This window comes from Chiloscyllium plagiosum, unplaced genomic scaffold (genome assembly GCF_037043375.1).
Source record: "Chiloscyllium plagiosum isolate Xiang-an unplaced genomic scaffold, Cpla_swu_hap1 HiC_scaffold_32, whole genome shotgun sequence".
In the NCBI taxonomy this organism is placed as follows: Eukaryota; Metazoa; Chordata; class Chondrichthyes; order Orectolobiformes; family Hemiscylliidae; genus Chiloscyllium; species Chiloscyllium plagiosum.
In genome coordinates, this window is record NW_028270170.1 from 16,792,115 (window position 1) to 17,080,472 (window position 288,358).

Consider the following 288,358-nt stretch of genomic DNA (forward strand, 5'->3'; position numbering starts at 1 on the left):
CATGTGGTTGAGTATTTCAGTTTGCATTTCAGAGCAATGGAGTGACTTCCTTCAAACAACTGTTTCTGCATATCTACAGCATTCCTTTCTTCATTTATGTATGCTTGGAAATTTGAGCTCAAAAGGCTTAATATGTCAGAGTTGGCACATGGAATATTTTCCCACTTCCATTGGCAGAACCAAGCACCACAAATGGGGAGTAAGGCTCTCTCTGTCATTCTTCAGCCCTGCATCTGTTTCACAAATGATGAAAGGTGGATCCCAAAGGACTAGTGTGATTCTTCTTACCTCATACACTGATTGATGTTAATGGAGTCATGGTAGTAATTTGTACAGTATTGTCACGCTCATTAAAACTAGCTAATTTTTATCATTGTGCTTTTTTTAAGACATCCACAGCAAGGATAGGAGAATTGCAGTTTGCATAATTAGTTAACAATACACATCTCTCAAATAAAACTGAAATTTACTGCAGGACTTAAATAGATACTCTCATTTCTTGAGAATTTGTTTCATCTTGTAGAGGCACCTTGTAGATATGTAAATAGGCAGGGAATAGAAGGATACAGACCGCATAGAGTTAAAAGGTTTCTATTTAGAAAGGCATCATGTGTTGGTGCAGTCTTGGAGGGCCGAACGACCTGTTCCTGTACTGTTCTTTGTTCTAAAATCAAAATGAAGTAAACCATGCTAATTGTCTTGAGATGGTTCGACTTTGAGATGTTACTTTCAAAAGAGCGAATGGATTTCATCCTGAAGTTATGAGAAGGTTTCAATTCAAAAATAAAGACATAAGTTGGCATCTTGTCCATAGCAGGCTCTCCTCCAACTCAGCTTCTTCTGAACTGGTCTCTCTCCAACTGAACCAGATAGATGAAGCATCTCTCCAAGCCAGTCACTGTTCAAAACAACTGCCGCAGGGATCTACAGGACAGCATGCAGTTGTCACTAGTCACTTTAATTACTGCAAGCCTTGTTTAAAGAGAAGTCTCCAAAGTCCAAAGTGACTTCTTCCAATGAGCTATTTTAAAGGAATAACTCCAGATATTTCAAAAAAAGATTTGAAGTAATTCAGATTTTCACAATCCATCAAAGCTTATATCCACTAAGCAATATTAAGTGTAAAATGGTTTCCTGGCAGTTTTAAAAAACTAAATTCATTTCCTAAAGGGAAAAGTACCCGACAGGAAAAGCAAGAGCAGGATAGCTAATAAGGCAAGTATTACATCAAAGAAGGAGGCTTATAAACTTTCCAAATATTGTGCAAACCTGAAGTTTAGAAATATCTAGAATTCAGTTGAGAACCAAGAAATTGAGAAAGATGGAGAAAGGAGAATATGAATATAAAATAGAAAGAAAACATAAAAATCTTTAGGTATGTAAAAAGAGAAAGATAAATAAAGGCAAAAGTGGATTCATTCCAGGCAGTACAAGAGATTTTACAAAAGGAAATAGAGTCAGACAACACAGAAACAGACCCTTCGGTTCAACCAGTCCATGCTGATCACGTTCCCAAACTAAACTAGTCCCATCTGCCCATATCCCCCCAAGCCTTTCCTATTCATGTACCCATCCAAATGTCTTTTAAGCATTGTGCCCACACCCACCACTTCCTTAGGAAAATCATTCCACATGTAAACAATTTGCCTCTTGTATCTTTTTTAAATCTCTCCCCTCTCACCTTAAAAACGTGCCCACTAGTCTTGAAATTCCCCATCCTATGGAAAAAACACCTACAATTTACCCTATCTGTACCCCTCATGACTTTATAAACTTCTGTAAGGTCACCTCTCAAACTCCTATGCTCCAATGAAAAAAGTCCCAACACTGTATGTTTGCCTTCACAGACGAAGACAGAAGTTTCCTGGAAATAGTCAGGATTCAGGGGTCCAGTGAGAGTATGGAACTGAAAGAAATCAGTAATGCTGAAGCGGTTGTAGTGGAGAAATTAATAGCAGTAAAAAGTTGACAAATTCCCAGGAGCCGATGACTTTAACCTTAGAGCAATATTCTCCAAATTCTTTGAGCACAGATCACTTTTCAAATTTAAGTGCAACCCAGGATATACCCTGAAGAAAATAGAGGAAAAGCAATGTATCCTTAGTGCTGTACAAATCTAAAACCAAGGATGTGTAATTATTAATTTGTTCTCTAATCACCAAGTTTCAATGTGATACCTGTGATTGCACATTATCTGCAGGTGCCTTGAAGGCTGGGTTGTAGTTTGAGGCTGCTGGTAATATATAGTCCATCAAAAGTGGATGTGACACTTGGTCTTGATTGTCGTCCTTTGGGAGAATTCTGTCTTACAGAGGCAGGTGGAATCAAAGTCAGTCTTCACTTTAAAAGCTCAGGATGATAAGACCGGGAACTTTTATCTGTTTATGAATCCCCCAAAATTGCTGCCTCTTGGTCTTAGATTCAGCTCACTATTATTATGCATAATTATGATCTTCATATCAACTCTGTAAATCAAACACCTGAATGAATTTGATACTCATCCTACCAATGTCTAATTGAAAAAATAATTTGTTCCGTCACATCTAATTCCTGAAATCACCTGTTGAATTCTTCTAACTTCCTCAGGTGTGCATAGAAGCTTTCTGGTAACAATTTTTCTTTGTCTTTGATTTTTCCCAATACATTTTTCCAGACTCAGGAACTGTTGCAGTGTTTTAGTTTTTAATTGGGAGGATCACAGACCCAGTTTAAATTTAAATACATTCACAGCACTGATCATACGTGCGACGTCTCTGTCTTTTCCCTTCAGTTCACAATTCAGCCTGTTCAGTTTCGACATTGTATCTGTAAAGAAGCTGAAACTGAGCAATCACATATTGTCTATCAGCTCACTTCACACTTTATTCCTTGATTTACTGTTTATCATGATGTGTGCCATTCCAAATTCCCCTCAAAACCCATCAATACATTTTGAATGCATGTAAGGCAAACACTCCTATCTTTTACAATTGTGAACAGAAATTCATTTTCCTTTCTGTGTGAAAGTTGCACATGTTTGATTTCTTCTCAAATAGTGCGGGTTCATTACACGTCATTACTGCTCCACCTTGACGTCACTTTGCTGCTGAGGTTGGTCTCAGGATCTCCACCTCTGGAACATCCAGAATGTTGCTGTTGCTTTTAAGTGTGAATGCACTGAGGTCACGTCTGTCGTCGCAACCTATTTCTGGGATCCTGCTTGGCTTGCCTTCCCTAGATATAGGATACAGAGCAGCAATATCCATATTTCATCTTTATCTCACACCCACCTTTTGGATACACAGCCGAGGAACAAATCTCCCAGTCCAGAGAGAACAGGTAGAGCAATGGGACTAGCTAAAGTGCTCTTGAAGAGTTCCCATGGCCAATAGGAGCTGAACAGCCTCCTATTTTTTTGTAATACTTCACACATCAGTTCCTAGCGTATTTCTTCATCATATATTTGCAGTGACCTCACAAATCTGAATTCACCCTGCAGTGATAGTCCATCTGGACCAATGGAAACACGATGCAACAAGTTGACAAAGCCTGTGAAGGGCTTTCACTTTCCTCTGGTCATACAGCTTCCAGAAGCAGAGCTCACACAGTGGCACGATGATGCACAAAGCCAGCGTACACAGATAGGCACTGAGATGATCGTCTGAGGCTCTGCAGTCAACCAGTCGATCAGGATCCATGTGTTGGAGACCATGGCCCTGGAATGTTGAAACAGGTGGCTGCAGAAAATGTGGATAAATTGGTAATCATCTTTCAAAATTCTATTAATTCTGACACAATTCCTGAAGATTGGAAAGGTGCAAATCTAACCCCATTATTTCAAAAATAATGGAGGGAATAAAACTGGGAACTAGAGACCTGATAGTCTGCTGTCTGTAGGAGGGAAAATGCTGGAACCTCTCAATAAGAAAGAGTCTTGCTCAGTGGTTAGAACTGCTACTACACAGCACCAGGGTCCCAGGTTCGATTCCAGCCTCGGGCGACTGTCTGTGTGGAGTTTGCACATTCTCCCCGTGTCTGCGTGGGTTTCCTCCGGGTGCGCCGGTTTCTTCCCACAGTCCAAAGATGTGCAGGCCAGGTGAATTGGCCTTGCTAAATTGCCCATAGTGATAGGTGCATTAGTCAGAGGGAATTGGGTCTGGGTGGGTTACTCTCCGGAGGGTCGGTGTGGATCAGTTGGACTGAAGGGGCTGTTTCCACACTGTAGGGAATCTAATCTAATCTAATCAATTGTGCAGAACAGTATAGAGGTTGCACCTGGAGTGTTGAATGAATTCTGGTCCCCTTGCCTAAGGAAGGATGTACTTGTCCCAGAGGGAGCGCAGTGGAGGTTCTCCAGACTTATACCCAGGCTGTGAGTCTATCCCGTGAGGAGAGAGTGAGGAGACTTGGCCTGTAATATCTGCAGTTTTGGAAAATAGAAGGTGATCTCAAAGAAACGTACGAAATGCTTCAAGGGATAATCAGAGTAGATGGAGGAAGGATATTTCCCCTGCTTATGGGTCTAGAACTACAGGACACAGAACAAAAAGCAAGTCATTGAGGTCTGAGGGTTGTGGACCTTTGAAATTGTTGACCCTAGAGGGCTCAGTCGTTGAGATTAGACAGACTGACAGATCTTTAGCTGCTCAAAACAGAAAGGGATATGGGAATAAAGATGGAATATGATATTGAGGTGGATAGGTGAAACTGAGGACTGCGGATGCTGGAAATCAGAGTCAAGACTAGAGTGCTGCTGGAAAAGCACAGCAGGTCAGGCAGCATCGGAGGAGCAGGAAAATCAATGTTTCTGGCAAAAGCCCTTCATCAAGAAGGTGAGGTGGATAGACAACCATAATCTAGAATGGTAGAGCAGGTTTGAGGGACTGAATGACCTATTAGTGCTTCCATGTTACTCTCTAATGACTTTAGGAAGGCTATTTATTCTCCAGGTCAGATTAGAATGTAATGAGGGATTATGCCAAATGTGAGATGATTTTATTCAGGTTAAAAATCATACCATTGTGTATCAACTATTTCTTTGGTATATATCCTTTGTGTTATTGTATCAAAACAAAGAAAAGTTGGAGCTTTCGTACTGAAGTGGTCAACAGTTAAAAACAAAGAATAGCATTAATATCTTGGTATCACATGGAAGCAATTTATTGTCATGTGGGGAGTTGGGTATATTATATCAAAGGACATTAACGTTTTGTTGCAAAGAGATTGGTGCAGACAGCTGCTATTATCTGCCAGAAGGACCCAAACATAACATCCCACCTAAGCCACAAACACTACCATCAAGAAGGACATGAGCAGCAGACACATGGGAACACCACCACTTGCAAGTTCCCCTCCAAGCCACCCACCATCCTGACTTGGAAATATATCACCACTCCTTTACTGCTGCTTACTGTCGTTACTGGAAATCTCCCTAACAGCATTATGGGTCAACCTACAGCAAATCGATTGCAACTTCAAGAAGGCAGCTCACCACCACCTTGTCAAGGGTACCTAAGGGTAGGCATGTGTATTTGTTTATAAATATATATCACAGGATACAGGGCTTTTAAATTGACTGAGTATGTTGGAACAACTCCCCCAAACACACTTGCATCATATCAATTTCCTCCTTTAAAAATGAATAAATAGAATTGAAAGCTATGAGGATACACATCCTGGAGTCATTACTGCATCAAAAGAGGCCATTCAGCCCATTGAAGCCATGCTGATTTTCTGTCTGGCAATCCAATCAGGCATATTCTCTTGTTTTATTCCCATAGCTCTGCACATTTACTTTCATAAAGTCCTTCTTCTGAAGGTTCAAATTTGATTCAAAACATCAACTGCTTCTCCCTCTCAGATATGGCCAGGTCTGCTCAGTGTTTTCACCACTTTTATTTCAAATATCCAGCATCTGCAATGTCTTGTATAATTCCATTTCTTGTTTGCCATTTTATGGTCTCCTTGTGATTTTTGATTCCTTGATTCCTTTTCTTCTCTATTGCATATAAACTAATATTGCATGATGTATCCACTTTTTGAAATTCATTCATGGGACATGGACATTGCTGGCTGAACCAAACTTTATTGCCCATTCCTATCAGTCCTTGAGAAGGTGATGGTGAGCTGTCTTCTTCAATCGCTGCAGTCAGCTTCCTGCAGGTAGACACACAATACCATTATGGAGGGAGTTCTGATTGTGACCCAGCAACACTGAATAGATAGTAATATATTTTCAAGTCCAGATGGTTAGTGGCTTGTATGGAAACTTGCACATGGTGCTTCCCATATATCGGCATCCTTGTCTTTCTAGATGGAAGTGGTCATGGATTTGGAAATTGCTGTCTAAGGAGCCCTGGTGAATTTCTTGTAAATCGTATACACTGTTGCTACTGAGCGGAGGGAGTGGATGCTTGTGGAGATTATGCCAATCCAGTGGGTTGCTTTATCCTGGATGGTATCAATATTCTTGAGTGAGATGCACTCATCCAGGCAGATGTTACATAATGTTAATCTGATTACATAGGAGAGCACTCTAAAACCATAATATCTAATGTGGAATGGATGGTGCAAATAATCTGTATAATAAATCAAAGAGGAATGGTAAAGCAGTAACTGAAAATCTTGTCATTTTTATTGTTATTGAAAAAAACCTGCCTTTTAGGATGCTTTATATAAAATGTCAAACTTTTTGCAAGCAGGGATATATTTAACAAGCAGATTCTAACAATGGCAAAGTAGGTGGAAAAGGTTCTGTAGCTTACCACCAGTTTTCTCCCTCCATTCTCGAAGCTGTTGAAGACTTGCTGAGATCTAGTTCCATAGGCAGTGTATAAAACCCACCCAAAAGAGCCCCATTGCACGTGTGAATATAGACAAGAAACAGCTACATGAATTAGCTTTAGTCACATATACTCATGTGGATCGCCACTTACAGCACAACCTTAGGTACCAAAGTACCCAGGTACAGATTATTAAGTACAAATTCTTAGGGGGAAAAAAATTAGAAAAATAAAGAAATAAAAAGTCCAGAAATAATTTAGAAAAATGGAGAATAGAGGCTAGGAGTCCGCTCTGGCTTTCATTCCAGACATCGCCAATGCCACCAGAGGACAGAAGCTGAAAAGAAAAAGAAACACGAGAAAGAGAGAAAAAAAAAGAAATGAAATGGATGGAGTCTTAGTCCATCGCCATCTTAGAGATGTTTTTTGATCAGGAGTCAGAGTTATCAGAGCTGAACCCATTCCTGGCCTCACTCAATTGACACACACATACAAATGTAGGCAATGATCGGGAATATTACTCAGAAATAGAAAGGCTATGTTCCCAAGAGAAACTCAGAAACTTTGATCCTACACTGAGGTCTATGTCAGAGGTCAGCTAACAAAGTCCATGTCGAGGATTGATGCTGATATCTTCGGTAACAAACAATCACTGGGAAGGTCTTGTACATTAGGTTCAGCTGGGAAACTATTATTTAAAATAATTACTTCAATTGCTTTTACTGAGTTTTAATAACCATTACAAAGTAAGACAGCCATTTTCACTGGCATTCGAATTTTCAGAAAAGTGTTGCCAGCCAATACTGTTAAAACTGCGATCATGCTTTGAATTCCTGACTATTAATACAATGTTAATTCATACAGGATTACATAGAGTGGTGTTAAAACAGCACCAGACACATATGTCTGTGTGCTACTACATCAGTCAGTTAATCTTTGGGCAAAATGCTGCATTAAAATCTCAGCAACATGTAGAGTAGGTGAGTAAAGTACATTATCTCCCAAATCAACATTTTCATTAGACAAACCTAATTATGAAAGCTTTAAATACAGTTTAATGAGATGATAATTAATTTGCTAACTTAGGTTCGTGTAACAATGTGGTGCTTTAAATTTCAATCTTGCAAAATATGGAATCAAATCCAATAAATATCAACGTTTCTCAATTATTGTTAGAAATAATGGCCATACAAAATGCCAAACCACCCCAAAATTCAAATCATTGGAAGAAAATTTGCCAACTCTGCCTGATTTGGCTTTTGCACAGCTTAGTCCCACATTACAAGGGAAAGTGAAATTGAATGCCCTTAATATCGAAGTAGCATTTGAGCAAGTGTGGTGTGAAGGAGGTCCGAGCAAAAGTGGAATTAATGGGATTCAGGATGAAAATTCCGTCAGTTGAAGTCACACCTGGCACAAAAGAAGATGGTTGGCGTTCAGTCACCTCAGCTTCAGGGCACTTCGACAGAAGTTCTACAGGATAGTGTCCTCGGTCCAATCATATTCAGTTGCTTAATCAGTAACATACCCTCCATCATAAAGTCAGAAGTGTGATATTTGCTGATGATTACACAATGTTCAGGGCCATTCACATCTCAGATCCTGAAGCATGCTATTTCCAAATGCAGGAAGACCTGGAGAGTATTCACACTTGTGCCAAACAGTGACCAATTCCAACAAGAAAGACATTCTATGGCCTTACCATCACCGAATCTTCCACTGTTAACACTCTGATGGTTACCATTGGCCAGAAACTGAACTGGACCATCCATAAAAATACTGTTGCACCAAGAGCAGGTCAGAGGCTAAAGATTCTGCTGCGAGTAACTTGCATCCTGATTCCTGAAAACCTACCATCTCCATGCACAAGCAAGGATTGTGCTGGAGTAATGTCCATTTGCTGAAGGAGTGCAGCTCCAACTGTGCTCAAGAACCTGGATACCATCCAGGACAAAGCAGTCTGTTTAACTGCACCTCATTTAACATCTTCAACATTCAGTTCCTCCACAATGACACTCTGCAGCAGCAGTGTGCACCATCTACAAGATACACTGCAGAGATTCATCAGGGCTCTTCAGAAACCTCCAAACCTGCAACTGCTATTATCTAGGAGGACAAGGGCAGCAGATGCATTGGAACATAACCAGATGCAAGTTTCTTTCTAAGTCACTCGCATCCTGACTTGGAGATATATTCTTTCACTGTCGCTGAGTCAAAACTCTGGAAGTTCCATCCTGACAGCATTGTGAGTGTCTCTACATGCTAAGGACTGCAGCGGGAAGAGTAGGCAGTACACTGACACTTCCTCCTGGGTGATTAGAGCTCAGCAGTAAATCCTGGCCCAGTCAGCAACATCCACAGACCATGCACAAATCAAAAGAAAAAGTGCCTGAGCAAGGCATTCTGCTGTATCCAGTTTCCATAAGAACAGACACAAGTCAGTACTCTCTGAACAACTCAGACTCTCTTCTTCCCCACTCATGGAAGACTGAGGCACTGTCCTTTTAAAGCTCAAGGGCACCAACATTGCAATCAAACTTTTCTGATGAAAGGTGATCAGAAACTTTATAACCCCAATTCTCCTCCAAGAAACCTGAACTGAGAATTAACTGACATCTTCTGCTCTTTAGGACTCTTAATTTCCTTAAACAGCCAGAGCCATCAGCACTTCCAGCTAACGTCTCTGATTTCTAGCACCTGCAGTACACTGCCTTCCTTTAAGCTCTTCTTGTGAGAAATCGCAGCAGTCAAGTGCTGGCAGCTGAATAATGGCCTTAAACAGAGAAATAAACATCTAAAATGTGTTCTCCAAACTGCCCTGAAGCAGTGGCAGATGATTCAAAGTGTTGCCAAGTTCCCAATCATAAAGAATGTGCCAGGAAAATATTTAAACATTAACAATTGTAATAAATATCACAGCCAGTCCCAAGTCTGGCCTCACTCAACATTTCAAGCTGGAATAATTGAACTGCTTGTTTAGTCTTCACTTTCACTCAAGTCATCAAGTATGTTGGCATTCTCAAGCAAAGGTAAAGCTCTCAGTTTGGAGGTTGGTTGGATCCTTAAGGATTTGCTGTCTGGTGAGGTGTTCAGACCAATAGGGCAAAGATCCACTTTAACTAGGACATAATTTGCATTGATTTTCCCAGACTTGGGAACACTAACTGACAAGTGAGGGGAAACATTGCTTGTGTGCTACAATGATGTTCAGTGACTGTAGTGGTTTGGCAACAGATGTCAACATCAAAGACAAGGATCCACAGCACCACCCATCCACAGAACCTGCTTCTCACAGATTGGTCTCCTCAGCCATCAGCAGAAACGTAGCCCCTGAAGTTATTGTGTCCCTGATGGATTGGATTTGCTGCATGACCATCTTCTTCTGCAGAAGGATAACATTATCCTATCTAATGTCAGATCACTCAGTACAAGTCAGAAATCAATTCCTGGTCCATTCCGTATCTGGACCACACCAGGTTGTCCACTTACTCAGTATACCTCATTATCAATACTCCTGACAACACTGTTAGACAAAAACAGAAACTCTTTGGTGTTATTTCAGGCTTCAGTAAAGGAATGTATCTCAACAGCCAATAAAATCACCACTTTCATAAAAATATTTCCTATCTCTCTCTGGTAGACTATCAATTATACTTTTTAGCCATAGAGTTATACTGCACAAAAACAGATGGTCCAACTCATCCATGCCGATCAGATGTTCTGTACTGATCCAGTCCCTTTCTCCCTTTAAACTCTTCCTATTAATACACCCAAACGGATTTCTTTTAAATATTGTTATTGGACCAGCGTCCAACACCTCCTCTGAAAGCTTGTTCCAAACACACACCACCCTGAAAAGGTTGCCCATCAGGTTTCTTTTACATCTTTCCCTTTCACCTTAATCCTATGCCCTCTAGTCTTTGACTCCCCTACCCCAGGAAAAAAGACCTGGCTACCCTATCCATGCGCCTCATGATTTTATAAAGCTCAAAAGTTCAGCCCCCAGTCTCTGACACTCCAGAGAAAATAGCCTGAGCCTATTTTCAAACGCTCCAACCCTGGCAATATTATTATAAACCTTTTCTGACCTCTTTCAAGGTTAACAACATATTTCCTGTAGCAGGGAGACCAGAACTGAATGCAGTATTCTAAAAGTGGCTCGCCAAGGCCCTGCACAGCCGCAACATGTCTTCTCAACTCCTATTCACTCAATGCACTGACCAATGAAGGGAAGCATTTTTGAAAAGATTTGTAGTTCAGGTTGAGGTTTGAGCAATCCTACATCCAGAAGCATACCAAATGCCTTCTTCACCACCGTGTCTAACTGCAGCTTCATTTTTAAGGAGCTATGCACTTGCACCCCAAGGTCTCTTTGTTGGGCAACACTTCCCAGGGCCCTACCATTAACTGTATGAGTCCTGCCATGATTTGCCTTACCAAAATGCAACACCTCACATTTATCTAAATTGCATTCCATCTGACACTTCTCGGCCCATTATCCCGTCTGATTAAGGTTTCATTCTACTCTGAGATAACCTTCTTCACTGTCCACTACACCAATAATGTTGGTGTCCTCTGCAAACTTACTCATCGTTCATCCTCTATTCACATCCAAATCATTGATATAAATGATGGAAAGCAGTGGACTCAGCACCAAGCCTTGTGATACTCCACTAGTCACAGGCCTCCGGTCCAAAAACCAACTCTCTACCAGCACCCTCTGACTACCATCTTAAAGCCAATTCCAACTGGCTTCCATGTGATCTAACCTTGCTAACCAGTCTACCATGTGGAATCTTGTTGAACTCTTTACTGAAATCGATATAGACAATGCCTTCATCAATCTTTTTTGAGACTTTTCAAAAACATTCAATCACGTTCATGAGACACGATTTCCCATGCATAAAGCCATGTTAACTATCCTGAATCAGTCCTTGCCTTTCCAAAAGAATGTAAATCCTGTCCTTCAGAATCCTTTCCAACATCAGGCTCACCAGTCTATAGTTCCTTAGTTTTTCCCCTACCACCTTTCTTAAATAATGGCACAACATTAACAAACCTCCAGTCTTCCAGTGCCTTATTTGCATTGATGATACAAGTATCTCGGGAAGAGGCCCAGCAATCTCTTCTCTAGCTTTCCACAAAGCTCTGGGAAAGACCTGATCAGGTCCCAGGGATTTATCTACCTTTATGCATTTTAAGGCCTCCAGCATCTCCTCTTCTGTAATATAGACACTTATCAAGACTTCACCATTTATTGCCCTAAGTTCCACACTTGGAATATTGTGTCCAGTTCTGCTCGCCCTATTATAGGAAAGATACAGAAGCTTTGGAGAGGATACAAAGAAGGTCCACCAGGATGCTGCCTGGACTGGAGGCTTGTCTTATGAAGAGAGGTTGACTAAGCTTGGACTTTTCTCTCGGCAGAGGAGGAGGAGGAGGAAGAGAGGTGACCTGATCGAGGTATACAACGTAATGAGAGACATGGATAGAGTCAATAGCCAGAGACTTTTCCCCAGGGCAGGATTGACTGGGATGAGGGGTCATAGTTTTAAGCTATTAGGAGGAAGATATCGAGGGGACGTCAGAGGTAGGTTCTTTACACAGAGAGTTGTGAATGCATGGAATGCATTGCCAGCTGTGATGGTGGAAGCAGAGTCATTAGAGACATTTAAGTGACTGCTGGACATGCACTTGGACAGCAGTGAATTGAAGGGTGCCTAGGTTAGGTTATTTTATTTTAGATTAGGAATAATCCTCGGCACAACTTTGTGGGCCTGTTCTGTGCTGTACTTTTCTATGTTCTATGTTCCCTGGCTTCCTGTCCTTCTCCACAGTAAATACTGATGCAAAACGTTTGTTTCATATCTCATCCATCTTCTGTGGTTCCAAACCAAGACATCATCATTGACCTTTAAGGAGCCCTATTCTCTCCCTAGTTACTCTTTTGCCCTTAGTGCACTTGTACAATCTCTTTGGATTCTCCTTAGCTCTATTTGCCAGAGCTATCTCATGTCCCCTTTTTGCCCTCCTGATTTCCCTCTAAAGTATACTCCTACTGCCCATACTCCCCTAGGGGTTCATGCAATCCCAGCTGTTTATACCTGACATATGCCTCCTTCTTTCTCTTAACCAGAACCTCAACTCTTCTAGTCATCAAACATTCCAGTCACCTCCTAGCCTTGCCCTAACAGGAACATACTGAACTTTCATTACCTCATTTTTAAAGGCCTTCCACTTTCCATCTGTCCCTTTACCTGCGAACAGCCTCCCCCAATCAACTTTTGAAAGTTCCTGCCTAATACGTCAAAATTGGCCTTACTTCAATTTAGAATTTTAACTTTTAAATCAGGTCTATCCTTTTCCAGAAGTACTTTTAACAGAATTATAATTACTTGCCCTGCAGTGCTCCCCCACTGACACCTCAGTCACATGCCGTGCTTTATTCCCAAAAAAAAAGATCAAGTTTTGCTCCTTCTCTAGTAGGTACATCCACATATTGAACAGAAAAACTTTCTTTCCACACTTAACAATTCTCTCCATGCAAGCCCTTAACACTATGGCAGTCCCAGTTTATGTTTGGAAAGTTAAAATCCCTTATCATTACAACCCGATTTTTCTTACAGATATCGGAGATCTCCTCAATTTCCCACTGACTACTGGGGGCCTATAGTACAATCCCAATAAGCTGATCATCCTTTTCTTATTTCTCAATTCCACCCATACGACTTTACTGGACCTTCTCCCGGGAATATAAAGGAATTAGAAAATTTCAATACTTGTAACTTTTTAAAAATCACACAACACCAGGTTATAGTTCAACAGGTTTATTTTGAGGCACCAGCTTTCAAAATACTGCTTCTTCAGGTAGTTGTGGAGCAGAATCATACAACACAATGTATAGCAACAGGATTGCAGTGTCATGGAATGCAATATTAAACACATTTAGCATAAATCTTTCATCTTTTAGAATAATCATGTTAATTTCAGTTCCTTCATATGTAATCCCAGAACTTTTTTAAAATTACACTCTCAAAATAGTTTTCAACAATACGTGCCATCTCAGCTCAGATAATGCATTGAAGGTGTGAAGTTAAAGTCTGCCTGTGTCTCAATGTTAGGTCAGACTGATTCTGTTTCTAAAGTGGGTTATACAGAATCTTGCATGGATTTATGCAGTTTTTGAGCAAAATAAAATGTAATTCTGCAAATACAAATTCATCCCACAAACTTGTTAGTGTGCATATGGGTGTGTGTGTGTGGGGGTGTGTGAGTACCTGTGAGTGTATATGTGTGTGAGTGTGAGAGGGTGCGTGGGTGAGTGAGTGTGTGGGGTGAGTGTGTGTGTTAGTGTATGAGAGCTTGTGCATGACAGAGGGTCTGCATGAGTGTGGGTGTGCACGCGCACGCTTGGGTGTGTGTGTGAGGGTGCAGTGGGGTCACCTGTAGTGGGACATGAACCCAAGGTCCCGATTGAGGCCATCCACATGGGTACCGAACTTGGTTATCAGCCTCTGCTCGGCCACTTTGCGTTATTGCCTATCCCGAAGTCTGCCTTGGAGGATGGTCACCCGAAGGTCCGAGGTCGAAAGTCCTGGACTGCTGAAGTGTTCCCCAACTGGGAGGGAACACTCCTGTCTGTTGATTGTTGCGCAGTGTCCATTCATCAGTTGCCATAGCTTCTGCTTAGTCTCGCCAATGTACCATGCCTTAGGGCATCCTTGCCTGCAGTGTATGAGATAAACAATGTTGGCCAAGTCACACAAGTACCTGCCACATACACATTGTGGGTTGTGTCCCCACATGTAATGATGGTATCCATGTCAACACTTTGACACGTCTTGCAGCTTCTGCTGTGACAGGGTTGTTTGGTGTTGTCCTGAAAGCCGGGCAGTTTGCAGTGAACAGTGATCCGTTTGAGGTTTGGTGGGGGTTTAAAGGTGTAGGGAAGGTCTCGGCGAGGTGCTCAACCTCATTGATAATGTGTTGCAGGCTGCGAAGAACATGTTAGGTTTTCGGCTCCCGGGAAGTACTGGACAACGAAGAGTACCCTGTCGGTTATAGCCTCGTGTCTGTCTCCTGAGGAGGTCATTACGGTTTCTCGCTGTGGCACATTGGAACTGGCGGTTGTTGAGTTGATAGTCGATAACTCTTCAGGTTTAGATTCTCAAACCTGAACAAGTTAAAGCATCTTTCAGGCTTAGGTCTGGAACAAATTTTAGGGATACAGTAAATTCAACTCAATCTTACTGAAATGACATTTGAACTTTGGATTTCTGTCCTCAGTCACGTGGCCATGTAAATTCTGACGAATTCCAGACATACTGAATGTAGGTGTTAAATAAGAACCTACTGTATATATTCCATTAGTAAAACTGCTTTGCTTGGAACAATTTTATGTTGATAGTAATAAACTGCAGGATAGTTAAAAATACCTCAAGCCTAGAGGAAATAGCAGCATAGTTAAAACATGTTTAACTAGTAAAATACATTAGCAAACCTCAGTAATATTCGCAGCTCCTTTGGTTTCATTGCTAATATGGATTTTTCACATCAGGTATGATAGGTTCTCATAATTCTTCACAAGTATCATTCAGCAAAGCTTTGTGCATTACTGTACACTAGAGAACTCAAAAGGTTCGCAACCCTGAGTAAAAAGCTTCCACCTCATCTCAGACTCAGGAGCTTGGTTTAACTGCAGTTGGAGGAGTGAGGGCAGGTTTAGTCATCATATCACAGGAAAGATAAAATTACCGTAGAGGGAGTGCCACAAAAGTTCACCAGACTTGTCCCCAGGATGGTGGGGCTGTCCTATGAAGAGAGATTGGCCAAATGGACCCAGAATTCCCTTGAGAGTTGAAGAGAGAGAGGTCATCTTTTTGAAATCAACAAAAATACTTAAAAAGATAGATGGCGTAAATGCAGGTAAGATTTTCCTCCCGTTTGGAAGAAGAGAACTGGGGGAGGGGTGGGGGGTACAATTTGAAAAGAAGGGGGGAGATCCGCATATGTCTGAGATAAGGAGAACTTTTTTAATCATTGCCGAGGGATGAGAACCTTTGTAGTGTTCCACCACAGAGGCCTGCGGAAGCTCAGTCTTTGAGTATGTTGAAGGTAGAGATTAACAGATTACTGATTCTTGGGACATGTGGGGAAAAGGCATTGAGGTTTTTGATCAGCCATGATAATATTGAAGAGCAGGGCAGGCTCAATGGACTGAATGCTTTATTCCTGTTCCTAATGTCCCGATATACAGTTCACATGAGTTTGTCCATTAGTGTTGTTGTTCACCCAAGAAACCTTTCAAACTCATAAACCTGGAATTCTCTTCCTAAGGGCATTGTGGGTCTACCTGCAGCACGTGGAGGTAGAGGACAGCTCACCACCACCTTCCCCAGGGCAGCCAAGGATGGGCAATAAATGCATGCCCAGCTAGTGATGCCCAGATCCCATGAGTGAATTTACAAAAAAAGTCTCTCCACTGATTGCTTCAGGCTGACGGCATGTCTGTGCAATATCATAGTGGGTGGTGCTCATCACTTCTAGATACTAACCCATTCGGGAAAGGCCTGTCTACAGTTATGGCTATTCATAATTACCATAACAGAAGGTTGTTAACAGCATGAAAAATTACACAGCAACAAACATGTTGTGAAAGCCTGTGTCTGTCACATTTCTGGATTGCTGTTACACTTCAAAATGAGGTACAATGGAAGTCAATCATTTGAAATGGGTAGAGCAATGTCGCCCTGCAATTATAAATGGCTCATAACACGGCTCATAAGTTAGACAACCTGCACATTCTGATATTAAAAGTCATACTAAAAAATGTCAGAGCAAATAACTCTGAGGAGTTTTATTCAATTATAGACTTAACATCAAATTGACTTCATCACCTAATCTTAGTCACAGCAAAATACCAGTGTACATTTTTATATCATACATTAGATTCTGGTTCTCTCCTTATGAAAAGAAAGCTTGTTATTTTCTGTTTATCACCTGACACACAAGTCAGAAATCTCAACAAGGTAACAACTGCCTGAAAAAATATCAACTGCCTTCTAATTAACTCTTAGGAGTTATAGATAGCCAGAATGAATGGTTTTTGCTGAATTAGACCGTACTGTCCCATAAAAGACAAGCCGAGCCAGATTAATAGCTAAACAAACCTATCCTCTAGAAATTAAAACACTCAAACTCAATGTATCAGGTTGCAATTGTATATCTACATAAAGCACATGACAGTCTGCCCTGGAAAAATAACTCATTACCACAACATTGGTACAGATCCCAGACAATCACAGGTGTGATCAGTAGCTCAAGTGGTTGAGCATTGACAGTCATCCAAACGATCACAAGTCTGAATTACAGAGCTGTGAGTCATTCTCACTTCAATAACTTGGATCCATGCTCCGAGATGGTGAATCAGGCACAGCATACACTACACTACTCTCCTTGCTGTCTGTTGTCGACAGAATAGCATTTACTGCAGTTGTAGAAAAGTCAATGTCCTACAGCAATCCTGGACAACACAGCATTGAGCAGTTTGCAATGGGTAAAATGCTGGAATTATAAAATCAAACTGAGAAAGTAGATTCAATTAATCAATCACAGTGTGTGGAAGGGTAGAAGCAAAATGGTTTTATTGCAGAAGATAAAAGCACTCTCAAATATACAAGGTAATAAATTGGGATTATTTACAGTAATAATTGATTTCTCTCAAAATGGTTTAGTTCAGCAACATCCTGGGAACAGTATCAATCTCACAATCTCTTTTAGCTTTGACAAAGGGTCAGTTAGACTCAACATCAGCTCTTTTCTCTCCTTACAGATGCTGCCAGACCTGCTGAGATTTTCCAGCATTTTCGCTTTTAGTTTCAATCTCACAAGATGCTAAAACACAGGAGGTTCAGTTCTTTTGAGAAGAACCAATACATTATTTTCAGTGCAGAGGATATATGCACATATTTACATATTGTATTGCAAATAAATGAATATTGGCAAAACTCTGAATTATTTGTTCCATTAGGGTTGCTTATTGTGCCTGCAGTTTGATCATTGCCCAATGCAATGGTTAATTGCTACAAGAAGCATGAACTCAATACATTGTAAAATTCAGGGAGTGATCTCTCTTTGCAACACAAAGGTGGAGTTTTTAATCCCAAGAAATGAAATGATTCAGGAGGAAAAATGCATAATCTGCCAAATTTAAGAGAAATATAACGTATGAGCAAAGACTTTATGAAATTACTTTTCTTTGAATAAAGTCTAAAAATTCTTTTTTCCTCAGAATGCGATGCATATTGAACTGATTGCAGGAAGCACCTACATTTGCAATGATAAAATCCATCAACTCTTTGAAGCTGCCGGGTGCCACAATATGAACTCTCACTGGTCCAATGCTACCCTTGCGTCGAAATGACTGGTACAGCTCTGAATCCTCCTGAAGGCATTGATCCAGCTAATGAGATAGGAAAGAAAATGCCATTAAGGTGATACTGGAAAAAAGTTACTGTGCAGAATGATGAAACAGGTGGATTTCTACCACAATTGAGGATCATTTCACAGTCACCACTCAAGACAAACTTTCTATACCAGATTTGTCATTAATTGTGTTAAGAACAGAATTTAAATTCCACCAGCTGTGATTTTGAATCTACCCAGTGACTATGTCACCATCTCCTCTAATGCACATAAAATGAGCTAACTATACCTCCTTCATCTGAGTTAAAAATCGCACAACACCAGGTTATAGTCCAACAGGTTTAATTGGAAGCACTAGCTTGCGGAGCGCCGCTCCTTCATCAGGTGGTTGCCAGTCCTTCATCTGATTTTGTTTCAAGTTATTCAGAACAGCAGAGTGCCAGGTTTAAACGCTTAGTTTATGTGGGTTTACTGATTTCTATATTGTGGAGGTGCCGGTGTTGGACTGGGGTGGACAAAGTCAGAAGTCACACAACACCAGGTTATAGTCCAACAGGTTTAGTTGAAATCACAAGCTTTTGGAGTTCCAAAAGCTTATGATTTCAACTAAAGCTGGTAGACTATAACCTGGTGTTGTGTGACTTCTGATTTCTACATTGACAAAGGTTATCATCACACCTTAACATCCTAATAATTCCCAAAAGGAAGGAAAAACAACATCAACTTTAAATAAGCATTAACCCTTTCTTAAAAGGACAATAAGAAGTGGCCTCTCACCTTGTAACGCTGATCCTCTGATAAGTTTCTGACACCTTTTATTTCAACAAAAACCTCATAGTGAGGATCAGAGCTGCCACAAAATGGTCCTGCAAGAAGAAATTTCAATTATCCACAACATAGGTGGCGCAGGTTAGCATTGCCCAGTGTTGCAACACTTCATTCTACAAGAGATAGTAAAGAACTATAAAGGAAAATCAGACTGCCCAATTTTACAGTAATTTTTTTCAGGTTTCTCTTTGTTCAGTTATGTCCATAAATGCAGCTCATGGGAGTTCCAGACTCTACTTATTGATTTCTTATTGGGGGACACCGCCATTGAATCGCCAAAGTTTATCAACATATTCAGTAATATTAATTCTCCCTCAATAAAGAAGTAGCTGTATACACTAATTTAGTGTTTCACACAGTACTTAGCCAGAGGAATGTATTGGTACATGGAAGGAAAGAGAATGCATGCAATTATAAAGAGCTTTATCAGGTCTCCAGGTTATCCCAAAGTAATTTGCAACATATTAATTAATGTTGGAGTGCAATCATTGCCATGTGATCAGACATTAACAGTTAATTTACACATAGCAAGGTCCCATAGGTACCAGATGAGATTAGTGATCAGTTAATTTACTTCTGGTGATGTCGGCAGAGGAGGCAATGCTGGGCATATGTATTATGTTGACAAATACATTAATTTTTTTTTACAAGGATCCTGTTGACAGTAGTGAGTATATACAGCCAAAGCATTCTAAAATCAGTCATAGAGCATGGAAACAGACCCCTCGGTCCAACCCATCCATGCCGACCAGATATCCCAACCCTATCTAGTCCCACCTGCCAGTACCTGGCCCATATCCCTCCAAACCTTTCCTATTCATATACCCATCCAAATGCCCTTTAAATGTTGCAATTATACCACCCTCCACCACTCCCTCTGGCAGCTCATTCCATACACGTACTACTGTGTGAAAACGTTGTCCCTTACGTCTCTTTTATATCTTTCCCCTCTCACCCGAAACCTATGCCCTCTAGTTCTGGACTCCCCGACCCCAGGGAAAAGACTTTGCTTATTTACCCTATCCATGCCGCTCATAATTTTGTAAACCTCTATTAGGTCACCCCTCAGCCTCCGACGCTCCAGGGAAAACAGCCCCAGCCTGTTCAGCCTCTCCCTATAGCTCAAATCCTCCAACCTGGCAACATCCTTGTAAATCATTTCTGAACCCTTTCAAGTTTCACCACATCTTTGATAGGAAGGAGACCAGAATTGTACGCAATATTCCAACAGTGGCCTAACCAATGTCCCGTACAGTTGCAACATGACCTCCCAACTCCTGTACTCAATACTCTGACCAATAAAGGAAAGCACACCAAACGCCTTCTTCACTATCCTATCTACCTATGACTCCACTTTCAAGGAGCTATGAACCTGCACCCCAAGGTCTCTTTGTTCAGCAACACTCCCAAGGAACTTACCATTAAGTGTATAAGTCCTGCTAAGATTTGCTTTCCCAAAATGCAGCACCTTGCAATTATCTGAATTAAACTCCATCTGCCACTCCTCAGCCCATTGGCCCATCTGATCAAGATCCTGTTGTAATGCGCTAATGGGCTGAGAAGTGGCATGTTTAATGATTTTTAAGAAAGCACGATTAAAATGTAGAAAGTTAGAAATAAACTTGAATATATCTGGATCGTGCACTCAAGTGTTTGAACACACCACATCAAAAGCAAACGCTGACTTCAGTGTATTGTTTCTGGGGCCCAGTATTAATAGTCTATATGAAAAGCCTGAAAAAGGGCTACATGAGTCTGAGACAATCTATGCACTGTTCCCTGCAGGATGTTAGAAATTTGCTGGTTTGTGGTTGTCCTGTGACCTTGTGGTGAAGTGGTCTGTTTGCGTGGAAGTTGGCTGGGTCTACAATCTTCCAGGACGGAGTTCAAGACTGCCCAGCATTTCTTGAGTTTCAGGCACCATTTCTAACCAGGAATCTCTCCAACAACACCCCTTGCTATCTGCAACTCTACAATTCTAGTCTCAGACGTTCGCCTAATCTTCATCATTGGTGTTATGTCTTATGTTGCCAAAATCCTAAATTCCAGAATTCCCTCCTTAATCATCTATGCCTCTTTTGCATATTTAAATGGGCCCCTTAAAACTTGACTTCTTTGATCAAAAGATTGGTCAGTGACCATACCATTTTCTATGGATCAGCACCAAACTTTGTTTGCTGACATTCCTCACACTCTCTCTCTCTATATATTCTGCCCAGGGAATTTTCTTTGTCTGTTTCGTTCTCTCTTGTTCTCTCTCTCTCTCTTCTTTTTTCCTATCTCTCTCTCTCTCTCTCTCTCTCTTTCTCTGCAATTTTATTTCTCCTCTCTGGGATTTCTCTCTCTCTTTCTTGAGATATTTCTTTCTCTCTCTTTCTCTCCTACGAAACACTTTGGACCAACTTATTTCATTAGAACGCTATATAGACACAAGTTGTTGCTGGTGTTGTGGTCCATGAACGTTTCATTCACACTATGCAGACCCTTGTGCTTGTAAACAGAAAGAGGCTCTCATAAGCTGCAGCCATATGCAACTCACTGATTTTCAGGGTCCAGGTTCAGAAATCTGGTAATCCCTGTCATAGGAAAGAAAACAGTGTCCTTCATCATATCGATAAGAGCTATATCCACACAGGACAAGAATTGGGGCCTTCGGACAGTGCCTGATTTAGACACTAGCGTCAGAGTTAGGGTGGTACTTTACTCAGGGGGAATTGGAGGGTGACTGATGCAGTCAGCATTGACATGAATGCCACTAACACACATCTAAATCAATGCTTGAAGTATGAATGACAGAACTAACCACAAATTCCTTCTCAGCACCTTCACAGCCTTACTTCTGCCACTGCATCTTTCCAGTCCCATCTGCTGCATTTTAATTGAACAATGTAACCTAATTTGATTTGTTTTGCTTAGAGAAACAAGCAGTTCCAACAGTGAATGGGGTATAAATATAAGAGTGGGTTTATCGTCAGTTACTCTTGGGTTGAATCTCACAGACCTTCTCTTGATATTGATAGTCTGACTTGGCCCCACGTTCAACAAACTAAGATGGCCAAATATTTGCCTTTCTTGATGTAATCTTGGAATCTCTTCGATGTTGCTGTGCAAATTGGATTGTGAAAAAAAAGTCAGATTTTGTCAAAGCTTTTTGCTTTGCATGGATTAGGAAATCCACAAAAACAACAATGAACAAAAAAGACTTTTTTTCACATCTGTGCTGAATTGGTTGACAAAGTAGAGCTCTGGTAGAGACATTGTTTTGGAGAATGATTTCTGACAGGTAAGTGCCAAGCTTAGCTTAAATTTAAATCAGGCAGGTTGACTCTGTTTGGTCAAGGCACTGCCATAAGAACAAATCAGTGAATGACTGACACCTATGTTGTAAGTTAAAACAAGTGCAACGTGTGTAAATCTAACTGATACTTTAACCAATCAGAGGCCTCTGCCAATGACTAGCACTCTCATCTCATGCATTGTAAAAGAGAAAGTTGTTGGCCTTTATTCTTGCAAATGTCCTAATGAGAGATGTAAAACTTTGACAAACTGTAACACTTTCCAGAAACATTCAAGTTCAGTACAATCGAATAACCCATCAAATTGAATAGTAATAAAAAGTGAATGACAAGCCATACTCTCATTCCCAGATAACAGACAGTTGGAGCAAGACAAGATAGACTTGCATATGATAAAGATGCACTGCTGGAGACAACGTGGTCTCAGTTATTAGCCACAATGAGAACCTTTCATGCAAATTGTACCTCAGAACCACCGCAACTTCACACAAGTGGTTGATGGGCCATCGCATAAGCATTGCAGTGCTCCCATCATCTTCAGATGGAAGCTCAACCTCCTGCTGTCTGGTAAGACTCACATTATATGCACAGCTTGAAATAAGGGACTTATCAAACCAATGACCACTTTATGATGAATTGGTTTATGCTCATCAAAGGTGAAGAACGTTCAGTGCTGGGCAGTGGACCATTCTAGTTCATTTGCCAATAAGCTTCAGTGCCAGGGCAGTCCCAGGTCAATTACAGGACAGTGCAGACATGGAGCTGAAAATGTGTTGCTGGAAAAGCGGAGCAGGTCAGGCAGCATCCAAGGAGCAGGAGAATCGACGTTTCGGACATGAGCCCTTCTTCAGGAGTCTGCCCGAAACGTCGATTCTCCTGCTCCTTGGATGCTGCCTGACCTGCTGCGCTTTTCCAACAACACATTTTCAGTTCTGATCTCCAGCATCTGCAGTCCTCACTTTCTCCCAGTGCAGACATGGAGTCAATATGTTTTGGTGAGAGATCACGAACCTGAACCATTAACTCTCTTTCTCTTTCCACAGCTGTTGCCTGACCTTCATCATTTCCATCAGTTTCTGTTTATATTTCAGATTTCCAGTAGCTGCTGTATTTTGCCTTTGCGTTAAGTTTTGTCTTCTAAGCAAACAATGTGCCATACCCACAACATCACAGGTTACCTCTTACCGTACTAGTAAAATTTCCAATGCATACCCCAGACTGATCAACGGCCATTGAATATTACATTACCCCTGGCAATACTGGGCAGTGACCTACAGGAGCTGGCCAAATCTCACTAGCTTTATAGCACGAGATCTGTCAGAGAAAGATGCTCATCTTTCTTTCACTCCGTTTGGGTGGGTTTGTCCCCTGGTGTCAAAGGTTAAAGAGTGAACAGACTGTAATAGCCAAGTTCCTTCTCAAATCTCTTCAAAAATAAACTTAGCTTGCCATCAAATGCTAAGGGATAACATCACGAATTAAGCAAGACCCTGAAAAATTTCAAAGGATTATCAAGAGTGGGCAGGAAAGTGAAGGTGAGGCCAAGATGAGATCAGCCATGATTGCATTGAATGGAGGAGCATGCTGGAGGGGCTGAATTGTCTATACCTGCTCCTAGTTATGTTCTTAAGACCCAGAGTTTCAGACAGGAGGCAGATTTATAAAGTTAGACAGATGGTACAACCTCTCAATTCAACTGTGACTCCAGCACTTTAGTTGCAGCAGATACCAAGGAGGTAATTTGGCATTTTCTTACCTAAAAGGCCACTCTCTACACAACAGTAATCAAGGAGCACTGCCCCAGGCCACAGGCTAACAGCCCGCAGTAGTGTTCGATAGAAGGCTTCCTCCAGGATTTTCTCTCCTCTGACATTTAACAACTGGCCCCATCTGACAATGCGAAAGGAACAAATGCCCAGGTTTAGAAATTCAGGAAAATAATGTGCAGGGAACAAAATAAATAGATGATAATGATTTTAAAAATTAAGCTAAGCACCTGTATTTAAATTCAATGACTGGGCACTGATTGTGAAAACCCACTACTTTGATGATATCCCCCATCCGATATCTGAAACAAATCAAAGTACATCACATGCATACATGGGCATCACATGAAAGAACAGGAACGTGTTGAAGTTCAGTTTTGAATTTCAGTTTTATTTAAACTGCAAAAGAATGCTATTTTATACTATGCCACCATCACGGCAAGCCCTTGAACACAGGATAGTGTTGAGTCAGCCAGTTACACAGAAGAATATAAATGGATCAAACAGATGAAATAAAGCCTAACCTGAATGCAGATTCATTGCCAGGATAATTTGAAAGCTTTGCACAAATATTTGCAGAAAGTGATGAGTGCTACATTGAATGCTCAAATGCAGTTGCACACTGCAATAAGAATGGCTGAGAGATCTGTCCTCTCTTGCACAGTGGAGTGTAGAGAGTGGGATGGTGGTAGGTTTTTCTTTACCCTAAACGGCAAATGAGAGATAAACCACAATCTATATCTCTGCTGAGATCTTGCCTCATTAGCATCCCATTGCACTGCACAAAATCTGACATTTAGAAGAGAAACATCTTGTATCTGTGCTGTGCTTTTAGTGTAGAAACGTGCTCTGTGGTGCAGAAACCAACGACAAAGGAAAGAGCAATTTGGGTGAAGACACTCATACATCTAGAGGTGATTGCAGAAATATAAAAGGCTCTGAAGAACTTCAATTATAAGGCTGAGAGCTTTGTCGAGAGGTCAAAGAGGACGGGAGGTGATGGGTGAACAGGACTGTATGCAGATTAAGGTATAACTGGGGTATTTTGGATGAACAGACCTATAGAGGTTGGAGGAATGCAGGTCAGCAGTCAAGTGCATAAATAGTCAACTCTTGATGTAACAAAGTCATGGGGTTTTCCACAGCAAATCAGGGGAGGTGACAGCCGAGTGGTCTTATCGCTGTAGTGTTAATGTGGAGACCCTGGACATGTTCCAGAGACCTCAGTTCAAATCCTGCCAAAGCAGATGGTGGAATTTGAATGGATTATTGGAAAAACTCATCTGGTTCGCTAATGCCATTTAGGGAAGGAAACACGTGTCTCCAGACCCATAGCAATGACCCACTTGCTCAGTGAAAAGTCGCGACGAGACTTGTGGTAGAAGAGCATGTGACAACTCAAGACGACCCCGGACAGAATCCGCCCTGACCTGCAAGACCCACTTTTGTGGAAGAGAGCCAGTTCTACATCAGAAAGGAAGGAGTTTCCAACCACCCAGCTCAAATGTGTGGATCAATGTGGGTAATATCCTTTCTCAGACAGACAGAGCTAGATGGATAGCAAATATTAGATTAGATTAGATTCCCTACAGTGTGGAAACAGGCCCTTCGGCCCAACACGTCCACACCCACCCTCCAAAGAGAAACCCACCCAGAACCATTTCCCTCTGACTAATGCACCAAACACTATGGGCAATTTAGCATTGCCAATTCACCTAACCAGCACATCTTTGGACTGTGGGAGGAAACCGGACCACCCAGAGGAAACCCACGCAGACACGGGGAAAATGTGCAAACTCCCCACAGACAGTCACCCAAGGCTGGAATCGAACCTGGGTCCCTGGCGCTGTGAGGCAGCAGTGCTAACCACTGAGCCACCGTGCTGGGAAGTTGGGAAATACTCACATGGTGTCTTTAAATAAGGAAGTTTCTGTTAAAAAAATCAGTCCAACCACAAAGCAAATCCTGCGTCCCTTTGTCTGTCTCACTGACAAAAGTGCTTGGCAAAAGTGTTTTTAATACATAAATTGGTCAAAGTGTTCAAGCACGAGCAACATCACACATAATGAACTTGAATAGAGCTTTTTTTGGAAAAGGTTCATTAAGGTTACTCTGGTCACGTGGTGTACAAGGTGTCCAGAAGGTGTTTGATAGAGTGCCACAGTGAGGAAGGTTACAGATAAAAGGGAGTGCAGCAACGTGGATACCAGTGACAAACCAATGACAAAGGAAAGAACAATTTGGGGGAAGAGGCTCATTCATCTAGAGGTGATTACAGAAATATAAAAGGTTCTGAAGAACTTCGATTATAAGGCTGAGCGCTTTAGGAAATAAATTTGTTGAGAGACCAGCAGTCAATATTGGTCAAAGAGGACGGGGGGGGGGGGGGGGGGGGGGGGGTGATGGTGAACAGGGCTGTGTGCAGATTAAGATATAACTGGAGCATTTTGGATGAACAGACCTATAGAGGTTGGAGAAATGGAGGTCAGCAGTCAAGTGTGCAAATAGTCAACTTTTGATGTAGCAAAGTCATGGGGTTTTCAACAGCAAATCAGGGGAGGCGACAGCAGTGTGGTATTATCACTGGACTGTTAATCTGGAGACCCTGGACATGTTCCAGAGACCTCAGTTCAAATCGAAATAAACCTGTTGGATTCTAACCTGGTGTTGTGTGATTTCTAACTTTGTCCACACCAGTCCAAGACCGGCTGCTCCACATCTTGTATAGGTTTAGAAAACAGAACAATGTTACAAGGTATTTTTGGGGTGGAAGAAGGAAGCAGAGTTTCCTCCAGGTCATTATTTGAACTCTTGCTTTGCATAGAATCCCTACAGTGTGGAAACAGGCCCTTTGGCCCAACAAGTTCGCACTGACCCTCTGAAGAGTATCCCACCCAGACCCATTTCCCTACCCTATTGCTCTACATTTCCCCTGACTAATGCACCTAACCTACATATCCCTGAACACTATGGGCAATTTAGCATGGCCAATTCACCTAATTTGCACATCTTTGGACTGTGGGAAGAAACTCACACAGACACGGGGCAAGAATATGCAAACTCCACACAGATAGTCGGTCGAGCCTGAAATCAAACCAGCGTCCTAGCGCTGTGAGGTAGCAGTGCTAACCACTGAGTCACTGTGCCGCCACTGTTTTCTTGAAATACATAAATTGTCTAGATCTTGATGTACAGGGGACAATTTCAAAGTTACAGATGACTCAGTGTCAGGGAGAATTGTAAGGAGGACAGTGTAGAACTTCAAAAGGACAGTGATACATCGATGGAGATGGGTGGCAGCTGAAGTTCAATGCAAGAAGTTAAGGCAACACAGAGAACATGAAGAGACAATGTGAAATAAACACAAAATTCTAAACTGTGTGCAGCAAAAAAGATCTGGTGCATATGTACAAAAGTCATCAATGGGGGCAGGACAGATAGAGAGAGCTGTTAATAAAGCATACAGTATTCTAGGATTTCATAAGTAGGGACATACAGTACAGGAGCAAGGAGATTATGATAAACTTATACAAGATGTGGAGGAGCCAGTGTTGGACTGGTGTGGACAAAGTTAAAAAAAATCACATAACACCAGGTGATAGTCAACAGGTTTACCTGGAAGCATTAGCTTTTGAAGCGCTGCTCCTTCATCAGGGCGCACAGAATTTATAGCAAAAGACACAGAATTTATAGCCAAAGATTACAAAAGTGAAGAGGCTCTCCAAGAAGATCGTACATATCGACACAGACATCAATTTTCTGCAGAAATTCTGTGTTGATGATCCTGTTCCACAACTACCTGATGAAGGAGCAGCGCTCTGAAAGCTAGTGCTTCCAAATACACAAATTGGACAATAGCCTGGTGTTGAGATTTTAAACGTATGCTAGATACAGGTTATACTTCAACAGGAGTATTGTATACAGTTCTGGGCACGGCACTATGGGAAGGATGTGAGTGTATTGGAAACAGTGCAGAACACGTTTAAGAAAATATTTTCAAGGAGCAGACAGTTCAGTTCAAAGCAAAAATTGGAGAGATTTAATGTGGACAGAATAGGGAGAAGCTCTGGGTCCTGAGGAAGGGTCACTGGACCCAAAATGTTAACCCTGATTTCTCCCCACAGTGCTGCCAGACCTGAGTTTATCCAGCAATTTCTGTTGTGATAGGGAGAAACTGTTCCCACTTGTAAACAGATCGAGAACCAGAGGGCACGGTTTTTAAAGTGGTTTGAAAAAAAGCAAATGCAAGGTGAGAAAAGAACTTTTCACAGAGATTGGGGTCTGTAATGGACTGCCTGTAAGTGTAGTGGAGGTGGGTTAAATTGAGTCATTCAAGAGGCTATTAGATGATTATTTAAAGAGAAACAACATGCAGGGCTGTGGGGAAAAGGCAAAAGAATGGCACTAAGTTAAAATGCTCAAAGAGCTAGTGCAGACATGTTGGGCTGAATGGCTGTCTTCTGCACCATAACAATTGTATGATTCTGATACCAAACCTCAGCGAGGTATCACTCCTTTGTAGCACTTTCATTTCTTACTTGACTGACAAAATCGCAAGGGTTTCCTTTCAGTGATTTTCTACACATGCACCAGATATGATTCTCTCAGTCCCTCTGAGGTGGAAACCCAGGCTAACTCTCTGACCTTTCTCAAAGCTTTCAGGAAAGAAAAGGACACAATTTCTAGGGCAACACGGTAGCTCAGTGGTTAGCACTGCTGCCTCACAACACCAGGAACCTCGGTTCAATTTCACCCTCTGCTGACTGCATTCTCCCATTGTCTGTGTGGGTTAACTTCACATACTCGGTTTTCCTCCCAAATCCAAAGATGTGCAGGTTAGGTGGATTGGCCATGCTAAGTTGTCCAGGATGTGCAGGTTAGGTGGGTTACAGGGATACAGGGGGATTGGTCTGGGTAAGATGTTCTTCGGAGGGTTGGTGTGGACTCAATGGGCTGAATGGTCTGCTTCCACACTGTAGGAATTCTGTGTGTGCCTTTATGTGCTTTTTTAAAATCACTTTGAAGCTGCTATAGAGCCCATCTGCTAGCATGGATTGCTTCTTCTGAACCAAACCTGCTTCTGACCTCTCCATCTATTGCACTTTCTCTGGGTCGTAAAAGCTCAACTTAGTAAACACTTTAGCCTTTCTCTCTCCAGGCAGCTTGTCAAGTCATTTAGGTTAGGTCACTTAATTTCTTGGGAATGCTGGCTTGACCCCATGCTAAAAGATGAGTTCCTGACCCTTAAAAAAAGTCACTTTCATAGAATTAAAAACCAAAAGCCTATTTAACTCTACTTTAGAACTAAAATGTCAACATTGGAATATTCATTCACAATAAGCTTATATTTCAGGTTTATTAGTGAATTCCACCACCAGCTGCCATGAGATTTGAACCCACTCTCCAGATGGCTCTGGGTTACTAATCCAAGCTCGACAATCTCCCTTCAGAGAAGCTTAGCTTGATTATTGTCTGAAAATCAGGCACAGTGCAGCTGAATTTCTTGACTGTTGCATTTGCTGTTCTGCCTTATCAGTATAAGTAGGAGTGAAGAACAGTCTGATCAACAAAGCCTGCTTATAGCCTTGGAGAGAGAGATGTCACACAATCGACCATCCTGAATCTCTCAATTGCCTTCCTGTTCAAACCCGAAAGCTTAAATGAAATCTAAACCTCTGACACAATAAGACATAGCGAGTAACTAGACTTGAAATGGAAAAAGATGGAGCAACTAAACTTATTAGTCCACTTTCTCAATTGCTGTATGTTATTAACACTTTAAACATTGTTCAGGGAGCAGCTAATAATGTTAAAAGTATTGTTCATACACACTTAGTGAATGATAACTAGATGTAATTTCCTACATGGAGACTCAAGAAGCTAGGTAATACTTTAAAATATGTTAACAATAACATCAGTGAAGGCGATAGACAGCACTGCAGCAACATAGCTCTGTGGATGGATAAAGTGATGTGAGGCGACCATTTGTAAGCCAAGCTATACAGGTAGAAAAGCCCCAACACAAGCTGCCCTTAGGTAAACTCTCAAGCGTTACTGTGCACTTTGATAGCATATTATTGAGTCTAATTTTGCGCTAATGCTTCTTTAACTGGAGTTTCACTTTAGCACATATGAAGGGACATTTATTGAAACTGATGTGATTGAGTACTGCACTCTATAAATAAATAGAAAACTGAGTAAAAGCCAACTCCAGCATGATTCTTCACTAAGTGCCTTTCTGGACAATACCAGACTTTAGAACTCACTCCCCCATCCCCTTGCACTTAACAGTCACAGAATCCCTACAGTGTGGAAACAGGCCCTTCGGCCCAACAAGTCCACACCAACCTTCCAAAGAGTAACCCACCCAGATCCATTCCCCCACACTATTATCCTATATTTACCAGACTAATGTACCTAACCTACACATCCCTGAACACTATGGGCAATTTAGCAAGGCGAATTCACCTATTTTGCACATCTTTGGACTGTGGGAGGATACCCATGCAGACACAGGGAGAATGTGCAAACTCCACATAGACAGATTCCAGTCTCGGCCGACCGTCTAAGTGGAGTTTGCACATTCTCCCAGCGTCTGCATGGGCTTCCTCTTGGTGCTCTGGTTTCCTCCCACAGTCCGAAGATGTACAGGTTAGGTGAATTGGCCATGCTAAATTGCCCATAGGGATGTGTAGGTTAAGTACATTAGTCAGGGGTAAAAATAGGATAATAGGGTAGGGGAATGGATCTGGGTGGGTTACTCTTCAGAGGGGCAGTGTGGGCTTGTTGGGCCGAAGGGCCTGCTTCCACACTGTAGGGATTCTATGACAGTTAAGTGCAAGGGGCTGGGGCTGGGGTGGGGGAGGAACCGGAGTGGGGAGGTGAGTGACACAAGAGTAAAAACAAGTGACAATTCTGATTTTCAGTACTTTCCAGTAACTCTGAATGAATGCCAGGGGAAAAAAAGACACACGGATGAGGCCAACGTGGAGAATTCCCTTGAATGGATTTGTAAAGGGCTACTGCCAGAAGACTACATCAGAATGCAGGGAGTCAGTTAGCTCAGTTGGTCGGACAGCTGGTTTCTAATGCAGTGTGAAGCTAACAGCAAGAGTTCAATTCCCAGACTGCCTGAGGTTACCACAAAGGTCCCACCTTCTCATCCTTGCCCCTTGCCTAAGGTGTGGTGAACCTCCAGTTAAACCAACACCAGTCATCCCTCTCTAATGACAGAGCAGCCCTATAATGCTCTGGGACCACGGTAACTTTACATCGGCATGTTTTGAATATTTCAATTGAAAGCCATCCATTAACTCCATCTACATTTCCTGCTGCCTCGGGAACATCAAAGACCCCTCCCATCCTGGTTATAATCGCCTCCACCCTCTTCCATCAGGCAGAATATACAAAAGTTTAATCACACATACCCCGCTGTTATTAGACTTCTGAAAGGACCCCTCAATTTCAAATCTAATATTAAATCTTGCTTTTTGTGCAGCTGTAACTTTGCACAGAGGAGCCTCGATTATCTGAAGGACCCAGGCGGGGAGTATTTTGTTTGGTTAATTGAATGCCGGAAAATCGATGCTGAATAACATAGTTCGCCACGCACTGGGACCTTGAGATCTTGTTCAGATCATCCGAAATTCGGTGAATTGAATGCCAGATAATTGAGATTCCTCTGTATTCCTCACTCTGTTCTATCACCCAATGATCTCACACCACCCCTGCTCATGACTCCACCCCCATACCCCCACCATCACATCCACTCCAATTACCGGCTCCACCCCCACTCCCAGCTCCACACCCACACCAGATCCCAGCTCCCAGCCCTGCCGAGTTTTCACCATCCCTCCAGACCTTCCCCTCACTGAGGACGAACGATCAGTCCTCAGCAAAGGACTCACCTTCATCCCCCTCCATCCACACATCAATGAATTTAATACACGCCGTGATGTCGAACACTTCTTCCGCCGCCTCCGCCTCTGAGCATAGTTTCACAATCAGGACTCCCGCCCACCTTCCAAGGACCCCTTTGCCCACCTACAACACACTGCATCCACCTGGACACCCCGCGCTGGCCTATTACCTGCCCTCGACCTCTTCATTTCCAACTGCCGCCGGGACATTAACTGCCTCAATCTGTCTACCCTCCTCCCCCACTCCAACCTCTCACCCTCACAACGCGCAGCCCTCCAATCCCTCTGCTCCAATCCCAACCTCACCATCAAGCCAGTAGATAAAGGGGGCACAGTGGTAGTCTGCCGCACTGACCTCTACACCACTGAAGCCAAACGCCAACTCGAGGACACCTCTTCCTACCGTCCTCTCGACCATGACCCCACCCCCCATCACCAAACCATCATCTCCCAGACCATAGAGAACCTCATCACCTCAGGAGGTCTCCCACCCACAGCTTCCAACCTCATAGTCCAGGAACCCCGCACTGCCCGGTTTTACCTCCTTCCCAAGATCCACAAGCCTGACCACCCTGGCTGACCCATTGTCTCAGCATGCTCCTGCCCCACTGAACTCATCTCTACCTACCTCGACACTGTCCTATCCCCCCTAGTCCAGGAACTCCCCACATACATTCGAGACACTACGCACACCCTCCACCCCCTCCAAGACTCCCGTTTCCCCAGCCCCTAATGCCTCAGCTTCACCATGGATATCCAATCCCTCTACACCTCCATCCGCCATGACCAGGGCCTCCAAGCCCTCCGTTTTTTCCTTTCCTGACGTCCCCAACAGTACCCTTCCACCGACACTCTCATTCGTTTGGCCGAACTGGTCCTCACCCTTAACAATTTCTCCTTCGAATCCTCCCACTTCCTCCAGACCAAAGGGGTAGCCATGGGCACACGTATGGGCCCCAGCTATGCCTGTCTGTTTGTTGGCTACGTAGAACAGTCGATCTTCCGTAATTACACTGGCACCACTCCCCACCTCTTCCTCCGCTACATTGATGACTGCATTGGCGCCACCTCGTGCTCCCGCGAGGAGGTTGAGCAATTCATCAACTTCACCAACACATTCCACCCTGACCTTAAATTTACCTGGACCATCTCTGACACCTCCCTCCCCTTCCTGGACCTCTCCATCTCCATTAGTGACGACCGACTTGACACTGACATTTTTTACAAACCCATCGACTCACACAGCTACCTGGATTACACCTCTTCCCACCCTACCCCTTGCAAAAATGCCATCCCGTATTCCCAATTCCTCCGCCTCCGCCGTATGTGCTCTCAGGAGGACCAGTTCCACCACAGAACACACCAGATGGCCTCCTTCTTTAGAGACCGCAATTTCCCTTCCCACGTGGTTAAAGATGCCCTCCAACGCATCTCATCCACATCCCACGCCTCCACTCTCAGACCCCACCCCTCCAACCGTAACAAGGACAGAACGCCCCTGGTGCTCACCTTCCACCTTACCAACCTTCGCATAAACCAAATCATCCACCGACATTTCCGCAACCTCCAAAAAGACCCCACCACCAGGGATATATTTCCCTCCCCACCCCTTTCCACCTTCCGCAAAGACCATTCCCTCCGTGACTACCTGGTCAGGTCCACGCCCCCCCTACAACCCACCCTCCCATCCTGGTACCTTCCCCTGCCACCGCAGAAATTGTAAAACCTGCGCCCACACCTCCTCCCTCACCTCTATCCAAGGCCCTAAAGGAGCCTTCCACATCCAAAGTTTTACCTGCATATCCACTAATATCATTTATTGTATCCGTGGCTCCCGATGCGGTCTCCTCTACATTGGGGAGACTGGACGCCTCCTAGCAGAGCGCTTTAGGGAACATCTCCGGGACACCCGCACCAATCAACCACACCGCCCTGTGGCCCAACATTTCAACTCCCCCTCCCACTCTGCCGAGGACATGGAGGTCCTGGGCCTCCTTCACCGCCGCTCCCTCACCACCAGACGCCTGGAGGAAGAACGCCTCATCTTCCGCCTCGGAACACTTCAACCCCAGGGCATCAATGTGGACTTCAACAGTTTCCTCATTTCCCCTTCCCCCACCTCACCCTAGTTCCAAACTTCCATCTCAGCACTGTCCCCATGACTTGTCCTACCTGCCTATCTTCTTTTCCACCTATCCACTCCATCTATCCACTCTACCCTCCTCCCTGACCTATCACCTTCATCCCTGACCTATCACCTTCATCCCCTCCCCCACTCACCTATTGTACTCTATCCTACTTTCTCCCCACCCCCACCCTCCTCTCGCTTATCTCTCCACGCTTCAGGCTCACTGCCTTTATTCCTGATGAAGGGCTTTTGCCCGAAACGTCGATTTTACTGCTTCTCGGATTCTGCCTGAACTGCTGTGCTCTTCCAGCACCACTAATCCAGAATATGATCTGTCCGTACTGCACGTAAAACAAAACTTTTCACTGTTCCTTGGTACATGTGACAATGAATCAAATCAAACAGGAGAAAAGTGAAAACAAGAGTGCTACAGCAAAGATTGATAAATGGAGAGGGAATAGGTTGTCATTATTTTAACAGCTCCAGATTCTCAAGTGGCCATATTGGTAAGGGATGATATTCAATCCCTTGCGCGGGGGGACCTAGAATCAGGGGATGTAGAGTCAGTGTGGATACAGCTGAGAAATTCTAAGGGTAAAAAGACCCTCTTGGGAGTTATCTACAGGCCCCCAAACAGTAGTCTGGATGTCGGATGTAAGTTGAATCAGGAGCTGAAATTGGCCTCATTTAAGAAAGAGTTGGATAGAGCTCTCAAGGATAGTGGAATCAAGGGTTATGGAGATAAGGCAGGAACACGATACTTATTAAGGATGATCAGCCATGATCATATTGAATGATGGTGCAGGCTCGAAGGGCAGAATGGCCCACTCCTGCACCTATTGTCTATTGTCAAGATGTTTGCATTGGTTTTCAATGAGCCTAAGCTTCCTGGCTTTGTACAAAAGTACTGGGTGTGACCCTTTCACAGTTCCATCTGAGATAGAGATGGACATTTTACATAACAACAGAGTTTATATTAGAGCACCACACTGTGGCTAAGTGAGTGTAATACAGTGTCTTACAACATCATCAAAAACATTGACAAGGTCAATTCTACTCTGCCAAAGCTGATCTCCATTTGCATCAGATCTCGTCTGGCACAGGGTCCTGCGCTTAAACACGGGAGATTACAATAGGATGAGGGAGGACTTGGCTAGAATGGATTGGAAACAAAGACTTTATGGTGAGACAGTTGATGAGCAGTGGAGAACTGTCAAAGCAATTTTTCCCAAATGCTCAGCACAAGTATATTCCAGTGACAAAGGAGGACTGTAAGAAAAGGGGTAATCTGCCATGGGTGTCTAAGGAAATAAGGGAGGCTATTAAATTGAAAGAGAAGGCATACAAAATGGCCAAGAACAGCAGGAAGCTAGAAGATTGGAAAAGTTTTAAAGGTCAACAGAAAGCCACAAAAAGAGCTCTGAAGAAAAGTAAGATAGAACATGAGAAAAAAAAAACTAGCACAGAATAGAAGGACAGATAGCAAAGGTTTCTATAAATATATAAAATGAAAAAAAAGTGGCTAAAGTAAATGTTGGTCCTTCAGAGGTTGAGAAGGGATATTTAGTTATGGGGTATGATGAAATGGCTGAGACATTGAATTGGTATTCTGCGTCAGTCTTCACAGTGCAGGAGACTAATAACATGCCAGTAATCGACAGAGACGAAAGTAGGTGAGGACCTGGAAACAACCATTATTATGGAAGAGATAGTGTTGGGCAAGCTAATGGAGCTAAGGATAGACAAGTCTCCAGGCCCCAAAACAATGCATCGTAGGGTAATGAAAGAGATGGCAGGAGAAATAGCAAGTGCACTTGTGGTAGTTTTCCAAAATTTGCTGGACTCTGGGGCAATTCCAACAGATTGGTAAAACAGCAAATGTGACACCACTGTTTAAAAAGGGTGGTAGACAATAGGAGGGGAATTATAGGCCAATGAGCTTAACTTCTGTACTGGGGAAAATGCTTGAATTTATTACCAAGGAAGAAATAGCAAGACATCTTGATAGAAATTGTCTCGGTGGGCAGACACAGCATAGGTTCATGAAGGGTGGGTCATGCTTAACTAATCTACTGGAATTCAAAGAAGACATTATGATCACAATGGACAACAGGGACTCAGTAGATGTGGTGTACCTAGATTTCCAAAAGGCCTAAGACAAGACGGCATAGCCTCAAAATTAGGGGAAGCAGATTTAGGACTGAATTGAGAAGGAATTTCTTCACCCAGAGGGTTGTGAATCGATGGAATTGCCTGCCCAGTGAAGTAGCTGACGCTACTTCAGTAAAGGTTTTTAAAGCTAAGATCGATTTTTTTTGAACAAAAAAGGAATTAAGTGTTAATGTGAGAGGGTGGGTAGGTGGAGCTGAGGGCATGAAAAAAAAGCTATGTTCTAATGTTCTCACCAGAACTGGATTTGTCAAAAAGAACAACTTTAACACACAAGTTACAGTTAGAGGTCACAAATATCAATGATTTCAGATAAAGGAATAAAGAGCTACACATCCAAGTTGACTGACAGCACTAAAGTAGATGGGTAAAATTGCAAGGGGACATTGATGGATTTAAAAATGGGCAATACTGTGACAGATAAAGCTGTGTCAAAAAGTGAGAGATTATACATTTTTAGATCAGTGTATTTTTTAAGTGGGTGAGAAGGGATTTAAGAGCCAATGTACAGAAACCAATGAAAAACTGGTACGGAAAAAATGTAATTGCCCAATGGAACATTAGCCTTTAGTTGAAGAGGCTGGAATATAAAAGGGATGCAGTTTCTTCTACATTTCAACCAAGTTCTGATTGAAAAAACTGAAATACTATCTTCAGTTCATTGTGTGAAGGCTTCGTGAAAATTTGGAACTCTTTCCTAAAACGCTGCAGAGGGTGGTTAAGTTGGAAACTAAAAGAATGGAATGCTGTTAGGTAATGGGTATAGAACCAAAGCAGTTAATAGAGTTAACTTATTCAGGGAAATGGAGAATGCCACTTTCTTAATGCTTGGAAGTTACAAACAGTGGCGGTTTGAGACTTTGGAGACAGGGTATCGCGATCATTAAAATCTCAAGAAACAGTGCAGAAAATATCCAAAAGTTTAGTAAGGTTGTTGGCCTTGATACCTCGAGGACTCAAATACAAGGAGGCCATGCTTTAGCTAAACAAAACACAGACTACACCTCAGGCACTACGAGATGTTCTGAGCTCCACACCCTCAGGAAGGATAAACTACCCTCAAAGCAACTAGATTGTCCGTAGATATATCGGCTCACTTGGACTCTTAAGGGTTGAATTATGAGGAGAAATTTCACTACTAGGCTTGTGTCCCCTAGACTTTAGGAAATTAAGTGGAAATTGATCAAAGTTTTCAAGCTATTAAGGAAACGGAAATGTAGAAAATTACGAGGAGTAGGTCATTCGGCACTTTGAGCATGCTCCACCGTTCAATATGATCACGACTAGTCCTTTACCTTTGTGCTTTCTCCTGCTTTCCCCCATATCATTGATATCTTTAGCCTCTAGAAAATGATCCATTTATTTCACAAATATGTTCAGTGACTTGTCCTCCACCCCCTTATATAATAGAGAATTTCACCGACTCAATGTCGAGTGAAAACATTTCTCCTCATCTCAGTCCTAAATGGCCTATCTTGTGTCTGTGATAGGAGGTTATTTGGTCTAGAACCATCCACCTCAAACATATAGAAGCATCTTCCCTGCGCCCAGTCTGCCCAGCTCGGTCACAATTTTGTTTCAACCCCTGAGCTCCACTTTCAATCTTCAACACTCATTGAACACAAGCCAAGTTGACACCGTTTCTCCTCACACTTGCCATCCCAGGAAACTGGACTGGTGAATCTTTCTGCACTGCCTCTCTGGGAAGTATAATCTTACTCAGATAAGACTATACCAAAACTACACATAAAACTCCAGGCACTATCTCACCAAGATCCTGTACAGCTGAAGCAAATCTTCCTTGCTGCTGTACTCAAATTTTCTTGCAGTGAAGGCCAATGTATCAACCACCTTCCTTACTGCTTGCTGCAGCTGTGTGCTTGCTTTACCAGTGTACAAGAACATTCAGGTCTCTTTGTGCATCAACATTTCAATAAAATTCTTCCATTCAGTTTTTTTGTACCTCACATTTACACTGTCTTTGCCATATATTTGCCTACTCCCTCGACTTGACTAACTCACCTTGGACCCTCTTTACATCCTTCCCACCACTCTCAATCCCACCTAAGGATAAAGAGAAACATTTTCCTGACTGAGAATCAAGGACAAGGAGGCATAATCTAAAAATTATAACACAACTTTACACAATTGAAATCAGGAAACACTACTTGCTGCAGGGAGGAAGTCTGGAACTCTCTTGAACAATGAATTGTTCATTATAAATTCAATGTTGATCATTTTTTATTAACCAAAAGTACGAAGGGATACGAGACTATGTGGAGTTAATTGAAAATTCGGCATGATCTAACTGAATGATTAACCAGCTCAAGAGATTAAATATTCTACTTTTGTCCCAACATCAAGCTAAGCAAGAGCTTTCACACATTAAAAAGGATGTTAAGCATAAAATCTTTGGAAATCACATTCAGCTTCCCCCAACCAGACTGGTTTGAAGGGGGAATATAATTGGGTAGGAGACAACAATACAGTTTCCCAATGGTGGCTTAAAGTTTTACACTTCAACTCTCAGAATCATTCAGGCAGGTCGGCTTTCTCAAACATTCACGGTACTGCAGAATTACACTCATGACTGTGAACCATTAGCCAAAAAAAAATTGGGTGTTCACAAATTTGAGTATCTATAAGTGACCTGCACTTGGCAAAGTAGACTACTTCCTCAAAGCTCTGGTGACTAAAAATGTTTTCAGTTGCTTGGCTTCTTCATGAGCAAGGGCGTTTCTTTGTACAAACTTTGACAATGTGAGGGGTGAAGCCTCACCATGCCGATCAGCACATGAGAAGTCACAATCACATGTAGCCCGGCTCGATAGTGTTCAATGCAGAAGAGTTTGGGGTAAAGTTTGACTGGACCAGCAAGCCTGCCAAGTGAAGAAGCCACACTGACTGCTGACAGAAAACCTGAACACAACCCACAAAAACGGCCAAACACCAAAAGGGGCCTCAACCTTAAAGGCCAGCTTTAGTGTTTCTGTCCTTGTTCCATTCAAACTTTCAGTGTAAAGCCATCAGATGTCTACATTCTCCTGTTGTGATGAAAGGTCAGTGACTTGTTGGCACACAAGCGGCTGACTGCTGTAGCTCCTTTTAACTGTGCAAGAGGCAGTGCCACTGTGGTGCCAGTAGCGCCACACTGGTAGCTGCAGTGAAGGGACACACCTTGACCTTCTATGTGGCAGTCTTCTGCACTGGCAAGCTAACAGAGCTAACTCAGACTCACAAGAGCGTGAAACATTGTGGTACGTACCCTGGCAGAGTGCAGCAAATCATTCATCCTCTTGCAGCACCAGAGTCAGGTTCTCTCAAACTGCTCCCAAGCACTGCTCACAGCAGACACCTCTATCCAGGTAGGATGACCTATGGTCATCATCTCTAGGGAAAAGAATGTCCCTTCTTTCTTGGACAACCTTCAGGAAAACCTCGAAGGCAGTAGTTTTCAACTGGTATGCCACAGCATACAAGGTATGAAGTGTCCTACTCTACACTCGACAGTTACTACGCTCCAGTCAGAAACAAAGAACATAGAAACTCGCTGCTTATTGCAACACAGCAGGGAGGCATTGATTTTGTAGCTGTGCACTCAGCAAAATCTCAAATCAGTTCCAAATAAGCCTGTAACCTGGCTAATGACTCACCAATGGTCATGTGACTCACCTCTTAAAAGGACACTCTCCTAAAATAACGCACACCAATGATAATACTGAACATCGGCTGTGAAACTTTCAGGAAGCAGTGGCACTTTCCCTGAGCAGCGAGACTGCGTCTGTGGTTCTGACTTCTCTGGAGCCACATCATCTACGAGAGAAGGCAGTATCTGCTGATACCATGCACTTCCACGGACTACACTTGTGCAAATCTGCAGAGCTGTCCATGTGTAGACTCCCAGGCACCGCACCTGTGCAGAGATCCAGCACGGCTGTACATTCACATCAATTCAGCTGGAAAAGTGGGCGTGACGTGGAATTTATTTGTATCATTTAAGTGTGGCCTGATACTGGGAAGGTTGGGAACCACTGTTCTCAAGAGCATTGCTGGTTCCTGCCACCTCCATAGGTGAGGTGGGGAGATGAGAGGAGATTGAATCACCAGCGACATTTCTGAGAAGGTTTTAAAAATGTGGCCTTGGAGGCCATTTAGACAATACGCGAATACAAAATGAAAAAACTTGTAATGGCAAACGTAAAAGAACATGAGATACAGAATTTGTCATTTATGAATTTTTTTTAAAAGTAAAATTATAATCTGTACCTGTACAAACCAGCTGCATTTGTGATTACCAATTCATACAATTCATTTTCCTTCACTTCATCCAGAAACAGAGTCTGCGGCTGCTCTTCACCGCAGAGATCAACAGGAATAAATTCAAAAAACATCGAGTGCGGGCATAAGAGGTAATGCCGTTTCTCTTTCTCTGGCCACAGGTTCACACCAATCAGTCCTAAGAAAAAGAGACAGAATCACAATGAAACACAAACACTGAAGGCGGCTATTCGGTCCATCATAACTATGTTACCCATCTGCCACCAGCAACTGAATCAGTCCCACTCCTGTACCCTTCCTTAGTAGTTCTGAAAATATTTTCTTTGTTTCTCTTTGGCCTATCCCCTTCAGGAAAAGGTGTTCTTAGGCCCTCAGGCCATGTACTCTAGATTTAAGCTGTTACAGACAAAATTAATTGGAGTCTGAAGTTATCTTTTTGAAAATGGTGCCACTTGCAACCTTGAGCTAGGCCAATGAAACTCTTAAAAACCCGTTCAATAATTCCAGCTCGAAGGTAAAAAATCCCACAACACCAGGTTATAGCCCATCAGGTTTATTTGGAAGCACTAGCTTTCAAAGGCTTCAAAACTAGTCCCTCAAAATAAACCTGTTGGACTATAACCTGGTGTTGTGGGATTTTTAACTTTGCCCATCCCAGTCCAACACCGGTTCCTCCAAATGCAGCTAGAAATTGTGTTAGAAAGTCAGAGGATGAGAGAATTGGGCTCCAGTCCTGTTGATGCTCATTTTCAGCCTCATGTAGGAAACCAAGCTGTTGGTTTTTGGGGGTGGGAGGCAGGGGAGAAGGTGGTAGTCTTGTACTGAGCAGGGTACAGTCTTGGGGAGGAGGCTGTCGTTGGCCCCCTGCACCCCTTAGCTCAGCAGGAATCAACTGCAGCGTTTGACAGAGGGATTTTGGAAATGGCTTAGTCTATGGCAGTTTCTTTATAATTGAAAATTTGCCCTTAGTCATAGAGGTGTACAGCAAGGAAATAGACCCTTCAGTCCAACCCATCTGTACCGACCAGATATCTTAACCTAATCTAGTCCCATTTGCCAGCACTTGGCCCATATCCATCTAAACCCTTCCTATTCATATACACATCCAGATGCCTTTTAAATGTTGCAATTGTACCAACCTCCATCACTTCCTCTGGCAGCTCATTCCTACACATACCACTCTGTCTCTTCAATGAGAAAGCAGACCTAAGGTCTGGTAGAACTCTGGCGAATTTACCTAGACTACTTAGATAATAACTGCCGAAAATGTGTTGCTGGAAAAGCGCAGCAGGTCAGGCAGCACCCAGGGAACAGGAGAATCGATGTTTCGGGCATAAGCCTTTCTTCAGGAAGCCCGAAACGTCGATTCTCCTGTTCCCTGGATGCTGCCTGACCTGCTGCGCTTTTCCAGCAACACATTTTCAGCTCTGATCTCCAGCATCTGCAGACCTCACTTTCTCCTACTTAGATAATAAGTTGAAGAACTAACCTATAACTGTCAAAATTGATGGGTAAAGAAAAAAATACTTAAGGTGAAGGAAGAAAACACTGTTGAAAACAGTAGAACATGAAAATGAACATATTGGTCAAACCGGAGTCTCATTTTCAGAAATACAAGTCAGACCAGTTCGTGCTATTCTCGGGTATGGGAACTGGTTTAACTCAGTTGGCTGGATTGTCAGTTTTTGAGTAATGTGATGCCAACAGCGTGTGTTCAATTCCCATCACTGGTTTGAGGTTACCATGAAAGACTCTCCTTCGCAACCTCTTCCCTTGCCTGACGGCTGGTAGCCCTCAGGTTAAATCACCATCCATCGCTTCTCTCTCTAATGAGAGAGCAGCCTCTATGGTCTGGTAAGACTATGGCAATACAACAACAACAAACATTCTCAAGTATTGCGTGCAATTCTGGTCTCCTTCCTATGGGAAAGATGTTGTGAAATTTGAAAGGGTTCAGAAAAGATTTACAAGGATGTTGCCAGGGTTGGAGGATTTGAACTATAGGGAGAGGCTGAACAGGCTGAGACTGTTTTCCCTGGAGCATCGGAGGCAGAGGGGTGACCTTATAGAGGTTTACAAAATTATGAGGGGTATGGATAGGATAAATAGACAAAGTATTTTCCCTAGGGTCGGGGAGTCCAGAACTAGAGGGCACTAGGCTTAGGGTGAGAAGGGAAAGATATAAAAGAGACCTAAGGGGCAACCTTTTCACGCAGAGGGTAGTACATGTATGGAATGTGGTGGAGGCTGGTACAATTACAACATTGAAGAGGCATTTGGATGGGTATATGACCAGGAAGGGTTTGGAGGGATATGGGCCGGGTGCTGGCAGGTGGGACTAGATTGGGTTGGGATATCTGGTCGGTGTGGTCAGGTTGGACCGAAAGGTCTGTTTCCATGCTGTACATCTCGATGACTCTATAAGTTTGACTGGATTTTCCTCCTGGGTTTACAACGTGAAGAATGGAACATCTGTTTGGATTATACCAGGCATCTCAAAAGCATGACTGTGTCTGAAGAATTGCCTGCCCTTCCATAAAACCTCTGTCGATGGGGTCATCACCAATTGTGCACAATTATTTATGTGGCAACATTATTACCTACAGGCTCTCCACTAAATCACACAACATCCTGAATTGGAAATATATCCCCATTCCTTCACTGTTGCTAAGGCAAAATCCTGGGACTCCCTTCGCAACAGTACACCCAAGGACTAATGCGTATGCAAGTAGCTCACCACTACTGTCTTCATGGTTTTAACTGAGGGACAATTAATTAACACTGGCCAAGCCAATACTGCCCAAATTCCATGAACAAATTTTTAAAAAGACCTGACCAACATGGTAAGTCAAATACTCCAGATCAATAGCAGAATACAGCAGTATCTGAGGCTGCATATCAAGATTTTCAATTAATACATAATAAAAAAAAATTGCACTGTATTGTTGAAAAGAAAAGGCATCCTGATGAAGCTTTTCCTTCTGCACTCATCGGGACAGATGCAAGAATGCCAAATTTCAAAAGGAACAATGTTTTTTTTATTGCAAGCAGAAAAGGATACTGATTGGCAAACCACTAACAACTCATACATAGAATTCCAGTGGAAGTCGAATACAATGTGGATCAACATGTTGCAAATTTTCTTATTGTACAGGCTCTCCTGCTCCCAAGTGGGGCAACCCAATGAACCCTTTGGCCCTAATTCTGCCCTGCCTCAACGCAGACTTCCCCAATGGCTCTGACTCCCACTACGTATATTTGCTCTACATGGAACCATCAGTCTGTGGTTGAGCTATAAAGCAGTCTCAATTTCATGGACCCCAATAAGAGTGTTATATCAGACTTCCAAGGCATATGGACAATATGGCATGGAACCTGGTTATCAGCACTAATCCAGCCTTTGGATGTTTACCTGCCACAGAAACAAGGCAGAACACTGGTGGTGAGGGTTCAGTCTTTGCTTCCCAGCCCATACAATGTTACCTTTTATTCCAGAATTTCATCTGCCTGAAACAATTCCAGAATCTGCCTTGCGTGTACTACAATGTGAAAATCACAGCATCAGCTGCACTGGGGAAATATGGTGCTGATAAGTTGCTTTGCTTATTTAACTCTTTCAGGCGGACTCTTCATGATGTGGGACTGAACAGGTGTGAGAGAGATTTAAAAAACAGCTGTTACCTTGAAAAGACACATGGAAATCACTTTACCTAACAAGGAGCAGCCACTACAACCCGTCATAAAAGGAATCCAACATGTAACGTTGTCTTAGCTGTAAGATTATGAAGCTTATTACCAGCTAGTTTTCTTTGATGGGATCATTAACCACTTGAAAAAATAAAGGTGTTTAAATAAAATTGCAATTGCCAGATCTCACAGCCCAACAAGAGGCAAGTCACTCCACTAGGTCATGAAAATTCAAACATATTCAGTTTTTAAATTTAAAAAAAGGAGTGTTACAACTAGGGAGATTACACAGTAAATTGTGTTACATTCCAAACAATCATTAGTGGAAATGTGATTACTTGCACTGGAGTTTCCCAAAACTTTGTGAGTTAGACATGAGGTGACGTGCACTTCCAGTCTGTGGGCAAGAGAAAAAAAAGCAAGCTAATCAACAATGCTTGGTAATCTCATTAAGTCACAGAGATCTGCAGTACAGAAAAAGACCCTTCAGCCCATTGCATCCATACTGGTCAACGACTACCACCTAATTACTGTACATCTCTATGATTATTTAATTCCATTTTCCACCACTTGACCCATAGCCTTGTATCCTTGGCACCGTAAGTGCCATAGATGTTATGAGGGTTACCACCTCTACCACTCTGACAGGTAGAGAGTTCCAGATTCTCACCACCCTCTGGGTGAAAAGGTTTTCCCTCTCATCTCCTCTAAACCTTCAGCCCCTTACCTTAAAGCTATGCCCACTGATCAGTGATCCATCCATTAAGGGGGAAAAGTTCCTTCCTGTCTACCTATATATGCCCCTCATAATTTTATACATCTTAAATCAAGTCCCCTCAATCTTCTCTGCTCTAAGGAAGGCAACGCCAGTCTGTACAATCTCTCTTCATAACCAAAATTCTTCAGACCAGGCACCATCTCTAGTGCTATCACATCCTTCCTATAATTGAGATTCCAGAACTGCACACAATACTCTCACTGTTGCCTAACCAATGCTTTCTCCAGTTCCAGCATCACCTTCCTGCTCTTAAACTCTGTGTCTCACTGTCATTTTAGACTCTCCTTCAAATCCACCTCCAACTGGGCTTTTGGTGACCATTTCGAACGTTTCCATCCTAGATTTGGCATCCATTTCTCCTGGTTGTTTTAAAATGACTTGGGATGAAAAATCACTGGTTTGTAAAAGGGAAATCCTGCTCTATCGAATTATTGGAATTCTTTAAAGGAGTAACAGGCATTGCAGATGCAGTCCACTGATGTATTGCATCTGGATTTCTAGAAGGCATTTGGTAAGTATCAACATAAAAGGTTCATGGTCAAGGTATGAGCTCACGGCGTAGTGGGGGACATGTTGCACAGATACAAGATTGTTTGCCCAGCAGAGAACAAAGTATGAAGCAAATGTTCTCTGTCCAACTGGCTAGGATGTGACAAGTGTGATCCCACAGGAGTCTGTGGTGGGCTCTCAACCACTTACAATTCGTATCAACATCTTAGATGACAGGACTGAAGGTATGGTGGCTACATTTGCAGATGATACAAAGATAACTAGGAAACTGTTGTGAAAATAACATAACAAGGATACAATATAGATAGGCAAGTGAGTGGGTAAAATCTGGCAGATGGCATATAACATGGGAAAATGTAAAGGTGTTCACTTTGGCAGGAAGAATAAAAATGCAGAACATTCGAATCCCAAGGTGCAAAGGAATCCAGATATTCTCAGCCTTGAGTTACAAATGTTAATGTGCTGTTACAGCATGTAACCATGAAGGCTAATGGGATGCTAGCTTTTATTATTAGAAGAATGGAATATAAAAGTAAAGATGCATACAAGGTCAAAAATCACATAACACCAGGTTATAGTCCAATAGGTTTATTCAAAAACACTCACTTTGGAGAGCTTCTCCTTTATCAGATGATAGTCACCTAATGAAGGAGCAGCATTCCAAAAGCTTGTGTTCTCAAATAAACTCGTTGGACTATAATCTGGTGTTCTGTGATTTTTGACCTTGTCCAACCCAGTCCAACACCGGCACCTCCACATCTCAGGCACTGGTGAAATCACATCTCAAATACTGTCTGCAGTGTTTGCCACCTTATTGAAAGGAGGATGGGAGCGCATTGGAAGTAGTTTGGAGCAGATTTACTAGATTGATTCTCGGAATGAGCAGGTTGTCTTAGGACGTAAAATTGGACAGGCTGGGCTTGCTTTCACTGGAATTCAGAAGGGCAAAGGGTGATTAGATCGAAGACCCTGAAGGGTCTTGACAAGGTGAATGTGGAAAGGATGTCTCCTCTTGTGGGACAGTCCAAACCCAGGGGAAATGATTTTAAAATTAGAAGGGACTCTTTTAGGAAAGAGATGAGGAGAATTGTTTTACTCACAAGTGATGCGACTCTGCCTCAGGAGGAAGTGGAGCTGGGGACCAATGAATATTTTTAAGGTAGAGGTGGACAGATGTTAGGCAGGGGAATCGAAGATTATCAGAGTTAGATTGGAAGATCGAATTACAAACACACACACATTAGCTGGGATCTTAATGAATGGTGTTGCAGGAGTGAAGAGCTGCACAAGTCTAGTTCTATTCCTAATTCATAAGTTTGTAGCAGTCAGGTACAGACTAACATAGATGGATTAAGGCAAAGTATGGCAGATACTGGAGACCTGAAATAAATGCAGAAAGTGCAAGAGAAGCTCAATAGGTCTGGCAGGGAACAGAGTTAATATTTTTCAGTCAAATATGACTGTGTTGGAACTCGTTTTGAAAGGTCCACACAGGGTCCAGAAGTCATACCAGACTTTGAAACATTAACTCTGTTTCTTCCTCTACAGAGGCTGAATTTCTCCAGCATTTTCTGCTTTCATTTCTGACATTGATGGAGTCGGGAAGTAGGGTGTTGTGTTGGCTTGACCCTGAACAACGTAGGCGGGGGAAAAGAAATGCAGATGATAGAGTAAAGTAATGTGGTGAGGGACTGATCCATCATTACCTTCAGTGGCTGCATAAACTGGAGAGTAAACAGGAACTCCTTGACAATAGAAGCGTTTCAGGTGATTTCCGTACAGTTCATTTGAGCCAGAATCCACAGAAAGCACCAAGTTGAGGTGGGGCCACACTCGACGGGCAATCCCAAGAAATCCAATCTCAAACTCTGCAGCCAACTTGGAGGCTCTTTGAGGATCAGGCTTCAACTGAGCTTCGAGCCTCAGGCGAATATCATTGGTAATCTTCAGCTTGGGGTTGACTTGACCTAACCTAATGTCCTCAATCAGTTGCTCCCACTTGTTCTGCAACAAAGCAAAAGTGTGATACACTGTGGAAGCAAAGTTAGCCTCCAGCATTCCCAATGTTCTGTCTTTCAGGGCGAAAAGTAGGTGAATGTACAATGCTTCAGGTTCAGTTGCAATTTCAAACCCAGCAGCTGGCGTGGAATACATAGTCAACTTGAACGTGGGAGTCATGGGAGAGGGGAAATTGGAGACAATTGGAATTCCTGATTCTGAATTACTCCTGTTAGGAGGATAATAAAAAGCTGCAGTCCGCTGTAAATTTCTAGTCCGTGGGTAGACATCAAGTATTGAATGAAAGACCATTCCAAAGGCCTGGAATGAAAGGACGAGAAAAAGCATTTCAGTTGGTAATCAAACTAAGCAGTGGTACAAAACTATTTCAAAATACTGGAGAAATTGTAGCAAATTTGGGCACCCATTACAAGTTCTGAATTTTGTTTTAATTCATTCAGAGGATGAGGGCATCGCTGGCAACACCAATATTTATTGTCCATACCCAGAGGGCAATTAAGAATCGACCATATTGCTGTGGATCTGGAGTCACATGTAAGCCAGACTAAGAGGAAGACAGATTGCTTCCTCTCAATGGCATGAATGCACCATCATGTGGAGGAGCTGGTGTTGGACAAAGTTAAAAATCACACAACACCAGGTATAGTCCAACAGGTTTATTTGGAAGCACTAGCTTTTGAAGTACTGCTTTGAAACCACCTGATACAGAAGCAGCGCTTTGACAGCTCGTGCTTCCAAATAAACCTGTTGGGCTATAACCTGGGGTTATATGACTACGAATGAACCAGCTCTGGGGCCATGCTATGGGAATGGTATTATTGAACTGGAGAGGGGCCCTGCTAGAGGAATGATATTATTGAACTGCATTTTGTGTCATCAAAATCAGGATAGTTCACATCGTCCTTAAAACTAATGCCTGATCTCCAACCTTCCTTTCCTTTCATAATCCTTCAATGTGCTACTGTCTCCCAAATATCTCCCATAACTCCAGCGTGGATTCCTCCAATTAAGTTTCCATCCCTGCCACAGTAACCTACCGAGACAGTTCTTATCAAAGCTACATCTGATATCCAATGTGAAGGTGAAAAACATGCACTGTTATTCTTTGTCACGTCCGCTAGCCATTTGCATACTTGACAACCGAAACTCTCACTAACATCTCTCCACCATCACCTGATTGGTTGGTGTGGCACATGCCTGTTTCCATCCTTAACAGTTGAATGGTCAATACAGAATCATGAGCCATGACTTCAATGCCTGTTCCCACACGTTTACAAGTTTGATAACAAACAGATATCCACATTATCACTAGCCAATCAATTACCCTCAGTAACATCACTCAACTACACCTCCGCTGCTGCTGAAACCCTCATCATTCTCTCTGTTCCCTCGAGACCTGACTATTTCAACTTACTTCTTGTCGACCTCCAATCTTTCACCCCACTTGAACTCGTCCAAAATTCCAAGATTTAAGCTGCATTTGCTGATGACCCCAGTTAAGCAATAAATTAATATTAAGATTCTTCATCCTTTTGTCAAATTTGTCTATGGGCTTGATCCATGCCCCTTCTCCTTTCTAATCGGCGCTAACCCCAATGTCCTTCAAGATACCTGCATTCCTTTCACTCTGTTCTCTTGAGCATCCCCAATTTTAGATGCTCCACCTCTGATGACTGAGCCTTCATCTGCCAAAGTCTTAAGCTCTGAGATTCCTTTCTGGAATCTCATCCACTCTTTATCTCACTTTTTTTCTTCAAGATACTCCATGAAATCTAGCTCTCTGACCAAAGTTTTAAGACATCTATCCCAATGAAAATTGGGCAATCTTTGCATTATAAAACTCCTTAGGATACTTTATGCTAAACAGACCATAAAATATAAGCCTGCAGATCCAGAAATGGCCTCATCAGCCACTTCCGGACTTACTGAAGAGAATCATCATTGTCTGTGAGGGATATTAAATAGTAATCATATCAACAAATACACGTTGCTGTTGTTGTTGTATTAATGTTTCAAGTAACATGCCCAGAAGGTAGTGGGCTTTCTGCAGTATACAGGTCCATCCAAGTACAAGGCATCACAGCTTCTAATTTCCCATGCTACCACCACCGACATTTTAAACAGGTCATGTCAAAAGCACCAGGCAGTACAATGTAATGCCATGAAATTAAAAGGTGACCTACTCAGTCCTCAGCAAATAAAAGATTTAAATATAAAAAAGGAACGCTTATCTCTAAAATCCTGGTAATCCTCTGGGAGTCGCTTGTAATCAAGATTAAACATTAAAGGCACAAGTCAACTTCAATAAATGCCCCTCGTGGCATAATTATTTGAATTCCAAAACTCTTGAAATTTCAGCAAAAAAATCACAATTGGCCTTCAAAAAATATAAGAGGATTGGGAGCACAGTTAGGATCCAATCTTCTTAGCAACAGTACGGCACCAGATTGGTGGGTCACACACTGGGACAGCACTAGAAGCATTGATCTGTTGCATCTTAACATATAAAGAGATGAACTGCTTCCTCAGATGTACCACAGCACACAAGCACATACAGATAGCATACAGACTCCTTGCTATGCAATAGAAAAGAGGACAGACAGCACTGATACACTCAAATACAAGCCTGTGGCCAGTGATGCAGAGGTAGGAGGCATGCTCAGAATAGGTGTGCTTACGGATTAATTCATTTTAAGTACTATAATCTAAATGTCACAGAGTCATATAGTATGGAAACACACCTTTGTCCAGTCAATCCATGCCAACCACATTCCCACCTGCCTCTGCTTGGACAATATCCCTCCAAACCTTTCCTACTCATGGACTTATCCAAATGACTTTTAAACATTCTAATTGCATCTGCATCCACCACTTCCTCTGGCAGTGCATTCCACACACGAGCCATTCTCTATGTAAGAAGTTGACCCTCATGTCCTTTCTTCATTTCCTCATTTGCAGCAGCCCATCCTAGGGAAAAGACACTTGTCATTCACCTTATCTATGCCTCTCATGATTTTATAAACCTCAATAAGGTCACCCTCATCAACCTGCTGCACTCTATTGAAAGAAGTCTCAGCCTTTCCAGTCTATTTTTATATCTCAAATCCTCCATTCCCAGCAGTGAACATTCAATCTTTGAAGCAAGTCAAATATTTCCTTCTATTTTCGGCCAGATTTACTCCACAATAACAGTGAATGCTGTTAGCTTCACTGACATTCCAAAAGCAAGATCTGGGCTATTAGGTTGCCTGGTCTACATTTTTCTGGCAATCTCACTCCTCCCCCAACCTCCCCCTCTCTCCCTCCCTCCCCCCCATCATTCTGTAGCTTCTCCCGTGACCCTTTTCTTTAAGATTACCAATTTCTCCTGGATAACTTGCTCATGAACATTCCTCTCTGAGATGGCCTTGTGCTTCAAGGGCCTTCTGTGACGTGTTTTTTTGAAACATCCATTTTTTTGTTAAGAAACAACTAAATGGGTATGTGTTTGGTTTACCAAGGCTCCAGAAGGAGATAATACATCTGCCCCTTTAAATATCACCTAACGGGAAAAGAGATAGTGTCTTAAAACATAGCCATAAAAGGTAAACTTTACAGAGATAGATGCATGGACCCAGCCACGTGAAGCCTAGTAAAAACCGAAAGAACTGCGGATGCTGTAAATCAGAAACAAAAACAGAAATTGCTGGAAAAGCTCAACGGGTCTAACAGCATCTGTGGAGAGAAATTAGAGTTAACATTTTGGGTTGAGGGAGCATTCCTCAGAACTGAAGCCTAGTGACTAGCTGAGGAAGAGTGAAAAATAAGGTTGCCAGAAAAAGGAGAAAGAATAGGAGGAAAAAGTTCACAAGTTAGCTTTTGTGTGAGTTAGACATCATACACAAAGATACTTCATATAATAGGCAGTACCAATAATACCTGCTGTAAATCCTTCATTGTCTCCCTTGTGTTCAGCAATGTGGCATAAGAGCCTGATGTTCCTGATGTCCTAGAGAGACTAGTTGGCCTCTCTGAAATCAACACGTTTTCTTCCCCTTTGCTAATCCGCTCGATGTATTCTTTAAAATGATCATAACGCGTCAGTGGGTGAAGATTGCGAAATGTCTCGTGATCCGTGATTTCAGAGAATTGGTACAACTTGCCATACTCAGTATTTCTGTTCCTGTGGATCCTGTGCTGAAGAATGCTTTGCTGCACTTGCAAAATATTTTTGCTGTCCTGTTCAAGTCTGCGTTGCTGCAAAAGGCTCTGGATACTTGCAGCCCTGTGAATCAGGTAGTGGCTCAGAAGGCTGAAGAACGATCTCTTTTGACCCTTTGACCTATTGCAGATATCACAGCAGAGCAACACCAACAACCACACAGTCAGGACCCCAAAGATAAAGGCAGCAATAAGAAGCATCTGTCAATAAATAAAAAACAAAAATGGGCAGCAGCTTCCACATATATTAAGTCACACCATTCTGAATGTTACTTCCTACTGAGTAACATTACAATTTTACACAACTAGCAGGAGCACTAATGAAAATATTTCCTTTGGAAAAAAACATATATATAGAACATTAAGCATCATTCCACATGTGGTGCATTCCCTCCACCAATATCAATTCTTAATTTCCTGAAGTAGCCAGTAGGTAAAGCTATTACCTGGACGACAGAAACATACAGATTAGAAGACATCCAAGATTTCTAATGTTGCCCTCTAACAACCACCTCTGCTGGAAAATGGGCACGTCCAGGCTCCAGCTCAAATATGATGCCTTTCAGAATTAAACAGTCATCAATCATTTGCTTTTAAGCCCACAGGTGATGAAACACCATTGTGTTAAGAGACTGGAGAGCTACTAGAGTCAACGTGTTCGACAGCAAAGAAAAAAATTACATAAGAGCTTATGACACATAAATTGTCCGTTTGGTCCCTCCATTTTGTGACAGCATTTAATCTCTACTCCAATCATTTTTCTCCAAGTCTCTTCCCATCTCCCTCATTTCCCTCCACCAATGCAATTTAATCTTTAAGTGTCAGCTGAAACTATGACTCCTGAGTGTTAATTTCATGAAGCTTTCTCTGATTTGAATGGTCTAACACTCAGTCTTATAGCTGTTGCTTCTCACTTTGACACCTGAATGACTACAAGCAGTCTACATTGAAGGGCACTTCCCCATCCTTTCATGATTTTAAACGCTTCTCTCATATCACCCCACGAAATGCAGTGTTTTAATGGATTTAAAAAAAAACTCAAATCTTACTTTGCAAATTTTATTCCTTTACACTAAAAGCATCCTCTTGAACCTGTGCTTTGCCTTTGCTAAAGTATCGGTATTCTTTCTGCTTTAAACAGCACAACGCTACACCTAGTATTCCAACTGTAATCATTTTAAGTTTTACATTCCATACACCGTGATTCCAGTTAGATTTCAATTGGATTTGTTTTTAAAACAGCTTGGTCAACCTAGGTATTACCTTGAATGTCCTGAAAAGCTTTAATCTCTCTGTTCACTGCACCGAGTCAGAGTATAGCGACAGGCTCTTTTTTTCTTGGCAAAAATGCATCCCTCGACCTGAAAGACAGTGAGTTCCATCGACTCCTTTTTTAACCTATTGCTCCATTTTATCAACATCTCATTGGTCTTCTTGATAACTATTGTTGACAACAAGGACAAGTAGTTAGCCAGGTAAAGGTAAATTAATGCAAACAAAAAGTACAAATTGTTAAAAATAAAACAAAGAACTGGGGATGCTGAAGATCTGAAAATTAAACAGAAATTGCTGAAGAGACTCAGCAGGTCTGGCAGCATCTGTGGACAGTTAACGTTTCAGTTCCAGTGACCTTCTGTCAGAAATACAAATCACACTTCTCTCTAAAACGTCATAACATTGGAATAGGAATACACCAGTCATCCCCTTGAATAGGTTCTATTATTCATTGAGATCAAAGTTGCAGTGGGACTGATATACCTGCTCCATATCCCTGCCTTTGGCCCATATCCCTGAAAACTCTACATTGTTCATAGGTCTAATTACAAATGTGAGAGCCAATAAGGATTTTGTGGGATGCTCATAGCTTGCTTATGATCACCTATATTTCAAACACTCCAGTTGGAAAGAACAGTAAAACTGAGTGATATACGGTCTGATATACTTCAAAAATGGAGGTCTAGTATGCCCAGTATATCTACCTCCAAGTATAACTTTTTTATTTAAATTGTTTTTTTCCCGCTGAGCAGTGATACGTCGACCAAAACCCCCTCAATAGAAACAACTCACACTTAGATTGATAGACCCTAAAATCTCAATTGCCCTGTTGGTATTCTTCACTTTGCTGTCATCACGTTTTTATCAAAGAGAACCTCCTCAGTTAATAAGGTGGACAATTGAGAACACAGTCAAAAAGCTAATGCTCGAAACATCGACTCTCCTGCTCCTCGGGTGCTGCCTGACCGGCTGTGTTTTTTCATCGCTACACTTTTTGACTTTGATCCCCAGTCCTAACTTTCTCCTAATTGAGAACACAGGGCAGGTGCCTAAACTTTATTAGAAACGCAAGTTTTTTTAAAAAATGCATAACTCGGGTGTTGTCCCCCTCTTGCATATTGAGGAGTACAAAATGACCAAATTGCTGAATGTAACTTTTTTCCCCAAACAAGGAAAAACATGGTTTACAAACCATAGATGACATCTGCAGGAAACTACTTCAGTGGCAGTGTGCAAGCTTACTGCGACACTCATAGCATTCTGGGTTTTCAAATATTATAATTGAGCTACCATTACACAGCGATATGTTCTGGAACTAAACTTGTCCCAAACCAAGGCTATCAATCGGAAGTAAAAGTAACGTAGTTAAAGAATGGTGGGCGTGGAACCTCTACAGAAAAACACCAGGAAATTGGATTTGTTTCCAGTTGTTCTGGGAGATTGAATTGAAGTTTTGGTTCATCGTGTGACATGGTTAGATGATTTCACAGTTATTGCAGGTTATTTTTAATCTACTTGAAAAGAATTTCGATTGGTTGTGAAACCATGTCACACTTTTATTTGTTACAATAACAACGGCAACAGTTGCAACTTCAATGTAACGATGTCGGTTCGCGTCGGGGGCCCGAACCAACAGGAAGCTGTGACATTCTGACTGTTCAAGGAGAACAGAAAAGCAGCTGAATGAGGAGAGGCCGTTCCCGTTCGCCAGGCTGGCCCGGCCTCTGGTTTCGCCGCTGTTGGAAGGAGAAGCGCTCACTCACCTTCTTCCGCCTTCAGCCACAGCGACAGAGCCAGAGCCAGCCCCCACTCAGCGCGCTGACGTTACGGAGCTCAGGCGCAGACAGCTCCAGTGTAGGTCAGTGAGGGCACCAGTGGGGAAAGGCCACACTCTTAAGGTCTTTCTGCAAAACCGTAATGTCAAATGTCGAGCCCCCGCGGCCTTAATGGGATTGTAACTAGCTTCCTTTCCTGACCAAAAATATCTTTTTTTATTGCTGCACATGAAGGGAAGCTCAAATAAGGAATGTCTAATTCCGGGTTTTCTCTGTTACTGTACCAAACTGTTTGACTTTTGCACTTAATCACATATTAAGTCTTTACACTATAAAGTATATTTTTTGCAAAAAAAATTTAGTGAAAACATTAGCCTCTTCTAGCACCCAATCACCTTAACATTCACGCTTTCATTATCAATTTTTAAAAAATATTTATACCACCCCCACCTTAAGAACCACCAAAACATCTCAATTGCTTTGGCACCGCAGCCTTCACACCCAAAGACTTGTTGATTTAATGTCTATTTAGCCGCGAGGTTATCCTCAATCAGACAGATCACCGTCTTATCCGTCCTTAACTGTACACTTTCTAACCTATAGCCTCACTCACTCCGTTGATATCAGTACCATCAAACAATATCTATGATCGCTTCTATGTATCACTGTATTCACATTCCATCCTCCTTTCCCAGTTTTATCTCCTGTGTCTGTACCGGAGAATAAGTAACTGTTCACTTACAACAGAAGTTGTAACATGCCTCATAAAACCTACTAATTTGCCCAGGCTTCTGTGGCTGTGTCAAATTTTGCTCTAAAATATTTCTGAGGAGTACCTCGGTGTTTCATTTGGTGAAAGGCACAATACAAGTATAATTTTTTAAACAAGGTGAAACTTGGGGATTAAGGATTGCAAATAGAATTTGGTAGAAATCTTAACATCCATGTCCAGGATTTCATGTTTAGCTAGAATGGTTTGTAAAAGGTGAGAAGTTAGTAATGGTATGATCAAGTTTGGAACTATAGACAGTGTAATCCTCCTCAATGTTTTTAGGCAATGGCATAGCTGTGTTGTGAGTTGTACTTCTCACCAAGTTGCTTTTAAAATTACTGATTCTAAATCCATCTCATTAAAACATTTTCTATTTCAGTTGTTAATAACAACTGCATCCTTGAGCAAAGGGGGTAAAGAAATAGGATAGTGTGTCCAATATGGCTCCAATAGTATACTAACTGATGAAAGATCAACCTCAGTTAAACTTTTATTTTTAATTAGTTGGAACATTCTATTATAACATGAGATTCAAACAGACTACATAATTTATTCCACTTGCATCAAAGTTTTAAGAATGTTAACAGAAACTCAAATTATTTACAAGGGATCCAAGACCAACACTCCAGATCCACCAGATACCATCAGGAGCTAAAGTTCAGATTGTTAACCAGCTGGGTTAGCAGAGTTCAGTTAGAGGAATTTCTATTGACAATTCCTTGTGACCACAAGCCAGATTGTCTTGCAATCCAGGCACAAAAAGAATTTTCCTCACTCAAGCCTTCTCGGACTCCAAAGTGCTGTCCAGAAGTCCGTCTATTCTCTGGCAGCTTTAGACCTGCTTCAATTTCCCTTTGTGGCTCTCCAGAGAACTCATCAGAGGCTTCCATCTGTTCTATTCATGGCCATGGGCCTTACCATAAAGCTGATGAATTCTCGGGTCCAGCTTCTTGTTGCTGCCTTCTCTCCTCATGACTTTTGTCCAACCTCCTCTTCGAGCCCACTCTCAAGAACTTCTGGTTCTCTCTACCCCCTGCCTTGTTGTGAACATTGTTCCCAATCCAAAGGGGCCACTGTTGCAGAAGTCCAAATGCACGACCATGAGCCAGTTGGGTCCACTGTATTCTAAGCAAGTTTTCATCACTGACCAGTCAATCTAATTCATTGAGATATGAACAGGAAAATAGTACAAGTCATTACACAATATCCCATCAAAGAGATAAGCAGTATTTCAACAAGCAGTTGAAATATTGCTATTCTGTCGGTTACCTGTGCCAGTTACCTACATAAACTTTGGGATAACTAATCCCGATCTATTTTGAATCAGCCTTGGGTGTTCCAGCTGTCCCCCTACACAGATGAGATTCATCACCTGCACATCAGTGATGAATGAATGTTATCTGCTATTCATAATACTTACATATGTACATGGTCTTTTAAGGACCTTTGTTTTTGAGATAGTCACAGGAGCCCAAAACCAAAAGATTTCTACTGTACAGCAGCTGGTCCCTGCAGAAGAAGAATGTTCTTGGGAGTTTAACCACTTTCCTTATTTTTAAGTGATGTTTCCTTACCTCTCAAGTTGTTTTATGTTATTTAAACCAAAGAGTAATTGAGAATAATGACAGGAAATACATTGACTCTCTCACTCTGCATTGTTTACAAAGATGTTAAAGAGAAAGTTATGAAAAGCTTGTATTTACGTAATACTTATGACCATCAAATGTGCTACCTGAAGTGAACAGTTATAAAACAGGCAGCGTAGCAGTTAATTTTAATTGAGTAAACTCCCACAAATAGCAATAATGATCAAATAATCTGTATGTGATGTTGAGGGTGTATATTGGTCAGCGTACCAAGAATAACTCTCGGTCATTTTCAAAATAATGTTGTCTTTTACATCACTTAGGCAGACAGATGGGCCTTTGGTTTAATGTCTCATCCTCTGACAGTGCAATACCTCCTAGACCCCACTGGAGTGTTAGCCTTGATTTGTGCCCAATTCCTTACGTGGAATTTGAACCCTGATTAGATTAGATTACATTACAGTGTGGAAACAGGCCCTTCGGCCTAACAAGTCCACACCGACCCGCTGAAGCGCAACCCACCCATACCACTACATTTACCCACTCCCTAACACTACGGACAATTTAGCATGGCCAATTCACCTGGCCTGCACATCTTTGGACTGTGGGAGGAAACCGGAGCACCCGGAGGAAACCCACGCAGACACGGGGAGAACGTGCAAACTCCACACAGTCAGTCGCCTGAGGTGGGAAATGAACCCGGGTCTCTGGCGCTGTGAGGCAGCAGTGCTAACCACTGTGCCACCCATAAGGGCATTCATATGCAAGTTTGCTATCAGCTGAGTTACAGCTGACACATGGGTAAAATAGGAAGTTGGTAGCTCTTTCAAAGAGCTTGCATAGGCACAATAAGCTGAGTAGTCCAATTCTATGAGGTATGATTTCATTTATAAAGAAATGAGGACATTCAGCCACCCCTTCTGGTAATAACAGGGTAGCAGTAAGATTAATATTGAAATTCCTATCACAGCATCAACCAAATGCCATGGTGGAAATTGTTACAACAATAAATACTTTATATTGGATTTCACATTAAAAATTTTGATACAGCACTTATAAACAAAACCTTTAAAACCAAAGATAATTGGTGATTGATTTGGAAGTTAAAAATTACAAGCAACCAGAAACTTATTTTTTGATTGGCTTGAGGTCTGTACAAATATACGTTAAGTACCACCATGGCTCAATGGTTCATTCTCATGGAGTGAAAAGTTGTGGAATAAAACAGTTTTGGAGATTTCAGTGTACAATCTAACTTGACAGTCCAGTGCATAAGAGTGAGTGCTGCAGTATGAGAGGGATCATCTTTTGAACAAAAATTTATAACAAGGTCACTCTGTACTCTCTAGTGAACTATTTCGGAAAAATAAATCAAGGAATAGTCTCCGGTCTTATCCCTCACTTAAAACATCCTCTGTTTGTGGGATCTTAATGAATCTGGATGTTTCCAACATCACAACAGCAACAATATCTTAAAACCATTTAAGTGGTTGCAAAATTACTTATGTCTTCAAGAATGAAATCTCCCAAGGTGCCTCATATGCAGTAAAAATACATTTGTACATTCAACAATTTGAAAACAATACTTATAATAAATATTGTCTTTCTAAGCAAACTGACTGGTTTTAGTTGGATGATAGTTCTCACTCAAACTAGGTTAATTTTCCAATATAATAGTAAAAAGAAGCTATTGTTAGAGAAAAGACATTAAAGCTGCACCCGCCTGTAAACAGGCCGCCATTTCTCTCTCATCAACCAAAAGTAGCTATGTGTCTCGGGGGTCCAAGAGATCTTGCTATTCACAAAACTACAATATTTCCAAGCAGTTTAGGTATATAGAATATTGAAGCATTTGAAAGACAAATAAGCAAAAAAAGTGAGGTTAGATCCCCAATTTTGTATTCCACTCCAATTTCCCTCAGATACATTCTTCACTTTGTTCACACTTGAATGTGACTTGGCTTCAATGATTGCTTATATATCGCAGTATTAGACTTAGGGCAGTTCAACTGTACAAAAATCTACATTGGAGCAGTGGGAAAAATGAAAGTACAGGGCCAACATATTCCTGTAAAGGTGAAGCATTGGACCAAAATTCCAGAGAACTTTCGATATTGAGGAATGTATATGATTGAATGAAGAAAATAAATGGGAAGCTTATGGTAGAATACAAGAGCTTACAACAACAGAAGTCCTAGAGGTGTATAGTAAGTGCAGGAAGTTACTTCACAATAAATTAGGAAAGCAAATAATGAACATGAAAAATCACTGGTGGGTATGATAAAGGAAAATCCAAAGTTGTAAATTTATTAGGGATAAGAAGATAACCAGAGAAAGTGATGTCTAGCAGAGGTAAGTGGCCAATTGTAGGTGAGACTTTAAATTAACACGTTACATTTATATTCACAACAGAGAAGAATTTGTCAGCATAGAAATCCGGGAAAAGAACTGTGATATACATGAACAACTTAATTGAACGGAAGGAGGTATTAGCAGTTTTAGTAGGCTTAAAATTGGAGACATCCACAGGCCCAGATGAGATGTGTTCTAGACTGTTGTGGGACAAGGGACCTGACGTTAATTTTCAAATTCTGTCTGGTGTGGAATCATGTTCAATAGTGACTGAGATTGATGTTCAATAGCCTCCTTATTAAGCATCCGCAATGGCACAGTTTGAGGTGGCAAGGAAATTTAAAGTATGGTTTTACAGCAGCCTCTTTTATACACAGTTTTTACATACATTAACATTTTAGCACTATGGTGTCAAATAGTGATTGTACTGTACACAAGTTTGTGTGACATCTGTCCCAGGGAAGGAGACAGTTTAAGCACTTGCTAAATGCTGGCGCTTTACCCCTTATGGGATTAGAATGTCTGTCTGGTCTGAGCTTACAGTTAGTAATATTAATAAAAATACTAGACCTACATGATCTAAGTAAGTAAAAAAAAAATACATATCCTAAGTAAAAGTATAGAGGATATTAAACTGATCACCCGTTGTTGGGTCATGAGATTTTTATCTACTATTGCCGGTTTTTAACAATTCCTACAGATTCATTCATATAATTTCACTGAAGCGCTGTTTTGATAGTAAGTTTCTTAAAGAGAGTAGTGGCCCTATTTAATGAATTTAAAAAGTATAAATCCATACGTTAGCACAGGATGATAGTCCTGAATAAAAGTTAGAAATAGGTAGCACAGTGTTACAGACATTTCAAAGAAGTAAAAAGCAGTGGACTGTAGGGACATGCTGGTAAAAACAATGACTGCAGATGCTGGAAACCAGATTCTGGATCAGTGGTGCTGGAAGAGCACAGCAATTCAGGCAGCCTGTCCTCGGATGCTGCCTGTAGGGACATGCTGGTTGAGGAAATGGTTTGATGTCCTGCAGTCTATTCAGGTCCTGAGAGATGGTTACTAAGAGCCATTAATGTTATAATCTTTCTAATAGTTTCAAGTGAGTTATGAAGACACAATGTTGGGGATAGCATTGTTCTGAGCAGGTTATCACAACACTTATTCAGGGGTAGCCTTTGATATAGAAAGAGATCTAAATACTGTTTACTGCTTAGCATAGGGCTGATAAGAAGTAAAATGTATTACAAAAATACAATTTTCTGAAGAAATGAATGGAATCGTGGTACAATAAAGAGTGCTGGTAAGTTAGTAAAGAGAATTATAATACAATATCTGAGTTATTAATGAATGGAAACACAGTATAGTAAGCATGAGTGCTTGAGATTGAGTTAATAAAGAGAATCATAATACCACATCTTACAACCTGAGGGTCACCACACCTCAGGCAAGGTTGAGAAGGCAAAACCTAAATGATAACCTCAGCTGGTACAGGAATTGAGCCCATACTGTTGGCATCACCAATCAGCCGTTGATTGATTGTCACACGACAGTAAAAGTTTTGTTTACGAGCATACAGGCAGATCATAGTAAGCAAGGATATACAGATCAAAAAGACTTAAGAGGCACGCAGGTTACATTGCATAAGGCATGCACTAGGCAAGATTAGCATTATTTGAGGCTAGACAGAGTCCATTCATGAGTCCAGTTACAGCCAGGAAGAAACTGTTCAGACTTCTGTATCTTATGCCCAATGGAAGAGGTTGCAGGAGATCACTGGGGGGTCACGGAGCTCAAGTGGCCAAATAGCTGGTTTGTGATGCAGTGACACCAAGTATAGGTTCACTTAGAGTCAGAAATATGCAACATGGAAACAGACCCTTCAGTCCAACACGTCCATGCCGACCAGATATCCCAACCCTATCTAGTCCCACCTGCCAGCACCCAACTCATATCCCTCCAAACCCTTCCTATTCATATACCCATCCAGATGCCTTTTAAATGTTGCAATTGTACCAGCCTCCACCACTTCCTCTGGCAGGTCATTCCATACCTGTACAACCTTTGAGTGAAAAAGTTGCCCCTCAAGTCTCTTTTATATCTTTCCCCTCTCACCCTAAACCTATGCCCTCTAGTTCTGGACTCCCCACCCCAGGGAAAAGACTTTGCTTAGTTACCCTATCCATGCCCCTCATAATTTTGTAAACCTCTATAACGTCACCCCTCAGCCTCCCACACTCCAGGGAAAACAGCCCCAGCCTCTCCTTGTAGCTCAGATCCTCCAACCCTGGCAACATCCTTGTAAATCTTTTCTGAACCCTTTCAAGTTTCACAACAGGGCGACACAGTGGTTAGCACTGCTGCCTCACAGCGCCAGAGACCTGGGTTCAATTCCCGCCTCAGGCGACTCTCTTGTGTGTGGAGTTTGCACATTCTCCCCGTGTCTGCGTGGGTTTCCTCCCACAATCCAAAAATGTGCAGGTTAGGTGAACTGACCATGCTAAATTGTCCGTAGTGTTCGGTGAAGAGGTAAATGTAGGAGTATGGGTCTGGGTGGTATACACTTCGGCGGGTCGGTGTGGACTTGTTGGGCCGAAGGGCCTGTTTCCACACTAAGTAATCTAATCTAACATCTTTCCAATAGGAAGGAGACCAGAATTGCACGCAATATTCCAACAGTGGCCTAACCAATGTCCTGTACAGCCGCTACATGACCTCCCAACTCCTGTATTCAATGCTCTGACCAAAAAAGGAAAACATACCAAACGCCTTCTTCACTATCCTATCTACCTGCTTATCCACTTTCAAGGAGCTATGAACCTGCACTCCAAGGTCTCTCTGTTCAGCAACACTCCCTAGGACCTTACCATTAAGTGTATAAATCCTAGGTGAAAGCGAGGACTGCAGATGCTGGAGATCAGAGCTTAAAAATGTGTTGCTGGAAAAACGCAGCAGGTCAGGCAGCATCAAAGGAGAAGGAGAATCGATGTTTTGGGCATAAGCCCTTCTTCAGGAAAGAAGGGCTTATGCCCAAAACGTCGATTCTCCTTCTCCTTTGATGCTGCCTGACCTGCTGCACTTTTCCAGCAACACATTTTTAAGCAGTGTATAAGTCCTGCTAAGATTTGCTTTCCTAAAATGCAGCACCTCGCATTAATCTGAATTAAACTTTATCTGCCACTTCTCAGCCCATTGGCCCATCTGGTCAAGATGCTGTTGTAATCTGAGGTAACCCTCTTCGCTGTCCACTATACCTCCAACTTTGGTGTCATCTGCAAACTTACTAACTGTACCTCTTATGCTCGCATCCAAATCATTTATGTAAATGACAAAAAATAGAGGACCCAGCACTGATCCTTGTGGCACTCCACTGATCACAGGCCTCCAGTCTGAAAAACAACCACCCTTTCTCTTCTACCTTTGAGCCAGTTCTGTATCCAAATGGCTAGTTCTCCCTGTATTCTGTGAGATCTAACATTGCTAATCAGTCTCGCATGGGGAATCTTGTCAAACGCCTTACTGAAGTCCATATAGATCACATCATCTGCCCTCATCAATCTTCTTTGTTACTTCTTCAAAAAACTCAATCAAGTTTGTCAGACATGATTTCCCACACACAAAGCCATATTGACTATCCCGAATCAGTCCTTGCCTTTCCAAATACATGTAAATCCTGTCCCTCAGGATTCCCTCCAACAACTTGCCTACCACCGACATCAGGCTCACTGGTCTATAGTTCCCTGGCTTGTCCTTACCACTCTTCTTAAACAGTGGCACCATGTTAGCCAACCTCCTGTCTTCTGGCACCTCACCTGTGACTATCAATGAGACAAATATCTCAGCAAGAGGCCCAGCAATCACTTCTCTAGCTTCCCACAGAATTCTAGGGTACACCTGATCAGGTCCTGGGGATTTATCCTGGGGATGTTGAGACATCCAGCACTTTCTCTTCTGTAATATAGACATTTTGCAAGATGTCTCCATCTATTTCCCTGCAATCTATATCTTCCATATCCTTTACCACAGTAAATACTGATGCAAAATACTCATTTAGTATCTCCCCCATTTTCTGCGGTTCCACATAAAGGCTGATCTTTGAGGGGCCCTATTCTCTCCCTAGTTACCCTTTTGTCCTTAATATATTTGTCAAAACTCTTTGGATCCTCCTTAATTCTATTTGCCAAAGCTACCTCATGTCCCCTTTTTGCCCTCCTGATTTCCCTCTTACGTATACTCCTACTTTCTTTATACTCTTCTAAGGATTCACTCGATCTATCCTGTCTATACCCTACACACGCTTCCTTCTTTTTCTTAACCAAACCCTCAATTTCTTTAGTCATCCCTACCAGCCTTTCCTTTCACTCTAACAGGAATATACTTTCTCTGGACTCTCGTTATCTCATTTCTGAATTGAAATGAAAACATAACCATTATTCAAGAAGGGTGGTAGAGATAAACCAGGGGACTATCGACCAGTGAACCTAACATTAGTGTAGGAAATCTACTGGATAAATTCTGATGGACAGAATTAATCTCCACTTGGATAGCAAAGATTAGAGTCATAAAGATGTACATCATGGAAACAGACCCTTCAGTCCAACTCGTTCATGCCGACTGGATATCCTAACCTAATCTCATCCCATCCCATTTGCCAGCACTATGACTCTAAATCCTTCCTATTCATATACTCATCCAGATGCCATTTAAAATGTAATTTTACCAGCCTCCATTACTTCCTCTGGCAGCTCATTCCAAACACACACCACCCTCTGCATGAAAATGTTGCCCCTTAGGTCTGATTTATATCTTTCCTCTCTCACCCTAAACCTATGCCCTCTAGTTCTGGACTCAACACACCCAGGAAAAAGACCTTATCTATTCACCTTATCCATGCCCCTCAAGATTTTATAAACCTCTATAAGGTCACCCCTTAGCCTCTGACACACCAGGGAGAACAGCCCCAGCCTGTCCCTATAGCTCAAATCCTCCAACTCTGACAACATCCTTATAAATCTTTTCTGAACTCTTTCAAGTTTCACAACATCCTTCCAATAGGAATATTCATCCTTTTGCATGAATATTCCAAAAGTGGCCTAATCAATGTCCTGTACAATCGCAGAATGGCCTTCCAATGCCTACACTCAATGCTCTGAACAATAAAAGAAAGCATACTAAATGCCTTCACTATCCTATCTTCCTGCGACTCTACTTTCAAGGAACTACGAAGCTGCACTCCAAGGTCCCTTTTCTCAACAACTCTCTCCAGGACCTTAATATTAAGTGTGTAAGTCCTGCTCTGATTTATCAAGATATGCATGGCTTTATCAGGGGGAGATCATATCTGACAGATTTGATTTTTTTTTGAGGTGGTGACAAGGGCAGTACAATCAATGTAGTCTAGAGACTTTGGTAAGGGTTTTGACAAGGTCTTACATGGTAAACTGCAAATGGGTTTCTAAGCAATTGAGCAAATTGGATCCAAAATTGGCTTAATGGCAGGAGCTAGGAAGTGATGCTCAAAGGTTTTTGTGATTGGAAGCCTGCATCTCATGCCTTACCACAGGGTTTTCACGGTGCTGGGTCCCTTGCTGTTTTTAGTTAATATTAACGATGTAGTAGACATGAATATAGGAGGTTTGATCAGCAAGTTTGTAAATGCCACAAACATTTGTGGTGTGGTAGATAGCAAAGAGGAAAGCCTTAGACTACATGTCAACACAGATGGGCTGATCAAATGGGCAGAATAACAGCACATGGAATTTAGCCTGAAAAGTGAGAGGTGATGCATTTTTTGGATGACTGACAAGAAGGGAGTATATAACAAATGGTAGGACCTGAGGAAGTACAGAAACTCACCAACAAGTATACAAGTTCACAAATCATTAAAGACAACAGGACAGGTGGGTAAGATGGTGAAGGCAGCATATGGGACACTTGTGTTTATTAGTCAAGGTACTGAATATAAGAGCAGGAAGGTTATAAGGGAGCTGTACAAGGCGTTAGTTAGGCCATAGAAGGAGTAGTGTGCACACCTCTGGTCGCCAAGCTCTAGGAAGGATGTGATTGTTGTAGAGAAGGTGCACAGGAGATTCACCAAGATGTTTGGACTGGACAGTTTCAGCTTTGAGACAAGATAGGCTGAGGTTATTTTTCTTTGAGAAGGCGGAGGATGGATCTGATTGAGGTGTACAAAATTATCAGGAGCTTAGACAGGGAAGACAGGAAGAAATCTTTCCCTTTGGTAGAGGGATCAGTAACCAAGAGGCAAAGATTTAAAATAAAAGGCAGACAGTTTGGAAGGGATTTAAGATTTATTTTACATAGAGGGTGGTGAGTATCTGCAACTCATTGCCCAAAAGGGTGCAGAGGCAAGAACCATTATGAATATTTTAGTAGTACTTAGATGATCATTTGAAATACCATAGCATACAAGGTCACAGGCCAAGTGCTGGAAAATAGGACTCAAGCAGAGATGTGCTCAATAACTGGTATGTAAAGCTCTAAGACTCGCTTGTATTTTGCCTTAAATCTTTGTGAGAATGTTTCTGTATTAACACTTTTCAGATTTTTCTTTTAGGAACTAAAGATGAATTGTCAGGACAATTCTGCAAGCAATTCTGGAGAAAAATCATCAGGGTTTGGAAATTAAGTGTTTAAAATTTTTTGAACCATTTTCCTTACAATTAGAAAACATTGGACAGGAGTGAAGAGAAAGGCTGCCTGACTGACAGTTAGAATTCATCAAATTGAGTAAGAGTCAATTTTATTTTCTAATTGCTGATTGTGTTCTAGGATTATGGATGTAGTCGAGCAGTTGTTGCAGCAGTCATGTGACCAGGTCTAGAAACATGACTAACCAGAGTTGACTACCCAAAATCTCAAATCTATATCAATAAGAAGAAAGTTTATGTTAAACATTTTGCTGTGATCGAAACCTCCTTAACTTGATGTATGCCGAGGAGAGAAGCTTGCAGACAACAAAGAGGTAGTTAAAAAATAAATCAATTTACTGGTAAAACCTATTAACAGACATACATTCTATCCAATTTAAATGAACTTTTAGATTGTAAACGTTTATTTATGTTATTACAATAGTTCTTTTGTAACAAAATTCATGAAAGCACTGTAAAAATGAACTGAAATGATTGCATTATGAACTTAGTGAAGATGAACCATAAATCATCACCGTTAATCTTTTACTGTTTTATGGTGTACACAGCATAAGCACAATGAAGAACAAATACTACAGAAGTCAGGTGTCCAATTAAAAATATTGCTTTTGCTGGTATTACTAAAATTGGATAGAGAATAAATTGTTCCTTTTTCTCCCAAATAAGATATAATTAGATCATTTCAAGATAGTAATAAGTGGGGCAGATTGAAAATTCATTGAAGGTGTAATTATCCTCCACTTTCTTCATATTCAGGGGTCCTTCACATATTGAAGTACTTTCACAAGTGCAAGCCCAAATGAAAAATGCAGTACACTTGTCACTTTAAATTCACACAGGAATGCCTCAGTCTAGGTCCTCACACTGTATATAACCTTGCACTTAGCTACTGTATCTGGTTTATTTTTGACCAGTTGGTTTCAGGTTCACTGACGTTAAGGGCTCTGAAATTAGGGGTATCTGAATGTATGCACTGAAGTAAATATGGAAGTTGAGTTCAACTTACGGAATAATATCTTACAAGAAAACACGGAGTATGAACCATTGTGTAAACCTGAACAACTGTATTTGGAATATTTTATGGGAATAAACTGGGGTCAACTTACTTCTATACCTTCCATGAACGAAGAATGGACAAATCACAATCATGTGTTTAGGCTTGCTCCATGATAGATAAATACAGTAGTTGCTATTCAAAGTCACACCAAAGCCAATTACCTTCTTAGCTAATATCAGAAGGCCTTTCAGCAATGGTTGCTGGTACTGTTAGGAGCTTTAGCTTACTTTTCAGACCTTAGACTGTGAACAATAAGGCTAAACTCAGTAGCAAGTATAAGTCAAATCTACTAAGACTAAACTTATGGAATCTTAATTGTTTTTCAAATTTTATTGCATCTTTCATTTCGATTAAGTAGTTCTACAATCCTATTGGTTCTGGAGAAATCAATTTTATTTCTTAGCGTGTGAATCATACCCTTCCTGACTCCGGCTTCCAGCATGTACATCTCAGAACAACACATTCATTGATCATAAAGTAACTAAAATATTAAAGCTTAAATTATCAAGAGATTGTGGTTTATTCAGGAGTTTATACTTTGTGAAAGACAAAGGTAGGTAATCGCACCTTCTATGTCACTTGAAATATTGCTAACTTCATCCATTTCCTTCGTAACACTGGTGCTCTACTGGACCCAAGTTGATCTTATCACACATTCATTTATTTTCACCTCAATAACAGCCTAATTTCAAACTTGCCTCAACTTATCCACTGCAGAATGCCTCATCTGCATCTGTTATTTATGGGCTTGATTATTCCAATGCATTCCTGGTCAGGCCCCATGTTCTATCCTCCACAGAGCTTGGTCTTTTAGAGCTCTGTTGCCCACGGCCTAATTTGCAACAAGCCATCCTTACCCATCTCTGCTGTGCTTGCAATTTAGCATTAGCTCCCAACCAATCAATACCTCAACTTTGAAGATTCGCAGTCAACAGTGTGGTGTTGGAAAGGCACAGTAGGTCAGGCAGCATCCAAGAAGCAGAAGAATCGAAGTTTCAGGCATAAGCCCTCCTCATGAAGGGCTTATGCCCGAAATGTTGATTCTCCTGCTCGTTGGATGCTGCCTGACCTGCTGTGCTTTTCCAGCACCACACTCTCAACTCTGATCTCCAGCATCTGCAGTTCCCTCTCTCTCTGTTAAAGATTTGCAGCCTTGTTTTCAAATCTCTGGCCTTGACCCTTCACTTTGTAGTTTCTTTCAGCCTCATAACCCATTCTTTAGATCTCTGCAGACCTCAAATTTTTGTCTAAACTTGATGTCAATCGTACCAACATAGATGGTTTGCAATTCCCTTTGCACATCTCCTCTAAGCTTTTCTTCAACACCTGCGAAGTACTTAGGGATACTTAGTACATTAAATGCACTATATAAATGCAAAATTATTTTGTTATTCTTCACAACTAACATCAATTTAAAGAGGAAAACTGTCTTTACTTTTGCTGCTGAAATAGGCTTCAAGTACTCCTCAGTTGCTGACGAAATTTAAACTGCAATTTTTGGTAAACATAATTTTTCATTTAACTGCCTGACAAAACAAATCATTCTTTCGTGTTTCTCAAATATTAGGTTCAATTTCATCAAAATGCTCCAGCTAGAGTTTACTGTGGGTTTCTATTTGGCAATAAATCATAGGTAAGTAGATTTTGGGATTTTTGTGACTCTATTAATTTTGGTTATTAAATGCTGCTTATCAGACGCAACTAAGGCCCTGGATTCCTGGGTACAATATAATTACCTTAAGTCCCACAATCCCCCCCCCCCCCCCCCCCCCCCGCCCAAAGAAAAGAGACCACAGAATGTGATGAACAGACTATGTTTAGGTACAAAAACAAAGCCCTTATCATACAAGTCCTCCAAGGCCTTTCTGAGTAGTGGAGAAAGAGCAATACATGTACGAAGTGTTGGCATGTGGAATAATCCTGAATATTATGAGAAAAAAATATTGTATTCCTGAAAACAGTATGGACATTAATAGCAAGACAACCATTTATTGTCAATCTCTAGTGGCTTGTAATATGATGGTGAGCTTTCTTGAACTGCTGCAGTTTGTGTGAAGATACTATCACAGTACTATTGGATTGGGGGCTCCAGGATTTTAACCCCACAACAAATGAAGGAACTGTGATATATTAAATGTATGGCTTGGAATAGATAACCAATCAAGATTAGAAAATTCTTAACAATATGTGAGAGGTGCCTAAATAATGAAGAATTGTATTATAATGCTGAACCACGCAGTATCTTGGCTTGAAGAAGCAATAGATGGAAACCTGACTGCATCATAAATCCACCCTAGGTTTGAATGTACAAATTAGAGGCAGCAGTAGGCTATTCGATCCCTTGAGCTTGTTCCACTATTCAATAAGATCATGGCTGATCTGATTATGGACTCAAATCTGTATTCTCACCTACTCCCAATGAACTGTGACACCCATGCTCACCAAGAATCCACCTACAGCAATCAGGAAGTTACAGCACAGAAATAACCACAGTTAAATCAGACAACCCTTTCAAGGCTGGAAATCGTAATGTTTGAATTGGTAAGGAATCCTCAAAAAAAAAGTCATTGATAGTGAATATTAAATTTACCATACGTTTTCCCCATACTATGCCAATAATGCATCAAAATTCTAATTTCAGAGATGCAGTACGACATTTTATACAGTCACTTCATAGACTAGCAATATTGAAAGTTTCCATAACATGCTACTGAATCATGTGATTATAGACTGACAACTTTCAGCTGAGAGGAAGCGGTGTAAGCAAATATAGAACTCCGCTTGGAAGAGATACTTCCACATCTACAGTTGATTCATACCCTGATATACACAAGTCCATTGTGCCACTAAATCTAACACAAAGGGGAAAAATGTGTTCTTTAATACTGGCCAACATTACAGAAAAGTGCACAAGTCTGTATCAAAATCAGTTCATGCATTAAAAGATGCTTCAGAAATTAATTCATTGTAATGTCACTCTTAAAAAGTGGCTTGAATACTTTTAGGATGAACATTCTATTAATGGTAAATATAAACCAACAGCAGCTAAAGTAGGGGAATGCAGTATGAAGTATTAGCTTCAGAAATAATCAAATACTGGAGGCATTCCTCTCAGAATTTAGAGGGATAGAAATTAATTTTCTCCTGTTGCATTACAAGGAGACAAAAGTTTATTGGATGCAGAAACCCTGAAGAAGAAACAATTTTTTCTCCAATATATGTACAGATTAACAAATATCCAAACTAGCAAAAATTGTTTGGCAGTAGCAATACACTGATCTTTTGTTAGTATACACTAAAGATAACCAAATATTCTAACTATAAAAGAAAACGTTACATCTCAGTAGATCTGGGCTATTAACAAAAAGGCAAATAAGCAATGGGCATAAGCTGTTAGAATACTCTATATTTTTATGGGAAAGTACATTGGAAAATTTAAATTGTAAACATCTGGATTGTTTCCATCCTCCCCTTTTTGTTTGTGGTTATTAGGCTGATCATGATATTCCTCAACAAGGGATTATGGCAAATATCAGAGTGGGCACCCCTTTAAGAGAATGAACACTGTTTTAATTTCTGTACAATGTCTAGTGGTTGTTCAAAAAGAAATGAAAAAAAAATTTCCCTTTATCCATTTACTAGAGGGGTAGTCCCTCTGAAAGATTTCTGCTGTATCAAGGAATAAACTTTGTTCAACTGATGTCCCAGTACTGCTAGGATCAAGTATAGTCAGAGTAACACCCAACACTGTATAAATAAACTTCTAATACAACTCTCTACTGCACCAATTACTATCCAATACAGCTTATTAAGGCATCTCAGAAATGAGCCTGGCTATTTTTCCTCATTACAATTTATATCTACTGTAAATCAAAATGTTTTAAATTCTTTTTCACACAGTCAGAAAGGAGAAGTTATCAAGATATTGGCAAATCATGGCAGAGATTGAAGACAAATCTTCAACGTGGCTACAAGGGCAACTAAATTAATTCAACAGGTCTTTTCTTCCTGGTGGCCCTGTGCGTAGAATATTGCCCTTACATGATGCAAGTAATAGCTGCTGTGCACTGATGGCTGGATCAGAAATTTTAAAATTTATAAGTGTCCTAAGGTAACTAGTTGTGTGAATGAATCTTGGCAACTAGGCAGTTTTGTACATGTTGACATATACAAACTAGTTAGCTTAAGAGTGCCTTGGTAATGTCTTGATTTTGTTCAGTGCAAATATTGACAGCCATGTCACACCAAACACATGCACTTCTTAAACGCATGCACTTCTTATACATATGTAACAAGAACCTCCTCTAAAACTGTCCTGATTGTAAAAGAGGCCAAATGTGTTTTTCATTAAAAAAAATACATAGAGTGATCTTGGAAACAACCAAGGCAAGCAAATGGTTAAGTGATACAAAAATATACATCATAAACTACCCCTCCTAAAATGTCTCAATGTGAATATGTCACAAAACCTTTAAGATGAGTCTAAACTTTGCTTAATGAGTAAAATTATCATCATCGTGGCTTGCCTGTGCCAATTTATGACCCAGTGTTCAACTGAAGTTACTAACCAAAAAACTGAAAATTGATTTCCAACAAAATACAACTATCCGAGAAAATGATTAAAGTAGTAGAACCCATATATAACTTAAGTAGCTCTGACTGACTTGGTAAAGGCAGTGTTCAAATTGGATTTTAATTGTCTATTTGACTTGTGAAACAAAACAGACTAAAATAGAAATTAAAACTGTACTCTGATCTACCAAAAAAAGTAACAATTTCAAAGGGTAAATAAAAATCATGCAAATAGCAACTTGCATTTTGTACAACAGAAAACCATAATCCAGAGTTTCCAAAACTGCAGCCTTCTTCCAAGCAAACAAAACATTTAAAAACATTTGCGTTGCTTCAACATGCACAAAAATATTAGCTTCACAAGGATTATTAACATTTCACATTATGAATGATTCGGAAATGAAGCAACTTATGGAATGAAACCATAAGAAACAATAATTTCTATGAGGTGGGGATTGTCAATCACTGAGCTGAAACTTTATTGCTGGAACAGCACAGCAGGTCAGGCAGCATCTAGGGAACAGAAGATTCGACGTTTCGGGCACATGCCTGAAGAAGGGCATGTGCCCGAAACGTCGAATCTTCTGTTCCCTAGATGCTGCCTGACCTGCTGTGCTGTTCCAGCAATAAAGTTTCAGCTTTGATCTCCAGCGTCTGCAGACCTCACTTTCTCCTCGGGGATTGTCAATCATGTTGGTTGATGAGGAAGCCATTGATTATCAATTGGCCTGCGCAGAAGCTCCTCCACATGTCTGGCAACATCCATTGTATCATCTAGGTCAAAATCCCCTTCAGGATCAAGCATACTGTCTGGGCTAATTAAAAAATGAAATATTATTAGAAATTGACTCAATTCAACAACAGGACAATAAAACAAGTCTCATCTGTGAAACAAATTAATTAATTTTGTACTTTTTGACTGCATCTTTGAAAATGCAATCTGCCCAAAAAGGAAAGACTATTCCATTGTTTTGTACATCTAATATCAAAAGTTTGTCAACAATATACATTAAGTGCTTATTAGAAGTAGAAACACATCCCAAGATGTTTTACAGTAGAGTAATTAGGCAAACAGATAAGCCAAGCAAAGATACTAGGACAGGTTAAAAAACATTTTGTTAGAGAGGTACAATTGTAGGAGCTTCCTAAAGGCGGGGGGGGGGGGGAGAGAGAGAGAGAGAACTGGAGAGTTTTAGAAATCATATTGCTGAAGGCATGGATTATGGTTTCAGCAGCACATAAACTGAAGTGGTTAGAGAAGAGCAATGTTGTAAACGTAACCTGTTTGATTACCTGGGTGAACTTATCTCAGGATCAAAAATAAGCCCCCATGGTTATAAGCATTTATCACGCCCAAGACAGTAGCTAAAGATGGGGATGGAATGAAGGTCAAGTGGAAATAGAGTCATAAAATTAGATGTTAAGGTTTCATGACATAGCTCAAAGAAAGCATGAGAGAAGGAAGGAGAAATGTTATAGACTTGAGTAGAGGATTAAGGAAGGCGTAGCCTTGGACTAGTGTGGCTTGTCTGGAGTATTGTAAAAGATCCATAATTGGACCATAGAAGGAAAAGATCTGTTCATAAGAAACACTTCGTGTTCTATTGAGGGAAATAATTATACTAAAAAGCCACTAAAACAAAATAACTAACAAGTGAAAAAAAATTCTTACTTTTGTGAATAAAGGGGATACTGAGGTGGGGGACAAACTGCAGGTGATGCTGCTTGCTCCATATAAGTACTGCTCGATGATGAAGCATCAGATGATGCTGTAGCAAATCTGTAAACAGAAACAGTTCAATTCTAAGCACAGCATAGCAGCTTTTTTAAAAAGCAAATGTAAACAAGATAATTGCTGACATTCCAATACGGATGCAACAATATAATTCCACAAAACCTAATGGCATAGCATCTTAAATTCTGATAATCTATTTATCAAGGACAGAGATGCTAGAGTTATAGATGTACAGTGTGAAAACAGACCCTTTGGTCCAACTTGTTCATGCTGAGCAGATATCCTAACTTAATCTAGTCCATTTGCCTGCATTTGGCCCATATCCCTCTGAACCCTTCCTATTCATATACCCATCCAGATGCCTTTTAAATGTTGTAATTGTACCAACCTCCACCACTTCCTTTGGCAGCTCATTCCGTACACGCACCACCCTCTCCGTCAAAAAGTTGCCCCTTAAGTCCTTTTTAAATCTCCACCCCCACCTCACCTTAAACTGATGCCCTCTAGTTTTGGACTCCCCTACTCTGGGGAAAAGGCTTTGTCTATTTATCCTATCCATGCCCCTCATGATTTTATAAACTTCCATAAGGTCACCCCTTAGCCTCTAATGCTCCAGGGAAAATAGCCCTTGCCCTCTCCCTATAGCTCAAACCCTCCAATCCTGGCAACATCCTTGTAATTCTTTTCTGAACCCTTTCAAGTTTCACACCATCCTCCCTATAGCATGGAGACCAGAACACAGTATTCCAGAAGTGGCCTAACCAATGTCCTGTACAGCCACGATACTCAAAGCACTAACCAATAAAAGATAAGCATACCAATCATCATCTTCATAGTACAATGGCAAGGTTCCTTACTGAGGGAAGTATTGGGAATGCCATAGCAAAGATCCCACATTACAGACAATCAAAATTACTCTCTCCAGAGACATTTTTGTGTTAACCAATGTATGCTGATATTCTAGTCCTTGTACATATTTTTCTACTGTATTTTTTTTTAATACTCTGAAAATCCATGCCAAATTACCAGCTAAATTGCAAACTGGAATGAACATGGTATCATGATTAGTGGTAGGATGATCTCTAAAAGGGCTAAAGATTTTCTTTTTTCACTATCTCATTAAACGAAAAGGAAAACAATCATTGTTTCCTTTCCTTAGTAGCTTACCACACATTATAAACTCTTGATATATGAGTACACAATTATAAGTAGGATTAACAAACAGATGAAGTAGAAAACTCTAACTGAATCAACTAAGTAATGCAGCAATAAAAAGATTACTATGGCAAGTTACAATCTCAAGACATGATTTTCTGATGCAGATTTACTAAGTAACCCATGATTAGTTTATCTTTTGCTCACTTCACCTGTGAAAATATTAAGTTAAAAATCACACAACAGCAGGTTATGGTCCAACAGATTTAATTGGAAGAATTAGCTTTCGGAGTGCTGCTCCTTCATTAGGTGGTTGCAGTGCTCTGAAAACTAGTGCTTCCAACTAAGCCTGTAGGACTATAACCTGGTGTTGTGAGATTTTTAACTTTGTACACCCCAGTCCAACACCGGCATCTCCATAGTGTAAAAATATATTTGAACACAAAATTTCAGAATAACCGTTGATGCATAGGAGCCTGTCTGAATCCACCATTATCCCAGACAATGTGTGTTTATTAGAGAATAAAATTAAAACATTTGTAAAAAAATAAATTAAAATAAAATGTCACCACAAAGTACTTACTCTGGAACTACCTGTTTGATCTGTGGTTTTACATACCCATCTACTGCTTTTGCTAGTTGAGAAAAAATAGAAAATTAACTTTATTACAATATTAAATAATTAACAGATTTTAATAATTTCTAGAATTAAGACAGCTGAAGTAAATCAGTGTCGCAGAATCAAGATGCACTAATGATTCACCTTTAATGTTAACCGATTGGAACAATTACATTTCCAGTAAAGTGCATAATGAAAGACTTTGTGAAGTATTTTCATTTTGCATTAACTATGTTATTTGATATACATCATTTCCCTTTATATCACATGGCTAAGAAGCAGGGAGATGATCTGCTCATAGGCATCAACTGGTGAGACTTGATCAACAGTCGCTAGTGAGTAATCAAGCATGACGCTGAATGATTCATCCTGTTTTCTCTCCCTCCCCAGCGCCCATGTGTAATTGCCTGTTTAGCCCAACAAACTGACAAATATTGAACACACAGGCTCAAACCTCCATAAGTTTGTGACTATACTAACATGTTTAATATATAGTGTTCTGCTTGGTTAGTCACATAACTGAAGTACTATATCAAAAGTAGTAAACTCTATCATTAATTTGCATGTAGATTTAATAGACAAATTGGATTTAATTATTTATGGTCAAAACAGGATAGTTCTTCTGAAAAAAGGAAAGCATGTACTACTAAACTAACTAATTTTCAAAATAAGCTGACATACTTATGTGCCATACAGTATTTTGAATTCAAGACATCAATATTAGATTAAAAAGTTGTGACTTAAAACAAACAGCATAAGTAATAAGAAATAAGTAATAAAACCAAAGCAAACGACACTTACATAATGGTGGCGTATAGTATTTGGAGAACACATCATCTTTGGGTCTGTCAGGATACAAGTACAGCAAATGATTGAGATCGCTGATACGATCTGCCAGTGATCGAATTGAAAAATCTTTGGTTGTGTATGGCATGAGATTCCAAACCATTCTTTCTCCTATAAAATACATACAGTTTTAATATTAGCTTTAATAGCTAATGTACAGTATAGCAGGAAAAAGTACAAACAATGTAATTTATATGCAATACATTTATATGAGGACCAAACTGAAACAAATTTATGCCGTTTAAATGTTTCAGAGCTAAACACAGATAGTTTTGAGAAAGCTGCTGCAGTAATCGTAGATGTTTCAATGGCACCATACTATGTGATGATCAAAGATTACAACGTGGTAGGCATTTTCCCCCTTAAATACAGAATCTTTGTACAATTACATATCCAAGAGTAGTTAAGGAATTTTCTTAACCACAGATGCTGTGACAGTTGCCACAGTCAGAAATAAGAAGGCGATGTTTTTTTTAACGGCCACACCTGCTTTGTTGGGATTATCTGCTCCCCAAGCTATTGTAATCCCTCCAATTTCAGAGTCACTGAATCGCAGCAGGAAGGTTCCATTTGGCTTGGAAAGCAGCATGTCCTGTGCCTGCTGCTTGTTTACAAAGCCCAAAATTGCCCTGCATGAAGTACAGATATGCATTCAAATTACTACAGTTTATATACATTTTGAACAAAATAGGATTTATGTCACAAAACATAGTATTCAAACACTATTCTGCTCATCTTGCTGATAACATTGATTCCTACAGGAACATGGTGCTCTCGGGAACTTTGTCCAATTTAGTAATTCTTCAACTACATTCAGATACAAAATACATGGAAGCACTTCATTCTTAAGCACTGTGCCACGTGGATCCTGTGCAGGGATAATATGACAATTTGGAAAAGGAGCCAAGGTTGATTTAGCCATCTCCAAAGATTGAGACTAATCCAGAGTCAATTTTTCTCTTGAGATTAACTAATTTAACAGATATAGGAGATTGAATTAGTGAAATTAGATCTGCAAAGGAAGCTACATATTGTTCTAAACAAGTGAGCTTTTAGAAGGGGTCTTTTCTAACGACTGTCGGGCTTGAAGTCATCTGATTAAAAATAAATCTTTAAAATCTTACTACTATAAAATGGCTTGTACTACTTCAAATTGTTGGCACAATATTTAAATGCAGTAACATGACAAAAACATATTTGGAAAATATATTTTTGTAGACAATGAAAGGAGAATACATTACCCATCATTCCAGTGAGGCTTTAGATGCTTTTTTGTCAGCTCCATGACTCCATCAAACCATTGCCAGAATGTGAAATTTCTACCTGGCAAACTTTCCTTTAAGAAAAGGAAAATTTCAAATGCCACATGTACTTATATGACAAAATAAATGAAGCTTTAGAAGTTATTACTAAGATATTTTCAGCCTGATTTTATTCACCTGTTCATTATGTTTATTCCTTCATCTTCAGAAAGGAAATGAGTATTAGGCAATTTCAGCAGTTTAATGGCATCAGCAAAAATAAAATCTAAACGTTAACACACTAAGCTGGCCCTTTAAACTATTCTCAAATTTACCAGATATTCTCACGAGCCATTCAACATACAGTTAAGATTACTTGTGACCAAGTAATTGCAGGTACTGGATCTTCTCCACAATTCTTTTATTACAGGCAGCAAGAACTATGGAAAAATGGTCCATTCCAAATGTCAACTTTTCACACAGCCATCAATGCTATTAACATTCCGGATCTTGGAAGCCAATCAAGCACTAATGAAGCATCACAACTTTTGACGCTGTGCTTAAATTTCCTACTATCAGCAGCGTGATAACAGTAAGATGGATTGCTTTAGTGATGTTAATTGAGAGATAAACATTGGCCATCACCATGAAATCACCTTGGCAAAAAGTATATAACCCTGAATTGAAATAAGTCATGGTGAAATTCAAGGATGAAGATAAATTGCCAGCATTTAATGACCATAGATAGAAGAGAAGAGTGCATGCGTGACATTGTGAAAAGGTGTTTTAATTTACCACTTATGTATTTGTTACACTGACAAGTGGAAATATTTTAGCCAACCAAAAGTCCACAACATACAAAATACCAATAAATCTCCACAATGTCTCAGCATATCATTCAGAATGACACTGCAATCCTGGTGATAGTTTTCCATTCAAAGTGCTGAATACAAATGCTACTCTGAAACACCTGTTCTATTATATTTTGGTATAACTATAGTTGTTAGGCCTATATTAGCTCTAGTTTTTGACTGTCAGCTTTTCTGGAGCTATGTATCAACTTTGGCAAGTTTTCTTCAAATTTTCCAGCACACAACAAAATTGTAAAACAGCTTTTCCCCAGTTGGATACTAAAATAGTATCTTACCCTATTAAACTGGGACCAGGAGATGGTCATATTACTGTAATCATCTGCATGTATGGCTGAACTACTGAATGCTTTCTGAGCTAAGAAAACAAGATTTTCTTCTGACAATCCTCTGTTACTTTGAACCTCTGCTTTGAACTTCATGTTGAGAGCTTCACATAACTGTGGCCAGAGTACTTTGTCAGGAACTACAAACGGTACCCGACCCTGAAATTGAAAACACAAAGGTTGTGTGAACTTAAAAATATCTCAGTTTAATTTTTTTCATTATTACCTAATAAAAGTTCAGACACTTCAACATGGAGCAGTAGATAACCAACTGATACATATTCAAACATGACATATAACAGGAAAATCAAGCAGCTCGTGGTGCAGTATGCTGACTGAGGGTCAGCTCAGGCAAACAGGTTACTTCAAAAATATTACTAATGACACAGTAGTAAGCCAGTGAAGGGCATTTTACAATACAAGCTGTAATTTCTCGATTTTATCATTGCTGTATCACTCAATGGATGTACCTGACTACCATGTCAAAATGACTAATATTTTACTAAGATTGCATCTAAGTGACTAAAAGATGAAATAAAGATTCAAACTTACAACTTTTTTTTAAACCGAACAAGATTGGAGCAAAAATATGAAAGCAGTATAAATGTTTTATCAAAAAAATTATTGAGCCATTTATTAATAAATAGTGAGAGCTGCCTTTGCTGTTAAACCATTCTAGTTGCAAGTATTGAAAAATAATTAACTAGAAGGCAGTTTCAGAACCATGGGTGTCACAAATCAAGATAAAGCTTTCAAAATTGGTACACTGTCTTTATTTCATCAAGCATTTCAGTGACATGGTAGCTCACATGATAGCTTCAACCAACAGGAAACTTGACATACTAAAATAATAAAAGATGTTCAAAACAAAGTCTCAAATTGGTCTTCAAAAGATCTAGATGATGAATCCATGTGTATTTTTAAGAAACGAAACATAAATGTGAGCGCAATATTTTGAAGTAAACAGCATTCCCACGCTGGATTTTACAAAAGCTTAAATACCAATTGTTACACGTAGTTAGTGAGTGGACATAAATTGATGACTCACCTATGGCTAAAAATGCCTATACTTGTTGGTTTGGAGGTGCACATGCATCTCTGTAAATAGAGCTTGTAAGCATATCTCATGTTCTATCTTTTAACATCTGGCTACGCATATTCTGACAAACATTGTCTATATTTACCATTTCATTTGTGGGGATTTGACACATTTTACATATATATAGTTTTACTATAGCCTAGTTCATATTTTCTGAAATGCTATTTAAATTACAAGCCTGCAAACAGATTTAAATTTCATATTGAACACAAAATGAATGACTTGCAACTCACTGGTTCTGCAAATGCATTATCCCAAAGTACTGTGGCAGTTGCATTGTTGTCTTGGCTGCCATGAACGATTACTACCACTGGAAGTGATAAAGTCTGTAAGACAGAAAATAATTATGTTAAAATTACATGTGATTAGATTAGATTAGATTACATTACAGTGTAGAAACAGGCCCTTCGGCCCAACAAGTCCACACCGACCCGCCGAAGCGAAACCCACCCATACCCCTACATTTACCCCTTACCTAACACTACGGGCAATTTAGCATGGCCAATTCACCTGACCCTGCACATCTTTTGGACTGTGGGAGGAAACCGGAGCACCCGGAGGAAACCCACGCAGACACGGGGAGAACGTGCAAACTCCACACAGTCAGTCGCCTGAGGCGGGAATTGAACCCGGGTTTCAGGCGCTGTGAGGCAGCAGTGCTAACCACTGTGCCACCGTGCCGCCCAATGTGCTCAATGACAAATAATAATTTACACATTTCAAACCTCTTAATTGTGCAAACAACATACCTTAACCTGAAACACTAATTCATTTCCACCAACACTGAACTGTGATTCAAAAAGAATTGTAAATTTCTCTTCTGTGACTGATTCTGCTCCACGCCGATCAGAACGCTTGATTCGTTTAAGAGACTACAAAAAAGCAAAGTTCAATCAAATTCTAAATGGAATCAATATTTTTTACTTTAGGGTTTGCAATAATTTTAATAGAACAAATTTATTTGTAAAAAAACTTCAAATCTAAGCTTCTATAATAAACAGTCTTCTGTACAAGTCAGCATATTTGATAGGGTTCTATTTTCCAATACAAAAATGCTTTATGATTAGAAAAACCTCAATACAAGGACAGCAATGAAAATGCTCATTAGACAGTTTACCACCTATCATTTCTCCTGAAAAGGAGCATATTATGAAAGCTCCTCGAACACCATAGCCTTATAATAGAGCCAAATTGCACATTTGATCTGGACAGCAAGTACTACAAGCTGAGATAAGCAGCAATAGTATTGGTCAGATCAATCCTGTCCTTACCATAAGATCACGCAAACTGGAGTGGAGTGAATTGGAGTGGAAAACGGTTGACTTTTTCTTTCCCTAATTTAAAAATACTGTGACATGCTCAGTGGTTGCCTGAATGAGGCACGCACTATCCAGGATCAACCTGGAAGCTCCTGCTCAAATGGCTTAGTGTGCACTTGCAGCACATTAACCCACTAAGCTCTGTGCGAAGTAGTACCAGAAACAATTTGAAAATTTTACTGTAGAGATAGCTGGCTTAAGAACCTTTTATATATCAGAGAAAATTTACAATTTGTTTAATAAACATTTTTATGAATTTGACAGAAATGCATTTTAACCAGAAACATTCCTAGAACCCTGCAATTACTGACAATCTCCCAAGTTATTAATTAATCGGTGTTATACATGTTTATTTTAGTCAGTTGATGTTACCAAATGATTATATTAGATTACTTACAGGCCCTTCGGCCCAACAAGTCCACACCGCCCCGCTGAAGCGCAACCCACCCATACCCCTACATGTACCCCTTACCCAACACTAGGGGCAATTTAGCATGGCCAATTCACCTGACCTGCACATCTTTGGACTGTGGGAGGAAACCGGAGCACCCGGAGGAAACCCATGCAGACAGGGGGAGAATGTGCAAACTCCACACAGTCAGTCGCCTGAGGCGGGAATTGAACCTGGGTCTCTGGCGCTGTGAGGCAGCAGTGCTAACCACTGTGACACCGTGCCGCCCACAAATTCTAAATGGAATCAATATGATGATCATGAACATATTCCAAAAGCACAAAACAGTCATAACACTTACTATCACAAGTCTAAATTCTCTACCCACTTAAGTGAATACAAAGTTTTTGTCATAACTTTCTTTCCATGCCTGCCAACAAGATTCCACTTTCAAAAACGTTTCTCCCAGCAATTTTCTCTCTTAATCTGCCAACCGCTTTTCATCCATACCTCTTCCCGTTTGTAGTCTCTTCAAACAAAAGTGAAATCAGGCATGTTGGCAACTGTGCAACCCAGATGTCTTATAACACAAGAACAGTAGTAGGCCAATTGGCCAATCAGTCCATCGAGCCTACTTTGCTATTCTGGATCATGGCTGATCAAAGCTACTTGTCCGCAGTAACTTCATATCTTTTAACATCAATAGCCTCCAGAAATCTATTGATTTCTGTCTTGAACTTGTTCAAATATTCAACTTCCACAATCCTGTAGGGTAGGGAATTCTAAACATTTACCAACCGTTACCCTAAGATTAGGTCCTTCCTCTATCCACACTGCTGTCCTGTAAGAATTTTGAGAGTTCCAAAAAGAACACGTCTCATTCTTCAAAGTTCTAAAGAATACTAAAACTGTTCCTCTAATCATATAGAAAATCCGCCATCCAAGATATTAATTTAGTGAAACCCCACTACATTCCCTCGACAGCTAGAGACAAGGAGGATAAACTATGCAAAATACACCAGTTGAGGTCTTACCAAGGCTCTATACAAATACAGCAAGAGATCTTTGCTTCTGTGCTCAAATCCCTTTGAAATGAATGCCAACATACCATGTGCCTTCCTAACTGCTTGCTTGCATGCGAGCTTTAGTGACTGATGGAAAAGGACAAACAGGTTCCTGTATACAGTCATACATCCTAACTTCTTACAATTTCAGAAATATTCTGGCTTTGTGTTCTTTCCATACAAATGAATAATTTCACATTCATTTATCACATTATATTGCATTTGTCATGCTCACGTAACCTGTTCAAGTCCTCTTGAAGACTTTTTACACCCTCATTCCCAACCATTCTGATGATATTAGCAAATATTAAAATTGGTCCCAACATCCAAATCATAAACAGTTATGAACTTGGTAGTGCATGTTGCAGTACCGCACCAGTAACAGCCTGCCAGCTGAAAAATGATATATTTATTCGCATTCACTGCCTTCTGTCTCATAAGCAAATCTCAACCCAGACTAGTAAAATTACTTAATTTTACTTAAGCTCCTGTGTGGGATCTTATCAAAAGTCTTCTGAAAATCCTAATATACCACACTCAAAGGCTCTCCTTTTTCTATACCATAAGTACAGTGCTCAAAATAAGTTTGTCAAACATGATTTTCCTTCTGTGTTGAATCTCCCAAATCTTGCCATTCTTTTCAAAGTGTTCAGTAGTTACCTCCTTCATTTTAGATTCCAACGTCAAGCTAACAGCTCTGTAGTTCTCTGCTATCCTCCCTTCTTAAATAGTGGAGTCATACTTACTACTTTCCAATCACCAGAAATATTTCCAAATTCTATAGAATCACGAAAGAGAACAATATTTCCTTCAACACTTTGGCATAAATGTTATCTGTGCAGGAAATACATCAACCGACAATCGAACAAATTTTTCAAGAACTACCTTTTTTTATTATTGCCAATTTATTTTATCTCATCAATTACACAAAGACCTTAAAGGCCTCCAGTACCTCAGATTCTGTTTATCTTCCTCTGTGAGGACAGGTGCAAAGTAACTGTTTAGTTTCTCTGGCATTTCCCTGATCTTCCCTTTACATTCTCTGTCCATACTTGTAATGGGCCACATTTATTTTTGCTAATCCTTTCTTTTCACATACTGATAGCAGCTTTTATGCTCTGCTTTTTTGCCATTTTGTTAGCTTCTCTTTTTATCAGTTTCTTGGTCATCCAAAACAAGTAGCCATTGCCCATCTTCCATCAAACCTTTTAATGCATTCTCCCAATCCAACTTGTCCCTCATACTCTTCTAGTGTCGCTTGATCAAAATTAAGGCCATAGTTTTTATGTCAGGACCTCAAGACTTGTCTTTAGGAATGCCTTCTGAGCAAAAACATGGCACGTGATCAATGTCAATTTGTGTGGTGCTTGGAGAGAGACCCAATAGTATAATGCAGTTAAGTAGCTCCCAACCCATATTGTCCAAAAGCACTGTAAAGGGAGCTACATTATACGTACTGAATGCTTTGCTTACCATGTTTCTAAAGTTGGCACTTAAGGTTCCTGTTGCTTGATGGTACTCCATAACACAACAGTTGTTTAATATTTCACCACTGCTGTCACTGCCAGAGACATAAATGGGTTAAAAATACTTTTCAAATAGCTATAACTAAAAAAAAAATGCAGGAGATCAGTGTTGTGTTGCACTGCACAGTGCCTTTTATGGAATGATACCAAGCAGACAATTATACAGCCAGGTAATGAAGGGCTTTTGCCCAAAACGTCGATTTTGCTGAAGCTCCTTGGATGCTGCCTGAACTGCTGTGCTCTTCCAGCACCACTGATCCAGAATAATTATACAGCCAGCCTGGATCATTGAGAGGTTAAAAAAAGGGACAAAATGCTGTATGTAAGAACACTGCTTAATGGTCTGTGACTGTGGTCAATGTTTTGTCAAAGAGAAAATGGAATATGTTAGTAGTTGCCTTACTTTCTAGTATTCTCATTTTTCAGAAGAGCCTTGGCCTGTTGTTCACTGATGATTGTTGCTTTCACTTGGGGTGGGTTCATATGAACATTAAGCTTTCCTCCTACTAATAAGCGTACTGTAGCTGCAAACTTGGTTTGAGTCTTCAAAACCTGAGGGGGTTGCTTCTCAATTATAAAGGTGCTGTATATAATAAAAGATGCAAAACTAAATTTAGTACAACTTGACTTAGTCAGATACTATATTTAAATATATTACAATTATATAATCATCTATAAATCTAATCATATAAAATAGCTTATGACAAAGAATAGCATGGGGTCCTAAAATTGTTATATTAAAAAAAATTACTGACAATATCTAGCTTTGAAACAGATTTCTTTCAACACAAATGGTTATGTCAAAATTCAGGTTTAAGATGACTGCTCAATTTTAATTTATCTTACGGGTGAAGTTTCTTTTGCTTACAAGTATATTTCTGGAGGGTTTAGAATTAATTGTTACATGCAACTCTTAATGTTGCTGACCTCGTGACTAGTGCAGATATTACATCTGTAATTGTTGCATTGAGTTCTGTAAGTAACTCCTCCACTGGACCTGGGATGGGTAGCTGCTGCCTTTGGTGTTCAGCTCGCCTGATCTGCTGACGGTTCTGCCATATTGTCTCTGCTAACTTCTCACACCTACAAGTGTAAAGAAATTTCACAATGAGCAGTACTGTACAGTGATATTTTAAAAATGACCCATCACTGTTCAACAATTCTAGATGCAAAGAAGCATATAATAACATCTCAACATACTTACTACTTTTGCTAAGTTACTTTTTGACATTCAACAAGTTTCTAAAAGTGGCTTTGGATTGATTAATACACACTACAGTCACCACCATCTTAAATACTATGAAGGTTGTGAAACACCTACTTCCAATTATAGCTTGCATACTTTCCCATTTTTAAATAGCCTGAAGATTACCATCTCAAGATGTTAGTAATACTGATTTTAAAATGAATTGCACAGCACAAGGTGGTTTGACCTGTAAGGATATAATTGTATGACTGCTTTATATTAGACTGAGACATGCTGCTTAAACATCTTGGGTCGTATCATAGTATTCCTCAACAAGCACTTGCACAGAGGGTGCTGAAGATGAGATTTCTGCACAGGATGAACAGTTGGTATTATAATGGGGTTGGGGTGCTAAAGGCATTGTGGATTGCACATTACTGGAAGTGGTCATACTTAGGTCACAGAATTCATGATTGACAGTAGGTGCACAGTAATGACAGGAATAGGAGACATCACAGTGCAGATGTCCTCCAGGACTGAGAGATTCAAACTCATCTTTAAGAGTGATGAGATCTTGCAGAGTACATTCTACAAACATTTCATGGAGCTATACAGCAAATGACTGCTCAGAATGTTAACAGAAAGTTTAACTATGTGGTTGTCATAGCAGATTTGCTGAAGCAATAATACGTTTCTGCTATTTGTTGTTTCGGCAATGCAAGAACATACCCATTCAGCCCTCAATTGACAATATCATAACAAATCTGTTCCAGGTTTTAACTCTTCTTCCATGCCAACATATCACAGCCCTAAACCCCCTCAATATTTCACAAAAATTTACCTCCTTTTTAAATACTCTGTGTAGTCTCCACAACTTTCTTCGGGATAGAGCATTCCAGGTATTTGAGATTACCCTACAAGTAGAAACATCTTCCCAACATTTACCTTGTGAAACGCACTTAAAATCTTGCATGCTTTGGTTTTCTAAACTCTAAAGGTCTAACTGATTTAACAGTACTTGATAAGCTAACCTTTTCATCCAAGAGATCATTCCTGAAGAAGGGCTTATTCCCGAAACGTCGATTCTCCTGTTCCCTGGATGCTGCCTGACCTGCTGCGCTTTTCCAGCAACACATTTTCAGCTCTGATCTCCAGCATCTGCAGACCTCACTTTCTCACCCAAGAGATCAGCCTTGTGAATCTGTCTTAAACAGCCTCCAATGCCATTACTTCCTTTCTTGAATGCAAGAACCAAAACTGCACCCAATACTCCAGTTGTGGTCACACCATCACTTTGTACAGTTGTAACACACATTCCCTATTTTTAAACTCCAATCCTCTACCAATAAAGTCCAAAATTCAATCTGTCTTCTCAACTACTTGTTATATCTACAAGCTAACTTTTTACGTTTCACGCACAACAACACAGATACCTCTGCGCTGCACTTTTTTAGGAGTGTCTCTCTATTTAAACAACGTCTGCCTTTTAATTCTTCCTACCAAAGTGCATGACCTTACACATTCCTATATTAAATTCAATCTATTAAATTATAGCCCCTCCGTCAACTCATCTATACCCCCACGCAGGATCATTTTGTCCTCATCACAGCATACCCACTCTTCTATTTTTGGCTGGTCAGCAAACTTGGATGCATGCGTCCCGTTATCCAAGTTGTCACTGTGGATAACAAATAATTGAGGCCCTAGAACTGATCTCCGTGGCACTCCACCAATTATACTTTTCTAACCCCAAAAAGACCCATAAGTCATGACTCTCTTCTATGCATTAATCAATTATTTTATGCTCATACATTATCCACAATACTTCAAATTGCCCACACTTTCAAATTGTGAATGAACTCCCATTTCTTTTAGCTCATTACATTGTTATCATGCTCCATCTCCCCTCCCCCCATCACAGTGGGACTATCTGTCCTTTCAAATCTAGGAGGAGACACACCATTGTTCTTCCATTCTTACATTCCGATCACATAATCTGAACTATCAACATCTTTTCTCCACCAGCACCCGACACGCATTAACCCCACAACACCCCCCCCCCCCCCCCCCCATCTGCCCCCGCCAACTACAGCATAAATGTCCCCTCCATACTTCACTTTAGCTCTAAAGAAGAGTCACCTAGACTTGAAACTTTAGCTTGCTCTCTCCATGGATATTGTCTGACCTGCTGTGATCTCCAACATTTGTCATTTTCAGTACAGATTCCAGTATCTGCAGTAATTTCCTCTTTCTTGTGCGATAATCTTTTATGTGGCACCATACCAAATATCTTCTTGAGATCCAAATACACTGTCCACCATCATCCCTTTATCAACTTGGCTTGTTATATCCGCCAAAAAAATAGCAAAGTTGTCAAACAAGATTTCCCTGTAAAATCATGCTGCTGTTTTAGTATATTAAGCTTTACTAAATGTCCTATTTCCTACTTAATAACAAACTCTTGCGTTTCCCAAATGAGAATGTTAGGCTAACTGGCCTGTACTTTCCTGCTTTCTGTGTCTCTTTTGTTTTGAACAGCACTTTTCCAATCTGCTGGAACCTTCCCAGAACATCCTAAATTCTGGAATATTTGAACCAACGAGCCCACTCTCACGGCAGCCACTTTCTTTAAAACCTTTGGATGGCAATTCATCTGCCTTTAGTCCTATTTAACTAAATATTTTATTCCAAAATGGAGACTGTTACAAAAACTTTCCTTCCATTAGGAGTAAACTTATCGGTTATTGTTAGAATGTTCATAATGTCGCCTATGGTGAAGAACAATGCAAAAAATTGGAGTAAATTATTTGTTATTTCCTTGTTCACATTCCCTGGTCACATCCCTCAAGGGTCCTAAAATCCCTTTAGCAACGGTCTTTCTTTTCGTATACCAGTAGAAGCTTGTACTCCTTAGTGTTGCCACTTCATATGCCATAATTTTTAAACTAAATACACTCCTTGACAGCCTTTGTTAACTCTGGGCAGTTCATCTTTCATGTCGAGTCCTTACTCACCAGATTAAACTTTTGCTTAACATGGAGATATCTGCTTAAATGTTTGTCACCAACATACCTCTTAAACTATTTTCCCAGCCTCTTTCTTCATACTTCTACAATAGTTAAGGACATTAGTTTGAGACCCAAGGTTACTCTTCCTCAAATTGAATTCAAAATGCTATCATGGTATGATTTCAACCCCCAGAGGATTCTTAACTACAAGATCATATCATTATTCCACCTCATTACACATTATTAGATCTAAAATAGTGAGTTCGAGTATAGGTCGCAACATACTATTATAACTCTTGAGGACATACATACAACTCCCACTGTGATATTAAAGAGTTAAATTTGTTCTGCTGACCTGCAGGAAATTGCATGTCCCAAGGCTAGGATGGGATGCCTCTGACTTACAGATAGATTGTAAGAAATTACATTATCATCTCATTTTATTCATTTTACATGGCCACTTTCTTGTCATTCAGAGCTATTTATATTTTCATCCCTAATCAAAAATCAATAAGAACATTACAGTTGGAATTTGACTACTAACCTATTTGACCATGAAGGGATGATTTGCATTACATTGTTTCTGGAGGTGATGTGGTCACTGCATTATGTCTTGAGGAGCATGCGATTGTGAGGGAGTGACTGGGGGGGTTGTCTTGTGTACATTACTGACTATGATGTAAAGATTTTGTATAAAGGAAGGACTGTTCCCTTTGTTCAGATGGCTTCCCTGGACATGCCTCGGAAGCACTGCGAAGTGTGTTTAGGATTTCTCCAAAGCCTGTATTGTACTGTGCAGAATAAATTTTGCTTGGTCACAGAAGTTGGATTTCATTTACTATGATCTCAGTTCAATTTCCTATGCAAGGGTCTTAAACAATAGCAGACTCCGAGCAGAATCCAAATTTTCAGGAATGAACCTATTGAAAGGTTGGACTGCTATTAACACACCATATGAGTTGAACTCAACTTAAAGACAGAGCAACAGAGATCAGGTTAACATTCATGCTAGGGCAAGGTCAAAAATAGGAATGAAAAGGGGGAGACAATTGCTTGCTATTCAGCCATTATCCTTCATAAAGGGTAGGATAGGCCTTCTGAAGCCAGCTCAGAACTTAACATCACTTTTCTCTTGCCTGTGTCCTGGGCAAAAGTGACTTGGCTAGAAGGCAGAAATGTTGAGTGGTATGCAAGACATTACCTATATATTTACTGAGATTTATTCATGTGACAGACAGGGAATAGTTGATTGCCAATTTTCCCTGCTTGGGCAGAATAGAAATAAACATTCAAGGGAAACAACAGCAGACTTTATTAGTCAACTTCCTGTTTTCCAGGACAGAATAGTGAACCCAACAGAAGTTGTCAAGCAAGGACATATACAACAGTTGTGTCTGGGAACTGAAGCCAATTCCCCCAGTGTTTTTTTTGATTGCGGCAAACTATGGTTAAATCGACAAGGCTAGGGGATTCAAATTAGCAATATAGGTAGAGGCAGAATATAAGAATTAAAAGCACATTTTATAGTTTTACAATTTTCAAACATCTTTTCTTCCTGATTCATGTTTTACTGAAGTATAAAATTTTCTTACCATGACTGCAGCACATCCAAACTCCCTTCAGATTGACCACCATTCCCTGCTAATTGCTGACGACGTTTCCACTGAATCAGCTCATCATCTAAAATAATTGTCTGTAGCTTACGAAGCAACTGTAATGTTTTTTGGTGTTTCTCGGCTAAGTCCTGCAATAAGTACATGAGTAATTAACATTCTTGATAAAAATTTCATTGACAATGTCCATTGACCTTACAGGTTTCTGTTAGAAATATTCCCATTTTTTCTGGAGAGAAAAAAAATCACGTGAATTAATTTCAATTGCGGCAACTTCCTTTCATGAAAGGGAAATCAATAATCCAACCTAAAATGAATGGATAGCAGTCTTAATATTTTTATGCCAAGTTCCACATCAGATCAGTTGAAAAAGTCATAAATCAACTCAAAACAGTTCACAACTTGTCGTCCAATAAGATAATCAAGGACATGGAAACGTTACAGTGGTGTGTAGGAGCAAAAAGTGAGGAGCAGCCAAAGGAAGAGCAAAGCTGATTAGGGACCAAAAAGGTCATCTCGTGGAACTGGCTGAGTACTTTGCATCTGTTGTCACTATAGAAGATGTCACAACTGCAGTACAATAGTAGAAATGTCAGATAGGGTAAACAAAAAAAAAATCATTAAAAGTCAGGCTTTAAAAGAATAAAAATAGCTTGGTCCAGACATGATAGGTCCGAATTCAAATGCATTGCTAAACATTTTCCTCATCACTGATTTTGGGTTGATTAACCAGTAGTTGGTAGATTTGTCCCTCTTTCACTTATTGACTGAAAGAGCACAGATTTGTTGAAAGCAATTAAAAGCAAAGTTCTGCAGGCGCTGGAGAATTGAAATAAAAACAGTGTTCAAGAAACCTAGGTCTGATAGCATCTGTGAAAAGAAATGACAGCCAGACTACTGAAACCCCTCAGAATCCTGGTAGCACACACCCCACCAACGCTCTCAAACAAAAACTAACAAACTTAAAAGACCCAGTACAACCCATGGACAAAACCAATGACATCTATGCAAGGACTGCCTCAAACAATACGTAGGACAAACAGGAAGAAAGTTAGCCACCAGGATACATGAACACCAGCTAGCCACAAAAAGACACGACCCCCTCCCCCTCATAGCCCTACACACAGATGAAAAAAAAACACCATTTCGACTGGGACAACACATCTATCCTGGGACAGGCTAAGCAAAGACATGCCAGAGAACTTCTAGAGGCCTGGCACTCCAACCACGACACCATAAACAAGCACATAGATCTAGATGCCATCTATCAACCCCTCAGAAAACGGACAGGAAATGACATCACCACAAACCCCAGGAACCCCATCCAGGAGAAAGATATAAATAGAAAGCAGGAGACAACAGCTTCGCTTCACTTGGAGGTCGCCACTGATGATGTTACCTAGCCAGGTAATGAAACGTCTGGATATCAAACCTACAGCTCAGCGAGCAAACCTACACCCTAAACCTCAACCTGAGCTACAAACCTTCACAAACCTTGCGATTAGATTTCAAAGAATGGTTTATACAATGCAGATGAGTTTACAGAGATATAAATGGTTCTCAGAGTTGCAGGAGGTAACCATGATGTGGAGTACTGTAAAGGATAGTGAAGGTTGCAGTTGTAGGGTGAATTCTAAGGGCATGAAGAGGTGACAGTCATATGACAAACAGACTTAACAAAGAGAGGTGTGAAGTGATATATTTTTGTAGGAGGAATCAGGAAAAGTCACTGAAAATAAAGTGCACAATTTTAGGCGACACAGGAACACAATTCTCCTTGCAGTCTATGCACAGCCATTTTTGAAGATGTCAGGACAAGTTAAAGCTATTTAATAAAGAGCAAATGAGATCTTTTACCGCGAAACACAGGAATCAAGTACTAAAGCAACGAAGTTTCAAAATACTCGTCTCAGTTGAAGTATTGAACTTAAATTTAAGGTACCATGCTTTAAGAAACACATTAAAGAAAAGGCCTTGGACGAGGTGCACAAGAGTTCACTTGAATGGCAACTGAGGGTCTTCAGTTACTTAGAGAGATGTGACAAAGCTTAGTTTATTCTCCTTTAAGCAAAGGAGGTTAAGGAAATTATTGTGGCATTCAAAGTCATGAATGCTTTCCATAATTTAAATGAACTGAAACTGCTCCAGGTGACAAAGACAATTTCTAGCTGGAAAACAGATTTAAAACAACTGGCAAAAGAACCAGGGAAAAAACATTAGATTTCTTTTTAAATATATCAAGTTTCTCTAATCTAGAATACATGCCTGAAAGGATGATAAGAGTCAAGCAATTCAAATCACAATATTCAAAAAAGAATGGGATAAATACTGGATGAGAAAAATATTAAGCGTGTCATGGGAAAACAGCAGAGGAGTGAGATTAATTGGAGTGTTCTATCAAAAGTCAGCACTGCCAGAGTACAGTAAATGACTTCGTTCTGTGGTCTATCATTTAATGCTCGTGACTGGGGGCAGGGCTCACTTTGGAGAAAATCATGAAGGAGCATGTAGAAATGCTTCCCATTTGCATGCCCTTAATTTGACAAGCATAATTATGCACCAACAATAATTTTTCAACCTATATCAATAAGAAATACTATAGATGTGCAGGTTAGATGCATTGTCCATGCTAAATTGCCCATGCTAAATTGCCCATAGTATCCAGGGATGTGCAAGCTACTTGGATTAGCAATGAGAAATGCAGGATCACAGGGTGAGTGGGACTGGGTGGGATGCTCTTTGGAGGGGCGGTGTGAACTCGATGGGCCAAATGGCCTGCTTCCTCACTGTAGGTAGTCTATGATTCCAGATGTATTTAGCATGTTACATTGTGCAAGAGAGTATAAAAAAGTGACACGTACTTAATCATGGTGTTTTGTCTCGTTGGACATGAGGAAAATATCATGGTTTAGGGATAATGCACTTGGGGAAGTAAATTCATGAAGGGAAGCAAATATAGATTCAAATACGTATCAGATCTTTCTACCATTCAATTTTTATTTTGCATTCAAAAGAACTGAATAATGCATTAGGTTCACATCCAGCCAGAAAGAAACTATCTATTGGTTTTAAGGGTCTAAGGCCAAATAACTCTCAACGGTGTCACATCATGACCATGAGTTCACAGTACAAAACTGCCCTTAATTTGCCACAAATTAATAATCTCAAGAATACACAAGGTTGTATGGAAAAAGAAAAGTCACAAGTGCATCAGTGGTCTGAGGTGAGAACTATACAGAGATGGATTTAGAATTAGAATCCCTACAGTGTGGAAACAGGCCCTTCGGCCCAACAAGTCCACACTGACCCCCCAAGAGTAACCCACCCAGACCCATTCCCCTACCTTTACCCCTGACTAATAACCTACACTATGGACAATTTTAGCATGGCCAATTCACCTAAACTGCACATCTTTGGATTGTGGGAGGAAACCGGAGCACTCTGAGGAAACCCACACAGACACGAAAAGAATGTGCAAACTCTACACAAAGTCACCCCAGACTATAATCAAACCTGAGTCCCTGGCGCTGTGAGGCAGCAGTGCTAATCATTGAGCCACCGTGCTGCCCTTTACTTCACCTCTAACCCATATTGTGCCTGAGGTGAGTTATTAGTGCACACAAGTGGTGTTTGAAAATAATTCCATTTCCCATCTTCATGGGCTGAAATTTCAAAATGCTTTTAAAAGTTTAGCTTGATGCAAAATCCAATAAACTTGACCATAACACACAGTTGCTTAAAACTAATATCATTCTGAAATGCAATGCAGAATATGGAAAACAAAATGTATTAAAAATCATTGACTTATAAATACCAGTCTGTATTGCTGTAGTGTCTGGGCTTCTCGTTGTAACCAGTTCTCCACTGATGTCCGTTTCTGTTGTAAATTTTGTTCTCGCAAGAGACGGTTCTGGTCTTGTGGACTAAGCTGCGCAAGCTGGGTAAGCTGAGCTAAAACCAAAATTATTACATCACTGTCAAAATGGAAATAAGCGGCTGCAAAAACATTTTTTTACAATTTATAATAAATTATATTTATAATTCATAACTTGAATTATATTAAATACCTACAGGTCAAAATGTTTTGCCTCCTTTTATCAGCAGCATCATCCATTTTCCACCTGTTGGCAGATAATGGGGTGATTTGCTGAAAACACAGTTTAGGCTGTTGGAGAGCTTTACTGCTAGTGAACATCAAATAATTGTGTCTTCCTCACCTGTGTCAATCTTATGATACTAACTGGCAGCAGGAAAGGTTCACGGCCAAGTAGGTGTAAACAGAAAATGAATCCTCATGCTGCTACCAATCAAAACCATAAAGAAATTAAACATCAAATGAACAAATATCATAGCTTTGGCTTGTGATCTGAATGCATATTACTTAACCTGCAAGCATTTTGAAGTATGAATATTCAAATGCTCCATTCCGACAAAATCTTTGAGCAAATTTTCATGCTTCAAAAGCACGGAGAGAAAAAAGAAATCAAATTGTCAAACAATAAAGCGCAGAAGAATAATTAGGTTTTCAGATACATCAACTTTTAGATGCAGGAAAAAAAGTTGCTAAATCCATAAAGAAAACTATATGGGCACAGAAAGCAATAGCATGAGGTAATTTTGAAGATATATATATATCACTGGCTGGCTTTAGCTTGAATTGTGTGTTCCACTTTGGCTAATCTACGTGAACAGCAACAAAGATGGTACAGAAGAGATTTATTAAAATGCGTCAAGATGGCAAATGGCTTCACTCATATGAAGAGATGAAAGGAGTCAAGGGAATTATCAGAACAAACATAGTTAGAACAACTGGTTGTTAAATACACATTATTATCCAGCTATGACTGATCATAAAATTCCTACAGGGTGAAAACAGGTCATTTGGCCCAACAAGTTCACCATGACCCTTCAAAGAGTAACCTGCCCACACCATTCCCATACGCCATTACTCTACATTTACTCTACTAATGCACTAACCTACACATCCCTGAACATTATGGGCAATTTAGCATGGCCAATTCACCTAACCTGCACATCTTTGGACTGTGGGAAGCAGGAGCACCTGGAGGAAACCCACGCAGACATGGGAAGAAATGTGCAAACTCCACACAGTTGCCCAAGACTGGAATCGAACCCAGGTTCCAGGCACTGGGGCAGTAAATGCTAACCACTGAGCCACCGTGCCACCCATAGAGTAGAGTTTTTGATCACTTTGCTTGCTTCTCGAAAATGGGTTGCCTGCTCTGCCTTTTTACAAGCCATATTAGAACTTCTTTATGATAGGTGAGCCACGTACAATAGCTATCCAAAATTAGAGTTCAGCTGGAAAATACATCCTTTCAGAATATTTAGATTTGAAATCTTGGATTAAATAGATGTGTTGAATGGAGGTGAGAGATTATCACCTCATTATCAACTTCAGATATGGAATTAGATTCACAAAACTGACTATTCCCCCCATTTTCTTGCAAACTTGAAGTAACAAATTGCTGAACAAGTGAATCATTTGATATAAAACATACACAAAGCAGTTTTGTTTGTATTAAACACATTAGTGCACAGTGAACGAATGAGCATAAGGCAAAAAATACACAACTTTAAAATGCAAGATAGAACACTGAAATAATGACCCTCTGTCTGCAGACACTGCCTGACCAGAGTACTGTACTGTCAGCATTTTCTGTTTCCTTTTCAATTTCGAAAGGAAACCATTAAAATAAGAGTCATTTTGGAATAAAAAAGAAAATTCTGTTAAATGAAATTCCATTTACCTTGTATGCGTAGACTCTCTTGGTATTGAATAATGAAGTATTCTTGGGTATGTTGCAGCTTTCGTAGTTCATTCTCGGTGTCTTGAGTCATTAGTCTTAGTTCCTCAAATGTTTGGTTTATTTGATGATGTTTCTGAGACATGGAATCCAACAAACCTACTGGTGAACTTGGCTGCATTTAAGACAAATCGTTAAAAAATTAGTTCACTGATGCTAGTCCAGCAACTTTATTAAAGTAGTGCTTTCTTATTAATAGTAGTTTTTGTTTTCCTTAAGAACAAAGCAAACCTAGAGAGACAATTTAGAAATAATATGTTCTAAGCGCCATCAAAAACATTAGTACAATTTCTTTAACTGGATGAGGTTTTTTTTGCCCAGAAGTGATGAGTTTGTAGAAAGTACTCCAACTTTCTATCCACTGAATGGAACATCTAAGTGGAGAAAACAGTAGCATCAATGTGAACAAAATGCTGTTCAACATGCTGCAGATGCTGGAAATGTGAAATAAAAATAGAAAAGCTTGTAATATGAAGATCATTGAACATCAGTGAGGAAATCAGTGAATGTTTCAGGTTAATTACTTTTCTGATGAAAGTTCAACTTATTTTTTGTCTCCACAGATTCTGCTTGATCTGTTGAGTATTTCTAGACTTACCTGTTACTTGTCTTGTTTAGATACGGCATCAGTATCAATGGCTGCTAGAGGGGCCCATTTGTTCAGCAACCTTTATTAACAATCTAAAAAAATGAAGATTGTTTCCATCGGACTGTCCAGCTGTAACCTTCCTTCAGATCTTCTGGGACAATTGTGATGTACTACCTCCAAACAACTGTACCAATCAGAAAATATCTTGGACTCAGCTGGATGCAATCAGCATCTATATTTTTAAAGAAGTTGTTACAGTCACATACTGCCTTTTGAAATAGAAACAGTAGTAAAGTGAACATTGGTCCTTTAGAAAAGGAGTCTGAGGAATTAATAATGAAAGATAAAGAGATAGTAGATGCATCGAACCAGTACTTTGCAGCAATCTTCACTCCAGATGATAAAAGCAACATCCAAGAAATAGCTACCAATCCGAAATTTGAAAAGTGGGAGAAATTCAAGAGAATTAGAATTACAATCCACTTGGTAGAAATTATACTTGGAAAATTGTGAAGCCCCATGCTTTCTGATGGTTTTCATCCAAAGGTTTTCAAAGCAGTAGCTGTTAAGATAGCTGATGCATTATTAGCTTGAATTTTCCAAAACCTTCTTAGGTACAAGGATAATGAAGCAGGTTCGAAGTGCCTATGTCTGTTCTGAAATCATACACTGCTTGCCATATCAGAAAATCAGTGTTATGGAAAATGCAACTTTGCATTAATTTTGTTGACCAATGTTTCATTTATGAAGTATTTCCAGTGTAAAATGTCCATTATGGTTGGCAAATATAACTTCAGCCATACAGAATTTATCTGAAGCTAAATTATCTAAAGAAAACTCCTGCCATGTGTCATAAAGCAGATCCCTCTTTTCTAAAAGCTGTTCCTTTTCTCACGGATACTGTGCTCTTGGTTTTATTTCAGAGGGGTAATAAAACTCTCCCAATTTAGATTAGACTGGTTTGGTAGATTAAAGGATATTGAGAGGCCTTTTTGTTTATATGTGACTGCAACAATAAATGAGACTTCAGGCCAAAGTGGTCATGTTTTGGAAGTGACCTGTATAATGAGAGTGGTCAGCTCTCTAGCTGAGCAGGTCAGTCCAGAACTAGTTCAGAGTTCAGCTGGGTGGAAACAGGCTCTCTCTCTGCCCTTCTAACTTCAACCTGTAAGCATCTGTTCCATTTGTACTGTTTTTTAAGGGGGTTTGCTTATTGGGACTGTTGGGTATGGAAGTCGGTTTGCTTGCTGAGCAGGAAGGTTCGTTTTCAGATGTTTCATCAGCATACTAGGTAACATCAGTAAGCCTTTGGATGAAGCACTGATGGTATGACCCACTTTGTGTGTGTTTTGGTTTCTTTGGGTTGGTAACATCATTTCCTGTTCTTTTTCTTGGGGGGGGGGGGTGGTGTGGTCGTGGTGATGGTGATGGTAAGTGGAATGCAAGTCAATGTGTTTGTTGATAGAGTTCCGGTTGGAATGCCATGCTTCTAGGAATTCTCATGTGTCTTTGTTTGGCTTGTCAAAGGATGTGTTGTCCCAGTCCAAGTGGTGTCCTGCCTCATCTGTATGTAAAGATACTACTGACAGTGGGTCATGACTTTTTGTAGCTAGTTGATGTTCATGTATCCCAGTGGCTAGTTTTCTGCCTGTTTGTCCAATATAGTGTTTGTTACAGTTCTTGCACCTTATTTTGTAAATAACATTTGTTTTGTTTGTTGTCTGTATAGGGTCTATCAAGTTCATTAGCTGCTGTTTTAGTATATTGATGGGTTTGTGGGCTACCATGATGCCAAGAGGTCTGAGTATTCTGGCAGTCATTTCCTGATGGATCCTATTCACCACCCTTCTGAGAAAAAGAACAGGAATTGACATCACCATAGGAACTGGCATCACCACAGGAAATGGCATCACCACAGGAAATGGCATCACCAACTGAAGGAAACCTAAACAAATAAATAGGAGGCCATACCACCAGTGCTTCATCCAGAGGCTCACTGATGTTACTTAGTATGGTGACGAAACGTCTGAAAACGAACCTTCCAACTCAACAAGCAAACCTACATCCAGAACCTCAACCTGAGCTACAAATCTTCTCAAAACTTGCTAACTGTTGTGTATATTCATAACAGCATAATTAAGTCTAGTTTGGATAGACTGAGTTCTGTAGGGATTCTTTATTCTGTTCTGTGTTTCATTGTGTAATTTTGTGAATGAAGTTTTGTCTATTTTAAAACCTAGTAGTCAACCTCGCTAACTTACTCCAGGTAATTTTCACTGTACACTTACCAAAACAAATTGCAAAGTTATGGTCTGGGCTGTCTGCTTAACAATGCTGAGTGGTCTGGCCTAATCCATAACACATGATATGTAGCACTTTATTTACTTCAACACACCTCTTTGTATACATGCAAGAATTATGGACAACCAACATTCACATAAAAAAGTGTTCAATTGCCATGAGTTTTGCAAAAATCAAAACTTAACTGATGTTTGAACAAACTAATGTTCTAACCATTTTCATCCAAAGTTAATATACATTTCAGGACATTTCATCACAAGGGTACTTTGGCCATGAAGCGCAATTCATTCAAATCAAAAAGAAAACAATCACACAGAACAGTGGAGACAGGATGGTGGTATGAGCAAGTATTACACATGAATAAAATGTATTGCTTCAAACATTAAAAAGACAATTCTAAACCTCAAAACACAATGCGGCTGAGGTAATTTGGAACAATAACAATCAGATACAAGCTTTGCTTTGATAGCTGAACCTTATCATTGATCTATTAGATGTCTCATCTCACTACTTCTTCTCACCTTATTTGAAACAGTATATCTAATTGCTAAAGCTTCCTGTTTGAATATGTGTAAAGGCCAAATTCACACTGCTTCTAACCTCAGTGAGTCTCAAACTTCTCTCAATATTCTGGGCAAGATAATGTTCATTATGTGCATGAAGTGCATCCTAAGATTTCAACAATTTTTCACCTTTCTTTATTCTAACAACATTATTGCAGTCACCCTCAAAACTGCTATTTGTTCATTCTTAATTCCAAATACAATATCCTACTCTTCATTCCTTCAAATCAAATCTGTCCTAAATTCTCATTCATTTAAAAGGGCCTAGGCACTCAACATTTTCAGTCATATAATTTTCTTGCTTTAAAGCCAATCTTGGGATCACTACTCTCCCAAGATTTATCTTCCCAAGTACTTGCCTGAATCTTCATGAGCTTGCACCCTGGTTTCTCAAATTTAAAAATGTTTCTCTCCTGCTTCTTCCACATGTCACTAAACAGGGATTGAAATAGCATGGAACAGAATAAATCTTTTTTTTAATCTGTTACTTACATTTGTAGCTTCTCTAATCAGCCTCTGCTCATGGTACAGAATGTGTTTGATTGATCTAACCAGTTCCAGTGGGCAACGGTCATAAGTATTCTGGAAATAAGAATTACAACTGTCAAACTATGCAACGAGTTGAACTTCTTTCCCAGGGTTGAAATCTATGCAGATTAATGTTCATTAATTTTTTCACGTTACCTCCTGAAAGGAAAGTTTAATTGCTACACGATTTCATACCTCATCCAATAGCCATTATTTAAACTTGAGCTGAATTGTGGCAGATCATTGAACTGTGGGAGGCAATACATTCTGTTCCTAACAAACTAACAATCAAAATGGGCTTGTTTTCGTCAAGAAGTCAATCAAGAGACTTTTATTCCAAGTCTGCAAAAGCAATCTAAGTGGTAGTCAACTGAGACCAAGCAATCCAGCACAGATCAAAAATCAAAACTGAATTTTCTGGTTTACATGACTTGAATGGAGTACTCAGCAGTAATGCTGATTTTTTCCAATCCCCACATTGAACTGATGGATCTCTCCTGGGATATTTTTGACATTGAAGCAAAGAGTTGATTAAGTGAAGGATATGTATTAGTAGAAGGCATAGGTGGCAGGCAAGGCAGTGTGCCTTGGCTACGGTTAGAGAAAGGGCTGGGCTTTTGGGTAAAATTGGAGATGCAAGGTGAACCATATATTTTGAATATGTGGCACTTCAAAATAGAAGACAAATTGCATACTTTGAAGGAGGAGGCAAATGAGTCTCTTCTGTACCCCTCAAAATTATGATCAAACTATCAAAGCGGAACCACCTGAATTTAGTGACCATTACGGGTAGCACGGTGGCTCAGTGGTTAACACTGCTGCCTCACAGCTCCAGGGATCTGGGTTTGATTCCAGTCTTGGGTAACTGTCAAGTTTGCACATTCCTCCCATGTCTGCATGAGTTTCCTCCAGGTGCTCTGGTTTCCTCCCACAGCCCATAGATATGCTGGTTAGATGAATTAGTCATGCTAAATTGTCCATAGTGTTCAAGGATGTGTAGGTTAGGTGTGTTAGTCAGGGATAATAGGGTAGCAGAATGGGTCTGGGTGGGTTACTCTTTGGAGGGTTGGTGTGGACTTGTTGGGCCAAAATGGCCTGCTTCCACACTGTAGGGATTCTATGATTACTACAGTTGTATTCTGTTACTTCTTTATGTATTTCAATGCTATTTTTCTTGTAATATCTTGGAAAATGCCCTGACTTGGTCCCTTTCTTATACCTGTTCCTTTGGGTCTTCCAGCCCCTTTACGGTGCAGAGATTGAGGCCCAAGAGCAAGTAGGAAGCTGTGAGAGATGGAATCCAAGCACAGGAGAAAACGAAAGCCAGCCAAACAGTTCTGACTAAGACCGAGCAGGGGAGCTGAGAAACAAGCCTGGTACGGCTTCATTTCTATTCTGGGGCCAGGAGGGAATCCAACATCAGCCAAATTAATACAAGTTCTACTCAAATGCCCAGAGTGAGCATATACCTAACGGATAAACTATTCTGAGATTTGACGTGTTGTGTCAAACTGATTGTTGCAGATAGCAATGAAAAGTATTAGGGAAGCCAAATTCACAAGTCCATAATTATTTAACATGTAACACTTTTTACTTTTAGGTATGTGGTTAAATTGGACGCTGAACCCAATCTTGAGACAGTTCTTTTCCTCACAGATTTTGTTGTGCAAATATTAAGAGGAAAGGTTATAATGTAAAATAATTATAGAGTGACCATAAGAAAAGCAGTAAATAAGCAATCGTAAAAAGGAAAAAAGTCTAACATTGGAAAACAGGTACATACTTGATAAATGTCAGATGGATTAAGTCACAAAGGCAAAATTGTCTAATATACTTTTAGTAATGAATGGAATACAAATTGCTAATAGTTTACTATAAAACTGAAAATGTTTTTGTCGTACACCTGCATGTGATTTAAAGTGTAAAATACAGTTTTCAATTTATTAGCATCTGGACTCCCAAACTTACACCATGGCTTTCTAAAACGCAGAATATTTAAACCTACCTTTAACTGAGTGGCATAATTCCCTAATTTCAGCTTTAATACAAAAATATCTTCACCCATTAGATGATCAGCTTTCTTCTGTAACTCCTGTATCAAGGTCTCAAGCAATCGTTGCGCTCGAAATTCCTCTTGTGGATTCTCAACATCAATTGAATCCCTAAAAAGAGAAACCAGCACAGAAAAGCAATTCCAAATATGGGTATTTATCATTAAGATTGTGCTAGAAACTTGTATTTGCTTGGATCAGCTTAGTGAATACTACAGGCAGAAACAATTTTTTTTCCAACAGCGAAAGCTCCTTGGAAATTCTTTAAATGTGGGGTCCCAGTAATATTAGCCAAGGCTTTGTTAAAAAGTTCGTTCATGGTATGCGAACATTGCTGGTAAGCCCAGCATTTATTGCCAATCCATAATTGCCCTTTGCCTGAGTGGTTTGCCAGGCCATTTCAGAAGGCAATTAAGAGTCAACCACATTATTGTGGGTCAGGGTCATATGTAGGCCAGACCAGGTAAGAACAGAAAGTTTCCTTCCCTAAACAACATTAGTAAACCAGCCAACTGGGGTCATCATTAGGCCAGCTTTTACTAATTCCAGACTTTTAAAAAACTTGAATTCAAATTTCATCATCTGCTATAGTGACCTCAGCAACTAGTAAAAATACCAGCTATCTGATCATTAGGGCTTGTGTTTGCACTATTGATAGCTACACGCTAACAAATCACCTGCTTGAATGTCTGTCTCAGAGTTGGTGAATTATGCTGAAATTTAGATCTTTAGCTCCACCTGTCCACTAGATCATGACTGATCTGCACTTAATCTCCAATTATCTATATTTTTTCTTGATGAACTTTAACAACAAAAATTTCTTGATTAGATTAGATTACCTACAGTGTGGAAACAGGCCCTTTGGCCCAATTAGTCCACACTGACCCTCCGAAGAGTGACCCACCCAAACCCATTCCCTATATTTACTCCTGACTAATGCACCTATCTCTATGGGCAATTTAGCATGACCAATTCACCTAACCTGCACATCTTTGGACTTTGGGAAGAAACCGGAGCACCCAGAGGAAACCCATGCAGACACGGTGAGAATGTGCAAACTACACACAGACAGCCGCCCAAGGCTGGAATAGAACCCGGGTCCCTGGCACTGTGAGACAGCAGTGCTAACCACTGAGCCACTAACTCAAACCACAGCCTCTTGGAGGAGATAGCTCCCAAAGTGACTTCCTGGTTTCTGCAACTGGTATAACTCTAATTTTATATCTATGTAAATATATAATCCCTTCCGCACAAGACTACACTGAAATTATATGCCCAATTTAGTTAAACTATTAAAAGCACCAAAAAGAGAGCTGGATATGCAACCTTAAAGTGATGAATTTAGAGGGCTTTGGAGATAGGCCTGGAGAATAGGACTAGCTAGACGGCTCTTTTGGGAGCCAGTAGAGACACGAATGGCCAAATGGCCATTGTTCTGCAAAATTCAATGAACTGAACATCAGTTGCACGCACAATAGCATTACAGAAATATGTATATCGAAAGGCATTATAGTCATTTTGTTTGGAGTGAACATTTTCATGCATGAGAGTCCTTACATCAAGAAACTGACCATCTATTTATTCAAATATTGTACTAGTTTCATCTTAAGCAAGGAATGGAGAAGTACTGGGCCTCATAAAAGTGCTTCCAGCTGTGGTTAAATTTGAATGGTTAAGGGCATAAGGTGACAACACAATCACATGCTTTTATCCTAATGAGACATCAACAGCCATTAGGAATATGTTACTTGAACACAGGGTATCTAAGTTTTACATACCACGCCTGGCTTTCAATCCACTGTGACAAATAATGCCTAACTTCAATCGGGAAATGCTGACCATACAAGGACTGCATCTGACGCAGAGCTTCGCCCTGAAGCTGCTGGGCCTGAATCCATACTGACATGGTCTGAGACCTAAAAGACAAATCAAATAAGCCAATTATCAACAAAATAATGTGAAAAGATTTGAAGACCTATTTGCAAAATTCACTCAACAGAAAAAAATCACAAGCTAGCTTTCTGCAGTAGCCTTTCAGTAAATACTGTTTTAGACCATTTCCTCACAGAGAGTACGTAAGTAAATTGTTCCAACAGGAACAGGGAAGTCAAACTGTAGCTCCATACTTTCATTCAACCTCTTGACCTGCAACAGGTAGCTATCTAACTATGACAAAGAACGTACATCAACTCCTAAAACCAATTAAGATAAATTTTAATTCCTGGATAAAATAAAGCTCTTTTCAACCAATACATATACAGAACAACCTCGGTTATCTGGACATCAATTGTCCGAATTTTGGATTATCCAAACAAGACCACAAAACTTTTAATTAAATTTAAATAAAAGCACAATGCGAGCAGGCAGCCTGGACTAACAGCGAGACCAGGAACAGGGTTGCTACAGGAACCATGCTCCTGCTACTGCCAACACCACAGGAACCCTACCCCTGCTACTGCCAGCACCATGGGAACCCTGATCAGTTATCCGAACAAAATACTCTCCGCCCGTTTTGTGCAGATAATCGAGGTTGTTCTGTATACCAAACACAAATTTCATAAGCTCAAAAGTTTGACTAAGTTATCAATTTGACCAAAGGTCAGAAATTTAATTCACTTGTATACAACTTATGAAATTACAAAAGGCTTTAACCACCCGTGTCCTTATTGTATTTTGACTGACCAATCTGGAAGAATAGAAATTCCTCAACTGTATAATCCAAACACAATTACCAAGTAGAAGGAGGAAACGTTACAAGATCTATTAGTAGAAGACATATGCCTAGTACGAGCTGATACTAGTTCACTGCACAATATTTAAAATACACAGTGACCATCATGGAGCTGAGGCAATTATTACTAGAAACAGTATTATTGCTTCAGGAATAAATTAGCATATTTCCAAGGAAAGTATTAAACATTTTTACAGTAATATTGTTTATACTTTTGCCTCACTATGTTCTATCTTGAGACACTGCTGCCTCTCCTGTCATCTTTTGACATGCAGAGGGCATTTAATCAGATGGGAGAATGATGAGCGAGCCTTCCTGCCTCTACCCTGATTAACTCAGTGACAGAAAAGCCCAGTCAACCTTTTCCAAAAGGAGGAAACACAGTAACGACTGAACCACAGTTGACACTATGCATTGAGAATATGAGAAATAGCATTCAAATAAGGAAAATTGTGAAATTTAGCAGCACCACCCAGCCTAATGACATTTACCACTGAAAAGGACAACTGCACAGGTACATCATCTCCAGAATCCCCTCCAATTACTTGCTTTTGCATTGGCACACATCACCATTTTTGTAATTGTCAATGCATCACAATCCAGGAAACCCCTCAAGAACATGGCATCACCATAACCCCTTTACAATATGGATAACCGGCTAAAAAGGAAACCATCACTCTACCTTAGCATCAAGGAAGAGGAAATAAACAATGCCATCCATATCATAGCAGATAATCAAAAGCTTTCCTGAGTATGCAATCATACACAAGATGTACTTGAATTCAAGCTTTCATTTTATATACCTGATGCCATTCTCTATTTAAATTGAGGGGATTAATGAGAGAATTACAGGGAAGTACAGAAATCAACAGAATTGATGGTTAGATTTCCATCCTATCAGGTGATCAAACAAACACTGAAAAGTTATATCTGTTGTTGCATGTATGTACTTCATAATTGATGCAGGGTGAGTACCATTCTTCTCAGTTGTTTACACTACTGATTGTACTGTGCCTTTAGCAGTAATGAGCAAAAGCCTAAGGCTTTTATTGGCTCCAGCATTGCAGAATGCAAATATAACTCTGATTTAAATATTGGTAGAAAGCTGGAAGCAGATCTTTTAAAGGTCATAACATCATTAGGCACAAGGACATCAAAACATATTTTGTAATTATTTGCCTTTTACTGTCAAAGTATTTAATTTAAATTACATTTTCTCTCTGTGGAATTGAATATTTTAACTGAACATTAAAGAGTAATATTTCCCTAATTTATTTCAGAACCAGTTTTAGTCTTCATTACAGTTTGTATTAAAATGCATGACACTTGATCTTTGTTCACAGACTGGAACTGAAACACTTACCGAGGTCCTAATTTTATCTCACCACGCAGCGAACTCTTCTTTTACCACCAAATACTGCTACATTGGACCACAACGTCAGTGATGCTCCCTGATTGAATAGTGTTCTATATATACAGAAAAGAAAAAGCTTCTATCAGTACATTCAAAACATTGCACAATTAATTGAGGTTTTAGACAGTGGTCACTTTGAAATCAAGAAACATGGTTTCTTGTGCACTCCAATTTCCCACAAATATTGGAGTTGTTGGAATTAATGGTCCCTGCTAATTTTTATTGCGCACAGCCTATTCATTGAAGTGCTCCTTGAACATATTTTGCATTGCTGCACAAATTACAAGGGCCAACTTGTGTTCAACCAGTGCAGAAACTCTAGTTCTCTTCTGCATAATGAAATACTTTCTTAGTTAATCTATCCTTGTCTTCATCTCTCTCACTCTTTTGTTTCCTCTCTGCCACCTCCCAACCCCCATGGATATTTGCACACTGGGTCTGTTCCTCCGATTCAGCCTTGGATACAGGTGACATGTACTGGACCATAGCCCATCTCTTGTTCCCAGTGTGCCTCGGAAGAAATTCATTTTCTTCTTCAGACGGTAAAGGCTTCAAGGCTGCAATATGCAGTGTCCATCTCAGACTCCAGTGTCTTCTATGCTAAACGGAGGGGGAGAACCTGCAAGTTCCAACAGCCTTTCTAACTGTTTTAAAGGGCTGGGTATGTTTTGCTCCCCCGGCCCATTTGAGAGTTTGCAGCTTCAAAAATGTGCTCCACGCGCTTGTTTAGGACCTACTTGCCTACCCAAACTTTGCACATAAGGGGACCTGATCTCATGTCAACCATGCCTCTTACCCAGTAGAGCCATTTCCATGGTTTCAGCAGCAAACTTCCCCTGAAGTTAACTCTCTCTCTCGCTTAGAGTAGTCATATGTCCAGTAATAGTGCACCTTACGCCATTTGGACTGCTCTTTCCTCCAGACCACTGGACAACAGATGGTATAGAGCTGTCCTTCTACGTTGAATACCAATCGACTTTAGGAAATACTCAAATTCACTGCTGATAAACAATGGCTTGTTGTCTGTGACCAACAATTCCAGGAGCCCATGTATTGCAAAAGATGCTCACAGCTTTTCTATCATTCCAGTGTTTGACGAATGAACTCCAATCATGTCTGACCACTCTGAATGTGCACCCACAATGACCATGAAAAGGGTCGAAATAGTCAACATGTAGCTCAGTCCAGGGTTTGCCTGGCCAATCCCATGAATATGGGGGAGCTGCTGGTGGTAATTTCTGCCCTTGTTGGCATACTGGGCACTGCCCCATCAACACAACTGTGTTTGTATCCAGTCCTGACCACCAGATGTAACCTCTCACCAACATCTTCATTTTGGATAGCCCTGAATGACATTGGAGGAGTTCAGCCAGTTTCTGGCTGCGACCCTTCCTCAGGAGAATTACTCCTGCTCCCCATAATAAAATGCCATCCTCTGTGATCTTGTTTTACTGGGTCCAGAAAGGTTTCAATTCTGGTTGTGACAGCCCTTTTTTTTCTGCCATCATCACCAACTGTTGTAGCTTTGCCAGGGCTGGATCTTTTTATGTTCAGTCTGATATTGTCAGCGGTTACCGGAAGGCTGTCCAGAAAGCTTAAAACCAAAATGGACTCTTCCAATCGCAGCACCATCAATGGTGTAGTGCCAACAGGTGGTGGATCAAAGCATTCCCATTTGCTACTTAGCCTCTCGGATGGTGTTCAAACTTGTAATTGTATGCACTTAGTATTAGAGCCCACCATTGAATTTGACTAGAAACTATGAATAGCATGGCTTTGTCCTCTTTAAGTGACCTAGCAGGGGTTTGTGATCTGTTACTAATACAAATTTATACCCGTAATTGTATTAAGAACAAAACAGCACAGGAACAGCCCCTTCAGCCCTCCAAGCCTGCACTGACATATTTTGCCTTTCTATACTAAAATTGTCTTCACTTACAAGATCTGTATCCCTCTATTCCCTTCCTAATCATGTATTTATCCAAGTGCTTCTTGAATGCTGCTATTGTGTCTGCTTCTAATACCACCTCTGGCAGTGCATTCCAGGCACACATCACCCTTTGTGTGAAAAGTTTGCCTCACACATCTTTTTTAAATTCCCTCCTGCTGCTTGAACCTGTATCCCCTAATAACTTATCCTTCCACCCTGGGAAAAAGCCTCATACTTGCCACTCTATCCATGCCATTCACAATCTTACAAACTTCCATCAGGTCACCGTTCAATTTCCTGCATTTCAGTGAAAACAAACCCAGTCCACCCAACCTCTCTTCATAGATAAAATCCCCATACCAGGCAACTTCAAGATAAACCTTTTCTCCAAAGCATCCACATCCTTCTGGTAGTGTGATGACCAGAACTGTATGCAATATTCAAATTGTGGCCTAACTAAAGTTCTATAAAGCTGCAGCATAACTTGTCTAACCTTCTACTCTATGCCTCTTCCAATGAAGGGAAGCATGCCATTAGGCTTTTTTTTAACTACCCTATCTACCTGCGTTGCAGCCTTTAGTGATGTGGACCTGCACAGCCAGATCCCTCTGCATATCAAAACCCCGAAGGGTTCCGCCATTCACTGTATAATTACCACCTGTACTTGACCTTCCAAAATGCATCAGTTCACATTTATTCTGATTAAACTCCATCTGTCATTTTTGTGCCCATGCCTCCAACTGATCTATGTTCTGCTGCATCCTCTGACGATCCTCCTCACTACTCAACTTCACCAATCATTGTATTATCCACAAACTTACTAATTGTACCAGCTACATTTTCCTCCAAATTATTTATGCAGACCACGAACAAGAGGCCCCAGCATTGATCCCTGTGGAACACCACTTGTCGCAAGCCTCCATTCCAAAAATATCCTTCCACTGCTATCCTCTGTCTCCTAGAGCTAAGTCAGTTCTGTATCCATCTTGCCAGCTCATCCTGATACTATGAGACTTCACCTTTTGTACCAGTCTGCCATGAGGGACCTTGTCAAAGGCTTCAGAGTAAAGCCCACGTAGACATCATCAACTGTTTTTACCTGAATCACCTTCGATCAAATTATGCGGCATTACTTCGCAATGTTGTCTACTGTTAATTAGTCCATTTACTTCTAAATGTGTATCGAGCTTGTTGCTGAAAATCATTTCCAATAATTTCCCTACCATCAATGTTAGGCTCGAAGGCCTGTAATTTCCTGGATTATCCATGCTACCACTCTTTAAAAAGTGGGACAAAATTGGCTATTCTTCAGTCCTCTGGAGGCCAAAGAAGATACATAGATACTCCAGCAAATTATTCTCTTGCCTCCTTCAATATTCTGGGATATTTATCTACCTCAATACTTTTTTTAAGATGCACAATACCACTCCTTTTTTAATAGCAACTTGTCTTAGAAATTCGACACTCCCTCCCTTGAGATCATCCTGTACCAACTCTTCTTTGGTGAATTCCAACAATAAAGTATTCATTTAGGACTTCATCTACTTCTAGTGGCTCCACACAGACTCCATTCCTTATCCTTGAGTGGGCCAACCCTTCCCCGGCTTCCCTTTTGATTTTTATATATGTTTAAAGGGCTTGGGATTCTCCTTAATTGTGTTTGCTAATGATTTTTCATGACCCCTTTTAGCCCTTCTAATTCCTTGTTTAAGTCCTTTCTTACTTTCCTTATATGCTTCAGCAGTTTCCATTCTCCTAGAACTTACGTATTGGTGGAACTTTATCATAGGAAAGATAACCATCAAACCTTCCTTCTCTACTTGGTCGCATTAGTTCTCTACATCAGCCAAAGTCCAGGAAGAAACACTACCCTGATACCGTACAGAGAGGAATTGCATATCAACACCAGACCGCACTTGGGATCATGGTGTGCCAACATCTTAAATGACAATATTTGCATCTTCATTTCCCAAAAGGCTATGTCTTGACTAAAAGACCAAGGCTGACCTTTTTTCAATAGCAGATGTAAGGGTGCGAGGACGGAGGCCACGTTACATATGATTATCTCTTAATAATAAGGGAAGATCCAAGTTCCAGTACAGGTGTGGGAACCAGTTGAACTTTCATCATCCTCACTTTCCTCCAACGGGTATAACCTAGTCTTGTTGACTCTGCAGCCCAAGTAAGTCACTTCGGGTGCCTGGAGCACACATTTTCCCCTTCTAGGGTTACTCCCTGGGAGAAACATTTAAGCACCATGTCCAAGTTCTCCAAATGTTCTTTGCTGGTCTTCCTGGTTATTAGCATGTCATCCAGTTCAAAAACAACTTGCCATCGACCTTGTAAAATGTTCTCTATCATCTGCTGAAAAATAGCACAGGCTGATGATAGCACAAATGGCAGTCTCACATAACAGTGCAAACCCATATGGTATTAATTGTAGCACACTTGGGAATCCTCATCTAACTACAATCGCAGGTATGCATGGCTCATGTCCAGCTTCATGAAGGACAATGCCCTCACCCTGGCCAGATTTGTGTGTAAGTCCTCTCCACAAAGGATTAGGTATTTATCCAGCAAGAAACAAGTTCACCATTTGTTTAAAATCCCCACAAAAAAACCTCACTGACCCGCTGGGCTTCACTCTCAGCTACAATGTACCTACAATCATTTTACCGTTTTGGGCCGATAAAGTATTTGACTCAATATGACAATAAATTTCAAAATACATTTAACATGTCACAAATTCTTTTTTTTTGTATCTAATTAGATAAATTTCCAAATATATTTACAATGATTACAATTCACTACATATTGACTCTTAGACCAAATAAGCTGTCAATAAAATTTCACATACAGTTTCAAAACAACAGCATTTGCAAACAACTGAAGATTCTCATCATTTTACACTATATACTAAAAGCAAAACATTTCAATCAATGTCAAACACACTGTGTTTAGATTTGGCAAATATATGCAAGTCAATGCACTGATTTTACTACTTTCACTAAGTTTTCTTCCTGTCAGTATATGGTATTTAGTAGGATCAAAAGGATTATAACAATTTGGGAAAACAGAAGTCTAAGATGCAAAATTTGTTCTTTGAACTGAGTACTAAAGTAATATTTTAAATAACTAACTTGAATTTTAGAGGCGAAGAGCACAACATCTCAAGATTAATAATACTTACAGCTTGTTCAAAATCACAAGTCAGAACTGCTTGAGATAAATATGGGAATTTAGGCATGAGACAGGCTTAAACTACTGAAATCTTCAAAATAATGCATCACAGAATGACCAAAGGCAGTTTCTTTACAAGATGTCATCCAGCCTACACAAACCAGATGAAAAAGAATTCATACTGCCAACTTCCTCCACATAATGTAATTTTGACTCAGTCTGACGCACATTAAGTAACTCTTTCAGTTACACAGCATTTCAGCACAGCTATCAACTAAAAAGCTTATAACAGAAACATCTTAAGTATGGCATCTCTACTGGTGACAGACTTTAAAGTACAATATTAATTATATCCTTTTGACATTGTATTATTGTTCTTACTGAATTATAAGATAAATATATACACACACATATATACAAGATTACATTCATATTAGAGCCCTGCCTTTGAAGGCAAGGGTGGAAGCAGCCAGGTAGTTAATCTAGATGTACTATGGATATACAGAGTAGAAAAAAGTTGCAGAAAATGAGATTGCAGCTAATACTTTCATTTGAAAGTATCAGTAGAAGTGAGGCAAATTCATGTGCTTGGATTTTCATCGCGTAACACTAGATACAACTAAAGGATTCTCTGCTATGGGAAACCAAAACTTGAAATTAGCATATGAAAAATTGAAGGATAAGCTACATCCTTCATTGGCCTTGACTTGTCTCAGACAATACATGCAAACAAACACTGCTGCACTTTTGCCATTTATGCATTCCAAAATACTAAAAAGGGAGAAATATTAGAGATTATTAAAGTCAGGACTTGGACAGGATTTTAATTGCTGGTCATTTTTATCATGTAGCTCAATATACTCTCCACATTATCTCGCGTAAGAACACCTCTTTGAAGTTGTAAGTTTGGTCACAGAACTGGTAGGTTTGTTTCCATTTCGTCACAATGCTTGGTAACATCATTAATGAGCCTCCATTGAAGCACTGGTATTCTGTTCCACTTTCTATTTGTGTGTCTTGGTCTGTTACAATGGGTGATATCATTTCCAGTGGAGTTTGCACATTCTCCCCATGTCTGCGTGGGTTTCCTCCGGGTGTTCCAGTTTCCTCCCACAGTCCAAAGACGTGCAGGTTAGGTGAATTGGCCATACTAAATTGCCCATAGTGTAAGGTGCATTAGTTAGGAGAATGGGTCTGGGTGGGTTGCTCTTCGGAGGGTCGGTGTGGACTTGTTGGGCCGAAGGGCCTGTTTCCACATTGTAGGTAATCTAATCTAATGCTGATTTGTTTGTAGGTCTTATCGCTGAAAGTGAAGTGGGTAGTGAGGCACAGGTCTACTAGCTTGAGGATGCTGTCCTTGCTGATGGAGTTGGTGCTGTCTGGTGTCTCTCTCCTTGGTTCATCTCAACACCCAACAAGCCAGAAGAATAGAACAGAACGGAAGCAGAATGTTGCGAGAAATGACTAATGATGCCCACAACCGACTCCACAAATATAACTGGAAATTTCACACCAAAACACTTCGTACACCAACACAGCTGACCAGGAATGGACAAGTCATAGAGATGTACAGCACGGAAACAGACCCTTCAGTCCAACTCGTCCATGCCGACTAGATATCCGAACAGAATCTAATCCCACCTGCCAGCACTTGACCCATATCACTCTAAACCCTTCCTATTCATATACCCATCTTTTAAATGCTGTAATTGTACTAGCCTCCACCTCTGACAGCTCATTCCATACACGCACCACCTATGCATGAAAAGGTTGCCCCTTAAGTCCCTTTTATATCTTTCCCCTCTACCCTAAACCTATACTTCTAGTTCTGGACTCCGCCACCCAAGGGAAAATACCTTGTTTATTTATCCTAACCATGCCCCTCATGATTTTATAAACTTCTATAAAGTCGCCCCTCAGCCTCCGATGCTCCAAGGAAAACAGTCCCAGCCTATATAGCTTCTCCCTATAGCTCAAATCCTCCAACCCTGGCCAAATTTCTGAACCATTTCAAGTTTCACAATATTTTTCCAATAGGAAGGAGACCAGAATTCCACAAAATGTTCCAAAAGTGGCCTAACCAATGTCCTGTACAGCCACACGTGATGTCCCAACTCTCACATTCAATGCTCTGAACAATCAGGGAAAGCACACCAAACGCCTTCTTCACTATCCTATCTACCTGCGACTCCACTTTCAAGGAACTATAAACCTGCACTCCAAAGCATCTGTTCAGCAACACTCCCCAGGACCTTACCATTAAGTATATAAATCTTGCTCTGATTTGCTTTTCCAAAATAAAGCACCTCACATTTATCTAAAGTAAACTCCATCTACCACTCCTCAGCCAATGGCCCATCTGATCAAGATCCTGTTGTAATCTGGGGTAATCTTCTTCGCTGTCCACCACACCTCCAATTTTGGTGTCATCTGCAAACTTAGTAACCTCCTATGTTCACATCCAAATCTTTTATATAAATGAAGAAACGCAGTGGACCCAGCAACGACTCTTACATCAATAAGTACGTACATTAGAACGAGCCATTGGCATCAAATGACAGTAAAACCAAGTCAAAGAAAAAACTAGCCCTACAAGAAAAACTGGACAAGCTCGCACAAAAGAACAACACAGGCAATTCAGAAGCTTGGATAAAGAAATTCAGACCGACCACTGGCAGGCATGGAAAAGGCCGTCCTACTAAGAGTGATGAACTACAACTTCAAAGACATGGACAAAAAGACTTCTTAGCAGCACTGGAACCAAGCCTGAAAGAAAAGAGACGTACGGAAGAAACCCAGCAGGCCATCAGACAGACAGCTGCACCAACACTAAGCAGGGATACATGCCGGAAAGAAAAGCCCAAGGAGGACTCAAAAGACAAATATTGAAATCCTACTGGCAGACAAAGGGCGCATGACTGTCAATCCTAAACAGAACACAATACACTGAAAAGGATGGTCCCGACTCCACACCTAGAAAACTGTCTCACAGCACCACTGAAGAAACAGGCAAAATTAACAAGATAGGTCTACAAAGAATGAAACCTGATGGATCCAACACAGTTTCTACGGATTACCCAAGGTAAACAAATTAGGGGTCCCCCTCAGACCCACAGTCTCACTTCCCAGCACACTGACACACTGAGTAACAAAGGAACTTCACTGTAAACTGAAATACCTAGTAGGAAACTCATGCCACTCCATCCACCCGCCCAAGAATTCCTGAATATCAAAGGCACCAAGATAGAAGAGGATGAAATCATGGTCTCCTTCGAGATAATAGCCCTATTCACATCAATTGACATCATTAATATAATAAAATAATAACACTGACCTCATTACTAGATGAACCAAGGACACACACACCAGACAGCACCAACTCCATCAGCAAGGACAGCAACACACACAGACCAGATACTCAATCAATCAGAGAAGCATCAATCATCCCAACACCCACAAACGGAGCTGCATCAGGACAGTATTTAAAAGGACCACAATACACTGCAGCACCCAGGAACTACGAGCAGCAGAAAGAAAAACCTATGCAACGTATTTAAGAACAACAGGTACCCGATAAGTACAGTCTGCCATTTCTTAAACAAACCCAAACAAGACGACACAACACGCCCAGAGACTCTAGCCACACTACCATCCAAAGATATCTTGGAGATGACGACCAGATTACTCTGACCCCTAGGCATCATGGTAGCCCATAAACCTACCAACACACTGAAACAGCTACTGACGAACCTAAAGGATCCTGTACCAAAAGCCAGCAAAACAAACGTCATACACAAAATATCCTGCAAGGACTGCAATAAACACTACATCGGACAGACAGGCAGGAAACTAGCCACTAGACTACACGAGCACCAACTAGCCACCAAAAGATATGACCAACTATCACAGACGAAGGAGGATACCACTTCAACTGGGACAACACATCCATCCTAGGACAGGCTAAACAAAGACACGCATGGGAATTCCTAGAAGCCTGGCATTCAAACCGGAATTCTATCAATAAACACATTCGATTTGGACCCCATTTACCAACCTCTGAGAAAAAGAGCCAGAAATGATATCACCCACCGTAAAAACCAAGACACATAAATACAAAGTGGGACAGAACACCTGCGCTTCAACGAGGCTCACTGATGATGTTACCAAGCATGGTGACTAAACGTCTGAGAACAAACCTACCATCTCAGCCAGCAAACTTACAACCTGGAGTACAAAGCTTCTCAAAAATCATAAACTCTTCTTTGAACCGTGAAAATAATCAAAATCCCCCATGACTGCTTTCTAACATTTTAAGCGAATTTAATATTCTGACGTCAGTAAAATGCAGTCACTGAAGCTGCTCAATTTTATAGCTGGCCACGCGTGGCATTAATTACAAACCATTGTATGGAATTTAATGTATTTGGCACAGAATACTGAGTCCAGCTGCCTGGTACAATCTTACAACAAGCTATTTAAGTGCCATGGTATGACATGGTGCTTTTGCTTGTCAGCTATATTAGAGCGAAAATGTGGGGTCTTCCACAGCAGATGTCTGCCGGATTATCCTTTGCAGTCTTTTTGACCAACAATTCTGTAACCAAACTGGTGTGCCTGCACCTGATGAATCAAACTTGGGTAATCTGGCTCCGTCTCAGTGTTTCATTTAGTGTGTGGGGAACGAGTTAAGGAGAAAATTATCTTGAGTATAGTTCAGCAATATGTTTATTACTTTTAATATACTGCAAATAGTGAATCACAAATCTCAATTTTCAAAAAATAGTTCATTTTAAATAAATTAATACATCGTTATTTTACTTCTTTATAAACCAATCTTTCTGAAATTGACAACACTGAAGCAGTCAGTATGAAGTGGATAGTTTCTTCAATATTACTCTCTCTGTTGTTCAACTTGAATATTGGCTTAGTTGGAGAGATGGGACCTCCCTGTTTAGTCAGTAATACTGAATCTGTTAAGTACAACAGCTAACAAAAATGCAAACATGTCCATACTTGCATGTGGTTCAGTAGCTTTCAACAAAGTGGCTCCATTTCCCAAGTGAAAGGTTCTTTAGTGAACAGTGCACAAGTAATTCAGCAGAGACATTGCATTCAAATCTGGATGCATAACTGTCACTCAAAAGCAACGAGATAAGGACTTCCAGACAATTCTCATCTCCATACTACAGGAGCAATAAAAGCCCCTGCTCAAAACAACTACATCAACACAAACAATGGATTTTAGCATGGAATCTTCCAAATCTGCATGGATCAGCAGCTCTATCGAGACTCCGTGAACCACCATACAACTCTCCTCCAATTAGCTGTAAGAGATGGTCTTTTTGTGTAGTACGCATTTAATCTCCACACTTTTACTCAAGTCAAGCTTTACAAGTGATCCTTTAATATCAATATTTAGAATACAAAACATTTAATCAACGTTTACAGTCACAGTTGCATAGCTCCAGCCATGAAAGTGAATCAAACTAACACACCTCCTAACCCTATCTATGACTCCATATTATAGAAAAATCGCGCTTTAGAAACAGTGTCCTCAATTAGTCAATCACGTTGCAGCAAATTCACATTAACAAAAAGTGTATTATCACAGAAGCACCTGCAGAGGCAATGCCACCACGATGCAGACTGCAACAATCTGCAAGTCTCATTTTAATTGTGGCAAAAAGAACTCTGCCAAAAATCATTCTGACGAGGCAAAAAAGGAGCTAGACTGTCTTACAATAAATTTTAAACTAGTTGTAAGATCAGGGAAAACACAACACCAATAAAATTTCTATAAAATTCTGGTGACTGTTAAATAGATTCGATTCTGTACAGGTGCAGAACAGTCTGACAACTGGTTAGCTTGCCCATCACCAACAGCAGAGTCACCCCTTGCAAAGAAATAATTATATTTATTGCTGTGTCACTCCTGACTTTCCCATGAGTTTGAAATTTAATGTTATACTGGCATGACATCACAGGTGCAACTGGGTGTTCTAAGGGCAAGACATTTTATTCAGACATATGAATCAAAAAGTTTGGATTATTAGGTTTTTTTTAAAAGTAAAAAGAAAGTGGAGCCGTGTTATGTTCTTCTGCTGAAACTGGATTTGATAGTTCTAAGACACATGTTGGCATCAGATATCTGAAAATAAACTGCCCAGTATTAGCCATTGAATGGATTCTCAATGAAGCTTTTCACACAGTGAGAGGAGAGAACATAGAACATTACAGCACAGTACAGGCCCTTCGGCCCTCGATGCTGCGCCGACCTGTGAAATCAATCTGAAACCAATCCAACCTATACTATTCCATTCTTATCCATATGCCTATCCAATGACCATTTAAATGCCCGTAAGGTTGGCGAGTCTACTACTGTTGTAGACAGTGCATTCCACACCCCCACTACTCTGAGTAAAGAAACTACCTCTGACATCTGTCCTATATCTATCACCCCTCAATTTAAAGCTATGTCCCCTCGTGCTAGCCACCACCAGAGGAAAAATGCTCTCACTGTCCACTCTAACACACTGATTATCTTATACCTCAATTAAGTCACCTCTCAACCTTCCTCTCTCTAACAAGTCCCTCAACCTTTCCTCGTAAGATCTTCCCTCCATCCTAGTAAATTTCCTTTGAACCCTCTCCAAAGCTTCCACATCCTTCCTATAATGCAGTGACCAGAACGCAATTCTCTAAGTGTGGCCAGTTTTGTACAGCTGCATCATGACCTCATGGTTCTGAAACTTAATCCCTCTATTTTATTGGTAGATTAGTTGGATCAATTAGAGAGAGATCAGTTGGGAGTCAGACTTCCAAAACGCCTGCCAGCAAATGGGATTTCTCTACAACCACTGCTTCAGAGTGAAAAAGGAGAAAAGAAAGTCAAAAATTTTGCCAAAAAACCCTTGCTAACTCAAGATCCAACTGACCAACTATCAAATTGAGCGTTTCTGTGGTCAAAAATGTGATATTATCGCCAAAAATCGAAAAGAACTGAGAAAGTCACCTCATTTCCCCTTTGTTGTTCCAGTTCTGATCCACAGACTGTTTTTGCCTACATTTTCATTCACAATATTCCCACAAAAACGTTTTTTTTCACCTGTCCTGCCCATATGTGAGAGTACGTGAGTGTGTTTTTGGATTTTAAGGGAGTATAGTTTAAATTTGCAGATTAGTCATTAATAATCTGTTTCTACCACGTATGAGAAGTCAAATTCGTAACAATGAGCACGTTTATCACTTTTGTGACACCTTGAAAAATAGTGGGCTCAATTTCCAGTGCACTACTCCTACCAGAGATCTGATGCACATGCAAACATTACTGCATGTGTGTTGGAAAAATACACTTCTCATTCAGGATTGCGAGGTTTGTTTTAACGTTGTTTCTTGGTAACGTTCTAAGGTTACGGACCTGTCTGCATCATTCTGGAACACCCTTCAGTTGTTAACGCTTTTTCCAAATCATCCCCTCCCCAACTCTTCTGCAAATTTGATATGTCTGTGGGGTCATGGTCTGTGGAGATTAATGACAAGACGAGCATCTTCAATTTGCAGGAGACAAGTTCCCTTCATGTTTGTGATCAGTTTCAACATTTTTTGATCAAAAATTTCTTCAGAAAGATTCCCATGCAATCAAAGAGATAGTTTACGCATCAGTGGGTTCAAAACTTTTCAGTCACCAGGCTGGGTGACCATGGTAAAGCCAGCAAGGAAACAATCAGCATACACATCCTCAAATGTGGGAGTTGCTCACAATGGCTTTCAAACTTGGGTACATATGGTAGAAAATCATTTTAAAATATTTTTACAAAAATGAAGTCTCACACAAATATTAATGCTTTGAAATACTGTGATAAGTCCTTACTTTGCAATTATGATTGTGGCAAGTGGAGTTTTTTGATCAAAAATTAGAAATCCAAACGAAGAGAAACTACCTTGTGCAAGTCAAAACTGCTCCTCCTATTGTAGTGTCACTGATCTCCACAGCCATCGCTCTCAGATAGGTTTCAAAAGAAGAACAAGGGATAGTCATGCAGCAGATGTGGTAAAGGAAGGACTATCAAGAGTCAGGGAACAGAAGTGGCTGCAACCAAGGGTCAGAAGCCAGAGATTGAGTAAGGCAGCCAAAGAGGATCTAAGTCCAAAGATAGGTGTAGGAGTGGATAGTAACAGAAGCCATCAACCAGAGGATCAGACGGAGGAAGGGTCAACACCATCACGAGGATCAGAGCGCAAGATGCATGGGAAGCAGGACTGGCAGCAGGTGGGTGATATTATAAGTAGAAAATGTCACCATATCACTTGATGTTTTAATTTTATTTTCAGAATTATTTAATTTAGCAATGCAAAGAGCATATACTTCTTTCATGGAGAACAGCGGTTAGTGGTTTTATGGAGAAAATGTGATTTTTCCAAGTCGTTCCACTTAAAGTCATGATTTTCAGGAGCACAACCATAATTGTAAAAGGAATACTTATCACAATATTTCAAAAGTGTGCATATTTGTGATACACTTTATTTTCAAAAATATTTAAATTATTTTCTACCACATTTGCATTCATGGATCATAATATAGGCTTTGACGCCTTGGATAGCTGAGTTTAATATTTTGATCTATCCATCCATTTTTAGCTACTGGGTTTGCACAATAGCCTGCTCTCTCCTCTCCACACCAACACCTTCTTTACCATCTAAACACCTTGCCCTGCAGTCCAGTATTCCTGATCATCTATACAACACAAAATTATCCTATTGTATAATCATGTAGTCAGCACCTTGATCTTGCAATTCGTGGAGGATTTAGTGACAGTAATGCCATTGAATATCAAGATACATATTTTGAGTTTCTTTTGTTGGAGATTGCCATTTATCAGCCCAAGTCTGACTGTTGTCTAGGTCTTGCTGCAATTGGCCAAATACTGCTTCAGAACTGAGGTAGTCGCCCCCACTTTTGATCTTGTAATGGAGGAAAGATCATTGACGAAGCAGCTGAAAACGGTGAGGTCCAAGAAACAATCTGGAGGAAATCAACCAGTGATGTCCTATGGTTGAGATGACTAACCTCCAGTAACCACAACTAGCTTGCTTGCAATAAATATGACTTCAACCAGTGGACAATCCTCTGAAGCACCCATAGATCATAGCACTGTCTACGACAGACACTTTGCCGAAAATCAAGTATTGACTGACAAGGTGACAATTGGCTGGACTGGATTAGACCTGCTTTTTGTGCAGAGGATTCAGCTGGGTAACTTTGCACATTGTTGGATAGATGCCAGTGTCGTAATTACAGAGGAATCACGATTATCCGAAGGATACGGGTGGGTAGTATTTCATTCGGTTAATCAAATTACGGATAATCAAAGACTGGATAACAGTTTAGTTAAGCATCGCGACCATGCGATCTTGGCGGATAATCGAGGTTCCTCTGTATACTAGACCAACTTGGTAAGTGTGCAGTTATTTCTAGAGTATAAGGAAACCATAAAGTTGTCAGGGTCCTTTAGCTTTTGCAGTATGCAATGCCTTCAATCATTTCTCTCAATCATGTGGAGTGAATCCATTTGGCTAGAGGCTGGCATGTGTGTAGTTGGGTGGATCACCCACTTGGCACTTGTGACTGAAGACAGCTGAAAGTGCTTCAGCCTTGACATTTACATTGATTAGATTACTTACAGTGTGGAAACAGGCCCTTCGGCCCAACAAGTCCACACCGACCCGCCGAAGCGCAACCCACCCAGACCCCTTCACCTCACACTACGGGCAATTTAGCATGGCCAGTTCACCTAACCTGCACATTTTTGAACTGTGGGAGGAAACCGGAGCACCCGGAGGAAACCCATGCAGACACGGGGAGAATGTACAAACTCCACACAGTCGCCTGAGGCGGGATTTGAACCTGGGTCTCTGGCACTGTGAGGCAGCAGTGCTAACCACTGTGCCACCGTGCCGCCCACTAATGATGATCTCCTTGATCATTAAAGATCTGAATAGCTGTGGAGCTCTTCATCTCCAGCAAGTTGTTGAATTGCTCATCACCATTTAAGATGGAACAAAGTAAGACAATAGGGATAAATCTGATCCACTAATCTGGGATTGTTTAGCTCTACCTATCAGATGCTTAGCACACAAATTAGTCCTAAGCTGTTGCTTCACTAAGCTGACATCTCATTTTTAGCCATGCCTGGTATTGATCCTGGCACACCCACCTGAACTTTTCATTGATTCAGGGTTGAACCCCATGGTTTGACGAAATGATAGAGTAGCAAATATAGTAAGCCATGAGGTTACAGATTGCGGATGAATGCAACTCTGCTGAAGGTCCACACCACCTTCTGAAGGCCCAGTTGAGAGTTGCCGTATCTGTTAGAAGCCTATCCCATTTAGCACACAACATATTACCACACAACATAATGGACCATGTGTGGTCACTCCTATAGATTCTGTCATGTGCAGATGCATTAGCTTCAGGTAGGTCGGGGAACATAGGAACAGGAGTAGGCCATTCAGCTGTTGTGCCATTCAATAAGATCATGGTTGATCTGTGGCCTAACTCCATTATACTGTATCTGTCTTTGGCCCAAATGCCTTAATACCTTGGCTTAACAAAAACTTTTCTTTGATTTTAAAATCAACTGATCTAACACGAACTGCTATTTATGGGAGAATTTCAAACCTTTATCATCTCGTGTCTAACTCGTCCGTGCTGACCAGATATCCTAAATTAATCTAGTCCCATTTGTCAGCACTTGGCCCATATTCCTTTAAACCCTTTCTAATCATATACCAAGATGCCAGTTAATTGTTGTCATTATACCGGCCTCCTCCACTTGCTCTGACAGCTCATTCCATACACACAACACCCTCTGCATGAAAAAGTTGCTCCTTAGGTCTCTTTTATATATTTCCTCTCTCGCCATAAACCTATGGCCTCTAGTTCTGGACTTCCCCCAACGCAGGGAAAAGACTTGTATATTTATCCTATCTATGCCCCTCATGATTTTATAAACCTCTATAAAGGTTACCCTTGAACCTCCGATACTTCAGAGAAAACAGTCCCAGCCAAGCAGCCTGTCCCTATAGGTCAAACCCTCAAACCCTGGCAACATGCTTGTAAATCTTTTCTAAATCCTTTCAAGTTTCACAATGTCTTTCCTATAGGAGAGGGGCGAGAATTGCACACAATACATCTTCCTTCTGGATGGTTCTCTCAACATTTATCACAACTATGTCCTTAAGGTCACAGCCAACTGGTTAGTAGCGGTGTTGCCAAACCACTCTGAAAGACTTCAATGTCCACCACCAAGAGTATGTTTTGCCCTTGCAACCCTAAATGTTTCCTCAAAGTGGTGTCAACATGGAGAAAAATAGGTTCATCAGCAGGTGGCAGTTTCACAAGTGATAAATTGGAATTAAGAGAACATTTATTGACCTCTGTTTGAACTGATGCTATGAGGCTTCACGGAGGCCCATGGTCAGTGTTGAGGGCAAATCCTTACAAACTGCAGACCATTGTGCTGCCATGTCGGGTGTCTGGGACATTGTCTGTAAGGCATGACCCCATGAGGTTTGAACAAGAAAGAGCATACACCACAGACATGTTTGCAGACGACACAAACAGTTGAGAAGGCAAATGGTGAGGACGATATAACAAGTCTGCAGAGGGATATAGGCAGATTAAGCAAGTGGGCAAAAACTTGGCAGATAGAATATTGTGTAGAAAAGAACATACAACATAGAACATTACAGTGCAGTACAGGCCCTTCTGCCCTTGATGTTGCACCGACCTGTGAAACCAATCTGAAGCCCATCTAACCTACACTATTCCATTTTCATCCATATGTCTATCCAATGACCATTTAAATGCCCTTAAAGTTGGCAAGTTTACTACTGTTGCAGGAAGGCTGTTCCACGCCCTTACTACTCTGAGTAAAAAATCAAGGATTATATGAAAAGCGGAGTCAAGGATGATCACATCAGTGATGATCTCATTGAATGGTAGAACAGCCTCAAAGGGATGACTTTCTGACTTCTACTCCTATATCTTATGGTCTTATAAGAATGATTGTCAGGCTGTTGCCTAACTAGTCTGTGAGACTGCAAACAAAACCCACACCCCTCATACAATTTGAACACCATAGACATTAATATGTAGGTCTTTGCACAGTCAACAGGGTTATGTGAATTACTGCCATTTCTGATGCCTTGGTCAATGTGGATGGTCCATCCAGTTTCAATCCTCTTACCAGACTATTATAATTGAATGCAATAGAGTGGTTGGCGAGACCTTTTCAGAAGGCATTTATGAGACAACCACACATTGCGGCAGCTCAGGAATCATGCAAGTCAGACCAGGATGAGATGGCAATTTTCCCGTTCCCAAAGGACTTAGTGAACTACTCTGTCACCAGACTAGTTTGCTTCAAAAAAGAAATTGTAGATTTTTCTGAATTGAATTGAATTCAAAAAACTCTGTCATGGAAAGATTCAAAACCATGCCCGCAGAGCATTACCCGGAGTTTCTGGATTAGTAACATTTACCGCTATGCCCCTCTTCAACCATAATAAACTCATCTTCACTACATGATTATGTAACAAAACAAACATTGGTCGGTGTTTCTAAACTACCAAGTAGCAAATGACAGTTAGTTCATAAATCTCTGAATCACGCATTAGTTTGGAGTTTGAAATATTTCACTCATTATTTTGGAGAAACAGGAACTTAAGTACATAACGGGTGCAAAGAAATAATATCCTCACCTTTCAAACGAGCCAACATTAATACAAAGTCAAAGACAGTCAACTCCCAGAACCTAAAACAAAACAAAAATTCATGTTTCTGTTATGAAAGTTCACTGGCAAACATAGAATAAAACTGTAGAATAGCAATTACGGCAATTTTGTCAATAGGTTTGAAAATAGAAGAAAACACATTGGAAAACTAACATGAATTTTCAGAAATTACACCTTTTAACCATGCAGAATCTAAAGCAAAACATTGTGACAATTATGAAATTTAAGTTTGTTTGTGCTTTGAGGCTCTCTTTAATTCAAGGTACAATTAACACGTCAAACAATCTATTCTGAAGCCTGTTTGACTGCAAGCCTCAGAGGTTTGATTGTTAAAGATTAAAGGACATCCAGATTTGTTTTACTGAAAAGCTGCTGAGATGTCAAGGGGGTAATTTGCTCTGTTGACGTGCAAAAAATTGGATGTTGAGGGGAGAGTAGTATGTTTCTCTATCTTGCCAGTACAATGTAAAATAATTTACATTATCATTTTCTATTATTCAGAGTAACGATTTAACATCATCTCCTATTCAGAATCAAGAAGGACATTACAATTAAAAATCTGACATCGTATAGCTTAGACAAAAATGATTTACAACAGATCTTGCCATTAAAAGGATGATTTACATTATATTGTTTCTGGAGATGATCAGGTCACTGCATTGTGTCTTGAGTGGCATATGACTGTGGTGGACAGCTGGGGGTTGGCTTTTGGGAATTACTGACTGTGATGTAAAGATCTTGTATAAAGGAATGACTGTTCCTTTGTTCAGAGAGCTTCTCTTGACATGCTTCGCAAGCATTGCGATGAATGTTAAATGATCCTCCAAAGCTGTAATTGCTTAATAAATTTTGACTGTTCACAAAGTTGGCATATTGCAGTTGCATTAAGTGTGTAAGAATCTCAAGAAAAAGAACCAAACTGTTAAGCTGTTAAAGGGATTGGTGGGTCCCATGATCCCTTCAATTAAAAGGCAGTCCCAAAACATAACTTCATAAATTTCAAGATGTAACACTAAGCATATTTCCAAATCCCAGAAAAGTGTTGGAGAACATTGGGGTGTAAACACTGTGCTTTAAATTATGCACTTATCCCCAAGATAGAAGATTTGGGCTAAGGATAGCTAATGCACATTTCTAAATGGACATGAAGTTCACAATTATTTCCTAAGATACCCTAAAACTCTGACACATCTGCCAGGATCTGGGAGCGAGTGTGTAATTATAGACACTAAGTTGCTTCGGCTCACCATGTAGAGACTTGGGTAGAAGCTCACCATTAGATTGGAACGATTAAGTCACAAGGAGCTCAGAGATAGTGGCCTTTACAAGTTTACCTAGCTTGCACAAGAGGAAGAAACCTGGGAGGGCAATCCTTTCTCTGAAAGACAATTCTGAGATTAACACTTTCCAATCAGGGGAAAAACAGGACTAAAGTAAACCCATGGGAATCAAGAATTATTCTGGTTTAGTTCCAAGAGAATCTGATCTATATTTAAAAACACACTTCACAGATATTCTTTGAGAGAGAGGGGAAAAGGATTAGGGTTGGACTATTTCGAGGAACACAATGCTTAAAAGACTATGGAGTATGCTTTTGTTTGTTCTGAAAGGAAGGATGAAATGTTCTTTGTGGTTTCAAGTGCAGTTGTCTATAAAAGGTATCCTTAGTCAATAGTGCTTTCAGCCTTTTGTTAAAGTAAAAGTACTCAAACATAAAATCTTTGGGATATCCAGTGAGCCCTCAACTGGTATTGATTTTCTTTTAAAAGTCCAGTCTCGACAGAGATCATAACAATCTTTGTGTACACATAGAAATGATCACATTATTCCAAATACTGATACTGTTTTGTAAATATTTGGGTTGGAAGAAAGAATTTCAATGAGCATTATTAATTAACTTTTCCCACAATAGTCTACTGATTCTCCAACAGCCGACCATTAAACAGGTCAGATAAACTCTCCACGCTGAAGGAAAGTTGCATGCAACAATTATGATACAAATGGTGTATACCTAGGTAAAGCTGAAAGGGAACTAAATGTTGTAGATCTGAAATTAGAAAAAAAAAGGCTGAATATACTCAAAACACAGACTGTATCCGAGGAGGGTGAACAACATTGACACTGTGGCAATGGCCTTTAATCATAAGTTTTAATGAAGCAGAGGTAGAGGGAGCATTGGGTACAGAGAAAAGAAGAAATGCTAATGGCAAAGTGACCAAATGACAAAATGAACAATTATGCAAGACACAAGGATGCTGCCAATTGAAGACAAGAGATAATTCCTTGACCTAAGATGTGAGATGACTGAATTTCCTTTTTGTTTACGCTGTCCTGACATGGCACCAACTTAATGCATTATTACAAATTCTGGGATGATTACTACAGGTCACAAACTCAAAATGTCGGAGAGATCAGTAAGAAAATGCACCAGCATTGATAATACCAGAATTATAAAAGTCAAACAGAAATCCAACCTCTAGCAGTTTTCCTGACCTATTATGCCAATAATGATCCCTGCTATTACCATTTGAAAGTGGTTAAGTTCATCTTTGTAAGAAAGAAATGAAGACTACTTAATCCAGGTGAAGAAATAGTGGTCATGGTTTGCGGAACATTGTGAAAGTAACATATGAATGCTCCCGATTTAGCACTGTCAAACTCAGTTAAAGAATTCAGGATTTGTGCATCTTACACAATTTCTATGTTATAATGCTAATAAAATGTCAGCAAATACTTGTAACATTTTAATTCCTAGCTAAATTTCCCCTATAACTTGTGAACGGTTATGAAACGATACTGCTTAACCTGAGGAAATGAAAACCACATTCCTGATGAAAAGCTTATGCTCAAAACCTCAACTCTCCTGTCTCTTGGATGCTGCCTGACTGGCTGCACTTTTCCAGCACCACACTTTTTGACTGAAATGAAAACCATGTTCAACTAATTACCAATTCTGCTGACCACTGCCAGCTATACATCTTACTAGAAAAGTTATGCTTCTTCGCAAGGTTTTTTTTGTGTCTTAACTTGATTACCATAGCCTGAAGCTGCACCTTTTTAATATACTTTTGCTTTATTGAAAATTATAGTATCCAAACATTCACCATCTGCAGCTTTTTGCTGGTAATCAAATTTCTACATGCATGCAAAACCATTTTCATTTTAGAACTATTTCACAGTATATACCCATATCTTTCAACACATGGAAGTTAAAAGCATGTTTTCAAATGCAAGGTCCAGATGTATATCAGACAATCACAGCTTCAAAACTGTTACACCGATTACTTCCAACATAAGCAACGTGACAGACAAAAATCTCTACCAAAGTGCAAATGTAAACATGGTAGTTAACTATACCAAGTTCATTTCCACAATATTTCCAATTGGAAAACATTATTCATTCAGAAAACAAACACTCAATTATCAGTTTGCAATAAATAGATAAGGCATCAGATATTGAGGAATTTACCTAGAAATTGCTGAACACAAAACACTGAACAATGACCCTCAATTCAGAAATTGGGCAATGCTAAGTTTGCGATGCAATCAACATGCGATTCATTAAATTTGAAAGATATAGCATGAAAAGTGCCAAGTTACTGCCTTCAAAAACAAATTAGGTATTGATGGAGCAGATGTACAGACTTAACCTACATCAGCTTTTCCTGGTATATCATACCCAATATGGACTGAGTGCACCTGCACTGCAACCAAGTCAGTTGTTAAGAGATGCAGTACTATTCAGTTTGATGTATAAATCATAAAGTATAGTATCCGTCATATAACGGTAGCATAACTATCGGACATAAGCAGACCATTCAGTCCATCATATCTGCTTACCTCCAATGAGATCACGACTCATCCAAAGAATCTCAACTCCGATTTTGTGTCCTTCCCACATAACCTAGATTCGATTACTGATTGAAAATACGTTCCGTCTGAGCTTGAATATACTTAACAACCCAACCGTGACTGCCCTATGCAGTGAAGAATTCCACAGATCCGTTACCCTTTGAGAGAAAAAATTAATTTGTCTTAAATAGGCAACTCTTATCCTGAGATTACACCCTCCGGTGTAAGATTCTCCCACATGGGGTAGCATCCTTTCTATATCTACTGTCTTATGAAGAGAGAGTTTGAACAATTTAGGTCTACATTCTCTAGAGTTAAGAGAGATGCTGAGGATGGTTGACAAAGTAGACAAGAGAGGATGTTTTTTCTTGTGGGGAAATTTCAAATGAGACATCATAGTTTTAGGATAAGGAATAGCAGATTTAAAACAGTGGAGGAGGAATTACTTCTCTCAAAAAAGTCATGAATCTGTGGAATTTACCACTCCAGCCTTCAATAGATGCAGGGACATTGAGTAGGTTTAAGAAGGAGACAGATACATTTTAATTAGTAACAGGTTGAAGGCTTTTGGGGAGCAAACAGGAAAGTGGAGTTGATGCCAGGATGAGGTCGGCCATAATCATACTCAATGGCGGAGCAAGCTGGAGGGGCTGAATGTTCAATGCCCACTCCTGGTTCTTATGTTCATAGTAAAGAGGTCTTTCCCCTTTTCCCCCACCCCGAATTACAAGCAGAAATCAATAGGATTCTGCAGACATTATTGCTTGAACTCCAGCTAAACATATATTACGATTTAGATGAGAGATCTAAGTACAACGTATCCAAGTTGGATGCATTGTGAGGAGCATGTATAGATATTTCAACGTGATCTGAACAAGTTGAGTGAGTGTACAAATGCATGGCAAATGAACTATAACATGGATAAATTAAAGGTTTTCCACTTTGGCAGCAAAAACAGGAAAATAGATTGTTATCTGAATGTGGATAAATTGGGAAAGGGAAATACGACAAGACTATAAGACCTAGCTGCCATTGCGCACCAATCGCTAAAAGGAAGCATGCAGGCGCAACAACTATGGATGATGACTTTCATACATCGGAGGATGAGAATACAGAAGCAGAGGAATCTTGCTGCAATTGTACAGGATCTTACTAAGACCATACCTGAAATACTATGTGCAATTTTGGTCTTTTTATCGGAGGAAGGATGACCTGGCAATGGAGTGTGCAACAAAGTTTTACCAGATTGATTCCTGGCATGGTAGGACTGACGTAAATGTGACTGTATGCGCTAGGACTATATTCATTGCAGTTTAGAAGAATGAGGAGGCGGTTCACATAGAATCCTGTAAAACCTAACAAGACTAGGACAGGGTAAATGCAGAAAGATGTTCCAGTTGACTGGTGAGTCAAGAACTAGAGGTCACAGTAAGCATATGTAGTAGGCCAGTTAGGACCGAGATAAGATGAGGAGCAATTTCTTTACCTAGAGAAAGTGGTAAGCCAGTGGAACTCTCTGCCACAAAGTGGCTGAGATTAAAACAGAATATTTTCAAGAAAGAGGGTTACATACAGTTCTTGGGCACAAAAAGGATCAAAGAAAACCAGAACAGAGCCCTGAGTTTGATGATTCTAAATGAAGGATTGATTATCTGAAACAATGGAGAATTGCCTGTTTAAACACATTGTTTATTTTGCTTACTCACTTTATCATTCTCCTCCCAAATTTAATGCCCTTAACCTGCAGCACTCAAGCTGTCCACAGAAGCCTGGTCAAGGGCAGGTAGCTAATATTTGTCCATTCACCATAACATAATGCCTTTCACATTAAACATTGGGAATAACAAAAACAAATAATATTTCTACATACAATTCTCGCAATTTTGGTGGATCCATTAGTTGATTTGATAAATGGTCACAATTTAATGAAATGCACTAACTAGTTTAAAAAGAATTGTAGGGGTAACATGCCTTTAAAATTTTAGCTTTGTATAACTTCTAAAGTGTCATTTTTCCTTACCTTAGTTCTAAAATTAAGTAGGAAAATGCAAAGTCAATGTGGCACTTAAAATACATGGAGAGAGACCAGTTTGCACTTCTGTTAGATGCAGCTTAAGCACGGAAGAAATAATTTTCCAAAATGAAGATAGATCATGAGATTAAAAAAATTGTTAAAAATAAAACTTTAAAAGAATGGGGATAATCAAAAAGAGTTATTTATCACATTTATGTACATAAATCGTGTTGTGTCCAACATTGACGAAAATAAATCAAGTTAGCTTGAGACCTCTACAACAGACCAGTACAACCAACAAAGGCTCTGGTCTGTTGATCTATGCACAATACAAAGCACTACAGTGACCTACAAAAATCTCTTCAATTTTCTTTACGGATAATTATACTACAGCTGAAAGCATATGCTAACATAAACAACTATGATGATAAACAGAGTCTGCCCTAATCCACTGGAGGGAAGCCTAATCTCTGATATTAGTGCTGAACAAAACTGCATATTTTTCAATCTGACAAGTATCAAATAAACCTACAGACATCAATGGTGGGTGCCATATATTCTCAGCTCTGTTTAGATATCTGTTCATCTCAGAACTCTTTTTTAATTGAGATAGCAAGAATGCACAGACAGGGATTTAAGAGATTATATCACATCTGTTTAAAATGAATCAATATAACTCAGTCTAAATAAATGCATTCAGTTCAAAAGATATAATTTAATTTTCAATATCATTCTCAACCACTGCTTCCCCATTACAAAATCGTCAAGTCAGAATTCAAGCACAGATTCAATGTTTTCAAGTTAGTTGTCTCCCAAAAAGAACTCGAAACAAAAATCAATAATTCTTCCAAATTGAATATAATAAATGTCTGAGGTATATTGAACCATAAGTGTAACAGAAAATGTTCCAAGGTGCAAAAAAGTGGCAAGAGTCAGGAATAGAGGGTACAGAGCCCCAGAAAACACATTCCCACAAAAGAAATTTCTCCCATGCTGACAGGCACATCAATTCTGAACAGTTTCAAGCAACAATATTGTAAAATAAAAGATCATTAAGACTTTGGTCAAACCATGGCAAGAGAATTGACTGTCAACCTTATTTGAGCATTTAAACTAAAGATAAATATTGAAGTCACAAAATTAAACCATGTTGATTCAGCATGATCTTTAAAAATAACGTTAGCACCACAATAGATGCAGAATAGTCAGTCACAATTTAAAAGTAGCTCAAATAGTAAAACTAGAAAATGCCAATAAATTCTAATACTTATTACACTGAAGAACTTCAAAACATGTTACAAACTCCTATTTACCAAAAATACCCCACAAAACATAAAACATTTAATGTTTAATCTCCTCTAGTTTAACATTTGGCTTTCCATATTGCTGTGTGATAGATTCTGAAGTGTCACTAGGCACTAGCTAGTTATGATAATTTTCCATATGGACAATATTGATCATCAAATAACTTGATAGCAGGGAACTGGCAGTCAAGCCTGATCTTGTTCTTAGCTGATCACATTAAATATTCCATTATAAAAGTAATCAGAAGTCAAATCACTGTGTAAATCCAAGATCAGCATGGTCTGCAACATGGTGAAAAACCTGCAGATGCTTTTGAAGCAAGCTTGGTGGGTGGCTGTAGTTTACCATATACACTGTACTTATTGCATGCCCACAATGCACTGTTGGTAGAAGAAAATCAAGATCGAATTCAATGCCAAGGAGTCATTCACAATAGATTGTTTTGTCCACAGTGGTGTTAAGCTCCAAGGGTTTTACAGCTACAAACATCTTTGCAAGCGGCCATTATTTCAACAAACTCAAACTTGAAATGAGCCATTGGTTAGAATACCTAGTTTCTTGCCCTTTTTATCACACAAGGCTGGCGCAATTATACTATTAGATAACTAAAACAATGCTGAACCTCAGGACCACCCTTGGGAGTGGCACAACTGATGGTGTTTAGGGAAGGACACCTTTTTATTGGAGATGGTGAGTGCCTGGCAATTACTTCACACACATACATGACCCATTACTGATCAGCGCAAACTCTCCCCACATAAAAATGTGGCAAAACATAACACATCAACCAAGTTTAAATAGTATTGCAGAAACCATACCTTAATTTTGATGGTCCAGATCCTATTTTGTAATTTCACAATTTCAATATTCCAAAAGACCTGTCCCAAACTGACAGCAAGCCAATCAGGAGCATGACTACAGTTGGATCAGTCTTCTTCATTGTTTAAACACAACATTTCACAAAAGGCAGTGAAAAGCCAAAGCTATTAATATTCAAGCAGCCAAATTGCAGTAAGCCTCTAATCAAAACTTGAAAACTAGCTGCTTTTTGCATGCATTTAAGCCACCCCAATTTTATTTTTCAGATGTACTGTGACAAACTAACATTTAAACAAAAATGTTAAAATAAACCTTCCTGAAATGGGGAGGGGTTTTTTTTGGGGGGGGGGGGGGGAGAAAGAGGAGAAAGGGGCTGAGTCCTGTTCAATAAACACTTAAATTTTAAACCAAGAAAATATTAGCAGTTCTGGCAGCATCTGTGAAGAGAAATCAGAATTAACTGTTCAGGTCATCAGACCCTTTCTCAGAACTGATGGCTGCTAGGAAAATGTCATGGGGAGGCAACAGCCTAGGCAGTATTATCGCTGGACTGTTAAGCCAAAGACTTTCAAGTAAGGTGTTCGACAAGGTTCCCCATGGGAGACTGATTAGCAAGGTTAGATCTCATGGAATACAGGGAGAACTAGCCAATTAGATACTGGCTCAAAGGTATAAGACAGAGGGTGGTGGTGGAGGGTTGTTTTTCAGACTGGAGGCCTGTGACCAGTGGAGTGCCACAAGGATAGGTGCTGGGTCCTCTACTTTTTGTCATTTACACAAATGATTTGGATGCGAGTATAAGAGGTACAGTTAGTAAGTTTGCAGATGACACCGAAATTGGGGGTGTAGTGGACAGCGAAGAGGGTTACCTCAGATTACAACAGGATCTGGACCAGATAGGCCAATGGGCTGAAAAGTGGCAGATGGAGTTTAATTCAGATAAATGTGAGATGCTGCATTTTGGGAAAGCAAATGTTAACAGAACTTAATGGTAAGGTCCTAGGGAGTGTTGCTGAACAAAGAGACCTTGGAGTGCAGGTTCATAGTTCCTTGAAAGTGGAGTCGCAGGTAGATAGGATAGTGAAGGTGGTGGTTGGTATGCTTTCCTTTATTGGTCAGAGTATTGAGTACAGGAGTTGGGAGGTCATGTTGCGGCTGTACATGACATTGGTTAGGCCACTGTTGGAATATTGCGTGCAATTCTGGTCTCCTTCCTATCAGAAAGATGTTGTGAAACTTGAAAGGGTTCAGAAAAGATTTACAAGGATGTTGCCAGGGTTGGAGGATCTGAGCTACAGGGAGAGGCTGAACAGGCTGGGGCGGTTTTCCCTGGAACGTCGGAGGCTGAGGGGTGACCTTATAGAGGTTTACAAAATTATGAGGGGCATGCATAGGATAAATAGACAAAGTATTTTCCCTGGGGTCGGGGAGTCCAGAACTAGAGGGCATAGGTTTAGGGTGAGAGGGGAAAGATATAAAAGAGACCTAAGGGGCAACTTTTTCACGCAGTGGGTGGTACGTGTATGGAATGAGCTGCCAGAGGATGTGGTGGAGGCTGGTACATTTAGGAGGCATTTGGATGGGTATATGAATAGGAAGGGTTTGGAGGGATATGGGCCAGGTGCTGGCAGGTGGGACTAGATTGGGTTGGAATATCTGGTCGGCATGGACGGGTTGGACTGAAGGGTCTGCTTCCATGCTGTACATCTCTATGACTCTATGACTTGGGCAATGTTCTGGGGACCTGGATACGAATCCCACCATGGCAGGTGGTGGAACGTAAATTCAATAAAAATATCTGGAATTAAAGGTCTGACGATGATGGTGAATCCAATGTTGATTGTCCAGAAAAACTGATCAGGTTCACTAATGTCCTTTCGTAAATGAACCTGCCATCCTTACCTGATCTGGCGTACATGTGACTCCAGAGTCACAGCAATGTGGTGACTCTTAACAGCCTTCTAGGCAATTATGCCTGGACAATAAATGCTGGGCTAGAGACACACTCATTCCATGTATGAGTACAAGAAGTTGATACAAAGACAGGGCGAGGGTAAGGAGTAAACAGTAGTTGGGAAAAGAGCCCAAAAAGGGAAACAAAGCTGTTTCGCAGAACACCTATGATCTCCACAAAAAAGATCAAGCTTGCAGTTGCCTGCCACTTTAATGCACCCATCCTGTTCCCTGGCCAACATCTCTGTCTCAGGCTTGTTGTAGTGCTCCAGCAAAGCTCAGCACTAACTGGAAGAACAGCACCTCATTTTCCACTTGGGGAACCTGCGGCCCTCTGGACCATATATCGAGTTTAACAACCAGAGGGTTGGAGCTCTCCCATGTTCTTATCCCAACCTCCACATATCAAGCCTGTTTACCACACAGTTGGCTATTATAGACAACCACTGTTAGCCACTAACAGTCCCCATTAATAGTTATTCACCCTTCTAGCCAGATTGTTATCCATTCCTTTGACTGTCCAACAGTTCTCCTTTTTGGGCTCTATCCCCACCTATTGTTTACTCCTTACATGCCTCCTCCCCAACTTCTGCATATAAACTGACATTTTCGCAATTACCGTTGGTTCGAGGAAAAGCCAATCATCCCGAAATGTCAACTGATTTTTCTTCACAGATGCTGCCAGACCTGAGCTTTTCCAGCAATTTCTGTTTTTGTTTCTTATTTACAGCATCCAGAGTTCTTTTGATTTTTACTTAGAAAAATAATTAGCATCTATTTTTCTAGTTTGTGTAACAAACAGACATCTAAATCAACACAAACTTTGCAATCAATTCTTTTAGTTAAATTTACAATTCAAACAAAATCTCAAAACAAGTATGACAGAAGTTATTGTGCAAAATACGAAGGGCTGCAGGTATCCAATATGAAACAATGAGGTGATTATTTTACAATTCATCATCAAAACCGAACATCTCCCCAAAATACAGGATTCTTTAATCTGAAAGGTAAGCTTTCTAGATACCACACATGCCGAAGAATTAATTTCTCTACCTCCACAGAGCCCATCAGTTTACTGACCTCATTAAGCTGTTTTACACCATTAAGTCTCTAATGCTTCAACAGTCTACCTAACTACCCATCTGTACCAGTAAAACAATTGACAATAATACACGAGATACAATATTCTGTTCAATAGGCTATGTAATCGAATTAGAAAATTCAAAAAAATTGCAAACAGAGGCAAAAATATTTTTGCAAAGGTACATGGAGTAGCAACAAATTTTCAAACGACAGCATTAAATGTATCCCACTACAAACATGAAGCTGAAACCAAAGTACAGTACAGTTTAGGAATGGCACACCATGTAGCATTTCAACTGAGTTTTACTTCTTTCATTGGCATATTGGAACATTCAAAACAAAATGGTTGGCATCTTACAAATTTGGTCAAACTGATCAATGAATACATAAAAGCACACAATTTACAATTGTGGAGTTTCACAGAAATATTTTGTTCCACAGGAATCTGTGTAATTTGATAATTAAAATTCTATTTGTTTCAACTGAAGTAGCAAGGAAAAGCATCAATACAATTTAACAGATGATCTTTGTGTTATAACATTCCATAATATCAGAAAGTACAAATCAAACCTCATTCAAACCTTAATCACACAGGCAGCATAACAATGTGCTTCACAGCCTATCACAATGTTAACTCAAGAACCTTGAAGTAACTGTCAACTTTAGGAAAAACAACTCCACGTCTGATAATAGGATTGAACTTCAAAACAGTGAAATCTGAAAGCAATCAGACAAACCTCCACAAGTCACAAACAGGCAGAAGACATTGAGCTCACCTAATTTAAACTCCCTTTCAACATATTGTCATGTAATCTTCAATGAGGGACTTATCAAGTGCCCGTTAAAAGAAAATAACTTTATCGACTTATTGAAACTTGATAACCTGCTTTCAGTATTTCAAATGCCCAAGTACTTCGATTGAAGACTTCTAGTTCCTATAGTTAATTTCAAGATTTCATTATTGATCATAGTTAATCATTGTATAATCTGAAACAGATGTCCTTTGGCATTGTCATGTTCCATTGCAAGAGACTCACATTAACATTCAATAATATATAGAATCCAGACTACAAATATCTGAGAATCAAAAATATCATAATTGCGCACAATTTCTATTCCTCACTGAAACAGAACACTGGATGAGCAATTTATTTAATATTTTTCTCTATGCAAATGCTATAAAAATGACCAGCAGCTGCTTATAGCAATGAGACACAGATTAGGAAGTTATACTTCACATCTCTCCATTGTTATACCATCGTACCAGTACAGATATCTCCATTCTTTAGCATTCAAGGTTGATTTTTTTTCTTCATATCAAAAATGTAATGAATGAAGCATGATTGTTTTGAAATGCTTTCACAATCATAGCATGCCCCTTACTTCTCTTCAAATAAAAGTTGCCATCTAACATTGAATCTCAGATTCCAAGAAAAAAATCAAGATCTTCACAGTTTCAAAATCTAACAAAACCAAAATTTCTAGATTTAACTGGAATTCTGTGATCATTTGAAAGTTTTATTTGATTTGTCCACTCAATAGCAAACATGGTTTGGAAATTCCACATTCAAAATTGAAACAATAGAAGACTTAGAAAAGCCAGTTAGTAAAAAGGAACTACAGAGGAAACTCGATTATCCGAATACCAATTATCCGAAAATCGGATTATCCGAAGGAGATCTCGAGGTCCCAATGGAAACATTACATCAAAGACGTGTTTCCAACAGTTATCGCATCTTTTGCTTATAGTGATTAAACAGGCACCGCCTCCAAATGACGGTCTGCCCACCCTCTCTCTCTCCGCACACTTTCCCTAGAGTTCTACAAAGGGGTGTATCCTCAACACCCCCCTTCTCCAGATAATCTCTCCAACATTGTCCTGTACAGGGCAATGATAGAACCTGTCAAAAAGTAGAAATAAAAAGTTGTGTGGGGGGCTGTGGCTGTGTTTGTGTGCATGCGTGCTATTTGGAGACTTACCCCACAAAGGAAACTGCAGCAGTGTTGTTGTTGGGTGTCCAGAGCGGTTGCCTCGGAGAGGGGGCGAGTGTGTACAGGTTTGGGAGGCAGGCGGAGGGCTGTGTTGGACAGGGTTGGGGGCGGTGTTGGACAGGGTTGGGGGGCGGTGTTGGACAGGGTTGGGGGGCGGTGTTGGACAGGGTTGGGGAGCAGGGGCAGTGTTGGACGCGGTTGGGAGCGGTGTTGGACAGGATTGGAGGCAGTGTTGGGGTCAGGGTTGAGTGCGATTTTGGATGGTGTTGGGGGAGGGGGTGGTCTCGCACGCTGTGTGCTGCTGCTAGTCTCCTGAATGGGGAGCAGACTTTAAAAGCTCCGTGCCCCAAAGGAAAGGCATTTGATCAATTAACCAAATAATCGATTACCTGAACGAAATAGTGGCCACTCATCAATTTTGGATAAATCAAGGTTCCCCTGTATTATATTTTACTTTAAAATTTTAACGCTTACTCTTCGGTTTTAATCAAGTAATTATAGAGTATAAGTAAAGGCAATTCTTCTTGATGAGCTCATTATCTCAGTTGATGGTTATACTGGACAAGTCAGATTCCAGAATACAATGTGGCTGCAGTGGTGGTCAGTCACTGATCACAGTCACACAAAACCGGGCAATGAGGTTTGAACAAAAGATCGAACATTTATTGTAGTTTTTTGAAAAAACTAGATATAAAGACAATGTGGAATGAGTCACTTCTTTCCAGCTCTGATGACCCCCGCAACCTAAAGACTGTCCCCCTGCTGGAAAGGATACTTTTTCCCTTCTGAACGCAACCAAAACTCTATCTTTGAATCCAAGCTCCCAAAATGTCAATAACAAAACGTTTCACCTCAAGTTTCCTCTTGAAATTGTTCTTTAGCTTCTCAGCCACTTTAGCATTGTAATTCCCAAGTGAAGGAGGGTTACACTTGAAACGTCAACTTCTCTACCTCCTGATGCTGCCTGGCTTGCTGTGTTCTTCTAGCTTCCTGCTTGTCTACCAAGTTTATATTGGAGAGCAGTTTTGGAGCAACCTGACCAAGTTTAAATTAACTCATGGGCCAGGCTGCATCTATGTAACTGTTCTGAACTGAATGTGTCAGATTACACTTCAATCATACCCCAGTTACTAAAGAACTCTTAGCAACAGAGACTGGAGGGAAAGGCAAGTAACAGCAGACTATGGAATATTCTAACAACCGAGGCAGATGTCAAGGGCTGTCACTCGAGCCTCACTTCAGGAATTCAGCTCATTTGCCCATGTTTGAACTATGGCTGCAATGAGATCAGGAGCTTAGTGGCTGTGACAGAATTGAAACTGAATGTCGCAGAGCACACTTTTGATAAACAGGTGGTGCGTGATAACACTGCCGATGACATCTTTCATCACTTTACTAATGAGAGTAAACGAGAATTGGCCAGTTTGGATTTGTCCTGTTTTGTTTGAGTACAGGACATATCTGGGCAATTTTCCACATTGTTGGATAGATGACAGTATTGTAACTATACTGGAAGACCTTAATTAGGGGAATAGCAAGTGCAGAGCACGTTTCTTCAGTACTTATTGTCAGAATGTTGCCATGACCGATAGCCTTTACAGTATCCAATGCCTCTAACTGCTTCAAATTTCATGTGGAATGAATCAAATTGGCTGAAGACAACTGGTATCTGTAATGCTGGGAGCCACAAGAAAAGGCTAAGACGGATTATCCATGTGGCACTTCTGGCTGATGTTCGCTGCAAATATTTCTGCCTTGTCTTTTGCGCCGCTTTGTTAGGCTCTAACAACAATAAGATTAAGTACATTTGTAAAGCCTCCTCCTCCAGGTGAGTTGTTTAATTGACCACCACTATCCTGGCACCAAGGCAGCCAGAAAGGAACTGAGGAATGGACTTAGGAGAGCAAGAAGGGGGCATGAAAAAGCTTTAGTGGATAGGATTAAGGAAAACCCTAGCGTATTCTATATTTACGTGACAAACAAGAGGATGGCCAGAGTGAGGGTAAGGGCAATCAGGAATAGTGGAGACAACTTGTGCTTGATTAGAGATGATCAGCATGGCTTTGAGGGGGGGGCAGGTCACACCTCACAAACAGTATTGAATTCTTTGAGGATGTGACCAACACATTGACGAAGGCAGTTCAGTGAATGTGCTGTATGTGAATACTAGCAAGATGTTTGCTAAGGTTCCCCATGGGAGACTCATTCAGAGTGGGTGGCACAGTGGTTAACACTGCTGCCTCACAGCGCCAGAGACCTGGGTTCAATTCCTGCCTCAGGCGACTGACTGTGTGGAGTTTGCACGTTCTCCCCGTGTCTGCATGGGTTTCCTCCGGGTGCTCCGGTTTCCTCCCAGAGTCCAAAGATGTGCAAGTCAGGTGAATTGGCCATGCTAAATTGCCTGCTGTGTTAGGTATAGAGGTAAAATGTAGGGGTATGTGTGGGTTGCGTCCGGCGGGTTGGTGTGGACTTGTTGGGCCAACGGGCCTGTTTCCACACTGTAATGTAATCTAATCTAGAGTCAGTGGTGGTATGGGAGGTCCTTAATGAATACTTTGCTTCAATTTTCACTCCTGAGGGGGATCTTGTCATTTGTAAGGACTTGAGAAACAAGCTGATGTGCTCAAACAGATTGATATTGAGGACGAGGATATGCTGAAAACTTTGAAAAATATAAGGAAAGACAAGTCCCCAGGGCTAGATGGGACACATCCAAGCTTGCTACAGGAAGCGAGGGAAGAGATTGCTAGGTCTTTGGCGCTGACCTTTGCTTCCTCACTGTCCACTGGAGTAGTGTCAGATGATTGGAGGGTGGCAAATGTTATTCCTTTGTTCAAGAAAGGGAATAGGGATAATCCTGGCAATTATAGACCAGTTAGTCTTACGTCTGTGGTGGGCAAATCGGAGAGATAGCATTTGTGATTAGTTGGAAAACCACAGCTTGATTAGAGATGATCAGCATGGCTTTGAGGGGGGCAGGTCACACCTCACAAACAGTATTGAATTCTTTGAGGATGTGACCAAACACATTGATGAAGGCAGTTCAGTGAATGTGCTGTATGTGAATATTAGCAAGATGTTTGCTAAGGTTCCCCATGGGAGACTCATTCAGAAAGGAAGGAGGCATGGGATACTGGGAAATCTGGCTGGCCCATAGAAGATAGAGGGCGGTAGTAGATGCAAAGTATTCATCCGGGAGTTTGGTGACAAATGGTGTTGCGCAGGGATCAGTTCTGGCACCTCAGCTCTTTGTGATTTTGATAAATGATTTGAATGAGGAAGTGGAGGGGTGAGTTAGTAAGTTTGCCGATGACACGAAGGTTGGTGGGTAGTGTGGAGGGCTGTTGTAGGTTGCAACGGACATTGGCAGGATGCAGGACTGAGCTGGTGAGTGGCAGATGGACTTCAATCTGTAAAAATATGAAATGATTCATTTTGGAAGGTCAAATTTGAATGCAGAATGCAGAGTTAAAGGCAGGATTCTTGACAGTGTAGAGGAACAGACGGAACTGGGGGTCCATGTCCATAGTTACCACGAGGTTGCCACCTAAGTTGATAGGGGTGACAACAAGGTGTATTGTGTGCTAGCTTTCATTAGCAGGAGAATTGAGCTTAAGAGCTGCAAGGTTACGCTGCAGCTCTATAGACCCCTGGTTAGACTACAACTGGAGTACTGTGTTCAGTTCTAGTCACCTCATTATATGAAGTATGTGGAAGTTTTAAAGAGGGTGCAGAGGAAATTTACCACGATGCTGTCTGGACTGGTAGCCATGTCTTATGAAGAAAGATTGAAGGAGTTAAGATTTTTCACACTGGAGCGAAGGAGGATGAGAGGCAACTTGATAGAGGTGTACAGGATGATGAGATGCCCTTTCCCAGGGCAGAAATGGCCATCACATGGGGGCATAATTTTAAGGTGATTGGAGGAAGGTTTTGGGGAGATGTCAGATGGAATGCATGCCAACATTGGTAGTAGTGAGAGATACATAAGGGACACTTAAGCGACTCTTGGATAGGCACATGGATGTTAGTAAAATGAAGGATATATAGGTGAGTTTCATCTTAGAGTATGGTAAAAGTTTGGCATAATATCAAGGGCCAAAGGGCCTATGCAGTACTGTTCTATGTATGATTAAATGTGGTAGGACTGCAGGATTAGATCTGATCATTGGTTGTGGGATCACCTAACTCTGTCTATCACTTGCCGCTCATGCCGTTTGGCAAGTAGGTAGTCCTATTTGGTAGTTTCACCAGGTTGACACCTCATTTTTAGGTATTCCTGGTGTTGCTCTTAGCATGCCCTCCTGCAGCCTTCACTGAGCCTGGATTCATCCATTGGGTCCATGGTAATTGGATGAGCATGAACATTTTGAACTCTTGCCACCTTCACTGTTTCCTCCCAGTGACGTTCAACATGGGACAATACTGATTCACCAGCAGAGGAAAAACAATATGTTGTAATCATCAGGAGGTTTCCTTGCCCAAGTTAAACCTGAAGCCATGAGAATTTATGGGTCTGGATTCCAGAACAACTCCCTTCCAAATGTATACCACTGTGCCACCACCTCTGCTGGGTCTTTCCTACGGTTGGGATAGGACACAACCAGAGATGGTGATGGTGATGTCTGTACGGCATGATTCCATGACCATGACTACATTAGGCTGTTGTTAGGTTCTGTGAGACAGCTTTTCCAATTTTGGCACTAGCCCCAGATGTTACTAAGGAGGACTTTGCAGGGTCAACTCGTGCCGCCGATGCTGTCGCCAGGACTGAGCTCTTCACCACGAGGTAAGAAAACTAAAAACAGAAGAGAAAATTATTTAAAAAACAGAAAAGAAAACCAGATGAAGAATATGAACTCCAGGCTCAGATGCCCTAATCCACTACCATCTTACTAGAACTTACCAGTTCTGGTAAGAAATAGTAAGAGTGTCCATGATTAATTTAAAAAAGGGATTAAAGTCTAGGCTAGACTAAAGCATAGTAATGTTCTACTTTGGCTCCAAGTTCCGATATTACCTTCTAAAATATCCAGGATTTCAGCCTCATTGCAATGCCAAGTATCACTATTCGTAAATTAATATTGGGAACCAAAATTACTTGGCACAAATGCTAAAGTATATCATCAATGATATTGTGCAAGATGGCAACAAAGATTCATTATTTCAAGATAAAAGCATCTATCAAAAAGTTTGGCTCTAACTGAATTACAATATCTCTTAAATAACCTATTCAGAAAGGTTATTTTCAGCTGGGTGCTGAACTGGGCCTCAGGTGATAATATTTCTAAAACACATAGCTGAAAATGTATTAAAATCAGTCTTTTCTGCATTAAAAACTTTCTCACTTAGTTGTCCATTATAGCTTAATTTCTACTGTAATCTCCTGCATTTTCTTGGCAATTTGCTCTACCTCTAGTTTACAACTGTAAACATTGGTTTCCTAAATCATTATTTTACTTATAACACTAATATTTGCCTCAACTATAATTTTACAGATTTCAAACCCTGATTGACAGTCAACATTAGTTATTGCTGAGTTCAGATGCAAAAGGTTCAACTTTTATTTAAACATACATATATTAATGATCCATTAACGATCTCCACAGTCATTTGCCCATAACAGAAATCAAAAATCTCAAACAGAGCAAATCTATTTTATCAAATATCACTTTGAATGCATTTCAATTGATCATGCAGGGTTTAGCTATTTTCACCCCTAAAAAGTGTGCTAGACAAAACAGCCTTTTAACCCTTGATAATTGAGCATTTAAAAAAATAATTAATTTAAAATGCAGCAATTTTTAATAATTACAATGTGTTTTAAAATGTGGGAAAAATTTGATTGCGAAATTTAATAAGCATGGGAAACATTTTCAATTCAAACAAAAAAAGTGTTAACTTTAGCCAGTAACATACTTCAAAATGAATGCTGGCAAAAGCAGCAGAAAACGCAGAAAAATTTAGTAAGTCACATAGCACTTTTGGAGCTAACATAGAAGTTAACATTTTGTCAAGACTAGAGACTGTCAGCCAAGCCACAACTGCTCCCATTCTCTCAAGACAGAAGGTCAGGTTAAAACTGCTAAGCCTTGAGAACAACAATGTGATAAGTTGAGAAAGATGAGGAAGGTTAACCTGCGTTTGTCACACAGTTTTGGAGGATGTCATTTGCTACTTTAATGAAGCTTATTTTATTTTGGCAACAGTAATGAAAATCTTTTTAATAGGATTCAAACAGTTCTCAGGGGAAAAAATGGCATAACTTTGAAGGGCAAAACACATCAAAAGACTGCAAAAAGGAATGGTATATTGGAGACAGGGCAGAGAGGACAAGTTTTGGTTTTTTTTGAATAGGGGTATGGGCCTTGATATGAAAGAGAGACAGACAAAACTGCAGGAGAGAGAACTGGCATCAGTTAACAGGGAAGCCAAGAGTGGAAATTGGACAGTCAGTAGTTTAGTGGGAACTGCACCAATAGATTAAGTGGTGGGTCCCATATACCAAAGTTAAATTTTGAGGATCATGGAATGCAATGGTGAACTTCACACCTTTTCTTTCCCTGTAATTTTGTCTCCACTGAAAACCATTTTAAGTAACTCTCTCCTGCCTGTCCACAATGCCCTTCAATAACATATACAAGAGACCGATGAACTGTAAAGACATGACCTTTTTATTCCCACATCTCTGTTGCATCTGCTCAGACAATGGCATTTTCTACATTGGTCTAAGAATTTGGTCATGTCAGAGTGAAAAAGATCTACTATTGGTCTATGAAAAATGTAGTGCCACTGTTACCAAAAGTCCTCAACATGCTTTTATCACCTCTGCATTAAGATTTCCCCACATTTGCCTTGCTGGCATCTCCACCTCATCGAATTCTTCTAGAAATCAGCTACGCTAGCCAATTTTACAGAGTGCTCCAGTCAGCCAGCACTTACCAATTCTTGCTCAACTACAGTTTATCCGAATGACACGGGTGGGAAATATTTTGTTGGATAATCGAATGCCAGGTAACACAGTTTAGCCAAGCATCGGGACCTTGAGATCTTGCCTGATAATCAGAAATTCAGAAAATCGATTGCCGGTAATCGAGGTACCTGCATACATTTACTAATCTTCAGAAGTACCAAATTCTAAATCCTTGTCACCTTCAAATGATTCCACAGCCGAATTCCACTCTGCCCTATCTTTACAACCTCCTCCAGCTCATATCAGCACCGTTAGGTGTCCAAACCAGGTGTCATGCAACTCCCCCATTAACTAATGATCGCCATTACTGAACCTTAAGCTGCTTCAATTCCACTGTCTTGACTATCCCCTTCAGCTTCCCCTGTCTTCAAAGTCAGGGTCAGGTTCCCTTTTTCACTAAAACATTGTGGGATACTTGCTAGAATAAAAAGTTGTTTGGTAAAGTGACTCTAATAGGTTGATACAGTTACATTATAAAATTGAGTCATCTAGGATTACATTGCACATAGTGACCACAAAATAGTATGCTTAGCCAGACTACTATCTATTTATTTCTTAAATAAATTGTTTGCAAAATGAAATAATAGGTTGTAAAGCAAGCAGCTGCCACAAATATATTGTATTAACACAATTTGTAAGTAATTTGACACAAGCCTTTTGCTCCTTTTTTTTAAGAAAGGGGCAAAACCCCAGTGACATTGTACTATTCACCACGTTTCACAACTTGGCATTTTTGTACAAATAAGAGAAAAAAAGTAGTAGCAACAAAATTTTACATGGTCAATAAGGACTTCAGATATTAATTTCATTTGCAAATGTTCCAGTGTACCATTTCACAAATTTTCTATTATGCTCAACGTAAAAAAGTACTCTGATTGTATCTGTCTTGACTGATTTATTGAAGACTACTATTCAGACATAATGCTCAAGTTCCAATTTGTAACACCAATGTTACCATCTCAATAGCAGAAAAAAAGTCGTGCTGTCGATGCTGGCTGTAAAATTAGAGTGCAGACCAACTGCAAAAAAAAAGTTTTATTTTCAAATCTTCCTGTATCTTACAAAAGGACGTATACACTCTTCAAAGCAGACATCTGAAGAGTGTGCTTCCCTTGAGAAGCAGCGTTGCAGTTCAATGAGAGGATGTAAAGCAAACATCTACACAATAGAACACAAGTTTCAGAAATCTGAAAGGATTTAGAGTCATAGAGATATACAGCATGGAAACAGACCCTTCGGTCCAACACGTCCATGCCGACTAGATATCCCAACCCAATCTAGTCCCACCTGCCAGCACCCGGCCCATTTCCCTCCAAACCCTTCCTATTCATATACCCATCCAAATGCCTTTTAAATGTTGCAATTGTACCAGCCTCCACCACTTCCTCGGGCAGCTCATTCCATACACGTACCACCCTCTGTCTGAAAAAGTTGCCCCTTAGGTCTCTTTTATATCTTGCCCCTCTCACCCTAAACCTATGCTCTCTAGTTCTGGACTCCCCGACCCCAGGGAAAATACTTTGCTTATTTACCCTATCCATGCCTCTCATAATTTTGTAAACCTCTGTAAGGTCACCCCTCAGCCTCAGACTCTCCAGAGAAACAGCCTCAGCCTGTTCAGTCTCTCCCTATAGCTCAAATCCTCCAACCCTGGCAACATCCTTGTAAAACCTTTTGAGCTGAAAAATGTGTTGCTGGAAAAGCGCACCAGGTCAAGCAGCATCCAAGGAGCAGGAGAATCGATGTTTCGGGCATAAGCCCTTCGTCAGGAACCCTTTCAAGTTTCACAACATCTTTCCAATAGGAAGGAGACCAGAATTGCACGCAATATTCCAACAGTGGCCTAACCAATATCTTGTACAACCGCAACATGACTTCCCGACTGTACTCAATACTCTGACCAATAAAGGAAAGCATACCAAACGCCTTCTTCGCTATCCGATCTACCTGCGACTCCACTTTCAAGGAGCTATGAACCTGCACTCCAAGATCTCTTTGTTCAACAACACTCCCTAGGACCTTACCATTAAGTGTATAAGTCCGGCTAAGATTTGCTTTCACAAAATGGAGCACCTTGCATTTCTCTGAATTAAACTCCAACTTGACAAAAGTTAATCAGAAGACCTTACCTGGAATTCCTTTAGCATTGCTTTGGAGTGTCATATTAAGAAATATACGAGTCATGATCAAAATACTGCATCCTTTCACCTGTGATCAACGTTCTCTTAAAATGAATAGCATGAAAAATATGCAGAGATTCAAAAGATGAGGGAACAATGTTGGTAATGTTACTGAACAAGTAATCCAGAGGCTGAGACTGGTTGTAAAATTCCAACTCCCACTAAGGCAGCTGGGGAAATACAAATACAAAAAATGCTATTTTCATTAACATGCACCCTTATCCAGTCTGGTCTACAACAATGTCCTAACTGATATCATAAATGGTGTTACGACACAGGGTAAAGTCTCTTGCTAAATTTAAAACCAGCAACAGAAAAAAGATTTGTCCCATGCAGTAATCTGTAAACATTCAAGAGGCCAAGAACTATTTTAAGTAAAAATTATCTACTTTATTTCTTAAAGTATAACAGAGAATAATTAAGTAACTACTATTTACAATTTCTTCCTCTAACCTGTCTTTTACCTTCTCTTCTATAACACTAGTCCGATAAAACTCCCAATTAAGATTTACAAGACCACTTCTCATCTCAAAACCAGGTAGCTTTCATTCTTCTATTTGGATCTTCCTCTGTCTTCTTTTCTTCTTCTTAGGAATTTCTGCATCACAGGTTACTGATCAAAAAGGTATTTTTAAGAGAGCTATTTTCAGGCAGTTTGCTTACATGCTGGGCTCGTCAGTTCTCCTCTCAACTATTCAATTTTCCACGATCTTATACCCCCAAAACAATGGATTATATCATTGGCTTTGAAGATTGTCAATATACTCAATTCAAACTGAATTGGAGTTTGATATTTTTCTGGGTATAATTTAAACTGATTGGCCGAATTCAAATTTGTTTCTGTCTCCAGGCAACGAGCTAATCGAGTTGTTTGATCAAGTGTTACATTGCTGCCTTATTAAGAACACTTGGTGCTGTGTCCGGTAGTTCTGCTGCTTTTAACTCAAAGTATATCCACATCTTCTTAACAATGGCCCATCAAAATCTCAGTTGTGTCAAACCAATATAAATACATACATGTGTTCTTGCACTGCATGACCTGCAATAATTCGAAAAGATGGCTCATTACCATATTCTCAAGGATAATCAGGTTTGAGCAAAAGAAATGTATGCCTTTCCAGTGACACACTCATTAAGACCGAATAATTTTTTAAAAATCAGCTTAAAGCATGTCAGGGTTCAGCACACTTACAGAATGGCATTGTATATATTCAACGTTCAGGTCTGCCTTCAAAGTGCATGGAAAGGCTAATTCATCCAAATTTTCACATATATATGGTTTAAGCAATGGACAACTTGCTGTCTGGAAAGGAGACAGAGTTCCTTTTAGTGTTGTTGGCTCATGTTTGAATTTGAGCTTGTGACTGGATTCCAGCCAAGGTGTTGAGACTGAAGATTTCTGTTAGCCACGGTTAAGAGCAACCTGTTCAGGCTAAAGGTGGTGAAAATATTGAAGATTAGCCAAAATACTTTGGGCCACAGGACAGTGTCTGATTGAAGATAAAGTCCCATGAATTCATCTATCTGAAAGATGGTTGCTTGCCCAGTCAGAGATGCAGCCAGAGGAAAACGGTGGCTGCTGAAATACAACACTCCCAGGGACATTCCTGCTTCGCCAATGTGTATATCCCAAATCGAACACGGCGATCCAAAATACTGCTGCTAGAGATCATTTTTCTAGTAATGTGTAAACAGCCTAAATACACAGCTGCTGTCAAGTAGCATGAATTCGTATGTTAAAGGCGCAGGAACCAGAGTAAAAACTTGCCATTTGCAAATGAGGAATATGGAGAATACCTAACCTATTGTTGAGCAACATTAATTAATAAATCAGATTCTATTAGGAAAGAAGCGATCATGAAAGAACTATAGAAATTAGGTGTGTTCAATCACCAACCAGTTGCTCTAACCAACAGTTTATATTTTAGATCAGTGAAATGCAGATCTGTGAAGTGCATACATTTATATGTGTATATTTTAATAATTATTTTACAGTTTAGATTTTCAACTAGTGGCATGTGGAATTTGTATAAGATTTATTTGCTGGTATTTCTGGAGTCATGGTTCATAATGTAATAATAGGCATTTGTCCGCTTGGAGGGTTTTGCAAGCAGACAGGGTAAACATTGAGGAGCATTAGCTTGCTTTAGGTTCAAAAAGATCAAGAGTTTTTGTATGTGTTAACAAGCCAATAGCTTGGAAAGAATTTTGTTTCAGTTTGCAGAAGCGTGGTGATTGAAATGAGGTTGGCCAATTGGCTCTCGGAGTACAAGTTCCCTGATTGGAGCTGTTAACCTGGACCATGAAGGAGTCCTGACTGATAGCTATAAATAGGAGTCTAAGGGATTCTCCTCCCTCTAAGGACTAGCTCTGAACTGGCTGGTCAGAGTCCACGTACTGTGCACGTGTGAATAGAGGAGGACTTGGTGACAGGATACCAGCCTCCACAGAGTTATTTCAGTGCAGACAAGAGAAAACCGTACGCTCCTGAAGAAAATTCACTTGTAGTTGTTTGAGTTGGGGTAAGTATTTCTAGCACAGTGCCTTTATTTGGGATCTTCACTCAATTGATCCTGAGGACTGGACCCATTATGGAAAGTTTTTTTTCAAATTACATGAGAGCAAATTAAAAGCAATGAGTAATTCTTCTGACTGCTTGCAGACCCGTAGCACTTGCGTTTGTGAGAAGCCCAACAGTCCCTGAGGCACCAGATAACTAAAACTTTTTGAAAGTTGATGGATTTAGCTGAGGGACGTTATGACCCCAAGCCTCCTTTAATTCCGAGATGCTATTGGGATTTTTGACAAGGTTAAAACAACTGGGAGAGGCGTATGATTTTTGGCTAACCCTGAATGAGATGGCAAGGAGTTTGTGGAATTATGCAAAAGTGGACCATGCAAAAGTGCCTACGAGCTGAAGCCCAAATAGACTTCAAAAAGGCACTACGACTGGCTTTGCCTGTAGAAAATGTGGTAAGTGGGGCATGAGGGCTACACAGGGTATCCCAAAGGAAGTCGACACCCTCACCAGGCTGACTGAGCTTGGAGAACACTTGAGTGAAGGCATCGCAAAGGCTCATGCAGGGCATGTGCTGAGCAGAGGGACCCTAGGTCAGCCCACAGCTAAACTCCAAAACAAAGCTGAGCCTCAGTCAAATGGCGAAAAATGTTTTTCAGGATAAATGCTGGCAAGCCATTGTAGTTGCTGCTGGTATGCGAACAAAAAAGCAGTCCCTATGACGCCTTGAGTAAGGGAATTCCTAGACTGGTATCCTGGAGAGTGCACACTCTAGAGAGTCTGGTTTGCAACAGTTCAATTGTTTACCAAAGCAGAACCAAAGTAAATGTCTGGTTAAATGGTCACCCAGTTCTAATGGAGGTCAATATTGATAGGGCTGTATCAGTGACTGCAGACAAGATTGCATTCTTTGACAAGATTCATTCTGGACTCCAACCCCTAGCTTTATGAAAGACCTCGGTTAGAGTGAGAACATATAGTGGGGAATCTTTTACAAATTAAGGGTAAAACTTTGGTTTCGGTCTCCTATGAAAAGCAGCTGGTGTAGTTACCACTGATGATAGTAAAAGGCTTGGGCCCAAGCTTGATGGGCAGAATTGGCTGAGAAAGATTCACCTAGATTCAATTAGAGTATGGCTACCTGAGTGAAGTCCTAATTAAATACCTGGAAGTTTTTCAGGAAGGTCCATGGACTATCGAAGGAACCAAGGCTACCTTACATGTTGACCAAGAAGCAATTCAGTAAGGCCTGCCAGCATCATTCAGCATATTCAGACAGTTCCATACCTTTCATTGTCAAATGGTCTGGCAAAAAGAGCAATCTAAACATTGAAGGCAGACTTAAAGAAACAGCCTACAGTTTCACTCAATTCATAACTGTCCTGGATCCTGGTTGATTAACGAACCACCCCTCACACATTACAGGGATAGCTCCAGCAAAGTTGCTGATGGGGAGAATACTGCACACCAGGTTAAACCTGGTATTCCCAGAACCCAGTAGGAGGGTGCAACACCATCAGGAACGCCAATGCAAGCCACATGCCTCCTCTAAGCAAGAAAGACAGTTTAGTCTAGGGGACAAACTTGGTGTTGAAACCATGGAAATTGCCCTGAATGGGTGTAAGGTGAGGTCCCAAGACATACAAAGTTTGGTTAGGTCATGCAGCCGTGAAGAAACATGTGGATCACATGAAAGCTGCTACTTCACAAACAGAGCAGGAACATGTCCAGCCCCTCAGAATGGCTCCAAAAAAGTTGCCCATAACCTTTACATCTAGTGAAGAAATCTGAGTCCAAGATGGGTGCTGCCAGTAGCTTTGATACTGCTACCACCTGGAGAGAAGAAAAACGTCCCAGAAACCATAAAGAAAGAACAGGCCTGGACTTGGCACGGGAAAGATAGGACACTAGGTTGGCCAGGTGGATCTGATTGAGTTCCTTGATTTGGGCTGTTAACCTGAGCCAATCAGGAAGTCCTGGCTGACAGATGAACAGGGATTCTCTTCCCTCTAAGGACTGGCTCTGAGCTGGCTGGACAGAGTCCATGTTTTGTGCACATGTAAATAAAGGGTGCCTTGGTGGTGAGAGATAGCAGCGTCCCTGGAGTTATTTCAAGAAGCCATGGCTTAAATTAAATGTGGGAAACAGCTTCACCTTGAGTAGAAAGTTAATTCACAAAAGTTAGAAATTAGGCTACTTTAGCATAAGGATTTTAGTTTTAAAGTTCCAGAAGAGAGGTGTTTCCTTCAAACCCTGAAAGAATAATTCAAAAATCTAAGCTCAGTTGTGAGACTAATCAAGGAAGCCTAACAAACACAAAATCAGAAATTTAAAAAAGCATAGCCAAGTCAAACTTGTAAGTGTGATAAACAAGCTAACTCTCAATGGTGTCTGAGTACTGTAAAATGGTGTCAGGATAGATGGGATTTTGATTTTAGTGTTTCCAAATCTTTAAGATAATGTCATCTGTAAATAGTTTGGTTTATTCCATTTTACCCTTACTTCTCCACAAATTTCTGGTTTATTAATATCAAACCTGCATTTTTACAAGATAATTCACTAAAAAACAATCAACTGGGCAAATATAAAAACAAAATAACCTATCAAGCCAGATTTCAATCTGGGATCACACTTCTCCAGACATAATGTCAGCTAGGATAACAAATGCTTCAAATCAAGTTTCTTAGACTAACAGGAAAATACAAAAGTTGCATCGAATAAAGACAAAAGAGAAGCAACTAATAGGCAGATGGCTTACAGACCCAATATTAAGTACAAACAGGATAATGAAGTATTCAAAGAGTTAGTAGACAGCATGCCAACATGGCCCAATTTTATTTTCTGTTTAGGATCCAAAATCAATGACACAGAGCAATGAACAAGAAAACATCTTTTAAAAAAGTTACCCAAATCACTTCTTCACCCTAAACGTAATAGCATCCTTAAACAAAACACTCAATTAATCCCTCAAAAGTTAGACTGTAACCTCAGCAGCACATTCAATTAAATGCATTTTTAATTAATCATAAATTAGTTTTCAAACTTGTGCTTGAAATCCTTAGCTATATGCACAATTATCAAAGACTGCAAAAGAGTTCACTGTTAGATTTTAAACTCCCTATCTTTTAGGAGGCTCAAAATTCACTACCAGATCCACTGTTGGCAACATATACGAATATAAAAATAATAACTGCGGCATGAGAGTCTGAAATATGTTAAACAGTTCCAAAAGGGAAACAACAGGGCATTTTTAAAAAACCCAAATGAACATAATTGGACTCGCTGACCAAGATTTCAGTCTGAAAGATTAATAGTTGTTGAAATCCAGATTTAGGATCACTATATGGAACGCAAAAGAAAACAACAAAACTCAAAACGGTTTTACACAGAGTCCTCAATGCAAAAATCAGAACATGAATTGTTAGAAAGCATCAAAGTAAAGTATAAAATTGTAAGAAATGCTGCATAAATTATCGGGAAGATAATATTGTCTCTCAAATGATAGTAAATCCTTTCTCTTAGACTATAACAAGATTAAGCTTGAGTAATAACTACAATGTTTAAAACAAATTCCACACTTAGATTATGTTCATAGGCTACTTTAGAAATTTTACTGTGGTGCAATTTTACTGTGGACAGACTTAAAGTGACAGGTGCCACTCAAGCCCGTTAAATGAATAAAGACAGACCCAAAGAATCTCCATAGCAGAAGAAGACCCAATAAATGGCAATGTGCACCCAACGTTGACATTCGTTTTGCAGACTAAATTAAACTTGAAGTGGACTTCTCGACAAGTAAATTCACTTAGATTATGATGTTTCAGTTGTGACTGACACATAGACCTCATTCAACCAATGGTATTGAAATATAAACACAAATGTGTTCAGCAATACAACAAAGACCAGAAGTCATTGCAAGTCAAAGATGACAGTTTGAGGGGGCGAGTTGCTCCTTGCAGAAGCTTCAGGCTTGCCCCACAACTCATTAAAATCAGTGCAGATAGGAAGTACATATTATCTGCTGGAAGTCAACCTCCAATGATAGCATCAACCTTCTTTCCTACTGTTTTATAGAAGGTCCATCATCCCATGGTTGCTCCCGGACAGATAATGAACACAAGCAAATGCATTCTGACCACAAGCATGAAATTAGTTTCTATATGTATGCTGGTGACATCTAGTTCTATCGCTTCAATGCTTCGCAATCCCACGGCAACTTCCACGCTGTCAGATTCCTAACGGTGTTAAACCTCCAGCCAGACAAACTCAGCTTTTGAACTAATAAGCAGTGATCAAAAGCATGAGGAGGAGCACAATCACTGCATGACATAAGTAAGTGAGATAAAGGCTGATTGAGTACACTAACCTTACTGTCTGAAAACGGATTCAAAATTGATTCAGTATAGGGGGTAAAGGTTTTGACAGGGTTTTAAAGGCAGAAGTAAAACTTGTCAGAGCGAGAGATAAGTGAGAGGATAAAATGGCATGGATCAAGAGGCCTATCTGCTGGGAAGAAGCCGATAGGGGAATACTTGTTGTCTTTAAAGTAAAAGGAAGGACTTCAATTTGTTTTTTAAGCCTCCAGTGTTGTTTTTCCTTAAATAAAAAACTGCTCCAGTATTATATTAACAGTTGTTGTAAAACAAAAGGAAATAAAAAAGAAAATATGACAGTGATGTGTAAAGGGCAGGGAACTGTAAATAGTTTCTATGTTAAATCAAATACGACAGCGAGGCAGGACAACATATTGCAACATGTGGAAGCTGCTGACACTGAGATTCAGAACTAACATCGGTAGTAAGCTCTTGCAATTCAAGGAACTTCTGATCCTAATCAAGGAGCTGAAGACTGATGTAGACATTGTGCCACATCAGGGAAGGACAAAGTTACCTGGTCACTTCACCCCAGAGAGTAGCCACAGCCTTCAGAGCGGGTCATTCAAAAAATTGGTCTGTGATCAGAAACAGTAAGGTGACTGCAAATGAGGTGCCTTGGCCCCTGCAGCTGAGCAAAAATTATGAAGTTCTTGCAAGCTACGCAGCAAAAGTGGGGACCACAAGGAGGATAGGCGAACGGACCATGCTGTATTGTTACAGGGAACCATGCAAGAGTGGGAAGAATGTATTGTCATATCAGATGGTATATTTATGGGGATAAATACAGTTCTTTGCAGCCTTGAGCAGGATTCTCAAAAGCGCTGCTGCCTGTGTGGTACTAGGGATAAGGTCATCTCTGGGCAAGAGAAGAATTTGGAGGGTGAGGGGAAGGTTTCCGAAGTCATCTCCCACATTGGCAGAACCAGAAAGAAAGGATTTTGAAATATTTTTTAGTAGTTCGGAGCTACATTCAAAAACAGAACCTCCATGAAGTCAAGGAATTAAATGTGTGGCTCAAAAATTGATGTGGATGGAATGGGTATCAGTTCATCTGGCACTGACAACAGTACTGAGGTAGAAGGGAATTGTTCTGGTTGGATAGGCTTTACTTAGACCGGGGAAACAATATGGTAAAAAGGCAAATTAATGACTCTTACTTGAATGCAAGAGCTTGCATAAAAATAGAGAAAGCAAGAGAGAAACCAAAGTGAACACAAATCTGTCAGAATAAGGCCAGGGAAATAATAAGGAACCAGGATTTGGCAGAGGCCTAGGAGTTGAATACTTTGGTTCAGACTTAACAGTAAAACAATACTAAAAACATTCTAAAGTTACTAAATCAAGGGGCAAAAGGAGAAGAGGAAAGAAATAAAACTATTGTTAGAGCTCTAGCTGATTTTTTTCATTATATTAAAGAACGGTTTTGGTTTAGATCTGTGAACTAGGAACAGTGGGCTAAAGATGACTTTTGGACTGAAAACAGACCAAACCAGCTTTTGTTTATTCATGAGGCCAAGCTTAAGTTAATTTGCACATTTGTTCCTAATCAAAACATTCTGCAGATGCAGTGTCAGCAGGGAAGAACATTGTTTAAATAGATAGCAGAAGCAGGCTAGTAATGAGGACTGTGTCTGGAAAATAGATCTAGCAAGGCAAAAGTGAGGACTGCAAACGCTGAAGATCAGAGTCAAGATTACAGTGATGCTGGAAAAGCACAGCAGGTCAGGCAGCATCCAAGGAGCAGGAAAATCGACGTTTCGGGCAAAAGCCCTTCATCAGGATGAGGCAGAGTGTCTCTGGGGTGGAGTGATAAATGGGAGGGGGTGGAGCTGGGGCGAAGGTAGCTAAGAGCACAATAGGTGAATGGAGGTGGGGATGAAGGTCACAGGTCAGAGAGGAGAGTGGAGCGGATCAGTGGGAAAGAAGATTGGTAGGTAGGACCGGTCATGAGGATGGTGCTGAGTTACAGGTTGAAACTGGGGTAAGGTCGGGGGGGGGGGGGGGGGGGGAAGAGAAGATATGAGGAAACTGGTGAAGTCCTCATTGATGCTCTGGGGTTGAAGTGTTCCAAACAGAATAAGAGGCATTCTTCCTCCGGGTGGTGAGGGAGTGGCGGTGGAGGCGGCCTAGGACCTACATGTCCTCGGCAGAGTGGAAAGTGGGAGTTGAAATGTTCGGCCACGTGGCAGTGGGGTTGATTGGTGCGGGTGTCCCAGAGATGTTCCCTAAAGTACTGTTTGGAAAAGACGTATGCTCAAGCAGATGACAGATGTTGAATGGTAACTAGGACATCATGGAGCAGAGGATCAGCAAACGGAGTGGCCAGAGTTCAAATTGGGTTTTAGACTATTTCCTGTGTAAAAAGGAAACTGGCTGTTGATGCTACAGCATGAAGTTTTGAAAGCTCCTTTCGTAACTTCCCATGAGTAGCTCTTGGAAGCTCAAGAGAATAGAAGACTAATACTGCCTTTATCTGAGCAAACTGAAAAGATGATCTGATCGACGCCTTCAAAAAATCAACCAAGAAATCATATATACCTGTGGAATAACGCACTGTGAAAATCAAGTAATCTTGCCAGTTTTCTTGTTTCCTTTAAATATGTTTATTTGTCTCTTTTGCGTGAATGAGGTTGAAAACAAAGGAGCTTTGGGTTTAGAGCACAGATCAATCAGTTTACTTTAGATTAGATTAGATTAGATTAGATTAGATTACTTACAGTGTGGAAACAGGCCCTTCGGCCCAACAAGTCCACACCGACCGGCCGAAGCACAACCCACCCATACCCCTACAATTACCCCTTTAACCTAACACTACGGGCAATTTAGCATGGCCAATTCACCTGACCCGCATATCTTTGGACTGTGGGAGGAAACCGGAGCACCCGGAGGAAACCCACGCAGACACGGGGAGAATGTGAACTTCTGTTTATAATACAGGAGCTTTAGCAGAGTAAAGGTAAACAAAGACATAGCAAATTGTTAAAGATAAAAACCAGTGTCTGTAATTGATTATTAATTTTGAGGATGTTTGAAAGTTTTCATTTTGAGGATGTTTGAGGATGTGTTGCGAATACTGAGGTAGAAAGGCTGTCTTGATTTGACAGTTTGTCTCTGGGTGGTAACACTATCACTGGAGAAACTAATGAGGCTAAAGACCAAAAAGTCCCTGAACCTATTGGGATGGATATTCAAGGAAGAAGCTTCAGAGATAGAGACAACACTGACAGTAGTCTTCTAAAAAGCCTCAGATTCTGGATATGTCTCAGAGGATTGGAAAATTGCCATATAACACCTCAAAAGTAAATTTGAGGATGACAAAGTTTGCAGAGGGATATGGACATGTTAACTAAGTGAGGAAAAGATTGGCAAAAAATGTGGGACCATGCCAGGTTCCGCACTTTGGCAGGAAGAATAGATGAGCTAAAATGATTTAAATGGAGACAGGCTGCAGAAAACTGCTGGACAGTGTGTTTTGGCCATCCTCATCCAAGAATCATGAAAAGCTAGCTCTCAAGTTCAGCAGGTAATAGGGATGGCAATAAGAAGTTGGCATTTACTTCCAAGGGAGATTTTGCTAAGCTATACAAAGGTATTAGTCAGACCATCACTGGAATACACTGAACAAATTTGATCCTATTATCCAAGGAAAATTCACTGGCATCGGAGGTTATCCAGAGAAGGTTTACCAGACTGTTCCAGGGTATGGAGGGACTATGACTAGGAGAATTTACAAGAATGACAGCAACCTTCTTGAAACATACAAAACTTTTAAAGGACTTGACAGCATACAAGAGGAGAGGTTGCTTCCTTTCTGGAAGGGTGCAGGATCAGAGAGCATAAGAGGTTACACATTTAAGACAGATGATGAATTTCTTCTCTCAGACTGTAGTGGAATTCTTTTTTGCAGAGGGCAATTAAATATATTCAAGGCTAAGATAGAAAGATGTTTAATCAATAAGTGATTCAAGGCTTATCGGGAACAATGGAGTAGAGGATCATCAGCTCAGCCATGATCTCACTGAATGGCCGAGTAACTCGAGGGCGAATGGTATACTTCTACTCCTGTGTCTTATAGTCATATAAGTCTTTCCTGTGCCAAACAACTGACTTTTCCCTTGCACCATTGCAAGTCATGCTCGTTTTTGGTCACTGCTAAAAATTATTTTTGTGGATTTACTGATATTTACCCTCCAACACATCGAAAATGTTTACCTGCATTCCATCTCGCAATAAGCCTCAATCACCCATGTCATCTGCTTCCCAACTGTCAAAATATTCAATCTCCTGTTGTCTTATATCCCTGATCACATTCTGATTCTCCCTCTCCAATATCTAGAATAGAATAGCCTTTGTCGTCTTATCTACTCAATGAGTGTATTGAAAAGTTTATACGTCACAAATTATCCCTCTTTTCTTAAAAAGAAATTACACTATCATTCTCTTCCTCGAAAAACACAGTATTTGTTTTTGGCCTTGCCTCAATCATGAATCACTATTCCTGCCCTTTATCCTGAAATTAAGCATCCATTTCCGTCAGTTCTCCACAAGTAACAAGTACATAGAACTATGCAAGGACACCTTAAATTTATGAGCTCTGCTTGGTTTTATACAAGATACCATCCTTACAACTTCTAAATAAAATTGGCTACATTAGCAATTATTCTATATCCAGCTAGAGAGAACAATCAAAACTCTGACTTGCAACAATGTGACTATTCTCACTGTAACAAAAACAAAGCAATTGATTACATTTCAGCACAATTTTCTGAGACAAGCAAAATTCAGATACAATTTTAGCCAGTCATGGAGAACTGCCATAAATACCAAGGAAGATAATCATCCAGGCTTGGAAAGTAGCATTCAAAACAAGCAAGTGTTGCTTACTGCCACACCATCATCTGCTGGTATGGTATGCAACACTCCTTTCTCTTGTGCCATTCTCACACACCCACTCTAACTTATCTGCAACCACTTGGTGACATCCATCATCCTAGTCTAGGTGGATGCCTCCTTCGGCTGCCCTGCACTTTGCCCTCTGTAAATTTTCAGCTCTAACCAAATAGTCAAAATATCAATACACTCTAAGAATTGTTTTTGGCTCTTAAAGAATGAAGTGGCGAGGATGCTCTGAACATTCTCATGGCAGAGTTCAGCATTTTAGTACAAAAGTCAAGGCTTAAGTGTTGCAACTATCTTCAGTCAAAACTGCTGATGGAAAATCCATCTCAGTCAGCTGAGGTTCCTATCATCATGACCTACAGTCCTCATCTAAAATCAATTTATTATACATGGTAAGCAACAGCTGACAAGTCAATGGCCCTCTTTCATGCAGTTTCATCCTCCTGTTTTGCTTAATCACTACTGGATGGGGTTTTTTGACACACTATTATGTAATTCTACTTTATCTGTTTCATATATGCATTCCTGGTGCCAAAGCAGCTAGCCAGAAAGAAGAAATTTCAACAGGCAGTTTGTTTCTCTATTGTTCCAACCTGCGTGATGGGACAAGGAGAACATGAAAACTTTGTTAAAAATCACACAACACCAGGTTATAGTCCAACAGGTTTAATTGGAAGCACACTAGCTTTCGGAGCGATGCTCCTTCATCAGGTGATTGTGAGCGTCGCTCCGAAAGCTAGTGTGCTTCCAATTAAACCTGTTGGACTATAACCTGGTGTTGTGTGATTTTTAATTTTGTACACCCCAGTCCAACACCGGCATCTTCGAATCATGAAAACTTTGGATAGGCTCATCTGGCAATATTATTGAAGAGTTGTATACCATAATTAGCAGTTTCCCTCACCAAACTGTTTCAGTGCGCAACAAAACTGTCTTCAGTGTGATGGTATGCTCTGTCCACAAAAAGCAGTAAATCCAATCCAGCCAATCCAAGGTTCAGATTGAGTGCTGGCAGAACCTTCCAGCCCCAATCTAATCACAGCCTTGAACTAAACAGGAAACAAAATGATAAATACAAGAGGCAAGATAAAATAAAAGTTGACTATCCTTGATAGCCAGCAGCATTCAATTGTGATATTAAGGAATAGTAGTAAAACTGATGTCTTTGGGAATCAAGCAAATCTCTCCACTTGGTGAATCATACCTAACACAAAATAAGATGGTTGTGGCTGTTAGAAACCAATCTCAGCCCCAGGTCATTACTGCAGGGAGGTCCTCAGAGCGGTGCCAAAAGACTAAGCATATTTAGCTGCTTCAAAGATCAAATGTAGGAATTTTTACTTAAGATTGCAAGTTATTCAATCCAATTTATAACTTCACAGATAAGGAAGCAGTCTATGCCAACATGCAACATGACCTGAACAAAATTCAGTTTCAGACTAATATGTGGTAAGTGACCATCAATCACACAAGTTCAGGTTTCAATGAAAGAAAACAACTATCCCCACATGACATTCAACAGAACTGCCATTTCTGAAATCCCCATAGCCAACATCCTGGGGGATTACCAGTAGCCTGAAACTTTACTAATCAAGCCACAATAATACTGTAGCTAAAAAAGTCAAAGGGTGGGAATTATGTGGCAAGTAACTCACCACTTAACTCCACAAAGTCTGTCCACCCTCTACAAAGTAAACATCAAGAGTATGATGGAATACTGCTTAACTGCCTGAATGAATGCAGCTCCAAAAACGTTTAAGAAGTTTGACATCAACCAGGACAAAAGCAGCCTATCAACCATCTTAAACATTCATTCACTCCATCACAGACACAGTGTTGCCACTTTGTCAATCTGTAAGATTCCAACACTCCTTTGACTGCGCCTTCCAAACCCCTGACCTCAACTACATACGAAAGCAATGCCAACAAACACGACAGTGGCAATCCTAATCACACGTTATTCTGACTTAGAAATATGTCACATTTCTCCACTCTTACTGGAATCCTGGAACACCTTCTATAACAACACTGTGGTTGTAACTACAAAAAAAAAAGCAGTGGTTCACTACCACTTTCTTAAAGGCCATTAGGGATGGCAAATAATGCTGATCCTGCCAGTGATGCCAATATCCCATGAATGAATTGAAAAGAAAATTAAAATGAGTATATGCCAAATTGGTAAAAATGGGACTAAATCAATAATATTTAAAAGCACGCATGACTTTCTTTGTTCTTCTAAAGAACAGTCAACTTAAGCTGGCTAAAAATAATTCAATTGCAAAGTAAGAAAAAACTTTGAAGATGTTTTGAACTGTCACAACTTCAGAAATGTCACTTTGTAACTAATTAAATTTGATTTCATAGAGTAGTCCACACTCCAACTTAGATTTGATTTGAAAAACCACTACATGCCCACGTTTGAGTTTTCTGGAGAATAATGAAGATTTGTATCACGTGATGTAATCTCTTTCACAAATCATATCCTCCAACCAAGAATAATTAAGGAATGTTGAATACTGGATTCAGGAAATTTGTAATGCAAAATGCAGACCTGCCAATTAAGATTTCCCACAGACAGTTAAATGTTAACACTTGATTGAAGCATCAGCCTGTACAGCCACCTTGCACTCTTCTATGAATATCTGTTTGACCCAGTAGTGAAACAGTGAAAAATCCAAGTAGAGGAGTTGGGAAGTTATGTTGAGGACACCTCTTCTCGCAGTACTGTATACAGTTCTGGTCTCCTGTTATAGGAAGGATATTATTGAGCTGGAGGGGGTTCAGAAGAGATTTACCAGGGTGTTGCTGGGTATAGAAGGTTTGAATTATGAAGAAAGGCTGGATAGGCTGGGACATTTTTCACTGGAGCGTGGAAGATGGAGAGGTGACTTTGTCAAGATTTATAAAATCAAGAGGGGTAAAAAATAGGGTTAATGGTAGGTGCTTTTCCATAGGAGAGCAATTTCAAGACTAGGGGGCTTATTTTTAAGGTAAGAAGAGAGATTTTAAAAAGACATAGGGAGCAATTTTTCTTTTTAACACCTAGGGCTTTACACATGTGGAATGAACTTCCTGAGGAAGTGGTGGATATGGGTAAAGTTACAATGTTTAAAAGCCATTTGGATAGATATACAAAATAGGAAATGTTTGGATGGATATAAGCCAGGAGAGGGGGGTGGGACTAGTTTAGTTTGGGATTATGTCGCACATGAACTGGTTAGATCGAATGGTTTGTTTCCGTGCTCAGTGACTATGATCAAAAAGATTTCCTGTAAAGCAAAATAGGACAATATAACTTGGGTGGCAATCAAGTGCTTGCAGCAAGGATAAACTATCAATAAATGATCAGTATATTCTAATGCCATCATTCTGATCCAGTATCAAAGGAAATCCAATCAGTTTACTTTCTTCCGTTTTCTCTGGGAGCTCAAATAAAGTCATGTTTTTCCTGCAATGATTCTTTTCATAGATTGCTTAATCCAGCTCAATATGATCTCTGAAATCTGAAAATGGTACTGTTTTATAGTCTCAGAAAATTTCCAAACCTTTTGATCAAGCACAATATTGTTCAGACACCTTGGACTTAGCCCACTGCACTCATAATCTAAAGTCTTGCAGACTTGGGTTTCACAAGCATTTTTGTTAACAGTGTATGAAGCAGGTATGGGAACACAGGTATGCAAATACAGGCCATTTGGTCCTTGGAGATATCGTCGCCACTTAACATAATCGTGGCTGAATTGTGGTCTCAACTCCACCTTCCTATCTGCCCCCTCACCCCATATGACTATCATAATCTCCTTTGGGGCTATGGTCTGGTCCATAGCAGGTGTACGTGCACCCTTAGTGCTGTTAAAGGAGTTCCAAGATTTTGACCCAGCAACAGTGAAGAAACAAGAATATTTCTAAGGCAGAATGGTGAATTGCAGGTGATGGCATTCCCAGACATTTCCTGCCCTGAGTCTTTTACATAGTCATAAGTTTGCTATCTATATGAACATACAAACAAGAATAGGCCACTGTTCTACAAGGCTGCTCTGCCATTCAATACTATTAGGCTGATCTGATTTGATTTTAAAACTCAACTCGTTATTCCTCTTTATCCACAATGATCTTTAATTCTCTTGGTAAATTAAGAATCTACCTACCTTTACCTGCATTCATTGCTTTTAAGGGAATTCCAAGAACCCTCAACTAGAGAGAGAAAAAAAAACATGTTGAATTTCCGCAGCACTTGTAGATAGTACACGCTTATTCTACTGCTTAGATGGAGCAAGTGCTGGTAGATGAGGTGTCAGTCAAGTGGACTGCTTTGCCCTGGATGGTGTCAAGCTCTGGCACTACTGGAATGACATTTATCCAAGCAGAAAGACAGAGTATTCCATCACATTCGTTACTCGAATCTCGTAGGGTTTGGGGAGTCAGTTGATGAGTTATTTGCTGCACAACTCCAAGCCTCTGAAACTCTCTTAGAAGTCAGTCATACAGCACATAAACAGACCCTTTAGTCCAACCAGTCCATGCCAAACATAATCCCAAACTGAACTAGTCCAACCTGTCTTCTCCTGGCCTATATGCCTCCAAACCTTTCCTATTCATGTATCTATCCAAATGTCTTTTAAATGTTGTAATTGTATCTGCATCCACCAGATCCTCAAAGTTCATTCCATAGGTGGACCATGCTGTGTGTAAAAAAATTTGACTGTCTTTTAAAATTTCTCTCCTTAAAAATGTGTCCCCTAGTCGTGAAATGCTCCACCTTAGGGAAAAAACAACCACTATCAACTGTATCTATATCTCTCACTACTTTATAAATTTCTATCAGGTAACCTCTCAACCACCTACACTCTAGTGAAAAAGTACCAGATTATCGAGCCTTTCTTTATAACTCAAACCTTGCAACATTCTGGCAAGTCTCTTCTGAACCCTCTCCAGCTTGATAATATCCTTCCTATAACTGGGCAACCAGAATTGTAGCCATAATATTTATACACCTAGTCCAGTTCCATTCCCTGTGAACAGTAACCTGAGGATGCTGATACTGGGGGATTCAGTAATAGTAAACTATTGAACATCTTGGGGCAACAGTTTGATTCTCTCTTCTTGGAGGATATCATTGTCTGCCACTTGTGGCATGAATGTTACTTTCTAGTTGTCAGCCTAAGCCTGGATATTGACCAGCTCATGTTGCACTTGGATATGGACTGCTTCAATATTGGAGATATCATGAATAGTACTGAATGGAAATTAACTAACATTCCCATTTCTGACTTTATAACAAAAGGAAGGTCATTGATGAAGCAGCTAAATGTGAATGGGTGTAAGACACTACTCTACATCTCCAGCAGCAATGTCTCTGGACTAACAGCTTGCCTCTTAAGCACAAAGGAAGTTGGTTAAAAGGCCAATTCGAAGGAGTGGAGAGTTTTCACCCAATTCCCACTTGGCTTGTGTTTTGCTAGGGCTCCTTGATACCACATTCAATCAAATGCAGCCCTGATGTCATCACTCTTACCTCACCTTTGAACCTGAGCTCTTCTGTTCACGTTTGAACCAAGACTTTAATAAGGTCAAGAGCTGAGTGACCCTAGCAGAAGCCAAACTTTCAGTGAGCAGATAATTGAAAAGCAAGGGCTGCTTGACAGCACTGTTGACAACCCCTTCCATTACTTTACTGAAAATGGAGAGTCAACTTATGGGGCAACAAATAATAGGGTTGAATTTGCCATGCTATGTGCACACAGGTGACACCTGAGCAATTTTCCACATTGTTGGTAAATGCCAGTGTCAATTGTACAGCCTTGGCTGAGGGTGTGGCAAGTTCTGGAGTACATCTTCAGTACTACTACCAAAATATTGTCAAGGCTTGTAGCCTTTATCCACCAGATTCAGTTGGTTGTTATTATATGGAGAGGATCACATTGGCTGAAGTCTAGCACTCATAATGGAGGACAAGGAGATGAATCATTCACTCAGCATTTCTGACTTAGAATTGTTGTAAATGCTTCAACCTTAGCTTTTGCACTTATGCTGGGATTGCCCCACTTGTGGATCCACTTTCTCCTTCAATGTGTTGCTTAGTTGTCCATCACTATTCAAAACTGGATGCTGGAGTGAGAGTCATAGAGATGTACAGCATGGGAACAGACCCTTCGGGCCAACCTACCTATGCCAACCAGATATCCCAACCCAATCTAGTCCCACCTGCCAGCACCCAGCCCATATCCCTCCAAACCCTTCCTATTCATATATCCATCCAAATGCCTCTTAAATGTTGCAATTGTGCCAGCCTCCACCACATCCTCTGGCAGCTCATTCCATACACGTACCACCCTCTGCGTGAAAAAGTTGCCCCTTAGGTCTCTTTTATATCTTTCCCCTCTCACCCTAAACCTATGCCCTCTAGTTCTGGACTCCCCGACCCCAGGGGAGTCTATTTGTCTATTTATCCTATCCATGCCCCTCATAAGTTTGTAAACCTCCATAAGGTCACCCCTCAGCCTCCAAAGCTCAGGGGAAAAACAGCCCCAGCCTGTTCAGCCTCTCCCTGTAGCTCAGATCCTCCAACCCTGGCAACATCCTTGTAAATCTTTTCTGAACCCTTTCAAGTTTCACAACATCTTTCCGATAGAAAGGAGACCAGACTTGCACGCAATATTCCAACAGTGGCCTAACCAATGTCCTGTACAGCCGCAACATGACCTCCCAACTCCTGTACTCAATACTCTGACCAATAAAGGAAAGCATACCAACCACCGCCTTCACTATCCTATCTACCTGTGACTCCACTTTCAAGGAGCTATGAACCTGCACTCCAAGGTCTCTTTGTTCAGCAACACTCCCTAGGACCTTACCATTAAGTTCTGTTAACATTTGCTTTCCCAAAATGCAGCATCTCACATTTATCTGAATTAAACTCCATCTGCCACTTCTCAGCCCATTGGCCTATCTGGTCCAGATCCTGTTGTAATCTGAGGTAACCCTCTTCACTGTTCACTACATCTCCAATTTTGGTGTCATCTGCAAACTTACTAACTGTACCTCTTATGCTCGGATCCAAATCATTTATGTAAATGACAAAAAGTAGAGGACCCAGCACCAATCCTTGTGGCACTCCACTGGTCACAGGCCTCCAGTCTGAAAAACAACCCTCCACCACCACCCTCTCTGTCTTCTACCTTTGTGCCAGTTCTGTATCCAAATGGCTAGTTCTCTCTGTATTCCATAAGATCTAACCTTGCTAATCAGTCTCCCATGGGGGACCTTGTCAAACGCCTTACTGAAGTCCATACAGATCACATCTACTGCTCTGCCCTCATCAATCTTCTTTGTTACTTTTTCAAAAAACTCAATCAAGTTTGTGAGACATAATTTCCCACACACAAAGCCATGTTGGCTATCCCGAATCAGTTCTTGCCTTTCCAAATACATGTACATCCTGTCCCTCAGGATTCCCTCCAACAACTTGCCCACCACTGAGGTCAGGCTCACCGGTCTACAGTTCCCTTGCTCGTCTTTACCACCCTTCTTAAACAGTGGCACGTTTGCTAACCTCCAGTCTTCCGGCACCTCACCTGTGACTATCGATGACACAAATATCTCAGCAAGAGGCCCAGCAATCACGTCTCTAGCTTCCCACAGAGTTCTCGGGTACACATGACCAGGTCCTGGGGATTTATCCACTTTTAACCGTTTCAAGACATCCAGCACTTCCTCCTCTGTAATCTGGACATTTTGCAAGATGTCACCATCTATTTCACTACAGTCTATATCTTCCATATCCTTTTCCACAGTAAATACTGATGCAAAATATTCATTTAGTTTCTCCCCCATTTTCTGTGGCTCCACACAAAGGCCACCTTGCTGATCTTTGAGGGGCCCTATTCTCTCCCGAGTTACCCTTTTGTCCTTAATATATTTGTAAAACCCTTTGGATTCTCCTTAATTCTATTTGCCAAAGCTACCTCATGTCCTCGTTTTGCTCTCCTGATTTCCCTCTTAAGTATACTCCTACTTTCTTCATACTCTTCTAAGGATTCACTCGACCTATCCTGTCTATATCTGACATATGCTTCCTTCTTTTTCTTAACCAAACCCTCAATTTCTTGAGTCATCCAGCATTCCCTATACCTACCAGCCTTTCCTTTCACCCAGACGGGAATATTCTTTCTCTGGATTCTTGTTATTTCATTTCTGAAGGCTTCCCATTTTCCAGCCGTCCCTTTACCTGCGAACATCTGCCTCCAATCAGCCTAATACCATCAAAATTGGCCTTTCTCCAATTTAGAACTTCAACTTTTACATCTGGTCTATCCTTATCCAGCACTATTTTAAAACGAATAGCATTATGGTCGATGGCCCCAAAGTGCTCCCCCACTGACACCTCAGTCACCTGCCCTGCCTTATTTCCCAAGAGTAGGTCTAGTTCTGCACCTTCTCTAGTAGGTACAGCCACATACTGAATCAGAAAATTGTCTTATACGCACTTAAGAAATTCCTCTTCATCTAAACCTTTAACAGTATGGCAGTCCCAGTCTATGTTTGGAAAGTTAAAATCCCCTACCAAAACTACCTATTATTCTTACAGATAGCAGAGATCTCCTTACAAGTTTAGTTCTCAATTTCCCTCTGACTATTGAGGGGTCTGTAATACAATCCCAATAAGGTGATCATCCCTTTCTTATTTCTCAGTTCCACCCAAATAACTTCCCTGGATGTATTTCCGGGAATATCTTCCCTCAGCACAGCTGTAATGCTATCCCTTATCAAAAATGCCGCTCCCCCCATCTCTCTTGCCTCCCTTCCTATCCTTCCTGTAGCCTTGTACCCTGGAACATTAAGCTGCCAGTCCTGCCCATCCCTGAGCCATGTTTCCGTAATTGCTATAATATCCTAGTCCCATGTTCCTAACCATGCCGAGTTCATCTGCCTTCTCTGTTAGGCCCCTTGCATTGAAATAAATGCAGTTTAATTTATTAGTCCTACCTTGTTCCTGCCTGCCCTGACTGTTTGACTCACTTCTGTTCTCAGCTGTACCCATCTTAGATCGATCTCTTTCCTCACTATCTCCCTGGGTCCCACCCCCCAACCTTACTAGTTTAAATCTCCCCAAGCAGTTCTAGCAAATTTTCCTACCAGTATATTAGTCCCCTTCCAATTTAGGTGCAATCTGTCCTTCTTGTACAGGTCACTTCTACCCCAAAAGAGATTCCAATGATCCAAAAATGTGAATCCTTCTCCCATACACCAGCTCCTCAGCCATGCATTCATCTGCTCTATCCTCCTATTCCTGCCCTCACCAACTACGCTTGAGGACCTCCTTTTTAAATTTCTGCCTAACTCTCTGTAATCTCCCTTCAGAATCTCAACCTTTTCCCTTCCTATATCGTTGGTTCCAATGTGGACAATGACCTCTTGCTGACCCCTCTCCCCCGTGAGAACATTCTGCACCCTCTCGGAGGTATCCTTGATCCTGGCGCCAGGAAACAACACACCATTCTGCTTTTTCTCTGCTGGCCACAGAAACGTCTGTCTGTACCTCTGACTACAGAATCCCCTAACACAATTGATCTCTTGGAAGCCGACGTACCCCTCGTTGCATTAGAGCCAGTCTCAATACCAAAAACTTGGCTGTTCGTGCTACGTTCCCCTGAGAATCCATCACCCCCTACATTTTCCAAAACAGCATACCTGTTTGAAATGGGTAGATCACAAAAGACTCCTGCCCTAGGTGCCAACTTCTCTCACCCTTCCTGGAGTTAACTCATCTATGTGACTGAAAATGAGCCTTTCCCCCCTTCCTATAACTGCCATCCATCACATACTGTTGCTGTTGCAAATTCCTCATCGCTTCTATCTGTCTCTCCAACCAATCCACTCGATCTGATAAGATTCGCATCCAACAGCATTTATGGCAGATATAATCTTTAGTAACCCTTAAACTCTCTTTAAACTCCCACATCTAACAAGAATTACATATCACTGCAAAGGCCATTTTTGCTCCTTCACAATCTACAGACCCAGAAAATAACACCATCTTATTCCTCTACAAACACTGCCCAGGTTAAATTAATAGCTATGGCTTATATTTTAAGTTTAATCAAGAGACTTATCTCCAAAAACATATAATCAAGAGAGAATCCGCTATACTCACTACTGCAGCCTTTCTCTTGGACAGACTTAAAACAACAATTAACTTATCTGATTCTGTGTTGTGAACTTCGCCCAACAGTTCCTCCAAGATTAGTTGTGAATTTCACTGTTTGTTAATTTTCCCAGATGCACTCCGATGTCCAGCGATACACGAATTCAACCAGCAAAGGCGGTAACTGTGCAGGTTTTCTCTCTCTCTCCTGCACTGTCCTCACCATGTGCTTCCTATGTCTGCTCTTCTCCCTTTTAAAACTGCTACTGTTTTGACTTTTTTTTCCCCCAAAGTTCCAAACAGTAATTGCTGATCCTGGAATTCGAGAAAATCACCTCCAACACCTAAAATACCTCAAAGAAAAAGGAGCAGCTCTTACAGCCAGAAATTTTTCCCGTCCTCTATCTTGGATTACTGACTCCTGCAAAGCTTAAATTTGACTCATTGGTTATGGGGTTGCTTGGTTCAGTTTATGCTGTTTGGCATATAAGCAGTCCAATGTTGTAGTTTTACCAAGTTGACATCTTATTTTGAAGTTTTGCTTGTTACTATTCCTGGCATTCCACATTACACTCTTCATTGCACAATGGTTGATCCAATAACCTGAAGTTAATGTTGGACTGTGCTATATGCTGGGCCATTAGGTTGGAGACTGAATTCAAGTAGGAGACAGTGAAGACTGCAGATGTTAGGGAAGTCAGAGTTGATAAAATGTGGTGCTGGAAAAAGCACAGCAGTTCCTGAAGAAGGGTTATGCCCGAAACGTCGATTCTCTTTCTCCACAGATGCTGTCTATTCTGCTGGGCTTTTTCCAGTGCCACACAGTGTCGACTGTATTCAAGTGCAGCTCTGATGGCCCACAGTACCTTATAGATGCCCAGTCTTAGTGTTTAGTTTAGTTCAAAGTGTATCATGTTTAACACTGTGGTAGTGTTACTGAAGACTGGACTTCAACCCCACCCACAAGTACTGTGTGCTGGTCAGTACCACCAATGTGTTGGATTGCTGCATCTCAGCTGACAGGTCATTGAGAAGGGCTTATGCCCGAAACGTCGATTCTCCTGTTCCCTGGATGCCGCCTGACCTGCTGCGCTTTTCCAGCAACACATTTTCAGGTCATTGAGAAGGTCAAGTACAATTTTTCATCACCAGTCGCCACACCCAAGTCCCCCCAGTTGTAGAATACAGTGACACCATCTCTGTTCTGCCAGTGTGACAAGGACAGAGGGAGATGAAATTTGTGAAGTCTGGCACACAAACTCTCAATCATCACTTATAATGTCAGGCTATTGCTTGACTTGTCTGTGACGCACTCTCCCAATTTTCATACTGACTGTCATATTACTGAGGGTGGTTCTGAATAACTAGTTCAGTGACAATTGTACAATGGAGTTCTCCTCCACACACCCCCAACCCCCAACATTTATCTCTTTAATACATCTCAAACTTCAAATCAGACAAAACATTCCCATAACAAATACATGCTGAGAATCATTTATAAATCAGTGCCTAAATGCTGACTCATTGTCCTCAAATTGTTTGAAGTTATTTTTCCCACCATTCAGGCTGACTGGTCTACAACCACTCTTCCTTTCCCTTCTTCATCGTTAAAAGAGGCAATGCAACATTAACAAATCTCCAGCTGCATATTTCCCTTGCTTCTGTAAACAGCCTAGAATAAATTTCATTCAGGCTGGTAACCGTTCAATTTTTGGAAAGATGCTAAACTCAAATATTAGCTTAGCTTGTTTGCACCAACCAATATTTCAAATTAACATCAGATACAATACCACCCTGCCTCTTTGAAGTCAGACATAAAAGTATTAATTAAGAAGCAGGTCCATTTCTTGCTCATCCACACAATGTTTTGGTTTCTAATCTGTCCTACTCTTTTCTTCATCTAAATGTATTTGCAAAATTTCAAGTATTAAGAAACTGATTAATATTTAAATTATGTGAAGGAGATATTAATGCATAGTAACAAAACATGTTATGCTAAAGAGATTTATAACAACCAAAATACATGTCACATGTCTGTAGACTTAGGCCATAAAGTAATGGGAAGAGTCACTTATGATGCAATGGTAATATCTTTCATTGTTTACGGCTCATATAGTTATGACCGATTGTTAGCACGGTGGCTCAGAACATGAGCTGACCAATACTACTGTAATAACATAATGGAAAGAGGTGCAGTACCAAATAAACATTCAAGCTTGGATTCCAGTCACACTGATAGAACTGATTTAAGAAAATGGTTGTTCATATTGTTTTTAGTTAAAAGACGAGTAGTCTTCAGAAAAAAGATCTACTACTAAACACTTCAAAATTTAATTAGATTATGACCTTAAGTAAAGACTTTTCCACTAAGTGGTTTCATCATTATTCTGATACATCAGTGTGGTTTCAGGTTTGCAGTCTTCTGACAAGTCATTGTCTGCACTAAACCTGTTAAGTGCCTTCAGTAAGAAAGCTGTACTGCAGAAATCTTCCCACGCATGTAATATTGGAGATGTTTCAGACAAGTAACCAGTTGGATTTGTTCCTATGTGCTTGCAATCAATTTAAACATTTGCAACCATCACTCAATGTACTGCTACAGCCAAACAGCTTCATTTCTTACAAAAAATAAACTTTATTATGCTGAATCTAACCATAGTAAGTTGTTCCTGAATTATGAATGTAACAATAGTTTCTAAATGGTCTAAAATAATTTTAGAGCTTTGAATGTAATATTGCCACAAATAGACAATTTTTCCATTAATAACTGAAAATACTCAATTAGTGAAGAACAGTCCTGAAAAATGGAACACCTCTAATTCTATCATCCAATACAGCCATTCATCTAATCCTAGTAAGCAAAAAAATCAGGTAATCATAAATTAGATATAACGGGCAACACTATCAAAATTATGTGCCTGTTAGGAATGAGAACTAAACAAATTTGTATTTACGCAGCAACTTTCACAATCCAAAGATACCTCAAATTTCACTACAAATAAAGTACCTTTGAAATGCAGTCCCTTGTAGTGTACAGGGTTGCTGAGCACAACCTCAAAATGAGATAAATTAACATTATTATTGGATAAGGGAAAACGACCCCACTTTCCTGTGAGCTCAAGATCTCGCAGACTCAACCTGAGAAGGTAGTCTGAACTTTTAGTAGCATAGAAATTCAAAGTTTTTTTTTGTTATTCTTACATGGGTCACAGGCATCAGTGGAAAGGACAATTTGATACTCATTCCCAATTGCCTTTAAGTTGATTGAAGTTACCTAAAGAGCCAGAAGTCAGTCAACAACATTTCTGTGAGCCTGAGTCATAAGTAGACCAGACCAGCCAAGATTGGCAGATTTTCTTCTTTAAGGGGCATTAGTGAACAAATCAGCAGTGGTTACAAAATTACCACACGTATTTTTTAATTGCTTATGTTTTTGAATTCAAATTTCATCATCTGCCATGTTGGGATTCAAACTCATGTCCTCAGAATATTAGACTAGAGCACTGAAATACTTTTCAGTGACAATACTATCATCTCTCCTATTATACCATACCAAGTATTTGGCATAATACACATTTAAAATAAGTCAAGGCAGCACTTGCATAGATAAGTAATCATACCAAGCTGAGGCAAAGGTTTTCACAATTACAATAGAGCATGTGAACTCAGAGATTGCAATGGAAATTGTAACAACTGGATAAGAAATAAGTTGCAAAAATAGAACAAGAATTTTTTAAAAACGCAAAACATCAATACCCAGTGTACTAGCAATAGCTTTAACAAATACAGCAAGAGGAAGAGAGTAGTAAAGGGAAATGTGAACCCAACAAAGATGTAGACATGACTATAAGAGTCATCGAGATGTACAGCATGGAAACAGATCCTTCGGTCCAACCTGCCCATGCCGACCAGATGTCCCACCTGCCAGCACCCAGCCCATATCCTATTCATATACCCATCCAAATGCCTCCTAAATGTTGCAATTGTACTAGCCTCCACCACTTCCTCATTCCATACATGTACCACCCTCTGCGTTAAAAGTTGCCCCTTAGGTCTCTTTTATATCTTTCCCCTCTCACCCTAAACCTATGCCCTCTAGTTCTGGACTCCCCAACCCCAGGGAAAGGACTTTGCCTATTTACCCTATCCATGCCCCTCAGAATTTTGTAAACCTCCATAAGGTCACCCCTCAGCCTCCAACGCTCCAGGAAAAGCAGCCCCAGCCTGTTCAGCCTCTCTCTGTAGCTCAGATCCTCCAACCTTGGCAACATCCTTGTAAATCTTTTCTGAACCCTTTCAAGTTTCACAACATCTTTCCGATAGGAAGGAGGCCAGAATTGTACGCAATATTCCAACAGTAGCCTAACCAATGTCCTGTACAGCCGCAACATGACCTCCCAACTCCTGTACTCAATACTCTGACAAATAAAGGAAAGCATATCAAACGGCCTCTTCACTATCCTATCTACCTGCGACTCCACTTTCAAGGATCTATGAACCCGCACTCCAAGGTCTCTTTGTTCCGCAACACTCCCTAACACCTTACCAGTAAGTGTATAAGTCCTGCTGACATTTGCTTTCCCAAAATGCAGCACCTCGCATTTATCGGAATTAAACTCCATCTGCCACTTCTCAGCCCATTGGCCTATCTGGTCAAGACCCTGTTGTAATCTGAGGTAACCCTCTTCACTGTTCACTACACATCCAATTTCGGTGTCATCTGCAAACTTACTAACTGTACCTCTTATGCCCACATCCAAATCATTTATGTAAATGACAAAAAGTAGAGGACCCAACACCAATCCTTGTGGCACTCCACTGGTCACAGGCCTCCAGTCTGAAAAACAACCCTCCACCACTATCCTCTGGCTTCTACCTCTGAGCCAGTTCTGTATCCAAATAGCTAGTTCTCTCTGTATTCCATAAGATCTAACCTTGCTAATCAGTCTCCGATAGGGAACCTTTTCGAACGCCTTACTGAAGTCCATATAGATCACATCTACTGCTCTGCCCTCATCAATCTTCTTTGTTACTTCTTCAAAAAAAACTCAATCAAATTTGTGAGACATGATTTCCCAAATGGGCAACAAATAAATGATGCACAAGGAATTTGAGAAATTATATAGTGGCATTGCAGGCAGTTCAGAGGAGGTTCACTAGACTGATCCCAGAGATGAGGGATCTGTCATATGAAGAGAGATTGAACAGTTTAGGCCTATACTTTCTGGATATTAGAAGAATGAGGTGAGATCATATTGAGATATTCACAATGATACAAGATGTGGATAAAATAGACGTGGAGTGGTTGCTTCCTTTTGTGGGGCATTCTAGGACAAAAGATCATAGTCTCAGGATAAGGGGTAACAAATTTAAAACAGATTTGAGGAGAAACTACTTCTCCCAAAGGATTGTGATCTATGGAATTCACTACCCCAAAGTGCAGTGGATGTTGGGACAATAAGTAAATTTAAGGAGGAGTTAGATTTTTAATCGGTAATGGGTTAAAGGGATATGGAGAGAAGGCTAGAAAATGGGGGGTAAGTAACACATCAGCCATGATCAACTGGCAGAGCAGATTCAATGCGTTGAATGGCCTAATTCTGCTCCTATATGTTATAAACTTATGAACAATTTTAATCCTTTTTCAAATGAACAGGACAAAATACTTTCAAAACAAGAAGAGAAATTTAATGATTTAAGTCCACAATAAAACAGTAATGGAGAAGGGAAGAAATTAGAGAGAAATTCACAAGCTCTTTGTTTCTACAAGTTTTAAAACATAGGAAATATTTTAGATTTATTGTCACGTACACTTTTTTAAAAGTGCCCCAGATTCAAGAACAGCAACTATGGATTGGAAAATTGCAAATGTCATCTTACTACATGAAAGGAGCAGCCATGCCACAACAATACAAAGGCTGCTTGAGGTAAGGATTAGCTGATATGATTAGCCCAGTTGGCTTTTTTCAGGAAAACTTTGGCTTTATGGATACAGGAGAAACAGGATTATTTGCTGTTTAAGCTTTAAGGCATGCAAGTGAAAGTTCCTCCAATCAACAGATCAGTTCTAAACTCAACAGTCCTACTGCATCCAGTCACTGATAGCGATGTACAATTAAACTGAAGGAAGTGGCTCTGCAAATAACCCCAGTCCCAGGGATCAAAGAGCCCAATACATCAAGGGCAAAAGATAACACTACAGCATTAGCACAATCTTCAGTCGAAAGTGCCAAGTGATGACTCACCGCAACATCCTCCAGTGGTCCACGACAGATGCCAGACTTCAGTCAATTCAATTCACTCCATGTGATATCAAGAAACAGTTGGAAGCATTAATCCTTGGGAAGGCTTTGGTTCCTGACAACATTCCAAATCAGTACTAAAGACCTGTGCTCCAGAATGTGACATATCCCTAACCAAGCTTTTTTTGGTAGAGTACCTTTCTCAAGGATCAGGCCCTGGGCCCAAACATCTTCAGTTGCTTCAATTACCTCCTCTCCATATTGTCAGATGCACAGATGTTTGGCACCATTCATGACTCAGATACTGAAGTAATCCATGTTCAAATGTAACAAGACCTGGGCGTTATCCATAAGATCAATTGACACATAGCAGAAATTAGACCATTCAGCCCATCAAGTCTGCTCTGACATTCAATCACGGCTGATACGTTTTTCAACCCCATTCTCCCACTTTCTCCCCAATACTTTTGATCCCCTTGATATCTATGCTTGGGCTGAGAAGTGGCAAAAGTATTCATCCAACACAAAGAACTAACCATCGTCCCTTGACATTCAAGGCCTTTACCACCACTGATTGACTATCATTTGGGGATTACCAATGACCAGAAACGCAACTGGACCTGCCATACATTTACAGTGGAAACAGATGCAGGTCAGAGACTGACAATACTGAAGCAAGTAACTCACCTAACTCCAAAAGCTTGTTCACCACCTACAAGGCACAAGTCAGGACTGAGTTGGGACACTAGCCAGTTGCCATGATGGGTGCAACTCCATCAACAATGAAGAAGCTTGACACCATCCAGGACAATACAGGCTGCTTGACTGGCATCACATCCACTCCACCACTGACACTCAGCAGTAAGTACAGCATAAATTCATCAAAGATCCTTAGACAGCACCTCCCAAACCCATAATTAATTCCATCCAGAAGGACAAGGGCAGCAGATACATGTGAATGCTACCATCTGCAAGATCCCCTCCAAGCCACTCACTACCTTGACTTGGAAATATGTCACCATTCCTCCACTGTCTCTGGATTAAAAACCTGGGTCTAACTGCAGCAGTACAAAACAGCAGTTCATCACATCTGCACAACAGCAACCAAGGACAGGCAACAAGCTGGCAATACCCACATTCTATAAGTGAATATATGGACTTCCAAAAGTCGATCAATAAATTCTGTTAAAGATATAATCAATTTTTCCTCTCGGTATGTTAACGACTTGGAAGGAGGAAATGGGAGTTCTGTATTTACACAATTCCAACACAAACAACAAGGTAGGAAGATAACAGCCAAAGTTACAAGGCACAACACAGTCAAAGTGCACAAAAATATAGAAGATAGATTGTAGAATGTGGGTGGAGTGAGATCATCTACTTCCAGTGGAAGTAGTACATTAGAATACTGACAGGCTAGAAACCTTGGAGAAGGGAATTAGGTGTCTGTACACAAACCTTAAAGCAATTACAAAAGGCTGACAGAATATTTACATCAAGTGATTTGGAATAAGAAAAACAAGCAGATGCTTTTCCAGTTTTTCTAAGGAGTATAATCTTCCTGTACTCTTTGCCCCATTATTCCTCTGTCTTTCTCCCCCACTTTTAGGGCCAGCATTTAAACTCAAGTACTTGCATATATTAGGAAATCAAATAAACAGTTATTTTTCCACAAATGGCTTTTGAGTAAAAGCATATGAAAGCATCTGGAAAAACTGATCTTAAAAGCAGGCAATGCACAACCAAACAAAACCACAAGTCATGACTTCCCAACATGATGTTCTTACTAAATTCACATAATTACCAATGGCAGTAATCTTATACTGTTTAAAATGGTTTCCTATTAAAAGGGCTTTTTTGGTGCAATGGTAGTCTCCATAACTTTGCCAAGAAGTCTGGATTCAAGGCTCACCTGTCCCAAATATACACCATAATATGTCTGAACTTCTGGCAATTGGAGACCAGAGGTTACAGTTATAAAATAATTTGCAAAAGAACTCTTGGAACCTGCCATACCCCTCATTGCATTCGAGCCAATCTCGATACCAGAGACTTAAATGTGTGGAGGGAATAGCTAGTGGTATTTTCACTAGACTGCTAATCAGAGACCCAGATAATATTGTGGGGTCCCAGATTCGAATCGCATCACAACAGATGGTGGAATTTGAATCCAATAAAAATCTGGAATTAAAAGTGTAATGAAGACCACAAATCCATTGTTGATTGCTGAAAACCTCATCTGATTGACTAATATCAGCAACAGTCAAAACAATGGCACTTTTAAAAGGGAGAGGGACCGGCAAAAAGCAGCACATGGTCAGGTCAGAGCGAGAGAGCGAGACCCACACTGCTAACTGACACAGCAGTGAACCTGCGCATTTACTGCCTTTGCTGTTTGAATTGACATATTGCTGCATATCGGAGTGCATCTAGGATAACTTAACCGCGAAATTCACAACTGATCTTGGAGGAACCTGTTTGGGAGAGGTCACAGTACAGAAACAAATAAGTGAATAGTTTTAAGTAGACCCTTGCTGTAAATCTACAACAGTGAGTAGAGTGGGTTCTTTCTTGATTATATGTTGCATTGAGATATGTCTCTTGATTGAACTTAAAAATATAAGCCATAAGTATTAAGTTAGCCTGGAGCAGTGTTTTGTAGAGGAATAAGATGGTGCTATTTTCTGGGTCTGTAGGTTGGAAGAAGCAAAAATGGCCCTAAGTAGAGTGAAATGCTCTTCTTGTCAGATGTGGGAGTTTAGGGAGAGTTTACGGGTTACTGAGGATCGTATCTGCAATAAATGCCATTGGTTGCAAATCCTATCAGACCAAATGGATCGGATGGATTAACAGTTAGAGGCAATGAGGAACTTACAAGAGCAAGGGGGTGTGATGGATGGCAATTATAGGAAGGAAGAAAAGTCGCAGATACAGTTACATAGATGGGTAAACTCCAGGAACGGTAAGTGAGGTAGCCAGGTAGTGCAGGAGTCTTCTGTGGCTATCCCCATTTCAAACAAGTATGCTGTTTTGGAAAACATAGGTGGCGATGGACTCTCAGGTGAATGTAGCATGAACATTTAAGTTTCTGGTATCGAGATTGGCTCTAATGCAATGACGGGTATGACAGGTTCCAAGAGATCAATTGTGATAGGGACACTCTAGTCCGAGGCACAGACAGATGTTTCTGTGGCCAGCATTGAGAAATCAGAATGTCTGTGGCCACCCTGGTGCCAGGATCAAGGCTGTCTTAGAGAGGGTGCAGAATGTTCTCAAGGGGGAAAAAGGCCCAGCAGAAGGTCATTGTACACACTGGAACCAATAACATAGGAAGAAAATAGGATGAGTTTCTGAAGGGAGAATATAGAATGTTAGGCAGGAATTTAAAAAAGAAGGTCCTCGTGAGTACTAATATCTGGAACACTCCCGGTGCTAGTGAGGGTAGGAATAGGAGGATAGAGCAAATGAATGCATGGCTGAGGAGCTGGTGCATGAGAGAAAGATTCACATTTTTGGATCACTGGAATCTCTTCTGAAGTAGAAGGGACTTGTACAAGAAGGACAGATTGCACTTGAATTGAAAGAGAACTAACATACTGGCAGGGAGATTCACTAGAGTTGCTTGGGAAGATTTAAGCTAGTTAGGTGGGAGGACGAGACCCAGGGAGATAGTGAGGAAAGAGATCAATCTGAGACTGGTACAGTTGAGAAAAGAAGCGAGTCAAAGTCAGGCAGGCAGGTCAAAGTAGACAACAAGTTACACTAATAAATTAAACTACGTTTATTTCAATGCAAGAGGCCTAACAGGGAAGGCAGATGAACTCAGGGCATGGTTACAAACATGGGACTGGGATATCATAAGCAATTACAGAAACATGGCTTAGGTATGGACAGGATTGACAGCTTAGTGTTCCAGGCTACAAATGCTACAGGAAGGCCAGAAAGGGAAGCGAGGGAGGATGGGAAGTGGTGTTTTTGATAAGAGATGGTGTTACAGCTGTTCTGAGGGAGGGTATACCTGGAAATACATCCAGGCAAGTTATTTGGGCGGAACTGAGAAATAAGAAAGCGGGATTGTATTATAGATTGCCTAATAGTCAGCGGGAAATTGAGAACAAACTTGTAACGGAGATTTTAGTTATCAGTAAGAATAATAGGATGGTTATGATGGTGGATTTTAACTTTCTAAACATAGATTGGGACTGCCATAATGTTAAGTGATTAGATGGAGAGGAATTTGTTGATTGTGTACAAGAAAATGTTCTGATTCAGTATGTGGATGTACCTACTACAGAAGGTGCAAAACCTGATCAACTCTTAGGTAATAAGGCAGGGGCAGGTGACTGAGGTGTCAATGGGGCAATACTTTGGGGCCAGTGACCATAATTCTATTAGTTTCTATTAGTGGAAAAGGATAGACCAGGTCTAAAAAGCTGAAGTTCTAATTTGGAGGAAGGCCAATTTTGACGCTATTAGGCAAGAATTTTCAAAAGTTGATAGGGGGCAGATGTTAGCTGGTTAAAGGACGACCAGAAAATGGGAAGCCTTCAGAAATGAGATAACGAGTGTCCAGAGAAAATATATTCCTGTTAGGGCGAAAGGAAATGCTGGTAGGTATGGGGAATGCTGGATGACTAAAGAAACTGAGGGTTTGGTTAAGAAAACGAAGGAAGCATATGTCACGTATAGACAGAATAAATCAAGTGAGTCCTTTAAAGAGTATAAAGGCAGTAGGCGTATACTTAAGAGGGAAATCAGGAGGTGTTAAAGTATCTATTCGAGATGGCTCAGGGAATCCCTGATGGAGTCAAACTGTAAGACTCTCTTGATTCGTCCCAGTGATAGTATTCTGTGGTAGTTTGGAATATAAAACTCTTACAGACAGTTTAGTTTAAATTATTACCTTTATTTTCCAATGGCAATGTTACACTATAACATAGATACCTACAAGCCAGGCTTGAGCTAACGTTCTAAAACCATTAGCAGAGTAGCGGCGCCAGCTCTCACTCTTAAGAGGTCTCTCAGGATACTCCCCTTATTGCTGCAAACAAGCTGTCTTTATACAGAATTTGGTTTTAAAATTATAAAAATGCCACATGTCCTTAATTAGATAAGCAGTAAAAGTTTGCAGAGGAAGAGAGACTCATTGACAGGTCTGAGTACGTTTGACTAATTAAGCTACATGCATATCAACATGGGAAACCTTGATCAAGCCAGGCTCAACAGTCATTTGCTTTGTCTAGTATATCAGAACGAGAGACTAAACTATGTAGAAAAGGTCATGAGGTAACATTGCTCAGCTAACATGTCCAATGTCAATATCCTGCCAAATGGCTTTTTCTTCTCAAATCATCTTAGATTCCCAGAATGCAAATTAAATTCATAACGTTCCTGGATCCCGGGCTCCAGGGAACACCACAAACATTCAATCCATGACAAGCCAGTGTTCAGTCAAATCAGACAACAAAGAGTTAATCTTTCCACCAGCCTCCGTCCTGTCTGTCTGTCTCTCTGTGCCCCTCTGATCCTTGAACCCTTTGGTCAGTGAACGTAATTTACAGAAGGATGTCTTCTCTCTCTCTCTCTCACGCGCACACACACATGAACATCTTCCAACTTCCTTAACACGAAGAACAAATGTCCCCAATTCTTCTGAACAAATGCTACCCCTGTTACACAGGAGGAAGTGCTGGATGTTTTGAAACGCAAAAAGGTGGATAAATCCCCAGGACCTAATCAAATGTACCCTAGAACTCTGTGGGAAGCTAAGGAAGTGATTGCTGGGCCCCTTGCTGAGATATTTGTATCATGGATTGTCAAAGGTGAGGCACCAGAAGACTGGAGGTTGGCTAACATGGTGCCACTATTTAAGAAATAGTGGAGTGAATTCTGAGGAACAGGATATACATGTAATTGGAAAGGCAAGGACTGATTAGGGATATTCAACATAGCTTTGCGCATGGGCAGTCATGTCTCATGAACTTGATTTGAGATTTCTGAAGAAGTAACAAATAAAATTGATGAGTTGGGAGATGCCAGTGTTGAACTGTGGTGTACAAAGTTAAAAATCACACAACACCAGGTTATAGTCCAACAGGTTTAATTGGAAGCACACTAGCTTTCGGAGCGCCGTTCCTTCATCAGGTGATTGTCACAATCACCTGATGAAGGAGCAGCCCTCTGAAAGCTAGTGTGTTTCCAATTAAACCTGTTGGACTATAACCTGGTGTTAAAAACAATGACTGCAGATGCTGGAAACCAGATTCTGGATTAGTGGTGCTGGAAGAGCACAGCAGTTCAGGTAGCATCCAAGGAGCTTTGAAATCGACGTTTCGGGCAAAAACTCTTCATCAGGAATAAAGGCAGTGAGCCTGAAGCGTGGAGAGAGAGCATGTCCTCGGCAGAGTGGGAGGGGGAGTTGAAATGTTGGGCCACGGGGCAGTGTGGTTGATTGGTGCGGGTGTCCCGGAGATGTTCCCTAAAGCGCTCTGCTAGGAGGCGCCCAGTCTCCCCAATGTAGAGGAGACCGCATCGGGAGCGACGGATACAATAAATGATATTAGTGGATGTGCAAGTAAAACTTTGATGGATGTGGAAGGCTCCTTTAGGGCCTTGGATAGAGGGGAGGGAGGAGGTGTGGGCGAAGGTTTTACAGTTCCTGTGGTGGCAGGGGAAAGTGCCAGGATGGGAGGGTGGGTTTTAAGGTCAGGGTGGAATGTGTTGGTGAAGTTGATGTATTGCTCAACCTCCTCCCCCTCTTACTCTGCCGAGGACATGGAGGTCCTGGGCCTCCTTCACCGCCACTCCCTCGCCACCAGACACTTGGAGGAAGAACGCCTCATCTTCAGCCTCAGAACACTTCAACCCCAGGGCAATGTGGACTTCAACAGTTTCCTCATTTCCCCTTCCCCCACCCTCACCCTAGTTCCAAACTTCCAGCTCAGCACTGTCCCCATGACTTATCCGGACTTGTCCTACCTGCCTATCTCCTTTTCCACCTATCCATACCACCCTCTCCTCCCTGACCTATCACCTTCATCCCCTCCCCCACTCACCCATTGTACTCTATGCTCCTTTCTCCCCACCCCCACCCTCCTCTAGCTTATCTCTCCACGCTTCAGGCTCACTGCCTTTATTCCTGATGAAGGGCTTTTGCCCGAAACTTCGATTTTGAAGCTCCTTGGATGCTGCCTGAACTGCTGTGCTCTTCCAGCACCACTAATCTATAACCTGGTGTTGTGTGGTTTTTAAGATCGATGAGGGAAGAGTGGTGGATGAGACCTACATAGACTTCAGTAAGGCATTTGACAAGGGTTCCCATGGGAGACTGGTTAGCAGGTTAGATCTCATGGAATACAGGGAAAACTAGCCATTTGGATAAAGAACTGGCTCAAAGGTAGAAATCAGAGGATGGTTGTGAAGGGTTGTTTTTCAGATTTGAACTATAGCGAGTGGTTGAATAAGCGGGGGCTGTTTTCCCTGGAGCGTCAGAGGTGGAGGGGTGACCATATAGAGGTTTATAAAAGTGATAGGCATGGATAGAATAAACAGACAAGATCTTTTCCCTGGGGTGCGAGGAGTCCAGAACTGGAGGGCATAGGTTTGTTGGGGGGGGGGGGAAGAATACAAGAGAGACCTAAGGGACGACTTTTTCCACACAGAGGGTGGTGCATGAATGAAATGAGCTGCCAGAGGAAGTGGTGGAGGCTGGTACAACTGCAACATTTAAAAGGCATCTGGATGGGTACATGAATAGGTGGGGTTTGGAGGAATATGGGCCAAGTGCTGGCAAGTGGGACTAGTTTAGATTGGGATATCTAGTCAGCATGGACAAGTATGACTGAAGAGTCTGTTCCCGTGCTGTATATCTCTCTGACTCTAAGGGAACCGCTGACCCACACCAATGTGACTTCTGTGCAATTAGGAATGGTTAATAAACACTGGGTAGCCAGCAAAACCTTCATCCTGTGAATAAATAAAAAAGACAGCACATGGGATTCATTGGATAATTCATTCCATGAGGGACAGACATATGGGGGCTAAATAATCCAAACCTCTCCTGCAAGATTCTATTATCCTAAAAAAAAGTAAGTCAAGTGGACATAGCGAGAGGTCAGTATCTACAGGTTCCATGGAACTACCATGAAGAACCTAGATTTTGTCAAAAAAATTGGATCAAAATTTGGACAGTTATGGAATTGAAATACATAGAGCTGTTAAATGTTTAGAGATAGAAAAGGAGAGAGTATCTTTAAATTTGTCAGCCATAGTACTGGTTCTTCAGCAATGCCATGAGCAGATCCGAGTCGAGATAACCATAAGATTGAGCAATTGGGAATGCCATGGAAAGAATACTGGTGGACAAAAGGAACAGCAGAAGAAGCCTGGTCTTTGGTAGAAGTTTGCAAGGGCAGTGATAGACGATATACCAAGTTATCACAGACCATGCAAATTACTCCATAGAATACAATTGAAAAATAAGAATTAACACAGATTTTACTTGAACAAAAAACTTGGCAGTCCTCGATGCATGCAAAAATTAATGAATGATCCAGCATCTGTTTAATGCAATCATATAGAATCTGTGGTGTAAACATCTGTACATGAGGTTTGATCTATTATTTTGAAGTTTCATGTGTCCATCTCAAGATGGCTGCAGTTCTGTGGACTGGAAAAACTGACGAATTACCCCACTCCTTTATTTTGTGCAGATAAAGACCAATTCTGATACAAGTGCAGAATACGGGGAAACCCAGCAAGTCTGGCAGCATCTGTGGAGAGAGAAACAGAACTATAGAAAGTAATCTATTACTGATTGAAAGAACAAAATTAATGCACTTGGGTTTTAAAATCACCTGTTCAATTAAACACTTACTGACAATATATATAACAAAGATAGCTTTCTTCATTTCAAATTATGGCTCTAATTGGCACAAGCATGTTGGGATTCTTCCTTACTTAACATAAAAGTGTTTAATTCCACACTGATCCATTATCTCATGATTTACTGAACTTATAACTTGGACAGGGTTGCAGAAAACAACAGATAGAGCTGGATTTCTCAACCATATGGACAAGACATTTTATATATAGATAATTAGAACAATGTGGAGGGCTCAGGGGTTTTACTGTCCAATTCAAAACAAGCCAATTCTTAAATTTGTATTATAAATATGCAAACAATCACATCACCTGTTCAATAAATCAATCCAGGCTTCCAGCTGAATACTTCAGCGAAGCAGCGATAATCCTAATGGCCAAGTTATCAGTTCTGAAGTCATAATTGGACTTGGAACTCTTTCTCCCTCTCCACAGATGCCGCCAGACTTGCTGGGTTTCCCCACATTCTGCACTTGTATCAAAATTGGTCTTGATCTGCACAAAATGAACATGGTGGGGTAATTCATCAGTTTTTCCAGCCCACAGAACTGCAGCCATCTTGAAACTGATGCATGGAACTTCAAAATGACAGATCAAATCTCATGTACGTATGTATAGATTACAAATTCTATATGATTACATTAAACAGATGCTGGATCATTCATTCATTTTTGCATGCATGGAGGACCAATTACCAACTTTTGTGATCAAGTAAAATCTGAGTTAACTCTTATTTTTCAATGGAGTCATCTGCAAAACTCCATTTAAGATCGCAACTCTTCTATAATCCAAAGAGTACAAGAATAATAGACCTTATGCCTATTAGTCAAAAGAGCAAAGTTCACAGTTCTGTTCATCAGTAGAATGGCTCAATTGCAGAAGCATGAAACTTCCTAAGAAAACCTAAATACGTAAATATCATGAATGTCAATTTATATTCAATAAGCTTTGCTGCTTTGAATTTCATCATGAGTAATGTAGTAACATGAACAGATTCCAAAAACAAAAATGCACTTAAAGAAACATCTTATAAAACAAATGTTAATACCTTTCAAAACAACCAAGGTCAATGTATATTGATATTAAAATTATTTTGATAGTCAAAATGCTACGTGAACTAAAATCATGTGCATTATACACATGAGCTGACTTTGATACAGAAGTGTCCCCTGCAAAACACCAGAATCCTCTATAAGAAAAAATTAGAAAATAGCAAAATTAAATATATTGGATGCAGTGTCAAATTGAGAGCAAAATAGAAAATAATTTTCATAAGTGTCTCAACTCTCAAGTCCATTAATTAGAAAGCTATTCTAACCAATGCAAACATGTCAAATTTGCCATGGATATTCAAATACACAAAAGTCAGTAAAGTCAGGAAATGCTGCAATAGTTTTCTAAAAAGATTTGAGTTTAGTAATAGAATTAGACAGTTATGACAAATTATATTTGCCTGGTAAATGTTAAGTCTCGCAAAACTGAATTACCTTGAAAAGAGCTAGAAAACAAACTGGCAATGAAAAGATAAGCAACATTCATGACTGATCAAGGCAGTAAAGTAATTAAATGTGCTTTTGTGATGCTGATATATTTAGCCTGAATAGCAAAGTAAAGTCCACAGAAATTAGGGTACATTATACCATACACTAGTCAAGCACACTTCTAGCAGCCATGTGCAGTTTGCTTCACAAGGAAAATTTAAAGATTTAACAACCTTCTGCACAGTTAAGAATATCAGCGATGCCAACAGTGAAAGACCATAAGACATAGAAGGGATAGGCCATTCAGCTACTGTCTGCTCCAATGAGATCATGGCTCATCTGATAATCCTCAATTATATTTCCCTGTCTTTTCCCATAACCCTCAGTTCCCCGCTTTTAAAAATCTCTCTCAGCCTTGAATGCACGTACTGAACCAGCTTCCACAGCCTTCTGCGTTGAAGTATTTCATAGTAACTAGCCTCAGAAGAAATTCCTCCTCACCTCAGTATTAAACAAGTGACGCCTTACTCGGAGATTATGCCCATCGACTCTAGGTTGTCCTACAGTCTCAGTTTCCATCCTGTCAAGCCCCCCAAGAATCTGTGTGTTTTAATAAAGTCACCTCTCATTCTTCTCATTGCCAGTATATCATTCCTTAGACAAGGGGACTAAAACTGTATGCTAGGTTTGATCTAACTAGTGCTTTGAGTAGTTTTAATTGACTTCCCTTTAAACTAAACAGCCAACATTATATTTGCCTTTCCTATTACCTACTGAACTTGTATGCTAGCTTTCTGAGATCTATGTACAAGAACCACTAAATTCCCCTGTATTGTAACTTTCTTTGGCTTTTCCCTGGGTAAAAGAAAACTACAGTCAATTCTGATATAATGCAATAGTTCTATTCTTGTGAGATCTCATGTTCAAAGAAAATTGTACCATAGCCATGTCATTTAAACTAATGGGCCAGAATCGCATTATGGCCAACACAGGTAAGGAAAGTTCGCTGTAAATAATGGTCTAAATTCTTAAATCTCATTAAAGCCAATTTGCGCATCATAGCAGAACTGACTGTATATATTTTTAAAGGTATATAAACAAATTTGGGCTGAAGCACAAAAGAAAATAAGATTTTTTAAAAAATATATAAAAGCCAAATGCTACAGATTCCAAAAGTAGGAAATAAAAACAAAATACGCAAATGTTCAAGGCTCAGACAGCGTCAGGAAAATAAAATTAATGCTTCATGTCAATGAACAATGGAGATCAAGTACTAGGTAATTTATTACATGCTTAGAGATCAAAAAAATAAACAAAATTAAGTTTTCATTCCTGATGTGCCTTCAGACAACTTTCTTCAGACTAGTTTCAGTACGAAGAACATCAATTATTAATCAGTAAATGGATGTGAACAAAAGAAATGGTAGAGAGTTATAGTACTTACATTCACATAGAAGAAACAGTGCATTAGGTTATTGGTTTACCATATGAAGATTGAGCATGAGCTTAGTTTGAGGATTGTTGCATCAAAACAGAGGAGTTGTTCTGCATGATTTTAAATCCTATGCCAAAAATGGATAAAAAGCCAATACAGGCATGTTTTACTTCATTTTCTAAGTTGATTCAATTGAAATTAAACTGCAAGACTTCACGATGCAAACTTTCCTGACAATCTAGACGGGTGGAGGGTGGGGGGGGGGGGGGGGGGTAGGGTAGTGATGGTGAAATCTCACCGTTAGGAAGCAGGGTTGTGAAATGGTGCTGTTAAATACCTCATCTAATCTTCCTTTCCACTGACTTCAATTATAAGTTCAAATTAGCCATTTTGTTAAAAACAACCAGGCAATACCAAACGATTTTTTTCTCATCACAAACTTTAGGTAAAATCACAAGTTTGTAAAATTTTGAGCAGAGGAGCTCAAGAGATGAGAGAAAGTCATTCACTTCTGCTGTTGTTTTTGGCCCCAACAACACTTTTAATGCTTCTGAAGAGCTGTTTCTTAAACTGGCTAAACACAGAGTCAAGCTGCTCATATATAGCTATAACACTAGTATTTACTGGCAATGTGGAAAATTTCCCAGCTATGTCTTGCACATAAAAAATAAGTCCAACTATCCACCTTATGGAGGTGACAGTCTGCCTTAATCATTAAGTGTCAGAAAAAGTCAGAAGTGGGTATATTTGATTATGACAGTAATGTGCAGTGCCATTTGCACCTCCTCAGATGAAGATTTAATTCATAATCACGTGCAGCAAGACAGGGACATCACGCACACTTGACTAAGTAGTAGCAAATTAAATTTGCTGCACATAAGTGCCAGGCAATGACCATGTTTAACAATCCAGAACCCAACTACCTCCCTTGATATTCAAAGGCATTATTATTGCTGAATACCTCAGCACCTCCACCCTGGGGGTATCACTGACCACAAATTGAATAAACAAGCCATACAAATAGTGTGGCTACAAGAGAAGGTCAGGGACAAGGAATTATTCACCAGGTTAACTCATATCTTGACTCTACAAAGGTCTATCCACTTCTACAAAGCAGAAGTCAGGCACATGAAAGAATACTCTACACTTGCCTAGACATGCAACATTTAACATGGACATCATTCAGGGCAAAGTAGTTCACTTAATCAGCAACCAATTCACCACCAATGCACTGTGGCAGCAACGTGTATCATAGATGATATGCAATGTGACTAACCAAGGCTCCTTTGACAGTTCTTTCTTAGCCTGCAGCAGTCATAGGAACACCACTACCTGCAAATTCCACTCGAAACCATCCTGGCTTGAAACTATAGTGCTGTTCTTTCAACATCTCTGGATCTGAATCCTGGAACTCTTACTAACAGCACTCTGGATCCACACAAAACCAGACTGACTGCAGAGTTTCAACAAGGCAGCTCACCACCAGGGTGAATTAGGAATAAGCAGCAAATGCTGACACTGCCAGAATTGCTCACATCCAAAAGAATAAAAATTTTGCCTTCTGGCATATATATGTGAACAAAATTACTAACATAGGATACATAACTTTTTACCAGCTTCCTGGCCTGAAATAGATGATAAGCAATTGTACCTTAGTGATTATTAAAGAATACAAAATTTGATTTTCTTTTGAAATCCTTCTTTACATTTTTTCCATCATTTATCAAAGGCAAGCTGATATGTCCATTTAACGCACACTGTTCTATTCCTCTAAGATCAATTAATAAAGTTCTCTCCTCCAATCCCCTGGCTCTACACCTTTTCCTAAAAACATTACATACATTTATAGTAATGCCTCTACTGCCTCTTTGTTAAGTTATTTTTAAAATGTATGGATGCCATCAATCCACATTAGGTACCTTTTCTTCTAAATTTGAATAGTTTATTCAATATATTCTTTGTTCTAATTTAAATACACTTACCTCACTACTCATCTTATCATTCAATATCATGCCGATGTCTTCTGGATTCCTAATGAAAACCCAAGTGAAACAATTACTTAATATTTCTGCCATCTGTCCAATGTTACTTGGGCAATCATCCTGTCTATTCTTTAAATTTTCCTACTTCCATCTCACCTTCCACATTTTTACTGATGTTCCTGTCAAACGTTACTTTTGTTTTCTGCTCCTCAATCATTTAATTTCTTGTTCCTCTTTCCCTTCCTGATTTTCTTTTTCAGAATGTAGATATTGCTGGCAAGTTTAGCATTTATTGCCCAACCCTAATTGCCTTTTCCGAAAGTGATGATGAGCCAGCTTCTTGAACATTACAGTCTGGTGGTGCCTTTTTTTAAAAACTCCTTTCCTAATATTATCTCATATCCTGCATTTCTCTGCTGCCAATGACTTCATAATTGCACAATTCCTAATTCTCAATTGTTTCCTTAGGTCTTTGGAACAGCTTGGCTAGGGAGCAGCAAGTTCTGGAGCTTCAGTATTATTGCCAGGGTCCATAACCACTGCATCCAGTATCTCCAGCCATTTCTTGATATCATGTGGAGTGAACTGAATTGGCTGAATATGGTATCTGTAACGCTGAGGTCCACTGGAGAAGGCATTTCCTTATTTCATGTTTAAAACACATTTTTGGACTCTCACATTCCTTTGCTATAAGTGATCTTCCTTGAATATATTCTTTCCTATGCTCACGCTCTCTATTTCCTTCACATTTAGGCTGCTTGCATTTCTTTAGATTAACCCATCAGCCACCCATGACCAGTTTAAAGCTTTTGCGATCGCCTTATTTACCTTTTCACAAAGACACTGGTGTCATCCTGGTTCAGGTGGAATTTGTCCAACAGCTCCTTCTTATTCTAGAACTGGGCAACTGCCCCATTAAATGAAATAATCTTTCCCACAGCAACTCTTTAGGCATGCAGTAATTCTCCTCACAGGACATAAAACCCATATAGTGGGGAAGCAGGCTACTTGGACCGCTGAGTCCATACCAACCCTCCAAAGAGCATCCCAGCCAGATCCACCCCCTTATCCCATTCCCACAATGGTGTGCACCCCATGACTAATCCACCTATCTTGAACATCTCTGGACACAATGGGCAAATTAGCACAGGGATCCACCTAACATGCACATCTTTGTTCGCTCTAATGTACATGATATGGGCAAAAATACAGAGATTATTACCTTTGAGATCTTGTTTTTTTAAACTCGGTAACATCGGAATACAAATAAGTCATTCAGTTCCTTTAGGCCTGCTCCATCATTCTACATCGTGGCTGATCATCTACCTCAATAAATACTTCTGCTCCATCCTCTAGCCCTCGATGCCATTAGCATCTAATGAATCTATCAATCACTCTTTCTCAAACTTGATGACAGAGTTGCCATAGCCCTCTGGGGTAGATGATTCCAAAGGATTGCCACACTTCAAGCAAAGAAACTCCCCTTCATTTCAGTCCTAACAGAATTTTGAAAGGTGATCACCAATGCATCCAAAGCAGAAATCTCTTTCAATATCCTGAGGTGAAGGTGTTCAGGTCCAAGTAACATGACAACTTGCAGCCCCATTTGTTTCTCCACTGCTTTTTTTTTTAAATCAGACATCTGGTCAGCATGGACCAAAGGATCTGTTTCTGTGCTTACATCTCTATAACTCTAAAAATTTAATTTCAATTCCATACTGTCACTGGATGTTTTAATCCTAATTAGTTCAGGGAGACTTCTTCCTTTTTGACTTACAGTCATAGAGTTATAGAGATGCACAGCACAGAAACAGACCCTTCGGTCCAACTCATTCATGCCGACCAGGTATCCTAACCTAATAAGATTCTCATTCGCCAGCACTTGGCCCATATCGCTCTAAACCCTTCCTATCCATATACCCGTCCAGATGCCTTTTAAATGTTGCAGTTGTACCAGCCTCCACCACTTCCTCCAGCAGCTCATTCCATACACGCACCACCCTCTACATGAAAAGTTTGTCCCTTGGGTCCCTTTTAAATCTTTCCCCTCTCACCTTAAATCTATGCCCTCTAGTTCTGGACTCCGCTCAACCCAAGGGAAAAGATCTTGTCTATTTAGCCCATCCATGTCCCTCATGATTTTATAAACCTCTATAAGGTAACCCCTTAGCCACCAATGTTCCAAAAAAAAACTCCAACCTACTCAGCCTCTCCCTATAGCTCAAATCTTCCAACATCCCTGTCAATCATTTCTGAACCCTTTCAAGTTTCACAATAGCCTTCCAATAGGAGGGAGATCGGAACTGCATGCAATATTCCAAAAGTGGCCTAATCATTGTCCACAACATGACCTCACAACTCTTATACTTAATGCTCTGACCAATAAAGGAAAGCATACCAAACGCCTTCTTCACTATCTACTTGCAACTCCACTTTCAAGGAGCTATGAACCTGCACTCCAAGGTCTCTTTGTTCAGCAACATTCTCCAGGACCTTACCATTAAGTGTATAAGTCCTGCTCTAATTTGCCTTTTCAAAATGCAGCACCTCACATTTATCCAAATTAATCTCCATCTGCCACTCAGCCCATTGGCCCATCTGATCAAGATCCCATTGTAACAGGAGGTAACCTTCTTTGCTATCCACTACACCTGGAGAAAGTGAGGACTGCAGATGCTGGAGATCAGAGCTGAAAGTGTGTTGCTGGAAAAGCGCAGCAGGTCAGGCAGCATCCAAGGAATAGGAGAATCGACGTTTCGAGCATAAGCCCTTCTGAATCCAAATCGTTTATATAAATAACAAAAAGTAGTGGATCCAACACCGATCTTTGTGGTACACCATTGGTCACAGGCCTCCAGTCTGAAAGGCAACCCTCCACCACCACCCTGTCTTTTACCCTCAAGCCAGTTCTGTATCCAAATGGCTAGTTCTCCCTGTATTCCACGAGATCTAACTTTGCTAGCGAGTCTACCACGAGGAACCTTGTCGAACACCTTACTGAACTCCATATAGATTACGTCCACCGCTGTGCCCTCATCAATCCTCTTCATTACTTCTTCAGAAAAAAATTCAATCAAGTTCATGAGACATGATTCCCCATGCACAAAGCCATCTTGACCATCCCTAATCAGTCCTTGCTTATCTAAATACATGTAAATCCTGTCCCTTAGGATTCCCTCCAAACACCTGCCCACCATTGATGTCAGGCTCACTGGTCTACAGTCCTTGGCTTTTCCTTACTTACTAGCTTTCTTAAATAATGGCACCACGTTGGCCAATCTCCAGTCTTGTGGCACCTCACCTGTGATTATTGAATAATCTCAGCAAGAAGCCCAGCAATCACTTCCCTAGCTTCCCACAGAGTTCTAAGGTAAACCTGATCAGGTCCAGGGGATTTATGCATTTTAAGACATTCAACACCACCACCTCTGCAATACAGACATTTTTCAAGATGTCAGCATCTATTTCCCCACATTCTATATCTTCCATGTCCTTCTCAACAGTAAACACTGATACAAAATACTTGTTTAGTATCTCGATGTCAGTTTGCTCACTGAGCTGGAAGGTTCATTTTCAGACATTTCATCACCATACTAGGTAACATCATTAGCGAATCTCTGGTGAAGCGCAGGCGTTATGTCCTGTTTTCTATTCATGTGTCTTGGTTTGGTAGGTTGGGTGATATCATTTCCAGTCTTTTTCCTCAGAGGATGGTAGATGGAATCCAAATGTGTTTATTGATGGAGTTCCAGTTAGAATGCCATGCATCTCAGAATTCTCGTATGTGTCTCTGTTTAGCTGGTCCGAGGATGCATGTGCTATCCCAGTCAAAGTGGTGTCCTCCTCCGTTTGTATGTAAGGATACTAGTGACGGGGGTTATGTCTTTTTGTCATCATGTCATCACCCACCCTAAGAAACCAGGACACAAATAGAAAGCAAGACATAGCACAAGCACTTCACCGGAACTCACTGATAATGTTACTTGTGTGGTGATGAAACTTATGACAATGAACCTTCCAGCTCAGCAAGCAAACTTACATCCAGAACTGCAACCTGAGCTACAAATCTTCTCAAAAATCACTAACTTGTTTAGTATCTCCCCCATCTCCTGCGGTTCCACACATCGGCTGCCTTGCTGATCTTTGAGGTGTCCTATTCTCTCCCTAGTTACCCTTTTGTCCTTAAATGTACTTATAAAATCCTTTTGGATTCTCCTTAACGCTATCTGCCAAAGCCATCTCATGTCCTCTTTTTGCTCTCCTGATGTGCCTTTTAAGTATACTCCTACTTTCTTTGTACTCTAAGGATTCACTCTATCTATCCCGTCTATACCTGACATATGCTGCCTTCTTTTTCTTAACCAAACCCTCAATTTCTTTAGTCATCTAGCATTTTCTACACCTACCAGCCTTGCCTTTCGCTCTAACCGTCTCTGGACTCGTTATCTCATTTCTGAAGGCTTCCCATTTTCCAGCTGTCCCTTTACCTGCAAATATCTCCCCAAATCAACTTTTGGAAGTTCGTGCCTAATACTGTCAAAAACGGCCTTCCTCCAAATTAGAACTTCAACTTTTAGATCTGGTCTATCCTTTTCCATCACTACTTTAAAAACTAGTAGAATTATGGTCGCTGGCCGCAAAGTGCTCCCCCACTAACACTTTAGTCACCTGCCCTGCCTTATTTCCCAAGAGTAGGTCATGTTTTGCACCTTCTCTCGTAGGTACATCCATATAATGAATCAGATTTTCTTGTATACACTTAAATTCTTCTCCATCTACTTTTGCAAAGTTAAAATCCCCAACCACAACCACCCTATTTTCTTACAGATAACCGAGACCTTGTTCCAAATTTGTTTCTCAATTTCCCGCTGACTATTAGGGGATCTATAACACAATTCCAATAAGGTGATCATCCCTTTCTTATTTCTTAGTTCCATCCAAATAACTTCGCTGGATGTATCCCCAGGGACATCCTAAATACAGCCATAATGCTATTCATTATCAAATGCCGCTCCTCCTTCTCTCTTGACCCCTTTTCTATCCTTCCAATAGCATTTGTACGCTGGAACATTAAGCTGCCAGTTCTATCCATCCCTGACCCACACCTCTAATTGATATGATATCCCAGTCTCATGCTTCTAACCATGCCCTGAGTTTATCTGCCTTCCCGGATAGGCCATTTGCATTGAAATTAATGCTGTTTATCAGGGCTACCTTGTTCTCTGCTTTGTTCCTGCCTGCCCTGACTGTTTGACTTGCTCCTTTGCCCAACTGTACCAGTCTCAGACCGATCACTTTCCTCACTAACTCACTGGGTCCCAACATCCCACCTTACCAGCTTAAATCCTCCCGAACAGCTCTCACAAATCTCACTGCCAGTATGTTAGTCCCTTCCAATTCAGGTGCAAACCGTCCTTCTTGTACAGGTCACTTCTACCCCAGAAGAGATTCCAGTGATCCAAAAATGTGAAAGCTTCTCCCCTGCACCAGCTCCTCAGCCAGACATTCATCTGCTGTCCTGTTCCTACCCTCACTAGCACTGGCAGTAATCCAGTTCTTTCTACCCTCAAGAACCTCCTTTTTAAAATTCCCACCTAACTTTCTATATTCTCCCTTCAGAATCTCATCCTTTTCCCTTCCTATGTCATTTGTTCCAATGTGTATGACTTCCTGCTGGTCCCTCTCCCATTTGAGAACATTATGCACCCTATCCAAGATAGCCTTCATCCTAGCACCAGGAAGGCAACACACCATTCTGATTTCTCGCTGCTGGCCTCAGAAACATCTGTCTGTGCCTCTGACATGACAGTCCCTTATCAAAATCGATCGCTTGGAACCTGATGTACCCCTCATTACAATAGAGCCATTCTCTGTATCAGAAACTTGATTGTTCGTGCTACGTTCCCCTGACAGCCCCTTCCATTTTCCAAAACAGCATATTTGTTTGAGATGGAGATTGCCACAGGATGCTCCTGCACTACCTGCCTCCCTCTCCTAACTTTTCTGGAGTTAACCCACCTACCTGACTGTACCTGCGGCTTTTCTCTCTTCCAGAACTGCCACCCATCACACCCCCAGATCCTGTAAATTCCTTATTGCCTCTATAACTGCCGCTCCAACTGATCCATGCAATCTGATGGAATTGCAACCAAAGACACTTCTTGCAGACATAACCCTCACTAACATGGAACTCTCCCTAAACTCCCACATCTGACAGGAAGACCACATCACTCTAATAAACACCATCTATGCTCCTTCACAATCTGCAGACCCAAAACTTAGCATCGTCTTATTGCTCTGAAAAAAAAACTGCTCAAGGGGGTAACTTAGTACTTCTAGTTTATACTTTTTAAATTTAATTGAGACAGATCTCAATAAAACATTGAATCAAGAAAGAACCCACTCTACTCACTATTGTAAATTTACAGTAAGGTTACATTTAAAAACTATGCACCTACCTGCTCCAGTGCTGTGAGCTCTCACACACAGGTTCCTCATGGTCAGCTGTGAATTTCACTGTTTGTTCATTTTTTCTAGATGCTCTCTGATGTCCAGAGATACTTGAACTCAAACAACAAAAGGCAGTAACTTTGCAGATTCACTGCTGTGTCTGACAGCTTGTATCATTTATCATCTCTGCTGTAATATGTCCACGTGTCTATTTTCCTCTTTGCATAACTGTAGAAGCTTTTTAATCCTTTTTTTTATTTTCTTCCCTTTCGTTTTTCAATTTTTTGGTCCTTCTTTGCCAAATTCTAAAGAAGTATCCCAGTCCTAAAGTTTACAATTTTTTGGCAACTTTATATACCTCCACTTTTGATCTAATACTATTTTTTAACTTTCCTTAGTAGCCATGACTCTTACTTATCCTGTGTCTTTCACTTTAAAAAATAAAACTAAGCATCAATTCTTTAATTATTTGCCATTGCCAATCTACCAGATCATTTTAGGTATTTTATTATGTACCATTACATCTTTTTTAAACTTAGTGGAAATTTCCAAGACACTATAGACACTATTTCCCAAAGATTCTTTTACAAGATTTGCCCCGATACACTTTTATTATGACCTCTTACTGATCCCTACACCTGTCATTTTAACTAGATTTCCTTCTATTCTCTTCCCCCCAATCCACCCACATCAGGCGCTTCCAAATTCCTCTCAGCCACCTGACATTCCATACCAGAGCTTTAGGTAGACAGTAGGCCCTTTAAAAATCCCATTTATGGCTGCAGAAGATGCTTTTTTTATCCCAATGGTTATAAAGTCCTCCATTAATACCTGATTTCTATTCTGACTTTGCTAACATCCCCATTGACAGGCATCAGAAACAGGGTCTGGTCCTGCGGCTTTTCTCTCGGGTATCGGGTCCTTTGTTCTGGTGAGTTGTTGTCTGAGTGAGTCAACAACCCACAAGTCAGGGAAACAGCTAAGCAGAACGGATTCAGGATGATCCAGGTAATGATCACAGACGCGCACAACCGACTTCACAAATACAAACAAGAAATTGCGCGCCAAAAGTCGTTAATTTCAAAAACCACTAATCGTGAATGGACCCGGACCATAGAACAGGCTGTCACCATAGGACAGAACAGGACAACACACCGCAAATAAACGGCACTAAAAGAAAAAATGGCCAAACTAACACACAAAGAGGACACTACAACACACACCTGGGTTAAAAACCTCTCCCACAGACAGCTCACAGACACTGAAAGAACAATACTGGCCAAGGGACTCAACTACAACCACAGGGACGCCAAGATAGCAGACTTCCTAGCAGCACTAGAATGCACACTCAGGAACAATGGACTGACAGAAGAGACACAACAAACAGTGAGATAAACTGTCGTACCTATGATAATAAGGAAAAGACAAACACATAACCTCAACACCAAGGAGAGAGAAGCACTGAAATCACTAAGAAACGATAAAAACATAATCATACTACCAGCACATAAAGGCAGAATGACAGTCATCCTAGATAAATCAGATTACATCCAAAAAGCACAACTACTTGCAGATATCAACACCTACCAAATGAAGGAATTTGACCCCACACCACAACTCACCAATAGGATAAATAACACACTAAGGAATCTACAAAAAACAGACAGATAACCAGAGCTGACCTACAAAGAATGAAACCGGAAAGCAACAACACCCCCAGATTCTATGGATTACCTAAAGTACACAAACCAGACATCCCACTCAGACCCATAGTATCACTACCAGGGACACCATCATACAAACTGGCCAAAGAACTACAACAGAAACTGAAACACCTGGTCAGCGGATCCAAACACTCTATACAATCAACACAGGAATTCTTGGACATCATCAGAAATATACACATAGACAAAGAAGAAACCATGATATCATTCGACATGACGGCACTGTTCACTTCGATTGACAAAACCCTAGCCAGAGAAACAATAGCCAACCTACTGGACATACAGAACAGAAAACAGGACGCTGAACCTATCAACAAAGATGGCATACTTAAACTACTGGACTTGTGCCTCACAACACACTTCACATTCAACAACCAGATATACGAACAGATCAACGGAATACCCATGGGATCACCAATCTCGGGACTCATAGCAGAGGCAGTTATGCAAAGGTTAGAACAAACAGTCCTACCACAAATTCAACCCAAACTCTGGGTCAGATATGTCGATGACACGTTTGTAATCATTAAAAACACGGAAATAGAAAAAACACACCGGATCATCAACACCACACTCACAGGAATCCGATTCACGAGGGAAGAAGAAAAGGATAGCCAACTCCCATTCCTAGACGTGATGGTACAGAGAACACCGAACGGAGAATTCACTACAAGGATATACAGGAAAGCCACACACACAGACCAAGTCCTAAACTATGAAAGTAACCACCCCAACACACACAAACGAAGCTGCATCAGGACACTATTCAAAAGGGCTACAACACACTGCAGTACACCAGAACTGCAAAAAGAAGAAGAGGAACACCTATACAAGGTATTCGCCAAAAACAGATACCCACGCAACTTCATCAACAGATGCCTAAGAGAAAGACCACGGAACGAGGACATACCACAACCAAAAGGACTAGCCACACTACCATACATCAGGAGCATCTCAGAACTGACAGCCAGACTACTGCGACCCCTAGGACTCATAACAGCACACAAACCAACAGCCACGCTCAGACAACAACTCACCAGAACGAAGGACCCGATACCCAACATGAGCAAAACTAATGTAGTGTACAAAATACCATGCAAGGACTGCACAAAACACTATATAGGACAAACAGGAAGACAGCTAACAATCCGCATACATGAACATCAATTAGCCACGAAACGACATGACCAGCTATCCTTAGTAGCCACACACGCAGACAACAAGCAACATGGATTCGACTGGGACAACACTACCATCATAGTGCAAGCCAGACAGAGAACAGCCAGGGAATTCCTAGAGGCATGGCATTCATCCACAAACTCCATCAACAAACACGTCGACCTGGACCCAATATACCAATCACTACAGCGGACAGCTGAAACTGACAACCGGAAGCGGCAGGGACAGACCACTATAAACACCGGAGGAAACATCAAAGAAGCGCTTCGCAGGAGGCTCCCAAGGACTGATGATGTCGCCTAGCCAGGGGACGAAACGCTTGCAACAAAAACTTCCAGCTCGGCGAACAGAATCACAACAACAAGCACCCGAGCTACAAATCTTCACACAAACTTTGAACAGAGAAGGTGGCAGCCACCAAAGTCTATTTATTAGGCACTCCATCAATGCTTATTCTGTTCAGCAGGACTTGTGCTACTTTGGAAACATCACTGTGCATACTACCTACATAGACAGAGTAGGACCGGGGTCACAGTCTTAGAGATGGGGAAGACCTTTTAGAATAGAGATAATGAGAAACTTCTTCAGCCAGAGCAGTGAATCTACAGAACTCATTGCCATAGAAGGCTGAGGAGGCCAGTTCATTGAGTATTTTAAAACAGAGACAGATTGGTTCTTGTTTGTCAAGGGAAATCAAAAGGTTAAAAGGGAGAAGGCAGGAAATGGATTAAGAAACTTATCAGCCATGATTGAATGGCAGAGCAGTCTCGACAGCCAAATAGCCCAATTTCTGCTCCTATGAATCATGGTCTTATAAAGGCAGCACGTAGATAGCATGAAAACGTAGATTTCCTCAATCCATGCATTCCTTTGCAGAAAAAAATAAAAAATGATTTTGATGTATACAAGCATTCATTCAAAAGTTTTCTTAATTATCACTGAAACTTTAATAAAATCTTCAAATTATCCCATAATTAAATCTTCAGACTAAAATGCAGAATCCTGTTCAGAAACATACATCACTAAGGTCTTCACTGGCAATTCTGACAGTTGTAAATCAAGTAGCACCACATAACTGATATATAACAATGCTACAATTTAGAAGCAATGTTGAGTTGGTTTTTAAAAAAAAACTTAAGTGAGCTGGTCATGGAGTCTCTGCATGACAGGAAATACAGAGCGTCTGCTTGAAATCTCACTCTGAGCCCAGTGACAGCTCTTTAAACTATCCACATAACTCCACCTTCTCCTCAGCCATCAGACTCCGGAAAGTTCGGTTGCTCTCGATGTCCACAAACACCCCCAACTCAGTTACTACCATCACCGCCCCCACCCCCACTCAAATCCCTCTTCAAATCAACCCTCCAAACTTTATAATGTTCCCCCCCCGCCCCCCCAGATCATTTCAACAACTGATGCCCATCGCACTGGGACGGAGCTGAAACTACAACCACATACAAACATTGAGCAACACGTACACACACACGTAGTACAAAAAGCCCGAAATCTGAAAAACACCACTCCTGCAATTTAAAAAAAAACACATACAAAAATCCTGCAGAGTCAAAAATGGGAGGAAAAAGCAGTCACTAAAACCTGCCCGTCAAAATGTAAAAGGCACCAACACAAGCTCAGAGAGAGGGCGAGATAGAAACTTTGACACCGTTTAATCCAAAACTTACTCAAGCTGACGGGCTGCTGGTGGGGCAGGGTTCCACAATTTATATTAGAGGGGAACAAAAAAAAAACAAATTTTAACTCAATGTAAAAGTGAAACCCGCAGCGTGTAGCAAACGTGCAGAAATAACGGGTTTGGGCTTCCCCACAGCTCTTTTTTTTTCCACCCCCTTAAAATTGTTTTTTTTTTAAAAAAAGTGTGAGAAATTCAGCCGCTGACTACTTTATGGACTGGAGTACGTGGATGTGGCCTTTTTATTAATTTCTAATTTTTTTTTTTAAAAAAAGCCCTCGTGAGAACCAACCGCCCAGAGAGCTCGCGCTTCAAGTCCAATTTTCACTCAAACAGGGCCCGGTGCCCCCGCGTTGTCTCTTACCTGGATTTTCTCCGGGTTTTTAAAAAAATGTTTTAAAAGTACTCCGCCCGTGCCGTTCCTCGCTTACGACTTTACAAACTGTTGTTTTAATGTGTGTCCACCTTTCCTCCGTTTTGTTATTTTATGTCTGTCGCTCGCGCTCCCCTCGCTCGAGCCCTCGGCCCCGCTCGCACTGACGCACTCCAGCCGCCTCCCTCCCACTTCCGCCTCTCCCCGTTGACAGACGCTCCCTCGCAGCAGCTGGCCGAGGGAGCGTCCCCCAATCGCGACTTGCCTCCACGGGCGCAAAGCGAGGCGCTCGCTCCAGGGTCCGCGCAAGATTTGCAGGCGGAGCTGGTGGTTCTGTCTCGTCACTCTGCGCTAACCAATTTGATTTGGAAGCACAAGCTTTCAGAGCGCCGCTCCTTCATCAAGGTAGCTTCTGGGGCAGGACCAGAGGGCACAGAATTTGTAGTAAAAGATTCCTGATTAGATTCCCTACAGTGTGGAAACAGGCCCTTCGGCCCAACGAGTCCACACCGACCCTCCGAAGAGCAACCCACCCCCCTCTGACTAATGCACCTAACACTATGGGCAATTTAACATGGGCAGTTTAACATGGCCAATTCACCTGGACTGTTCATCTTTGGACTCTGGGAGGAAACCCACACAGACACAGGGAGAATGTGCAAACTCCACAGTCACCCAAGGATGGAATTGAACCTAGGATCTCTGGTGCTGTGAGGCAGCAGTGCTAACCACTGAGCGACAGTCCCACCCCAATGTTTGCTTCATCTTGATATTTTGAATGCAATAATGCCTTAACGAATGTAATTTAACAAAGCACCCGTTCCCTGACTGGGAATTGAACCCAGGCCGTGGCAGTGAATGTGCCAAATACTAACCCCTAGACCACCAGGAAGTGTTATGAACACTTTTGCCCAAAACGTCAATTCACCTGCTCCTCGAATGTTGCCTGACCTGCTGTGCTTTTCCAGCAGCACACTCTATATTTCTGATCTCCAGCATCTGCAGTCTTCAACTTTCTCCTGATTTTTAACGTTCTCCACCCCAGTTCAACATCAGCACCTCCACATCATGATCACCATGTTAGGTAACATCATCAGTGTTACTCTTTTTTATGTTTTTTAAATAAAAAGATTTTTAAAATCTGTTCAGTCGTGTCATGGCAGGCAAATGGGAATCGCTAGAGAAATTTAGCGAGTCTGGCAGCATCTGTGGAGAGACAATGTAGAGTCCAGTATTTAGAAGCAAATTACTACAGATACTGGAATCTGTGCTAGAAATAAAAACATGCTAGAGATCATCTAGTCTTGAAATGTTAGCTTGCTTCCTCTCCATGAATGCTGCCTGACATGCTGTGACATTTGTTGCGTTTAGTCAAGTGTTAAAGTCCAGTGACATTCTTTCACGTCTGATGCTACCAGACTTGCTGACTTTCCTCCAGTAATTTCTAATTCAGAGTTCCAGCATCTGCAATCCTTTGTTTCATTTTATTTTCTAAGCAATCTGTTCAGAGATGTAATTACACAACTCTGGAGCAGGTGGAACCTGAGTCAAGGCCTACTGGTCCAGAAATAGAGACATTACCACAACACCACAGTAGCCTGGGCACTTCAGGGGCTAGGTTATGGGGAAAGATTGTACCATTTAGGCCTGTTTTCTCCAGAATTTAGAAATTAAGGGTTGATCTGATTGAAGCCTTCAAGACATTAATAGGAAAGACACGATAAAAATAAACTTCTGTTTGATTCTTCAATACCATGATATCCAGGTACAGTTTGTCATGGTAAAAGGGAAAACATAAGCATTGCTGCATCAGATAAAAGCTAAAACAAAAACAGAAATTGCTAGAGAAACTCAGCAGGTCTGGCAGTGCCAGTGAAGAGAAAAAAGAGTTAATGTTTTGGGTCCAGTACCATCTTCAGAACTGCCAGACCTGCTAAGTTTTCTAGCAATTTATGTTTTTGTTTTGGATTTCCAGCATCTGCACTTTTTTTTGTAAGGATAACTTATTTCCACGGATTGGAGATTCTAAAACCAAGGGGCAGAATCCGTAAAATAGGACTAGACCATTCAGGAGAGATGCTAAGGAACACTTACACATGAAAAGGGTAATAGAAGTTTTGTAACTGTCTTCCACAAATGGCAGATACTGCTAGATCAGTTGTTAAATATAAATCAGACACAGATAAATTTTTGTTCAGTCACAATATTAAGGGATATGGGCCAAAGACAGGTATATAGAGTTAGGTGATAGATCAGTCATGATCTCATTGAACGGTGGAACAGGCTCAAGGGGATGAATGGCCTACTTCTTTTCCCATGTTCCTAGACGCTGCAAAAGAAAAATTAAATTTAGGCTAAAGATAGCCCCCAGTTGCATTTAAAGTGAGCTGCTGACTTGACTAATTTAAGAATTGCACTTCAAAGTCAACTACACCACTGCAGGTCTGGAGTGAGAGACTCGGTAAAGATATGTAACAGGATTTATTTTTAAATCAATCTGTTGAGACATGCCTCCATTACAGGTAAGACTTGGACTGCTCAGGGGCACTACCACCTACATTCCCTCTAACCTTTTCTGGAACTGTGTAGCCCTCTGAGGTCCCTGTTCTGCAGCAACTTCCCAAACTGTACGGCCATTTTTCCACGCCCCAATCAACAAGTAAACAGGTGGCTCAATGGTTAGCACTGCTGCCTCATCACGCCAGGGACCTGAATTCGATTCCCACCTCAGATAACTGTCTATGTGGAGTTTATACATTCTCCCTGTGTCTGCTTGGGTTTCTTCAGGGTGGAAGTAGGAGAAAGTGAGGACTGCAGATGCTGGAGACCAGAGTTGAAAAGTGTGGTGCTGGAAAAGCACAGCAGGCCAGGCAGCATCCAAGGAGCAGAGGTGAAAATGTGTTGCTGGAAAAGCGCAGCAGGTCAGGCAGCATCCAGGGAACAGGAGAATCGACGTTTCGGGCATAAGCCCTTCTTCAGGAATGAGGCTGGTGTGCCAAGCGGGCTGAGATAAAAGGCGGGGGGTGGGGGGGAGGAATTTGGGGGGGGGCACTGGGAATACGATAGGTGGAAGGAGGTGAGGGTGAGGGTGATAGGCCGGAGAGGGGGTAGGGGCGGAGAGGTCGGGAAGAAGATTCCCTCCCCACCCCTATCAGCGTTCCGGAGGACGTGGTCGACGATGCTCTCCACCACATCTCCTCCACTTCCCACACCTCCACCCTTGAACCCCGCCTCTCCACTCGCTACCAGAACAGAATCCCACTGGTCCTCACCTTCCACCCCACCAACCTCTGGATACATCGTATCATCCTCCGTCATTTCTGCCACCTCCAAACAGACCCAACCACCAGGGATATATTTCCCTCCCCACTCCTATCAGCATTCCGGAGAGATCACTCCCTCCGCAACTCCCTCGTCAGGTCCACACCCCCCACCAATCCAACCTCCACTCCCGGCACCTTCCCCTGCAACCGCAAGAAGTGAAAAACCTGCGCCCACACCTCCCCCCTCACCTCCCTCCAAGGCCCCAACGGATCCTTCCACATCCATTGCAAATTTGCCTGCGCCTCCACACACATCATTTACTGTATCTGCTGCACCCGATGTGGTCTCCTCTACATTGGGTAGACAGGCCGCCTACTTGCGGAACGTTTCAGGGAACACCTCTGGGACACCCGCACCAACCAACCCAACCGCCTTGTGGCTGAACACTTTAACTCCCCCTCCCACTCCGCCAAGGACATGCAGGTCCTTGGCCTCCTCCATTGCCAGACCCTGGCCACACGACGCCTGGAGGAAGAGTACCTCATCTTCCGCCTAGGAACCCTCCAACCACACGGGATGAATGTAGATTTCTCCAGCTTCCTCATTTCCCCTCCCCCAACCTTATCTCAGTCCCAACTCCCGGATTCAGCACCGCCCTCTTGACCTGCAATCTTCTTCCCGACCTCTTCACCCTCACCCTCACCTCCTTCCACCTATCATATTCCCAGCACCCTTCCCCCAAATTTCCCCCCCCCCCCCCACACCTTTTATCTCAGCCCGCTTGGCACACCAGCCTCATTCCTGAAGAAGGGCTTATGCCCGAAACGTCGATTCTCCTGCTCCTCAGATGCTGCCTGGCCTGCTGCGTCTTTTCCTCAGGGTGCTCTGGTTTTCTCCCATAGTCCAAAGATGTGCAGGTCAGGTGAATTGCCCAAAGTATTTGGTGTGTTTGTCAGGAAATGGGTTTGCATGAGTTAACTCTTCAGGGGGTCAATGTGGACTTGTTGCACCCTGATCCTTGAGAATGGCTACACAGCTTAGAGGGAACATTGAATACTGAAACTCCTGACTTTAGTTAATCTGTTTGAACAAGTTATGACACACCTCCATGGCAGATGGGATATAAAAACAAACATTCTGGCCTTGAGTAGGTTACCGCCACTCCCAGAATGAAGTTTTAATTCCTCTATATTTTGCATTAACGTAAGATATTAGGGAAGGTGTCCAAAAACTGGGGCAAAGAGGCAGTTTTTAAGTAAGTAACTTGAAAGAGGAGAAATAGGTAGAGAGGTGGTAAGGTTTATAGTGTGAAATCCAGTACTTAGGGTTAATGCAATTGAAAGCAGAGCAGCCAATGTTATAAATGAGGAAATTAGAGATGCACAAGAGATCAGGCAAGCACACTGTCGAGGCTTGCTGGACTTGGGAAAATGCCAGATATTTTTTCCCTGCTGCATGGCTTGTGAGGTGATCTCTGTTGGATAGGTAATAAGGTAGAAGGAATGGCTCCAGTATGTCCTTGGTTTGTTCATTTGTTGGGGTCACTTCTTCCCAGAGGTTGTCTACAAGGAACTTTGATGTGGTTTTTGCTTGCAGCTAGGGTTTCAACCTGATGCAGCAATGTTTGCTGTCTCTCTTAACATCTGAAACTGGACCTGAATATTATGGTCTTGAAGAATCCAACAGAGGTTTATTACAGCAAGCTATTATGTACGAAAGTATCGGGCTAATATTAAACCATTATTTAGACAGACTAGCATATTTCTTGTAATGTGTCATGCTTCGAGTGATCCAAGTACAAGATCTTTAAACCCTCAGGTCACATGTTATAATAATGATGATATCAAGAACATGTCTCTGAAAGACATAGTAACATACTGACCATGAGTCATAACATACAGCATTCTCTACCACTGTGCGTCCTGTGTATCATTACTAATTCTACAAAGGTCAGCTGCATTCAGTACATTTTATCTGTCATCTCTTTCCTCCTCTACTTCCCTCCCTTACATCTTCCATCAATCTTCCCCTCTATTAACTCTCTCTGACTACCTTATACTCTAATAATGCGACTGAAATACTGCATTTTTCTCTTTTTAATGTTCTCCACTATATTCCTCCTTTCGCCAGTTATTTCCAGCACTTGCTCAATAATCCTTCCATCTGTGTAGAATATGCAGAAAATCCTATATATCCACATCACAACTACATACAGCTTATCAGTAGCCTTTTTGTTTGTTATCAAGTCTCTAAGGCATACAGCATGGATTAGAAAATATACCACATTGACATTACTTTCCTCAATTTGAAGTTCAATTTCTTTGATATTCAGTCTTTTATTCTGTCAAAGCTAGTCCAACTATCTAAATTCTCCTTCGAATCTGACATTTTAGACCACTGCTACACCAATGTGAAAGATGCCTATCGCTCCATCCCCCGCCTTCATTTTGGGAACTCCGACCACAATGACGTTGTTGCTTCCCCCGGCTTACAGGCAAAAGCTCAAGCAGGAGACCCCCTCGTGGATACAGGTCCAGTTCTGATCGGAGGAGGCAGACGATCAACTCCAGTGCTGTCTGTAATAGGCTGATTGTACCATGTTCAATCAGTCTGCAAGTACTTCGGACAAGTACGCCACCATCGTCACAGACTTTATCCTCAAATGTGTGGAGGCTTGCATACCGAGGAAGTCAATTCAGGTATTCCCCAGTAGGAAACCCTGCATGAATCAGGACATACAGAACCTGCTAAAAACCAGTTGTGAGGCCTTCAGATCAGGAGACCCACTCAAATATAAGGAATCCAAGTATGACCTTCGCAGAGCCATTAAGACAGCCAAGGACCAATACCGAACAAAACTAGAGACCCAGACAGATACCCGGCGACTATGGCAAGGACTGAATGACATCACAGGTTCTAAAAAGAGACCGTTCAAGATAGCAGACAATGAAACATCCCTCCCAGATCATCTCAACACCTTCTGCTTGCTTTGAGCAGAATTTCAGCAGAGAGGTGACACCTATTCTGACAAGTCCTGACAAGACTATCCCAATGGTCACTGCATCAGAGATCAGATCAGTTTTCCTTCATGTGAATCCAAGAAAAGTGATGGGACCAGACGGAGTACCAGGCCGTATACTCACAGCATGTGCAGATCAACTGGCAGAGGTCATCTCGGACATCTTCAACCTCTCCCTGCAGCTGTCTAGATTAGAGTGGTGCTGGAAAAGCACAGCAGGTCAGACAGCATCTGAGGAGCAGGAAAATCGACGTTTTGGGCAAAAGCCCTTCATCAGGGTGGGGCTGGGGAGAAGGTATCAAAGAGTACAATGGGTGGATGGGGGTGGGGGTGAAGGTGATAGGTCAGAGGGGAGGGTGGAGCGGATAGGTGGGAATGGAGCACTAGGCCACTGTCCCTGCCTGTTTCAAGAGGGCCAACATCATCCCTGTGCTTAAGAAGGCTCAAGTAGCATGTCTCAATGACTACTGCCCAGTGGCCCTAACATCGGTGGTCATGAAGTGTTTTGAAAGGCTGGTCATGGCATTAATCAATTCCAGCCTCTCCACTACTCTTGATCCACTCCAATTCACCTAACGAACCAACGTCAGATGCCATATCACTTGCCCTTCACTCCTCCCTAAAACATCTTGACACCAAGAACAGCTATGTAAGAATCCTATTCATTGACTGCAATTCAGCCTTCAACACTATTATCCCCTTGAGACTGATTACTAAACTTAGTAATCTTGAACTCAGCCCTCTATTGTACTCAATGTATACCCATGACTGCGTCGCCAAATACCAGATTAATGCCATTTACAAGTTCACTGATGACACCACCATAGTCGGTTGAATCTCAGATGGCGACGAAACAGACTGCTGATGGGAGGTGGAAGACCTGGAAAAATGGTGCACTGAGAACAACCTAGCTTTCAATGCTGGCAAAACCAAGGAACTCATTGTTGACTTTTGGAGGGATGTTACTTATGCCCCCCCCACACACATTAACAGCACAGAGGTGGAACAAGTGGAAAGTGTCAAGCTCCTGGGAGTGGTCATCAACAACAAGCTTTCTTGGACTCTTCAAGTGGACGCACTGGTTACAAAGGCCCAAAAACATCTCTTCTTCATCAGGCAGCTGAGAAAATTTGGCATGACAGCGAAAACCCTCACCCTTTTATAGGTGTGCCATCGAGAGCATTCTGTCTGGATGTATCACTACCTGGTATGGCACCTGTATCATTCAAGATCGAAGACGGTTACAGAGAGTGGTGAACTCGGCCTGGACAATCACAAAGGCCAACCTCCCTTCTACAGAATCCGCCTACCAGGCCCGCTGTCAAGGAAAGGCCGCCAGCACTCTCAAAGATCTATCCCACCCTAGCAATGCTTTCCTAGAACCTCTACCATCAGGGAGAAGGTACAGAAGCCTGAACACACACACCAGCTGGTTTTGAAACAATTTCTACCCTACTGTTGTTAGGATACTGAATGGACTCAAACGCTTAGCATTCGCCTGTACCTGTGTTTTGGTTTTTGCTGCTGTTTACCTAATATTTATTTATCTATGCTATTTAACTATGTTATCTGCCTGTATTGCTTGCAAGACAAAGCTTTTCACTGTGCCTAGATACATGTGACAATAAATTCACCGAAACTCAATTCAATTCGATTCAATCACATATCCCAAAATCTGTAATAACCTGTCCAAGGTAAATGAACCTTTTCACTTGTTTCAGGACTTGTTTATTTATTCCAATTTTTACTTAGTAATGTAAGCAAAGGAAAAACTGCCCGGTTTAGCCTCCGTTGGTTATCCCATGTAAATATTCTCTGTATCATTGAAATTGTGTCCTGTGTTTTGTCCATATGTGATATCCGTTGCTTTTGGAATTAATCTGGCCAGTAATGGTTTCCTCATGCCTCATCCTGCAGTTGAAGAGATTGCTGACAATTACTGTTAAAACTCACACATGAATTGTGTACTGTTCCTCGGATGCTGCCTGAACGACTGTGCTCTTCCAGCACCACTAATCCAGAATCTGGTTTCCAGCATCTGCAGTCGTTGTTCTTACCATGAATTGTGGACTCTTGGGCAAGATGCCAGTGAGTTGCTACCATCAGTCTAATGAGGAATCAAATATTTTGGGAAGGGAGGAAAAATGTATAAGAAGAACTAAATCAAAGAAAATGTCCTGAAACCACGTTGTATTGAAACAAGATTTTAAAACCTTTTAGTCATGATCTCAGGGTTTCCTGGTGTTTTATAGACAATGAAGTACATCTGGAATGTACTGTAGTATTATAGGAAAAATGTCAGCTCATTTGCACATGACAAATTGCCATAAACATTAAAATGATAATGATTAGGTAATCTGTTTTTAGTAATACTGGTTGAGAGATTCATAAGCATAACTTCACTGTTCCTGTTTGAAATTGTGTAATAGATTCTATTACATCCACATGGAACAAGATATCTGTTTAGTATCTCATCCGAAATACAGCAGCTCCAACAACACTGAACTTCCTCAGTAATGCATTTGAATTTTAGCCCAGATTTATGTGCTCAAATCTTTGTAGCAAAAGTTGAAAACGCAGCTTCCTGATTCAAGGTCAGGCTTAATGAATCATTTTCCTCACCAACCTATATTCCCATGGCCCTGTCCCCCACCTCCCACAACAACTTGACAACTTTTATTAATTAAGTATTTTTAACAATTTTTTTAGAACTAAAGAATTTGTTTCCGCAGCCTGGTCCTGGAACGTTCCCAGTAAGCACAGCAACGTTCGTTTCAAAACAATGGTTATTTCTGTTACATTGTGAATATTATTTTTTATCATTGTTATAGAAGAAAATGGTAAGTTCTTTTGATGGCTAACAAACTAAACGTGTTGTAAAAATCTGCTTCCGTGTAAATATTTTCATATCCTGAAGCTGAACTGTCGTCTCTGTAACACAAACACAGTAGCCTCTTTGTTCACAGCAAAGTCCCATTTACAACATGAAATAAACAACTGATTTATCTGTACCCTTGGCATTGATTGAGAGAAGGATAATGTCCAAGGCACTGGGAAAGACTGAATTGTTCTTCTTTGACTAAATATGATTGAATCTTCTAAGTCCTTAAAAAATGTATAAAATCTATTAATTCCTCAGCCAACAATGGAGCATTCCTTCAAACATGGACTGAATTTTAACACACCCAACTTTGCAAGAATGGAGTGGATAGGCAGTTAAATTTGAGGAGTGTCATTTCTTGGGAACTGCAGATGCTGGAGATTAGAGTCAAGATTAGAGTGGTGCTGGAAAAGCACAGCAGGTCAGGCAGCATCTGAGGAGCAGGAAAATCAACATTTTCAGGCAAAAGCCCATCATCAGGAATGAGGCTAGGAGCCTCGGGGGTGGAGAGATAAATGGGAGGGAGGTTGGGGCTGGGGAGAAGGTGGATGGAGATGGAAGTAAAGATGATAGGTCAGAGAGGAGGGTGGAGCGAATAGGTGGGAAGGAAGATTAACAGGTGGGACAGGTCATAAGGACGGTGCTGAGCTGGAAGGTTGGAACTGGGGTAAGGTGGGGGGAGGGGAAATGAGGAAACTGGTGAAGTCCACATTGATGCCATGGGGTTGAAGTGTCCCGAGGCAGAAGATGAGGCATTCTTTCTCCAGGTGTCAGGTGGTGAGGGAGTAGCGATGGAAGAGGCCCAGGACCTGCATGTCCTTGGCAAAGTGGAAGGTGGAGTTGAAATGATCAGCCACGGGGTGGTGGGTTACATTGATGTGGGTGTCCCGGAGATGTGTCCACCAATTTCAAGCTTGAGAGCTGCAGGTTTTTGCACCAGATAAGCGCATCAGTTAATTGCCTCTTGCATAAATACTAATTAAAGACCTGTGATTTTAAAAGAATCCCAATGGCATATTATACATTTGAAAGGGGAAATCTATGTCTTTTCCACCAGGATGAAGCAGGTCAACAGGTGGTGGAAAGGACAAAGAAGCCCTCTAGTAAGTCATAGCATTACCTCGTGGGGCCAGGTGGTAATGAACTTGAGCATGCAAATTAAACTCATGGAATTAAATAACTAAGTCTTGCCTCTTACACCCATCCCTCCAATGAAACCCTTCCACCAACTGCCTGCCAACAACTCATCTGCATTCTTTTCTTGCTCTAATTTAAAATCCCAAGGAGCGAAAGTACACCCCAGGTTCAATTCCAGCAGTGAGGTTTGAACAACTTTTTAACCTTAATGAAGACATTGCAATCACTAAGCTGACTTATTCACTGAAGGCACCATAATTTATTCACCTGTCAGATTTGCTTTAGATTACTACTTCTGTTCAGTGAAATGACTCATGTAACTGCTCAATGATGGGCCATGGGTGTGTCTGTGGTCCTATGTGAACAGACTGCAGAATGAAATAAAAACTGCCTCTAGTTGCTAATGTATTAAAGGTGGGGCAACCACGTTAACTGACAGTTCAGATTTTTGTAAACATTGAAGGTTAACTCATAGATCATATCGGGTTCAGATAAAAGACAGGACGTAATAATGCGCACAAACACACTGCCACAATCATTTTATGTGGCATAATACTACCAATTAACAGCCCATTAAGTCATGTCACACTCACAGACAACAATTTTGCATTTTGGAATTATGGCCCACTGAATTGGTTAAACCATTCAAACTATTCAGTTCACAAACCATTGAGTTCAGCAAGAGAAAATGTTTCTGACTTTTTGGAAAATTTGCACAGAAGTTCATACACTTCATTCAGAAATCAGTGGGTATTTGATACCTCTTTCTGCCTTATTGGCTCTTTTACAACATTTACTTTTGGGATTTTGTGTTTTGGTTTTTTAGAAGTTTGATCTTAAACTTGTTGTTGATGGTATATTGAAGCGTTTAAACTTATTTCCTTTGACCTCTGAATCCATATTACCTTCACTCTATTGCTGCCAGTGTTTGCAGCATAAATTGTTGCAAGTTCTATTTGCAGCCACCTCTTTTTTACAAGTTACTAATAGTTGCTCTTTTATCAGAACCTTTAGTAGCAGACACAAACATGAAAGGAATATTTCGTGATTTTGTATACCATTTAATGTGGGGGTGATGAGGTTTGCCCAGCTTGCTTGTTAGTTTACTGAAATGGGGCCTGGATCTCCTAACTCTGTAATGAACAGTCCAGGAGACCTTTGGACTTTAGATTTACAACCACAGTAACACCTCAAATCGCACCCCATGTCATTCACTTGGCCCTACACCCACTCCCAGTTCAGTGGCATCACCAGTTTCCTCTTAGAGAACACTCTGATGATATCATTCTATGATGATGTTAAAAATCGCACAACATCAGGTTATAGTCCAACAGGTTTATTTGGAAGCAGTAGCTTTCGGAGCACTGCAAACAAACAATCCAGGTCTTCTACAATACGTAATTTCAGTTACATCACACTTTTGCTATAAATTCTGTGTCTAACGATCTTATACTCCACAACCACCTGATGAAGGAGCAGTGCTCCGAAAGCTAATGCTTTTGGGCAGTCAGGAAAGGTCAACTTCAAACAATTTATTTTTGTCCAATCCATAACACGTGCCTGTGAACTGAGTCTGAAAGGATGGATTGCCTCTGTCAAATGAGGAAGTGAAAAGAAAAAAATAAGAATTCTTAGGGCCCTAGGTACACACAATATTTGAGAAATTCATTGCATACTCTGCTAAATGTCACTTAGAATCCATTATCGAACAGCATGAGGAATTAGGTATGTAGAATAATTACAGACTGTATTAATAATAAGGTTGTTACATAAAGCTAGCTTTTCTGGGTTTCACAGGATTTTAACAAGGATTCCATATTTACACAGTACAGGTGCTACAGGTCCATTTATTCATTCATCCTCGGATCAATTTGTTACATTTGTAGTCTTTCTGCCCATTTATTCACAATCATTAATATTGTATTAAGATTTATTATTTAAGGAGCCAATCAGCTGTTTGCAATGGTTCAGATTAACCTGTCAAACCAGTGAAGTTGATCCTCATTCTGGCTGTGGTAGACTTGAGGCCTGCCTTCTTACCTGCCTCTGACAGTCGAAAGCAATGGCAAATCACCACTGACAAAAACTGCCCGGAAAATAGCTCAGGATGAATCATCAGCTGACAATGAGCCAAGGACCTGCCATAGATTTTGGTTTATATTGAGCTTACTAGGATTAGAGCTCATATTCACTTTCAACACTGAGTTAACAGACAAATGCTAAAGAATATTGTAATGGAGATTCAAAAGGAGAATGTCTATTCCTTATAATAGCCTAGCTGATTTTTCTCTCTAATGGTTTTAAGAACAATAAGAGATCGCTTGCTACCATCTGTTTTCTGCCACTGCTGAAAATTAAAATCATTTCTGAGATTTAATAATATGGATCTGTTACTTTTAAGTCAATGGAGTTCATCCATCTATTAGATTAGATTACTTTACAGTGTGGAAACAGGCCCTTCCACAAGTCCACACCGACCCGCAAACCACCCATACCCCTACATTTACCCCTTACCTAACACTATGGATAATTTAGCATGGCCAATTCACCTGACCTGTACATCTTTGGACTGTGGGAGGAAATCCACGCAGACACGGGGAGAATATGCAAACTCCACACAGTCAGTTGCCTGAGGCAGGAATTGAACCCAGGTCTCTGGCGCTGTGAGGCAGCAGTGTTAACCACTGTGCCACCGTGCCGTTGTTGGAGCACTTTCACTTGTAAGGGTAGAACGGCTTTTCTTCATTGAACAACATGTGGCTTTAGTTAAACAGCCACAGGAATTGCTTTCCAATTCAAACCACTGGTTTTAATTGGCAATGCTATGAACCATCTCTTCACACAGAGAGCTGAGGGAGAAGTTGGGGTCAAGCAGTTTGCTTCCTCTTTGGCTGGGAAATAACGTAGTGTGAAGGAATATTTTAATACAAAACACTGAAGAGAGTGGAGAACATGTGTAAAAAAAATCATAGGATAGTACAGTATAAAAGGAAACCCATAAAGTGTTCACCAGGTCTTTCCAAAAGCAATCCCATTAGTCTCACTGTCTTGCATGTTTTCCATATACCTGCAATTTGTCTTCTCCAATTCATAAAATAAATCACCTACGGGCATAGAGAGTGATGACAATTCAGCAATAATATGAGAATGAGTTTTAATCTTTGCTTCAACATCTTTTAATGTTCCTCAGATAAAAGCAAATTACTGTGGATACTGGAATCTGAAACCAAAAGAGAAAATGCTGGAAAATCTCAGCAAGCCTAGCAGCATCTGTAAGGAGAGAAAAGAGCTGACGTTTCAAGTCTAACTGACCCTTTGACAAAGATTTTCCAGCTTTTTCTCTTTTGGTTTTAATGTTCCTATATGGATAAGGTCATTTGACTTGACACAGTTTAAAAATAACTTGCTATTACTGCAAGAATTATGCACCTTAGCCTTCAGCAATCTGGTAAAATTACATTGTTGCAGCTGGATAGGGAAGTGATGTAATCTAAAAGTTAATTTGCTTTTTCAATTCATTACATTATGAAACTGCGTTGTATTCAAAATTGTGTTGCAATCATCAGAATTCTCTATGGTTCCCTCGTCTCTTTGTTCTTTAACTAATGTTAGTGCATTTGTTTGGCTGCACACTGAGGGATATCTCACAAAAATAGTTTGTTAGGACTTTGTTATTTGGGTAGGTTTCTGACAATGGGAGTGTCTGTGTAACTCCAGCCTAGCCAGTCTGGTTGGTTTAGAAGTTTTGTTTTAATTTGCATTTACTAAAATATAATATCTTTGTGCACATAGAATTTGGTTTGAATGGTTATGGTGAATTTGCTTGTTCTCTTATGAATTGCCTGTGGATTCATTGAAGCATTTCCTTCTCAGACATCCTCAGTGAAACAAGTCTGCACCATAAAATGGTTTTTCTGCATCTTAAAACAGCTACTTCCTGAAGAGGCCAATTTTGGTGCAGATAACAGAAGAGATAATCTGGAGTCAGGCAGGGCTGCTCACTCTATCCTGCCTTGGTTGTGTCTTGTGCCTTTTGTCAAGTCCATAAGGAAGGATGCAAGCCTGAGAATGAGTGACTATTCCAGACAGCGGAGGCCTGTAGATCAAAGCCCCCCTGTACACAGATGATATCGCCATTTTCTGCTTGGATCCACTGTCAGCACCTAGACTTATGAGATCTGCAAATAGTTCGAGCTGACCTTGGGAGCCAAGGAAAATCAAGACAGGAGTGAAACCATGTTGTTTGAAAACTGAGCAGACCAATCCTTTATCCCCTTCATTGTCAAGGCAGATTACCTGAAGGTGCTGGGAATGTGGTTCGGAGGGGCTGGGGCATGAGCAAAATCTTGGAAGGAGTGCATCTCCAAAGTGAGGCAAAAACTGGGTCTTTGGGAGCATTGCTCCCTCTCCATTGCAGGTAAAAATCTGGTCATCAGGTGTGAAGCTCTCTCTCTCTCTCTCTGTTATATGTGATGCAAATCTGGCCCATTCCCCAAAACTGTGCTGTTCCAGTCAGCTGAGCTATCTTTCACTTCATCTGGATATCTAAGATGGATCATGTCCACAGGGACACCATGTTCAAAACTCTGGATGGGGTGGGGCGGAAGGTACTGAAAGACGCCCTCATCCTGATGGCCACCTTTGTGGGCGGTTGCAACAAGCTGTGTGTAGACCCTTGGTACACGAACACCAAGCCTTACTACATACTGAGGTCCTCTTGTTCCGAAGCATGGGACTGGCCTCATTGCCACTGAATGCTCCAAGTAGTTTGACCGTATCACTTGTCATTCATGTCGCAATTTGCAAAGAGAAACACCTTTGACCACAAGTCTACCAGGAAGTAGTCAACATGTAAAGTCCTTGAGACTCTATCAGAAAAGGAGAGGGCAGAACCTGTTGTGTGGTTCCCTGAGCAGACTGTCAAAGTCATTTGACAAAATGCCTCATCAGCAGAACTTTCCAACAAGCACCAAGACATTGCTTGGCTGGTCAAGAGAAGGGCATTGCCTGTGAGAAGCTTCATGTATGCCTGGATTCTCTACAACCCTGCACGTTGCCCTCGAACCACTGTGGGGAAGGGTAGAGACTGTCAGACATTTCCTTCTGAAGTGTGCCTTTGCAAAGAAAGTGTGGAGAAAGTTGCAGTGGTTTTTGGCGAGGTTTGTCCCAAGCAGTTCTGTGATGTGGGACTCTGTGCTGTATGGGCTGTTCCTCAGTATTCGCACTGAGACAAACATCAACTGCACCTGGAGGTCCATCAACTCAGTGAAACAAGTCTTTGGTCTGCCTGAATCATAGTGGTGGTCTAGGGTAAGGTGTTGCAGGATGGCACATCCCAAGCTTCAGGACGACATGCTGAGGGATGCTCTAAAGCTTGGTGCAGTTGCCACCAAAACACAGTGGTGAACATCATTGTCTAAGGTCTTTCTGCTGAAATTAAATGGGGGCCCATTCAGTTATCTAATCCTCCCAGTGCCTCAAGTGTATCTAAATATAATCTTGCATGCTTAAGAGATGCCTTTGGTTTGTTCATTGGATTGAATCAAACTACAATATTTATTTGTTTCTTCATATGCTACTGTACAAAACAAAACTGCTCTAGTGACTATGTATGCATGTAGAGATATTATTATGAATGAGGTGCATTCTTAAAATTAAAAAAAACGTTTGTGCAGTTTGCTATCAGGTTGGGAATACACTGTTTCAAATGGTTTACAAGAACTCCAGCAATTTAAAACTCATTTTCCAACAAAACATGCTAGAGATTTCCTTAGAGCATCTACTGATTTGCTAACAACTTTGGAGAAAACTCTGAATCCACCATTTAAAATCTGGAAGATGAAGGAAGTCTTAGTGATGGTGACTATGATAACTGTCTAGTTTCCCCTTAAGCATTTATAACATTCACCTCAACCACTATGAGTGCTAGCAAGTTCCACATTCTCACTACTCTTTGAATAAAGAAGTTCTTTTCAATTGCTCCATGATTATCTTATATTGATGACCTTTAGTGTTTACTACATAAGTGGAAATACTTTCTGTGTTTCGTTTCTAAAGCCTCGATAAGATGAGATGTGGAGGTGCTGATGTTGGACTGGGTTGGACAAGGTCAGAAGTCACACAACACCAGGTTACAACCCAATGGTTTATTTGAAATCACAAGTTTTCGGAGCACATCTCCTTCATGAGATGAAGTCCAGGAGCTGCACTCCGAAAGCTTGTAACTTCAAATAAACCTGTTGGACTGTAACCTGGTGTTGTGTGACTTCTGACCTTGATAAAATGTAGATGATACCAGAATTGTGCTTGTATACATATCAGCAACAGACAAATAGGCTAGGTCCTTTCTCCTTTCAAATAAAAGGAAGACAGAGGGGTGAGTCTTTCAACTTCTTAAAGGTTTTGATAGATGGCAAATAAAAAGCATGTTTTCTCTTGTGGGAATAGCATAATTTGAGGCCATTAATACAAGACAATCGCCTAAAAATCCATTAGGGAATTCAGCAGAAACTTCTTTACCCAAAAAATTAAAATGAGCAGTATGGATACGTTTAAAGTGAAACGAGGCAAATATATGAGGGAAAGAGAATTGACAGGTACCGTGGTAGATTTAGCTGAAAGAAGATGGAAAAAGGCTCCAGTGAAGCAGAAGTCTCAGCATGGATTGGTTTTGCTGATTTGCCTGTTTCTCTGCTGTGAATCCAATGTAATTCTATGATCTATTGTGTGTCCATGTCACTCACTCCACCAGTAGCAATAATCAGTTCAGGTGCTGAGACCCTACATTTCCCTAAACCCCATCAAACTTGCCATTTGTCTCTCCCTTTTTCAGAGCTTCCTGACTCCCATATCTTTGACCAAGATTTCAGATATTTTTAATAATCTCCTTATTTATTCATTTTTTGATTGCCCTTCTAAGGACTTTCTTTTTAACATTAGAGCTGATCTATCAATAAAAAATAACATTGTAGTTGTTGTCATCAAACATCCACTGATAATTTTTACTCCACACCACTTGGCATTTAGAGAGCTTCTTCACTGTTCTTTCACATTTCAACCAGTATCAGCTGTTCCTCCATTCTTGCCATGCTGATATATGAATGGCAACTCTCCTGTCCAACTACAGCCTAGGCTCCAGCTGCTGGTTTTAAATCTCCACTCGCTGTTTCTATCCCGCTGGGCTACCCTTGATATTAAATCAGTATTGAAAGCCTGAGCTAAAGTTGTGAGGGAAAGCTGCCATTTAAACATCAGAGGACTGAGAGAGCTGATAGGAATGCACAAGCTTGGTCCTGCTGAGACCTCCATTTTTAGAGAAATTGCTCAGTCAGGAGGAAGCCTGAAGGAGGATGCGACCTCTGCATCAAATGACTGATCGCCTACTTTTAGCCCTGATAAAGGACCTTAATTTCTCCTTTCTCTATCTCTCTTGCTTTGCCTCTTGCTCTTCTCCTGCACATGAATTTTTGCAATTAGGTTTGTTACGATTTAAAATTATAAATTTTTCATTCAGATAAAAAAAAGGTAAATTAATCCTTTTCCTTAGTTTTTTTTCCCAAAAATTCAACTACTTGTAGCCAACTTAATTTCACAGTTTAAAATTGTGAAGCCATGCTGGAAGATGGCCCTGGGCCCTGACTTTCAGTTTCAGACTGTCTTGCACATCAAGTACTTGTTTAAATTCTGTTTCTAGACTTCCTTAATGTGAACATGTGAGAAGTATCTTTCTTTATGCCAATTAATTTATTCATTGTCAATTTTAACTTAAATGTGTTAGAATATATTTTATCTAGTGTATAAAAAATATATTTTATATAGTCTTTAAAAAATAGTCATTTCAAAATAGGAACATGTTTCTTAAGTCAGACTTGCAGAAAAGAAAGGAGAGAATTTCTATTTACATCACACTTTTCACAATCAATGCTTTCGTTTTGAATGTGAGACCATAAGAAGACCATAAGGAAAAAGAGTGAAAGTAAGGTCATTTACCCATCGAGTCCACTCTGCCATTCAATCATGGCTGATGGGCTTTTCAACGCCACTTATCCACACTCTCCCCATAGTTACTATGGTAATGTTAAGAAAAGTAGCCAATGATTTGAGCATAGCTCGATCCCACTAACAATAAAGATTTAAATGATCAAATATTTTATTTATCGCTGAACAGAGAGACATGTCGCCAAAGCCTTTCACCTTCCACTGATCAGAACAAATGCAAGCATTCCAAGTTTTAAAGGATCACAAACATTTATACATGGGAGAAAGGGATACTGATTAGTTGACAAGTTAGTCTGTCTTGCTGAGACATTGCCATGAAGAAAGCAACAGGGAACTATAGACTTTAAAATAATTCAAAAATATGCCAGACATCCAATTACTTCTTTTGTTCTCAGAGAATGGGTCATTGAATATGCGTTGCTTTTAGCAGGTGTAAATTAGCATACACTATTGGAATGGTTAATTAATAGTGCTTCCATCAATCCAAAAAGATGTTCTGTCCATCACACGATTGGCAACATGATGTATGAATTTCAATGGCAGAATGATGGCAGGTACATAGGTTGTCGGTACACATGTTCCAATGGCTGACTGATTGAATTAAACACCATCTTCCTTTGGTTGTTGATAATTGGCAAAGTACAGACTGTACTCATACAATTGCATTTGCAAAACCAAAAAAAAATGGAGAATGTTGGATTTGACGCCTTAATTGGACATTGTGGAATATCCTTAGTGCATGAGGCACTAATAGCTACATGAACACAAATTTAACACAATCAGTCAAGCTTGCAATGTGGGTCATTTACACATACTGGAAGCAACAAACTTCATATACAGGGGAAAAATAAACAAAACCAAAGAACTGCAGTGCTGGAAATCAGAACCAAAACCAGAAATTGCTGAAAAAACACAGGACATCTGGCAATATTTGTAGATAGAATGTGCAGTTAACATTTTAGTTCCAGCGAACTTTCTTCAGAATGGTAGTTTCAGAATTTGTTAATTATTCTCATTTCCTTAAACGGCATTACCACCTCAGATTTCAATAGAATCTCAGGAGTGTGCACTGGTCTCTAAAAGTCAATTGAATTCTGAATAGTTCAGGATTTTATCAATAGCAGAGTAACATAATAGCATGACAAGACAGCTTCTATAAAGCTGGACCATTGATTTACAGTAATGCATCAGTTACTGCAATACATTGAAAACTAAGAGGTTCTGCGGCTACAGCAACTCATAGAAAAATCACATTTTTTCTGAGCTGTTTCTTCCAAATATCAGACATAAATCATCCATTTAATGTGTCTTCAAAATCTTACGTAATTGCAATTTGGTTTAGTTTAATTAGCAATGTGTTAATTGGTCTTTTGGAATATTAATGTTAGAATTGGATTAAATTATATTTTGCAATTTAAGGTTTACATTAGTTAGTTTAAATGCTGATTGTTACTAACAATATATTTGAAACTTGTGGTAAGATCCACAAATAGCAGGACCTTGGCATGAGCTTACAAATGATTCTTTAAGCATCACTTCTGTTTGGCTCAATGAGCTTAACCAGTATGTGTCAGGATCATAAAAGAAAGTAATTTCACATCTCCAGTCCTGAGTCACATGTGTAGCCTTTTCCATGGCATCCTTTGGAAAAGGAGATATATAATTTCAAAGATTCACACTTTCTTTATTTGAAACCCAGCAGTCATTGGTAGAAATCCACACTTGTAGGCTGTTGGATAAGAGCTGAAAATGTGTTGCTGGAAAAGCGCAGCAGGTCAGGCAGCATCCAGGGAACAGGAGAATCGACATTTCGGGCATAAGCCCTTCTCCCTATTCCTGAAGAAGGGCTTATGCCCGAAACGTCGATTCTCCTGTTCCCTGGATGCTGCCTGACCTGCTGCGCTTTTCCAGCAACACATTTTCAGCTCTGATCTCCAGCATCTGCAGACCTCACTTTCTCCTCCAGGCTGTTGGATAAGGTCTGACTTATTAGTAATGTATGTTGTGCCACTGATGCCAGGATGAAGGATGTTCCTTCGTGGTGATGGGACATTCTGAAGGGGAGGGGAGAACAGCCAGAGGTTGTGGCCCATTTCAGAACCAATGTCATAGGTCAAAAGAGGGTTGAGGTCCTGTAAACAGAATAGAGAGAGCTAGGAAATAATAAACTCAGAAGCCATAATCTCAGGATTACAGTAGTGGCACTTTGCAGCAAGATCAGAAGTAGATGAAAGGACTATTTGGTTAAAAGGACAATGGAGGAGAGAGGGATTTAGATTTTTGAGACATTGGAGTAGATTCTGGGAAAGACAGGACCTGTCAAGTTAGACAGATTGCATCTCAGCAGGACTGAAGCCAATATTTTTGTAGGAGTTTTGCTAGTCCTGTGAGGAAGGCTTTAAACTAGAGGGACAGGGATTGAAACTAACTAGCAACTGAGTGGGGAGAAACAGTGAGGAAAACAAAGATGAAAATGTAACATTGAAAAGTAGAAAGAAAAAGTAGAAGGCAGAGGAATCTAAAGCTAGCAGAAATTGGGGTGTAGTACAAAAAAACCCCATAAAAATGCCAAAAGGACAAATCTGAAGGTCGTGATGTCTTTCTAAATTAAAAATCTTTGTCGCTACCCCTCAACTTTTTTTTATTTAACCTATTTTTATAATCAACCTGTTCAGAGATTTTATTCCACACCTCTAGAGAAGGTGGGACTTGAACGCTAACCTCTCAGTCCAGGGGTGGGGACACAACCACTGTGCCACAAAAGGGAATGTACCTGTATTCCCTGCCTATTCATATATCTGTCTAGATGCCTCTTAGACGTTACTATTGTATCCATCTCCACCACCTCCTCTGGCAGTGCATTCTAGGCAATTACCAGCCTCTATGTAAAAACGTGCCTCATCTTGTTTAAACTTTTATCTTAAACTTATGTCCCCTAGTAATTGATGTTTCCACTCTGGGATAAATATTCTGATTATCCATTCTATCTATGCTTCTGACAATTTTGTAAACTTCTATCAAGTCACTCCTCAGCCTTTGACACTCAAGTGAAAACAAGCCAGGTTTGTCTAATCCATCCACATGCGTAATACCCTTCAAACCAGGCAATATCCTGGTAAATCACTTCTGTACCAACTCCAAAGCCTCCACATCCTTCTAGTAATGTGGCAATCAGAGCCAGACTCTACAGCTGCAAAATGATTTGCCAACTTTTATACTCTATGCCCCAAACAATGAAGGCAACCCTGCCAAATGCCTTCTTGACTACCTTATCGACTTTTTAAAAATTCATTCACAGGACGAGGGCATCGCTGACTAGGTGTTTTAAAAAATTCTCAAGGTCAGGTTCGTAGGAGAGTAGTCTGACACAGAACAAACGACCAAGAGGCGAGTCTGCTAGAATATGAGCATTTTATTCCCCGCAGCGTCGCCACAATCAGGTCTCATACTTACAACGGGTCTGGCTTATACTCACTCTACATGTTACCGGAACTGGGAGCCGTCAGTTCTCGTAGAGCGGTTGCCAACAACCCACGCTCGGCGGTTAAACGTAACCCCGGAGCAGACTCTACCGAACTGGAGACTTTTCCAGCTGATATACTCTTTTCCAGATATAAACATTCATGTGAACAGCAGAGCAAGGCTAAAAAACACATTCCATTCTGGTTACATACAGATAAGAAGATTCACACGGGGAGGTGTGTAATAAGATTCACACGGGACTAAGCAACACCTCCATTCCGGTTAGATTCACACATGTATTGGGACATAATTTTTAACCGTTTCACCACATTCCACTGCTTGGCCCAATACATGTGTTACATTATGATTCACACATGTATTGGGACATAATTTTACACCACATTCCACTGCTTGGCCCAATACATGTGTTACATTATGCTTAATTCAGTTCAATTCGTTTCAGTTAATTTCAGTTCAGTCAATTCAGTGTAGTTCAATTCAGCTCAGTTCAGGTCTGTTCAGTTCAATTCAATTGTGTTCAATTCAGTTCCGTCCATTTCAATTCAATTTAGCTCAGTTCCATTTTGTTCCGTTCAATTTGATTCACTTCAGTTCCACTCAGTTCAGTTCAGTTCAATCCCATTCAATTCTGTTAACTCCGCTTCAGCTTTTTGGACATGCCCACATCCTCCGCTGTACCCCAGGCAAGGGGTTCTTCGGCAGGACTGGGATCCTCTCAAGGGTGGACAGCAGCGACCCTGGGGTTCCTCCGGTCGCCCCCCACCATTTCTCAAACAAACTGCCACGTACATGCCCACATCCATGCCATCCCGGGACGGTCGGGACCTCCACAGTTTGTTCTTCTGGTTTCTTAGTCTTTTTCCAAAACATTGTTCTGTATCAAAATCTCTCCTCAATTGCGATTGACCCTGCTCGCAGCGCCAAAATGTTTTAAAAGATTCTCAAGGTCAGGTTCGTAGGAGAGTAGTCTGACACAGAACAAACGACCAAGAGGCGAGTCTGCTAGAATATGAGCATTTTATTCCCCGCAGCGTCGCCACAACCAGGTCTCATACTTACAACGGGTCTGGCTTATACTCACTCTACATGTTACCGGAACTGGGAGCCGTCAGTTCTCGTAGAGCGGTTGCCAACAACCCACGCTCGGCGGTTAAACGTAACCCCGGAGCAGACTCTACTGAACTGGAGACTTTTCCAGCTGATATACTCTTTTCCAGATATAAACATTCATGTGAACAGCAGAGCAAGGCTAAAAAACACATTCCATTCTGGTTACATACAGATAAGAAGATTCACACGGGGAGGTGTGTAATAAGATTCACACGGGACTAAGCAACACCTCCATTCCGGTTAGATTCACACATGTATTGGGACATAATTTTTAACCGTTTCACCACACTAGGCCAGCATTTGTTGCCCATTCCTAATTGCCCAGAGGGCAGTTGAGAGGCAACATTACTGTGGGTCTGGAGTCTCATGTAGGCCAGACCAGATAAGGATGGCAGTTTCCTTCCCTAAAGGACATTAGTGAACCAAATGGGTTTTTACAACAATCAACAATGGATTCATGGTCATCATTAGACTCGTAATTTCAAATTTTTTTTATTGAATTCAAATTCCACCATCTACCATGGCGGGATTCGAACCCGGGTCCCCAGAACATTATCTGGGTCTCTGGATTAAGTAGGGAGGCAATGGCCTTGTGTTGCCATTTTCAGGGAATTGGGGACCTGTGTGCCGACATCACTTTATATATTGATGCTACTAAGTGTTGTATAATTTACTACATACTTCACTCCTGCTACAGGTCTTTCAAAATGCATCAACCTCACATTATCTAGATTAAACTCCATCTGCCTTTTTCTTGCCAAAGTCTCCAGCCTTAACTATATCCTACTGTTTCCTCTGGCAATCCTTCTCACTATCCGCGGCTCTCCCAATCTTTCTGTCATCTGCAAACTTACTATTCAGGACTACCTATATTGTCTTTCAAATCATTTATGTATATTACAAACAATAGGAGTGCCAGCATGATCGCTGTGGAACACCACTGGTCACAGATCTCCAGTCAGAAACACACCCTTCCACTAGTGCTCTCTGTCTTCTATGACGAAGCCAGTTCTGTATACGTCTTATCTGCAAACCACATGCAACTTCACCTTTTGTGTCAGCCTGTTATGAGGAGCCTTGTCAAGGGCCTTGCTAGAGTAAATATAGACGTCATCTAACACCATGCCCTCATCAATCATCTTTGTCACTTAAAGGCATAGAGTCAGAGAGATGTACAGTCCAAAGATGTGCAGGTCAGGTGAATTGGCCATGCTTAATTGCCCATAGGTGCAAAATTTAGAGGGAAATGGGACTGGGTGGGCTACTCTTCGGAGGGTTGGTGTGGACTTGTTGGGCCGAAGGGCCTGTTTCCACACTGTAGGAAATCGCATCGTATCTAATCTAAAGCAGACCCTTTGGTCCAACTTGTCCATGCCAACCAGATATCCTAACATAATCTAGTCCCATTTGCCAGCACTTGGCCCATATCCCTCATAACGCTACCTATTCATACCCATCCAGAAGCCTTTTAAATGTTGCAATTGTATCATCCTCCACCACTTCCTCTGGCAGCTCATTCCATACATGCACCACCCTCTGCATGAAAAAGTTGCCCCTTAGGTCCCTTTAATTTTTTTCTCTCTCACCCTAAGCCTATGCTTTCTAGTTTTCTACTCCCCCACCCCAAAGAAAACGATCTTGTCTATTTATCCTATCTATGCCCCTCATGATTTCATAAACCTTGATAAGTCACTCCTCAGCCTCTGACCTCCAGGGAAAACTGACCCAGCCTATTCAGCCTCTCCCTATAGTTCAAATCCTCCCTGGCAAAATCGTTGTAAATCTTTTCTAAACCCTTTCAAGTTTCACAACATCCTTCTGATAGGAAGGAGACCAGAATTGCATGCAATATTCCAAAAGTGGCCAAACCGAGGTCCTGGACAGTCGCAACATGACCTCCCAACTCCTATACTCAATATTCTGACCAATAAAGGAAAGTATACAAAACGCCTTCTGCACTATCCTATCTACCTGTGACTCCACTTTCAAGGAGCTATGAACTTGCACTCCAAGGTCTCTTTGTTCAGCAACTCTCCCCAGGACCTTACCATTAAGTGTATAAGTCCTGCTCTGATTTGCTTTTCCAAAGTGTAGCAGCTCACATTTATCTGAATTAATCTCCATCTGCCACTCCTCAGCCCATTGGCCCATCTGATCAAGATCCCATTGTACTCTGAGGTAATCTTCTTCACTGTCCACTACAACTCCAATTTTGGTGTCATCTGCAAACTTACTAACTATACCTCCTATGTTCCTTAAAAAACTCAATCAAGTTTCTTAAACATGACCTTCCCCATATAAAACCATGCTGCCTATCACTAATAAGTCCATACTTTTCTAAACGTGAGTAAATCTTGTCCCTAACAATCTTCTCCAATAATTTCCCTAACACTGACATCAGGTTCACCAGCCTGTAATTTCCCCAATTATCTCTGTTGCCCTCTCTTAAACAAAGGAACATCATTGGCTATTCTCCTAGGGCATTTCCTGTGACTAAAGAGGATACAAAGATTTTGTACAAACCCCCAGCAGTTTCCTCACCTCAGCATTGTGGGATATGTCCCATCAGGGCCAAGGGATTTGTTTATCTTAACGCTTTTAAAAAAGCCAATATCTCCTCCTTTCTTATGTTGACTTTCCCCAGAATATCAACATATCCCTCTCAAGACTCACCATCCAGCACATCTTTCTCGTTGGTGTGGAGGTGTTGGTGTTGGACTGGGGTGAGCAAAGCACACAACACCAGTGAATACTGATAAAAAGTATATGATTAGATTAGATTACAGATTAGATTAGATTAGATTACAGTGTGGAAACAGGCCCTTCGGCCCAACAAGTCCACACCGACCCGCCGAAGCGAAACCCACCCATACCCCTACATTTACCCCTTACCTAACACTACGGGCAATTTAGCATGGCCAATTCACCTGACCCTGCACATCTTTTGGACTGTGGGAGGAAACCGGAGCACCCGGAGGAAACCCACGCAGACACGGGGAGAACGTGCAAACTCCACACAGTCAGTCGCCTGAGGCGGGAATTGAACCCGGGTCTCAGGCGCTGTGAGGCAGCAGTGCTAACCACTGTGCCACCGTGCCGCCCACAAGGACCTCATTCACTTCCTCCAGCTCCATGCACAAATACAATCCTTTGTTCTTGAGTGGACCTACCATTTCACCTGTTATCTTCCTGCTCCTTATATATTTCTGTAAAACCCTGGATTTGCCAAAGACACGTTATGATCCCTTTTAACCAGCTGAATTATTTATTTGATTCCTTTCCTGTTACCTTTTTCTTCTTTAAGGGCCCTGTCTGTCTTCAGTTTTCTAAATCTTACATATGCCTCCTTTTCCTTTTTGACTAAGCTCTCAATTTCTCTTGGGGTTTAGATCAGAGTGGTGCTGGAAAAGCACAGCAGGTCAGGCAACATCCAAGGAGCAGGAAAATCGATGTTTCAGGCAAAAGCCCTTCATCAGGAATTGAGGCAGAGTGCCTGCAGGGTGGAGAGATAAATGGGGGGGGGGGGGGGGGGGTTGGGCAGCTGCAGAGAAGGTAGCAAAGAGTATAATAGGTGAATGGGGGGGGGGGGGGCTGGAGATGGAGGTGATAGGTCAGGGGGGAGGGTGGAACAGATAGGTGGGAAGGGAAATTGGTGGGTAGGACAGGTCATGAAGACAGTGCTGAACTGGAAGGTTGGAACTGGGGTAAATGGGGTGAGGGGAAATGAGGAAACTGGTGAAGTCCAAATTGATGCCCTGGGGTTGAAGTGTTCCAAGATGGAAGATGTGGCGTTCCTCCTCCAGGTGTCAGGTCAATTTCTCTTGTCATCGAAGTTTCTGAATCTTGCCATCCACTTCCTTCATTTCCATAGGAGCTCACTGTCCTGAACTAGCCTTTGAAAGATTCCCATATGCCAGATGTGGATTTACCATCAAACAGCTGCCTCAAATATATATTTCCCAGTTCCTACCCTTGTGGTAGTTAGCCTTCCCTAATTTAGTACTTTCACCGGAGGACTACACTGACTCTTATCCATAAGAAGCTTAAAACTTACAGGATTTTGGTTTCTGTTCCTGAAAAGCTCCCCCACTGAAACATTGATCACCTGGCCAGGCTGATTCCTCAAAACCAGGTAGAGTGTGGCCATTCCCTAGTTTGACTATTTACATATTGTTTGTAGATACCATCTTGGACACACTTAAATATTCCTCCTCCTCCTCACCTCCCCAAATGTTGATGGCAAATTGGAGGATGTCAAATATAGAAGAAAGTGAGGACTGCAAATGCTGGAAATCAGAATCGAGAATGTAGTGGTGGAAAAGCACAGTAGGTCAGGCAGCATCCAAGGAGCAGGAGAATGTCAAATGTAACCCCACTGTTTAAAAATGGAGGGAGAGAGAAATCAGGGAATTACAGACCTGCTGCTTTACATCAGTAGTAGAAGGATGTAGTAATAGGACACTTAGAAACTACCAAAGGGATAAACAAAGTCAATATGGATTTATGAAAAGGAAATTGTGTTTAGCAAACCTACTGGATTTTTTTTAGCAGGATGTAACTAATAGAATAGATAAGGGAGAACCAATGGTTGTCACATATTTAGATTTTTAGAAAACCTTCAATAAAGTTCGAAATAAGCAGTTAGTATATAAGATTAAAGCATATTGGCTTGAGGGCAATGTACTGGCATGTAAGAATTGGTCAGCAGACAGGTATCAAATAATTGAGTCTTTTTTGGGGTGGACCTACTGGGATTCTGCAGGAAGCAGTTTTAGCCCCATCAAATTAAGCAATAGTAGTAGAAGTAAAAAACGCGAAAGGGGAAAGCATGTTGCTGAGTGTGTATTTTAGACCCAGGGGAGATACATGTGTTTTGATTTTCAATTGCCCATGCAGAGAAGATTAATGTGCTCGTACTTTGAAAATTATCATCTAGGCAGTGTACTGACACCATAGGTCAAAAAAGGGATGAGTTTCTGCTGATATATTTCAGGCATTTAGAAGAGTTTCCCTCTAAGTTACACACTATCCTGACTTGGAGCACTTTTATTGATTCTAACTACTGCTGACTCAAAATCCTGGAACTCTATTCGTAACAGTGCTGTGAGGTGTACCTATACCTTTCAGCACAAGCATCTTCTCAAGGGCATTTAGGGATTGGCAATAAATGCTGGTCTTTCCAGCAACACCTGGAACTCTTAAATGATTTTTAAAAATAAAATTCATCAGTTCACCTCTGGCCCAATTGGATGATTTGTAGGTGAAAATAATCTCTGAGATTCGGCCTAAAGTTTGGATCTGGTAATGATCTCGGCATTGGGATTTCTGAAGCTGGATTGAAAATTGAGCCAGTTGAATGTGGATGGTGCTGGTGCGGGTCTTCTTACTGAATAGGCTCAGCACCATAAGGGAAGTTGCGACTTTGGGCTGAGGAGTGTCAACAAAGCGAGATGGGAATTGGAAAACAGATAATCAGATAAATGAGACAAACCTTTAACATTGTGAACTGAAAACGTCATAGATAAGTTGGTAGAATGGACAGATTGGTGGCAGAAAGATGTGCAGTGATCTGTTTTAGCAGGAAAGCATGCACTGACAATATAAAACAAAGGATACAATAAAGGGGGTGCAGAAATAGAGGGACTTTGGTGTGTACATATTTGTTATTGAAGGCCACAGGACAAATTCAGAGGGTGGTTAGAAAAAACATACAGTTTCCAAACTTTCATTAGTAGTGGTATAAAGTACAAAAGCCAGGAGATTATGTTAAACCTGTATACTAGTTTGACCTCAGCTGGAGTATTGCAAATCCTTCTGGGTGCTAAGTTTCAGGAAGGATGTGAAGGCATCAGAGACAGTGCAGAAAAGTTTAATGAAAGTGATTCTAGCGATGAGGACCTTCAGTTATGAAGACAGATTTAAGAAGTTAGGTCTGTTTTCCTTAGAGAAAAGAAGGCTGAGCAGTAACTTGGTGGAAGTATTCAAAATATCTCTGTCTGGACAGTGTAGAAAGGAGCACGGTGGCACGGTGGCACAGTGGTTAGCACTGCTGCCTCACAGCGCCAGAGACCCGGGTTCACTTCCCGCCTCAGGCAACTCTGTGTGGAGTTTGCACATTCTCCCTGTGTCTATGTGAGTTTCCTCCGGGTGCTCCGGTTTCCTCCCACAATCCAAAAATGTGCAGGTTAGGTGAATTGGCCAAGCTAAATTGCCCATAGTGTTAGATGTAGGGGAATGGGTTGGGTGGGTTACGCTTCAGCTGGTCGGTGTGGACTTGTTGGGCCGAAGGGCCTGTTTCCACACTGTAAGTAATCTATTCTACTTTGTGCAAAGATCGAGAACAAGAGGGCAAAGATTCAACATGATTGGTAAAAGAAGCAAAAAAGCATGAGGAAAACTCTTTCATGTAGTGAGAAGTTAAAGTCTAGAATGCATTACCCTTGATTGAGGTGCAGGCAGGTTTACTTGAAACAATCAAAACAGAATTGAATAGTTATCTGAAAAGGAAGAAAGTGCAGTGTATGTGAATTAGGTGACAGGATGATATTTAATCAATTGTTCTTCCAGTACAAAACCAACGGGTGGAATTGCCTCACACTGTGCAGTAACAATTCTGTGATTCTCCAAGAAATCTTGAATGTTAGCAGTTACCTAATAGGACTGACGAGTTGCTTTGGACTGGCGTATTTCAAGGGAGAATGCATTTGAGAAATAGGGAGCTCTTTCAAAAAAGAACAACATTGGTAAAATTTAAAAATGGAGCGGACATAGCAATATGAATTGTTCAAGTTTTTGTTTTAGCTGGAGTGGTGACAGTGAGAAGATTGAAATATGAGGCTGCACTTTGTCCTTCAGTCAACTAAAGCTCCTTTTCCACCATAAAACACGGCAGAGCATTCTTTACTGTCATTAGTAGATAACAGGTAGTTTATGATTCCAGGCATTCATCACACTTAAAATTCCTGCTTTCGGCAGTATTGAAATAATTATGTTGTTTACTCTATTTAATAATTAGTTATTTATTTTAAAATGTTTATGCACTTGTCTTATCAAAACCAGTTTTATTTCACTGATGCAAACAGCCTTCTGATGAGACAGTTTTGAGTGTGAAATTTAAATTGGATTAATTTAAGGTACACTGTAATCTCCACAGGTGCTCATTCAGTATATTTGTTAGCTGTGGCTCAGTTGGCCCTGCTCTCTGATTAAGAAAGGTCTGGGCTCAGAACCCACATCAGAGACCTGAGCAGAAAGTGCTGTACTGACGTTGCAGAACAGTACTAAAAGAGTCATCTTTGTTGGATATCTCAGTTATACAAAAAGACCACTTGCAACTATTTTGAATAGTATCCATGGACATCTGGTGATCTGGCCAATGTTTATCCCTCAATGAAAGCTGAAAAACTGGTCAGTATTACATTCTTATACACAAATTGATAGACATATTACTTATATTACAACATTGATACCAGTTTAAAAGTACTTCATTAGCTCGGAAGCACTTTGGGCGGCACTGAGGTAATGAAGGTGCTATAAAAATGCAAATCTTTCTTTAAATATTTTAGCCTGTTATGATGGTCCTTCTTGTATATTGGCTTTGGGTTCACTTAAAATAATTTCAGTATTTAATTAGTATGGAAACAAAATTGAGATAAGGGGCTGAAGTCAGCTCATTCTTGGGAGAATTGGTGAGAATGCCATGGCATTTGTCCAAGGGGCACCCAGTTCTATTTAAGTGGATGTTGTTAGGACTTCCAATACATTCTCAACATGGCAGAAATCCTATTTGTGAGACGTAACCGTCAATCAGAGATTTCATTTATTTTAAAAATATACTTTATTCATAAAGTCATCTATCAGTACAGACAAATTTTCTAAATCAGTTCTGTACAGTCCTTGTGGAGTAAAAAAGAAAGAATACATTGGAATTTTGACATGTCTCAGAGTTTCTCTACAATTGCAAAAAATAAAGGCAGTTTTCACTTAATCTGGAAACTATTGTCATTTGGAGGCACCGAGTTTGGTTGAAAGAGCTTAGGTAGTAGTCTTTCCATAGAATCCCTACAGTGTGGATACAGGCTGTTCAGCCCAACAAGTCCACACTGACCCTCCGAAAAGCATCTCACCCAGATCTATCCCCGTACCCTACCATTCTGCACTTCCCACGGCTAATCCACATAGCTACACATCCCTGAACACTGTGGGTAATTTAGCAATGCCAACCCACCTGACCTGCACATCTTTGGACTGTGGGAGGAAACAAGAACAACCAATGGAAACCCACGCAGACCCAGGGAGAACGTGCAAACTCCATACAGACAGTCATCAAGGGTGGAATCAAACTCAGGTCCCTGGTGCTGAGAGGCAGCATTGTTAACCACTGAGTCAGCATGCCACCTATTGTGCCTTGGTGCCAGCTGCCCTGAGCTTTAGTGCATCCCGCAGCATGTAGTTCCAGACTTGGAATGTGCCAATCTGCAACACATGGTTGGGGTCAACTCTTTGCTCTAGAAGACCAACAAGTATTGGGTGGATGAAAGTGCATCTTTCACTGAGTTGATGGTCCTCTGGGCACAGTTGATGTTTGGCTCAATGTGCGTCCTGGGGAACAGACTGTGGAGCTCAGAGTCCTGCATCACAGAGCTGCTCAGGATGAACCTTGACAAAAACGACAACATCTTTCTCCAGCCCTTCTTTATAAAGGCACATTCCAGCATGAGATGTGTGATCGTGTCTAACCCAGCCCCTACAGCTGCTTTGAGGGCAGTGTGCAGTGGCACAGAGAATCTGGGAATCCCTGAGAAACCATAAAGTCCTAATGGACTCAGGTTAATGGCCTTTATGTGACTCAATAAGGGGTTAATGAGCCTTCAGGTGGATTGCCCATTCCTGACAAAATGGAAGTCAGTATTCCCACTGGCCAAAATAGGCCATAGGGCCTTCTTTGGATTTTGGATCCCTGTTCGTAGTGCTCTGTTAAATCCCAACTGTTGAAGATTATTATTGATAATTTATTCTGTCTGTACTGCATAACAGAGTTCAGCTCAGGTAGTGACAGGAGCAGTGCTGCTATTGGATTCTCAGTCCTTGAGGGGGAGAAATGAAATCAGCCAGAATTCTGTCATTTTGTAAAAAGATTGACTGACAATGTGAGAAAAGGGAAATGCTTCATCAGATTATATCAACAATGAAGTCCTTCACACAGAATTTTAAATTAATTGGGGTCCAACATGGCAGTTATTATGCAGCTGCAATATATGCCATAAATAGTAATTAGTGCCAACTTTATCTGGTATTTTAAAAGCGTAAACTACATTTTTACCCATAGTTCAGACAGGTTGTCATCTGTTTATAAAGGTTTACAAATGCATGACCTTGACAGCAGTTACCTGCTGTATACCATTTGCTAAGTGTTTAATTGAAATGCAATACAGCAGATTTTTGTCTTAAACATCTCAATGAAAATTCATCAGAACAGATAGACCATGGGTGTCAAACTGTACTGAACAGTAATGATTGTGCGACCTACATGTTTCAGAAGATTATGATTAGCAAAGATTATTTATTTAGCAAAACACTAAATTGGGATGTAGATGTTTTTACTCTACTGCAAAATACAGTGGATGCTGGAAATCTGAAACGAGAACCAAAACTGCTTGAGCTGCTCATAAGGTCAGACAACATCTATGGAGAGACAAACAGAGTTAACATTTCAGATCAATTACCTTCCATTAGAAGTCTTAATGAAAGAAACAGACCTGAAACATTGCACTGAAGTTTGCTACACTGGCATGCCAATCCCAATATTGATTTCCTGGAAACCAAACACACAGCCACACAATTAGTTTTGCAAAAGGGTCTCTGAACCCAAAATACTAACTCTGCTTTCTCTCCACAGATGCTGCCAGACCTGTTGAGTTTATGCAGTAATTTCTGCTTTTCATACAAATTAGGAACAAGATAAGGCCATTTGGCCCCTTTGTTTCTACTGTGCCATTCTTTATGAACGTAGACAAGCAGGAGGCTGGAAGAACACAGCAAACCAGGCAGCATCAGGAGGTGAAGAAGTCAACATTTTGGGTGTAACCCATCCCCAGTCCTGAAGAAGGGTTACACCTGAAATATTGACTTCTCCACCTCCTGATGCTGCCTGGTTTGCTATGTTTTTCCAGCCTCCTGCTTATCTACTTTGGACTTCAGCATCTGCAGATATTTGGCTCTAATTCAGTGAGAACATGGCAGATCTGATTGTTGCCTGAACTCCCCATAATCCTGCCTAACCACAATACCCTCTTATTCCCTTGTCAGTCAGGAATTTACCCACCTCTGGTCTAAACATAATCAGAGACTCTAAAAGAATGAAAGATCAGATGTTGGAAGTGATCTGTTGAGTGGTGGATTGTTAAAAACATTCATCATCCTTTAGCCTCATCCAATTAGGGACATCAGCCAAGTTTCAATGTCAGCTAATCCAATCATTCGTGATATAGAGGTGGTTGCCATCTGCCTTCATGGACCAGATTTGGTGATCAGCAGGAGTGGCAGTGATGACAGGGAGGCACATTGAGGGTCAAACAAAAGCAGAAGATGTTGGAGAAACATTGTAGGTTTGGAAGCATCTATGGAGAGAGTAACAGAGCTAACATTTTGGATCCTGTGATATTTCTTGAAAGCATTCAGGGGCCTGGCTGCCTTTGATGCAAGGTAAGCATTAGTGGGCTCCCCTGTCTCAATGAAGTTTCTGCAAGAGTCTGCTTACCAACGGAGGACAGATCAGCCTTGAGAATGACCACTGACAAATAAATGTAGACCCTCGATTGAGTTGTGACTCAGATTCTCCACGGTGAAGTCAGTCTAGTTTGTGGCCAGGCTCCTGACTAAGCAAGACGCCTAACACCAAGAAAGGCATGGCATTGTCATGGTAAGTTAGCCCTCGATTTTGGCCTTAGTTGGCCTTATGGCTTGCCTTATCCATGGAGGAGGCTAGGCAAAAGTAAGGACTGCAGATGCTGGAGATCAGAGTCTAGATTAGAGTGGTGCTGGAAAAGCACAGCAGGTCAGGCAGCATCTGAGGAGCAGGAAAATCGATGTTTCGGGCAAAAGCCCTTCATCAGGAATGGAAGAGACTGTTGATTCTGTCAACCGTCCTTTCCTGGGAAAATTACTCGGAGGTGGGACAGGGTTAAAGAGTCATCCCAACTTGTTTTCCAGTACATTCCCTGTCTACATGTGACTGGGAAAACTAAGCCAGCGCATCGACAGATGTTACCAAACCTCTCATTCTAATTTCATTCTCTCTTACTAAAATTTCTGTTCACTTCTTAAGAATCCAATACTTCTGCAGCAAGTACATTTTCAGTGAAAAGAAGCTACCTTGTAGGTATGTGTGATTTTCTTAGCTGTCAGTTTTTAATAACCAGCCTGAAAGTCAAAGAAACTTGCTTCCATGTAAAGGGAAACATGCAAAAAATAGGACGAGTTATTTTCACTGTTAGATAAACTGTATAATGCTTTCATCAAGGTAAATAGTGTTATGCCAATAGATATGATATCACCTTTTCCATGCTGAATTTCTGTCTTGAAGGTGAAATACAACCTTTGCCAGTACTTGCCAAAGGAAACAGGAATAAATTGGAGGATTTTTTTTTGGCATTACTTGCTCTCATGCTCCTTATGTTTATCATTCGCAGCTCACTCACTGTGAATATTAAACAGTGCATACTGGACAGAGAGAAAACATTGATTGTATCATCTGCCAGAAGTGTGTCTTGTAAAGCCTGCCCTATAAGAGGAGGTGATAGTGTAGTGGTAATGCCAGTGGACTAGTAACCCAGAACTGTACACTAATTACCTGTAGATATTGGTTCAAATCCCATCCTGTGGCAGAGGGTGAAATTTGAATCCAATAAAATCTGGAGTTAAATGTGAGTCGAATGACAAACATGTACAAAGCTAAAAATCACACAACACCAAGTTATAGTGCAACAGGTTTAATTGGAGGCACTAGCTTTCGGAGCACTGCTCCTTCATCAGGTGGTTGTCAGCGGCGCTCCGAAAGCTAGAGCTTCCAATTAAACCTGTTGGACTATAACCTGGTGTTATGTGATTTTGAACTTTGTACACCCCAGTCAAGCACCAGCATCTCCAAATCATGATAAACATGTAGCCATTGTTAATTGATGTAAAATCCATCTGGTTTACCAATTCCATTAGGAAAGGAAATTTGCTATTCTTACCCAGTCTTGCCTATATGTGACTCCAGAACCTCCTAGCCAGCGATACCCATATCATGTAAGCAAAGTGAAGCTGTTCCATTGGCTCCAGTTAATAAGGTTATAGCTAAGTAAAATATATTGCTAAGACACTAATGGTTCCAGAATAAGAATTAAAATATAATGAAATCACTTTATACTTATTAGTGCTCATAATAATCAAATTCCCTAAAGATAATAAGGCATTTTAGAACTCTATTGCTAATTTTGTAACATTACTAACCATTGAGGTGTTGGTTAATAGTCTCGGATTAAAGTACAGCCATTTAAGATAGAGTTGAAGAGAAATGTCTTCATCTGGAGAGTCATGAGTTTTTGGAATCCAGTATCCCAAAGAGCTTTGAATACTCAAGTCATTGAGAATATTCTGCACTGAGACACAAAGGGAATCAACAGATATGGGAATAGGCTAGGACATGTGAGTTGAAATAAAAATCCAGTCTTGAGTTTCCCTTGGAACTTGTTCATGGGATGTGAGCATCACTGACTAGTGCTACCCTTAATGGCCATCCTGTATTGTCCTTTAGAAGGTAGGGAGCTGCCTTCTTGAATTTCTGAAGTCCAAGGGTCGTAGGTGGATCACATTGCTGTGATCTACAATGTGGTCTGCAGGTTTCATAGTTTCGTAATAGTGGAGGCAGGAGTAGGCCATTTGTCCTGTCGAGCCCGCTCCTCCATTCATTAAGATCATGGCTGATCTATCCATTGTCTCAGATCCTCCTACCTATATTATCCTCATACCCCTTAATTCCCCTACCATGCAAAAACCCATCCAACTGCGTCTTGAATATATTTAATGAAGCTGCCTCTCTTGCTGTCTTGGGCAGAGAATTCCATAGATTCACTACTGTCTGGGAAAAGCAGTTCCACCTCATCTCTGTCCCCTCCAAGTCCATACACCATCCCAACTTTGGAACCAAATCGCTCTTCTTTCACTGCAACAGAGTGAAAATCATGGAATGCCCTCTCATTGTCTGCCCATGCCAGATGGACTGCGACAGTTTAAGAAGGGGACTGACCACTACCTTCTCAAGAGCAATTAAGAATGACCAATAAATGCTGGACCCACTGGGGATGTCTTTATCCTATGAAAGAACAAAATAAATGGCAGACCAGACTTAAGAGGCCTTACGACCTCTTCCAATTCCTAGTAAAATTTATACACAGAAGTAAACATGCCAAGTTTAACTTATGGGTTTCCTGCGTGTCTCAAGTTTGACATATGAAAACCTGGGAGAGGGAATGGCTAAGCTTCCCCTGTGGTGAACAGAAGTGCAAGCTTGGCTTCCTGCATCAGATCCCAGTTTAAAAAAGACCAAAATCCAAATTATATACCTGTACTTCAAAACAGTGAGTTTCTGCTGAGTGGCCTTGCAGGTTAGAATTGTAATCTGTGTAACTGGTGAATCAGTTTGGAAAAGATTACACATGAGAAGATCATGGAGGCAGTATTCCAAAAATTCAAATGAAGCTCTTTTCATTTTGGTATAAGTACTTGACAAGTTATCTGCAAATTGTCACTGTGGGAGTTAACTTTGCAGAAATTGGCTGTCACATTTCCTATGTTACAATATTGATTACAATTATGAACCCATCCTTTGTATCGGAAAAAATGATTTTTGAATCTACTGGCTGGAAAACCACAATAGGCTTTAAAACATAAGTAAAGCCATATTCCAGTTAGTCGAGATCACAGTCAAGGGTGTTTACGAATTTACATCACTGTACCTTCCAGAAAATATTGATGTGGAGGTATTCTGCCTGCATAAGCCACACTGGTTCAATGACCTTGAAAGAGGATGAAATGGGGGCCATCTCCTACAACATAAGCAAAGCAACCAGATAAGTACCTGGGAAACTGAACAAAGTGAAGAGAAACTATTACACATATTCACTTAGACAGTGGGAACCTGGCTGTTAAAATAATGGGCTCAGGTATAACCTCATCATGTAAACTAGGAGAATGGAATGCACTATCCATGACCATATTTGAATCAGTGGTCAGTTGGAAAAAGAAGGAATGAGACAAGCTAAGCCTTTGCATGTTTAAACTCCTGCTTTTCCTACAGAACAGAGCAAGAAACTGAGGCACTGTATGAACAAAACTGAGAGCAGGTTACGTCACCCCCCGCCTCTCTCTCTCCGTTCAGCCTACAAGTTTTTGAACCCTGCCTATTGATTTTGACAATCCAGCTGCTGTAGGGACTTAGTTTTAAAATAAATTGAATTCAGCTTTGTTGTCTCCAGTAGAACAGATAAATCATCTGACTATATTTTTAAATGAACAAAAGCAGAAGTTGCTAGAAAATCTTAGTAGGTCTGGCAGCATCTGTGAATGCTGTTAAAGTGGCAGGCAATTGGAAGCTCAAGGTCTTTTTTGTGGGTAGAACGTAGGTGTTCTGTGAAGCTATCACCCAGTCTACACTTCATTTCCCCAGTGTAGAGGAGACCACATTGTGAGCAGGGATTGCCGTAGACTGGATTGTGGGAAGTGCAGGGAAAGTGCTGCTTCACCTGGAAGGTATGTTTGGGCCCTTGGATACTGGGGAAGGAGGAGGTAAATGGGCAGGAGTAACACCTTCTGGGATTGCAGGGGAAGGGGTGCCATGAGGCTGTGGAGGATGTTGGGAGTGAAGGAAGTGTGGACCTGGATGTCACAGAGAGAATGGTCCCTGCGGAAGACAATTTTTTATATTCTTAAATTACCTGGACACTGAAGCAGCAGGAATACCAAATTCAGCTGGCACTAGCCAAGTCATTAACATTTAAGATTAGATTCCCTACAGTGCGGAACAGGCCTTTTGGCCCAATTAGTCCACACTGAACCCCCAAAGAGTAACCCACCCAGATCCATTTCCCTCTGACTAATGCACCTAACACTATGGGCAATTTAGCATGGTCAATTCACCTAACCTGCACATCTTTGGACTGTGGGAGGAAACCGGAGCACCCGGAGAAAATTCACGCAGACATGGGGAGAATGTGCAAACTCCACACAGTCACCCGAGGCTGGAATCAAACCTGGGACCCTGGTGCTGTGAGGTAGCAGTGCTAACCACTGAGCCACCGTGCCACCCTTAACCTTTAAGAGCTATATAGATTTTAATTTCACTGAGCTCTAAATTATGGAATCTATTTTTCCTCCTGTAATCAATTTGCATTACTATGAAGTGTGTGTGTGTGTATGTATATGTATCTGTGTTTGCGTTTGTGTGTCTGTGTATGATGTCAGAGAGTTCTAATACTTCACTCAGACTAGGTTAGGTACAACTTTAAAAAAAATCTTCTCTTTCAAAAACGCAAAAGAAAACATCTTCACCTTGTCCTTTTGTGATCACAGAGCTTTATCAGTTTAGTATTCACTAAATTGTCAAGCATATTGTGATGATACGATGGCTGTAAGTGGCGTATTTTGTCTGTTTTTGACGAAGAGAGATTAAATCAGAAGTGTTGAGCAGTCTGTTCAAAGCTAATAAAGTAAACAACTTGTCAGCCCCTTTTTTTAAGTTGGAACAATAGAAGCAGCCTGAGTGGATGGGGTCAAGTTCCCACAGAACCAGGAATTTTAATTTTTAGCTTTCAGCAGTTGTTGGGGTCTTGAAGCTCGATGTAGAAGTTTTTATTCCTCTCTCTGTTACAACTACAAGCTAGGGTTCTCTTTCTGCACTAGAATTGCATATGAGATAAATACGTTACTGAATTTGCCTTTGCCAAGGGTATGTTTATGGGATATTATTATATTAATAATATAATAGATAATTAGTAGTGTTTACATTAAAAGTTTTGTGAAGTATTTTGATAGGGTTCAGTTAAGCCAATTCTTTTATTTTATTTCTATTTATTCTCTGTTTTAGCTATCACAAAAATAAGGTGTGTGTTGCTTAAAGCCAACTTGTTTGACTAATCAAATTACATCTTGAAGGCAAAATCTTACACAGCCTTAAAATAAGAAAACATTAGGGTCTAGGCTATCTTCTTCACATATTTTGAGTGGGTTTAGCGTAGTTGATAACAATACCCATTTCAAAACAGGAAAACCTGTTGTAGTCACAAACAAAGAGGTGGAAAAGAAACAAATCATTCAATCACCCCCTGAGAGTAACATTATCCTTCAAAAGTATTTCATTGATTGTGAACTGCTTTGAATCATGCTGAGATTGTGAAAGGTGCTATATAAATCCAGTCTCTTTCCTTTAATCAGCTCTCTATGGTGCTGCTTCACCTTGATGAGGAATTGCAACTCAAGTTGCACAAAGTTATTGCAACCATTAGATATCAACATTTCTGATTCACCAGTGACGAACAGGAGAGTCTGAGGTTATATAAATCCATTTATTATAACTTGCACATGCTAACAGGGTGAGGATCCTGCTGTCAGTGGCAAATTCTGACAGATGACTTGAAAGGAAAATAACAAAGCCTTCAGGACAATATAATTGTCTGTTTTCCTGTGCAGGATTTGAACTCTACTTTGCAGCTATCAATCATAAAACCAACTTGAGGAGACGGCAAACCTAAAGACCTTGACACAATTCAAAGTTGATACAAACGTTGTTCTTGCTTCTATCAATCTATTTTCCCTTCAGCTGTCATATGGATAGTTTCATTTGCTCTGCAAGCCTCTACTCTTGACATTGCAGAGATCTATTGAATTAAAGTTAAAAATCACACAACACCAAGTTATAGTCAAACAGATTTATTTGGAAGCACTAGCTTTTGGAGCACTGCTCCTTCATCAGGTAGTTGTCAACTTGATGATAACTACCTGATGAAGGAGCTGCAGGAATAGTAATCTGAAATGATGGGCAGACATGATTTTGAAAATCACTATGAAAACTACAGAATGGCTTCTACTGTGCCAAACATGGAAAATGTACTGAATTAGTAAAACCTTCAGATACCTTAAGGAATGCCCAAAGTGGAGATCCAGGCCCAAAGTGATGTCACAAGCTGGAATTTTGGGATCACACTTGTGAATTATTGTGACAGCAATGGTGAGTGGTGGAATTTTGACAGTTATATCGGTTGAACCCCAGTTCTAAGAGACCCATGATTTCACAGTTCCTACAGTGATCTCTACAACTTTCAATCCTCAAAATGAGGTCAGAGTAGAAAGGCATTTGGGAAGCATTGCCTTACAGTATGGTGAGAAATATAATGTGATTACTTGCCACAAGTTAACATTAACGTTTCTTCTGTGTTGTCTTTAGAATATTTGTTTTCGAAGGGTCATCCATGGGAGTTTGTGGATAATTCAGTTAGTACACATTACAATTACCTGAAGAGGAAATAATGTTGCCGGGGATTGGGGAAAAGGTAAGAAAGTAGGGCTAGCTGAGTTGCTTGTGTACAAAGCCAGCCTGGACATGATGGGCCAAATTGCCTCCTTCTGTGCTGTAACCATTCTATGATTCCATTGCAAATTTAGTCTTGTGTTGGTGTAAGTTCAGCACTAAATTCCTGTTGTAAAATTACTAAAGGAACATTTGTACTACCAAACAACCACTTAAATAGTTTGGTGCTGCAGTAACACTGAGTTAGCCCTACTATGATAAGTAAAGCCAATATGGATTCAGCATCTGATGTTCATCACAGCATCACATGATATGTGCATTGAAAGTAAAATAAAAGTCGATCAGTTGAATAGTGCATCTCTTCCCATCCCAAAATCAGTCTACTTAAATTCATCTGGTTCTTAGCAGGAGCTGTAACTGGAGTTTCAAGCCAATATATTATCCCTGTTCTGATGAGTTGAAAAGCTTTTATTTATTTACCAATTGCAAAATCAAGTGAATAGATTGTGGATTTCTGCTTCTCCCGCGTATCCTCGCATCTTGCCACCAGCATGTCCTTCCTTCCCATGAAATATAATCTCACTGAGACATGGCAGGTTAAATAAAGATGTTATTTCAGTAAAATCTCTTGGCTGGCACTTCAATATAAAAACCCAATATGAAACATTTTTTGTCAGCCAATATTATTCTCAAAGAGTGAAATAGCAGTGATTTTAACTCAAAAAATTAGGTAAGATGAGCATTTCCTTTGAAAGAGTGTTCTCAATAGGATGGAAATCCCAAGTAATTGCTATTAAATGTTCTTAGACAAAGGCTTAAATTGAAACAAAATTCAGGAATTTCCTCCCTAACTGAATTGGAGGTGACTTACACCACATAGATAGTAGTGGCTCACTTTCACAAGGGTAATTAGAGCTGTTCTTGCTCTCAGTTGTTACATCCCATGAGTGCAAATGAAGTAGAACTTTTTCTGTTTAACAAAATGTAATAGAGGCTCAATATATCATATTAATAGAATGTTAGAAAATATGGCTTTTAAATGATTACAAGAACTTTTATCTTTGCACTATTTACAAATGTGAGTTGAAAATGTCAGTGAAAATTTAGCCTGCACGCATTGGACAGATAACATTGCAATGTAAACTGATCATGACCTCTGTGGGAAAGCATAACCCTATTGGCAGCGAGACAGTCTTACTTAAGCTGTTTTACTTACGTCCCTTTGCGGACCAAAATTAGAAGCTTTTGCTTTGGCAAGTACTGCAGATGGAATTGTACTTTAGAGCAATTTGTGGTTTGACTGACAACTGGTAAGAAAGGGAGAACAAGTTAGACGTTTTGGGAAGAAACTAGCAAGAGCCACTGTTTCTTGCTCCACACAGAGAGGCAATGTGTATGGCAGATATATTGGTCCAAATGTATGTTGCTTCCAAATTTTCACTGACATTTTCAACTCATATTAGTAAATAGAGCAAAGCTAAAAGTTCTTGTAATCATTTTAAATCCATATTTTTCATTCTTCTTTTGATATGATATGCAGATAATCTATTACATATTGTTAAACAGAAAATGTTCTATTTCTTTTGCATTCATGGGACATAACAACTGAGAGCAAGACTAGTTCGAATCACCCTTGTGAAAGTGAACCACTACAGTCAATGTGGTGTAGGTCACCTCCAAAGCAGTTAGGAGGGAATTCTTGAATTTTGATTTGATCTAAACCTTTAAGAATATTTGAAGGTAATTTCCATCCAATTGAGAGCAATCTTTGAAAAGAAATGGTCATCTTACTTAATTTCTTGAGTTAAAATCATTGCAATTTCATTATTTAAAAATAATATTGGTGTAAAAATTGTAACATGGTAGATTGTTATAGTGGAGCGCCTGCAAAAATATGTTACTGAAATTACCTCTCCATTTAACCTGTCACGTCCCAATGCGATTATACGTCAGCCCAAATACTGGTGGTGACAAGGTGCAAAGTTAGCCAATCCTATTTGTTTTACTTTGCAATGGATAAATAAATAAAGGCTTTTCAATTCATCAGAGTAGGGTTATTACATGAGCTTGAATTTCCATTTAGAAGTCCTGCTAAGAACTCAAGTCTGGATCTTCATCTGAATTGTCAATTGAAAAGAATTGATATTTATTTTCTACTCATTGTCCTTGTGGAGCATAGTGCTGTCCCATGTCTTCTTTTTGCCTGATACTGGAGACCTTTTAGGCTGACATTTCCATAAGCACTACCACAACACACTTTGCAGTAAATGCACTTTATCATTGTAATGTAATTTAGCTGAGACCTGAATACCACACTGACAAAACTCACAGTAATAGCTGCTGCTGGGTCTGAAAAATAAGTAATCAAGGCACTCGCTGTTGCAAGGACTCATTTCAAAAGCTTTTGCTGAGATCACTGGAGCATGTCCTTCAAAAACTGTTAATGGTTTTAATTAGACATTCAAATCAATTAGAAAGTCTGCACCAGCAGTTGATAAAAACAATTGAAGTTTAACTTTGGAAAAGATATGCATTTTAAACTGCCAATAAAGCAATTCTGTCTTTGAAGATTTCAAATTGTATGCATAATTAATCAACCTCCTCAAGTCTGTTGACATGGCAATCTATTATACCCAGAGCCACCTCATCTATTTTCTCATTAGATTGCAGTGTTTTGAGATTATAGTGAATAAGGAGAAGTTGTTTGTCAAACAGAGGGGAAGTGAAAAGCACAAAAGAGAGTGCTGTTTTCCTTCTTAATAGATTGCTTAGAAAGAGGAAATTAGATTTAAGGATGTATTTATGTTGGACTTTTATCATTCACGGTGGGGTGATTTACTTTGTACAAACATTGAGGTTGAGTATAAATTTAGTGTTAGGACATTGCAATAAAGTAAAACTGCTTGCCAGAGTCGCACTCATTGTACATCACACTTTGTTAGGGTTTTCAAATCTGACTAAATAAATACTTGAACTTCATTGAAATGTGATTCTGGCTTTAAAGTTATCGAACGTAGATACCCATTATTCTGGATCAATGGTGCTGGAAGAGCACAGCAATTCAGGCAGCATCGAGGCACTTCAGCAAAATCGACGTTTCGGGCAAAAGCCCTTCATCAGGAATAAAGGCAGAGAGCCTGAAGCGTGGAGAGATAAGGTAGGGGAGGGTGGGGGTGGGCAGAGAGTAGCATAGAGTACAATGGGTGAGTGGGGGAGGAGATGAAGGTGATAGGTCAGGGAGGAGAGGGTGGAGTGGATAGGTGGAAAAGGAGCTAGGCAGGTCGGACAAGTCCGGACAAGTCAAGGGGACTGGAATTTTGAAACTAGGATGAGGTGGGGGAAGGGGAAATGAGGAAACTGTTGAAGTCCACATTGATGCCCTGGGGTTGAAGTGTTCCAAGGCGGAAGATGAGGCGTTCTTCCTCCAGGCGTCTGGTGGTGAGGGAGCGGCGATGAAGGAGGCCCAGGACCTCCATGTCCTCGGCAGAGTGGGAGGGGGAGTTGAAATGTTGGGCCACGGGGCGGTTTGGTTGATTGGTGCGGGTGTCTCGGAGATGTTCTCTAACGCGCTCTGCTAGGAGGCGCCCAGTCTCCCCAATGTAGAGGAGACCGCATCGGGAGCAACGGATACAATAAATGATGTGCAGGTAAAATTTTGATGGATATGGAAGGCTCCTTTAGTGCCTTGGATAGAGGTGAGGGAGGAGGTGTGGGCACAGGTTTTACAGTTCCTGCGGTGGCAGGGGAAAGTGCCAGGATGTGAGGGTGGGTCGTAGGGGGGCGTGGACCTGACCAGGTAGTCACGGAGGGAATGGTCTTTGCGGAAGGCGGAAAGGGGTGGGGAGGGAAATATATCCCTGGTGGTGGGGTCTTTTTGGAGGTGGCGGAAATGTCGGCGGATGATTTGGTTTATGCGAAGGTTGGTAGGGTGGAAGGTGAGCACCAGGGGCGTTCTGTCCTTGTTACGGTTGGAGGGGTGGGGTCTGAGGGCGGAGGTGAGGGATGTGGACGAGATGCGTTGGAGGGCACCTTTAACCACGTGGGAAGGGAAATTGCGGTCTCTAAAGAAGGAGGCCATCTGGTGTGTTCTGTGGTGGAACTGGTCCTCCTGGGAGCAGATACGACGGAGGCGGAAGAATTGGGAATACGGGATGGCATTTTTGCAAGAGATAGGGTGGGAAGAGGTGTAATCCAGGTAGCTGTGGGAGTCGGTGGGTTTGTAAAAAATGTCAGTGTCAAGTCGGTCTTCACTAATGGAGATGGAGAGGTCCAGGAAGGGGAGGGAGGTGTCAGAGATGGTCCAGGTAAATTTAAGGTCAGGGTGGAATGTTTTGGTGAAGTTGATGAATTGCTCAACCTCCTCGCGGGAGCACGAGGTGGCGCCAATGCAGTCATCAATGTAGCGGAGGAAGAGGTGGGGAGTAGTGCCAGTGTAATTACGGAAGATTAACTGTTCTATGTAGCCAACAAAGAGACAGGCATAGCTGGGGCCCATAAGTGTGCCCATGGCTACCCCTTTGGTCTGGAGGAAGTGGGAGGATTCAAAGGAGAAATTGTTAAGGGTGAGGACCAGTTCGGCCAAACGAATGAGAGTGTCGGTGGAAGGGGTACTGTTGGGAACGTCTGGAGAGGAAAAAACGTAGGGCTTGGAGGCCCTGGTCATGGCAGATGGAGGTGTAGAGGGATTGGATATCCATGGTGAAGATGAGGCGTTGGGGGCCGGAGAAACGGAAGTCTTGGAGGAGGTGGAGGGCATGGATGGTGTCTCGAATGTATGTGGGGATTTCCTGGACTGGGGGGGATAGGACAGTGTCGAGGTAGGTAGAGATGAGTTCAGTGGGGCAGGAGCATGCTGAGACAATGGTTTGGCCAGGGTGGTCAGGCTTGTGGATCTTGGGAAGGAGGTAGAACCGGGCAGTGCAGGGTTCCCAGACTATGAGGTTGGAAGCTGTGGGTGGGAGATCTCCTGAGGTGATGAGGTTCTGTATGGTCTGGGAGATGATGGTTTGGTGATGGGGGGTGGGGTCATGGTCGAGTGGGCAGTAGGAAGAGGTGTCCTCGAGTTGGCGTTTGGCTTCAGTGGTGTAGAGGTCAGTGCGCCAGACTACCACTGCGCCCCCTTTATCCGCTGGCTTGATGGTGAGGTTGGGATTAGAGCAGAGGGATTGGAGGGCTGCACGTTGTGAGGGTGAGAGGTTGGAATGGGGGAGAGGGGTAGACAGGTTGAGGCGGTTAATGTCCCGGCGGCAGTTGGAAATGAAGAGGTCGAGGGCAGGTAATAGGCCAGCGCGGGGTGTCCAGGTGGATGCAGTGTGTTGGAGGTGGGCGAAGGGGTCCTCACTCCCCACCTCTTCCTCAGCTACATTGATGACTGCATTGGCGCCACCTCGTGCTCCCGCGAGGAGGTTGAGCAATTCATCAACTTCACCAACACATTCCACCCTGACCTTAAATTTACCTGGACCATCTCTGACACCTCCCTCCCCTTCCTGGACCTCTCCATCTCCATTAGTGACGACCGACTTGACACTGACATTTTTTACAAACCCACCGACTCCCACAGCTACCTGGATTACACCTCTTCCCACCCTATCTCTTGCAAAAATGCCATCCCGTATTCCCAATTCTTCCGCCTCCGTCGTATCTGCTCCCAGGAGGACCAGTTCCACCACAGAACACACCAGATGGCCTCCTTCTTTAGAGACCGCAATTTCCCTTCTCACGTGGTTAAAGGTGCCCTCCAACGCATCTCGTCCACATCCCGCACCTCCGCCCTCAGACCCCACCCCTCCAACCGTAACAAGGACAGAACGCCCCTGGTGCTCACCTTCCACCCTACAAACCTCCGCATAAACCAAATCATCCGCCGACATTTCCGCCACCTCCAAAAAGACCCCACCACCAGGGATATATTTCCCTCCCCACCCCTTTCCGCCTTCCGCAAAGACCGTTCCCTACGTGACTATCTGGTCAGGTCCATGCCCCCCTACGACCCACCCTCACATCCTGGCACTTTCCCCTGCCACCGCAGGAACTGTAAAACCTGTGCCCACACCTCCTCCCTCACCTCTATCCAAGGCCCTAAAGGAGCCTTCCATATCCATCAAAATTTTACCTGCACATCCACTAATATCATTTATTGTATCCGTTGCTCCTGATGTGGTCTCCTCTACATTGGGGAGACTGGGCGCCTCCTAGCAGAGCGCTTTAGGGAACATCTCCGAGACACCCGCACCAATCAACCAAACCGCCCCGTAGCCCAACATTTCAACTCCCCCTCCCACTCTGCCGAGGACATGGAGGTCCTGGGCCTCCTTCACCGCCGCTCCCTCACCACCAGACGCCTGGAGGAAGAACGCCTCATCTTCCGCCTTGGAACACTTCAACCCCAGGGCATCAATGTGGACTTCAACAGTTTCCTCATTTCCCCTTCCCCCACCTCATCCTAGTTTCAAAATTCCAGTCCCCTTGACTTGTCCGGACTTGTCCGACCTGCCTAGCTCCTTTTCCACCTATCCACTCCACCCTCTCCTCTCTGACCTATCACCTTCATCTCCTCCTCCACTCACCCAATGTACTCTATGCTACTCTCTCCCCACCCCCACCCTCCCCTACCTTATCTCTCCACGCTTCAGGCTCTCTGCCTTTATTCCTGATAAAGGGCTTTTGCCTGAAACGTCGATTTTGCTGAAGTGCCTCGATGCTGCCTGAATTGCTGTGATCTTCCAGCACCATTGATCCAGAATCTGGTTTCCAGCATCTGCAGTCATTGTTTTTACCTTGTTGATTTTAGATACCCATTAGTATAGTCAGACATCCAGTGAATGGCCAAACTCAGTTAGCTGATGTAATCTCATAGAAATTATTTACTTTGGTAATTTGCTGTGCAGATTTATTAAACATTACACTTTCTAAAGGCTCAGGCAAAACAATGTTCAGATTTCGCTCATTTAAAATAAAGACCTTAGACTTTTTGCAGAAATGTTGTATCTTGTATAAAACTTGTGGTTTCAAATTTCTGTCCAGAGATTGTCAGATACTCTAGACTGACACTTCACAAGGGCTTTCAGGAAGTGCTACATTGCTAAATGTTCTGTCGTTAGGATGAAACGTTGAACCTAGATACAAAGTAATGGAGATGTGAACAAATTTGTTCTCAAAACTTCAGCAGGTCAGGCAATATCGATGTAGAAAGAAACAGAGTTAATATTTCTAGTCTAGTTTGACTGTTCTGAGGTAGAGTCATACCAGATGCGAAACATTAACTCTTTCCTCATAGATGCATCCTGACCCGATGAGTTTCTCCAGCACTCTGTGTTTGTTTCAGATTTCTAGCATCTACTGGAATTTTCCTTTAGTTGAATGAAGTGGGGCCTGGGCCCCCTAGGAATAGATACAGGTATAAGACTAGTGAGAGCAAAGCTGGAGCCCAGGGTTTGGCTGAAAAGGACAGGTCTGGGATAACAAGACTATTGGATTGGTGATGCTGAGGAAGTAACTGAGGCAGCAAAGCAAGAGAGGTATCTGAAACGGGCAGAAAGGGTATACTTGTGGTCACTGAGATAATGAATTTTTGATGTTATCACATCTCAAAGTATCTGATATGTGAGGTGATGGTCTAGCAATATTATTGCTAAATTACTAATCCAGAGACACAGGTAATGTCCTGGGAATCCAAGTTTGCATCCTGCCATGATCAAAAATAGAATTAGAATTTAATAAAGCAAAGCCTGGAATTAAGAGTGTAATGACAACTATAAAACTGTTGCTGAGTGTTAGTAGAAAATCCATCTGGTTCACCATCGTCATTTAGGGAAGGAAACTGCCATCCTTTCCTGGTCTGACCTATATATGACTCCAGACCAGCAGCAATGTGATTCTCTGTTAAATGTCCTGTGGGCAATAAATGGCCTAACCAGCAACACCCGTATCCTGCAAATAAATTAAAGTAATACTGTAGATTATTTGAGGTGCAGTGAATGTGTTGAAAGCAAATATGTAACAATTTAACTGTGAAGTTAGGGTGACAACGTTTGTGTATAGATACACTTATTACTTTTTCTTGCTAACGTTTTGCCTCTCACTTTAACCAATTTAAGTTCTGTGATGTCTGGGAAATTATCTTTTCCTTCAGTTCTATGGTTTTAAGTTAAACAAGACCATAAGAAGCAGGAGTAGTCAATTCAGCCCCTTGAGCCTGCCCTGCCATTCAATACAATCCAGCTGGTGTCATTTCGATCTCAACTCCACTTTCCTGCTATTCCCTATAACCCTTCAACTCATTACTAATTAAAAACTTGCCTATCTCCTCCCTAAATTGACTCAATGTCCCAGCATCCACCACGCTCTGTGGTCGTGAATTCCACAGATTCACAATCCTTTGAGAGAAGTAATCTTTCCTTAGCTCGGTTTTAACATAAAGGGTAGCAGATTTAAAGCAATGATTTCTCATTCTGGATTGGTTCATAAGAGGAAACATCCTCTCTATATCTACTTTGTCAATCCCAGTAATGGGATAGTAATGGGAAAGCAAATCATTCTCTGCGAGAATCTTTCAGCTAATCAAGTTCTGCCATACAGTGGAGGTCTAAATATATTAATGGGGCACCTACACTCGAAAAAAGTAAGGCCAAAATAACATTACAACAATGTTCAAGTCTTCATACAATCAAGTTTAAAAACGCTAACAAAGTGTGAACGGATTGAGTTGAACTCCTGCAAGTAGTGTATTGCAGTGTCCTGACACTGCATTTGTACTAAAGCTGCAGTGAAGCTGTGGTGATTATTGAGGAAGTTGATGAATTCTCTAATACTGCTTCTGTATCAGCCAAAATAATATGTAACTGTATCACCAAATCCACTCCATGGATCACCACTTTATGCACTCCAATGACACTGATTCTGTCAGCAATTCCTTGCTCCCGGTAGGAACACCCATGGCAGAAAGGCCAGGTGATGGTGTCAGGCAAAGGATAGTCCAAAAGGTAGAAGAGGTGAAATCGGACTGTCCATCTCACTGAAGACAGAGGGTGCAGTGGCAAGATGGTCCATCTCATTGTCGTTCAACATGTCACAGAAATCTGCACACCCAACCCATCAGTATCATGTGGACAATGACAGTTCCCCTAGGTCCCCACTTTAAACAATGTTACATGAAGGATTCTATTTTCTGAAAGACACTTGATATCTTTAATTCTATGCACAAGAGACTTGACCTGTCCTGGAATATTGCCAAAATAAAACTCATATTTCAACCCAGATATAGGTGTTCAAATTTTCCAGCTCATATATGTTAAAGAAGTGACTGTCATATGTTGAGTACTTCCCATGACATGATGGCCACCTTTCTCAAAACTCTAACATTGGTGCAGAGATCCAACACCAGATCAGCTACACCAGCTCAACATTCTACAAACTACAGCCATGAATGTTCGCCAACAGAGACCGCCACAAGTTGACAAAAAAAGTCCCAATGTAGAGAGCTGTTGATGTCCTGTATTGCTTTTCTGTACATCAGCAACACAAAGCAGCCATAGAGATAGTTTAGCAGTAACACATCTGCCACACTCTCCAGATTCATTGGAAGTGTCCATCTTACATCCAGTTACATTAAGCATTAAGCATTTATTTGATGGACTCGATATTGTGCCTAATTGACTGAAATGTGACTCTGCCACCAAATGCTGCTTTCTGAACTCACAATCGGCAGCTTTCCAGCACGGGCAAAGAAAATGCCACAAGGACACTCTGAAGCTTTCCCTGAAGTGCAGTCTCTTTGACATTAATGATTAGGAGGAGTTTCCACTAATTGATTAAAATGGTAACAGCATGTCCATTGAGCTGCAGTACACTTTGTGGACAAACACTTTGATAATGAGGCAGAGTGGTAACGAAGAAGGAAAGAATATCCTGCAGTCCAGATCCAACTATTTCACCGGACATCTTGGCCCACATGCCCAAAGATCTGGGGATTGAGGATCAGCTCAAAGACCTAGTTATCATCCTCGAAGCTGATGACAGCAGCATCACCCAATAAAGGAGCTAGTGAGAAAGGAAACGCATTCCCAGAAAATCAAGAAGCAGCTCTTCAGAAAACCTCAAAATGCAAAGCAAGAGTTACTGGGACACCTGCAACCAAACAGAACCCATGCCTTCCCTCTCTGGTGGATGTTACAGCAGTATTCAAGGGAGAGCAGGGAATATGCCCTGGGAAAATATTATTTCCCAATTAAGAAAAAAATTCCGGTTACTTACCTCATTACTATCTACCTGAACTTGGCTGCCATGTTTCCTACGTTGTACCAATGAGTAGTATTTTATTGACTGGAAAGTGCTTTAGGTCATTTCGAGCTTGTGAAAGGCGGGTTTATTACAAGCTCTTCTTTTCTCTTCCTGAAGTTGTTCCTTAGTGTAAACATAGAGTACAGGTAACCTAAAAAGTGTGAAACAATCTTGTTTATTAACATTTTAAAAACAAACAAAAGCTATTCATTTTGAAGAATTGTAAAGAATCAATTTTATAATTTGACATGAGGTGGATTGCAAACCTATCAGGTTCAATTTTGGGATGAGAAAAAAAATCACATTTTCTTATACTTAGTGCTACCATTTTGAAAAAGAATTTTAAAAAAGGCATTTCTTTCATATTTGAATGAAAAGCTGAGCTTTCAGTTACGCTACCCCAACTTTATACTTGTTACTTCTGTTCCTCTTTTCAACAGGCTCCAATTGCCCAATATCAAAGTGGAAGAACTAGTTTCTGAAAAGATTTTTGAAAAGTTGCTAAAGTATGCATCTTTTTATCTGTGACAGAATTTTATTTAGGATCTGTGACTTTGGCAGAAACCCTGCAAAAATAATCACTCACACCTTCCTCGACTGTGAAACTTTGAAAAAATTACAGTGGGAGATTGGGAGAATCCCGAGTAATTTCTCTTATAAGTTGTCAAATTATTAGCAAGTAATAAAGCTATATCTGAGATGTAGGGTCTTCAAATTGACTACAAACTGACCGACTCCCACAGCTACCTAGATTACACCTCCTCCCACCCTGCCCCTGTAAAAACGCCATCCCATATTCCCAATTCCTTCGCCTCCGCCGTATCTGCTCCCAGGAGGACCAATTCCACTACCGAACAACCCAAATGGCCTCCTTCTTCAAAGACCGCAATTTCCCCTCCGATGTGGTCGACGAAGCTCTCCACCGCATCTCCTCCACTTCCCGCTCCTCCGCCCTTGAAACCCGCCCCTCCAATCGCCACCAGGACAGAACCCACTGGTCCTCCCTTCCACCCCACCAATCTCCGGATACATCGTATCATCCTTCATCATTTCCGCCACCTCCAAACAGACCCCACCACCAGGGATATATTTCCCTCCCCACCCCTATCAGCGTTCCAGAGAGACCACTCCCTCCGCGACTCCCTCGTCAGGTCCACACCCCCCACCAACCCTACCTCCACTCCCGGCATCTTGCCCTGCAACCGCAAAAAGTGCAAAACTTGCGGCCACACCTCCTCCCTCGTCTCCCTCCAAGGCCCCAATGGATCCTTCCATATCCGTCGCAAATTCCCCAGCACCTCCACACACATAATTTACTGTATCCGCTGCACCCGATGTAGTCTCCTCTACATTGGGGAAACGTTCCTCTGCTTGCGGAACATTTCAGGGAACACCTCTGGGACACCCGCACCAACCAACCCAAAGCCCCATGGCTGAACACTTTAACTCCCCCTCCCACCCCGCCAAGGACATGCAGGCTTGTCAGACCCTGGCCACACGACGCCTGGAGGAAGAGCGCCTCATCTTCCGCCTCGGAACCCTCCAACCACACGGAATAAATGTAGATTTCTCCAGCTTCTTCATTTCCCCTTCCCCCACCTTATCTCAGTCCCAACCCCCAGATTCAGCATCACCCTCTTGACGTGCAACCTTCTTCCCGACTTCTCCGCCCCAACCCCCTCTCCGGCCTATTACCCTCACCCTCACCTCCTTCCACCTATCGTATTCCCAGCGCCCCCCCCAATTCCTACCCCTCCCCACCTTTTATCTCAGCTAGCTTGGCACACCAGCCTCAATCCTGAAGAAGGGCTTATGCCCGAAATGTCGATTCTCCTGCTCCTCGGATGCTGACTGGCTTGCTGCGCTTTTCCAGCACCACACTTTGCAACTCTGGTCTCCAGCATCTGCAGTCCTCACTTTCTCCAAATTGAAGAGTTAACTTGTTCTCCTGTTTCCACTACCTGACCCACTGAGTATATCTGGAATTTTCTATTTTTGTTTAAGATTTCCAGCACTTGCTGCATTTTGCTTTTGGAACTCCTACTATGACTTCATTTTCCAAGCCTGCCCTGTTATTTTCTGTCTGGAGTCAGCCCTAATCCAACACCAACCTGTCTGCATGGGATTTATGTATAGATTTAAATTTTATTGTTATGTGTACTCACTTACATAAGTACAGGAGCGCATAATGTTGCCACACAAGGTGCCACCTTAGGCACAGAGGTATCTAGGTACAAAAAACTTAGGTGCAAAGTAGTAAAAGAAAAAAAGTTAGAAGAAGTTAAGCATTATCTTCATAGAATAAGTAGAAACGTTTAAAAGAAAGGTTTAAAAGAAAAGAAACGTTTAAAAGAATGCCATAGATACTCATTTAACAGTTGATAGCAGTAGGATAGCAGTAACAGGATAGGTCAGAGTCAGCATGGATTTATGAATGGGAAATCATGCTTGACTAATCTTCTGGAATTTTTTGAGGATGTAACTCCGAAGATGGACAAAGGAGATCCAGTGGATGTAGTGTACCTGGACTTTCAGAAAGCTTTTGATAAAGTCCCACTTAGGAGGTCAGTGAGCAAAATTAGGGTGCACGGTAATGGGGGCAAAGTACTGACTTGGATTGAAAATTGGTTGGCAGACAGGAAACAAAGAGTAGTGATAAACGGCTACCTTTCGGAATGGCAGGCAGTGACCAGTGGGGTACCGCAGGGATCAGTGCTGGGACCACAGCTTTTTACAACATATATTAATGATATAAAATATGGTACTAATAGTAACATTAGCAAATTTGCTGATGATACAAAGCTGGGTGGCAGGGTGAAATGTGAGGAGGATGTCAGGAGATTACAGGGTGACCTGGACAGGTTGGGTGAGTGGACAGATGCATGGCAGATGCAGTTTAATGTGGATAAATGTATGGTTATCCACTTTGGTGGCAAGAACAGGAAGGCAGATTACTACCTAAATGGAGTCAAGTTAGGTAAAGGGGCAGTACAAAGAGATCTGGGCGTTCCTGTACATCAGTCAATGAAAGCAAGCATGCAGGTACACCAGGTAGTGAAGAAAGCTAATAGCATGCTGGCCTTCATAACAAGAGGGATTGAGTATAGAAGCAAAGAGGTTCTTCTGCAGCTGATCAGGGCCCTGGTGAGGCCGCACCTGGAATATTGTGTGCAGTTTTGGTCTCCAAATTTGAGGAAAGACATTCTGGCTATTGAGGGAGTGCAGCGTAGGTTCACGAGGTCAATTCCTGGAATGGCGGGACTATCTGATGTTGAAAGATTGGAGCGACTGGACTTGTATACCCTTGAGTTTAGAAGACTGAGAGGGGACCTGATTGAGACGTATAAGATTATTAAAGGATTGGACACTCTGGAGGCAGAAAACATGTTTCCGCAGATAGGTGAGTCCCGAACCAGAGGACACAGCTTAAAAGTAAGGGGTAGGCCATTTAGGACAGAGATGAGGAGAAACTTCTTCACCCAGAGAGTGGTGGGTGTGTGGAATGCTCTGCCCCAGAAGGCAGTGGAGGCCCAGTCTCTGGATTCATTTAAGAAAGAGTTGGATAGAGCTCTCAAGGATAGTGGAATCAAGGGTTATGGAGATAAGGCAGGAACAAGATACTGATTGAGGATGATCAGCCATGATCATAATGAATGGTGGTGCAGGCTCGAAGGGCAGAATGGCCTGCTCCTGCACCTATTGTCTATTGTCTATTGAATTTTTTAGACTTTTTTTAAGATTAAATTTACAGGGTCAACTATTACATGGGTACTACTTTTGAGGAGCTGAAATGCAAACTGACTGTCCAAACTACTGTATCATTAGCAGAAGTCCAACTGAGCTCTAAATGAATTTTTAAAAAATTAATTATAGTAGTATGACCGAATTCCACAAATGCAACAGGGGAACTGAGCTCAGCGGAGCTGCACACAAAGGGAGGTTGTCACCTGACTATGACCTACTGCCTCTTAAAGGTTTGCGCCAAATGCTTCCATTCCCCTCCATTTTCTCGTCTACTGTTGTTTTAGTTTTACAAACTAACATTTAAGCTTTTACTTCTGATAACAAAATATTATTAGATATTTGACTCTCATACAGTCTCATCGATCATTGTAGCTATGTGCTGCACGGTAATTATAGTGAAGTAAATTCATATAGGCCTATCTTATACAGGAAACGATGGTGTCATAAACTTTGTATCATTCAAATTATACTAATTACAGAGCTCGTTTGACAATGAACTTAAGAAATCTGTAGCCTAACGTTGGTATGAATTGTACATCAAAATACATAATAGCATGAAAAAAATTCATTTCGTCATTGTAACACTTATGTACAGGAGAATACCTTTACTCACAAAATGTTGATTTGTTATCTGTGAAGAACTAGAGTCGACTTTTACACGCTTTACATGACCTTTACACACAGGATGTATGGAAAATTCCAGATATTTTGGCCAAAAATAGAGGGGTGATTTTTACGAGATCCACTTTTACTTGAGTATATACAGTGGTTAATATTAAAGTCCTTCGTAATATAAACTAGAAAATAAAGGAACAACGTTAAAACTTCAACAGTCTTTGATAAGCCCTCTGCTTAGCTTGGTCGTGGGGAGACCTCAGCTGCCTGTTCTTGATGCTGCCACAACGTACCGGGGGGAAAGCATCCTCACTGCTCGCTCTTCTCGTGTTACCATCGTTGCAGATGAAACAGCTGCCTCCGCGATCTCCTCCTGCTCCCTCCGGAATGTGCCCCAGCAGGACCTGTTATGAGAAGTGAGGGAAACTAGCCTTAATACATCATCCAGCACTCTCACTTGGAGAAAGTTGACGTCTCTGAAGATGGTTATTAAAGAACAGGATCATCAGAAATATATAGCCTTAAAAGCAGCTTCATTTCACTTAACTTATGCCAGCCTTTATTTGGCATGTAATTAATTTGGGGAACAATCATCAATGGCTAAAGGGGACAATCTGCCTTCGTGCTGAAGTGACTTTTTGAACCATACAGAACACCAAGGTTTCAGGGTTGTTACACAGTCTTCATTCAGTTGGCTGACCTCAGCCAAGTTGATTGTGACTGCAGCTGACCTCCACCACCCTGACTTCACGATGGGGAGAAAGAATTGCCAAAGTTCCTACTCTTGAATGCCGCTCAGTGCCCATTGTAGGAAGGTCACATGAGGTTAGTAGTTCAAGGCAAGGTGCAATTTAGTAGCTATCCCTCTGTGTTTGAAATAACTTACCAAAACTCAAAGTCCAAGCTCATCTGTTAATAATAATCACTTCAGCAAAATACCAGAGGAGACTGTGGAACTGGACCCTGCAAAGAATGAACTCCCTTGTTCGAAGAAAAGAGCAATAACTCCATTAGCAATACAGACCAAGGGTCAGTTTTAAACAAATGCATCCATGTATTTTTCTTACTCCTTGACCTGGTAGAGTTTAAACAGCCATTACATTTTAATCAGTTGTCATGTGAACATAGCCACTTTGAGTTCAGCCAAAAGAATCTTAAATCTGCAAAGAAACATTTTCTCCAGCCCAGGCCTGAGTTGTTTAGCATATCTTTAAATTGTGTCAAGGAGTTTTATGTTTACACTTCCAAATCCCAGTTTATTTGATACCATGGGAATAAAACACAACATTGAAGGAGGCAGGAGAATTACTTAACTTTTGCTGATATAGATTTACGAAGTGATTCAGATACAGAAATGGTTTCTAGTTAATGAGACACAAGATTAGATTAGACTCCCTACAGTGTGGAAACAGGCCCTTCAGCCCAACAAATCCACACCAATCCTCCAGAGAGTAACCCACCCAGACCCATTTCCCTCTGACTAATGCATCTAACACTATGGGGCAATTTAGCATGGCCAGTTCACCTGACCTGCATATCTTTGGACTGTGGGAGGAAACCAGAGGAAACTCGGGTAGACATGGGGAGAATGTGCAAACTCCATACAGATAGTCACCCAAGGCTGGAATCGAACCCGGGTCCCTAGTGCTATGAGGCTGCAGTGCTAACTGCTGAGCCACCATGTCACCCAAGTGTCACTCTTGCAAATGTTTCATTGTTCAACAGAGTTTAATTCACTACAGCAAAGTATTTTCTTTTAAACATGCAAATATTATAAGTATGAAGCTAAGAGCTGCTTACGAGCATGCAAACTTTAAAAGTTTTTGCAGTAGCAATGTCTCTATCTTTCAGCCAGAAGGCCTGGATTCAAATCCCACCTGCTCCAGAGGTGTGTCCTAACATACCTGGACAGGTTGATTAAAAAAGTCTGTAAACATTGATAAATAGATCACAAAGTGATATGACCACTTCATTGGTGTTTATGATAAATCTAGTATGATTCCCCGAGAAACTTCAGAATTGATTCACTTTTGATTTAAGTGGCATTGATCAGAAAGCCGACAGTGAAAGTAACATACCATTGATGCTGGATTTCTAAAATAAAAACAAAAAATGCAGGAAAGAAACAGCAAATCCTTTCATAGGTGTCAGATCTGCTCAGCATTTCCTGTTTTTCTTTTCAGACTAATCTGTGCTTCAGCAACGCCAGCTCTGTGGAGAGTCCACTGAGCTTACTTCATCAATTCATTACAATCCAACAAGATACATCATTTAGGTGCTAGGACTTCTTGGAAGCAGACAGTCAGCTCTTGTAACTCTCCAAATCAGTTGGACATGAGCTGAATTAGGTAGAGTCAGTAATGGCTTTCAACTTGTAATAACAGCAGGCTTCAGCAAAAAGCTTCTACAGAATTGAAACAATTTAGAGCACATCAGGGAGTCTTCTGACTCCAATTAGAGATACAAGGAAAAAGAACCTGCCAGAGATTAGGCCTGCCATTGATGTGCCATGGGGTTTCTTCATGCTAAAGCACTGAATCAATAAAAAGAGAGAAAGAGGGTAAAGCTGCTTTGTAAAATACACTAGATTATTACAATAATGGAATTAACTAATAATTTTAGAATTAACTTGTTGTGTTAAAATTCTTTCACAGCCGACTATTTAAAAGCAATAAAATGTGCCATCGATCACATTGACTATAATCAAGAAACTTGCATTTTTCCATTCTTAGCCCGCATCAAAGAAGACCAAGAGATGTGTAGGTGGGGTAATCTTCCAGATTGGAGGTGGTCAGATACTTTTAGTAAATTTTCATTTACTTCATTCAAAAAACATTCCACTTTACATTTTCCACCAAGCTGTTTTATCATAACGGAGCAACAATTTCTGCTTATGGAAAAAGAAATTCCTAACAGTGAGGCATCTAAGCATGCAAATATATCATTACTTTGACATTGCTTTGAAGTATATCTGAGAGTATTGTGATGACCAGATGATGAGGCAGAGTTGGCTGCCCTCTTTATAACAATCTTACACAAATATAATTATTTTCACTTTAATATGCAGCCATCATACTTGAATCAAAACATCATTAACTCGATCTAAATTACAAATTTTTCTTGAGTGAATGAAAGAGTTTTATAACCTTCTACTCGATAAAAAGTAAAAAGTTGACTATAAACACACAATACAGGTAATTAGAAAGGGAGCAAGAAGGATGCCTAGTATAGACAGGAAGGAAAAGGCAATTGCACTTTAATGTTCTTGATGTCTTAGAGTTTTGAAGCAGAGGCCAGTTTAATTGTTACTCATATTCTGCAGCAGTGGCACTGTTTGTATCTTGAGTTCTCTGTGAATGCTAGTTGTCCTGAATCGCTTTTCTACTGGGCACTGAATTCAAGGCTGAGTGAGGCAGAGAGAGAAGAGCTTACAACTTACTGTTTTTGTCATTTTGCAGTTCTGTTTTCCACTGTTTTGCTGCTCAGGAATCTTCTGCCCAAAATACTGCTCCTTTGTGGATATCTGATATTGTTGTCATTATTTATTCAAACTGGAAGGGTCTGGAGGCAAAATCCAGCACAATGCGTATCTCCCAGGATGGTGTGAATCAACCAGTAGATACAGATCTGAGTTTCAGTGCCTTTTATAATTTTAATGTTATAATCTTTATAATGTTAATTTTCGATCAGACTGATTCTTGTTTATTAACGGTTTTGTGAGCTTGACATAGCCTTATCATGTGATCACAGCAGCTGCTTTAGGGCTGTGTTTATCCTCTTTTAAATTAACTTTAGACCATGAAGGTTCCAGGTATTAAAATCAGAGGGTGGAAGTAGAATATTGATGGTTCATTTTTAACATTATTTTAACAGTATAATTGAGACAAGGTAAGCATCTCATGCTCCAAAGCTTTAGGACATTGTCTACTTGGATTTTGGTCAGCCTTTGATTATAGCTTTCATTTTATCTCAAGCTGAAATTTAAACACAGTCAAGGTGTCTCTTTATGAAGATAGCTACATTATACTTTTGAGGGTTCAAAGAAGGCCATTACACTTTTAAAGCATGAAATATTCAGCAGCTGGGGATCGTACCTGTACATTGTGCCTATGGCAGCTCTTGGAATGAGGTGTCCATTAGTCACCCTTCACTGCACTCTCATAGAACATAGAATGTAGAACATTACAGTGCATTACAGGCCCTTCGGTCCTCAATGTTGCGCTGACCTGTAGCTCTTCGATTCTCTTCTTCAAGTCTTGAGGGAATTTTCTCTCAAAGCATTTCACTGAAACTGGTTTCACCAATCATTCAGGTAATGCACTCTAGATCATAACAATTGGGTGTTTTAAATAAAATTCTCCACATCACATGCCCTCACTAGCTCATTTGCCTTTGTGTCCTCTGACTGCAGACTTTTCTGTCAATAAAGATCAGGCTTTTGTATTTACTCACTCCAGCAAGGCTATTCATGACTCTTCATGGCTCAACTAAATTGTGACCAAATCTTCCTCAGCTCTAAGAATAATGCTGCAGTGTAAAGTGAAATATGTAAATGGAGTTCTTGGTGATACAGGATCACATGGCAACAAAGACAGCTGAAAACTGATTCTAATTCATTTTCTCCATGAACATTGTCTATAAGAGATTCCTCGCCACCAATTATGAAAGCTGGCCTGTAGTTATTTGGTTAATTTTTTCCACTGGTATTTGAACAGGGCTGTAACCGTTGCCAATTTTCCTGTCCTCTAGCACCACTTCCCATGCTAGATTGTAGGCAAGGCCTCTGCAATTTCCAATCTTACTTCTCTCAGCACTTTAGATTACACCTCACCTGAATCGGATTATTTTACAATTGCGAGCGAAGGCAACCATTTATGTGCCTACTCTTTCCCTATTTTAATTACATCCAATTCCTCCACTCCCTCCTTGTTTCCTGGGACAACTGACAGCACCCAAATAGGATGTAGAATAATAACTCACCTCAATTAAAAGTTGTGGCCCCATTGTTTAACAAATCACAGAACCTCTGCAAATAAGTTCCATAGCACTGCACAGGCATAAACAGTTCAAAAAGGCATCCTCCTTGTGTAATGACTCAACAGGCTTACTTAGTTCACAGTGAGAACAGATTGGCCAAGTCTTGAATCCCAACCTAGTTCAGTCCATCAGCTGAACATTGGGTAGGACAGCTGTAGGTGGCATTTTAAAGTAACTTGAAAAAAATTCTGCGATTTACAAATGAAAGAACTGAAACCAACATGTCCATTCTAAAAGACGAGAGACTTAACCAACGATCCAGGTCTCTTTCAATATATAATTTCAGTTACATCACACTGTAAACTTTTGCTATAAATTCTGTGTCTTACGATCTTATACTCCACAACCACCTGATGAAGGAGCAACGCTCTGAAAGCTAGTGCTTCCAAATAAACCTGTTGTGTGATTATTAACTTTGTATAAGTTCCTCAAAACACACACATCAATGCTCTTGGGTTATTATCAGCTGTTTTGCACAAATTCACTCAATATTTAAAATTCCTGCAAATAACACATGGAAGTCATCTGAAATATTAAAAACTCCATCAATTGCAAATCTGCTACTTTAGATTGCAGATTGATTGTGTATTGAAGGAAGATTGATGATACATCACAGTGATTAGCACTGCCACTTCATGGCACTGGGCACCCAGGTTTGATTCCCATCCTTGGGGTGATTGTGTGGAGTTTGCACATTCTCCCCATGTCTCCATGGGCTTCCTCCAGGTGCTCTGGTTTCCTCCAACAGTCCAAAGATGTGAACGTTAGGTGCATTGCCCACAGTGCCCAGTGATGTGCAGGTTAGGTGGGTAGCCAAGGAAAATGTAGAGTTACTGGGATAGGGTGGGTCTGGGTGGGATGCTCTTCAGAGATTGGTGTGGGCCAAATGGCCTGATTCCACCCTGTGGGGATTCTATGAAATATCACTCAATAAACTTAAAAATGTTATACAGTCAAACCAGAGTGGAGAACAGATAACTGTTTGCATATTTATGAAAAAACAATTTCCTTGGATTTTTAACAGATCAACCACACCATTAATTATTCAAACATTACCTCAATTATTTGCAGAAGGGTCACTGAACTCGAAATGTTAACTCTGTTTCTCTCTCCACAGATGCTGGCAGCCCTGCTGAGTTTCTCCAGCATTTTCTGTTTCTTTTACCTCAATTATCATTTGGCCACATAAATGTTGCCATCTCCCTCATTATTCCAGTTCACAAAGACATCATTTGGGTCCTGTACTCAAATACAATGCACTTAAACAACTCAGGGATATTTCTTTTTACCTCCAATGAATACTAGAATTCTGCTCTCTTTCAAAAGTACAGATAGTTCTGGAATAACGCATACTTTGGCAGCACAATTTGGCTATAAGATCACTGAAATTAAGGAATGATGTATTTGAGAATGCTTACTTCTGATCACAATAGCCTGATTCCAGTAGGGATCAGTTTACGCACTTCATTCAGCACATGCATTGATGTCAGCTGCCAGCAAACCAGCTTTCGATGAGAGGTACTGTACAGAGAGCAACTCTCTTACATTTTTGAATGTACTGTATTAAATTTACTTTTGTTTTGTTAATAAATATGATTTCAACCTTCATTCAGGCTGTGCTATATTTTGTGTTCGACTTTTGGGTGACTTTTGAGTGATCTTTTTTGCTGGTGTCCTCCGAACCCCACTTTTCCCATAGGCCCTGTTATTTATATTAAACGATTTTCTATTAAATGAGATTTCGCTGGAACGCAACTACAGTGTTATAGGAGAACAATCTGTAGTTAATCGCATTCAAACATTTCCACATTGTCCTCTCCCTCCCTCCCCCAGCCTTCCTTCAACACATACTGACCAGAACCAGAACCAATGAAAAACCTTATTGAAAGTTTCTTTTGAAATGTTGACAAGAGGATGCAAGCATTGAAAAGGAGACTGTTAGCTTTAAAAGCTAATTATTGCCATATTTGGAAATCACAAAATTGCCATTACTGCCCTGGTTGGGAATGATTTCACACAGTCCTATTTCAGTAAAGTAAAAATAAAACTATTGCCAACATTGGATCATAGCTTTTTCAAGCAGGATATGCACAGGCCTTTCAGAGTGTTTATAACCTCCAGAGATATGTAATAACATCTCTGAACAGATTGATTAGGAAACCCTATAAGATAATCACATGCCCATCCATCTAGGATCTGACGTGCTGACAGCTCAACACTCTGCGTCCTAAATTTTCTCTGTCTTTGTGGACTTATTTTGCATATTATTTATGCGCTACATGCTAATAACATGCTTTCTGTAATTATATTACTATTTATATTTGGATACCTGATATTATCACTCAGAAACTAAATCAGGTATTTCAAACAGTCCCTGGTCATGTGCTAGTATTTACAAAATTAAACATTTATTCAATAATAGATTGGAAAAATCACCCCTGTCAGTATTCAGGTTGAGAAGAAGAACAGAAATGCATCTTCAGCACTGCTTCAATGTGCTTATCACCATCAGAGACAGACTTTGTCTAAACTGCTTCCTGTTGTGGGTCAACTGATGCATTGTTGTTCATCAATGTTGCAGTGTGATACTGCTGAGAAATTTCTGAGGTGCACGTTAGTCAAAGTTCTACTATCTTTTATCTCATGTCTTGACATGTTGTGTATAGTTCAGTAACTAACTTGACAGGTTTCTCAGAGAGATAGCATAAAATCAGCTCTGGGGTTTTCCAGCATTTAGAATGTTTTGTTTTACTGAGTATAATGTATGTCAATGACATCAGACTGTTTTTGACAATGTTGACAAATCTATCAGCCTAATCTTCTAATTCTTTCAAAAGCTTGGTGCCAGTGATAGTTTTCTTTCCCCAAAAAGCTTTGACATTGCACAGTTCTTCACTACCTTGATTGAACACGTCTTTCCGAAAGTACAGTGTCCAGAATTGTTCACAATACTCTAGCCCAGGTCTAAGTAACATCTTATATGGGCTCAACATAACCTCCTGCTCTTTGTCCTATTAATTAAACCTAGGAGATTGTATGGGGGTGGTAATGGCCTGGTGGTATCATTCCTGAAGAAGGGCTAATGCCCGAAACGTCGATTCTCCTGTTCCCTAGATGCTGCCTGACCTGCTGCGCTTCTCCAGCAACACATTTCCATCTCTGATCTCCAGCATCTGCAGACCTCATTTTCTCTGGTGGTATCATTACCTGACTGTTAATCTAGAGACCTAGATAATGTTCTGGAGTCCTGGGTTTGAATACTGCCATGGCAGATGGTGGAATATTCAATAAAAAAATCTGGAATACTGAGTCTAACAATGACCATGAATCTATTGTCGATTGTTTTGAAAGAACCATTTGGTTCACTAATGTCCTACAGGGAAGGGAACTGCTATCCTTGTCTGGTTTACATGTGACCCCAGGCCCACTGCAATGTGGTTGACTCCTAACTGCCCTCTGGGCAAATAGGGATGGGTAATAAATGCTGCCTAACCAGCAATGCCCACATCCTGTGGACGAATAACAAAATGCTTTATTGAACATCCTCTTCATCTTCCTTGCTATCTTTAATGATCTCAGCACATATACACTCAAGTCTCTCAACACCTGCACACCCTACAGCTCTTCACTACCTTGATTGCACATGTCCTTCCTGAACTGCAGTGCCAGAATTCTTTCTGCCCAGTTTCACTAAATTCTTTTTTAATTCCTCACATTTCTCCAAATTGAACTTCATCTGCCCCTAAGCCAACCACTTAACCAATTTGTCCATATCCTTTTGAAGCTCTAAACTGTCCTCCTCCCTGTTTACAATGTTTCCAAAATTTGAAATATTCCCCTACATTCCAAAATCTTTAACTCAGAGGAAGCAAGGGTTTCTGGGGGATCTCCACGACATACCTTCTTCCAGCCTTAGAAACACCCAGTAACCAATATTCTCTGTTTCCCATCGGTCACCCAATTTTGTATCCATGTTTCTGCTGTCTTTTTATTCCATGAGCTGAATATTTTTTTCACCAGTCTGTTGTGTGGCACTGTATTGAACACCTTTTGGAAATTAATGTACACTGCACAACAGCATTATTCTCAAAAACCCTCTTTGTTCCTTCTTTAAAAATTCCAGCATGTTAGGCAAACATGATTTTCCTCTCAGAAGTCCATGCTGAATCTCCTAATTAATCCACATCTGTCCATGTAACTATTAATTCCAGCTCGAATTATTGTTTCTAGAGTTTTAGCACTACCAAAGTTAATATTTAGATTAGATTCCTTACAGTGTGGAAATAGGCCCTTCGGCCCAACAAGTCCACACACCCTCCAAAGAGGGACCCACCCAGACCCATTCCCCTACATCTAACACTATGGGCAATTTAGCATGGCCAATTCACCTAACCTGCACATTTTTGGACTGTGGGAGGAAACTGGAGCACCCGGAGGAAACCCACACAGACATGGGAAGAATGTGCAAACTCCACACAGACAATTGCCTGAGACAGGAATTGAACCCAGGTCTCTGGTGCTGTGAGGCAGCAGTGCTAACCACTGTGCCACCGTGCCACCCACTGACTGGTTTGTAATTCCTGGGCTTAGCCTTATGTCTTTTGTTTTAACAAGGGCATGAAGATGAGCCAGGACATAAGCACACGAAACGACACGACCAGCTATCCTTCGTAGCCATACACGCAGATGACAAGCAACATGAATTCGACTGGGACAACACTACTATTATAGGACAAGCCAAACAGAGAACAGCCAGGGAATTCCTAGAGGCATGGCACTCATCCACAGATTCAATCAATAAGCACATCGACCTGGACCCAATATACCGACCACTGCAACGGACAGCTGGAACTGACAACCGGAAGCTGCAGATTCAAACCACTACAAATGGCGGAGGAAAGATCACAGAAGCGCTTCACAGGAGGCTCCCAAGCACTGAGGAGGTCACCTAGACAGGGGACGAAATGTCTGCAACACAAATTCCCAGCTCGGCGAACAGAACCACAATAACACTGAAGCGTTTCAATTCTTCTCTGATGGTTGCTTATGGGCATATTCTGTGGTTCTGACACTGTCGTTTTTACTTCAGTTTTTCTCTTACAATCTCATATTTTGCTGTATAATTAGGGCTTCCATTTCCTCTAATATTTAAGCATTTGCAAACATATTTTCTTGTGTGCACTTGCACTAGATCTGCGTTGCCTGGTTGTATTTTCTCCAGTTTCAATTATACATGCACTAATTTTGTATTTCATACAAATGGCGGTAACTAGCCTGTCTTCCAACCTTTCCCTTCTCCGTGTCTGATATTATATTAAACAACAGTTTGAAACTCAGTAAGACATCCCAAGGCACTTCATTACGAAGTGAAATTTGGCACCAAATAGAATGGAGCCAGGATGACAGATGATCATAAACATAGGGGAGTTGGCTCTAAAGAGCCCATCAATAGGGGGAAAGAGAGACAGAGACATAGGCGAGGTTAGGGAGGAAATTGTAGAGTTTAGGGCTTTGGCTGTTAAAGGTACAGCCGCAAATGCTGGAGTGGTTAAATTGAGAAGATGAGAATTGGAATGCAGGTATTTCAGAGAATTGTCAGACTGGACTATGCTACAGACAGGTGGGGGTGAAGATATGAATTGTAAATGGGAGTAGGCCATTCAGCCCATCAAGCTTGCTTCATCATTTGATAAGATCACAGATTTTCTGATTGTGGTCTCATTTCCACATTCCTGCATTCAGTATTGATGTGATTGACGATAGAAGGGTCTCCTGCTAACACAGTCCAGTCTGCACTTTACATCTGGCTTGGTTTGTCCCAGTTTTCTTAGGATTAGTTTAACTGGAAAACCTTGTCTGATCTATTCTACTCTTCTGGACATAAGCATGGTAAACGTATTTAAATCCTGTATTCACAAATGTACATTATTACAGTTTTAGTCAGAACCATGTCTCTCTAAATATTAGGTGTTGTTTCTCTCTCAGTTTCCATGCCAGACTCTTCCTTTTGTATCATCCAGGGAAGTTATTTGGGTGGAACTGAGAAATAAGAAAGGGATGATCACCTTATTGGGATTGTATTATAGACCCCCCCCAATAGTCAGAGGGAAATTGAGAAACAAACTTGTAAGGAGATCTCAGCCATCTGTAAGAATAATAGGGTAGTTATGGTAGGGGATTTTAACTTCCCAAACATTGACTGGGACTGCCATAGTGTTAAAGGTTTAGATGGAGAGGGATTTCTTAAGTGTGTACAAGACAATCTTCTGATTCAGTATGTGGATGTACCGACGAGAGAAGGTACAAAACTTGACCTACTCTTGGGAAATAAGGCAGGGCAGGTGACTGAGGTGTCAGTGGAGGAGCACTTTGGGGCCAGAGACCATAATGCTATTCGTTTTAAAATAGTGATGGAAAAGGATAGACCAGATCTAAAAGGTGAAGTTGGAGAAAGGCTAATTTTGACGGTATTAGGCAAGAACTTTCCAAAGCTGATTGGAGGCAGATGTTCGCAGGTAAAGGGACGGCTGGAAAATGGGAAGCCTTCAGAAATGAGATAACAAGAATCCAGAGAAAGTATATTCCTGTCAGGGTGAAAGGGAAGGCTGGTAGGTATAGGGAATACTGGATGACTAAAGAAATTGAGGGTTTGATTAAGAAAAAGAAGGAAGCATATGTCAGGTATAGACAGGATAGATCGAGTGAATCCTTAGAAGAGTATAAAGAAAGTAGGAGTATACTTAAGAGGGAAATCAGGAGGGCAAAACGGGGACATGAGATGGCTTTGGCAAATAGAATTAAGGAGAATCCAAAGGGGTTTTACAAATATATTAAGGACAAAAGGGTAACTAGGGAGAGAATAGGGCCCCTCAAAGATCAGCAAGGCGGCCTTTGTGTGGAGCCACAGAAAATGGGGGAGAAACTAAATGAATATTTTGCATCAATATTTACTGTGGAAAAGGATATGGAAGACATAGACTGTAGGCAAATAGATGGTGACATCTTGCAAAATGTCCAGATTACAGAGGAGGAAGTGCTGGATGTTTTGAAATGGTTAAAGGTGGGTAAATCCCCAGGACCTGATCAGGTGTACCCGAGAACTCTTTGGGAAGCTAGAGAAGTGATTGCTGGGTCTCTTGCTGAGATATTTGTATAATCGATAGTCACAGGTGAGGTGCCGGAAGACTGGAGGTTGGCAAACGTGGTGCCACTGTTTAAGAAGGGTGGTAAAGACAAGCCAGGGAACTATAGACCGGTGAGCCTGACCTCGGTGGTGGGCAAGTTGTTGGAGGGAATCCTGAGGGACAGGATGTACATGTATTTGGAAAGGCAAGGACTAATTAGGGATAGTCAACATGGCTTTGTGCGTGGGAAATCATGTCTCACAAACTTGATTGAGTTTCTTGAAGAAGTAACAAAGAAGATTGATAAGGGCAGAGCAGTAGATGTGATCTATATGGACTTCAATAAGGCGTTTGACAAGGTTCCCCATGGCACACTGATTAGCAAGGTTAGATCTCATGGAATACAGAGAGAACTAGCCATTTGGATACAGAACTGGCTCAAAGGTAGAAGACAGAGGGTGATGGTGGAGGGTTGTTTTTCAAACTGGAGGCCTGTGATCAGTGGAGTGCCACAAGGATCGGTGTTGGGCCCTCTACTTTTTGTCATTTACATAAATGATTTGGATCCGAGCATAAGAGGTACAGTTAGGAAGTTTGCAGATGACACCAAAATTGGAGGTGTAGTGGACAGCGAAGAGGGTTACCTCAGATTACAACAGGATCTGGACCAGATGGGCCAATGGGCTGAGAAGTGGCAGTTGGAGTTTAATTCAGATAAATGCGAGGTGCTGCATTTTGGGAAAGCAAATCTCAGCAGGACTTGTACACTTAATGGTAAGGTCCTAGGGAGTGTTGCTGAACAAAGACATCTTGGAGTGCAGGTTCATAGCTCCTTGAAAGTGGAGTCGCAGGTAGATAGGATTGTGACAAAGGCATTTGGTATGCTTTCCTTTATTGGTCAGAGTATTAAGTACAGGAGTTGGGAGGTCATGTTGCAGCTGTACAGGACATTGGTTAGGCCACTGTTGGAATATTGTGTGCAATTCTGGTCTCCTTCCTATCGGAAAGATGTTGTGAAACTTGAAAGGGTTCAGAAAAGATTTACAAGGATGTTGCCAGGGTTGGAGGATCTGAGCTACAGGGAGAGGCTGAACAGGCTGGGGCTGTTTTCCCTGGAGTGTCGGAGGCTGAGGGGTGACCTTATAGAGGTTTACAAAATTATGAGAGGCATGAATATGATAAATAGACAAAGTATTTTCCCTGGGGTCGGGGAGTCCAGAACTAGAGGGCATAGATTTAGGCTGAGAGGGGAAAGATATAAAAGATATGGGGCAACCTTTTCACGCAGAGGGTGGTACGTGTATGGAATGAGCTGCCAGAGGATGTGGTGGAGGCTGGTACAATTGCAACATTTAAGAGGCATTTGGATGGGTATATGAATAGGAGGGGTTTGGAGGGATATGGGCCGGGCGCTGGCAGGTGGGACTAGATTGGGTTGGGATAGCTGGTCGGCATGGACGGGTTGGACCGAAGGGTCTGTTTCCATTCTGTACATCTCTATGACTCTCTGACTCTATGCTTACATTATCAGAGGAAAACTAACTGATTTATAATAAACACATATTGCACACCCCCCAATCACCTTTGACTCCCTTGTTAGTCATGTGACTATCCACCTCTGCTTTAAAAATATTCAATGATCCTGCTTCCACCCAAAACATGATCCATTAACCATTACCCAGTGTTTCCTTTAACTCAGAAAATTTTGTATCCATATTGATCCTGTCTTTTATTCCATGGGTTATAACTTTTCTGACAAGTCTGCTCCATGTCAAAAAGCCAACATACATCACATCAGCAGCATTGTTCTGATTAACCTTTTCTGCTGCCTCTTCAGAAAAAAGCTAAACATAATTTTCATTTTGGAAATCCATGCTGTCTTTTCTTACTCATCCACCTTTTTTGATGTGATTATTAATTCTAACCTAAATAACTGTTTCCAGAAGCTTCCCAACCACTGAAATAAAAACAATTGAGCTGAGATTATTCTTACAACCTTTTATGAACAAGGGTGTGATGTTTTAAATGCTCAAATCCTCTGGCACCTCTCCTAATTCTAGGGAAGACTGAAATTCTAGGGAAGACTGGGCGGCACGGTGGCTCAGTGGTTAGCATTGCTGCCTCACAGCACCAGTGACCTGGGTTTAATTCCCGCCTCGTGCAACTGTCTGCGTGGAGTTTGCACATTCTCCCCATGTCTGCGTGCTCCGGTTTCGTCCCACAATCCAAAGATGTGCAGGTTAGGTGAATTGGCCATGTTAAATTGCCTGTGGTGTTAGTTGTAAAGGAATGGGGCTTGGAGGGTTGCTCTTCAGAGGGTGGGTGTGGACTTGTTGCGCTGAAGGACCTATTTCCACACTGTAGGGAATTAAAAACAATATAATTACGGCCAGTGCTTCTGCAATTTCCACTGTCACCTCCTTCAATATCCTTGAATGCTTCACATCAAGTCCTGGTTCCTTCTCAACTTTAAGTACTAACAGTCTAACCAACAGTTCTTCCTTATTAGTTTTGAACATCTCTAGTGACAGGGTTTCCTCCCCTGTCACCATAACCAAAGGAGCATCAAGATTAAGGGAATTTTGAAAAGTTAAAATGGTGCATTTTCTATCACAGAAGATATTTCTTTGAAGATGCTAGAATGAATTCCATCAGAAACTTGAGACTTGTTAATATTTAGTACTAATAATCTTCCCAGTACTCTTTCCTGATGATTGTATTTATTTTAAGTTTGTCTCTTCCTTTCCCCTTCTGATGCACACTTATTTCTGGGATGTTATTTGTATCCCATACAGTAAAGAAATGCAAAGTATCTGTTCGATGCATCTGCTATTTCATTATTGTTCATTATTAATTCTCCAAAATCATACTGCAGAGAACCATTGTTCATTTTACTTACTCATTCCTTTATGTGGAAAATTTTAGTGTATGTTTTTATATTTCTAACAAGCTTTCTTTTCTACTCTAATTTCTCCCTAATTATTCGTTTAGTCATTACTTGATATTTACAAAATATCTTTTTCAAATCTATGGTCTGTCACTAACCTTAGGCCATGGAGGGATTCAAATTAAAACTGAGGATTTTAAAATTGAGGCATTGCTGGGCTAAGCCAATATTGGTCAGTAAGCACAGGGGTGATGGATGAACAGAACTTGGTGAGAGTTTGAATACAGGGAACAGGATTGGGATGAGTTTCAATTTATGGAGTTTGGAAGATGGAAGGTCACCTAGGATAGCATTGACTACAACAACAAAATTATCATGGGGATCTCATAGAAACTGATAAAAGTCTAACAGGACTAGACAGTGTAAATGCAGGAAGGATATTCCTGATGACCAGGGAGTCCAGAACCAGGGGTCACAGACTAAGGATTTGGACTATCCCATTTAGGATGGAGATGAGCAAAAATGTCTTCACTCAGAGAGTGGTAAGCCTGTGGAATTCTCTTCCATGTGAAATGGTTGAGGCCAAAACATTGAATATTTTCATGAATGAATTATATAAACGTAAAGTCATCATAATCTTACCAGATCATAATGCCAGTCCTTCATTAGAAAGAGATGATTGGTGGTTCCTTGTCCAGAGGGTCAACATTGCTCAGGCAAGGAGAGAGATTGAGAAAGAGAGCCCTTCATGGTCACCTCAGCAACTGGGAACCAAACCCACGCTGTGGTATCGAGCTGTGTTGCCAACCATTCAGGTAGGCAACTGACCTAACCAATACCCAATGAGATATGGTCCTCAGTGAACAAGGAACCAAAAGGTATGCGAAGAAGGCAGGAACAGGGACTGAGTTAGATGATCAACCAAGATCATATTGAATGGTGGAGCAGCATCAAAGGGCTGAACATCCTATTAATGTTCCTATTCTCTATGTTGCTGTTTAAAATAGGCTTTCAGTTTGTATCGACATAAAAAAAAGTGCGACAATATTCTACTGTTGACAGGGTGTTGCAAAGCTGTGCAGTGTGAAAAGGCAGACAAACAGGTCATTTGTGTATAAATATATATTCTACTAAATAAAGGTAACTTGGCTACTGTCCTACTGGACCATGGGACTGCTCACTCTCGGGTGAGGGAAGAGTTAAGAAATGAGGATCCTTCATGATAATCTAAGGAAGAGAAAAGAAACAGAATGACTATCTGTTTTTAAATGTGATTAACATGGCTCTTACATGAAGGCAAACCATTTCAAACAAGACTCAAATAATAATTCTTATTTGCTTGTGAGACTTTGGTTAATTGGTGATCCATGTACTGGGCTCTTGATGATTTTTTGGATCTATTCCCGAATATTTTGCACTTCAAGCTCAATCTGCATGATTGGACAGCTCAGGGCGTGAGAAGAGACCAATGACACATCTCCAAGGAGTCCGCATGTGAAGGGAAGTGACCGAAAACATTCTTGTTTGGGGCTTGTAAAAGACTAGTCAGAGACTCATGCAAACGACAGGGCTTCCAGTACTATCTTATTTTATTACTTTTAATAAGAGATGACAAAGACTTTAGTTGTCGTATCCCCAGACTCATATTTTCAATTTTAATGGGTTCATGTTACACAATCCCAACAGTCAAATCTTACAATATTGTCCATATGTTTATTTTATCCTTCATTACTGAATTCATGATTCACTGTAAGACCTCAGGTACCTCAATCCACAATATCCAGAATTTACTTAAAACACGTATATCAATTCTACTTTCTAGGAACATGCGAGCAGAGCTGGTCATTTATTGCCTCAAACTGGTCCACAATTTAATAAGATCACTTTCATGCCTGCATCCCATAACCCTTGTCTAAGTTGTTCATCAGCTTTACAATTCCAGCCTTACGAACTGAGCCTCCATCATCTTGGGAAGAAAATTCCACATTCCAGAGATACTTTGAGAGGAATAAAAATCCTCCTCATCTTTGTCTTAAAAGTGAGTGCTCTTTATTCTGAAATGATGTCCTCCTAATGTTAGCTTGGCTATATAAGAGGATACATTCACCTGGTATCCACCCTACAATTTATGCATGCAAATATAAATTTATAACATGTTAAACAACATACAATGTGGACGAAACAAAACATGGAACCAAGAAACTGCATGTTATGTGCACCTCAATTTTCCCCAATTCAGTTGCCATAGTTATAAGTTTGTAAGCTTTTCATTTTATTCCTGTAAACAATGCTGAACCAAATATTCGTGATCTTACTTCAACTAGGCTTGTTTCACAAAGCATTCCTGTTCAGCAGAATTGCAAGCTGTTTTAATGCACAATATGGGCTATGTGAAGATAAGACAAGGAAGATGAGGAGAGATTCCCAGAGACAGAGAGAGAGAGAAAGGATGAGAGCATGCAAGAGGAAATTTGAGTTAATTTTGCTTCAAGTCAAACATAGATTAAAATGTTGCCTTTCTTTAAGAAATGGTTGAATGGTTAATTGAATTGTTTAAATTCTGGTCATGAGCTCTGATAATGGAGACAGATAATATCACCACCATGTTGGAATCATGGCAACTATTCACAACATGATAAGAGAAGGAGCTGATTGAGGTCACAAAAACATCAGTAGGGTTTGCTGGTCAAAATCAACTTTCATTTTTCATATTCTGGCTCATGACAAGTTTCAAACAGTAATAGTACATTTTTCTACAAAGACCCTTTGAGAGACACCAATTGAGCCAAATGGCCTGTTTCAGTTCTGTACATTCTATGGAATGCATCAAAAAAGCTTAAGTGCTTGAATCTAGTTTTCTAATCTCCTGCTCAGAGATATTATCACACAACTCTGGAGCAGATGGGTCTTGAACCTGGGCCTTCTGATGTAAGGGTAGGGACACTATCACTGCAACTTGCTGAAAACACACCAGGGTTCATCTTGAACAATCTTGTGAATGATGGTCTTTTTAAGAATGGACCAGGGCATACCCCAGAGAAATTAGGGGAAAGTTGATGCTTATTGGAGCAAAAGTTCCATTTAAGTCCTGTGGAGCACTGGTAGTATCCCTATCTCTTAACCTGGCGGTCCGGGTTCTAAATCCTACCTGCTCCTGAGGTGCATTATACTATCTCTGAATGGGTTGTTTTGAAAATATAGCTTTCCTCTCGACTCTTCCTTCTTTTTGTTATTGTTGAATGGTGGCCAAAGCTCGTCACTTTTTTAGTTGCTTCATTGAGTGATTTGGAGGCAAGTTTACAAACAAAAGGGTTGGTTTTCCACAGTGAGGGGAGGTTGGTTAGTAAGGGGAGTGAGTAGATTGGAGTGCTGAACTATCTCATTGTAAATAAACAGTTGTGGAAGATAGACTGTCTCCTGCTTTGGCAAATGGATGATTATCAATTCAATTCCACTGGACTATCTCTCAGTGAAACCTGTCAAGTTAGTTTCTGGGCTACACGCAGCATGCCAAAACATGAGATAAAAGATTGTAAAACTTTGGCTAACATACACCTCAGAGCAATCTTAAAATATCATACTGCCACACTGATGAGGAACAATGCAACAGTTGACCCACAACAGGAAACTGTTCAATGTCTGTTTGACTCTCTCTCTCTAGCAGTTGTAAGGCCATTTCTGCTTCGTGTGCTTTTATTTTCTGCTGATACATTGGTTTCTGTTGCACCTTGGTTCTAACTATTCTGCTGTTTTTCTTACAGCTTTGCAGGCATCACGAATAGACTTCCCATTGAGTATGAAAGCTTTTTCAGAGAAATAGGAGGAAGCTGAACTTGAGATTCTCTGCCAGTCACCAACCTTGACCTGGGGGTCATTGTGTTTCACTTTAACAAAGCAGGTTTGCACTGGAAAATTCCTATTTCCAACTGAACGTGGATTTGATGGCAAAAAAAATTAAGTGGATGCCTAACTAAGTGCACCCCCCCCCACCAACCTTTCACTATTACCCCTCACCTGCATCCACCTATCACCTTCCCAGCTTCCTTTTTATCTGTCAGCCCCCTTCTCCCTCCACATTCCTGATGAAGGGCTTATGCCTGAAATATCGATTCTCCTTCTCCTTCGAAGCTGTCTGACTGCTGTGCTTTTCCGGTGCCACACTTTTCGACTCTGATTCTCCAGCATCTGCAGTCCTCATGTTGTCATGTTTTTTTGATGGTGCTGAATAACAAGTATCGATATCAGAGGGAACCATAGCCAGTACATTCTGCCTGGTCAAGCCTGCCAAGACATCATCAGATTAACTGTAGTGCTTAAACAGCAATAGCTGTGGAGAACTGTCTTCTGAAAATATGGTTTGGCAGAGAGATGGTAGAGCCTAAGACAAAATAATGGATAAGGGAAACCGTTCTGTGCAAAAGGATTGCTTGTACTGGATTTGCTTTTTTTCCTATTTTGCTTTTGGATTAAAGAATGCAAACTCACCTGCTTTAATGTGTGCAGCTTCTACAGCAAAACATCTTTTGTAATCTTGGTGTTTATCATGTGTGTACATATGCGGAATATTTAATCAAATGCTTGACTGTGTGCTTAACTCAATCTTAGTATATAGGCCCTGACCACAGCCTCCTAGCTGCGTGATTTCAAAATGATTGTGAGAATATCAGGAGCGAGCAGACAGCATAATCGTGGAATAACCAGTGACAGAAAAGTCTGTGGTCTTCATATTGACTTTGTCTTTCTCTAAGCGTGTAGCAAAGCCGCTAGTGGACATCCTTCATTCGCAACTAGGACCAAACACCCAGTGAAACCTACATGGAGCATTAGCATTACAAGTTACCTGTTGGTATACCCCTGCCGACAAACGTCATTCCCTTTCCCTACGTTTCAGTCTCTGAGCAAAGTCTTTCTCAACACTGAGAAGTTCCATGATCTAATCTTGTCACTTCCCTTTTAATTGCTCTTATCCCTGAAAAGGTACACACCGTTTTCTTTTCTTTCCATCACTAAAAGTGCAACAGCACATCCAACTCAGTCATTGTGAAATTATGCAAATACTGGCAGGTCCACAAAGATTAATGCCATTGACATTCAGGCAAATCTTTACTATTTATAAATGATTTGTGTCAGTTTGTGGAAATGGGAGCTTTGGTTGAAGAACTGTTGGAAAATAAATAGTTAGAAAATAATGAAGTAAATACGAGGACAAAGTAAAAAAATGAGGCTGTGTTTGTGGTCATCAGCAAAATGACAGTGTTCCCCTCTGACCTCAAAGAAAGTTGTGCATAAAAGATTCGGGATTCTATGGCACCAGCTCTCCCTTAAACAACAGGCAGTTTTAAATCTGGTGTAAGACGAAAGGATCTGGAGTCACAAAGGAACCATGATGCTTGTACAAAAGGTAAGCAGCCAATTGTATTGAAATATTCACACAACAGCAAACCAGGAAATTAAATTGAATTCCTTGACCATTAATTTAAAATTTCAGATAGTGAAATGAATTATTTTGATTGGATTAACATAAAGCTAAGTGAACATGAAATTCTCTTTTACAAAAAATTATGGATTTTCTCATTATAGAGAACAGTGACATTTGGGAAACTGAGTTTTTCAGGGCCATGGGGGAATGTTTAACAATGATTATGAAGGCAGAGTTTTAGTTTTTTTAAAAATGTATACTTCATTCAACAAGGCATAACTTATACAAGAGTTTGAGTCAGACTAAACGTGTCGAAAAGGATGTTCTATTCTATTAAAGATTTCCTAATGATTGCAATCTATGGAAGCTTCAATAGTTCACCCTCTGAAGAAGTGTAGACTAACTGCAACATTTTGCTATAAATGCTGTGTCTTATGGTCCTGCTCCATAACCACCTAATGAAGAAGCAGTGCTTTGAAAGCTCGTGCTTCCAAATAAATCTGTTGGACTATAACCTGATGTTGTGTGATTTTTAACTTTGTCCACCCCAGTCCAACACCAGCTGTTCCAAATCATCACTGCAGCATAGTATGGATTCATTGACTGGCTATTATACGGGTGGTCATTTGACTGTTCATGTCTGTTTGACTACAAGAACATAAGAGATAGGAGCAGGATTAGGCCATTTGGCCCACCAATGTCGAGAGTGTGGTGCTGGAAAAGCACAGCAGGTCAGGCAGCATCAGAAGAGCAGCAGAATCGACATTTTGGGCATAAGCCCTTCATCAGGAATGAGGCTTATGGCCCTGGGGGGGCTGAGAGATAAATGGGAGGGGTGTGGGGCTGGGGGAAGATTGCTGAGAAAGTGATAGGAAGATGAAGGTGGGGAAGAAGGTGATAGCTGAAAATGTGTTGCTGGAAAAACGCAGCAGGTCAGGCAGCATCCAGGGAACAGGAGAATTGACGTTTCGGGCATAAGCCCTTCTTCAGGAATCCTGATTCCTGAAGAAGGTCTTATCCCCGAAACGTCGATTCTCCTGCTCCCTGGATGCTGCCTGACCTGCTGCGCTTTTCCAGCAACACATTTTCAGCTCTGATCTCTAGCATCTGCAGACCTCACTTTCTCCTCAAAGAAGGTGATAGGTCAAAGAGGAGGGTGGAGCAGATAGACTGGAAAGAGGATGGACAGGTCAAGAGGGTGGTGCTGAGTTGGAGGCTTGGGACTGGGATAAGGTGGGGGGGAAGGGAAATGAGGAAACTGGTGAAATCCACATTATTCCCATGTGGTTGCAGGGTCCAAGGTGGAAAATGAGGCATTCTTCTTCCAGGCATCAGGTGGTTAGGGTTTGGTGATGGAGGAGTCCCAGGACCTGCACGTCCTTGGTGCAGTGGGAGGGGAGTTGAAGTGTTCAGCCATGGGGCAGTGGGTTTGGTTGGTGCAGGTGTCCCAGAGATGTTCTCTGAAATGATCCGCAAGTTGGCGTCCTGTTTCCCCGATGTCGAGGATACAGTAGATGACCTTTGTGGAGGTATTCCATTTGGCCCACCAAGTCTGTTCCACATTTGATCATGGCTGATAACTTTTTCAACACCATTCTCCTGGCTTCTTCCTGTAACCTGTAATTCCCTTGCTTATCAAGAATCTATCTATCTTTGCCTTAAATACACTCAATGACTTGGCCTCCACAGCCTTCTGTGGCAATGAATTCCACAGATTCACACCTATTGGCTGAAGAAATTCCTCCTCATCTCAGTTGTAAAGGTTCATCCCTTCACTCTGAAGCTGTGACCTTGGGTCCTAGTCTCTCTGACTAGTGGAAACATCCTCTCCATGTCCACTCTACCCAGGCCTCTCACTATTCTGTAAGTTTCAATTAGATCCCTTCACATTCTTCTATACTCAATAGAGTACAGACCCAGATTCTTCAACCGCTCCTCATGTGACAAGACCTTCATCCCTGGGATCCTTCTTGTAAAATTCTTCTGAACCCCCTTCCAGCACCGGCGTATCCTGCCTTAAATATGGGCCCAAAGCAGCTTACAATATTCCAACCAAGGTCTGGCCAGATCGTTATATGGACCCAGCAGTATTTCTCTGCTCTGGCATTTTAGCCCTCTCAAAATTAATGCTAACATTGCATTTGCCTTCTAATTGCCTTTGTCCCTTTGTGCTTCAGATTTCCAAAGCATTTCCCCATTTAGAAAATAGTCGACCACTCCACTCTTCCTACCATAGTGCATAACCTCACACTTCCCCACATTGTATACTATCTGCCACACTTTTGCTCACTCGTCTACTCTGTCCAAGTCCTTCTGCAGCTTCCTCACTCCCTCGACACTGCCTGTCCCTCCACCTATCTTAGCGTCATCTGCAAACTTAGAAGCAATGCCTTCAGTTCTTTCATCCAAATAATGAATGTACAATGTGAACAGTTGTGGTTCCAACACTGACCTCTGCAGAATTCCACTAGTCACCAGCTGCCATCCTGAAAAATATACCTTTATCCCCACTCTCTGCCTTCTGCCAGTCAGCCAATCCTCTATCCATGCCAGAACCTTGCCCATAACCATAACCATGAGCTCTTATCTTATTTAGCAGCCCCCTGTGCAACATCTCATCAACGATCTTCTGAAAATCCAAACAGATCATGTTTCCTGACTTTCCTTTGTATAACTTGCTCGTTACCTCTTCAAAAGATTTTAACGGATTTGTCAGGCATGATGTCCCCTTGACAAAGCTGTGCTGACTCAGCCCTATTGTACCATGCAACTTTCAAGTACTCTGAAATCTCAACCTTAATAATGGACTCTAAACTCTTACCAATGACTGAGGTCATGTGAACTATTGTAGTTATCCATGGCTGAATAGGACAAAATGGCTACTAGGGGTTTTCTTTTTAACTGACATAGACAATCGAAGGAGATTTTAGCTGATGTAACATTTCATATAGCTCAAAGCTTTACAGGCAGTCGACAAAATACCTCTGAGTCTTAGTAAGATGGGAGTAAAATGAAAAAAAGTAAGACTAAAGAAGCAACTCAGCTTAAAGTCATCTGATTTGAGATTTCCAATTTTTATATGAAATAGAAAGAGAAAGCTTGAGCTGCCTGGACTGAGGCTTTTTAAATAATTATAATTACATATTCGACACAGGTTTGTACAAGAATAGAAGTTTAAATTTCTGAAGGCAGTTAGCCTCGGATACAGAGACTAGTTTCAATAAAAACCCTTGAAGAAATGTTTTTCTCCATCAGCAAGAAGATTAGAACAAAAAGGTACAAACCAGATAATGGGAGCAAGCCAGGTGTGGGGTGGGGGGGGGGTGCAGAAACAATTTTGAAACTGGGTCATTATGACCTTGAGAGAATAAACAACAGCCATTTCACAAGTTGGAAAAGAGGGAAGCTGTTCTGAAATTGTTCACTTTGTCACAGAATCATAGCATTAGGCATAACTATGTATCACATTAGAAGTAATTTTATGCTCGAGCTGGTATTACAAATATTATTACAATTGGTAGAAATTAACATCCTTTTTATTCTTCTGTACTAAGATCACCAGGGGGTATGAATTGCATAATTGAATTAGAAAAGTCATTAGTAATAAGCGAATATACAACGTGGCTGGCAAATACCCAGGAAGGGACATAGCAATTGGTGTTGGAATGTGGTCTATCATCATAGGACCCCAAGGACAAGTGATGGGGAATCTGGCAAACATCATGAAAAGATCGGAGGACCTCAGGTGGACCATGAAGTTGTCTATCATTGTGCAAGTATTCACAAGATGTGCAGATCAGCGGGGATGTGGCAAGCACTGATGTCAATGTTACATGTAACCATTGTAATGCAGTATGTATAAATATCCTGCACTTTATTGGGAAAGGGAGAGCATCACGGACCTCCGATCTGAGCTATTATTAAGAGGGCAACTGGCTTCACCAACCGATGTGACAAAGGAGCTCTGAATAAAGATTGATTTGTGCTATAGAACACAAGACTTAGACTTGTCTTTAAAATCTCTCTCCAACACTAACCAGTCTATAATCTCCCATCTTTTGCCTCTCTCCATTCTTAAACAGAGGTCTTAATTTAGCCATTTTTCAGCCCTCTGGGAATCTCCCTGATTCCAGTGATTCCTGAAAAATCGTCATTAATGCCCCTAGAAGCTCCTCAGCTATTTCCTTTAAAGTTTTGGGGTGTACTCCATCTAGTCTGAAAGATTTATCCATCTTCAGACCTTTTAGCTACCCCAGCACTTCTCCTTAGTGTTGGCCACTACACTCACATCTATCCCAGAGTCTCTTGAAGTTCTGGTACATTACTGGTGTCTTTGACAATGAAAAAGTCCCTTTTTGCCTTCGGGCATCATTTCTTTCTTCTCCTTTACTGCTTCTCTAGCATTACTTTCCACCAGTCCAATGCCCACTCATGGCTCTCTCTTACTCTTTATATATCTAAAAAATCTCTTGCAATCTTCTTTTATATTACTAGCTAGCTTACTCATATTTCATTACCCCCCCCCCCCCCCACTTATTGTATTTCAGTTGTCCTCTGCTGGTTTTAAAAGGCTTTCCAATCCTCTGGCTAACTCCAGTTATATACTCCATAGTATGCTTTCTCTTTTGCTTTTATGCTGTCCCTGACTTCCTTTGTCAGTCATGGTTGCCTTGACCTCCCGTTAGTGTGTTGCTACTTCCTTGGGATGAATTTCTACTGTGTCTCCCAAATTAGCCCCAAAAACCCCTGTCATTGCTGCTCCACTGTTTTCCCTGCTAGGCTCCCCTTCCAATCAACTCTGGCCAGCTCCTCCCTCATGTCTTTGTATTTATCTCCACTCAACTGTAACACTGTTACATCTGATTCCAGTCTCTCACTCTCAAACTGCAGAGTGAATTTGACCATATTATAGTCATTGTCCTCGGGGTTCCTTCACCGTAAGCTCCAGAATAAAGTCTACCTCATTATTCATTACTGAATCCTGAATTTCCTGTTCACTACAGGACTCTATTACAAGCTATTCCAAAAAACCATCTTGCTGCACAAAATCCTTTTCTTGGGATATGTTACCAATCTAATTTTCTCAGTCAGCTGCATAAAGAAGTCCTCCATGATTATTGTAACAGTGCCTTTCTTATATGCCTTTTCTATCTCCTGATTATCGCTAAGAGGACTGTACATAACTGCCAACAGGATCTTTTCTCCTTTGCAGTTTCTCAATTCTATTCTACGCCTTCCGATTCTATTTCACTTCTTGCTATTGATTTAATTTCTAAATAATAAGACAACCCGGTCCCTCTGGCCTCCTACTTGTCCTTTCGGCAGAGCACGTATCCTTGGATAGTTCGTTCCCAGCCCAGATCCCCAGCAGTCATGTCTGAGGTGCTCACAACATTGTACTCACCAATTTCAATCTGCTCTACAAACTCATTTATCTTGTTTTGTAAACTGTGCGAAACACACTCAGTCCTGTGTTAGTTGCTCCCCCTCTCATAGTTGTCCCCTCAGTCCTGTGTTAGTTGCTCCCCCTCTCATAGTTGTCCCTTATCTTTTGCATGTAAAATTAAATTCCTTACCCTCTCCATATTCTCTGTCCTATTGTTCTGGAAATTTCATTAACCTCTGCTGAGTCCTCCCCCATTTTTGGAATTTTTGATCCTGGATAGTGTCCAATTCCCTGACTGTATTATCCCTGATTTCAACTACATTTCTTTTTTCTCCCTCCCCTCTTGAGTGGCGCCTGTACCATGGTGCTATGATCAGCTTACTCATCCTCCCACCAGCACCCGCTTTCACCCAAACAGGGAGCAAAAATCTCAAACCTGTATCAAAAGCTCAAGAGCTGAGGCTCCCTCAACACTACCTCTTGGATCCCTCTACCTGTCTCGCTCATAGTCACCCCCTTCTGTCCCTGACCACTGACCGAATGCAAGGTCATTAATCAAGGAATATGAATTTGTCTACCTCCGCCTTAAAAAAATTCAAGAACTCTGCTTTAACCACTTTTTCATAAAGAGAAATTAAAGACTCTCAACCTTCTGAAAGAAAAAAATTGCCTTGTCTGTTTTAAATGGGTGACTTCTGGTTTTTAAACAGTGACCTTTAACTCTAGATTCTTCCTTAAGTGGCCACATCCTCTCCACGTATACCCTACCCAGGATTCTATATGATTAACCAAGTCCCCTCCAACTCATCTGACTCCAGCAGGTACAGGCCTTGCTTGCCTAATCTTCCCTCATGTCAACTGCCCATTCCAGGTCAGTGGTTTCTCTGAACGTGCTCCAACAGATGTTTATCCTTCCTTAAATAAAATGACCAATCACGTGACTAATGCTACAACTAATGCATGGTAGTCCGTCCCTTAGAATTTTCTTGCGTGGATGATAATATTCTCTTCAGTGACTGCAGCAGCATTTCTATCGACCTATCCTTTAACCCAGTTTGACAATTCACTTTAGCCAGCTCGGTTCTCATGCCCTCAATATTGTCCTTATTTAAAATTTTAAAAAATCTCAGATCAATTGCTCTCTCTCTCCTTCAAATTAAATGTAAAATTCAACTATATTATGGTCGCTGTTACTTGGATTGGGGGTTCCGGAGGGGGGCTTCAATAGAGATCATTAATTGCATAAAACAAGGTCTTGTATAGGCTGCTGTCTAGTTGACTCCAGAATGTACTTTTCTGTGCAACTATCCTGAAAACAGTTCATGAACTCTTCCTCTCAGCTGCCTTTACCCAACTGACTTCTCCAGCCAATATGTAGATTAAAGTTTCCCTGGACTATCACTGTGGAGAAAGTGAGGTCTGCAGATGCTGGAGATCAAAGTTGAAACTTTATTGCTGGAACAGCACAGCAGGTCAGGCAGCATCCAGGGAACAGGAGATTCGACGTTTCGGGCATAGGCCCTTCTTCAGGAATGAGCAGAGAGTGTTCAGCAGGAGAAGATAAAAGGTAGGGAGGAGGGACTTGGAGGAGGGGCGTTGGAAATGTGATAGGTGGAAAGAGGTCAAGGTGAGGGTGATAGGTCGGAGTAGGATGGAGGCGGAGAGGTCAAGAAGAAGACTGCAGGTCAGGAAGGCGGTGCCGGGCTGGAGGGATTCGGCTGAGACAAGGTGGGGGGAGGGGGGATGAAGAAACTGGTGAAGTCCAAGTTCATCCCCTGTGGTTGGAGGGTTCCCAGTCGGAAGATAAGACGCTCCTCCCCCGACCGTCGCGTTGTTGTGGTTTGGCGGTGGATGAGTCCAATGACCTGCAAATCCTCGGTGGAGTGGGAGGGGGAGTTGAAATGCTGTGCTACAGGGTGGTTGGGTTGGTTCGTCCGGGTGGCCCAGAGGTGCTCTCTGAATCGCTCCGCAAGTAGGCGGCCTGTCTCCCCAATATAGAGGAGGCCACACCGGCTGCAGCGGATGCAGTAGATGATGTGGGTAAAGGTGCAGGTGAATCTGTGGCGGATATGGAAGTTTCCTTTGGGGCCTTGGAGAGAAGTGAGGGGGGAGGTGTGGGCGCAAGTGTTGCACCTCCTGCGGTTGCAAGGGAAGGTGCCGGGAGTGGAGGTTGGGTCGGTGGGGGGTGTGGATCTGACAAGGGAGTCGCGGAGGGAGTGGTCTCTACGAAAAGCTGATAGGGGAGGGGAGGGAAATATATCCTTGATGCTGGGGTCTGTTTGGAGGTGGCGGAAGTGACGGCGGATGATGCGCTGTACATGGAGATTGGTGGGGTGGTAGGTGAGGACTAGTGGGGTTCTGTCCTGGTGGCGGTTGGAGGGGCGGGGCTCAAGGGCGGAGGAGCGGGAAGTGGAGGAGATGCGGTGGAGGGCACCGTCGACCACGTCGGGGGGGAAATTGCGGTCCTTGAAGAAGGAGGCCATCTGTGTTGTACGTATTTTGAACTGGTCCTCCTGGGAGCAGATGCGGCGGAGACGAAGGAATTGGGAGAATGGGATGGCGTTTTTACAGGGGGCAGGATGGGAGGAGGTGTAGTCCAGGTAGCTGTGGGAGTCGGTTGGTTTGTAGTAGATGTCCGTGTTGATTCGGTCGCCTGAGATAGAAACAGAAAGGTCTAGGAAGGGGAGGGAGGAGTCCGAGACTGTCCAGGTGAATTTGAGGTCAGGGTGGAAGGTGTTAGTGTAGTGGATGAACTGTTCAACCTCCTCGTGGGAGCACGAGGTAGCGCCGATACAGTCATCAATGTAGCGAAGGAAAAGATGGGGGGTGGGGCCAGTGTAGTTGTGGAAGATGGATTGTTCCACATACCCTACGAAGAGGCAGGCATAGCTGGGGCCCATGCGGGTGCCCATGGCTACTCCTTTTGTTTGGAGAAAGTGGGAGGATTGGAAAGAAAAGTTGTTCAGGGTGAGGACCAGTTCGGTCAGTCGAAGGAGGGTGTCGGTGGAAGGGTACTGGGTGGTACGGCGGGAAAGGAAGAAGCGGAGTGCTTTGAGTCCTTCGTGATGGGGGATGGAGGTGTACAGGGACTGGATGTCCATGGTGAAGATGAGGCGTTGGGGACCGGGGAAGCGGAAATCCTGGAGGAGGTGGAGGGCGTGGGTGGTGTCACGAACGTAGGTGGGGAGTTCTTGGACTAATGGGGACAGGACCGTGTCGAGGTATGCCGAGATGAGTTCGGTTGGGCAGGAGCAGGCTGAGACGATGGGTCGTCCGGGGCAGTCAGGTTTGTGGATTTTGGGCAGGAGGTAGAAACGGGCGGTGCGGGGTTGTGGGACTATGAGGTTGGAGGCGGTGGATGGGAGGTCCCCTGAGGTGATGAGGTTATGGATGGTCTGGGAGATGATGGTTTGGTGGTGGGGGGTGGGGTCATGGTCAAGGGGACGGTAGGAGGAGGTATCTGCGAGCTGGCGTTTGGCCTCAGCGGTGTAAAGGTCAGTGCGCCAAACTACTACTGCGCCTCCCTTGTCAGCTGGTTTGATGGTGAGGTTGGGGTTGGAACGGAGGGAGTGGAGGGCTGCGCGTTCCGAGGGTGAGAGGTTGGAGTGGGTGGGAGGGGTGTGGGAGTTCAGGTAGCGGTTAATATCGCGGCGGCAGTTTGCTATGAAGAGGTCGAGGGCAGGTAGGAGGCCAGTACGGGGTGTCCAGGTGGACGGGGTGTGTTGGAGGTGGGAGAAGGGGTCGTCAGAGGGTGGGCGAGAGTCTTGATTGAAGAAGAAGGCACGGAGGCGAAGGCGGCGGAAGAATTGTTCGATGTCACTCCGTGTATTGAATTCATTGACCCGAGAACGTGTGGGAACGAAGGTGAGACCTCTGCTGAGGACTGATCTTTCATCCTCAGAGAGGGGCAAGTCTGGAGGGATGGTGAACACACGGCAGGGCGGGGAGCTAGGACCTGGTGTGGGACTGGAGCTGGATGTGTGGGCGGGGTTAGGCCTGGGGGTGGGGACAGAGGTCGGCGTGGGGGCGGAGTTGGACATGGTGATGGAGACCGGCGGGGGGGGCGGGGTTAGGCGCGGTGACGGAACTCGGCCGGGGGGCAGAGTTAGGCGTGGTGGCGGAACGTGGCGTGGGGGCGGGGTTAGGCGTGGTGACGGAACGCGGCGGGGGCGGGGTTAGGCGTGGTGACGGAACGCGGCGGGGGCGGGGTTAGGCGTGGTGACGGAATGCGGCGGGGGCGGGGTTAGGCGTGGTGACGGAACGCGGCGGGGGCGGGGTTAGGCGTGGTGACAGAACGCGGCGGGGGGCAGAGTTAGGCGTGGTGGCGGAACGTGGCGTGGGGGCGGAGTTAGGCGCGGTGACGGAACGCGGCGGGGGGCAGAGTTAGGCGCAGTGACGGAACGCAGCGGGGGAGCGGGGTTAGGCGCGGTGACGGAACGCGGTGGGGGGGCGGGGTTAGGCGTGGTGACGGAACGCGGTGGGGGGGCGGGGTTAGGCGTGGTGACGGAACGCGGCGGGGGGCGGAGACACATGCGGCGATGTGGTCCAAATGTAGGTTGCTGACGTCACTGGGGGCGGAAGTAGCTGCGGCGACCACGGAGACAGAGTTCTTAACCATAGCCGCGGAGGTCGCCAATCTGTTGGCGATTGTCTTCATGACGATCGCAGAGCAGGTTGTCTGTGCGGCGATCCCGGAGGCGGTTGTTTGGGCCGCGATCATGAAGGTTGCGAGGTCGGTGGGGGCGGAAGTGACGTCATCGTCGGCGGCGTCTGCGGCTATTGCCGCGGGCGCTGTAGCGGCCGCGTGTGTAATGGCGCTGGACTGGTTTCGGAGGCCGATGGAAGTTTCTGGAACGGTTGAGGAATCCGGAGTTTGGGGGTAAGTGCATGAAAGTTTTTGGTACTTACTGCCTTTAATTTCCGATATGGCTAGAAAGAACTGTTTGTTCAGTCTATGGATTCTTCTGTAAATGAAGAACAGTAGAGGTCCTTTACAGGTCTGTGAGAGAGTTGTCCTGAGCTGGGGTAGGTCGAGTTGCAGGGAATGTAGGTACCGGCGCATGGCTGCAAGCGTGGAGCGGAGGATCCGGAGGGAGGTCCGTTGCTGGAGGCTGCGGATTTGTTGCAGGTACTGGTAGTCCTGGTTGGGTCCAAATTGTGTTGGTCGGAAGGTGATCTGGAGTCCATGGGGGATCAGTCGGTTCCGTAGGCAGGTGCTGAGAAAGGAGATATGGCTGTGGTAACCAGTCTGCTTCAGAATGTGGCTGAAGAGCTTCTGTGCAGAGGAGATGACCTGGGGTGTGCAGTGAGAGAGGGACTCACTGAAATCTTTGTAGAGAGAGGCAGAGAGCTTCTTCAAGGAAGGCATCCTTGTAAGAGGATTCGCAGTAGGTTGAAATCTTCAAGGAGAAAGTGAGGTCTGCAGATGCTGGAGATCAAAGTTGAAACTTTATTGCTGGAACAGCACAGCAGGTCAGGCAGCATCCAGGGAACAGGAGATTCGACGTTTCGGGCACAGGCCCTTCTTCAGGAATGAGCAGAGAGTGTTCAGCAGGAGAAGATAAAAGGTAGGGAGGAGGGACTTGGAGGAGGGGCGTTGGAAATGTGATAGGTGGAAAGAGGTCAAGGTGAGGGTGATAGGTCGGAGTAGGATGGAGGCGGAGAGGTCAAGAAGAAGACTGCAGGTCAGGAAGGTGGTGCCGGGCTGGAGGGATTCGGCTGAGACAAGGTGGGGGAGGGGGGATGAAGAAACTGGTGAAGTCCAAGTTCATCCCCTGTGGTTGGAGGGTTCCCAGTCGGAAGATAAGACGCTCCTCCTCCGACCGTCGCGTTGTTGTGGTTTGGCGGTGGATGAGTCCAATGACCTGCATATCCTCGGTGGAGTGGGAGGGGGAGTTGAAATGCTGTGCTACAGGGTGGTTGGGTTGGTTCGTCCGGGTGGCCCAGAGGTGCTCTCTGAATCGCTCCGCAAGTAGGCGGCCTGTCTCCCCAATATAGCGGAGGCCACACCGGCTGCAGCGGATGCAGTAGATGATGTGGGTGGAGGTGCAGGTGAATCTGTGGCGGATATGGAAGTTTCCTTTGGGGCCTTGAGAGAAGTGAGGGGGGAGGTGTGGGCGCAAGTGTTGCACCTCCTGCGGTTGCAAGGGAAGGTGCCGGGAGTGGAGGTTGGGTCGGTGGGGGGTGTGGATCTGACAAGGGAGTCGCGGAGGGAGTGGTCTCTACGGAAAGCTGATAGGGGAGGGGAGGGAAATATATCCTTGGTGCTGGGGTCTGTTTGGAGGTGGCGGAAGTGACGGCGGATGATGCGCTGTACATGGAGATTGGTGGGGTGGTAGGTGAGGACTTTGTGGGCGGCACGGTGGCACAGTGGTTAGCACTGCTGCCTCACAGCGCCAGAGACCCGGGTTCAATTCCCGCCTCAGGCGACTGACTGTGTGGAGTTTGCACGTTCTCCCCGTGTCTGCGTGGGTTTCCTCCGGGTGCTCCGGTTTCCTCCCACAGTCCAAAGATGTGCAGGGTCAGGTGAATTGGCCATACTAAATTGTCCGTAGTGTTAGGTAAGGGGTAAATATAGGGGTATGGGTGGGTTTCGCTTCGGCGGGTCGGTGTGGACTTGTTGGGCCGAAGGGCCTGTTTCCACACTGTAATCTAATCTAATCAGACTAGTGGGGTTCTGTCCTGGTGGCGGTTGGAGGGGCGGGGCTCAAGGGCGGAGGAGCGGGAAGTGGAAGAGATGCGGTGGAGGGCACCGTCGACCACGTCGGGGGGGAAATTGCGGTCCTTGAAGAAGGAGGCCATCTGTGTTGTACGTATTTTGAACTGGTCCTCCTGGGAGCAGATGCGGCGGAGACGAAGGAATTGGGAGAATGGGATGGCGTTTTTACAGGGGGCAGGGAGGGAGGAGGTGTAGTCCAGGTAGCTGTGGGAGTCGGTTGGTTTGTAGTAGATGTCCGTGTTGATTCGGTCGCCTGAGATAGAAACAGAAAGGTCTAGGAAGGGGAGGGAGGAGTCTGAGACTGCACGCCTAACCCCGCCCCCCCCGCCGCGTTCTGCCACCACGCCTAACTCCGCCCCCACGCCACGTTCCGCCACCACGCCTAACCCCGCCCCCCCGCTGCGTTCCGTCACCATGTCCAACTCCGCCCCCACGCCGACCTCTGTCCCCGCCCCCAGGCCTAACCCCGCCCCCACATCCAGCTCCAGTCCCACACCAGGTCCTCTCTCCCCGCCCTGCCGTGTGTTCACCATCCCTCCAGACTTGCCCCTCTCTGAGGATGAAAGATCAGTCCTCAGCAGAGGTCTCACCTTCGTTCCCACACGTTCTCGGGTCAATGAATTCAATACACGGAGTGACACCGAACAATTCTTCCGCCGCCTTCGCCTCCGTGCCTTCTTCTTCAATCAAGACTCTCGCCCACCCTCTGACGACCCCTTCTCCCACCTCCAACACACCCCGTCCACCTGGACACCCCGTACTGGCCTCCTACCTGCCCTCGACCTCTTCATAGCAAACTGCCGCCGCGATATTAACCGCTACCTGAACTCCCACACCCCTCCCACCCACTCCAACCTCTCACCCTCGGAACGCGCAGCCCTCCACTCCCTCCGTTCCAACCCCAACCTCACCATCAAACCAGCTGACAAGGGAGGCGCAGTAGTAGTTTGGCGCACTGACCTTTACACCGCTGAGGCCAAACGCCAGCTCGCAGATACCTCCTCCTACCGTCCCCTTGACCATGACCCCACCCCCCACCACCAAACCATCATCTCCCAGACCATCCATAACCTCATCACCTCAGGGGACCTCCCATCCACCGCCTCCAACCTCATAGTCCCACAACCCCGCACCGCCCGTTTCTACCTCCTGCCCAAAATCCACAAACCTGACTGCCCCGGACGACCCATCGTCTCAGCCTGCTCCTGCCCAACCGAACTCATCTCGGCATACCTCGACACGGTCCTGTCCCCATTAGTCCAAGAACTCCCCACCTACGTTCGTGACACCACCCACGCCCTCCACCTCCTCCAGGATTTCCGCTTCCCCGGTCCCCAACGCCTCATCTTCACCATGGACATCCAGTCCCTGTACACCTCCATCCCCCATCACGAAGGACTCAAAGCACT

At 41.3% G+C, this 288,358-nt stretch overlaps 2 protein-coding genes across 6 annotated transcripts; both read right to left on the minus strand.

Annotated features, from left to right (window-relative positions):
• Window positions 1–17,387: 17,387 nt before the first annotated feature.
• Window positions 17,388–54,710, minus strand: ghdc (GH3 domain containing). The gene is made up of 9 exons (XM_043674973.2): window positions 54,231–54,710; window positions 53,027–53,204; window positions 51,482–51,964; window positions 47,251–47,863; window positions 40,558–40,747; window positions 24,306–24,377; window positions 24,066–24,199; window positions 18,963–19,051; window positions 17,388–18,222 (listed from the first exon to the last, which is right to left on the minus strand). Exons 3-9 carry the CDS (start codon window positions 51,962–51,964, stop codon window positions 18,001–18,003), a joined length of 1,803 nt encoding a protein of 600 aa, XP_043530908.2. The 5' UTR covers window positions 53,027–53,204; window positions 54,231–54,710; the 3' UTR covers window positions 17,388–18,000.
• A 1,175-nt stretch (window positions 54,711–55,885) lies between these two features.
• On the minus strand, window positions 55,886–199,432 carry LOC122539852 (signal transducer and activator of transcription 5B). Of its 5 annotated transcripts, none has more exons than XM_087977819.1 (22): window positions 199,272–199,432; window positions 123,704–123,756; window positions 105,778–105,881; window positions 103,462–103,599; window positions 101,638–101,794; window positions 99,597–99,686; window positions 95,595–95,766; window positions 93,638–93,774; window positions 89,803–89,954; window positions 84,944–85,099; window positions 84,420–84,599; window positions 83,964–84,051; window positions 80,466–80,588; window positions 79,950–80,042; window positions 78,570–78,776; window positions 77,423–77,517; window positions 76,668–76,810; window positions 76,137–76,292; window positions 75,300–75,351; window positions 73,499–73,606; window positions 72,489–72,641; window positions 55,886–56,741 (listed from the first exon to the last, which is right to left on the minus strand). In XM_087977819.1, the coding sequence occupies exons 4-21, from the start codon at window positions 103,587–103,589 to the stop codon at window positions 72,515–72,517; spliced, it is 2,364 nt and encodes a 787-aa protein (XP_087833945.1). In that variant the 5' UTR covers window positions 103,590–103,599; window positions 105,778–105,881; window positions 123,704–123,756; window positions 199,272–199,432; the 3' UTR covers window positions 55,886–56,741; window positions 72,489–72,514. The 5 variants fall into 5 exon arrangements, with proteins under 5 accessions (XP_087833945.1, XP_087833946.1, XP_043530904.1 ...); XM_087977820.1 differs by lacking the exon at window positions 55,886–56,741 and adding an exon at window positions 183,279–183,461 and having other exon boundaries at window positions 70,388–72,641; XM_043674969.2 differs by lacking the exon at window positions 55,886–56,741 and having other exon boundaries at window positions 70,388–72,641.
• Window positions 199,433–288,358: the final 88,926 nt, after the last annotated feature.

Coding starts and splice junctions, on each gene's coding strand:
- ghdc (XM_043674973.2), bottom strand. CDS start 51,964: ATGCTTCTTATTGCTGCCTTTATCTTTGGGGTCCTGACTGTGTGGTTG. Junction 47,864..51,481: donor CAATGAAGGATTTACAGCAG/GTATTATTGGTA, acceptor CTTTCATTCCAG/GCCTTTGGAATGGTCTTTCA. Junction 19,052..24,065: donor TGTAGAGAGTGGCCTTTTAG/GTAAGAAAATGC, acceptor TTCTTCTTGCAG/GACCATTTTGTGGCAGCTCT.
- LOC122539852 (XM_087977819.1), bottom strand. CDS start 103,589: ATGTCAGTATGGATTCAGGCCCAGCAGCTTCAGGGCGAAGCTCTGCGT. Junction 84,600..84,943: donor ATATCTGCACTAGTCACGAG/GTCAGCAACATT, acceptor TATTATATACAG/CACCTTTATAATTGAGAAGC. Junction 73,607..75,299: donor ATCAAACAGGTAGTTCCAGA/GTAAGTACTTTG, acceptor TTCTGTTTACAG/ATTTGCTACAGCATCATCTG.